This window comes from Archocentrus centrarchus, chromosome 4 (assembly GCF_007364275.1).
Source record: "Archocentrus centrarchus isolate MPI-CPG fArcCen1 chromosome 4, fArcCen1, whole genome shotgun sequence".
NCBI lineage: Eukaryota > Metazoa > Chordata > Actinopteri > Cichliformes > Cichlidae > Archocentrus > Archocentrus centrarchus.
This window is the reverse complement of record NC_044349.1, coordinates 9,886,097-10,122,270: the sequence shown is the minus strand read 5'-3', so window position 1 is coordinate 10,122,270 and position 236,174 is coordinate 9,886,097. Positions and strand designations below refer to the sequence as shown.

General features: G+C 40.7%; 1 protein-coding gene across 2 annotated transcripts; it reads right to left on the bottom strand.

The window, feature by feature from the left end:
* Positions 1-16,913: 16,913 nt before the first annotated feature.
* lrp8 (low density lipoprotein receptor-related protein 8, apolipoprotein e receptor) lies at positions 16,914-195,461 on the bottom strand. Of its 2 annotated transcripts, none has more exons than XM_030727078.1 (18): positions 195,372-195,461; positions 194,467-194,592; positions 104,094-104,216; positions 81,538-81,666; positions 60,385-60,759; positions 55,837-55,959; positions 54,523-54,645; positions 52,204-52,323; positions 51,005-51,130; positions 43,788-43,959; positions 39,444-39,668; positions 37,417-37,535; positions 35,846-35,985; positions 29,104-29,245; positions 25,935-26,087; positions 23,519-23,902; positions 20,086-20,154; positions 16,914-17,333 (listed from the first exon to the last, which is right to left on the bottom strand). In XM_030727078.1, the coding sequence occupies exons 1-18, from the start codon at positions 195,436-195,438 to the stop codon at positions 17,032-17,034; spliced, it is 3,018 nt and encodes a 1,005-aa protein (XP_030582938.1). In that variant the 5' UTR covers positions 195,439-195,461; the 3' UTR covers positions 16,914-17,031. The 2 variants fall into 2 exon arrangements, with proteins under 2 accessions (XP_030582938.1, XP_030582939.1); XM_030727079.1 differs by having other exon boundaries at positions 16,914-17,315.
* Positions 195,462-236,174: the final 40,713 nt, after the last annotated feature.

The following is a 236,174-nucleotide window of genomic DNA, read 5'->3' as shown; positions in this document are numbered from 1 at the left end:
GTAGACATTAAATACCTGGGTCTCTCCAGCTTTTGGTTTGAGAACTGAAGAAGCCTTTCAGTTGAGAGGAGAAACGTCTTCAAGAATCTTAAAGAAGTCCAGTCGCCTTTTTCAAGCTCCAGAGACTACAATAACCTGGATGACTGAGAATCTACACAGACATATTTACAAAGAATGGTCTTAAAAGAGAAAATATCCAGTGAGCGGCACTTCTCAAGGGGAAAATTCCTTGTTGATGTCAGAGGTCAGAGGAGAATGGCCAGACTGTGTTAAGATGACAGGAAGGCAATAGATACAAATAACAAATAACCACTTGATACATCCAAGTATTCAGAAGAGCACTTAACACGCTTCAAATCTTGAAGCAGATGGGCTACAACTAAGGCTACAATTCACACAGGCTCACTGAAATCGGACAACAGAAGATTGGAAAAACTTTGCCCCGTCTGATGAGTCTCGATTTCTGCTGAGACATTCAGATGGTAGGGTCAGAATTTGGCAAAAATAACATGAAAGCATGGATCTATCCCAGCTTGTAACAATGGTTCAGACTGCTGCCGGTGGTGTAATGGTGTGGGGGATATTTTTTTGGCACACTTTGGGTTGCTTAGTACCAACTGCATATCATTTAAATACCACAGTCTTCCTGAGTATTGTTGCTGACCATTTCCATCCCTTTATGACCTCAGTGTACCCATCTTCTGATTCTTCTGACTAAAATGATTGGCATTGTTATGCAACCTAACCAAAGCAGATAATTTAGAAACTAAAGCAAGGATGTGTCAACTATACATTCATTCAGAACTGATGTTGTGGAAAAAAGTATTAACTTTTTTTGGCCGGAAATGCTGGCACCCCTGAAAAAGTATTTCTCCCAGAAAATGATTGCAATCACACACGCTTTGTTATGCACATGTTCATTTCCTTTGTGTGTGTTGGAAAAACACCAAAAAAAGAGCGAGGGGGGGGGGTCAAAATCCATATAATTTTATGCTAAACTCCAAAAATGGGCCAGACGAAATTATTGGCACCTTTTCAAAATTGTGGGTAAAAAACTTTTTTTCAAGCCTTTGGTGCTCAATTAAACTCACCTCTGGCAAGTAATATAAAAATGAAACCTGAAACCAGATAAAAAGGAGAGAAGTTGACTCAATCTTTGCATTGTGTGTGCCACACTAAACAGGGAGAACAGAAAGAGGAGAAGAGAACTGTCTGAGGACTTGAGAACTAAAATTGTGGAAAAATATCAACAGTCTCAAGGTTACAAGTTCATCTCCAGAGATCTTGATGTTTCTTTGTCTACGGTGCGCAACATAATCAAGAAGTTTACAGCCCACAACACTGTAGCTAAACTCCCTGGACGTGGGCGGAAGAGAAATATTGATGAAAAGTTGCAACGCAGGATAGTCCGGATGGTGGATAAGCAGCCCCAATCAAGTTCTAAAGAAATTCAACTTGTCCTGCAGGTTCAGGGTGCATCAGTGTCAGCGCAAACTATCCGTTGACATTTAAATGAAAGGAAACGCTATGGCAGGGGACCCAGGAGGACCCCACTGCTGACACAGAGACATAAAAAAGCTAGACTGCAGTTTGCCAAAATGTACGCAGGTAAGACAAAATCCTTCTGGGACAATGTGTTGTGGACAGATGAGACCAAGATACAGCTTTTTGGTAAAGCACGTCATTCTACTGTTTACCGAAAACAGATCGAGGCCTACAAAGAAAAGAACACAGTACCTACAATCAAATATGATGGAGGTTCAAAGATTTTTTGGGGTTGTTTTGCTGCCTCTGGCACTGGATTCCTTGACTGCGCTCAAGGCATGTTGAAATCTGAAGATTACCAAAGGATTTTGGGTCGCAATGTAGGGCCCAGTGTCAGAAAGCTGGGTTTGCGTCCAAGGTCATGGATCTTCCAGCAGGACAATGACCCCAAACATACTTCAAAAAGCACAAAGAAATTGATAAAAACAAAGCGCTGCAGAGTTCTGAAGTGGCCAGCAATGAGTCCAGATCAAAATCCCAAATTGCTGTTGGGAGAAGGAACCCTTCAAATATAAGAGACCTGGAGCAGCTTGCAAAAGAAGAGTGGTCCAAAATTCCAGTTGAGAGGTGCAAGAAGCTTGTTGATGGTTACAGGAAGCAGCTGATTTCAATTATTTCCAAAGGGTGTGCAACCAAATATCAAGTTGAGGGTGCCAGTAATTTTGTCTGGCCTATTTTTGGAGTTTAGCATTAAATTATATGAATTTTGGCTTTTTTCCCCCCTCTTTTTTTGTGTTTTTCCAATACACACGAAGGAAATGAACATGTGCATGTCAAAACATGTGTGACTGCAATCATTTCCTGGGTGCCAACATTTTCGGCCATGACTGCATTTGCAGTGTTTACTATATAACCTTTAATACTAAGGCCTCCTGTGGTTACCTTCAATGACACCCTTGAGCTGCCTGACTTCTGTATTGCAGGGCACTGAATCTGCAATGAAGAGCAACAGCAACTCCAGAACAACTCACAGGTCAAAGAGTTCCCATATCCCGAGCCAGCTCTTCTTGCTGGCTCATCCATCAAACCCCCAGTGAACTGTCAGTCCACAAATGTCTCCAGGGTCTACAAAAGTCCCAGATCTCCCCCTTTTTTTTTTTTCTCTTTTGTTACACAGGTCCATTTTACCCGACCATTTCTGCTAATCTTTGCTAAAACTTGTTTCCCCCGCCTCTGGGAGCCTGACAGCACAAAGAGGAAATATCTCTAATGTACATTTGTATCACAAAAACTCTCATGTTCCTGGAAAACAATTCAATCTGATTTTTCAGGTGGGCACATGCCACTCATACCCAAATGTTCTGCCTCAAAGGTTGTACTAGAACTGAAGTGGTCTTTTGCTTATCACAGGCATGGCGGGTACACATCCTGATGGAATGCTGGTTAGACAAAAAAGAAGTGAAGAGAGAACGTGGAATTAATTTCTCTAATGACCTTTCAAAGCTAAGTAATTATATCAAATGCAAGACATCTGTACTTTTATAAGTGAACCTGGTGCCCTGAAATAAAACTCCAAAAAACATGAAATATCTCATTGCTTTTGACCACAAAGGTCTGCACATAATCTTTACGCATTTTTTTCTGTTCTGGACAATAAAATTTAGTAGAAGACATAAAACACTCCTTGGGGATATTGACATAAACCCTTTCTAAAGAATCTTTTTTTTTTTTTAAGCTTACAATTCATTATAATTTATTCAATTTGGACAATTTCACCAATTTTCTGTCTTTGAATTGTGCAATTCGTAGTGTACACTGTATACTCATTGTGTAAGAATAAATGTGGACGCTTTGCAGATTGGAAAAAAATACCCACCAGAAAAATTGAGTTTTACTGAACAAGCTGGCAGGAGACAAACACATTTTTGGGTGGGCGGGTTGTGGAATTGTGCCATGACACAAAGCCGCAATTTATTTACTACACCCTTACTGTCCAATCAACAGATTACATTCATACGGCACACTGTGGACGTGAATTTACCACAGTGTCTATGGACTATTGCAGCCACAGTCCTAATATACCTGGTGGTTTGAAAAACAAGTACAATCAATCTATCCAATCCAATCAATTTTTTCAATATGTCTGCCCTCCGCACTGATCACAGCCTCTAAATGATGTCGGAAGGTGCGGCAGGTTGTCTGAATGTAATCTGATGTTATTTTCTTCCAGGGCTTTCTTACTGAGACTTTCAAAACTTGAAATGAAGCATGGGAACTGTTGCAGGCTCAACTGTTGCCCACACACTACAATCCAGTGGGCTGAGATCTGGACCCTGTCCTGATTACCCCAGCTGTCTGGATATTCAATTTTTCAATTCAATTCAATTTTATTTATATAGCGCCAAATCACAACAAACCGCTATGACTGATTCTTCTGGTTGATGAGACATGCATGTGAAATAGTAAGTGTCAGGACTCGAGGAGGAAGAGGACACACAAGCGGTGGCTGATGAAAGCAAGGTGCAAGTTTATTTACAGTGATTGATAGAGGTGCAAAGACAAGGGGGTCCAGGAAGGCGAGGGGGGAGGCGGCTGAAGCGGGTCGAGAGGCTGAAGGAATTCCCAGGTGGTGAGGGGCCAGCTGTGGTACGGCGTGGAGCGGCGGGTTGACGAAAAGCCGGGGTTTCCGAAAGGACGAGCAGGAACTGACACGGGGATCTGAAAAAGGAGCGAACACGAAGAGCAGGTAAGTAATATACATCCACGAAAGCGAGAGTCACACCAGAGAGCCGGTACTAACTGAGAAGTAGTCAATGATCCAGCGAAGAGTGATGGTCTGCTGGCAGCTTAAAAAGACCCTGCCTGATGGCTTGATCCGTAGCAGGTGTGGTGATCTCCGCCCTAGGGAGGCGGAGACACCGGAACCTCCGCTGTGGCCCGCAGGACAAACACACATGTATACAGACACACACACACGCAGACCCTCCCCCTAGGTTATGACAGTACCCCCTCCTCAACGGGAGCCTCCTGGCGACCGAAACTTCTCGGGATGGCGCCGCCGGAACTCCCGCACCATGGCCGCATCCAGAATGTTAGCTCGGGACACCCAGGATCGCTCTTCGGGACCGTAGCCCTCCCAGTCCACCAAGAACTGATAACCCCGCCCCCGACGGCGGGCGTCCATAATGCGACGGACGGTGTAGATCCGCTGGCCATCGAGAAAACGGGCAGGAGGAGGTGAGGCAGCTGGAGGGCACAAAGGACTGGTGGCAACAGGCTTAAGTTGGGAGACATGGAAGACGTTATGGATGCGCATGGTACGAGGGAGTTTGAGGCGGACAGACACAGGGTTAACGATGGAGTCGATCTCGAAGGGCCCCAGGAAGGTGGGGGCCAGTTTCCTAGACTCGGCACGGACTGGAACATTTTTCGTGGAGAGCCATACCTTTTGGCCTGGTTGGTAGTCCGGCGCAGGGGTCCGATGGCGATCAGCGACGCGTTTGTTTTGCTCCTTCGTCCGAAGCAGAGCTGCGCGGGTGGACCTCCATAGCCGGCGACAGCGGCGAAGGTGATGCTGGACGGAGGGAATGGTGAGATCCTCCTCGATGGCAGGGAGGAGTGGCGGTTGGAAACCCAAGGAGGCCTCGAAGGGGGACACCCCTGTGGCGGAGGAGGAGAGAGAGTTATGTGCATACTCAACCCACGCCAAGTGGGAACTCCAGGTGGCCTGATTGGTGGACGCCACGCATCGTAATGCTGCCTCCAACTCCTGGTTGGCCCGTTCCGTCTGCCCATTTGTCTGGGGATGATAACCAGAGGAGAGGCTCACCTTGGCTCCGAGAGATGTACAGAACTCCTTCCAGACCTGAGATGTGAACTGGGGCCCCCGATCCGACACGATGTCTTCAGGAATCCCATGGAGCCGAAAAACGTGGGTGGTGAGAAGCCGGGCCGTCTCCAAGGCGGAGGGGAGCTTGGGTAGCGCAACGAAGTGGGTGGCCTTGGAAAACCGGTCGATAATGGTCAGGACCACGGTGTTTCCTTCAGAGGGAGGAAGTCCTGTGACGAAGTCCAGAGCTATGTGAGACCATGGTCGCTTAGGGGTGGGTAAGGGCCGGAGGAGACCTGATGGAGGTGACAGAGAAGGTTTATTTTGTGCACAAATGCTGCATGCTGCCACGTACTCACGGGTATCCTTAATCAATGTAGGCCACCAGAAATAACGCTGGAGGAAGGCCACAGTGCGATTGGCCCCGGGATGGCACGTGAATTTGGCTGCGTGTCCCCATTGCAGTACGCGGCTTCGCACTCGAGAGGGAACATAAAGGCGGTTGGGGGGTCCCGTCCCAGGATCTGGTTCAGTCCGTAGAGCTGCCTGAATGGCGGATTCGATCTCCCAGGTGATGGCTCCAATGACGCAAGAGGGAGGCAAGACAAACTCTGGCTGCGAGGAGGAGTCCGTGGAGCTGAACTGTCGGGACAGAGCGTCGGGCTTGACATTCCGTGACCCAGGTCTATAAGAGATAGTAAAGTTAAATCGGGTAAAAAACAAGGCCCACCTGGCCTGCCGGGGTTTCAAACGTCTGGCGGTTCGCAGATAGGCCAGGTTCTTGTGATCAGTCCAGACCAAGAAGGGATGCGTCGCGCCCTCCAGCCAGTGCCGCCATTCCTCCAAGGCTAGTTTGATGGCCAGCAGCTCCCGGTCCCCTACGTCGTAATTCCGTTCTGCCGGGGAGAGGCGGCGAGAGAAGAAGGCGCAGGGTCGGAGGCTACCCATGGACTGTTGGGACAACACTGCCCCTACCCCCACGTCGGACGCGTCCACCTCCACGACGAATGAGTTGGATAGGTCAGGTTGGATGAGGATGGGTGCGGAGGCAAATCCCTAGTGGCAAGTTCATACTTGAGATCATCATTAATATTGTTCAGGAATACTCCCCTGAGCGCCTTTTCCTCCCAGCCGGCCTCCTCCGCGAGGATCCGGAAATCCACGGAGAAATCCGCCATGCTCTGTTGTCCCTGCCGCAGGCTGAGCAACTTCTGGGATGCGGATTCAGGGCTGGTGCCTTTATCAAACACCTCCTTAAATCGAGACAAGAACGCAGGGAAAGACAGATCGGGGTTTCCCCGTAACACAGCGTGCCCCCACTCTAATGCTCTACCGCGGAACAGATTGACCATAAAACCAATCTTTGCACAATCAGAAGCGTAGGCATTTCTCTGTTGCCGGAAAACGAGGGAACATTGGGTGAGGAAACCTCCACATTTCCCTAACTCACCGCGGAACACCTCCGGGATGGGCAGGGCTTTCTCCAACGCTACGGCGGGCTCGGTCGCGGAAGCCAAACCAGCCGGCGGATCTGTCGGCGGAGGGGATAAATCCTGGTGACGGGGCGTAGCGGATGACATGGTGGATTCCAACATACCTCGGAGATCGGCGAGCTGTTGGGTGGCTGCGCCCAGCTGACTGGAAACCAGACGGAGCATATGGTCGTGACGCTGGAGGGTTTCCTCTTGAATAGCCAGGGCCCGATGAACCGGATCAGCGTCCGCGGTGTCCGGTTTTGGCTGGATCATTCTGTCAGGACTCGAGGAGGAAGAGGACACACAAGCGGTGGCTGATGAAAGCAAGGTGCAAGTTTATTTACAGTGATTGATAGAGGTGCAAAGACAAGGGGGTCCAGGAAGGCGAGGGGGGAGGCGGCTGAAGCGGGTCGAGAGGCTGAAGGAATTCCCAGGTGGTGAGGGGCCAGCTGTGGTACGGCGTGGAGCGGCGGGTTGACGAAAAGCCGGGGTTTCCGAAAGGACGAGCAGGAACTGACACGGGGATCTGAAAAAGGAGCGAACACGAAGAGCAGGTAAGTAATATACATCCACGAAAGCGAGAGTCACACCAGAGAGCCGGTACTAACTGAGAAGTAGTCAATGATCCAGCGAAGAGTGATGGTCTGCTGGCAGCTTAAAAAGACCCTGCCTGATGGCTTGATCCGTAGCAGGTGTGGTGATCTCCGCCCTAGGGAGGCGGAGACACCGGAACCTCCGCTGTGGCCCGCAGGACAAACACACATGTATACAGACACACACACACGCAGACCCTCCCCCTAGGTTATGACAGTAAGGAAGGAAGGTGATCAGTGATGATATGTACTGTAAACTATGAGCTGACTCAACATAGAAAGCAGAGGGGGTAATATTCAGGTGTTTTTGGGGTTTTTTTTGGTGCACCCTCAGTTTGCAGACTAGAAAGATAAATTGTCCCAAAACCACATTTGGTGTAGTTTTTTTTGTCAGCAAATGCCAGAAATAAGTTACAGAATATATCCTTTGTTGTCAAAGAACTACAGTCCTACTGTAATTATATAAGTGGTCCACATCTTTACAGTGACTTTTTTTCCAATTACAATGAACACAGGGGACTGCAGTTTATTTTCCAGCTGCTGTAAGTGCTCACTGTTGTACCGCATGTGTGTTAATCCTCAGTAAAGTGTTTTAATCATAGTGTCAAGACATTTTAAGAAATTTATTTAGCTTTTAAAGAGTCTGAGACCAGCTTTTCCAAGACTAGAGTGCAGCTCGTGTTGGGAAAGTTGGAAAGAAGAGTGAGAGAAATAATTTATATTTTATGCCGCAACCTATGACAGCTGTCACAAGGCCAGAAGCCAGTGCAGCCCGGACAGGTAAGCAGCCCATACAGACACATTTGAACACTAGAGTGTAAAACGGCCACTTGTATGTCTGGTGATCCTTAAAAAAAACTGTAATGTCCATGTTTCTCCGGTACAAAAAGACAACAGCCTCTGGGTTTATTAGATTCAAAGAAACAAATACAAATGAAACAGTGTCAACGCTAAAGGGTTGGACAGTTTTTATAAATTTAATATATCAATATATAGAGATATTTATCAACAGCTTGATTTCATAGAAACGTGAGTGAGACCATTTTGGCATACAGTACAGATATTCAATGTAAGTACAGAAGTTGCTAACCTTTCGACAACCCCCCCCCCCCCCCACCCCCACCCAGTTAACCTCCCTGCTTCCCCCCCCTCCCCCTCCACAGACACAGAAGACAGAAAAACAGAGTAAAAGTACAGGAGCACAAAACAAGGCACCAATAAATTAAAAATGATTCCTCCTTTTTTCGACCCCACTTAACAAATAAAGAAAAAACAAAAAACAAACCAAACAGAAAAAGATTACATTTAACAGAATTAAATTACAGTAGGAACTCTAAACTCCACAATGCTGTTAAAAAGAAAGTAAAACAAAAATGAACAAATGGAAACAGAAGTAAAATATAAACACTTTGGCAGATTATTAAATTTTAGTTACAATCAAGTAGTAAAGAAATCCAGTGCTCTTGTGTACAAATAAATTCATATATAGTCTACACTCTTTTTTTCACCCCAGAAGTTTATGTACATCTTTTTTTTGTGTTTTTTTTTTAAACAGATACATTTAAAACATTATCAAAAGATTTTTCCAGTATGAAAACGTATTATTTACAAGTCATGATTCAAAACCATTGGACTGTACCATTGGAACCCCCCCCCCCACCCCACCCCACTTTTATTTCCTCCCTTACAAAGAATGTTATTTCTTTACACAGTGCAGAAGGCTTCTTGAAAAGTTTTGTGCAACAAACAGCGTAAAAAAAAAAAATGCCTGTCTCATGTCATGGCTGAGGAATGGATTGAGCCCCGACTGGGTTTTGAGATTTCCTTGCAGGCAAAGACACATCAGCAACATTTTGAGAAAATGCAGGTGGACAGTTTTGCAAAAAAAATAATAAATAAAATAAAACCTGGAGTCAGTTGTTTCTTAGATTTACATCAAATTTCTCCATACTCTAAAACTGTGGAAGGATCATCAGCTGCTGTTTTATTTTAATCAAAATGTTGCTCCCGTATATCTTCATCCCGAGCCGTGAAAAGATTTACACAAACAGCATCTTCTTTCCCACAACCTTCATTTTACACTGAGTGGCAGAAAAAAAATGCAGGCGACTGAACGCTGCCCTTCAAGTCATCAAACATCAAGTAGATCACATATGAAACTAGGAATGCTCTGGTGAGGAGAGAGACAGAGAGACAGAGAAAGGAGGAGAGCAACATCTACAACTCACTTACACAGTCCAAAAAAAAAACCAAAAAAAAAAAACCCCACATAACAAAAAGAGGAGCCAGTTTATCAAGGGAAGTCACTGGGTTAACACAGCTAAGTGCCATCCAAGTAGAGTCACTGAGCGTTCCATCCACAGTCCAAAACTGGAGCTGAAGGGGGAGGCCGCTTCTCCAGGCTGAGTGCGATTGTTCGCTGGTTTGCTGGTTCACATTCTGAAAGGGCTTCTTTTTTTTTTTTTTCTCCCCCCTTATCTCTGGGGGATTTACTTATTATTTTTGTTGTTTCAGGTTATTTCCTCCAGTGTTTTTTCTTAATTCTTTCACTGTGTGCCTGACTACCCAAAGACTGAAAGCCCTTGCCAAAGGAAAGATGTTCATGGCTGAGATGAAGATGAGAGGGGTACAAGCGAATGAGAGCGCACAGAAACAACAATGCGGACTTTGCCCTCGAAGCTAAAACTTCAGTAGCGTGACAGCCAAAGAAAGACGTTAAAACTCACAGCTGGAAGTACATTTGATACAGTGCTTGAGGAGATGAAGCAGTTGAGAGATGCGAGAAGAGTGTTGTGGTTAAAGCAGCGTAGGTCACTGCTCAGAAGGGAAGGAAAGGAGCAGCAACAGTGCAGTTACTGTAAGATGGAGAGCACAGATCAGGAAGACTGTAACTAGTCCACAGTTTGCCTCATTAATGCCCGAGTTGAATACTAAGGAGTTAAATATCTTGCTGAAGAGGCCTACACACTTAATTTTACTGACCATGTGTAAACAGTATGCATTCTAAACAGTACAAATACCAAATTGCCCTTATTCTAACCCCATCACCTAGAAACAAAATTTATGCATAACTCACTCTCTAGCAACAGGTTTTATATGTAGAAGCTGTATGCAAGGGACAAGATTATTGGTACCACAAGTGTTCTGGTTTCTATTTGTAGTTTGCTTGTAGGCTGAGAGCTGTGGGCCAATCATGTTTGAGCAGGATTCAGCTAAAAGCACAAACTGTCAGTGTGGAGAGCAGAAAAAGCTTTTCTGTGGCTTTGTATGCCCTCCATCCACCTTGAACATCTCCCTGACAACTCTGATTGGGTCTGGTACATAATCAGTGTCTTATTCCCTCAAAACAAACAAACAAACAAAAAAACTAGCAGCTAAAAGAGCCCGACCAACTGATACTGATATTTCAATCTAATATATTGGCCGATATTTTGTTTTCCTTCAGACACATGAAATAAATTCCCCACTTATGTGTATTTTCTTATGCATCCTTTCTAAGATAACATGACAAAGCACTTTAAACCTTTAAGCCCACTGAACGTACTGTCATCGAAACACTAAATACATTTATATGCGTCCACACCTCCACCGCTCTCTGTGTGTGGGCGTATGCGGGATAGGGGGGGGGAGGGGGGGCAAAGAGCAGATTTGCAGGCTTCCTGCAACAGAACTAATAAAATTACCGTAATAACCACACGCTGGCTGTGACGTGCAATTTCTCAGATTTTAGAAACCATTTGAATTTTTCCGATAGGACAAACCATCACATAATTACGGTAATGCAAAGTGAATGTGTCGGTAATGATACGCTTGCCGTTGAAAATCTTTTTTTTTTTTTTTGCATTTTTGGCCACAGTGGCTTTTATCAGTGGGGAGAGACAGGAAATGGGGGGAAGATACAGGGGAAGACACGCGGGCAAATTGGCAACAGGCCGGGACTCGAACCCGCGCCGCAACCCGGCATATAAATGTGGTCACCGGCTCAGCTATTGTTTGTGGCATTACAAACACGTGTTTACCAAGAGGGAAACTACAGACTGCCCTCTGGTGGACAAACCATGCAACATCAAGGGTAATAACAGGATTGAAGGACATTGGTCCCGCCCCTTTTTTAATTTCTTCATTTTCATTTATTGGTCATTATAAATGCAGATACCAATATATCAGCAAATAACTAATATTGGCCAGTAACATTGTCCCCTGGTAAAATATCAGTCAGGCTCTAGCAACTACGTTTAACAAAGACTGTTTAACAATATGGTATTTAGTATCATATCGTATTTTCTGAGAGACAGCATTGATTCTTTGTTAAAAGATAAAATTAAAGATGTTCACTAAAATGTAAACTACCAGAACAAATGCACCCTGTCTCTTCCTTACCAAAAGGCAGTGAGTCCCAGTAACATAGAACCTCAGCTCAGTACAAAGTGAGAACATTGTGGCTATTTCAGAAATCCATACAACACAACAATACAAAAATCAACTCATTTAATTAACTTGTTTTTCTTAAAGACTTCAAGTTTTCTAGCACACACAGAAGCATGCTGGAAACGGACACTTTTAGATGTACATCAACATTTTCAATTCAGTAAACAGTCTATGAGAACAAAAAGCTCATTTTAGTGCAGTGTATTTCACCCATAAGTGTTAAGGAACTCACAGTATCATTTTTAATGTTTCACATGGTTCGCCAAAGCAGCAATGACTGGATGAGCACTGAACTAAAGTAACAAATATGCATACCTTTGGACTACCATAAGAAGTGAGGCAGTGCACTCACACTGATCTTTATGACTGCAGCTTGCCTGACCTACAGAAAAAAACCAAACTATGATAACGCTGACATCAGACCAGTGGTTAGTCCCTTAATGGTCTTGTAAACATGGAACGACAGTGAAGCAGATGTCTAGAAAGCGTATGGTCACAGCAAGATCTCCATTACCATTACAATTACAACCTCAAATAGTGACCAAGTCCTGTTCTGGGCTTTTCCCATGTCCTTCAGTACAGACGAATGCTCTTGAGGTGACCACATACTGGACCAGCCAATCTGTCTTCACACTGTAGCCATAATAAGTTTCCTACACCTCAATAAATAAGCAATTTATTCTCCTAACTGCACCCCCCACCCCCACCCACTGTGGAACTGCATTAGACCTGAAGCAAACATAGACATGAAGGAAACTGTGGCATGCAGAGCTGACTCAGCTCAGGGGCCTGTGATTCATTTAATCTTAAATTCACAAAGATATCCTTACATCCACACCTTCCATCACGACTTCAATCTCTCCTTTGGGAACTGGATTTTTTTCTGATCCTACAGGCATAAAAATCCAATGGCTAATAAACATCCTATTTTTTTTTTTTTTTTTTTTAGTGATTGTATTTTTAATCCAAATGTAGGTGTTGATTAAATCCGTATAATACATGTCAATCCTTAACCTTGCCTAAAAAACAGCCACTGGAGGAAACTAACAAACCAGTCAAACATCATGCTGAGTTGAGTCACAGTCTACCCCACTGTGCAATGCATTACAGTTTTGCTTCATCTGTACAAGGTGAAGATGAAGGGAGATGGCCTCCCCCTTGCGCTCGATCCTCCTTCCTTAGATAGATGTAGGGGGGAGTGCACTGCTGGAGAGGACTACAATTTACCTGTCTAGCTCGCCACTCGTCACATACAGTTCATACAAATCACCCACTGTGCTTCATAAACTGAGAGGAGAGAGTGCCATCCTTTCGAGGGAGGTGAGAGGAGCGACTGTCAGGATACGGCGACACAACATTGGCAGAAATCTGGGAAAATAAACGACCCACCGTTCATCTTCCAAGTACAAACCTGCTCGCATATGGCGGAGCATAAATCTTGGCAGTCATGTCCTACACACCTTTCGTCTTTGTTTTTCTTGTCTTTCTCTTCCTCCCTTGTGGTTATCCGAGCTTCTACACCGAGCAGAGCTTTCCAAGAAACCGAGAAATCCATGAATAATAACCATCATTAATCAACTATTGTATGAATACATAATCTGAGACTGTACTGAGTCCAGGAAGGAAGACTTCAACATTTGTATTAGGAACTTTTTTGTATGTTATTCAGTCATATTAGGTTTAATAAAAACTCTGTATGAAGAAAATCTTCTTAATCCAATATGCAGTATGTGAAATGCAGCATTAATCAGATTCATTAGCACAAGAATGGAAGACCCGTGTTGTATTTATTTATAGTTTAGACAATCAAAAACTGCCTTACTATGTATATAATGTGCTTTAACTGTACTTAACACTGTCAAAACTTCAATTAGGACGCTAAACGATGTCCTGAATAAGAAAGCTGGCAATTTGCCCCGACTACTTGTAACAGCTCTCCTGCTATTTTGTCATCGTGGACTCTAGTGATTCACTATACCAACACAACATCAGCAATTATTGCAATATTCATTGAAATGAATAGCATCTGATTCAGTGGGCTGGAAGCTAGTCCGAAGCCCATTGATTCACAAGCCTTGCCGAGGAAGATCGGGCTCACGCATTTAGTCTCCATCCATTTTTCAAATCGAACCAGCGCTTGGCTCAATCAGCCTTGGTGTGTTACTCATCTGCACGCTGCACAGCCAGTGACAGACAGCAGAAAGAGGTTTCTTCCAAATGGGAGCGCCGTTCAGCATCGCATCCAGAAACCACACCGCTGCATTCTTAAAAAGGGGAAGTAAATGTGCAGAAGTAATCGAGTCACAGCATTGGTTGGACTGATGTTTACGGGGCTGCTCAAAGTCGAACGTTTGTGTTTTGGTTGTGATGAGCTTTTCATCTCATTCTTCATTTTCTGCAGAATTCCAACAGAGTATGTGCGGTATGCACTTCCACATTTTTGTATCTGACCAATAACAATAACAACTGTCATTTAATTAAATTCCCTACAGTAACTGAAAGGAACGTGTTCTTGCTTCTAAAATATTGACGCTGGCAGATGAAAACAAAACCCCAGAAACACACGTGGGAGTCCTGATACTCACTGCAAACAGGCAAACAGTCCCAAGTTCATTATTGACTGTACGCATACCTCTGATGGCAGGAGAGAGGATTACCCATAATCCTTTGCCTTTTCTGCCCTGCTGCTTTCAGCCTTGAGGCACTACCCTCTGGTAGTACAAATCCCCAATTCCCCCTTAAAAAAAAAAGAAAAAAAAAACATCCTCCTTTATCCCCCAACACCACCTCTAAATGTGCGGACGACCCCATCAGTTTCTCTCTCCTTGGCTATATTTAACTGTACAGTATGTGAAAGGGCAAAGCTGAGCAGCTATGTGTGAAAAAGGATGACATCCACCCTCTTCTCGTCAGTAAAGAAATATAACGTCCTTGCCTACCACTGCACCGCACCATCCTTGCAAACCTGTTTTTCGTACCGTGCACTGAGCGGTACTGGTTACATATTTACAACAACAAACACACAGAAATAAATAGAGTGAAAATATGAGGAGTTTAAAATATGCATGCCGCCTTCTTCCACTTGTACGGTGGCCAGAAATCCTTCTATTTACAAAGTGCACTGAGACAGCTGAATGAGGTTAGTATGGACAATATCATCAAGCAGCATTTTGAGCAGCACTAATACTAACAAGAGGCAGAGAGAAGAGAGGAGTAGAGCAGAGGCTACTAAACAGTAGTAGTAGTAGTAGTAGTAGTAGTAGTAATGGCAGTAACGTTACTCCAGTGGAGACAGTAGGAGATTGAGGGGGATTTAAAAGATGTACATGTCATCCCTGCTCCTTAAAAGGGGAGGCAAAATGAGGTCTCCTTCTCTTTTCTCCTCTGCGTTGTACTGGCCTCATTGTAGTGGTCTAGAGGCTGTGGTGAAAGGAGGGGCCAGGATGGGAGTGGAGGGGTGCAGGCTGCATCCCCCCCTCCCTCAGGGATAGCCATCATCCTCCAGACTGAGTGCCACGCGCTGCAAACAGCAGATAAAAAGATGGTTACCACAGCAGGCTGGTTAAGGAGAGAGAAGTGACATAGAAGAGCGGGGAATGAAAATAGAGAGGCTCAGTGGAAAGAGGAGAAAAAGAGATAAAAGAGTCTAGGTGGAACCCAAAAGAAAAATGGCAGCTTTGTATTTTGATACTCTCACTATTCTGCATCCTCTCCCTGACCTTCGTTTTCTTCGTGTTCTTTCCAATCCACCCCCCCCCCCCCCCCCTCCTTGTTTTTCCCCTCCTTCTCTGGCTGCTCATAGGCAAGGAATGCAGGCTGCTTGCCTACGGCTGCAAATGTCTGGCCCACATAATGCCAGCCTGATTTCTCTGGCTGCCCGAGTTGCCACACTAAGACAAAAGGCAAGAAAAAGTTAGAAAGGGAAAAGAATTGGAATACAACAACTAAAGAGATAGAAGACAATAGAGTAGAGTTGTACATAATAAATCAGGAAGAGGAGAGAGAAGGAGTAAAGTCCCCTCTCTCGTTGAGTTACTTTGACCTTGAATCTTAATATGACTCAGTCGTGCACCTGTTTCATGTGTCTGTCTGAGTGCGCTTCCAGCCTGTCATCGTGCCAGTGATACCCAGAATTCTTTGCCTTCTTTCTCTCCGGGGTAACACAAAGAAATCTGTGTTACCATGCCAACCGATCAAAGCGCTAGACTCCCATCTCTCCCTCCCTTCCTAATCCTTTTTGGCTGCCCTTCGCTGCGCTTGCTCTCTGACACCCCAAAACAACAAATATATTCGGTAAATGTCATAAGTTCCTAATGACGCACAGTCTAGATTTAAGGGCATTTTATTTTACTCCTACATGCTACAGCTGGCACTGTGTCCGGGGTTTATAGAAAATTGAGCTTTTAGTGATTCTCAAAACTGCATCTACATCAATAGGAACTCATCGGGGTAATCTGGAAGTTATGATGCTGAGATTTATGGTTTCTGCAACTGCACTCAAGATGGAAAATTAGATAAATTATATTTTTGAACTGTCCTTCATCCTGATTTGTGCTCCCTTTTAATCTTTTGTGGCTTAAAAAAAAAAAAAAAATCACATTAGTTCAATGCTGTGATGGAACTATCTACTCTGAATATCCAATCTACTTTGCGAATGGTGTGGCCTTGTGCTCTGTTGTCCTTTCAACCATTTTTAAGTGGCTATAAAGCGACTCCTCTTTCACCCCCCCCCCCCCCCCCCCCCCCTTTTTTTTTTTTTGATCTCAACAGCACTAATCTTTTAGGACTTCTTAGCTGGTTGGACAATATTTGGATGAACCTTCAGAAGCAAAGGAAGATACATTTTGGCTGTGTATAGGGGTTTATGTCAGGAAATGGGGACCAACACGTCAAAAACCAAAAATACTTAACAATGCATTTCATTAACAATGTACAAATAATGGGATGTGGGGTTGGCAGCAGGGATGTACCGCATGAATATGGTCGGTGAAGGTGAACGAAATGTGAGGATGGTGTTGTGGTGAGGGCTTATGTGTACATTTGACTGGTGTGTTCAGCGATTACTGTATAAAAAAAAAAAAAAAAAGATATGTGAACGTGTGCAAGCCTGTTCTTTCTTTCCACCAGGCCGACATGTACAACAAATGGGCTTTTCCAGACCCTTGCGCCAACTCCCATTTCCCAAGCATTTCACACTCCTTCCTTTCTTCTGCAGCACCACTCATTTACTGCTCGAGAGCATCGGCGCCCCCGAGTACCAATGAGAGTTGTTGTCTGTGACGCCACCCCCCAGAGGAAGTGCTATGAATGGCTGACTGTGGCTGCCACTCACTGCTGGGTAGACGTGACCGATGGACTCGCTGTGACGCCCGATGTGGATTTCGTCGTCGTCGTCCTCTGTGGTTTTGCGGTACACTGGGTTGTCGAAGTTCATGCTCTTGGTGTTCTTGCGTCGCCAGTTGCGCCAAACCAGGTACCCGCCGGTGCAGAGTAATCCAATGACCACTGTGGCAAGGATAGGGACTGCATGTGTTTAACACACACACAACAACAACACACGGCGGGAGCGTTAACACAGCCCAGGGGACACAGAGCGGCGCTTTAAGCACTCACACACAAGCACGCCTCGCATAGTTTCTTACATCTGCTGAAGGCTCATTATTCTTGTCTTTATTTTCAAAGAGGCAAAGTGTTAGCATAAAACTTAAATAGCACCATGTGCAAACACAAACTTCCATATCATAAATGGCTTCCCAGAAATGGAAAAACCTTGGAAATTCTCCCCTTCTGGAAGAGGTCCACAGGTGCACAAGTAGATGAACTTGAAGGGGTAAAATTAATGCATGAAGCAGTCTACTTTTTTTCAAAATGTTTAAAATGCCATTACATGATAAAATTCTATACAGATACCACTTAGAGAAGATATACAATTAATCAAATGTTTTTTTTTTTTTTTTTTTAAAGAGCTGTTACTTACTGTAACTAAAATGTGGTGATCTACATGTTCCTACAGAACCAAAGACATTTTATATCAGAGTTCTGCAGTATTGAGATGGGTCACCACAGATATGCATAATGTCTGGGGTGGCTAACCACCTCAGCTAAAAGTATACAAGAAGTAAATCCGTGTATGTCCTGCGCATCTGCATTTAAATAATCTGAGCATTCATTAATGAAGATCTGTAAAAAACAAAACAAATGAGCCTTCATAGAATATCTAATCATTCACTCCATAATATCCCCTCTCAGTGTTACGGAATGATCAAAAACATGCATGCACAATGAATGCATGGTACACATACACAAACATCATTCCAACACACACACACACACACATCTATATCCACACATTGGCACACTAAACCAAACTGTGTTTTTATTAAATCTTGAACCATTCAAGCCCTGCAGCCAGTGATTATAGCCTTGTTTTTGAATAAAAGCCCCACAAGGTTGCTTAATTGTCATCAGCACATAATCCTAGTGCTCTATTTTGGGCTATGATTTATAATTTTGTATTTTCCTGCACAGAAAAATTATTATCTGGAGAGTCTGGATGGGGTTATGGGAGGACAATGAGAGGGTAAGAGGAGGAGAGAAGACAGGGGAGAGAGTAGGGGTTTGGAGGATTCGAGATAAGCACTGTCTCTCTGCTCTCATTACCATATCCGCATAACTGCCCTGTAAGGACCTGTGCGTGTACAGTGTGCGTATTAGAGTGTTTGTATACTGAAAAGCCCAACAGCCAAACCAGAGGTGTTTCAAGAAGGTGTGGAAAAAAACTTAAAAACTCTGAATTTGGTTATGTGTGCCTGCAGTCACTGTCGATCCAAAAAAGTCGCAATTAGATGGGCAACTTTGTTGGATCGACGCTTGAGATTCCTCCTTTTTTCTTCTCTAAAAGCTCAGTGGTTTAAACGAAAAAAACCATCAGCTTTCATCTCATTTAGAAAATGTATCTCCAATTAGAGAGTAGCATAACAGCCTGACTTTGGCTAAATACTTATAATCATTGTTGGGCCGCTTCCCCTTATGGAGCTGTGGGTGGGCGTGGTGCACGGCAGAGAGCTGGGGTGCAAAAATCCAGCCCGTGTGGACTCCCAACATTAATTAATGTTTCAAAGCTGCCAAAAATGCAGAATGAGGGGATTTGTGGCTGCAATGAATGGCAGGAGGATGAAATAAAGGATGAAGCAGAAAGGGTTAATAGTCTCCGGGGTTATTTTAATGAGCTGATATTTCAACTATAGAGACTGAAAAGAGAAAAAAAAAAAATTGCTTTACAATCTTTTAGCGCTTCCATGAATTATCAAACTTGTTAATATTAGGGATGAAAGAGATCTCAATTAGTGGCATATGCTGCCACTATAAGGTCATTTGCACATTCAGCTGATTTCCCAGTCAAGTTGGGCATGAAAGTATGAAATATTTCCATAAAATTAGATTTTCATTTTAATCGGAGCTAATGGAGTAGATTAACTTTTCTAAGCCGGATTGATTGAAACAACCACAATTCCCTTTCTCTGCCTTTATGTAGGCAGCTTGATGGCTTCAGTGCTTTTTTTTTTTTCCCCCCTTTTACTCACTAAACAGACAACAATGTTATTTCTGAGGTCATTAATTTCTTGCTCCAGGCCAAAAAATACAATTTGATTGCATTAAAACTCTGTAACCCGCTCTCAGTCCGCTCGGTCACAGAAATAGGTCAGAATTCTGGCCTGATTGATACGATATGATCTCAGCGGGAACATGAGCAAAATGTTATAACAGCTGGTCAAGTGTGATGACGAAACGTGAACTGAATTTCACAGTCGCTCAAATGCCATTAATAATGACATAATGTGCATATTACAGCGGCCAGGCCGTTTACTGACAGAGGAGCTCACTTCCATGTAATGGCCTTTTCTAGCCACAGGCCACGAGGATAACGCTGGATAATACCATACCTCAATACATTTTCTCAATAGATGCAATATAATTTTATGCCTGAATCTCACTATTGAGCATGACAGAGGGCTCACATGTTGAATTATTATTTTAATGAGCATGTTTTAGATTTAATAAGTCGGGTGGAAACACAAACACCCTAAAACCCAGGCACACGCATGCAAATACATAACCTCACACATACATCCAAACAAATAAAAAAACAACAACAAAAAGAAACAAAACACACAAACACAACATGCAGGACTTAAGCAGAGTGGAAGGAGCAAGGAGGGAGAGGCAGGCAAGCAGAAAGCAAAGACAACACAGTGAGGAAGTCAACAGTACTCACCGATAGGAATGACTATCCCCAGAACAGCTACTGTGATGTTGTTACCTATGAGGTAGTGATCACTTGCAGCTGAGATGAACAGAAAGATGAGGAAAAAGAAGAAGAAGAAAAAAAATCAAACCAGGCAAAAAGTTTTGTTCTAACCCCTGCCAAGTGCTTCGCTAGAGAGAAAACAAACAAGTTGGTTCCAACAGGGGAGCATCAAAAGGAAGGCTGGAAAAGGATATTTGCATAATATAAGGGCAGAGAATCCATCTGATTTCAGTTTGGACTGCTGACTTTTTCCTCCCCAACAGCATGTGTAAATGAAAAGCCAATGAATCATACCAGGACGGCATAAAAATGCAGTGAGATGCATTTTAATACACGAGGAGACAAATGCATTTCCAGAAAGCAATGCATAAGAATTTGTATGAATATAAGCAATCTTTTCCTGAGCACATGATCTTGCATTACGCTTCATTCTTTTTCTAGGAGACGTTTCAAAGTTGTGTCACAACGCGACGCAGAAGGCATTTATTCTGGACATGCTTTGCATCCTCACTCCCCTTCAACTCTCACCCCAACAGGTCGGTGGGGGAGCTTTGACATTAATTTCGCTCCCAACCCTCGTATTAGCAGCAGGCTAGCTGTTAGCCAAAAGCGTGATCAGATGGCTATAATGAAGTCCAGTAAGGAAGATTAACACAAGAGATCACAGTGCTGGCCCTGCATACTGATTGGCTCATTCTACAAAGAGACCGTTGCAGTTCTATGGCTGGCAAAAAGGGACAGATGGCATGTGATGGATGAGACATACAACGTAGTCACACATTATTCTTCATAAATGAAATCATATAGTGAATAAAATGCAAATAAATGCGCACACACGCATGCACGCAAGAGGTGAAGCGACTTCAGACTGTAAGTTCTGAGTCAGCGTGAATTTGGCTTTTCTTAAGTATGAGTGACGTCCAATGGGTCCTACAGTAAGACCCGAAAAGGCAGATTAAGAGAATCTTATTAAAGAAACTGCTCTGGAAGAAAGCCGTCCTGGAAAAGGAGGGAACTGAGAAAGTGAGGAAGAAGAAGAAAAGAAAAGTGACTAAAGTCTCAATTTCATGAGGGCCATTATTACTGGAGGGATTTTGATATGAAAAAGAAATGCTGCCACTATATTTTTAAATATAACAATCATAGTTAGCACATTATATCCAGTAAACAATGATTAATAATACAGTATATAGTAAATACTGTAGTAAAATGGGCAACATGCACTAGCTTTGAAAGTACTTTTATCTGAAGCTTATGTAAAGTCTAAAACTTAAGCCTCATATTACTTTCAGACAAATTGAAGCTAATAGGTCATTTTGACTGAATTTAGGTTTATATGGGAAGTATTAGAAAAAGATCTCTTTAGAACAGGCATGAATAAAATGGTAAGAACATGTCTTAGTGTTCAGATGGGCCTAAGCTATTAGCTTTTACACAGACTTGACAGTAATCTTGTCTAATGTGGCTCAAAGATGTATAAAACTACTACTGAGAAAAGGTTGACATTTTTTAAGTGCATTAAGAAAGATGAACTTTGGTTACCAGCTGTTGTTACTCTTTGCCCCCCCCCCAAACGCCTAGTTCATCCTCACCCCACCATGCCCTCCCTCCCCAGCAGCGCACATGTGTAACAGCTGATGCCGGCAAACTTGACAGTGTGCACTGAGTTGAAAATTATAACACATGGCCCGTGGGTTTGGAGACACGTCTTATTCATGCCCCATTTTTCTCATCCGTGTGTGCTCCACCTCTCATCTGGAGCACTTGTGGTGTGGTGTGGTGAGGAGGCTGACAACTTCAGACACTGGAGGAAACATGCCTCTTGCCTCTTAGTAACTCTGAAGTACCCAGGCCCCCAAAGTAATACAGCAGGCATCCTCTTTAATTCCCAGAGAATCACTTTCTCTCCTGCCTCTTTTCCATCCCGTCGTTTCATATCCATGTAAATGCTGGGTTTCCTCCCAACAGTGTGCCATCTACAGCGCCCATCCTCCCTGTTAAAGTGCCGGACTGCCATGTTCTTTTTTGCTCTCTGTTCACTCTTCTTTCTCTGCGGCCTCTTTACTGCCTCACACTGCACTTTTTTTTCTCCATTTAACAATCCTTAGTTTTACTCCTTGCTCCTTTTCTCATTCATTTCCCAGTCCTCCAACTCCCACGCCCACTTAAAACTTTCATCATCGTTGCCTGCTCCTCTCCATCTATCTGCACGGCTTTTTCAACCTCAACACTTGCTCTGCTGGTGTCTCAATATAACAAGAAATGAGAAATCGTGTGCTCAAGAGTTCAAGTGCAGTACAGCAGCTATCAGCCTTTCTCACATGCAAATTTTTCTTGCTTCTTTCAACTTTTTCAATTAATTTTTTTTCTCTAAATGATCTATTAGAATGATATGTAAGTATAAAGGTAACTGTTTTAGTGCTAATCCTCCTTTATGGGCATTTAATTAGCACTGAAACTCATTTTGAGACCCCTTCCCACAGTTAAAAATATATATATGTTAATCTAAAGAGTCAGTATTAAAAGGCAATCTTTAAAATAAAAAAAAGTAATTTTTTTTTTTTTACTGTTACAAGAATCAGAAGACGTAATAAAAAGCTGCCTTGGCAGGTTGACTATCCTGATTTATTATCTCCATACAGCAAAAGCTAAGACGACTTTAAAACAACTGCTGAAAAACACTCATGTCTGAAAAGAAATCACTGCACGTGTGCACACACACACACACACACACACACACTGTGCAGCACACACAATTTAGTTTATCAATTTAGCTCCGTGGCGCTATCGAGGATTTTTGTCCGCTTCCAAGTACAATTTAAGCGTGGCTTTGTAAACCATTGTTTCTGCTGTTAGTGTGCTGTCACTGTTTGTCTGGGCTATAAAGTGGTATTTTTCTTGCAAGCCGGTGAAGTGTGATTGGTGCGAGAATGAAGAACGCTGGCAGTTAAAGCGAGAGAGTGAGAGCTAAAGAGAGAAGCGGGGAGAGATAGAGGAAGAGATGGAGAGAGACAAAGACAACGAGTCAGAGCGAGGCTGTCAGAAAGTGAGGATGAGTGATGAGTAGTTTTAGGCGAGAATGGAGGGGACTGTCATTTCTTAGCTGTGACACTTCTGTTAGACACTGGTCACGAGGGGCCAACAGTAAGCAGCCTGAGATACAGTGTACACCAGTGAGCGTGTGCATACACAGATGAGAAAAGGAAGAGAGGAGGTGGTCTTACAGCAGATAAAGCAATGATCAGATGGAGGAGTAGTGGGGAAGAAGCGATAAAAGTATTGGGTTTACTTTCCTGCTGATTTAATGATGGGTGGTAATAGCAGTGATGGTAGCAAAGCAGAAGAAAATACACACTGTACACTCTACACACATCCACACTCCTATTATCATGATACTTACCTCTGTGGGAGAGGTTGGCATTGCTCTCTCTCTGAATGCTGTTAGGAGCCACTGCGGCCAGTAAGGGTGTGTGTGTGGATGTGGACTTCTGACTAGTGCTGCTGAAACTGGTCGTCTCTGTACTCGTAGCAGCAGGGGTCCGAGGGGGCTGCGTACTTCTGCTGTTTCTGGTGGTCTGAGGAGGGGGTGGCGTTGTAGTCTTGGTTATGGGTGGTAGTGTGGTAGTAGAAGAGGTGGTGCTGGTGGTCCTCGTGGTAGTGGGAGTGGGAGTGGGAGTCGTGGTCGTGGCAACACTTGTGGTAGTTGCTGAGGTGCTTGTTGTGGTGGTGGTTGTTGTGGTTGTGGTTGTGGTGGGGGCAGCTGTAGTGGTGGTCCGGGGTCGAACTGCGAAACAGAAAAACAATCAGTAAGATCAGAGGTTTTACTCCACATTGCTCCCATGTTGCAGGTGTTTTCACTTGTAATATTTGCATCAATATTCAGAACGCAAGTGTGGTCAACCGCAATTCTCCCATCGTCTTAACAGATGAGATATATAATCTCTCCTGTGGGTTCTGGGTCTAACCTGGTGCCTGGAAAACCTCCAAAAGTGCCATGAGGCATCCTAAATAGATGTTCAAACCACCTCAGTTGGCTCTTTTTGATGCACAGGAGCTTGGGCTCTACTCTTGAGGTCCCTCCAGATGTCCAAGCTCCGCAACCTAGTGTCTCTATTGCTGAGCCCAACCCTCCCACGTGCTGATGTTATTCATCACATTTCTTAAATTATTACACTAAAAGGAATCTATTTTGTTATGCTTTGAATCATTAACTTGGATTACACAGGTATTATGACTCAAATCGCATACTTTTACGTACTTACACTCTATCTTGAGTGCAAAAGTGCATTCACACAATTATGAGTTATGGGTTGCCAGAGGCATGACAAGTTGCAAATGCTCATAATATGCAGTAATTAGTGCAAGAATTGCAGCCGATTGTTGTCAACATCATTTCCAAGAAGTGATCTGAGACAACACCACCCTGTCAAACTTGATGTACTACACAAGTAAGTACGTTGTGTTCATAGTGTACTACATGAAAAGGTACTAAAAGAAGTATCCAAGTTGAAACACATTGACGGAGTTTAGCTGAAGCCAAATTACACCATATGTCACCCCAGGCTCTTTCTCTGATTACTTTTTTTGTATCAATTTTGCATAAATCCCACTGCACGTACCACTTCTGATCTTACTTTCTGTTTGTGTTGTCTGAAAACAATTTTTTATTTATTTAAAAAAACTAAAAGTTTCCTCCTATATGGACACAATTAAAGCAGTGAGTGTGAGGGACTTTCTCACGAGAAGCGTTTGTATTACAGTAGGGAGCCAAAAAGCTTTGATACAAATATACTCTCTTCTCTGAGAATGTGTTAGTGCACTCAGTGCCCCGCACCTACTCCCAGCCTCTCTCAGAGGGATTCTGTGAAATATTGCCTACATACATCATCATCATCTCTTCCCCCCCTTTTCTCTGTGTCAGCTCCTCCTATCTCACCTATATAGACATCAGGTGTGGGTCTAGTAAGGATAGCAACTTTACACATGTAGTGACTTTAGGCAAGGCCAGGGGACAAGCTGAGTGATGAAATAAGGTCAGTAAAGTAAGTGAGATAGGTTAGAAGTGCAGGCAGAGTCCCTGACCCAGTTCCCAAGATAGTGTTACAGTAAACTAAAGACTGAGATTCTCTGAGGGAACGAGGATAAACTATACTTTCAGCTTTGTACACACAGTACAGTTAAATTGCAAACCCTGGAAAATGCTGCATTTAGAATATACAAAAGTATTGTTACAAAACAAACGTATATACCGTATAAAAATAAAGCCTTTAAATTTTGAATATTTCTGCTTAAATACAACCTAAAATATCATCAGATTTTAACACAAGTCATCAGATGAAAAGAACCCAATTAAACAAATGAGACAAAAATAGTCTTGGCGATTTGATCCAGTATTAGATTTCTTTCAGTTGCATTTCTGGGATGTTTGTGCGTTTCTTTAAAGCTTTACTCAAAGAATGAATTGTGTGCTTAGACTTACTGTCGTGTGCACATCCCACTTTCTTTTGAGATTCAGTTCTCCAGCAGAGGTCCTGACATTTCTGTTTAGAATTTGCTGCTATAATTCAAAATTCATTCTTGTCCCGGCAACAAAGCAGGCCGAAACCACGATACTGCCACCACCGTGTTTCACAGATGGGATAAGGATCTTACTGTGAATTATTTTACGCTCAAAAGACAATTTAGGAATTCCAGAATATTACATGCCTTACTATGAGAGTGATCCCTGTTGATCAGCGACTCCAGTTTAAATGTGACATTTAGCCGTATAATTAATTCATTCAGGTGTGCCTGTGTAATGTGTGTTACAGACTTACTCATAGCGCAGCGTCTCATGTCTGGTCCTAGCTCCATGCCGTCAGGACAGGCGCAGGTATACTTGGGGGAGTGGTCTGTGATCTGAGGGGCCTTCAGGCAGAGGTACTCACAGCCACCATTTGGCAGTGTGCCCATATTACAGGTATCAGGAGCTTTGGGGACACAGAAAAAATATTAAAAAAGGAGTTTTGGCAACAAATTCACTCCCTTGGAAGACAAATGAAATTAATTAGTAATTTCCTTAACAGAACCCCAAACCTCATCATTTTATTAAAAAGCTGTACTGGCCAAACCCCCAAACCAAACAACAAAAGGCTGGAAAAGTAATGCAATCCACAAGTGCAGGTTACAGCTCTATCATGGAAAGAAGAAGCTATATGTGAGCACAATGCAGAAACGCTGCTGTCTTCTCTGGGGCAAAGCTCATTAAATACAGGCCGAGGCAGATAGAGATCGAAATATGAAATTACTTTTGGAAAACAGACGCTACATCCTCCGGACAGAACCCTGATAACCAACCATCAGGCTTGTTTTCAGTGGTCAGTTCAGCTAATGCTATGGGGGCGCATTAGTGTCTATGGAACTGGTAGCTTAAACATCTTGAAAGGCACCATCAATGCTGAAAAGTATATACAGCTTTTAGGACATGTGTTCCCATCTTTTTAGGGGAAGGCCTCGCATATTGCAACAAGACAACACTAAACTGCAGCTATTACAACAGCATGGCTTCAAAGCAGAAGGGCCCGTGTGCTGAACTGGCCCGTGTGCAGTCCAGACCTTTCACCAGTTGAAAGTGTTTGGTGCCTCACAAAATGAAAAACACAACAAAGTGTTGTGTTTTTCTAGCTGTTTTTCTAGCAGGATTCTAGCTGCTCAACAGGACTGTTGAGCAGCTAGAATCCTCTATCAGACAAAAATGGGGCAACATTCCTCTCCCAAAAGTCCAGCAGCTGCTCTCCCAGAAGCTTACAGACTGTTGTTAAAAGAAGAGGGGATGCAACACAGTGACAAACACGGCCGTGTCCCGACTATTTGAGACATCAAATTCTATTGGAGCTAATATTTTTTTCTCAGTTTAAACATTTGAGATGTTTTCTATGTTCTATTGTGAACAAAATATGAGTTTATGAGATTTGCAAATCATTGCATTCAGTTTTTATTCACATTTATTACAGTATCCCAAATTTGGGGGGGGAATTAGGTTTGCAGATTAAAACACCTAAAAGAAAAAAATCTATAGATAACTGGGACTAAACCTCAGAAAAAGGAAAACCAGCATCAGGTTTTGACATGTAGGAGACTGTATCTAATCAGTAAAAAGTTTCTACTGCTATCAAATTATTAACCACTAAAAAAAAGATGCCATATTCAGGAACCTAATATTTATTCCCCACCCTTCTTTATGACTACTTTAGAGATGTGGAGGTGAAGGCAGGAGAGTCTAAACTCTTTTTAATCTTTGTAACCCAAATAAAAAATTTACATGTAGTTCCTTAACCATAGTTGCAGACTCATGGAAAAATATTGCTGTTTCTGTCATGTGGGGAAGCACCAGAATTAGGTCAGGTCGCAGTCGATTCTGATTTCTTATGTAGCTTTAAAGAGCGGCACGTTAGACGAATCATCAGCTGTCAGGAATAGCAGCAATATCACTTGCTGCACACAGAGATTTTAATAAGCTGGGAATACATTTATACTTGATGTACAGTATCTCAGCATAATGACTATGTAATGAGAAGAGCTGTCTAAGTTAAATTCTTCAAAGCTCCAAATGTCTTTTTTCGGGGTAAAAGGTTTGGAAGGAGTTAGAACACAGTAATCAAACTGGGGGTAAAAATGCAAAGAAGGGTGAAAGACAAGGAGAGAAGAACAGCAGGAAGGAAAGAAGTCAGCACAGAAGGAAAGAGAGGGCGGAAACAGAAAAATAAATGAAAGAAGAGGATGAGGATGGAATGTAAAGGGGGGGGACGGAAGACAGGAAAAATAACGAGATAACAACAATAAAATTATATTGTTTTTAAGTTATAAAAGCGTCACTTTCCCCCCTACACTGTTTCTCTTTGGTCTACAGTACAACTAAGACTAGTGAACCCAGGCTTCAAAGACCAACTGAATGCACAAAACATAAAGAGATTAATAATAAAACAGACACAACAAAGAAAGGATCGGACGAAAGTCTCTTTTAAGGAAGTGTGTCAAAAAACATGAAAGACATTTGAGCATCTCAAACTGCGGGAGACAATTTTTTTTTTTTTTTGAATTTGTGGAGATATGCACCAAGCCATCATTACAGATAATATTCCCTGCCGGGGTTTTGATTAGATGCAGTACACTTTTTCACTGACAAAATACGAAATACGATGAAATGCAACTGAAACAAAGATAAATTGGTAGAAGGGAAGGCAGAAAGTGAGCTGAACTCCCCGACAAGGTCACATTTCATCAAATTCTTAGTTTACCAGCACTGCAGGGCAGCTAGAATTCATTCAGTATATCTTCATTTAGCCTTGTTGTATTATGTCTTGCTTTTTGTAGGCATTTTGGAGAAAACATTTTCAATCCTGTGATTTCTTTTTCGAACAGAACTCTTGATTTATTAATGAGAGAATGCAATTAGCTGCATACTGGCGCACAGACAAGACTGCTTTGAGTGCTCAGTGAGTGAGGAGAGAAAACAAAGCGTGAAAACACTCGCACAAACACATTTCTGGCACGCAGCGCCAAACACACCAAAGAACACACAAGCAGAGGTGTTGATTGACACACACACGCACACACACACACACACACACGCTGTCACACACCTCGTGAGTGCGGAAAAACGACAAACACGTTGTTTGCCATGCTCATCACAACCATCGGTCTAATCACACTCATCAGATTATTGGTTTATTGTTTCAGACAGTTTCACTAAGTGGATTCTCACGTCTATGTGCTGATAATGCAAGGTTTTGTTCCCAGGAAGAGGGAAGATTTTGTGTTTTCAGTGTGCGTATACACCCAAAATCCTACTCGTTAGATTGAACACCACTTTAGAAAACATTAGAAAGATCCTGCACACTCACAAGTGGCAAAGACTGGGCAGTATGTGAGATAATAATGAAATAATGTGGGACAGTCCTACTCATATCACCTGTGCTGATCTTTTATTGCATTTCTCTTTCTTACCCTTGGGCTGCCTCTGTTCGTGAAACACCACCAGGTCCAGGGGGTTGTTGAGGTCCTCCGCGACCTTGGACACATCATGTCCCGTCAGTCGGTTGGCGCTGTATATCGCTTCGTCTTCCAAGTCTGTCCAATATATGCGATCCTGGGTTAAAATAAAGGAAGGTAAGTTTGGAAAAAGAAACAAATATACGCAAACCCCTAAACCTGCATCAGTTAATGCAACAGATAATGCAATAAAGCAAAATTCACATCAGCCACTTGTTGCAGTTGCAAACGAAAGTACTGATTCCTCTGTGCCATTTGAGATCGGGCACTTTTCTAACCAAATGCAGTGATTAAGATGAAGAGGTCAGTACATATACATTTTATTTCATTAGCAAAACAATTGATTGTGAAATGTCTTCTAAAACAAGCCAGCCCTCGTGCATATTTTAATCATTTGAGTTTCCTCGACAGAGAGTGTCAATCTTTTATAAAAGGTGTTTTTATAAAGCTGCTGTTAATAATTTTCCGAGACCGGCGTTAAAGCAGTTCAGATCCACGAGACTGCAGACTACAGAGCAACTATGTTGCAAATGAGCATCATCCGCATACAACTTTAGAATAAATGGGTTTCAGTGAACACCATTTGTCTCTGTGTGGAAACTCTGCACTGATATTGATCGGATTCACTGGCAATTAAACAACTAAAAAAAGAAAAACAAAGCAGGTTGAAGGAAAGAACACACTGACCTTGAGTGTAAAACTGTTATTGGAGTAAAAGTGGAAGTCCAAATGTCTGTGAATCTTTTTTTTTTTTTTCTCTCCCAGATTGCTGGTATAATTTAGTTTGAGTATATTTAGCGTTGTGGTTTACTTGACCGGAGAGATGTTAAGAAACGTGCTATTTCACTGCTTTCTAGCAGCTTTAGCCTCCAGCGCTCATCAGAACAGGTATTTAAGATTGAAGATTGTATAATGAAAACCAGTCTCTCTCTTCTCTGGTGAATTAACAGCCACACACAACCTTAAAGCAGAGAGACGTTATTCCATTTTACTGGTGAAGAAAGCCCAGGTGGCATTCCTCGCTAATTTCTATTTTTAACCATCCTAATTATAACAGCTACTTAACAAATTTAATGAGACAGAAGAGATGCGGCATCTCTTGGAGCCGGTTTAGTTAAAGTAACCCACCTTCTCAGTGCTCACTGGATAAACAGTGTTTACTTCAAAAAAGCAGTAAAAACACAGTTTTAGCTGTGAAAGGAAGTTGCACGCTCGAGAAAACAAAAAAACAGCAGCCCTGGTGGGTTGCTGTAAAAAACTTTGTTCTTTTGACTCTGTTTAAGCTTTGGTGCCAAAGCAGAAGGTAGTGACTCCTTTGGCAGACTGTACGGTGTCTCTGTAGTCCTAGCCCTGCTTCTTTCTCAATTTCTCTTCCCTTCTCTCACACCTCCTCATTATTCTCTTTAATGGTACTACATGATAAAAGGATGCACTGCACAAGTGCTCACAGCACTTGGTTTCCATAGCAACCGCACACAGCTTTGTCTATGCAGGCACACATCAATTAAGAAGAGGAAGAAAAAAAAACATAGGAAACGACTGCACGAGAAAACACAGACATGCTGGGATCATAGGAAGCTCAATAAAACAATGAAGAGACAATTTAGAAGGCGAGCGTAAGACAGAGACACGAATCAGGCTAAAGGCTAAAGTGAGTCTGCCTCTCCCTCTCCCTGTGCGGGTTCCTATAATTTTTTTGTCATTACAGAGAGGATGCTTTTTATCATCTTTTTAAAGGCAAAAACCCGCAGGGGTCCAGCAACAGATCTGCACGGCGTGCAGGTATGTGTTATCCGCGTGTGTGTGTGTGGTTTAGACACGGCAGCCATCCTTGCTTTCCCATTTTGTGCTGCGAAACTTAACCTTTCTCTCACCTTCCCTTTTTCCATCTCTCGGTGAGCTCTCTATCACACAATCTCCCCCCTCACTCAGAATCAGATAACCTTTACTTGTATGACAGTAGTTTTGAAACAATGAAAGACAAATATCACCCATGCTGATAAAACAGTACTCAAATCTATTATTCCATCTCTTCTTTTGCCCCCCTCTCGATTTCGATCTCAACAGTCAGTCTCTGACATTGTTTTCCCCTTTTAGTTTCTTCGCTGTCAATCTTTCTGCATGTCACTTATGACCTTGAAGCTTCAAACAGCAGTGCAAGCCTGAGAAGGGCAGTGCTCTTCATTGTAGGATCAAGGTACATCTTTCATGTTTTGAAGGATGGAGCAAAACTTATACACAAGCACACACATGGCGCCGCATCACATCAGTCAGAGCTGCGACTCCTGGGGGATTGGGTTGGGGGGGGGGGGATCTGTATTCTTTGGCAGAAAAATTAGCCAAGCTATGAAATAATAATGTTGGCTTTCTGGTAAATCAGTTAATTTCTTTCATGCACACGTTACACTGTTTCTAGTTATTTTAGCTGATTAGTCTTCTTATTTGGACAGTAGGTATGGACACCTTTTGTCACTTTTCTTTTGATAAATTATTTCCTCTACTCCTTACCATTTTACTCCAGTGTCTGTTTCTTTCAATCACCCCTCCTCTCCTCTCCTTCTTGTCAAACCCATCCCACCTTCTCTTCTATCCCCTCTTGTCAAGAGCTAGAAAAGAGAAAACATTACTCTCTGCAAGCCACTGAGATCTACATTTCCTCGGGGCTTGGCGCGTAGGCAGGCGGTCGACACTAACTAGTGGGGTTTACATGTGCGCGTCTGTTCAGACTTTGATACAAAAAGCCCTGTGTCTTTCTCTGCAGCACTGAGAAAAACGTTCGTACATCAGAACGAAGTCTGCAGATGACACGCTAAAGTGTAATGACTTGTAACATTCACTGTATCACTCAGGAATATGAGGAGCTGGAATAAGCCATACACCACATGTTAGAATTCATATTTTTGACAAATCATATCTTACGTGCTCAGAAGAGCTGCTATATGGATATGCGTGTGAAAGAAATGGATGCTTAAGGGCGGTGTTTTGTTTAAGCTTGTGCATAATTAAATATGACTGAAAGTCAGAAAGATTTTCTCTGCGTGTGAGAAAACATGTTAAAATGACTGAGCTGGGGTTGCACAAGTCCTCACAACAATTCCCATTCACAGTAACTGTCTACAGTTTTCACAAATTTTTAGCTGTGCTCCTACAGATCTTATTCTTGTGGCATCCTCTTAACCCAAACTGCAGATTAACAGTAACTATATAGAGTCTGTTACACCTACGTTGTTTTCAATCAAAGCATAGGAACACTTACATTAATGTTTGCCTAATTAAACTATAACTACTTATGAACCAACTGCAACAGAAATGAGTACTGTACATTCCTCGTTAGTGAGGCGCCAGTCTTTCATTCATCCACCTTCTTCCATTCATCCAGTTCATGGACAGACACATATGGGAAGAAAAGCGTTCATGCTCACATTCATACCTACAACTAATTTAGAATCACCAATTAACCTCACACAACTTTGGACTGTGGGAGAACGCCAGAGTGCCTGGAGAGAACCCACACAGACATGGGAAGAAGATGCAAACTTGCATTCAAGGTCCATTTACAAATGGCATTTCTGCTACACCATTTACATTCTCTCTATTTTTAAGTTTAGGCTTAAAACTTTCCTTTATGATAAAGCTTATAGTTAGAGCTGGATCAGGTGACCCTGAACCATCCCTTAGTTATGCTGCTATAGGCCTAGGCTGCTGGGGGGGTTCCCATGATGCACTGTTTCTATTTATTCACCTCTTTTCACTCTGTTTATACTTCACTCTGCATTTAATCATTAATTATTATTAATCTCTGTCGCTCTTCTACAGCATGTTTTTTTGTCTTGTCTCTCTCCCCTCTCTCCCCAGTCATCTGCTGCCCCAACCGGTCGCAGCAGATGACTGCCCCTCCCTGATCCTGGTTCTGCTGGAGGTTCAGTATTTTACTTCAAAATTTTAACCAGGGAATTCCAAAGTAACCAGCTCCCCCCTTATCGGCCTGTAGGCACCAGGATGTCCTCCTGTGCCGCTAAAGGTTTTTAATTTGGTCTATATCATAACCAGAACAGAAGAAAGACCAGAAGAGTTGAGGGCTATTAATCTCCTGGGGTGAACTTTCACTGCTGCTTGAAGCATTGGCTTTCTTTCTCTCTTTCTCTCTCTCACACACACACACACACACACACACACACACACACACACACACACACACACACACACACACACACACACACACACACACACACACACACACACACACACACACACACACACACACGCTCTCAGCTGGACATGATGGATGTCCCTTTTTCCCTTTGCTTGCTTCCCATCATCACAGTGTGTGTAGCAAAGAGGAATATGGAGCAAAACACTATTTACTAATCACATTTTCACCCACCACTTTCTCCACCTTCATCCTTGCTCTGCTCTCCTCCAGTTCTGTTTTCCACCTTCCACAGCATCTACGCTTGATAGGGCCTAACATACTGATTCACTCCCACCTCAATAAATACACCCAAATTAGTTTTATCGATTGATGTACTCTACTGTGAGTCTGCACTCGTCAGCAAGTAAACAACAATTCCTTCTCGGGATTTATCCCACTTCTATACTTTTATAACGTCTCCATTTCTTTTCAGTCAGTCTCTCAGTCAGTCAGTTCTTTCTCCTCCACTGACTCATCTCTCCTCCTTAAGTTCTCACATTTCTTTTACCGCACACTCACTAGTAAATTCTGAAAATATGTGTTAAGTCTGTCACTACTTTTAGCCCTCCATTTCCGACGAGGAACAAGTATAGTTATAAATGGCATCAAAAACAGTGCACTAAAAAAAAATTACCCCACTGCTCTTGGAAAGTCTAGAAATACACAATCATCATGGGAATCAACAAACAAGATATGAGTGCCAGTTAGAAGGCAGAGATAACTGAGTCAAGACCCCTTTTTTGTGTGCATTTACATATATTTTGGAAGTCAAATAACTTCTGCATCTTGTTTCCTTTTCAGGTAAAGACTTACCACTAACTCTGCCAGGAAATAAAGAAATAAACAAAATGTGCTATGTGTATATCCATATATATCTAATATAGTTCAGGATTTTCCAGCTTTATTTTAAGCTACTCAAACAAGCTGATTTTAAATGAATTTTACTCTCCTGCTAAAATTAGACAGGACATCATTTAAAACATTTAATCTCACCAAGGACATCAACCAAGATAGAAACCCTATTGGTAAGTATAGAAATTCACCGGCCACTTTGTTAGGTACACCTATTTAAATGTTCATTAATGCAAATACCTAATCAGCCAATCCCATGGCAGCAACTCAATGCAATTAATCATGTAGACATGGTCAAGACAACCTGCTGAAGTTCAAACTGAGCAGAATGGGGAAGAAAGGTGATTTAAATGGCTTTGAAAGTGGCATGGTTGCTGGTGCCAGACAGACTGGGATTTTCCCACATAACCGTCTCTTTACAGAGGATGGTCTGAAAAAGAGAAAAGATCCTTTGAGCGGCGTGTGCAAAAATGTCTTGTTGATGCCAGAGGCCAGAGGAGAACGATAGTAACTCAAACAGTTGTTACACCCAAGGTATGCAGAAAAGCATCTCTGAACATGTCGAAAATTTAAGCAGACGGGCTACAGCAGAAGAAGACCACCCCAGGTGCCATTCCTGTCAGTTAAGAACAGGAAACTGAGAAAATTTGGCTTTGAAAGTGGCATGGTTTCAAAGCCATTAGAAAAGACAATAGAAGATTGGAAAAAAAGTTGCTTGACCCTATGAGTCTCTATTTCTGCTGCGACTTTCAGATGGTAGAGTCAGAATTTGGTGTAAATAACATGAAAGCATGGATCCATGCTGCCTTGGATCAATGGTTAAGGCTGCAGGTGGTGGTGTAATATATTTTCTTGGCACACTTTGGGCCCCTTACTACCAACTGAGCATCGTTTAAATGCTGCAGTCTATCCGAGTATTGTTGCAGACCATGTCCATCCCTTTATGACCGCAGTGTAACCATCTTCTCATGGCTGCTTCCAGCAGGGTAATGCAGCGTGTCAAAAAAGTTCAGATAATCTGAAACTGGTTTCTTGAACATGACCATGAGTTAACTGTACTCAAATGGACTCCACTATTACCAGATCCAATAGAGCACCTCTGGAATGTGGTCGAATGGGAGATTCGCATCATGGATGTGCAGCTGACAAATCTGCAGCAACTGTGTGACGCTGTCCCATCAATATGGACCAAAAGGTTTGCAGCATCTTGCTGAATGTATGCTATGAAGAATTAAGGTAACTCTGAAGGCCAAAGACAGTCCAACACAGTACTAGCAAGGTGTACCTTATAGATATGTTCACTGGACATTTTCTATCTATCTAATAGCTAAACAGCTCCTGGAGGTGTTTAAAGAGAGCCATGTTTCTAAGACCATTTGATGATAAAATCTGATGAAAAAGGTGTGGTACCTAATGCAACATTGACTCTGACTTGTTTATTACATAAACATGAACTAAAAACTGTCCAAAAAGGTTAAAAAAAAAAATAAAAATACCAATTTGCAAAATATCAAACACCTTCATGCTTTCAAAGTGCATATTAAAGAAGTAGTTTGAGCTACTACACGAAAGTGTTTGGTTAGCAAACCAGACCAAAAATCTGGTATCACTGCATATTCCTCATATTTAAATCTCAATTCTCAACTCCTTTACCTCAAAGACAGTGAGGGCGAAGGGGTGGCCTAGATGGCGATGCGAGGACAGCAGCACTTTACGGTTGTCACCATTGAAGTCCACACTGGACAGCAGGTGCAGCTTGGAGTCCACCCAGTAAAGTCGCCTGTTGGACAAATCTGAGAAAATGTAGGGGGAAGAGGGAGATTGAGAGAGAGAACAAAACCAAGGGGGGGGGGGGCAGGGGGCAGGGGAGAAGGTGAATGGAGAGAGAGAGGTCACTCAGAGAGAAAAGGCCTAGGGTGAGAGGTATATGGATGTAATGGCCCAGTAGCTACACCATCAATCTTCTTTGACGTGACGGCCGAGGCCCCGCACTAAGAAAACACAGATGTGATTGTAATATTGCCGCTTGACTTCTTTGCTGGGGAAAATACATGTGCCCTTGAACAGATTCATTAGTCTAGCTGGACCTATTTTAAAGGCAAACTTTGCTGTTTTGCAAATCTATAACTCTCCACATTTCGGCACCCCATTACTGTTTACATTAGGCCGGAATTGTTTTTGTGCCCTTGCTACGGGCTGTAAAGTGGTGCGAGAGTTTAAATACTGCACTGAATTTAACAGCAAAGGAAATAATCCCAGTATTACTCTTCTTTACCCAGACACTAAGATTATGCTTTCGAGAAAAGGGTGAAGTTCTTTTAAATCTTTCCATTAAAATGAGCCAAATACACATTTACGTCTGCTTAAAACTTCTAGAATATAAAATCAGCAGCCCAGAACTGAATTAGTAAATAAAGAATTAAATGTTTGAGTCCAACAAACAGTTTTAAATTGGTAAAACACTGAATGTAGGAAAAAAAGAGCGTCCAATAAAAGCACCAGAGTCAAAGTAAACCGAAGAAGGAAGAGAATTAACATGATTATGCTGCAGAAATCCGACAGTAGGTTTCATTCACCTCTCCTGACTCAATCACCTGCGCTGTTCGGTGGCCTGTATGAAATCAATGACCAGGGGAAAACAATTCACCCCTTCTCCCACAGCCGCCTGGCACTAACTCGCTCATTCGCCTTATTCCCAAAAAATAATTTGTTTTCATACAGATGCAGCGACACCTCAATTCCACAGAGTGTGGCGACTGTGTGCTTCTATTTCTCCTCAGGCAAGGGCAGCTGAGAGGAATTGGCTGGTGTTTTGGAGGGAGTTGAAAGGGATGAGGGGAGGTATCGACAGCTCAGAGCGTCTGGCTTATTAATTCGGAGGCTCATACTCACCGGCTTGATTGATGAGAGCCCGACACAAACTGAGGTATATAACAATAAGAGCTACTTGGGTTTCAGCACCCCTAGACTATTTTCTTCTCTCAACTTGTGCTGTTTGTCTCTCTGTTTTTCTCCATTTGTTGTCTTTTTCTTTGCGTTGAATTCACTCGAGCCACTTTTTTTCTCTCTCTCTCTAAAAGCAATGTCAGCATAATAACTTTTTTTTTTTTTTTAGATAAAGCTGCTGTCAGAGCTGATTGATTTTTCTGTCTGTGCATCATCTTCTAGCTTTTCTTCTTTCCTCAATGGGCTCTGCATGTTCAAAGCTACATGTTTTTCCTTACCTAGAGTTATTCCATTGGGCCACTCAATGTGTTCAGACACCAGAATTTGCCTGTCCACTCCATTCATCCCAGCCTTCTCAATTTTGGCCTGACCTCCCCAGTCTGACCAGTACATAAACCTGTGGAAAGATACACAAGTTAGATTAAAATGAACCTGCAACCTTAGAGAATGAAAAATGAAAAGACTTCAAGTCCCATAGAAGTCAATTGGAAAATGACTTTCTGACTTGACCTCTGTAAACACTTTCCTGTTGTGTTTGTGGACTCACTTTCTCGTTTTGGGCCATACTGAATAAAATATTAAGTCTGTTTTGCAAATCTCGGTCATACCATGTTTGCAAAATGGAGGATTATCTGTGGTGTGAAACCACACGCTCACAGGCTTATGAGCTGTTCATCACAAGCCATTAGCCAACGATCGAATGGTTTTACAGTCAGACCCACCCCTTCTTGTCACCTTTAGTTTTTTGGAACAAAGATGGCAATGGCAGAAACAGTCAATTCGAGGCTTCAATAAGGGACTGCAGAAGCCAATGCGTGCCTGTCTGTGGTTGAAAAGGCTAGCTTTACAACAGGAAAAAAAAAAGAAAAAGTTTCCAGCTTGCTCTTTACAGCTACTTTCCACTTTTGTGACATCTTTGTAATTCACCCCCTTATAGGGGCTTAACATATACATGCTTAAAGTTATGCGTTATTAGGGTTCTGGAGAGTGATGGACACTTGAATGCTAACACAGGAGGCTGGAGCACAAACTCTCAGCTAGGCTTCAACTCTGCTACTTCAAGTCATTGAACTGGACCTCTCGAATGTGTTTGTGGCCTTTTGAACTTTTAATACAATCATCTAACAAATACGGCTTGCTGTGTCGTAGAGCCTGCCCAAGTAGTATCTGTAGGTTGATAATGAAAATTAACCCTTTAATACTGAACCGTTGAATGGACTGCAGCATAATGTCCCAGTGTTCTACTGGATTTAGGTCAGGTGAGCGTGGGGGCCAGTCAATGGTATCAATTCCTTCATCCTCCAGGAACTGCCTGCATACTCTCGCCACATGAAGCCGAGCATTGTCTCAGACCCATGACCCACTGCGCCAGCATAGAGTCTGACAGTAGGTCAGAGGATTTCATCCCGATACCTAATGGCAGTCAGGGCGCTGTTGCCTAGCCTGTAGAGGTCTGTGTGTCCCTCCATGGGTATGCTTCCCCAACCATCACTGACCCACCACCAAACTAGTCACGTTTGTTGCAGGCAGCATATCATTCTCCACAGGTTCTCCAAACCTTTTCACATCTGGCACATGTGCTCAGGGTGAGTCTGCTTTCATCTGTGGAAAACACAGGGTGCCAGTGGTGGTCCTGCCAATTCTGGTATTCTATGGCAAATGCCAGTTGATTGATTAAAACATATCCAGTTCAGTGTCAAAAATGAAAGGAGTCCCTTTCCTAGGAGCAGTGAATAAAGGTAATACGGAATATCAATTTTCTGAAGGACTCTTAACTGACAGAATGTCTCCAGTTATTTTCTGTCTTATATTTTTTTTGTAAAATTGCAGCCATACTAGTGAAACAGGCACTGAAAACATAAAAGGAAAGCACTGTGCAAAACAGCAGGTACTGGAAACTTGGACCACTTCTGAATATGTGTGTGTGTGTGTCCATGAGAAACCTGTGAAAGCTTGGCTTCATTTGCATGGATTTCATGCTAGTCTAGCTTTGTAGAGCTGTGAAAAGATGTCTTTGGGGAACTCGCGGCACCCGAGACAAATGGAAAGAGTCAGAAATAGATTATCTCCAGATAATTGATAATTGTTAAACTGCTTAATCTAACAGATGGGTCCAGCACTATAAATAGTAATTTGGTTAAAAAGTAATATTTTACCCCAACTTCTACACAAAACTTATTTGCACTATAATAACACTGGCTTTTATACACACAATGACAGTGAGGACCTCTTACTCTCCCCTCCCTCCTTCTTTTGCTGTCCATCTGTTCAAAACCCCCTTTATCCTAAAACTTCTCCAACTCACCCTTGGTGCGGATCCACTGCGATGGCTCGCGGCTCGCTGAGCTCAGTGGTTATGAGCAGTTTTCTCTTCCTGCCATCTCCTGTGGCGACAGATATGCTCTTGTTGCCCGAGTCAGTCCAGTAGATGTTCTTGTGGACCCAGTCGACAGCCAGGCCCTCCGGGGAGTGGAGCGAATCGATGAGCGTCACCTGCTGTGATGAGTCACTGGCCTTGTTGATGTAAGCACTGGTGGGTGGCAGAAAAGAAGTGTATCAGTACTGTAAGTAATCTGAAAATTATAATGGCATAATCCATCACAAAGGTGCTGCGCTGATAAAATTATGACTGTCTGGCTTTCTTTCCTTGGAGGAATGACTTGATTTTGAGTGGCTTAAATATCTTGTGGGGAACAGATTCTTCACTCTATTCAGGTGTGAGGGGCACCCAATCCTGACACCTTTATAACAACTTCAGCCCTGGTACCAAACACCACCACACAAGGAGAATGAGTCTGTCTTTATCCATCAGCACCAAATCCCTTTATCTCCTTAACTGTGTGTCCCTTTCTTGTCTTCAGTTTCTTTGATTTTCCTCCTGTTTCCACTTACTCTGTCAGTTCCTCTGTCCTCATTCCCCACTGGCATTTCCTTTACTGGTGAAAAGTGTTAAAACTTAATAGATTATTGCTTTCAACAACATAAGAGTGGGAAAGCAAGACAGAACAAATAATCCTTGTTAAAAGGTTGGGAAAAGCAATGTCCCAATTTACACACTACCTTCACATTTTAGCAACATCTACAGGAGTGAGGAGGAGACGGGAGGTGCATTTTAACTAAAGAGGAAGGTTGTTAAGATAGTTAGAGCGAGGGATGAGGAGGAGACAGATGACGCTCCAACTTGGAAGTAGACTGTGTTGCTAATTGACTATTACTTTTTGCCAACCCAAACAACTTCATCTTTGTAGGCAGGTGATGATGCGCCTGTGTGAGTGTGATAGATAATCTGTGGGTTCTCACGAGTGCCTCAGGGTTTATAACATGGATCCAACACCTGTTTCACCCTGGGGAGTAAATTAAAAGGAAGGCTTGAGTGGACATGAAGGAAAACCCTCATGTTATTGCTGCAGCAGCAGTCTATTGAACTGTGAACAAAAATTACATTAAGAAAAACAAAACAAAACAAGTGGTGCTGGGCACAACATACCCCACCCCCAAAAGATGTTTTAGCTGATTTGAATGTTGTCCATCTCACAAATGTGTCACTCTGCAAACACTGAATCACAGAGATAACACATAGGTCCTATTGATTACGCCCATAATTTTCCAAGGTTAAAAAGTTGAAGTAAAATAACTTTCATTTTATGAATGTAAATGGAGTTTCCCTTGTTAAGTTCAATTAGCCTGAAAATTCAGAATCTGGATCGGATCAGTTTTAAACCAAATTTAAGCATGAAAAGATGCTGCCGTCAGTGCTACCCCTCAGCCCCCTGGCAGTAGGATCTTCACACAAATCCCAGCACAGAAGCACAGGTTCTAGCACACATAATCACCAGGTCTCAGTAGATTTAGTGACTTGCAAATGCCTAAGAAAGAACCAGGAATAAGGAATGATAAAATGATAATAAATATAAACCACTGAGAATACCATCACTTTCTGTGATTGGCATTATTATGGTAAGAACTAAGTTGTCTGAGTTGTTTAGCAGATGCATATAAAGTCTGAATTTGAACATCCTACGTCACACTGTTCTTGAGTTATCGCAGGGTTCCAGACAGTGGTTGATTGACCTTTAGCTCAAGGTCACCGAGATTGGAACTCATCCAAGATTTTTAGTAGCTGCATCTACAGTGTGAATTTGAACATCCTACTGCTGGGAATTTCTTATTACTTTGGTATTAGTATTTACAGTTATAATTTTTAGTATCATTTATTGACAATTACAGTGGTCACATACACAGGATTAATGAACGCTCTATGCTTTAGATTAGTAGGAGAAAACTGTGGCCTGTTATATTCACTCTCATATATGCTTGAGGCTTCAGTCCCATCTATGCACATTTTGTATGAATTAGTATGGGGATAAATTCTAGTTAAGTGGGGACTGTCCAAAAAGTTTTTTTGTAGCAGAAGTTTTAATTGAAGGAGGATCTATTATTTACTATGCTTGTCAGAATTGTCATAAACCATGGGGTACCCTGGTGACGTGTGTTTCTTTAGTGATAGGTGATAGATCTGTGATCAGGTTTCAGGGGACGACACTTTATGTCCTATATTAACCCTTCTGGTGGTATGCCCGGGAGCGTTTTCCTTGCTTTGTCTCCTATCACTTGTTTTTGCTGTTGTGGGTTTTGCTAACTCACGTGCTTAAGGCAGATACTCCCAGGAGGTGCTTAACTGCTTTCTTGTGCTCTGTTTAACTCTGTGTGATAATACATCCTTGCAACAAATTCTGCTCATCTCCAGCGTCTTCTTTTTCTTTTTTTTTTAGAAATTCTGGTTTTAATTGAACATACAGTACACACGGTCCAAATTGGGATCTCCTCGGCTGGACAAGAAGGCTACGGGGAAACCGGACCACGACGACACTACCTTACGTTGTTCTCAAATTATCACGTTCACAAGATTTTCTGAAAAACTTCTGACCTCTGACCTTAACCCAAATGTGGCAAAAATGTTATCAGGCGATCTAGGGGTCACTGGCCATCTTTCAAACAAATTAGGTATGAATCGGACTGCTGGTTGCGCTGTAATCTTGTTAACATACAAACATACCAAAATCAATACCCCGTTCTCTCCTCTGGTTGTTGATTTGGATGCTTTGGGTCATTGCTGTGCTAAAAGGTGAAATTCCCCTTCGTTTTCATCTAGCAGTTGCCAGAAGGTTTGGACCCCAAATTGACCAGTATTTAGAACTGTTCATATTTCCCTCCATTTTAGCTAAGGCAGCTCCAAAACACGATGCTACCAAGTGATTTTTCATCACCCCATTTTTTTTATTTAAACGTCACAAAACCCTGAAATTTTGACATGGCTGCGTAGATGTTTTACATCCACTTTACATTCTTTTACACACTATAATTCACTATGTACTTAATTTAAATTAGAAAATCTTCACGTAGGCTAGGATGAACAGGTTGGAGGGCTGAACAGAGGCTTCAGGCACGGTGAAGAATAAGATGGAGACAGATGAGTCCAAGTCAGCTGAGCAGATTGCATGTTTAATTGGTTGAACCATTGTTTGCAGCAGACATCTCCATCATGGGGAGAAGCTAACAAGTCATCGACCCGTAGTGTGCTAATCACTATGAATTAGTCTGGAAAACCACATTATCGCAGTGAGGGCGAATCAGGAGTATGCACTTTAATGAGCCCAGCTATTGGAAAAAATACACCTTATCAGAGGGAAAAAAAAAAAAAAAAAGTCTTCACTGCAAAATAAGATGCCTGAATAGGAGGTGTGATCTGTCGGTCCAGTATCGTTAAAGACGCAAAACAAACACTTCATATGTGACAACGCACAACAGTTACTAGAAGCAGTTAATGTCACCAAGTTAGAAGAAACGTGTATATAGGATTTTTTTGTGTTGCCATCTTTGATCTACAGAAGGAACAACTTACTACACCAAATAGATTAAACTGTACAACTTCTCTTGCTGCTTGCCACTTAAAGTAACTTTTGATATGTGAGTTTATTTACGGCACTGAAAAATAGACTTCACTGTGAAAAATGACTTCATTTGTCCTTTCTCTGTCACAAGCCCTTGACTGTGTTACTGAGTTTGTGTGGGAGAGTGTCTGTGTGTGTGTGTGAATATGTGTGCATGCAGATGAATAATGGTGGTGATTATTGAGGCAGTGAAATTAGTGAGAGCATATGGCTCAGCTGAGATGATAGAAAACCCCTCCCACAACCTGTCAGCCATCAGGGTGACACAAACACACACACAAATGTATGTAGAAAGCAATGATACGCGCACGCACAGACTCACACAATGAGTGTGTGAAGGACAAACAGGTGTGTCTGCCTCAGTACCAGAAGGTGTGACAGGTTGAAGCAGACAAGATGGATGGATAGAGGAGAAGGATAATGACATGTTGGCTGAAGAATGACGAAAGAGAGTTATCTAAACTTCTAAGGTCCTGCACTCTGCCTTTATAGAAAAACCATTATAACAGGTACTCGTCTTTAAGTACTGAAATATACTAGTATGGATAATTATGGATAATCCAGCAAAATCCAGCTGATTAGTGATGCAGTGAAGCCTTATTCATTTTCACGTCTGTGTAGCAGAACACGATAGGACTGAAATATAACAAAAAAGTCAATCTGACTTGTCATTGTATGTGTGCTACATGTGTGTGTACCTGTATATTTTCCGGTGATAGAGATCACACCAGAACATCTTGTTGGTTGACACGTCCACATCCAGGGCCACAGCATTCTTCAGTGTAGGAACCACTTGTGTATATTCACTCTTCAGCAGGTGAATGCGACGGATTTCATGACGGTTAGTAAACAGCAGGTATGGACTCTTTCCTGGGGGAAAGGGGAAGATATTTACGTTACAATCATGGCCAAGCTGAATAACTTTACCTTCACTTACATGAAACAGTTACACACAGAGGTTATATAGCTCAGGAGCCCCGTAACCTACTATTTTGAGCCTATCAGAGGGGCTGCATCCATCTCAGCCTACCAAATATTGGCCATCTGAACTGCTGAGAGTTCATGTGACAGGGAAACATTTGCTACTTCTGCAAAATACACCTTAAACCTGTACATAAAAGTGAACTTGTGAATTTGTACCAATGCCCCATCCACACTGTTCCTGATAGTGAGACAGACAAGGTCACTGAGACTATAAGCTTAGTGTTGTTCACTGGCAGTTCAGTTTGATGTATTTTAGTACTGCCATGTGTTACCAGGTTAACAAGACTCAGAACCTTCACAAAGCAACTCCTCTCTTTGGATCCATTGGCCAGTAAATCTAAAATCATGCGGTATCACCAGGTACATATAGAGGCATGTGAAAAAAGAAAGTGCTCTGAAAAAAGAAAAAAAAAACCCTAAGTAGTCCCCAGGATCCAGAAGTTTGTAGAGCCACTTTATACAGTAATAACTTAAAGTTATTGAACAATTTTTGCACTCTTCTTTACAACGTTGCTTCAGTTCACTGAGGTTTGACGCCATTCATTTATGCACCGCTCTGTTAAGGTCCTGATTCTTTTCTTTTCCATCCTGCTATAGATTTGCTGTTTTTTTTGGGATCATTGTCCTGAAGCATGACCCACTTTAGGCAAAGCTTTAGCTGTAGGACAGATGGCCTTATATTGACTCTACAATACTTTGGTATACACCACCAAGCTTGGCAGTTGGTATGAGCAGTTTGTGCTGATTATGCTGTGTTTGGTTTTTGCCAAACATGGTGCATTACGACCAAACACCTCTACTTTGGTCTGGTCTGTCCAACGGACATTGTTCAAGAAGTCTTGTGGTTTGCTCAGATCCAACTATGTAAAGCTAAGCTGTGCTGCCATGCTGTTTTTACAGAGAAGAGGCTTTCAGCCTGAGATGTAGCTCTTGCGGTTTTTGCAATTTCTCTGAGCACTGCACGGTCTGACCTCGGTGTGAATTTGCTTGGAAGTCCACTCCTGGGAAGATTGTGACATTGTGTTAACACACTTCAGTGCTCCAGACCAGCAAACTGCCAAAACTCCTGCTTTTATAGAGTTAGTTAAAAGAATCAAACAGGGTGTTCCAGCATTTCCCTGTGTTGTTCTTCACCAGTCTTTCTAATAACCTACATACTATTGTGTACAAGATACCATGGGTACTGCTGAGTGTTTAGTCTTATTCCCAACAGGGAACATAATGTAAGCCAACTGTACTCTTGTTTTGCATTTGCACTATTTAGGTCCTTAAAGCATGTATTTTTGATGATGTGAACATAAATAATTTATCCAAACAACCCCTTTAAAACAAAAATGTCTTCCATCTACACATGGATTTTAGAACAGCATCATATTATTGACTTAATTTTTCACACGATTATGCACATCAGGAAAGTAATGCATGCCGTATGATTCACTCTAAATGGAAAGTAAAGTTGACTTAAAAAGGAAACATGCATTAGAAGACCATTGTCTTAGAATATGCATGTAAGCATGTGTCCTACTGCTGGAAAAAAGTTACACTACTTTTGCCACTAAAGTGACCCAACAAGAGCCATGACACTTTGTTCTATTTTTAGTGTAACAGGGCATTGCTGGGTTTTCTTTTTCAGGGGCGTACGGGATGTGCTGTTCGTTGGTACATTAGTTACACGCTGGGGGACACATTTCGGCCGACTGAAGGTGAGCATGGCTCAAGCATTTGAATATTTCTCACACAGGTGACAAGGTCAACTACAGTAGACAGAGATACCTTAGTCTGTGAGCATGGGAGTGGCTGTGACACCCAGTGAAAATGTCTGAGGCTGCATATACGTTTGTCATCAAGTACCTTCCACCTCAAATACAAGGTGTATGGTGTATTCGCTCCCATTACACTTTCTAACTCCATTTCTCCATGTTTGCTTCTCTGTCCTAGCCGTCATGTCATCTTCACTCCTCACTGTCCAGAAAGCAAAAAAAAAAAAGCCACATAAAGCATTCCAACAAGACAGAAAGCTGGCCGACAGCAACATTCATGCGTGCACAGACAGCACAAACTCATACTTTCACACAGACTCAACCATGCTTTGACAGGTTTCCTCAGCCCTGGTTTATTACAGGCCACTGCACAAGAAGGAAATATTATAGTTCTACCACTGCTAGGATCCAATCATTTTTCTCTTACTACTCAGTTTGTAATCATCAATTTCATCCGCTGAGAGAAAAAGAGAGCAAGAGACAAAGGAATAGGCAGGTGTAAGGAAATCTGACGAATGCAGGTACATCCATGTAGAAATGATCATTAAGAGGATGTAATAAGATAAGGAAGAAGCAAAAGGCATCAACAAATCAAGCGACAATGTGGGAAAGTGGGAAAGAGAGAAATGTGAAAGACAGGATGACAAAGTAAGAACATTTTGAAGCCTGTATAATGAGGACAGGGATAGCGCCAACATCTCTTTCATCAATCTCCCAGCCTCACTTTTTCATGACAATATCCCTTATCCCTCATCAGTGGTGTTTCAGCAATATGTCCTTCTTAACTTTATTTTAAAAATAAAAGAAAACAAAAAAAGCTGAGTCACTGTTTTTCCACAGGCCCCAGCACTACAGATGTCATCAAAAAGTTGCAAAATCATCTCTGCTGCAAGATACTGCAAAGCAGCAGTCAGCTATCTTAACAAGAACGCGAACCCGTAAATATATTTTAATCTGTAATGCCCGTACAGGGCTGCTCTGCCCCATCAGCCAATTAAGATAAAGCTGCAAAATGATAAGTGTAGGTTGGGGAATGCTGTTAGGCACTGCAGGAGCCCTGATTTGATTTGCACCAAAGCAGGTGTTTATGTAGTGAGCTTCACAAAGTAAGAGGAAAAAAAAAACAAATCCAAACGAAAAGACAGGCAGAAAGGTCAGAAATAATGGTGAGAAATTCTGCAGGCTGACAGGGGTGTTTAGCTGCAGCCTTTGAGAACAGACCAGCACTAGAGGAGGTAAATAGGATGATGATATGTGTGGAAGTAGGCGCACACGTCAAGGACAGAAGTGCTTGTTAAGACTTACAAACCATGCTAGATAATGACGAACAGATGCGACAGCAGAGAACAGAAATGAGCTTACTATCGACAGTTGTGTCAAAAGTCATTCAACTTTTCTGTCATTCCTCATGACAAAGCAGCTTATATAACACTTCATTATTTTTGCGGTGAAAGGCCACATGAATCTATATTTTATATATGTATTATAATGGTGTGAACACTCAAGATCATTTAAAGTAGTATACAGATGATACCATGTATTTGAATTTGAATTCTGGTTTAATTTGACCAGTTTCTCTGCAGACAAACAAAATTAAATTCTAAGTAATATAACATTTCAAGCCTAAAAGCGCAAGACCCGACTTCTGATGAGCTGTGACAGTATTCAGTGACATTTTTGGTCCCATGGCAAAATCTTTTGACAATGGGGAAAAATGTGACCAGTCCTTTAAACCCATTTTTGAGAAGTGTGTACTCAAACTGTCAAGTAAGGCACAAATTGCTCCTAGCTCTGAGGTTAAGCCTGCAGTACCACTGTAGCTGAGAGAGATGACAAGACACAAGAGAAGGAAGAGCAAAATAACCCAACACTCTGGACCAAAGGCAGTTTGTAAATTTCCTCTGTATTGTTGCCAAAGCCTGCATTCATCAACCAGTTAACATGCATACCTGTACTGTAATCCCACTGCTCTGTCCCATCCCTGTCTTTGTACTCATTTGTATTTCTTTAAATTTCAAGTATTTTAATACGTTTATTTAACTGTCTTCAAAAACAGACAAAATATTTTAATGCAGCCAATAAGCCAGCATTAATTAATTTGAAGTAAATTTCATTCATACAGCTTCATAGCCGCTAATCACGTAGTGACCAAGAGGCAACCTCTGGGGCAGAAGATGAAGAGGAAATATTAAAGTCTGTAGTTTCTTCAATGACCACTTGAGTCAAACCCCATAAACTCCATGTTGAAATGTTTAAGTTTAGAGTCTGGTAGAAAAAAAAACATTTTTTTATTTCTGTAATGCTTCACACCTTTGTGACATCTGTATAACGAACCAATTTAAGTTATGCAGAGCCAGGCCGCTTTGATTGACAGGTTTGCCAACACAGGAAGCTGGACCTCCAGAGTGTGTTTGTGGTGTTGGTGACCTTTGGAGCCTTTTTAGTGGTCCAAAGGGCATGACATCTGACCAATATTATGTTTTGCTGTGTGGTACAGCTGCTCTAAGAAGTTCATGTCTTTCGTGAATTAAATTCTAGCATTTTATTACTGTGTTACTTAGCTCCCGATTAACAAGTATGTGTGTCTGTGTGTTGCACTCTTTTAGTTTGTGCATCCAGCTTCATTAAGCATGCTACCATTAGCTTAACACATCACTATCTGGGCAATTTAATGGGTTCTGCCATATACTGTTACAAACACTCACACACACATATACACAAACAGCTGAGAAAAGGGATTGCATTGACTTTGAACTGGCACTGCTGGTGTAACACTTGCATGTTCCTCTGAAATTAATCTGCAGAGACAGAGAGAATATTCTAGGATTATAATCAAATGCACTTAATGTACACTGAACACAGCGCAGAGGTTTCACTCAGCTTTGCATAACTGTTTTCACAATTATCTACATAGACTCAACTCGCAGCAACAGCATATCTAGAAATGGACTCGTGTGCAACTTTAATAACCTTCAGATGATGTGAATATGACAGCTTCTGAGCTTCAATATGTGCAGCTGATATTGGCACTGGGCACATTTCCCATCTCATCACAGAATGTGACATTCCTCCTAACCAGTCAGTCACAGGGGAATTGCATCTGTGTCCAAATTATGACGTGACTCCTCAAAATAACTACTTATGCATTTGTGTGAGCAGGATCTGAGGTGTACGCGTATGCTGATTTCTGTTGCTGTGCACGCGTGTGTCTAGAAATGAGTTCATGAGCAAAATACAGCTTCATTAAATCCTCATTACCTCAGCTTCACAAAGCAGGCATCTCTATATTTATGGTCCCAACCCTATTTGTTCCTCTGAATAAACAAACCTTGGACTTAACAGGAATCCACGCACATTTCAAACACTTCTTTTCTTCACGTCTGTCTCCTTGTGCCAATGCTTTGTCATGATGAACGGCATGGATACATGAGCAGAGAAATAAGTCATATATCACTTATGTATCTCTCTTATTTCTTTCCTGCTTTTCCATGCTGCCAACTAATAAATGTTTGGCCTCTGTTAAGGACTGTTTGTGCTACCTAACAGTAATAAAGATTCACACAGAGAGACACAAAGCAATCAATGGTGGTTTTTATGCCACTTAGCTCAGAAGTGAAGGTCTGTTTCTGCTTTAAGCACTCTCATTACCAGACCATTTTACCCTGTAATGACTTAACCTCACACCGTAATTACTAATAACTCTTTGCTCTCTCGCCGAAAAGTAATTTGCTGTGTAAGTCAATGAGTTAAAAGTTACATTCTCAATATACGTATATAGGTAGTAGAAATTAATTAAAATCACCAGAACATGAGGTAATTCATACTCAGCACTAAAACTGAACTGACTAGTCATGATTAGTACATCTTTTAAAGTTCTTCTTGAGGCATTTATTAAACCATCTAAGCCTTAAAATGGCTTAGATGCAACTCTACATGTTTACCTCTTTTAGTAGTATGTGGATATATGAGGATGCATATTAGTCCCCATCTCTGCTTCTGCACGTCCCTCAACTTTAGCACACATGCTCACCTTAAGTTCTGTGTAAAACTAATCAACTCCACACACTGGCAGGCTGTAATACTGGCCTAATTCAGCTGTGACTCATCCATACATGTTTGAGCTGTTGACTGAATTTAGAGAAGAGGAGGAAGGAGAAAAGAGAACCTACGAGTCAGTGTATCAGAATGGTAACATAGGGCACTCTACAATGTCAGCGTTCTAATGAAAACAGATGAGTCTTTGGCTTGACTTTGTCTTCAAACGGATCATAATGACTTTCTATAATTAGATAAATGTTGTTCTGGTTTGTGCAGTTAGGCCAGTCAGCTATTGTGTTGACTGCTTCTTTCACTGATATGTCTTCTAGTGCAGAAACAATACACCATGCGGGCATGCTAACAAGGTTAAAAACTTGAAACAATGCACTGTTATGCATTCTAGACTGTCGGTTCCCTGTACTTTTAGGAGTAAAATATATACATAAACATTATCTGCAGGCGCTTAAATCGTTGTTAACCAAAGTATCGTTATCAGTAAAGCCAGCTGTAACGGACTGAAAACTATTGGGGCTGATTAGAAAGGACCAAGAACCCAAATGGTGCTTTCAAAGGAAGTCTCAGGTGTAACTAACAGGCTAAAGTGCAGCCGAGCTTTGAATAGCATTAACGAAAACCATTTTTCAACAGCAAGCTTGCCAAGTGCCGTTTAGAGGACAAGATTTTACTTTCATTCAAACCACTTCTCAGTGTATTTGCTCTGGCCGACAACGGGTAGAGAGCCTGCCTGTGTCCTGCAGTGAGTGGGAAGGTCTTTTTCCCCACATTGCACCCTTCCCTTGCCACTCCAGGGAGAGCAGAAGCAGCTGGCTGCAAACTTTCATTAGTGAGGGCTGCAGAAAAAAAAAGATGGCAAATATTTATCTTTGCACAGATCGCTGCGCAGGAACTGCATACAAAGCAATACGCTCCTCTCATGGAATCCCACTGCGTGAGAAAAGCGTAGGATGTGACTTGGTGGTTGGTGATAGAATCGGAGAGCCGTTGCTGAGTGTGTGAGAGCTGGTCTCTATGTGTGATTCCTTATATGAATGTGACTGTATTTCGGTGGGAACTTCCATCAGTGACAGTGTGTGTATTTACTTGTACAAATGTGTGCGTGATAAATGCCCTACCTACGGCTTTGCAGGTCTTCGAGGCAGGGTCCATCTCATAACCTTCATAGCACTCACACTTGTAATCTCCTTTGTAGTTGATGCAGATCTGACTGCAGGCGTCTGGGTTCTCACATTCGTCTATGTCTGCGGAGAGAAACGTGGCACAAAGACATAAAGATCAAAACAACATAACCATAGACACACAGAGTCCTATTTGTCTGGAGACTGAGACATAAAAGAAGTATATTTTCAGTTTCTATCATGTTAACAATCTCTCTCAGGAGGATTCTCACTTCAAAAAAAGAGAGATTCTTATTCTTCAAGCTTAATTTCTAGGATTTACATCTACCACACTTTGAGCTTCAATAGAAAGATAAAGAGATGAACATTTTTTTTTCATGGTTAGTGTATGTATACACCTTAAAACAAATACATTAGTAGAAATACAAGGTCCTCTACCTTCCACAGAGGAATCAAAGTCTGGGGACAAAGGGGATTACTCGGGTTCTGATGGCTAATAATGTTTCTTCTATACATCGTACTGTACAGGTCAGACTTCAGGTTTATATGATGGAATAGTTTGCAATCATCAGCGTACCAACATTGCACAGAATCACGTCTTTCTACACATTTCCCACTGACATCAGAAGAAGCTCGATAGTCATCTTAAATCAAGAAGATGTAGGAAGATTTTACGCAGAAAATGTAACGTCGTCATCATCATGGATGGTGGTGTGATGTGAACTGCCAAAGCAAAGTATACTCATATTTTTTTTATACATCTATCTTACATTCTGCACCTGGCAACCTCTCTAAGAGGACTGGTTGTTAAAATAACGTATTCATGCTCCTCAATCCAGAATGCCTGCATGTAATTAATAAGATGCAACATGCATACAAGACAGCTTTAGATGAGGTCATTTGCAGCAGAATGCCGGCCCCGTTTTTTGTGTTTAAGTCAATCTTTAATCATTCCAGATTTTTGTCTACACTGAACGAAAGAAATGCCACTAATCTTATATGACAGCGTTTAATGAATCATGTAAATGTGTTCCTTTGACCTGAAAATGACCATAGTTAGAAGTACTGCAAAATTAATCTTGAACAAAATAGCGATAGAATAGTACAAATGAAGTTTGGCTGATTAATGTCATACGTGACACTGGCCATGCTTCTCTGGACCAAGGCAGGGGTTTTGTTGCATATTTTTTCTTTACCTCCACAAGTCTTTTTGTCCAGGAGTTTGTAGCCAGGGGGGCAGTCACACTCATAACCAATTCTCTGGTCCTTGCAGATGTGGGAGCAGCCACCATTGTTGTCTGCGCACTCATTCAGGCCTGCAGAGACGGAGAGAGTGGCAGCAGAGGAAGGGACAGGGATGGCAGGGAAGAAATAGTAAAGAAGGAGCTGAGCATTGTTCAAATAATTCCAGCAGGTTTTAGACAGCAGAACTCTGGCAACACAAGAACAAGTTGGACAGGAAGACAATCCCACGAGCTTGTCTGTGCGGACAGTTTTAATCATCCTGCCAGTAAAGATATTTTTGTCCTGTCAAGTGTGTCTGTATACATCAAAATTTCAATTCAGTGTTCTTAAAAGCTGTAGAAAAAGAGAGACAATAGTGTATGTATGTGTGTGAGTGTGTGTGTGTGTGTGAATGAGATCCTTATGTGTGTTCATGGCCCATGGGCACAGTCTAAGCCAGTAGCTAGCCAGTAGCTCCTGGAACTGATCCATTCTCCAACAGGGACCTTGGCTTATACCAGGTGCCACTCCACTATTATGCCTATTGTTACACAAGCACATGCTCCCCTTCATCCTCTCATCTCATTCTCTCCATTTCCTCCCATTTTCCCCCCTTTTAGCAGAACAGATTGGACTGAGTCATCCTTCCTTTCCTTTTTGTATCAGTTTCTGCGCCTCCATTCATCCCTTTGTCTTTCAACTACCCTCCAGGGAGTGAGGAGATCTCTGCAGAAAACTAAAGCTGGTACTTCATTACCGGTTTACATTAAAGATTTAAGCTTCAAGGCTATAGGTACTGCTGTGAGACTAAGACACTAAGGGAGACAGAAAGAGAGAGACCGCAAGAAATTAAGGGAGACTGACAGGGAGCGGAAAAGAGAAGAATGGACTTTTGCAAATTTGCATGACATTTAACTAAAATTAGAGTTGTAATTTATAGTACAGTCAGATGACAGCATACCAACACAATATCAGCCTTATATTAAACTAAAATACAGTAAAGATATGAAACCCTGCTTACAGCAATTCAAGCAGGTTTGAACAGGACTGCTAGAAAACAACACAAAGTATGTGGTCATTCATATCCATATTTCTATACGCTGGGCTGTTTTACGTTTTGTTCAGGGATAAGGGAAACCACATACACTGAAGCACAGCTTTTACTCTGAAGGCAAATCTTCTCCATTTCCAGTCTGCATCGCACTTTTTCAGGTTTTACTACTGCCCGGCTTGTAGTGAACAAGTGTTTGCAGACAAACGTGAAAAACTACAGACATCGTGGCAATCTGCTAGCAAGCAAAGCAATCACTAGGAGGTTGTTGGTGCAGAACCCTCGTTGCAACCAATTTTACCCAGCCAGAGCCAGCAACCTCCAGGAACAACCTCCCTAGCAACTGATGGTTGTATTACGTCCACTGTGGGGGACACCTCTCGAGCAATGTGTGCATGGTGTTCACATGAGAAACCTCAAAAGGTCAGGCTCTACTTGGGTTACATGGTTTTGAAATGAAATACTTAACACTCACAAGCTCTGGAAAGCTTTGTAATGGTACTTTTCAGATTCAACGTGGACCAAAAGGCAAATATCCAGATCATCACATTTAATTTTAATTATATGGTAACATGGAATCTCATGCCAGAATATATCCATCTACTGTGAGATCAGAGCTAGCTGAAAAGGCAGCATGCTCACATATAATTTTATCTGATCTCAGGCCACTCCACTTCAGAGAAGCTGCGGGTCAAGTGAAGCTTCTCTTCATAACCTCAAACACTTCAACTTTTACACAAACTGAAATCTCATAATACAACTAGTTACTTCAGTTGCAATTACATGCATTTCATTAATTTAATAGATTCTATTAATAGGTGTATTTTTCTGATTGAGGATGGGCCGCACTGCTTGTGTGACCAAAGCTCAGGACGTGGTAATTATCTATGCCGTGTGGATAATCTCCGTGGCTCCTTATGGGTAACGCAGTCGTGTCACGCTTTCCTGGCTAAGATCGCACTAGAGGGCAGAGTCGTTTGGGTCTTTGATCATAACAAGGCAGTTGAGAAATGTCCTGATTTACCCTGCCTTGATCAAATGAAATCTCCTTTTTACAGAGAAGAGTGACCACCCACATTTGAACAAGCTAATGATGCCCGGTAGAGTTTGCGCATCAGTGTTATCACATTAGCACATACGCTCATCCATGTGTATAAAAACCTAATGAGTCTCTCTATATGTGTTTTTGTGTGTGCTTGTGTGAGTATGTGCGTGTAAAGAAAGAGAGAAATTCTCTTACCGCACTCCTTCATAGGTTCATCAGACCAGTCTTTGCAGTCTTTCACATTATCGCACACCTTGCTGCTGTCGATACACTCCCCGTTCTTACAGCGGAACTTTCTTGGCCCGTCGCATTTGGTAACTGCGGTGAACACATCAGATAACTGAAAGGTTTGACTTTTAGCAAGTGTTTTATTCAGGCTGCACGCCACATTAGCATTCGGCAACACAATAATTCAATCCTACTGTGATGAAACCCTCCAACACGTCACATTTTGTAGAGTACAAGATTTTAATGCAGATACAGTAAATGTCACACCTTAGCAAAGCAATACTGTCAATGTTTCTTGTAGCCTGTGGAGATAATTAGCCCAAAGGTTGATTGTTTTGGCTCTCGGTGAGAGGCATTAGGCAAAGTTTGATCAATAAATTGTTTAGTTCTATGAATAAAGATAGGCTAAAGATAGGTTTGTTGTTATTTTAACTGGGGAAGCTTACTGAGAAAGTTATATTATTATATGTATGGCAACTCAGTAAACACAACCTAAAAAGAAAAGAGCGATAAAGGCTTCATAGAAAATGTATGCATTATATGGTTTGAACTACAGAGGAGCCAGAGGCAGCTGAGCTCCCATCAAAGAGACCCTTTAACTGTCCTGAAAGTAGAAGCCCAATAAAATGCAGAAGAAGGTGACATACGGTAGGAGATGTGATACCCAGTGCCTAATAACGCACAAAGCAACTCAACTGATATATATTTGTGGGATACTTATCTGTTCTGTGTAAGTTAAATGCAGCGGAGTGGTTACAGTAAATAAACGTATCGCTGTAGCTTCTTTGCAATTCTTTGACTCATCATCTCCATCTTCCAGCACTCAGGAGGATTCAAGTGGAGGGAACTCGGGGGAGATTTAAGGCAGTGGAGATTCACAGCCTCTTATCCTCCCATGCCTCTAAGCCTATCTTTCAGTGGACACTTTCTGATTAAAGTTTCTCATGGGGCAGAACCCACAGGAGAAGCCATCTGTGCTGCTCTTCATTACAGCTCCTGTGAAGCTCGTTAAAAGTATTAAAGTTGTAATTGGACACATTTTTTTAGTAAATCAAGTATAAGAAAAGTTGGAAAAAACAAGAAGCAGAAGGCCTGCAAACACAGATCAAAACTTTAAACAAAATGTGGAATTTCATCTCAGCGTCTAGAAGGAAAGCCAACATTTTGCTACCAACAATATTAAGAGGAAAATAAAATATGATGATATATTGTTTTAATAATAATGCGAATGTTTGCTTTTTACGTGGTAGCCTTCCTCTTCCATACTCATGAGACGCTTACCGTTGACACAGCCAGCTTCATCACTGTAGTCTGGACAGTCATGAACTTTGTTACACTGTTTGGTGCCGTGAATACAGGAGCCATCGCCACACTGGAACTCATCAGGTCTGCACGTGAGCAGTGCTGAGGAACATAAAACACACACACTTCAGAATAAGCTGAGTTTTCATTATTATCTATTAGCCTAATCCATGAGAAGATAATGACAGAGGTCCATAATGCAAATACAAAGCATTTATTTTCCATTGTTTACAAAGTCATATTCAGCCCTGAATTTTTCTTCTGACTGTGCATTCCACTATCCAGCTCTAATCTATCATACACAACTCTTGACAGCACACAAAAATCCTCATAAAATCCTATACTGGAATGAAAAGCATTCGGGTATTCACACAGCATCTGAAGAAAACTCACATCTAGTGACCTATTGAGAAGGTGTCTATGTGCAAGTGCGCATATAGACATTTGTGCTTGCTCTGACAGCAGAGGGTAAGTTTATTTAACTCATTTGTCTTTTTAACTGGCTCTTTAATTATTCATGCGTTGTGTTTTGGACCGGCTCCACTAACGGATCACAGGCAGACATGATCAATGGCTGTGGAGCCTGTAAAAACACGTGGCAGACAATCACTGTATCAGGAAATAGGGTATGGAACACAGCCGCACACAGTGTCTCACACCAGTTGGGCAAATTTTGAGTTTGTAGACACATACAGACAATCACAGGCAGCATTAAATAATAAAAATTAAATGCAGGCTTGCAGCAAGATATGTGAACACTGACTGAAGAGGAAAGCTAAGACAGGCTTTTAACACTCAAACAAAATAAATAAAAAAAAGACAAAAACAGATGTTAATACTAAAATCAGCAAAGTGGGCAAGACATAATCCTGTGCCATCACAAAATGTGCTGATTCCTTCAGCCAAATTATTGGGATCTGAGCTCAGCTAATAATGATAAATCCCCAGGATGAATAGTTGTAATAATGGATTGCCATCTGCAGAAATGTTGACGGGAGGGAAAGAAGAAAAGTTGCGAAAAGATTTGACCATTTCTCATTTACATTAACCTTCTGTCAATCTTCTCACAGTCGCTTGTCTCAGTGCGTCTGTGAAGAAGCACGAGATTATTGAGACAGATGTTTCAAATAAGATGGGAAATGATACGTAGGGGATGTGTCTGTGGGAACGCGCAAAGCCTGATGGAATAGAGGAGAAAGTGGAGAGAACAAACTGGATGCATAACATGCAATGATTGTCACAATTCTCATTTACGTTGAAATGTTGTACCTCCCTAAGCTGTGTGCTATGCTCTCATTTACATTACACAGACATCTAAAACTATTACACCTTGTTTTACACAAAGCTCCAACCACCCACCTGTGTTCACTGTGATGAGCATTACACATCACACAGCTCCTTTTTATCTGAGAAATAGTGGACAAAGTTATCCGCATAGCTTCCTTCTATCTATCTATTGCACACTATTTTATTATTTTTATGGATCTCAGGTAGTTAGCAAACTGACTGAAACATTCTAGAAAAGATACAATGTGACAGTGAGGTCACTTTCCTTTGTTAATTAGCTTTTAACAAAATCATAAGCAATAATCATATCAATTATTTTAGGAAAACATTTATAACAGGTCTCTATCTTGTATAGCCAACCATGAGCAAATGCGAGAATAATTAGTTAAAGATGAGAAGAATCCTAAAATTAGTTACTAATGGATGCAAAGTAATTTCTGGTAGGATAAACAACAAGCACCTCTGGCTGGAAATCTATGAGAAAGTGTCCCTTCTCCCTTTGATTGATTACCTATGATGGTCTCGATCTCTAGTTTCAAGCCTGATTCAATATGGAATAATTTATGGTCCATATTAGAGACAATCAAACAACAAAGTTTTAGAGCCAGGCTAACTTGACGCTGACAAGTCACCTTTTAGGTATCTAGTTTCATTGGTTTCTCAGTCAGATCTAGCCTGTGCTTATTTAGTAATCTGTTACAATAAAATATACTCCAAGTACCTGGCTGTTTTAAGCCTCTAATTCACTAAGCTAGCATTCCATTTAATATCCCAGTGAATAATACATTGACCTTCCTAACAAAGCCAGTGTTAGCATTAGCCAATCAAGTCAAAACTCTCATCCAAACATGGTCATGTTCAGTTATAGAGATCAAAGTGGGTTTGACTAAAAGAAACAAATTTGAGGCTTCAAAATCTGCAGTTCCAAAAGCATATATTTTCTTTTACACTTTTGGCTAAGCCAAGTCTTGATTATAATCTGTTGCAGAGAAGGACAGCTGGAGACTTGACGGCCGAGTGGTGGAGCCTATCCCAGTTGTCACAGGGCGAGTGGCAGAGTACACCCTGGATAGGTCGCTAGCCTGTCGCAGGGCTACCACCTTCACACCTACAGGCAATTTAGAATCACCACCTAACCTAACCCCACTAACTGCATGTCTTTGGATTGTGGGAGGAAACCGGAGTACCCGGAGAGAACCCACACAGACACGGGTGAGAACATGCAAACTCCACACAGAACAGCCCCGGCCAGATGGTGGATTCAAACCCAGGACCTCCTTGCCGTGAGGCAACCGTGCTACCCACCATGCCACTGTGCTGCCCCGTATTTTGTTTTTATTTTATTTATATTATTTACATGTTTGAAATAAAACAGTCAATCAAACCACCTTAGTACAGAAAACCCAGGGTTAACCCTGAAGTTACCTGGATAAGCCAAATTCCTGCTTAGTAGTATAGGCCTTTGATTGGCCAGCAGCTCTACACAGCTATGTAATCAACTGTTTCTTTGGCTTCTCTTGACAGTGCTTATAATTGTTACTATAATTATTTTTGGGGGTATTTTTTTTCTGTGTTTGGATGGAGATTTTATTTAAAATAAAAGCAGACCCTCGTGCTCACCATCTGATGACAATATTTGTCACTCAGACCCGAGCGGCCTCTGGAGGACTCCTGGATGCAGAAAGTATAATTGAGAATTTATAGTGTGACATTCTTTCTCACACTCTGTGCCAAGCTTTGACCATGACACAGATTTAGATACTGTTTTTGAACCTTTTTGAACCTTAGGCAAATAAAAATGACAAATCATGCAATTATTACCCACATAGTTATTTTGATCTACATGGACTTGTGAAATTGTGTCTGGAGTGCAGTGGCCATTAATGTGGAGATATGGAGGGTGTATAGTTATATAGAGCAAGCAATGACCTATACATTGCAACAACTGCTTGTGCTTTGTGATTCATTCTTTATGTATTGTGCTAACGCTGTGTTATTGTGTGATTAGCATTTAAATGTGCAAGGAGCAGGTACACTATATTGCCAAAAGTATTCACTCACCCATCCAAATCATTGAATTCAGGTGTTCCAATCACTTCCATGGCCACAGGTGTATAAAACCAAACACCTAGGCAAGCACAGTGGTGCATGTGCTTCTGGAAGAATGGTCAAAAATTCCATAAACACACTCCTAAACTTTGTGGAAAGCCTTCCCAGGAGACAGGAGAAACTGTCATAGCTGCAAAGGGTGGGCTGACATCATATTAAACCCTATGGATTAAGAATGGGATGCTACTCAAGTTCATACGCATGTGAAGGCATACGAGCGAATACTTTTGGCAATGCAGTATGTGTTCATGTGTGCATGTGTCTGCTTCAGAGCTGGCATCTGGCTGTATGTGCGGCTGCGCAGTGAGCTTGTATCATGTCTTATGTGTGAAGTTGCTGTCATCTCACTGAGTGGTGTGTGGGCATGTGAAGAGGAAACCACATGGAGGTCACGCTTGCTGAAGGACCTCTACCTCCACACACAAACACACACACACACACACACACACACACACACACACACACACACACACACACACACACACACACACACACGCTCAGAGGTAGTTCTTTTCTTCTTGCACTGATCACGTGGCTGTATGGCAACACACTTGTGGACCATCACAATAAAATTAGAATTGATCTTCCTTTAGTCATTTTGTGGCACATTTGTCACATAGTCGTTCACAATAGAGCATGCTAGTCTTTAAAGCATAGTCCTCCAGTATTGGAAAGACATACATTTAAGCAGTTGCTTTACAAAACAACTGATTACTTTTGGTATCCATCAATAACTTTCATTACAGGCTATAGCTGGTATTAGCTTTTTATTACTACAACATCAACCAATATTAAATTTAATGGCCTAACAAGTACTATGCAGAGAACAGATAAATTACATAAACTATCCACAAGTACAAATATAAACCATTCATCTTAATTTACAAAACTAATAAAACTGTATTCTTAAGCCTGAGCAGTTAAATCAGTAGCACTCTCCTCAGACTGATCAGTCATGTTGTGCCTATTGTTTTTGGAATAATCTACAGTGATAATTGAAACATGTTTTGATTAATGAAGTAGTATGACTCCTTCACTTGTTTTCTAATTGTTTCAAACAGCAGCAAAGTGTATGATACTATATAAAAATGACAGTACAAACTATATTTAAAGAAAAAAATATGGACTTACGACAGTTTGCTTCATCTGATTTATCCTTGCAATCTGCGTCGCCATCACACTTCCAGTTCAAATGGACACACTCTCCGCTCCCGCACTGGAACTCGCCCACTGGGCAGCGAGGTTTCTGAGGCTCCGTCCTCCGGCTGCAGCGCTCCATGGACTCATCTGACTTGTCCTTACAGTCTGGGTCACCGTCACAGCTCCACAGGGCAGGGATACACTCCGAGTCATTGCAGCGGAATTCATGCTGGCCGCAGGTGGGAGCCGAGCATTTCTCCTCATCGCTGGCGTCCCCACAGTCGTCATCTCCATCACACACAAAGATCGGTGCCACACATTTGCCGTTACGACATGCAAAGTCTTTGGAGGGGCAGGCCTTGGCATCTGCAGGAGGAAAGGTAAATTAAATTATATACATATATTTTATTTAATCATTGATTATGCATCATCATCATCATCATCTTAGCATGTCCTGCCACTGCTGGCGGATGGCCTCCACAACTCTTGCCAAATACCCCAATCCTGTGCCAACTGCACCCACATTCTGCCTCCCACCTCTTCAATACATTATTAGAAACTGTAATATTTAAGACATCAATATCAGTCTATTCATTACAGAATATCTGCTGCAAGTAACTTTTCTTTTAAGAAACTCAAGTCAGATGTTATATGAAACATACATTCAGCTGAAATCCTCTTAGAAGCAATGTATGTGGGAGTAGATCAGATGTAATCCAAGTTAGAGGACAACTATAGCCTAACTTATCTCTGCATCATTCAAACTCCGTCACAGGTGGGAATACGTGCAGCAATATGCCTTTTCCCTCGTTCTCCACAGATGGAATGAAAGACTACTAGTGGTAAAATTTAGAGTTAATGAGCAGAGAGCTATTCTACGACTCCCTTCTTAACTCAATCAAAAAGAAAGATTGATCAATCTGATGACTGTGCACGGTGCCGAAGAACATCCCTTTACAGCACAATTCCCTTGAAAGTCTGACAAAACAAAATGCGGCAGGTGCAGGAACAAAGCGAAGATGAAGAACCAGGGAGAAAACAGATAAACCTGCTTCGTAGAAAAAGTATAAATTATGAATTATTAAATAAATAAACACTGCCTCATCAAAATCCAAACCCTTTCTCAAATGAATGCAAACTGCTATTACAGATAAACGTGTTGTTGACCATATTTAGCTCAAGGTCGGGAGTATATGTGCGGAAGTGGTCCAGCATGTATATATGGCTGTATAAATGAGCACAGCTGCAGGTGCAGAAACACTCCCTCCCGGAGTGTTTGTGTGTGTTTATACGTGTATGTGTGAATGCTGCTACAGAAACACCTGTAGAAGATGAATATTCATGTCCATGCCTGCATTTTGACCATCACAAAAAAAGTGTGACGGCATTCCAGTTTTTAAATGTGTTGTGTTTCAGTGTGTGTGGGTGTGTTGCTGTTTTGTATTACTGTGTTTATGCTTCCTCCCAGCAGTGACATTATCCAATTGCAGACAGGTTGGACAAATCTATTCGCATCATGTAATCTGCTAAAGAATAAATAAATATAAAACAAAAACACTCGTCTGATGCAACGCTCCTCTCTGGGCGACCGCCATAACTGCTTAATGCTCTCTCTCTTTTTTACCTACCCACACAGTGTGCCGAAGAGACTCATTATGATAATAGGCTATTGGATTCCCTGTTAGCTATTACTACTAGCATGCTAATCATCCCTACTCAAATCTAAGTAATTTAATTAGCATGAGCACAAAAACAACATCAGCAGTATCCCGGTAGAAAGTAAGGTGGTTTAGGGGTTGCGTAAGTTGTGTAAAGTTACAAATTGACTGTTTTCAAAACTTTCTGTATTAACAGCAAGAAATATTTTGCTTATGAAAATTCCAAACATATTTTGCAAAATCCCTGAGGGTGATTACATGTTTCTAGTTAGACTAAACACCCTTTTTATGCTCTAAGGAGGTCATCATTATAGCAGAAGGCTTGGTTAGCCAGGTGTGTTGATATAAACAGCAAGGCTGGGATAAAAAGCTCGTTAGTATGGTTCCCATGGGGAGACTCAGTGACTTAAGAGATAGTTTGCTCATAATAGCTTTTCTTCCGGTACAAAAACAAGCATACAGTTTCCAATTCAAGGACTTCTTTTGTGTTATGGCTAAAAAGAAATTTAGGTTGACAATATCAAAGGCTGTACTAAATCCATCCTTCAACCTTCTAGGAGAAGCAGTAATTTTGCCCTGGATGTTACAGTGACACCACAACAACTAAATCTGTTTAGTAAGGAAATACTGAGCCCCAGTATGCATCTACACCGACACAGAACCGTGCAAAAATCTTGAGCTACCCCTAATTTCTTTATATTTTGCTTAGATTTACTGAAATGTACAAACATACATGGAAATACAGTACATAAGACAAAACAGAGTTTGTACAATTCTAATAAGCTTGAAGGTCAATATTTGGTATGACCACCTTCATACCTTCATTCACAGCCTGAACTCTGAGGCAGCTTTCCTGTAATTTCTTTAAGTAGGCTTCAGGAATAGTTCTCCAGGCTTCTTGAAGGACATTTAAAGCTCTTCTTTCGATGTTGGCTGCCTTTTGTTCTCTTCTGTCAAGACGATCCCACACTGCTTCAATAATACTGAGGTCCGGTGTCGATCACATGCGTTCCAGTTGGCATTGCATGGTGGATCACAATATGATGGTACTTTTCTGCATTGAAAATTCCATCAATTTTAACAAGACCCCCAAGACCACTGGCTGAAATGCAGCCCCAAACCATGACAGAGCCTCCACCATGTTTTATAGATGGCTGTAGACACTCTTGTACCTCTTCTGAACTTCTCTGTATCACTCCATAAGACCTGTTACCATTGATTTTCAATATGAATCTTGTGTAATCTGGCATACCTCAGTGTTTTCTGCCTCTTTTCCTTCCTTACGAATGATCCTTTGATAGCCACACTTCCACTGAGACCATTTCTGACTAGGTTTCAGCAAATAGATGGTTCACCTGAAGGGCCAGATGCATCTGTCAGATCCTGTGTCAGATCTTTGCTGGATTTTCTTTCCTGTTTCTAAAGGACATGACTTGCAGACAGCGTTCACTTGCTGTAGATAGTTTTAAGTTTTCCACTTTTTCTTTTGTTCTACATTTGTCCAGTTTCCTCAGTTTTTTTCAAGGACACACTGCACATCTTGTGCATGGCCAAGATATGCCATATTTTCAGCCAATAGCTCTTTGGGAATCCCTATGGTGGTGCAAAAACATTACTTTATGCCTGTCAAATTGTGGTTGGCTGTTTTTTTTTTTAGATTCAACTAAAGAAATGGGAACAAATGATGTGTTTTTGCAACAGGCTGCTAGTAACAAAGTACCTAAAGATACAATTTAAAAATTGGTTCTTTCTTAAGTTGTCTGTTTTGTGCAAACACAACACTGCTTCATGCCTGGAGTTTGATTCCTTTGTTATACTGATGATTTATAGGTTTCATAGAGTTGGCTGCAGCTTAGGAGGTAGAGCAGGTCATCTACTAATCAGAAGGTCGGTGGTTTGACCAGTCTGCATGCTAGAATATCATAAGAATCATTTAGGTTAGTGTTAAGTGACTTAAACAAACAAAAAACCATGTCACTGCATATCAGGACCTGGGATAGAAACTAATCAGCCTGTTCTCACAGTCAACTACCTGAATGACTCATATGACCCACATTCTTAAGACCAAATAACAGATGCCATCACCCAGCAGTGGTGAGTACCTTCTTAAAAAGAAAAGTAGCAATCCATGAATTTGCTACAGGGTGTTCGAGGATGTGCCGGAACACCTCTGATCTGGGATGGTCCCAATTGCAGGTTACGGGACATAAACAAGTCATATTTGGATAACACAGCGGTAGAACACGAATGAGCCAAACTGATGCTGTGGGACATTAAAACCTCTCTGTTTTATTTTTGATTTAGAACAAAAAAAACCCCAAAACAGAGCAGTTAACAGAGAAAAAGATCATTGTCTTTCAAACCTTTGGAAAGAGCTGTGTCCCTACTTAAAGAAAGAATTAAAATATTCAAACACGGGTATTCTTAACAGCACTTCAAACAAATTGGGGACCTGGCTTATACAATTAGACTCTTGCTAAGCTGTTTTCTTTTGCCTCTTAGGTCGCTTTTATTTTAAGTGAAAATCTTTCCTAATATGCCCAAAAGTCTTTTTCAGAATGTAGCCATTTTGCCTCAGATTCCCCAGCTCTCAGTTTTTTCCAGTTTCACTTAACCAGCTTTAAGAACACCATACCAAGGTCTTTAGACTGTTATTTTTGCATCACTGACTACCCACTTTGTTAGCTTATTGTCCTTATAATTAACACAATTTGCAGATGCTGAAAAGCCACATTTGTCTGTGCCACAGTGACTAGCACTGCCAATAACAGCAAGTCTGAAGTCTGAATCTGATGGTTGGCTGGAGCCCTGATCTCAATATCATCAACCCAGTCTGGAATTACATAATACGATGTCAACACGTCCCAAATTCACAAAGTAACTGTGGCAAATTCTTCAGGAATCTCTAAACAACCCCTTTGACATGTTTTTTTTCTTTGTATGAAGTTAATTTGAAAAATAAAAATGATTAATTGCTATCATTTTTAAAAAATTGATACATGCCAAGAAGTCTTTGGTCTTAACTTAATTTAATTCAGGCTTAAACCAACCCTTAGACACACAGGGATGAGTGACTGGGGAGGAGCCCAGAGCTTGAAAGCATCCATCAGATGGTAGATCCACTTAGTAGAAATATTGGATAGCTTATGGATGTCTAAAAATGCTAAAAAATAATAAAGAACTAATAATAAGTTGTAATCACTGTAAGAGTTACTGGTAGAACATAAATAAGAGTTAGAAAGAATCGGACTGCACTACAGAGTGGACTCCTGACTGTTAATTAACCACATCTGTCCAACAGATTAGTCGACCAATTACAATTTTAAAAAGGTAATCAGTAATCTATATCTGATTCCATCTTGACAGCTACTTTCCCCTGTAGGTGACTGTGCTTAACTAGGGGTCGAAGCTTTCCATCCATCCATCCACAGACCCACCAGCGAACAGCTAATAGATGAACCAATAAGATAGGGCACAGCTCACTGACCTTGATCTAAAGGACAACTGAATTCTTTCAACAAGGAGTAGTACATAACAAGCAGTTATGCATGCACACACACACACACACACACACACACACACACACACACACACACACACACACACACACACACACACACACACACACACACACACACACACAGTGTGAGAAAGATAAAGAATCTTTACTAAAACACAAAGATGCAAACACATATGAATGGACAATAAAATATCCCCAAAAAAAATGTATTGCACACACACTAGACACACACTCCTCATCTCCCAGCTTTTCTCCACGAGCCACTGAGCTTAATGTTTCTGGAGCAAGGAATCCAATCAGACTGTGGTCTAACATGTCAGGCACTGACCTGCGGCATGGGAGCATGCACATACGTGCGCGCACACATACACACAGTTTGTCTGATCACCTCAGTTCACCGGGTACACTACTGCAGCAGTACAGCAAGGTGAAGATCACAGATCAGCTCTTAACAACCAGAAATGGAGACAAAATATTTACTTCGCAGCGCTGTGTAAAATGCTGCATTTAACTGAACAGCAGAGAAGCACACCAGCTCTGCAATCTGCTCAAAAAAAAGAAAAAAATACAGCAACACCTGAAAGCATTTTAACGGTGAGGAGATTTAATGGGCCGTATAGAAGACAAGCAACATGTTCATCTACTCTATGGAATATCAATATGTATAGCTTATCTTTCACACAGGCACATCAATAAAAAACAAATCCGTGTTGATTCAAGCATACCTTGTACCACCAGATACATGAGGGTAATTGTAAACAAACTGACATTTATATTCATGAGGATTGATGGTGGGGAAACAAAAAAAAAAAAAAAAAACCCAAACAGCAGGAATTTTTACTGCTTAATTATTCAAGATTTATTAAAAAGCCATCAAGTATTATATACCCATTTCTAGGTGATTCAGAGTTACATTCTTATCCAAGATCAGGAATGCGTTTTGATGGGTCCAAAATGCATTCATCTGTTAGCCGAAGGTTGAAACTGTCTCTTTGCCTACAGTCTTCACTGTTGAAAACCTAACCTGCAAAAGCAGGAATCTCCCCTCACCAAAACAAAGGCAAATGTCATATACTCAGGAAAAAAACTGCTGCCCTTTTCAAAGAAACAGTGCTTTATTATAAAGGGACCACCGAGGAGTGATGGTAACGCTTTGTGCACTATATTTACCATATTTGTGCAAGTGATAACAAGATACAGCAAGCGAGCTCCCCTGCCATCTCTCACTGACATATCTGACCCACTTTCACCGGAGCATCAGAGAAACTACAGTATTAAAGGTTAAAATCAGCGAGCAATTACACGATGATGCCTCTCTTCTTTCTTTTTTTTTTTTTTTTAAGCCCACCAATAAGAAAATTCACAAATTTCACACAATTTTCTTGATCCCCACAACTGAACAGCATTCAAGAAGCATCTTCATATACTGTGTGAGTGTTCTGGGGACAGTTACCTAATGTAGCATTTTATATCAGGGACCATTACTCTGGAAATCATTAACACAGCATACTGTCAGAGAAAGAACAACGCCAGAGGTGTCAACTTCCCAGCATCGTCCCGTGACAACATGGCTGTGCGTCACCAATTTTTCAAAATGTTAACCTGATGCCTCTTACTCTGAATGTGACAGAAGAGTAGACAGAGGGAGAGGCAGTTATAGATTATACTTTTGGCACAGCACATCCTATCTGAATGAGAATGTGTATGTTTGTGTCTGAAGACTGGCAGAGACAACTTGACATGAAGTCCCTCTCCAGGGTTCTACAAAGTGTTTATCAGTGCTTTGGCTACATTAGATGTTTAAAGCATCAGCAAGGGAGGATAGCATCTCGCACTCACACACACACACACACACACACACATACACACACAAACACGAAACACCAGACAGACAGGCCCTGAGCCCTTGGCTCTTCAACTTACTGTAACATAAAAGAGATGCTCTTTTCCTAATGGAATAGACAGTGAGGGAAGATGAAATTCCAAATAGATTTATCACTGACTGACATACAGACTGCAGCTTCAGAACAGATTCACTTCCCAACAGCCAGGCCAAATGGAGTTTAACAGGGACAAAGCACACACTGCGCGCTTGGAGCATCGGTGGGGAGCGCCATTACACATCTGTCATCTTTTTTTGCTTGGAAAATGTAAATAAATAAATAGCATACAAGATCATGTGAGTGAAGAGTTTCTGAATTTTCAGCAATCTTGTGCTTTGATGACATTTGCTTTTCCATAAACCGTACTATATAAGAATATAGAATTCTTGAACAGTTATTGATGGCGCTTAACTTTCTGAAATCCCAAACTGTGTTTGGTGAGCTTAAGGTTTCTCCACAGATTGAACAAAAATGTTACATGCTGAAATACAACTACAGGTGCTCCGTAGCGTAGTCACCTGACAAGTGAAAGATCCCTGGTTCAGTTCACAGAGGAGACACAAATCCCTTTGGGGTTGTGCCAGCGAGGGCATCGGGCATAAAAATCTGACAAATCAAACATGCGGAACTACCTGCTGTGGCTTCCCCTTTTGAATAAGGGAGCAGTCGAAATTGGCTACCATATTGAAAACAAACACAAATGAGTCTGATTAAAACATATTCTGGTCAATAAATTGCTCTCAAAATCTGTTTTATATCATTCTTAGTACAGTGCAGCAGCAACTGCAATACAATAAAGCGATAAAACTAAAAGATTGAAAAAAAAAAATTATATATATATATATATATATATATATATATATATATATATATATATATATATATATATATATATATATATATATATAGCTCCTCAGGCTTATATATATATATATATATATATCACCAAAAATTAAGCATTCAAATTTCATCATTTCATCTCCCCTGTTATGGCCTTTCAAACTCTCTGATCCCCTGGGGTTTGACCATCTCTGCTCAGACTAAAAACATGTCAAACCGAGTGTGAAAAGCCAGGGAGAATAAAGCCTCGATGTAGCGTGGCGGCAGAGCCCGGGGAATCCGACTGAAATGGCAGCTTAGATGAAGAGAAAAATGGCACAAAATTTATTGAGCCTCTGAAAGTCTCTATGCAACCTGATTGGTATACTCCAGGGAAAGACTCCTCTTAACCACCTTCATGATGAGCAGAGACTGTAGGGACTGCACACACACATACACTGAACACACACACAGCCCAACAGAGGCGGTATACTGAATAGAACAGGATATTTCAAAAGCTCAATCATTATGCCATCTGACAGCAGCTTAGAACTGAATATTAACAGCCTCACAAGCAATCACTGTAAACCGAATGTGTGTTTTCCTGTATATACACACGTGTGTACACCTCCTGCATGATGAGTGTCCTGGTGAGTCTATACATATAGACGTCCATTTGCACAAAGAGCATTGTGGATTTCAGCCATAAAATGTAAAAACCATTCTCATAGCTCCTCAGGCTTAAATCTTATCACACTCACATGTGTGAGCCACATAGCCCGGCTGGTCTGCTTGCCTGCTTGAAAATTAATTGTATTCCCTCCCATAATTGTCAAACACTAAATTTATGTGTGTATTAAAAATGGGTCATAATGATTAATTGTGGCGATTGCATCTTCACAGAAAATATGTAATCATATATTGCATAGCTGCTGCACAATGGCATAATTACAATTTTAGATGGCTTTATAACAGAGATGTAGTGCGTCGTGTGTGATTTTTCTTCAGCTGCAAGAATTTCCTAATTCATGACAGAAATGTGTCTTCAAACTATACAGCAGACTTTAACTTAGTGTCTGTATTAGTCTGAAAAACTGTTAAACTATTACTCATCCAAGGATCTGAATGTTGTTTTTAATTCTCTGTGTATGGATTTAGTAGTGCAAGACGACCACATTTAAGTTTCACTTGTAATAAATTTGATTATGCATTTTCCTACTATGCATTAGCACATTACTGACCACCACGTTAGCAGCCATTTAGGTGAGAAATAAATCATTGTGATAAAATAAAAATAGGAAAAGGGCTTTGAAAACATTTTCGTGCCTGGCAAGTGTGGTTGGCCTTCAGCTGTCTAGAGCTCACTGGCCAGGAAAAGCAGCAAAGTGAAAAGATCCTACATCTGATTCTGTTGCATCACCTTTTGGCTGGACCTAAGCTGTGTTTGCACCTTGGTCAATTTCCAGACAAACAGGCTTCACTGTCATCTCCAAGTAATACGGAGAGGGAGGGTGTGTGTGTGTGTGTGTGTGTGTGGACGGGGTTGGGGGTGAGAGAGGAATGAGTAATGTTCTTAAAACCATCAATGGAAGAAAACAGTCTACTTGAAAGTGGAGTGCAACCGCCTCTGGGTGCCCAGTGAGCCTGTTTGTGTGCTGGCGCTCCATTACATTACACCTACGCGCACAGTGAGAGCAGTCAAAGGATTATAAATGAAGGAGAATATAATGGGAAGAAACTCTGAGACAACGGCTAGCACTCTGTATCTATGCAGCCACCTCTTATAGTGGAAATGTGGGTGAAGCAAGATTAAAGAGGAAAAACACATTACAATGACTACACTTTTTTTTGTCAGTGAACTCTTCTTGGTCCTCTTTGATCTCTTATCAAATAATGGAATCCAAGTTGTTTTTCCTATAGCTACCTATAATAAAGAAGCTACATATTGCATGTATGTAGATGTGCAGGAAAGATGATGCACATTTTCATTTGTGTATAGTTTTTATCTCACTGTTTTTCATTAGGATGTTTACTCCATGTAGAAAGGACCTGAGCTTTCTGATAAAACTTGTTTATTAAGATGTGCAAATTTTTACCCCTTTTATTTTCCATCAGAAAAACACACAAATACAGCACTCACATAATCTCTCCCTCTGCACGGCTCCTCTCTGCCGCACTATAAAACACCATCTAACATATCCCTGGGCATCGATTCGGCAGCAACTTGCTGTAATATAACGCAGCAGCAGCAGCACAGGCTGACGTGAAAAGAGCAACAGGTCCTCGGGGCCTGCGGCAGCTTTCAGACTACTGTCTTTCTCTCTGTCTGTTGATGAGGACAGAGAGGGGAACGACACACACACACAGAAACAGCATGCTGAAAATAACTGGACCGGGTATTAGCATTGCAGAGAGAAGAAACTAACGCAAAGCCAAAAAGAGGCACATGCACTGGGCATAACGATGCTTTCAGTGGTTACTGGAGACGATAAAACCACCACATCAAAATGTGAAGAACAGAAGGAAAACACCAAAGATGTGGTAATGCTATGTTTAAGTGGCTAACTTCAGGGCTGAAAACTAAGGCTAATGCGGATTGCCTCAAATGGCCAAAAGACAAGCAGCTTTAAAAGAAGGAAACGTTTTGGTTTTGATAGCTAATTTCTGCCTTCATGACAACTGAATGGTGTGTGTGGGTGTGTGTGTGCGTGTGTTTCTACATAACTCTCCAGGTGTATCAAAGCTTAAAGTTATACACGAGTTATTAAAGGCTTGACTACTCTAACCTAGAGCTGGTGCTGATACTGACACAGGCAGCTCTAGTAGCTAGCTGTCTGAAAGGTGCCCCTTTAGCAAACTGGGCTAAAGTACTGTGCAAAAAATTTCGAGCAACCCTCAATTCTTTATATTTTGCTAAGAAATGGGAAACAGGTGCAGCGATTTACTGAAATGTGCAAAAACACAACATATAAGGCAAAAATCGAGTTTGCACAGTTCTAACAAGCAGTTCTATCAGTCAGTATGTGGTGTGACCACCTTTATTCTTCAACGTAGCCTGAACTCTCTTAGGCAGCTTTCTTGTCATTTCTTTAAGTAGTCTTTCAGGAATAGTTCAAAGCTCTTCTTTGGATGTTGGATGCCTTTTGTTCCACTGTCTATCAAGATGATACCACACTGCTTCAATAATGATGAGGTCTGGGCTTGTGGGGGAGGCCAAACTGTGACTGATAATATTCCACTGTGGTTTTCGATCCACATATGCATTTACTGCACTGGCAGTGTATCTGAGATCATTTTCATGCTGGAAGAATGAAGCTGTGGTTATTCAGATGCTTTCTAGATGGTATTGCTTGATGGATCAAAATATTTTCTGCATTCATAATTCCATCAATTTTGACAAGATCCCCAACACCACTAGCTGAAATGCAGCCCCAAACCATGACAGAGCCTCCACCGTGTTTTGCAGATGGATGTAGACACTGACTCTTGTACCTCTCCTGAACTTCTCCATACATATAGACAATGATTTGAACCAAAAATTTCAAATTTGGATTCATCATTCCATAAGACCTGTTGCTACTGGTTTTCAGTCCGGTTCTTGTGTGATTTGGGATACCTCAGCCTCTCTCTTCCTTAAGAATAGCTTCTTGACAGCCACTGATGAAGCTAACAGAAATGATCTTAGCAAACAACTCTTTGGGAGTCACCTTGGTGGTGCAAAAATACTATTTTATGCCTGTCAAACTGTGTTTGACATTTTTCTAGATTCAACTAAAGAAATGGGAACAAATGATGTGTTTTTGTAGAAGGCTGCTAGTAACAAAGCGTCTAAAGATTTATGGGTTCTTTGTTATGTGTAGAGAACATAGGTTCATCCTGTTTTTTTAATGCTTAAATGAGTCATAGGTCAGTGTTAAGTAACTTAACAAATAAACAAAAAAACCATTCCTCTGAAAATGTTCAGGTACAAGGCTGAAAATGAGTGAAAAAAGCACTCTTAAAAAAAAAAAAGAAATTAAAGAAAGTGTGGCTCCTTGGAAGCAAAATATAAAGAACTGAGTTGTGACTTCAGACCTTTCGCACATACATTTGTGATGTTGGTGCCTTTTGGAACATTTTAATAAAATTACCTAACAAAAGATATGTCTTGATGTGAGGTTAATTTTACTGGCAGAACAAGAAATCAGGTGTTTTGTTTGTTTTGGTGAGTAATATAAAGAAAATTAATTTTAGACTGTGTTGCTACTAATTAACAGGTATCTATGTCTGTGTGGCACAACTGACTGCAACAAACTGTGTGCAACTGCAAAAAACCCCAGCTAACATTAGCCGACAACTTCGAGCTTCACCCTCTGACTCAATAACGAAGTCCACCTTTTATATACAGCATACAAAAAGAATTGAGTTATTTTCACAAGTGGATAAAACACGCTTGGACTCTTGATATGAGTGCACATAAACAAAAATATATATGTTTTTGAGGTACATGAAATAGGCCTAATCAGCATAGCATATTTCTACCATAGCTTTAGTATAAGGTGAGCCTAATTCTGAAGGGTTATATATAAAAGGCTTATGTGGGAGCTATGAAACTGTAAGCTGTAAAAAAAAAAAAAGGTAAATCCATTATTGTTTGAGTATTAGCATGCCAGTCACATTGGCACAATTACAGCACTTTCATGGCTCTAAGGATCAAATAGCCTGGCTGGCTGTGATACAGCTGTGCTGCATCTAGTGCACGGTTAGCACACATACAAGACAGTAACAGAGAGGATACTGCAAGCAAGATGTTTTTAAAAAATCCACTACTTTTGAGTATCTGTTTTTGTGTGCAATCTTTCTAAGTTTGTGAAAAATATAAAAATCTTAACTGTAAAGACCAGTGTTTAGAATTTAAGGGCCTCTGTTGGGATAAATATATTATTCAGAATTCGGTTTTTTATTTGTGTATTATCACCTATAGACGGTATATGAATATTTGTTGTTACCTTGGAATGAGCCCTTTCTATATACAGTTCTAAAGATGGCCTTGCAATTAATTGATCTTAACCTACCCCAGGTACCAGCACCACCAGCTGATCTGATTCAGTTTGTGTGCATGTTTTTGGGTTTTGGCTTAAACTACAAATCAAGACAGTCTACACCTACTGCTGCAATAAACCTGTCCAAGGTGTTCCCTGCCTCTTTGATAGCTGGGATAGGCTCCAGCCCTCCCCCACAACCCTGAACTGAAGAAGCGGTTAAGAAAAATCAACGGAAGGATGGGCAATTAAGTGACTGTCACTGTAGGCTTTCCTCAGAAAAGTTTGGATGACGGATATTCAGCTGGTCGCAATCTGCAACATCACTCCTATGTCCCACCGATTGGTCATTTAGGCAAGCTAAATCATTCCTGTGCTTGCAGAATCAGCACCTCAAGACACACATCCTGCAATATAATTTTAATAAATTGGGCTGTACAACATAAGTAGAGGAGGTAAAGAACACGTTTCAGAAATCAGCAAAAAAAGGGAGTTCATCCATCATGAAAATACTCACGCTACCATTGCTGACCCCCCCCCAAAAAAAACTACATGCACATACCACGAAGCATGCAAACGCACAGCTTGCAGCAGATGTGCGCTTAAACAAATGCAATTTCACATTAACATAAATTAAAGGCCCATAAACTTTCTTCAGAGGCCCCCCTCTTAATGCAACAGAGATCCTCTCTTCCTGGATCCATGTTTTATTCAACATTTGGATATGCTCAATTAGCAGCCCAAATTAACATTAGCTGTACTATTGCAGCTACTGACGGAGGGAGGGAAAGAGGGAGAGGAGATCAGAGGTGGATGAAGGTGATGATGGCAATGGTACTTTCAGATAACAAAAGCTCTCTGTTGTTTAGCAACAACTTCTATAGTTTTACTGAAGATCTTGATGAGTGTGTTGCAGAGATAATGGCACTGTGAGAAAGTCAGGCCGGGCTATTTGCTCATTATTCTGCTACCGAATGTTTATCATGTAGCTAAACTTTATCATCTGACTGCACAACACTCATTTGTTTCTTTGTTACATCTGTGTCTGGAACATCAATTAAAAATTATTTTTCTAAGAATAATAAATGTAAGAGTGTGACGAAATTAATGTTTTCAGATACCCAAAGCTAGCGCCGGTCTCATTAGTCTTTGTGAATGTTTTATCTTTATCTGCGACAGGATAGGAAGGAGGTACCCTGACATATCAATTTTTTTTTAAATATTATGCAGTATTCAAATATTTGTTTCTCATTTGCAGTTCAATAATTAGTGCAACATGTTAACAAATGCGGGAAATATTTTTACATATAATTTGATGCCGTTCTTTTCCTGTAAAATAGTGTTTAAAGAACTGGATATCAACTTTCAACGTAGAAAAAAAAAGACTATGTTTCGCTCTCTCAAAGAAATGCGAATATAAATTTAAAAGTTTTGATTAGAGTTTGATTGATTCTTAAACTGAATGGTACACTCTATCAAGATGTTAAAAAAACAGCCATCATACATATTTGTAATAAATATACAGTATATGCCACAAAGTAAAAAACAACATACATCAATCCCATCTTGTGATGAGAATTGTGCAAGCAACACCCCTAAAGCACAATATAATAATGTTTTAACTTAATGTTTGCTCAATGAATAGAGTAGTTGGGTTAAAGTGGGCCAGAATGATCCAGGATGGTGTTCCAGTGCCTTTAATTAATGAGCAGTTAAATCTGATAGGCAGATTAATGCCACACTGTCAAATGAGTTATTTTTTCTTGTGCTGCAGCCTGGCTTCGCCTCCAGTGACAGCATGGTGATATTTGCTCAGTAATAAGAAAATAATGACATCCTATGGTCTGCTTACACCCTCAACACATCACTTATTTCCTTCTCATCCTTGTGATGCATTCAAGGTGCAGATTTAAATAAAGTTGTGGTCGCTGTACTTCAGCAAGTAGTCAACGCTACAGAAGAGGAGCGCACATAAACGTGTTTAAATGTTTTTTTTAAGTGTCAAGTAATTTCAAATGTAACTTTTCAAACAGCTCCACAAGTATTACTGAACACACAAACTGTTTCTGTGCAGTTTGTCACAAAACGTGTCTGCCAGATGAATGTACAGTGGGTGTATTTCCCAGGGAGAGGGAGAGAAAAAAAACAAGCTTAATGCAGGAGTGGAGAAAGATGTAAGAAAGAGGCGACAGGATAGAAAGAGATTACTTTCAAAGGTGAGAACTGCACAGCAAGTGAAATTTTATAAACTGGAACTTTAAATCTTATATGTACTGCAACGTCCTAATTGATTTTTAAAGTTTTTAAATCGGATATTGGATCTGTACACGATGTGTTGCTGAATTATAGATTTGTGAAACGCCTTACAAAAACAAAGTGAAGTATACAAATTGTGTGTTATTCAAAGGTTGCAGGAAAATACTAGGCAGCTTGGTGCAGGCTATACTGGTTAGTTTATATCGAAGTTTACAGTGAGGCACTACGTTGGACTGGTGCGGAGTGGCTGTGGTGCTCACGGCCAATGTTAGGCGGCATCAACTGTAGCTCGTGAAACATCTGCTTTTATCAGGTTGAATTCAGCGGTCTAAATCCTCTGAGAGCAGTGAACATCCAAGTAGCAGAGCTGATCACACACACTATACACAAAGAGAAACCTACTGGTGCTCACAAAAACAAATTATTACGGGACTTATTTCTAAGTGATTCTTTTCCTCACATTGCACCACAACGCCCAATCTTAGGGTTCCCCTACCTGCCCACTCAAGCTTTGAACCCTGCTTGGACTAATCCAATGTTAATCTTGATTTTGTGAGGCTGTAATGCTTCCAAGTTGACAAATCTGCTCACAGAGAGAAGCCCTTTTTGGAGATGGGATATGACTGGCTCCAATAAAACTGATTTCTGGCATTCACTCATAGGTCCCTCTTACATTAATGTTCTTCATGGACTCAGTCAGATGCACCCATGGCTGTTGCTGAGATGCATAGGCGAGATTTTGCAGCAGCACAAGGAGTGGAGGTCCACTCTGTACATGTTGCTGTTTCATTGATGTGGTGATGCTGCAGCGTTAGCGGAGTTGTAAACAGAAATCCAGCTCAAAACATCTCTGAAGCAGTTGTTCTGATCCTTCTGTATCTCTATTTTCCCCCCCCGCACTTCTCTTCCTCATCTCTGCCCAGTCTGCCCTGCCTCTCTGCAAACCCTGTCCTCATACTTTCTTTGCTCGTGGATGTGGACAGCCTAGGTTTCATTAAGGTCTCTGTCCGTCAGCAGAAAGCCTGGGCAGATTCTCAGGGGTTGGCTGGTAACTGGTCTTTCTTGGATGTTTTTTCTTTGGCTGTGTGTGCCTGTGTGTGTGTTATGGGGGCAAATGTAGACTTCCGACTTGTGCTACATTGAAAGTGACACATAAATATTACTAGATTTGACCTACAAAGACTTCCATACAATACCTGCTTTGCTAGTGTGCTCGGTAAAATCTCACCAGCTACTGTAACTGTGACTGGAGTGACTAAGATCTATGCGGTCATGTAAGCTTATAGAAAGCTGAGCAGTCTTTGTGACTACAGCTCATTTAATCCCTGCACCAACAATGAATGCTCTTTAGTGACTTTACACATAATATGATGAAGAGATGACATTTTATATCAAAAATTTCAAATGTCAAGTCTAGATAGACCTGTGTGTAAACTATACCTTTACTGCCTGATGGAGGCATAAAACTGCACGGTGGTACTTCTAAATGCCACAGAGTTTTTAATTTGTGTTTCTCCATGTATTTAATTTGTCATCCATATCTGTAATACGTTGATGTCTGCACTCTAATGTCTATGTACATGCACATCACAGATGGGAAAAGTGGTTAATTGACGGATATAAAATGTGAAATTCAGGCCAGTTTGTAGAACTGCAATAATGCTCTTTTTTTTTTTAATAAAGTGTTTGTGTTTAGAGAAAAAAAAAATCATCAAACATTAATGCATTCAGTGTGTCACGGCGCTTAAAGTCAGCTTTTATGTGTGAACCCTACATGTCCAATGAACTTCTTGATATTCATCACTTCATCTCTAAATGATAGATCAAAAGCTGATCTCTGCAGGTTATTATAATAGCAGAACATTTATAACAGCCACGTACATAATCAAACGACTTCAGACAGGAAATCAATTACCATCAAGGGCTCCATGAATTTTTCTTTTTGTTTTACACCCATATTAACCACTTTATTTTCCACTGAAAAAGGTGATAAAGACTTACCCAGGTCAGGCAGATCAAAGGCAATGGAAAGACTATCAATACACAGAAATGAAATGAAAAAGTGCAGGTGCTAAGCAACCATAAGAAGCTTATACACCAGAGAGACAGAGATGGTATGTGAACAATGCAGCTTGGGTTACATGACTAAATCAACAGCGCTTGTTGTTTTCATTAGGTCGTGGCCATCTACTCCCAGAAGAGAGCTCTCTGTGTTACCATGAGCCCACAACGCGCACACAGAATAAAGACGGACGAACTGGGAGAAAGACAGAGACGACCAGAGTGGAAGATATAGGAATGAAGACGGGCTCAGACATCTTTCTAAACATGTATTAAAAATGCTACAACTTTTGAAATGTGGCAAGATTGCAACAAACTGTCAATTTCATGTGTTTGTATTTGAAAATACTGGATCAGCAGGCAACTCGTGTGAAAGTTGTTGCTTACTGGTTCTATTGCTACCCACCTTAATTCAAAGAGTTAAGGTTCAGAGAGTTTCTGGCACATGTGATACTAGATTTAATGTGCTCTTCTTACATGCAATTATAACAGACTACAAAAATGTGGACATGGATGGAACAAAAAGAAATTAAAGAGGGTTAACAGAGAAGACATTAAGGAGAAAGGCATGGAGATTCGTGTTGTTGCAAACTACAGAATCTCTCAGTTGAAGCAAAAAATAATGGAAACTGAGACTTTCAACTGTGAAGAAGAGGCATGTGATGCACTCAGTGTGCGTGTACTCCTGTGGTCAGCCAATACTCCTGGTTTGAAGGCAGCATATTACAGTTAACAGCAATAATACATGTGGGTGCTGTTGTAGAGTTTTGTTGACTATGCAACCCCTTCAAAGTGAAGAGTCTGCACATCTCAAAATGATTTAAAATGTCTTTCCTCTGCAATCAACCCAGTTAATTAAAAACACTAAGAATTTAACCGGCGCAGTATATGCCTGTGTGTGTGTCTTTAATTATACATGCACGTACACGTACAGATCCTTGATCCTCATCTTCTGCACGAGAATATATGAAAGTCAAAGTTCCTGAGAGATAATACCAAGATTATGGAAATAATATGAAATGCATCACACAGATAAACCTTGTAGTTCCATCCTCGTGAGGATCCTCCTTTGCTACATACTCCCTCTCCTTTGGCCCCTTGTACGCAAAAACTGGCCACAATGCCCTCACCTTGTCTCCATTAAAATATAATAACTGTAACAGTAAGGAAGTCATTTTTTATTCTTGCAAAGGCACCAACATTATATTAGAGATATTAGAGAAATTCAGAACATAAAGGGCAATCCTCACATGCAATCTATATTCTTTAAAAAAAAAATGCACTGAGTGCATGTGTTTGTTTCAGGTTTAAAAATCAATAATGCTGCGGGCCAGATGTTTATGCTGATGAAAATCAATGCCCCCTTTTTTTTAGAGCTTTCATGTCAGCTGGGAGGATGTATGCTACAAAGTGTGACAGGAGTCGATGTATGCATAATTCCTTAAAAAAATGTGAGGGCATTGCTGATGAAACAAGTGTTTTTGGAAAAGGAGGAGTATGGGCTGCATTAAAAACAGGCATGGATTCAGGAACACTCCTAGATGTGACTGTCTGTGAAGACACTTCACCGTGCCATCCACAAATGCAGGTTAAATCTCTGTCATGCAAAGAAGACCCCATATGTGAACATGATCCAAAAATGCTGCTGTCTTCTCTGGGCCAAAGCTCAGTTAAAAGGGACTGAGGCAAAGTGGAACTGTTCTGTGGTCAGATGAATAAAAGTTTGAATTATTTGGAAAATATGGACACTGTGTCCTCTGGACTAAAGAGGAGAGAGATCATCCAGTTTGTTATCAGTGCTCAGTTCTAAAGCCTGCATCTCTGATGGTATGGGGATACATTGGTACCTACAGAATTGGCAGCTTGCAGATCTGGAAAGGCACCATCAATGCTGAAAGGTACATAAAGGTTTTAGAGCAACATATGCTCCCATCCAGATGACGTCTTTCATTGACGGACTTGCATATTTCAGCAAGACCATGCTAAACTGCATACTGCAGCTATTACAACAGTATGGCTTCGTAGTAGAAGAGTCAGAGCGCTGAACTTGCCGGCCTGTAGTTCAGACCTTTTACCAATTGAAAATATCTGGCACAATAACAAAGATCCAGGACTACAGAGCAGCTAGAATTCTTTATCAGACAAGAATGGGACAACATACCTTTCCCTAGTCCAGCAGCTGGTCTCCTCAGTTTCCAGATGTTTATTTGTTAAAAAGAAGAGGAGATGCTACACAGTGGCAAACATGTCCCTGTCCTAACTGTTTTAAGATGTATTGCAGCCATCAGATTAAAAATGAGCCAATATTTTTCTTAAAATGGTGCATTTTCTAAGTTTAAACATATGATATTTTCTAATTTGAACAAAATATGGGTTTATACAATTTGCAAATGATTGCATCCTGTTCTTATTTATGTATTATACAGAGTCCTCACTTTTAAGGAATTGGAATTGTATATTATATTATTCCCAACTGCAATCTGTGCACTGGGGTATGTAACATGAAAAGTGTGCCATCATGGCCACTGTACACAGTGTATTTTTGTTTTACTTGAGTAAGTACTCTCAAGACCATATTTGCCAGGTGTGAGTGTATTTTTGGAGTCAGTACATCCACCACAGGGCAAATTGGTGTAGCAGTGTAGTCCCCCCACACACACTTCCAGCTGGTGCAGAAATAGCCAAGAACAAGTTTGTGGGGAACAAAACTGACATAGAGTTAAAGTGCCTCCTAGCTGCACTGACCCCTGGAAGGTCAAACAACCCAGCTGACATACCAGAAAGTTTAAATGAGCTAAATAAAATCAGTTGTGTCAGAATTCAAATACCTAGGTATCTTAATAGACTCTAGACTAACTTTTAAACCACAGATAAAAACGATCTGTAAGCAAGTGAAATTTAATATTGCAAATTTCCGTTACATAAGATCACACCTATCACTTCAGGCAGCTAAAATGTTCATGCACAGTATGGTTCTGTCTCATATCACCTACTGTCTTACACCCTGGTCACAGGCAAACAAAACAACACTCAAACCTTTAGAGTCACTTTACAAACAGACAATCAAAATTTTGGACAGAAAACCATCACGATATCATCAGTGTGCCATTCTACAAAAGCATAAGCTTTTAAGTTGGGAAAATGTCATTAAGTATTCAAATCTCTGTCTGATATTCAAAATCATCCGCTGTCTGTCGTCTCCTCCACTCAGTCAGTTTGTTAACATCAGAAATGCCACCCACAGAGTCACACGAGGGGCGGCCCGAGGAGACTGCGTTGTTCCTCTCAGGAAAAGTGCCTTCAGTCAGAGTACCTTTTCAGTTACAGCAGCACAGGAGTGGAACTGTGTCCCTCAAAACATCAGAGAACTGACCACATACACTCTGTTCAAAAAGCATCTAAAAAACTGGTTCATAACACATCAGATATGTCAGCATTAGGATTATGGACAATGTCTCCCCCCAACCCAGCCCTGTTGCCACTTGTGTTTTTATGTTATTATGAAGTATAATTTTTTGTCTGTATTATATTTAACTTGGATCCTGTTTTTATCAACAGGATTTGAAGAATGATAATCTGTTTTATTGCTTTTTTATATCTGTTCATTGTAATCTTCTTATTGTTGTTTTTTAGGTTGACAATGTTAAGATCTGTCCAGGGACAACAGATGAAAAATAGCCTTTTGGCTAATTTTGGTGCATTTACTATAATGTTAATTAATGTACACTGTCCCTGTCAAATAAACTAATAAAAAAAATAAATAAATAAAGTATTGTTACAAATGGAGGCTTAGAAGTTCTGCAGATCATGCTGCTTATATTTTATATCAGCAAAAGGACTGAGCATGTAGCAAAAAAAAATAAATAAATAGGCTTAGAATTGATACAATACTCCTTCACCATTTCAACCACCGACCACAAACTTACCTGCAGCACACTGCTCCTCATCTGCGCCGTTCTCACAGTCCCTCTCTCCATCGCACCGCCACGACAGTGAAACACATTTGCTGGCAGCCCCTCCACAATCAAACTTCTCCGGTGGACAAGTCTGCCGGCCTGTGGTTGGAGGGCAAGGGTGAAAGACGGCGAGGGAGAAAAGGCAGAGGGCAGGGGGAAGAGAAATCAGTGGAAGAAAATTGGAGTAAAAAGGGGCAGAGAATGAAGGGAGGGAGAGCGAGATGGGACAAGAAATAGGAAGGAGGCAAAAAGATAGAGAGAGAAAGGAGAACCAGTCAATGAAGCGGTTTGATAACTTAGTTATCTTCTTGCTCAAATCGATTCCCCCTCAAAAGGTCTGTAATCAAATTAGACACACAGCTACAGAGGAACAAAAGAATAGGAACACTGTCGGGCAAGACACAGAGCTGGGAAAAATACACAAACAAAAACAAAAACCAAGAAACACAAAGGAACAAACACAAGAAAGAAGTGCTCGATTCTGTGTGTAAACAGGCTTGTTTTTCCATTATCAGTAAAACCTAAAAAAATGATTAAAAAAACAATTTGATCTTTTTTATTTTTAATTATTATTTTTATGAATAACTGTTGAAGCACTAGACAACAATATGCCAAAATGTAAAAAAACAAAACAAATCTATGTAAGACTCCATAGCTCATTTTGAAATTACTTGTGAGTGGAGTTATATAGCCATGTTTCCAAAATGCTCTAAAACCTGCCTCTAATCCACTTCTTAATTTATACTCAGACACAGTTAGCAGCAAACTACCGTGAAAACATATTTAGTTAGTGTATAAGACACTATATGGGGTATTATTTGAGTGAAAAATCAGAGAAAATGAATGATGTGGGAAAGTACACATTACAGATAGTGAAACACACTCCTGTACACGCTGTGTGAGTGAGAAAGTGGTCCCTCTTGGTAAAAGCCTATTATAGCAGTGAAGGCCATTGTTCCTGCATGTGTAACCCATGAGGCCGCTAGAGGGGGGAGGGAAATACAGCATTCTAATACATCAGATTTACACAGCCCACAGTCCCCACATTAAATCCCTGTCCCTTTTTCCTGCAAACCACTATACACCCTCACCCTGCCTCATTTTACCCTTGCCTCTCTCTTTAATGTCTCTCACTCCCACTCTAAAGCCACAGAGACTCTAGCCCCAGATTACATTACAGCACTGTGTCAAACTCAACTCCATCAATTATACATATCTGACCACCAGCATGTTTGCTGGCAACAAGCCTGTGTTTGTTGCAGGAGCAGATCAATAGTACCTGTGGGATTTACCCATTCCAGCTTCACTCCCCATTTTATTTTCACTCATATTCTTCCTCCTCGCTTTGACTTTTAATAGTAGTGTTCAAACTGCTGCCATTCAAACACTGCCCCTCGTGGTGGGAGGCTGGGAGTTTCAGTTTTGCCAAACAGGGATGGCTAGAATTTTCTCCAGCTGTGTTGTTTTGGTCACTAAGATCTTGCACTTTAGTCTTTAAAATCCGATTTGGGGTTAGACTTTGGATGGCACTCTTGCTGGGGTGCATCTTTTGGATGACCACTTCCCTCTCGCTGAATATCGGGCTCTTGTGTGGGCATCTTTTGAAACCGTCTCCCCTAAATGAGGTTTCTCCTGGCCTTTAAAGAACAAAAACCTTCTGCAAATCTGCTTTAAGAGACCCGAGCGAGCGAGCACCATATCAGCACAGTGTAGTCCATGTAGTTGTGCATTTGATGTAAAGAATGCAGATCCCCTGGACAGTATGATGTATGAAAGTGATGTGGGTTGTGTGTAGGTGTATTAATATGTGAATTGTCTCAGCAATCTAAATGTGTGCCTCAGAGATATTATTATGGTATTATACACATAATAGTGTTCCAGTCCTCCACATTATCTACCTTTTCTAAGAGTGTGTGTGTGTGTGTGTGTGTGTGTGTGTGTGTGTGTGTGTGTGTGTGTGTGTGTGTGTGTGTGTGTGTGTCAGGGCTACTGTGGGAGACTTCCTCAGTTTCACATAGACCCTAACACGCAAATATCCCCCAAGGGCTTCAACGCACTAACTGTGTGACTGACAGCTGAGTTAAAAGGATGTCATTTGTCTGTCTGACCATTTGGGGCCTGCGAGTCAGATTGGTCGAGTCACAGACTAGCTGCCAATCAAATGGCCGAATGCAGATGAGCAAGAACAACAGAGAGCTCCACTAATATTGATTATGACAAAACGAATTAGATGATTTTCATCCCGAGGGTAATAATTTTCCATAAACACAAAGTAAAATCCCTGCTAATGTATAATCAAACACAAACAGTAACCCATAACTATTAAAAAGTCAGTTCATCTGCTCTCTATTAGAATTTGATAGACCACAATAACAGCTTCAGCCATACCAATACCCTCTGCATAAGGTTTTTCTATTTGCTGCCTCAGCTATTGTGAAGCCCATTCCCAGAGAAAATTGAGTTGCACAAGCTAAGAAATCTGTTTTACGGTGCATGCGGAAGCAAGAGCAGTTTGTGTGGAATAAGCTGAAGGAGTAGCACAACTGACATGATCAGCAGCCACCATGCCTGTACAGACAAAAAAGAAAAACCCAAACAAAAACATGCCAACAAGAGTTACACTGGCAAGCCTTTATTTCTGGATCGCATAAACCAAAGCATGTCTAAACACCAGTGTGGAACAAACTGATCAGCATGTAATCAAAATGAAAACAAAACTCATCTCCTGTTTTTTTTTTCCCTATCTAGCCTGTGTTTTTGACTTTGCCGGGCCAGATGGTGTTGGTAATGGAGCTGCAATTAAAGTGCTTTCCCCAGACTTTCAAAAGTTGGTGCTTTGCACAAATTTGCCCTATCTCTTTGTTCCCTTTTCACTAAATGCTGACAGGTGGACAAAGTTGTGGGGCTGGCACTGAAGAGAACCGCTGGACTTATTGGCTATAAAACAGGGACATGCGTGACTGGAGAGATACTGCAGACTTTGATCGTGTTGCCATGCAATATTTGATTGCCACTCCCACCTTCTTAGGAAAAAGATATACACAACAACATAAAATGATCACAATGCAACTAAAAGTTAGAGATAACTCTATACAGTGAAGACAAATGCAGTGCTTGGGGAGACCACATGTGCACAAAGCAACTTGCACCTATAAATCACTGCTTCAGCTGCCAGTCAAAGGCATTTAAGTGAATTCACTATTCTCAAGACTTTGTACTGAATGAATATTTCAAGAGCTACGAAACTGCAGCAGCGCAGACATAAACACTTGGCTGTTAGTAGCCAGCTACCTTGCTTACTGCCAAGGCTTAGAGCAAATAATAGCTGAGGAACTGATACTAGCCATGCTCCAGTGGAGCTGCTTGGTGATGAGCAGTAAGAGATGGAGGGGGTTCAACACAGCAGCTCCCTGGTGGGTGTATGTATTATCGAATAAGTGTAAAGACGGGGTCGAAATAAGCGTGTGCACTCAGTGAATATAGCCAGGATACATCAGTGAAAAGGAAACAAACAAGTGCAAATTGGTTATATGACCAGGTCAGAGTCTTTTCCCACAACTTTCATTTCTGTGACCCAAACAATGCTCAACAGATCCAGCCCTGAGCCTTTCTGTTCACACTGTAACCTATTTGTATATTTATTCACAGCCTGAGACTGTGTGAGGTGTAATTTTACTTTGAGAATGTGAGTCTGATTTCTTAGTGTGACAGTGCTAGTAGAGAATAGCAGGTACTAGGGGAAAACACATGCAATTATGATGGGAAAAACAGATAATACCCAGCTACCATAATAAAAGGTTTATGTTTGTATTGAATGCATTAAATACCCACTAAATTCACTGCCTAATGCTACCAGTACAGAAAACGTTGCAAGTAAAAACAAAATTTTGAGGACCTCCAGATCTTTACATTGAAATACATTCAATGTAAAGTTTAAAATATTTATTACTAGTAAAAATTATTTAAAGATATATCCACCACACATTTAAGGAGAAAAGTCCTTCAAAACATTTTTAAAATACATGTCAGTTAAATATTTTCTAAAATCTGCGCTGGATATTAAACAGGATTTGCTCATCCTAGGGTCAGAAAGATCATTTGGCACATGGGACACGATGCAGTCTTTTAATTCCAACAAGTTCACAACCAGAAGTCGTACACACTTGTTATTCTCCTCACATGGCCTGCCTAAGTGTCTATTATGAGGAGGGTATTGGGGTGGACGGAGCAAGGAGCTGTATGCTAATGAACTTTTGATTAACTACCTTCTTAATTTCCCTTCACAAGGAGGGAGGGAATGCAGCATTGTAGCACGGCACCACGTCCACTATACAGCTCCCCGCCTAGCATGGAGGCAAGCCTCGTAGTTGATTGATGTAAGAGTCCCCGAGCCCCGTAGGCTAATGCTAAGATAATTATTTATTATGAGGTGTATATATGAGGCTAGGTAATATAAGTCATCCTCAAGTCACTGTCTATCACAGTGAGACACGTCAAAACAAAGGCACTTGGGAGGGTATGTGATAATATGGCACATGATAAATGAGGAGGAATGGAGGCTTATACATGATTTACCCTGTATCGACATTAAGCATTGTAGTTGCATGAAGTTAAAATGCTTTAAGGTACACTGAATTCCCCAGCACTGCAGACAGCATAGCACTGATTGATGAGGTACCCTGTTTTAATGTATTTTTATGCAAACAGCCAAGAAACATGCCTCACTGCATTGGTGGGACATTATGAATGCCCGAATACTGAGCAGTGCTTTGAATGTCAATTGACTGAAAGCAAGGAGTACAACGCAAAAAAAAAAAACAAAAAAAAAAAACAACAACTTATGTGCCATATGGAAGGCATTAAGAATTTCTTTGTAGCCACTTCCTTTTTATTGTGCAACGTGTCACTTCATTTTCCCTTTTCTTTTTAACTTGACAGGACACATCCTAAGTACCAGAAATGACTGCAAACTATGTATATAAGAACTGAAATATAAACATATTTCTTGCATGTGTTTGGACAGATCATCAATTAAGTCCAACAGGGGGTCCATAACAGTTGATCGTCTGTGAAATAGAATCATTAAAAATCAAGTTTCAGCCATGAGGTTGCACCATAAATTGGTGACTGCCTGCTTGAGAACAGTAAACTTTTATCGCTTGGCTACTCTGTGCAGTAAAAAGTGGGCCGAGGCATGTCTTGAATCAATACACAACTAGGTACCGCACCTTACTGGTCGCTTGGTCTGTATATTTAAAAGGCCATATAAAATTTTATTCGTCTAATTTTAGACAATTAAGTAGATGTCACACTAGTAACATTTAAATGTCTCAGTCTGATTTTATATTTAGCCTCAAGTACACAGATGAGAAATGTATGGAAGATGGAAATGGACAAGAAAAATGGTGCAAGGCAAAACAGAAAAAAAGAAAAAGTGGGTGGGATACTGGAGGGGGAATGTGGTCAGATATTGGTCACAAAACGGAGAATATCAATACGAGGACAAACTGGGATCGAGGCAGTTAGAGGAAGCTACTAGAAAGAAAGAGAGAAGCACTGAGCTGGAATCTGATCAGAACTGGGCTTCTTGTGACTGGAGGGCCAAAGTAATAAATTAATCAATCTTTGGTCACTCAGCTGCATCTGTAACATTTTCAGAAGATAATACAAATAGATCAACCCACGCATTAAGACTCAATCGCAAACATAAAATTCCATTTTATTCTCCCCCATTATTATTACTGTGTTTCAACTGAAGATGAAGGCTGAAGTGCATTTGAATGTAGAAAAGATGAAGTAGTCCACGATGCAGTATGAAAGAATTACTGTCGTTGTAGAGCTGTAACCTTTGTGAAAGGAGAACAGCGCAGCAGACAAAGGACAGGAGGGAGGCGAGCTTTAAGCTCACAGATCATCAATGATTCATACAAGACCAGAGACGTAAGGATCAGCCAATTATGCAGCTTGTAAGGACTATTTAAATCTAATGGTTTGATCACTTGTAGTGGGTCATGTCATCATGGTGACACTCATTAACCTCATTCCAAGCAGCAGTTTTTTTTTTTTCCTCCCCCAAGACTTGTTTAAAATAAGCGAACAATGTTTTTATTAGTGGAGCATAATGTGGCTCCAAGCAGAAGACATTTTGAACTGCAGGCACCATTTGCTTTGTTTCATGACTACTGACTAATGCTTAATAATGCTTAGTACCTGGTCAGGTGACAGAGTAATACAAAAAAAAAAAATAGCTTCAAAGCTGTGATATTTAATCTGATTATTAGAGGCAAAACAATTAGTTTGTTAATTACAAGACTGACAGGAAAATTTTGATAACAAATTTTAGAGTTATAATTTATATAGTAAAACAAGTAGAGGAAAAAAAGCCAAATATTCTTTGGCTGCACATCTCAAATGAGCAGATTTCTTGGTTTTCTGACTCATACGTTACTTTAAACTAAATATATCACCTGTTTTTGACATAAATGGTAGCCCTTTATTTTGATTGATGGTTTTAGAAAAGTGGTCAATAATGGATGATAGATTTTGGACTTTTGTTTGAATGAGACATTTAAATATGTCACCTTGAGCTCTGGGAATTTGGTGGGGAAAAAAAATGCCACCACATTTGTCTGACATTTCATAGTCTATAGATTAAACTGTGATAAAAGTCACCATTAAATGCAGTTTTATTTAGTGCGTTATACATCCTTGTGTTCAGTTTTTTGTACAGAATAGACTGACATTACAGAATGTTTCCTTTGTACTCAAATGTGTCGAAATCTAAAAAATAAAAACCATTTTTCTTGCGCACAATTTTTAAGAAGCCTTTTTGTCTGTTTTCTCTGCTTGCACTATGTTTCACTTATAGAGTTTGTATGAGCTGTCAAGTCAGAAAATAAATAAAAGAAACTAATGCGTGACTCAAATGGCACGTAAATCTTACTTCAGGTTCAATGACAGTTCATTTTGTTCATGGTGCTGAATTAGCCTACAAAGCCATGCATTACTCACAGAGGGAAATAATGCTTTATTGGACACGATTACCTCACATGAATTATTTTGTAGACCGCATAAGTGTGCCAAGCATGTACAACAGGCAAAATTAATATATGCATGAGTTAAAATGGAGATGTATTTCCGTGTATCTACTGTAAATGTAAGGACAGTTACATATATTTGTTTATGCATGACTGAGTGCTTGTTTTGTTACCTTCATACACCTTTACATGTATGTGTGATTTTGTGTGTATTTTACATATCCCACATTGCGCACTCAGAACTGGAGCGTGTTTCATTACAATGGGGAATTGTATTTGGCAAAACAACAGTGGAAAGACAATGTAGTTGATTTATAAATCACACGAGCTTCAAATTAGAGTTTTTACGAAAGCTTGTCTCATTTAATGGTTTAAGACCATAAACTGTACATAAAAGATGGACATCGTCTCCATTGGTTTGTCAATTCCTATTTTAAAGTTTTGATTTTAGCATTATCTTTGGAGCCAGAAATGACCATAATTGAACAGGGAAGTGGAACGCTAAGTTTTGCTAATGCTAGCAGGCTGCATAGGTACAACACACAGAAAAAAATACTAGCAAACTGGAGAGCACAGATTTCTTGCACAGGCTGCTAGTATAATTAAATACATAGCAGGCCATTATTTGTTAGATAATGGCATTAAAGCTGGTCTGAAATCGCAGCCACACCAGTAATAATGCAACCTTTAAGTCCCAAGAAAATTTAAGATTCATTTAAAAGAAATGAAGCACTTCTTTAAAATTGATATGACGGGTAGAAATTAACTGTCGGTTCTTTTGTTGTACATTTTTTTATTATAAACTAGGGGTGGGACTTTAACGCGTTAATTTCGATTAATTAATTACGGGGAAATTAACGCGTTAAAAAATGTAACGCATTTTAATCGCACTTTGCACCGTGGAACGTTTCTCAGTGCGCGAGTTCCCAGCATACAGATTATATCGACGCACAATGTCCAAATTAGGGGCCGCATCCTGCGAAGGACCCGCCCACGTCTTTCGTAGCCCACGAAGACTGCAAAGGCCGGAAGTGAGCGGCTAGCCTTCATATCAGCTGCCGTCACCTCTGCGTAGCTCATGACGCCTAGCAACCGTGAGTGTGAAGCACAGCTGTGTAAAGCACCTGTTAAACGGAGAACAAACTTTTTCTCCTTTTTGTGGTTTAATTTTAAGTCTTTGATTCAAAATAAGCTGTTAAAACAAGCATAACACATTTCAACATCAAGGAATACAGCTGAGTGAATGATTAATTTTCAACTATATTAAGTGAGACATTAATGTTGAATAAAACTATCCAGTTATGATGCTTAACTTTAATTTTAGGAGTTTGCTTATCACAGGAGCACTTCCACCTTTTGTTGGTCTGTATAGCAGACTGGTGGGAAAATCAACAAAATTTTGAAGTTTAAGCTTATGTATATTGATTCATTCATCAACTAAACTTAAATTAATATTTATCATGTCAAATATTGAAATGCGATTAAAATGCAATTAATTTCGATTAATTAATTACAAAGAAGAAGAAGAAGAAGAAGAAGAAACAGCCTTTATTGTCCCACAGAGGGGAAATTTGGGTGTAACAGCAGCCGCAGTTATTATAAATATAAATAAAAATATAATAATTCACACTATTAAGAAAAGAATATATATATATATAAAATCAACAAACAAGATTAACCTTAATACTACTAATAATAACACTATATACAAAGCTTGTAATTAATTCGATTAATTTTTTTAATCGAGTCCCACCCCTATTATAAACATGTTTCCTGCTATAAAAAGGTGGGAATTTTAGCATAGGAGTGCCCGAGGATTGACTGGTGTTTGAAGCACAGACACAGACAAAAGATGTATCATAACCACCATGATGTCATCCACTGGTATAAGAAGTCCCATTTTGAGATGTTTACACCATCGCCATCCTGGTTGCAAAAGGCCGAATGTGATAAGGAGAAGCGGGTCTGACTATGTAACTGCACCCTCATTGGCTAGCAACTTGCCAATCTCAAGTCGTTGGCCAATGAGTATGTTGTTTCATGCCACAGATAATCCTCTATTCTGAAACATGATATGACCAAGATTTACTAAAGAAATTTAATATTCCCCAAAATAAAGACTGAGCCCATAAACTCAGCAGGGAAAATGTTTACAGAGGTCAAGACAGAAAGCTTCTTTTCCCATTGATTCCTAAATCTTTCTGCAACTGCAGCTATCGCCATCTTTTAGATAGAATACACGTTTAAGGCACATCCATCTTAGCTTCATTTTTCCAACCCTGAAACCACAACCATGTTTTATAAAGTTTATGCTTTGGAGACAGCTTCAAGTGGCCATTTAGGGAACTGCAGCTTTTGACATCTGTGTTGGCTTTATTTTCAATGCAGATAAGTGAAGTTTGCTTTAGACAATAACTTAGATTGTGGAAAAAGCTAGGTAGAACCTACTATCATCAAAACATCTCATCTATGTGCAAGTTAGTAATTTAGCATTACTATCCTCTGTGAGTAATGTAGTGATGAGACCAGTGTATGAAAACAAGACAGCTGGAAGCTAATAACTATTAAACCGTAAATGTTTAGAGATGTCCAACCGTAATAGATCTCTTAATATCGTCTCATTTCACTACTAAGTTTGGTTCAGTTGGTTATCCCTTTGGTGCTGAATGCAAATGAGCTAGAGTTTGGAAGCGGTGGGCAAAGCCAGCCCAGCTAAATCTTGCCTGAAGTGTTGCTGTATCGCCATTGTCCACTGGCCATTGTCCTTCAGATGTGAAATCCAATTTACGGAAAGGGCGTATATAGTTAATATCAGATTACATTTTAAATGAAGGTTAGTGTTGATTAGCGCCTTTCATTGGAACGCTGATCTTCAATTATTGCGGCCCTGATGTAGGGAGAGGAGGGAGCGTGTTGCGATCAAAGTCAAAGTCGAGGGAAAGAAGAGAAAAAAAATGATCAGAGAGAGCAGGTGCAGAGAAAGGAGGAAGAAGTGGGATGCCAATAAAATTGGGGGTGGGGGGGCATATAGTGGGTAAACAAAACTGTGACAACACTGAGCTGCTATGAGGATAGACAAGCAACCCCCCCCCCCCCCCCCCCCCCCCCAATCAGGATGTTAACCGATGTCACTGCAGCTATACATACCCACTGCAACTACATTTCTCCTAACATGTATTTGGAAGCTGTCTGAAAGCATGTAACAGTGAGTGACAGCATGCCAAGAAAGCATTGTTTAAAAAGCACACAAAACAGTGGCAGGTGCCACAACATCAGTCTAATAAAAAATAAACATAATTCTATTAGCATTCAAAATTCTTGCACTCAGTTCTGCAAACAGCCCCACTATTTTTTTTTCATTACTGCAAATTAAATGTGGACAAAGACAGGTGACAAACGTAGATTTCTCCTGTGGTTTTAGCTGAGATATCTTTTCTCGTGGGTGATGCTAAAAATTTCCAAGTCTCTCTCTCATTCCCTTCTCTATTTTTCCTCCCTCTATCCTGTGTGAAGGAGCAAGAACAAGGTTGTTAAATGTGGAACCATTAGCACAGTCTAGACTACGTGTCTGGCAGTGCCATGGGGGGAAGAAATACAGCGCGACACCAGCGCTTTCATAGGAAATTGCCACTTTCTTCCAACGGGGCGCTCTAAATTGTTGTTTAGTAGACGACACGTTGGGAATTAAAAATATTGCCAATGGCTAGTGCAATGTCTCAGTTAATAAGAGAATGCAGGAAAGGGAGGTACACAAAAGGAAGGAGGGGGAAAAGGGAGTCAGGACTATTGTTGGATGCAGAGCTTTGCGCTGAACTTGATGGGCAAACTGAGCTCATTTCCTCTGAGACACTTTATTGAAATGTAAGGTCATGGCACAAAAGCAGATCTATAAGGAGAAACAAAGGCAGGTAGATGACTTCTAAAAACCTCTCAATGAAAATTAAAAATATATGTAGAGAGAGTAAGAAAACTAGTGGCTCTGTGAAGCTGTCTTATAAAATCAATGCAGTGTAAGGCGGGTTCAGTCAAATTATAAGTTTAAGCAAGTTTAGCAGTCTTAAAAACAAGAAGTGTGATTCAGGCTGCCAAAATAATTTCCTGCATAATTAATGTGAGTCTCAATGAGAAAATGGAACCCCATGGAGAATGTTTGAAAACAACAACTCTATGGGTATCATCCATCAAGAACATCTGCACGAACCACACTTTATTACTGTAATTATCAACTGCAAAAAAGGAGGTTTTATAGTTTTCTGCAAATTTGGCAAAATGCTGTGTGTACACGCTTATTACCATACAAGCTTTTTTTTTTTTTTTTTTTTTTTTTTAAAACCATAAAGCTAATTAACTCACAAAACATGGTTAATTTATGCAGCATGAGCTTTAAGATTACTCTTACTACACATGCTGAAGGCATGGAGAAAGCGGTTTCTCTCTTTGCGCTTCCACTTCTAGTTTATATGAGTAATTTATCTATTGTGCATATTGTCCTGTACTGTATTTCAACTCATACTAACCTCACAGTAGACATTTTGACAAATCAAGCTTAGACACATTTAAATATTTTGCTTTCATTTACTGTAGTCATGACAGGACTGTGGTATTACGAATAATGTAGCACCTGTTAAACCAAATTCATGAATAAAGTCTGAAATTATACATGTGATTTTTCTGCAAAGACAAATCAAAATTCTTTGAGGTCTACTTTGTCCTCACTGGCTGTTCTTGCTCTTAATGGACTGTTTCTGTTGCCTTCCCTGCCTCCTGCCTTAGCAGATCCATTTGTCTGTCTGACTACCTTCCTGCTGCCACATACAGGCCTGAAGTTTGACCACATAAAGTTTTGTTTTTTTTAGCTTTGGTTTTGGGGTTTTTTAATCCTAAGCCTGGATTTGAAGCCACATCCAGTATTGCACTTTAAGGTTTCCTTAAAAACAAAGAAAAATAAAGCCTAATTTAACAAAAAGGGGGAATAATAATATCAAAATACAATTGCTGTTACGCCTGGATCTTTCCAAACAAGATCAAAAACACAAGAGCAATTTTCCATCAGGCAGTTCCAGCTCCACAAGATCATATCTGTGTGCAAAACAATATTGACCACTAATCAATTGTACCCAGCCAAGTGCAAAGGTCACTAATTGAATGGAAGAATGCAATTGGCGAATAAAATCACATGCTGGTGCTTGCTGTGTAGGCGGTTTTCCCTGTTTGACTGCAGTTTCAGTTCACACAACGGCACTAGCATCCAGCTGTTCAGAGATTAGTTCAGACTGAGATTACAGGAAGTTAAGATGTAATTAGTAGGAAATATATTTAAGTTTTAAATATATTTAAAATCAGTGGCTGAGAGAGAAAATATATTTGAGTGACACTAGCACCCTTAAAAAAAAGTATTGTAATTTCCAACATACCTCACATATCTTTTCTTGTAATACCTCACACTGCTTCAACAAAGGTTGAGATTTTCTTCATATAACTTTTTCTCAACATTGGTTTAGGTTTACTTTTTAATGTAGGATTTTGATGGAAGTGGTAGTTACACTACATTTTCTTTTTTTCTTTTAAAATTATATAAATAAATTGCAAAATAAATAAATACATTATAAATGAAATGCAAATAATAAATAGATAAAAAAAATAGAAAGGTAATGCCACTTAGGACAACTAATACTAGGAAGAAATAGGACCAAGTTATTTAGACCAGTTAAATTTGCTCACATTTTAGTGCCACAGCATACTGAGGTTTGGTATTAACATTGGTAGGGACGTAAGTCCAATCGGTTTCCGAGGGCGCGGGGCATACAGGGTCCAGTCCAGTGCTAATTACACCCGTGGAACAAGTCAGCTTAGTGTACATACGTACATGACATGGCATGGGTGAGAATGCTCTATTCTGCAAGCTCATCCTTGGGTTATGCATATATATCACCTTCAGCGGGCTTTAGTCAAAGCTAAAATTTAACATATTGAATATGGCAGGTTGCAAGTTAAAATCAATCACCCCACTGACAGGCAAAAAGAAAATGGAGGACTTTTTTGGCTTTTTTTTGTGTGTGTGTGTGTGTGTGCGCATTGTGGCCTGTGAATGAAATTCGGCTCAGGGCAACAGAGGCGTTCCATTAAAAGAACATGCAGCAAGAGACTGCAGACAAATTGGACTTCATTGTCTCTGAAGTAGCTAAGTGACCTCCAAATATTCTTTCATATTTCCAGTGTTCATAACCATATAAAAGCTTCTGAATGCTGATTTGTTTGCACATCTCCTAAATGTGCACGTTATTAGTGTGCCCTTTAATGACAGGGTCACTTACTTTCTACCAGACTGAAAGCACAAGGCAGACAGACAAGTGGAGAGAGAGAGAGAGAGAGAGAGAGAGAGAGAGAGAGAGAGAGAGAGAGAGAGAGAGAGAGAGAGAGAGAGAGAGTTTCAGAGAGAGAGAGAGAGAGTTTCAGAGAGAGAGAAAGAGAGAGAGAGAGAGAGAGAGAGAGAAAGAGAGAGAGAAAGAGAGAGAGAGACAGAGAGAGAGAGAGAGAGGCCACCTGGGAAATTATGGCAGGTGCTGCCGCCGCCTCAAGCATGAAAGTGAAGTCGTCCGACAGTGCAACTCACCGGATCCTTCCCGTTCACATTCCAAAATAATTAACTCGCACAACCTCCTGCCTCCTCGCTATAATATGCTGACCTGCCTATTGTCTCAGTACACAGAGAGAAGGCTAAACCTAGCTCACTGCACAGAAGCAGGTGGAACTGATGACAGCAGGGACAGAGAGGATGACTGAATAGGAGGAGCTGCCTTCATAGCTGACAACTGGAGCAATACTGTACATGACAATTAATATATTTTCACATTAGAAGCCATGATTCTCAGTACTGAATTCAACCTGGCTCAACATACAACAGCAACTAGTTCTGAAACTGTTCATCTTGACTTAATAGTTAGTAGTTGAAGAACAGTTATTATCACCAGCTGTTCTTTATCAGCATCCCCAAATCATGACTGATAAAGACTCTAACCTTCCTCTTCACTACAAAAGCATGTAGTAGGCTTAGTAATAAAGTTGCAGTATCTATTAGATTAAGAAAAATAGCAGTTGCCTTACCCTACACTTTCAATATCTTTGCTAAAGTTGTTTCCTCAGTAGTGCTATAATTATCATGGAAAAAAGAGCTTGAAGAGTGGTGACTGGATATAAGCGCTATAAATCATTGCTACTAGAAATTGGGAAAGAAGTCCTGCTGTGATGAGAGAGTCTGCTTTGACAGTTTGTGTCTTTAGATGTATGAGTTTCATCAGATGGAATGAAATCATGGCAGTTTTAAAGCACTGTGGGGCTGGGTGAGTTGATAAAAAAAAAAAAAAAAAAAAGATCTAATGACATTATTGATAAAAAGTACTAAACACAGCATGGTGTTCTAAAAGTAACCTTATATTCATGGCATTTAATGGCACATCTGTGCTTGAATATTGTAATCTTGTACTATTAAAAGAGGGAATTTAGGGGAAATATGCTGCGTTCAGGGCCTTGGAATAGTCATGTTTGAAGCAAAGAAACAAATGCTGTAAAATCCTTTGCAGTCCTTCTTAGTAAATTAAGGCATAACTACTTTCTTATCACATCAAAGAGCTAAAGGGAATAATAAGGCTGTTGCTTTCTCAGTTTTATCTCACTGTGTTACCCTATCATGAATGATAATTTGAGATGACTCGACTTATAAAGTTATCACACTTCTCATTTGTGTTTGTCTAATTTTCACTCATTAGGTTTCACAATGAATTTAGAGGCTTTTCAGAACACTCTTTATCAGCATGCCTCTGAGTGTGAAATATGCCTTAGCAGACTCAGATTTGACTGCTTCTACTGAAGTCTTTTATGTTATGAATATAAAATATTTTCCACAACCTCCCAAAAAAACCAAAGCCTAAGCACCCTTGAACAGTTTTTGCTCCATATACAAACTTTTCAAGCATCACTTGGTCTGGCAGAGGACTCGAAAGGTTAGATGTTGCTCCAATCTGTGGTTAAACAAGGGGTGCTGAGTGTCTCCTGTTCAGTAACTTTTTTCCTAAATGGGGACACTTAGATGGTGAGGAGTCCTCACTTTCATCCCAGGACTAAAGATATGCACCAGTAGAGACAGACCACACATACAGATGGGGTTTTAAATAATACTTGAGAGATACTACACAGCTCTTCTAATCAGCCCTGATTGTCAAACTGCAGGATCTTGTTGATGCCACTCAGAGTAAATGGATGCTGTAATGTCTAGACCCCAGAAATCCAGGGCTTTGATGTCTGGTAAATGGATTGGGGTCCCAGTGGCATGGAACATTATGAAAATTTAAAAGATATGTGAGAATGACCAGACAGATGAACTGACTGTGGTGCATAATGAGTCTATTTTTATAAACAGGTAACTGCAGTTGATACAGGAACACTAACATAGCAGCAAAATACAAAAAAAAAGAGGCTTAAAATATTTATTTTTTTATTATACAAGTGCATATATCTTAATCTGACTCATAATCGTATGGATCACCATGTTTCCAGTTCAACTGAATAAAACCATAAAAAAGACTCAACATAGAAAAGTCATTACTTTTTATTTATGTATTTTACATATTTTCTACGGATGTACCACAAGTACACTAATCTGATTATGGACTATCTGGGCTAAGTTCAGAAAAATTAAAATATCGAGGCTATACCATCCAACCGATTGGGTTTTCTCAACTTTACTTTGTTTATTTTCTAAGAGTTCTGGCAACTTGAATTTACTTGTTCACTTAATTAAAATATTCCTATGAGATTGACAATAAAATTTTAGGTTTGGAACAGATTTTTATGCCAGACACCCCTTGTGATGATTCCCTCCCTTTTATCTCAGCTGGGGAATGGTAGTGAGAGTAAATTAGCTTGTGACACCCTATGCCTGACGTTGGGTTCGTGTTTCCTCAGTTATGATATGTTGGGCAATAGCAATGTCACCAGAACTGATACTTATAGTACCATTTGATACAGAAATTGAGAATACGCAACAGTACCGTAAATTCTTCCAGATCTGAAGCGGGGCAGCATACAGCTACGAGTGTTGTAGTCTAACCTAATGCACTGAAGAAGAAAAAGGAAAGTAAAAGATTTCTTCAAATACCTACAGATCCAAAGTTGCATAAAAAAGTCTGTTTCCATCCTTCCCCAATCAGCCTCCATCTTCCTTTATGGAGTCAATCTTTTTGTTTGATCCAGTCAAAAAAGGTTTAATTACAAAGATCCATAATTGGCTGTCACAGAAAGACTCAGCACCTTACATTAGACCATCTGAAAAAGGCTTGGCAGGAAGATTTAGGAATGACTATCACAGATGATCAATGGTCTGAAGCCCAGAAATATGTTCATTCTACTTCTGTGTGCATTAGGCATGGCTTTTTGCAATTTAAGGTTTTACACAGGTTGCATTTATCAAAATTGAAAATGTCAAAGATGTTTTCCTCTGTTGATCCTTCCTGTGACAGATGCACACTAGTACCGGCCTCACTAGCACATATGTTCTGGAATTGTCAATATATTGTGATATATTGGAATATCATTTTTCAGACCCTTTCTAAAATCTTAAAAAAGCAGATCAAACCTGACCCACTTTTGGCTTTATTTGGGGTGAGGTTGACTACTGTGCAGCTATCGGACACGCAGGATAGAATGATTTGTTTTGTGACCTTTATGGCACGGAGATTGATTTTGCTATGCTGGAAGCAAAAAAACCCTCCTTCCCATTCAGCTTTAATGAAAGATATTTTGGGTCATTTAAAATTGGAGAAAATTAAATATTCGTTGAAGGGGAAATCTAATATTTTCGATTCAACTTTCAATACAAATATATGATTGTTAAGTTTGGTATAATGATCTGGTTTGGTACCAACTACCAAATTTCTGGTACTGTGACATCCCTAATTACTAGTGTCAACTACAAAGAGCAGCAGTGTTTAATCATCTAGTTGAGTTGTCACAGACATCCTCGTTAATGCATGCAAAATGATTGTCTTAATATTCAGAAATGTTTCTAAACATGCTTCTGAAATGCTGAAGTGTTTGGACTAACGCCTGTTTGTTATACCAATTCACATAACTGAAAACTTATTAAAAAGGTGTTTTTGTTAATATGCTGCAGTAAAACATTTGAAGTGTTTTAAGAGTGTGAAGCAACCAGTTGAAATATATACGTTGTGGTTTGTTGTTACCTTACTTATTTAAAAAAACAAAACAAAACACCTTTCCTATTGAGCAATGCAACTTTACGGCACTTCTAACACACCTCATGATGCAGCTATTGAACAACAATGTGTACACAGTGGTAGAGTGGATAGTGCAGTGTCCTCACATCAAAAACTGTTTGAATTAATTGACTGGCTTGGACTTTGCATGTTCTCCATATGCCTATGTGGGTTTTCTCTGGGTTCTCCGGAGAAAATGTTCAGTGCGGAACACTGTGTGCCGATGTGCACACTCTTTCATGCACCAACCAACACTTGTCTGATTGAACATTTTCTCCAGAATCCCCTCCAGGCCTGGGTTCATTTTCAGATGTGTAATTACAGACAGCTACAGAGGGGCCGGTGTGTGTGTGTGTGTGTGTGGGTGTGTGGTTTCAGAGGCATCATCGGAGGTCCATAGTTAATCAGCAAGCGACCTGAAGTCTCGGGGATCAGCTCATCGATTCCCTCCTGGGGCAATCAATTCTATCAAAGGCATTACTTAAACTGAACTCAGATCAGAAAGTGGAGGACAAACAGCAGAGAATAAACCACAAGGACAGAATAAAGAATGTGACACAAGATGGTAGGATGGTAGAGAGGCTGTAAGAACATAGAACGGGATAGATACAGTTTACACAGTCAAGTGTGTTAAGTGGAAGAGAAAAACGTAAGATCTTGATGATGCTGACAGCTGGAGCTGGCTCATATGATAAAATACAGACAGCAACAACAAAAAGAAAAACTAAAAAACAATGAATGCAGATATTTCCATAGACTGTAGTAATTAACTGTAGATTGTTGCTATCGGCTTTCATTTCACTTCCTGACATTACTGAAAATAAATGACTTTTGCATCCAACCCATGAATCAACTTCATTCTTTAAGACTTCAGTTTACTAGATTAGTCAGAAACACACACTAACTTCTATGAAGAATTTTTCATGGGTTTGGATGTCCAGAAAAATGTAATTTGTTACTATATCAAGCATGTGCACCCTTTTCTGTTGTTTGCAAGAAAGCATAGATAGCAAGAGCACACTTAGACGTTCTGTTACATGCACATTGATGCATCTGGACACACACAGCCATGAAGATCAATGATTGGCAAAGTTAGAGAAGTTCTGACAGTGTCTGACCTTGATTGGATATAATCAGACTTAACCACAAGTCCACTAATCTGATGAAATGACTTACAGATTTACCTCGTGATGAATACTAAATACAGGCATCGACTCTAGTTTTGTACACAGGCTCATGCCAGTGCATGCACTTAGACCAGTTATAGGCATGTGCATGAATGCACACACCCACACATCCTTGGCATATCCCAATCATACTTTTTATTTTGAGGATCTTCAAAGAGTCCTTTGATCACCTCTTTGAAAATCATCTTAATAAAAACTGCAAATAGACCCTGGCCTTTTTAAATAAGATGGAAGTAGCAAGACTGATAATGTAGCTCTGGTCTGAGACGTATCTTTGGAGGCAACACTAGCTAAGACGAATTTTCTCTAAAATGCCAGTGATCTCTGCTAATAAACAGATTATCTCTCTCCATCCGAACTTAAAGCCATCATGAATGCATGACGGCTAAACCTCTTATGCTCTGTTCTCCCAAACAAATTTTTGAGCATGCATACAATAATCATTTGATACAATTATTTCTCAAGTCTTTTCTCACAGACTTACTGAAAGTTACTAACTAGTCCATGACTCAGCTTTTGAGACCTTCTCGTCTTTGTTTTAAGCAGGTTGAACATGGCGTTAACAAAAAATGAAGAAAAAAGGAAAGCATTCAAAAATTTCAAAGCTGTGTAAAGCTTAGTAAAAGCCTCTTGTATAAGAGAAGTAACCGCTACCATTTTCTGCCACAGGTCCATTAACCTCGCATCCAAAAAAGAAAAAGCAAAGTCTTTAAATGCTTCATAAACCTACAAACCCACATAAAGTTGCCGCAGTCTCATCACTCTTAAGTTTTTCTGAGTTTCCACTTCAGACATACTAACACATACATACAGAATACAACATGCCAGATCCTTGATCTCATTGATCACACTCCATTGTAAACCATTTCTACCTGTGAGTCTAACACCCAGTCATCAAAGTAAGACGTGGTCCAGAGTCATCCTTGCAACTGTGGCTGAGCATCAGTACTGTGCTGGTTTCAGTGTTGTTTATAGACTTGCATTGCTACATAAAATTGAAGATAGTTTGGTCAACAGTTCCCCTTCTTAAAAATCAAGCATAATCATATAAAATTATCCATCCATCCACTTCCACTTATCCTGTAGGGTCGCAGGGGGCTGGAGCCTATCCCAGCTGACACAGGGTGAGAGGCAGGGTACACCCTGTACAGGTTGCCAGCCTGTCGCAGGGCCAACACAGAGAGAAAGACAACATCCACACTCACATCCACACCTATGGGCAGAGTTTCCAATTAACCCAACCCCAGTAAGTGCATGTCTTTGGACTGTGGGAGGAAGGGAGAATATGCAAACTCCACACAGAGAGAGAGGGAGGGGCCTGGGCCAAGGTGGAATCGAACCCAGATGGTATTCGAACTGTGAGGCAGCAGTGCTAACCACCGTGCCACCACGCTGCCATATAAAGTTATGTAAGCCGCAAATAAGCAAACAAAATTATTTTATTGACTGCAAAAATCTGGAACTGACTTGGGCCAAGTGATTGATTTACTAATGCATCTCAAAAAAGGTTAGAAAAAAAATTAGTGGTGAAGAATGTGGTCATGAAGAAATGGCCTAATGCTGTATGAAGTAATGTGAATGCTGTAATGCTCTAAAAAGTGATGTTGTAATGAATCTGTTGTAATGTTCTAAAACACACGCTCCTTTCACCATACATACATTTTTTTCTTTCATGTACACTTAGAATTGTGTTTTTTTTTTTAACCACTTACAGGCGAGGAACCAAATGTGGCAACTTCATTGACCTTGATTTTCTACATGAAAATGAAACATTCTGAAAAATGTCACAAAAGTAATTCAGTCTTGTCATGTCCTCCAATTAACACTCTAAGGTTGAAATTTTGAATTTTAAGTATTTACAAATGTAAGCACAAAAGTAGGTAGTGTTCCCTGGAAATTCTGACTATAAAATAACTGCTTAACACTAAAAACTAGAGTAAGTTAACCTTGTAACTCGTCAGAAGCCTGCACAATATTGTCACAAAAAGTTGGCATGTTGATGAAAAATGCATGTTCATATCACATAAAAAATTTATACTAGTATTATCCCAGAACTCCGGCTGGAAAAGGAAATCTGCATCTCCATGAAGCTCGTCAGCAGCATGAAGTACTGCAGGGGTGGGCAAGACCAGGCCTCAAGGACTAGTGTCCTGCAGGTTTTAGATGTATCCCTGATCCAACACACCTGAATCAAATGGCTGAATTACCTCCTCAGTATGCAGTCATTAGCAGTCCAGAGTCCTGCTAATGACTTTTCTATGTGATTCAGTTCTAAAACGTGCAGGACACCAGCCCTCGAGGCCTGGACTTGCCCACCCCTGCAGTACTCTAAAATCTCCTGGTAGACAGCTGTGTTGACTTTGGACTTGGTAAAACACAGTGGCCCAACCACCAACAGCAGCCGATGACTTTGCACCCCAAATCACAAATTGAGGAAAGTCACCCTGGACTTCAGCCGCCTTGTGCCTTTTCACTCTTCCTCCACTGAGCAGCAGTTTTATTCCTTTTATCCCAGGTAAACACTTTGGATATGAGGAATGGGACAGTTGTAGCTCCTTTCTTGAAGACATCTGACTCATGATGCACTGACACCAGCCTCGGTCCGCTCCTTGTGAAGCTCCAAGTTCTTGAATAAACCTTTCCAGAAAATACTCTCAAGGCAATGTGGTCCATTGTGCTCCTTTTCCAACCATGCTTTTTTAAAACTGAACTTCTCTGGCTTACCCTCTTTATGGAGCCTGTTGATGATTGCCATATGGACGACTCTCAAGTCAACAGTCTTGTCCATGACTGTGGTTGCATATACTCAACTAGACAGAGATACATGCATTTACAGTTTGGACACAGGTGAGTGTGTCCAAAATCTTGACTGGTACTGTACACTGTATAAATAGTAATTTGCAATCCAAAACCAAATATTCTAATACTCTGAGATACTAGATTTTTTTTTTTTTCAGAAATCTATTTTTTTGACTATAAGCTATCAAAATTAAAACACAAAAGGCTTGATATAGTTCAGGTTATATGCAATAAATTAAGAATATTCATTGAATCTAGTCACAATATTCAAATTTTTTGAGAAACACTAATATGTGTAGGGGAACATTTTGGGAGAGAAGAAGCACTGAATTATTAATTCCATTGTTAATGTGCGGCTGCATTTACAATTTCCTAAACTGAGTCAAATTCAACTGCAGTCATTTTATATAATTATGGGACAGTGAAATAATTTATTTTATTTTAATATTTTTTGGTCTGATAAAGCATTACATTACATTTGCCAGTGTAAAATATAGTTACATTAGCTGCAATGCACCACAACCATAAAATGACATTACAGTTTCAATTAGGGTTAAAGTGATAATATGTGAACTTGGACAAGATGGAAAAAAAAGTTTGGAAAATGCACTGTGTGACTGAACATGTAATTTAGAGAAATTTTCTCTTGTGTAATGAGCTACTTAATGAGAAAGAGATGAATCCAGGGTTCAGTAATTATTTCTAATTCTCACTTTTCGAGGATTCGGGAATAAACTGAAGAAAGCAGACATCTTGTCCATTCTACTGCCCTCTGGGGCCTTGATCAAACCTTGTATAGAGGTCCTGAGTCTGACGCTGCGGCCGATAACAAAAAGCAACTAAAAGCAATTTTCTGAGGCAATGTGCAAGAAACAGAAGGTTGGCTCAGAGCGGCTAGAGCGCAACAAACTGTGACACACTGAAAATGAGTGACCTTGGAAGTGTTTCATGCCCAAGGAAGTAAGTGAGTGTGTGTGTGTGTGTGTGTGTGTGTGTGTGTGTGTGTGTGTGTGTGTGTGTGTGTGTGTGTGTGTGTGTATGTGTGTGTGTGTGTGTGTAGGTCAACTAACTTATAAACTAATACATGACTGTAAAACAGACAAAAGGATGGCATTACATTGCTGTACATGTGTCTCAGTAAATTCATGTAATACCTGTTAGAACATGATTCCTGTGCGTGTGTGCGTGCGTGTCATGGGTCATCCGGTTAGTGTGGCTATGCGGTTACTTACTGCAGATTGAATCAGCCTCGTCTGAACCGTCTGCGCATTCTACTTCTCCATCACAGCGCCACCTAGCAGGAAGACACTGTCCATTCTTACAGGTGAAATCTGTGGCTGCGCACGTCTTCTTTGCTGTGCAGAGAAAAGAAACATTCAACATCATCATAAGTTTTAAAGAACGCACTGTGTCTGTCGATACTCTGATAGTCAACACACTGAATGAGTGAATTAGAATGTGAGTATCTATTAGACATCCATGCATCCATTTTCCTAACTGCTTATCCCATTCAGAGTTGGAATGGAATAACCTGAACAGGTTTCCAGAATAACACAGAGCCAATTTTGAATAACCAATTAACCAAGCAAGCAAGTCTTTGGACTGTAGGAAGACAGAGCACAGAAAACTCCACACAGAAAAGCCCCAGTCAGCCAAAAGATCCAAACCCGCTATCAGACAATATACTTGATATTTATTGGGACAGTCTCTTGAATGCAGCAAATAATATCTGACTGGAAATTTAAAGAAAGAAAGAAAGAAAAAAATACACCAGGAAATGTCAAAAGTTTTATAATCCAATTCACAATTCAACAAGGCTAGGCAATTAAAATTTAACGTCAAATCCTCTGCACCAACTTCAAACCAATTTTCCAGTCCAATTTTAATTTAACCTTCAGCAGGCAATGTTTCTACTTAGCTGGTCAGAGTGTGCCTCACTGATGTGTTCAAGTGCAACTTGTAACAGGAGACACGAGGGGATGAGGGGCGTTTGATTAGGCAGCCTTTGTTTGTGAGTCAGACTCAATGTAAGAACTTTTCAAAAAATTATTTATTTATTTTTTTTTGGTAATATTGTGTTGCTCATGTTTTGACAAAAATCAAGTGTGAATTTAAAGCTCACAAGTCTTCTTGTGATGAATCCATGGTGAGGTACCACAAAATAACAAAGAATATTTGTTACTTTATTTCTATATCATATTTGGGTAAATTACTGATGAAATGTGACTCTATATGAATTCAAGTTGAATAGACTTGGTTAAGGGTATAAATGATTTATTACAATCGACAACCTGGAAAAGAATTATAATTTTATCTAAATAATATATGTAGTACGACTTTGAAATACAAATATATGATTAACAGTGTTTCAGGTGGAATGAATGAGGAAAGCACTGGCAGCTTAACTAGGCGTCTTTCTGTAAGGATGTGTTGGATGTACTACGTGTGCTGTGGTGAATAAAGCCAAAACCTGTATGCGCTGGGTCAGAGGTTTTTCCTCCATCTTCCTTCCAGCCCAATCTTTGCACAACCAACTCTGGCTCGGTGTAGCAGTGATAGCCTATGGACTCCAAAAGGTTTTGTGCAGTCACTTTCCCCAAGCAAGGGGAAAATTGAAGCACTTGGGTCTGTCACGGAGAGAGGCAAAAAAATCCCTCTCCTTGACAGTGAGAGCCAGTGAACAAGAGAAAGCACTCGCTCGGCATGTTAGCGATGCCTTGGCTCACCATGATGAAATATATAGGAAGGAGGGCGCTGACAAATGGCAAGAAAGTATGTGAGTGAGAGCGACATTGCGCTTGGTGGTGTGTGTGTGTGTGTGTGTGTGTGTGAGTGAGTGAGAGAGAGTGAGCGTGATTTTCTTCTGACAAGAGAAGACGGTGACTGCATTTTCTTTCATATGCACCAGATACCTGATCCTAGTTCTGCTGGAAACAGGTTGGATATTAATACTATGTGGCCACACACTCCATTAATCCTCTTTGAATTAAAAAAAAAAAAAAGATAAAACTAGCTACAGTTAGAAAAGAAGTATTAAATACGATGATACAACAAGGACACAGCAAAGAGTCAAAAACAGATCAGGATTTTGTCCAAATTTAAAAATATTTTAAAACATAAAAAAATGATAAACTCCACTCACTGTCTCCATAATGATTCGGTCCGACTGACCTTCATCAGGTACAAAACAATGTTCACATAATCACTCACACACAATTATATACACGAGTTTAAGTTAATCATTCAGTCCTTAAAGATGGCCATGTCTGTAAGGTATATATCCAGAAAGTCTCTCTTCTCTTGAATAACAAATCATGATCTCATCCCTTACGTGGTGTCGGAACATGTTCAATACTGCAAAAATGTAGGAAAGCCACATCATATTTCATATCACTGAAGTAGGCTGCTACTGGATAATCCCCATCAAGTCGGTGAATCACACTTTTATGCTCACTTATGTTTTAATTTGTGTGTGGATGACAAAAATACACTGTTTTGCTTTTGTTGTGACACAGGGCACAATTTCCATACAGGTAATTTCCATTTGCAAGAGGACTTAAAAGAGTCTGGTGCGAAAATCCGCACGCACCAAATGGCCTCTTAAAGTTCACCCTCGTTTTTGTTCTTTGCTTTAAGGCCTTACGGATGTTTTTATCACTAAACTGATGTTTCTATTAGTCTCATTTTCTGATGATTAGCCTGTGATTATTCACATGTGTGAAGAGGTCACCAGTTAGTATTCTCTAATTTGATGACTAAATTCTACCTGCTGTGTGGGTGTGAACACCTGTCGTTCATTCAGATGAGATTTTGAACCAGTTGTCCAAATTTAAAAATATTAAATAAAAAATACATCTGGCAGCACTTTTAAATAATATTTAATAAGTAGCTCTACTGATTTATACAAAGCTGTTAAAGAACAACTCATAAGAAAGTGGAAAGTCTAAGTTTGAACTAATTCTTACCTAATGATTGACTAGTAAAGCAATGCCAGTTCTTTAGTAAATAATGATCTAATATAAAACTGAATCAGGATGAACGACAAAGAAACTTTCTTAACTGATTACCCAAGTCAGTATGAGGGTTGCTTGACCCTATCCCAGCTGACAGTGGCTAACAGGCAGTATACACCCAGGACTAACACTGAGAGACCCACAATCGCCCACGCTCACATTCACATCAACAACCAGCAATGCTGCTAACCACTGCCCTATGCAAACAAAGAAACTTAAGAGTCAAAAAGCACAAGATACATGAGCAGAATATGCATCTGCCTGTCTAACTACTTCATTGCTCTTTTAAAAAGTGAGGATATTTTTTTTCAGAAATACGCTTGGAATGTGACTGAGACAGCAATTTAGTTGTAGGGAAACTATATTTTAAGGGGAAAAGGTTTGATGTTTATGTGTGTAGTCTTGGATATCCCACGGTGTGTGGAAGAAGACAAAATAACAACTGACAGCTCAAATGAAAGCCATAATAAAGAAGTGCACGCTAGGGAAACTAACATTATCTCAGCAGTGGGGACCAGGGTTATAATAGTTTTGGATTTTACATTATAGTTTAGTTTTAGTTAGTTTTTACTTTTTTCTCTCTAATTCAGTTAGTTTTAATTAGTTTTCAGAGTGGTTTTGCTCGTTTTTATTAGTTTTTATTTTTGGTTTTATGCTTAGTTTTAGTTAGTTTTAGTTAGTTTCAGTATTAGTTTTAGTATTTTCATACTTAATCAGGTACCCTTTAAAGATACCCTTTAAAGAAATATATTCAGCAACCAACTGTTCACAGACAGCAGAACTACATGCTAAATGTGTGTAATATTAAGGACACACATGAACATCAACAGGGAGAAACAAAGAACAATATGAACTCCAAAACTCGATAAATTCTACAATAAACTCCCAATAAATTTCAGCCTCAGTGCAGCAGATTAACAACAGCTACATGTGGTGTTTGACAAAAACAAACTCCTTGAAGGAGTCAAAGCTCAAATCCAGCTGCATCCTGATGTTCTCACCACCTGATGCTGCTTCTGTTTTGGAGCTAGCTTGGTTAGATGCTCGCTGATTAGACTTGCAGGGTCTTTGCGGCCTATGTAGCCTACGGAAGTGTCCGACCTCATGTCCGCATTTATGCTTGCGTAGCTGGATTGCGTGTGTTAATTACCTTGTGGTTGTGTGCTGGGGTTTTTTGGTCCTTGCTCTTTGTGCTCAGTTTTTAGGGTGCAAACATATTTGTCCCTGTTTTTTCACTTTCTTCATTCCTTCACGTCCATTCCCATAGTTTCAGCAGCTCCCTCCAGGAATTTGCTGACATTTGTGAGTCCTTATATTGATGCTTTGATTATTAGTCCTGATTGTTATTATCTGACTGATAAAGTAGCCGGAAACGCACAAGGACTAAACACAACGTTTGTGGCTGCGTTGACCCGACGAGTAGTCACGTTTCTCTGGAGGTGCAGGCCGGGTTGCCTTGTAGGATGAGAGCGGTTTCCGTAGCTACCTTGTGTGCGCTTCTCAGGTCTACTTTGATGTTGGTGTTTTTTTTCCTGACTAAGAAGTGTTCCGTACATTTTTCATCATCCACAACATCATCCACAACAAGACACTCGCTGCTATCTGTGCTATCATAGTAAAAAAAAAAAAAAAACACCACATGGGACTCTCTGAGGAGCAGCGCGGTGTGCGCACACACGCACATGCGCACCCATTTGCCCGACGGCGTTCCGAGCTTAAACTCGGAGAGAGGAAAAAAATGATTTCATATCAATCCACAAGACTTTTGAAAAAATAACAATATCTATAATTTCAGTTAGTTTTAGTTAGTTTTGTAAACTCACAATTCAGTTTTAGTTAGTTGTCGTTTCTTCCTTTTAATTTTAGTTTTTATTTATTTCAGTTAACGACAATGTTTTTTCATTTTCAGTTTTCGTTATTTCGTTCGTTTTCGTTAACTATAATAACCCTGGTGGGGACTAATGCATTCTAAATGTGTATGTACAATTACTTATATATAATAATAATGTATGGCAAGTTGAAGAAAAGCCAGACACGACCATTTGCTCACACGCTCACCTGTAAAGAATTCATTCTAAGTAGAGGAAAAAGAAAAGAAAAGGGGAGTCTAAAGACGTGGGGGAAAGGACTGAAGAAGGTGTAGGCCTAGAATAAACGAAAAGCATATCTCTAGGGATTCCAGAGTAGTCAGAGCCAGAGACAAAAGTAAATAGAAAGAGAAGAGAGGAGAGGAGAGACTATAGGGGCAGAGAAATAAAAGACAAGAGGGAAACAGGCTGTTGAGGTGGGGTCTCGTGCTGTGGCATTAGTCTTCACAACAGACCACATAAATCCCTTTCCTTCCTACCAGCATGTTAGCATAAATCCCACCTCTTCCTTTTCTGTCTTTCCCTCCATCTCCACCCACAGCCTGATAACACTAGCAGCTGTGGCACAAACCGAATACACACCAGGAACTAAAATTCAAAACAGTGCTGTAAGAAAGTACTCCACCTTCACAATACATTTCCAATGCAAGGTTGCTTAATTCAGATAAAGGTACATAATGGTGGAGGTGAAGGGGGATTTGGCAGATGAGGGAAAAAGAAATTACTTACAAGTAAGTCACACAATTTGTTTTGTGAGGCTGTGATGCTATGCCGCTATTCACTGTCCTTTGTATATTTAGCAAACTGAATTCAACAAGATGTAAGTAGATGTTTTACGAGCTGTATGGTTATTTTCCAACCTTTACGCACTATGAATCTAGTAGAAAAGGTAGAATTCAGTGAGTGAGCATCATCACCTTAAACATAAACTGATGTCTTGATGTAACCTCACACTGACCATGAACACCATGTCTGCTCTCTACCAGTCCAGCATACTGCATCAGTAAAAACTTGACCACAATATTACAAACTAACCAGTTTGGTACAATTTCATGCAGGCTAAACTGCTTAGCAGGACAACGGTATTTCCATGCAAAGCTTAATTAACAAAATTTGTGCACTTGAATTTGTTTTGCAAGACATTTCAAAAAACATAACGCCGTTCCGGATCATTCCGGCCCACTTTAACCCCTGATTACAACATATGATGCAAGAGTTTAATTAAAATGTAAGCCTATCAGTTTCATACAAGCCCTTTCTTAACTAATTTTCTTCTTATCTTAAGGACAAAAAGGAAATTAATACGATTCACCCGGTGCCTTTTTTGCTGGTTGTCAGGTTTTTAAAAAAATGGAATGGGTTTTATAGAGAATAACAATAAGTGGACACTTTAATTATCTGGGGGGAAAAAATTACTTCAGAAAGGGGTTGTGAAACCATGTAATATTTCAATAAAATATAATGTAGCTATGCAATATGATTCATCTTGACTGACAATTACATTTGAGGTTTTGAATAAAAATTCCCCACACGTGGGTATCCAGTAGAACTGTGTGGAAAGAAAGCTTCCATGTAATAAAATAAACATTCACAGAAAACTACATTTTCAGCAACAGGCTGAGGAACTGACATCAGGAATGAAAAACAGCATCACACCACCAAAAACACTTTTGAATTTCACTTCCTCCATCACACACACTGGAGAACTCCTTGAGCTAATGACTCTGTAAGGAGATTAATAGCTGTAAATGTATACTATAATTTTGAAACCAACTAGTAAAACATCTACACATCTTCCCAAGAGTTGCTGATGCACACAAAACAGTTGCTTACATTTACATTCTGATGCTCCAAGGCCTGTCATATACGAATGTCATCCATATGGAACAGCCTAACCTGCCTTATGATGAGGTTATTTTGTGTGAGAGCGGATATGGAGGGGAGAAACTACTATAGGCGCATTATGCAAATGTACTAATACATACCTACCAACCAACCCTCATCTTAGATGTCAAACATTTGATTTTAGTACACTGCACCTAGATAGAAAAAACTGATGAATATTTAAACAAAACAGCAGAAAGACCAGAGGTGCTTCAGCTTATTCACTAGCTGATTTTACTGTATTCACATTTTTGAATAGTCACCAACTGTATACTTTCAAACTGTAACATCAAATTTTTACACCCAATCCATCATTTTGTTTCACTGGATTTAGGCTACAGGAATTTCTTCAGTTATGTACCATGTTTGTTGATTATTAATGCAGTCAATACTTAATTGAAGGATACTAATATGCTGAAACTGATTTTATTCATTTACTTTACAAGGAAAGCACACATCTGTTACCATCTATATTATGTGAAAGAGATTTGGGTAAAAAGGTTTGATTCAACCTGCACATATATGTACACAAAGAAAACAAAACACACCAATAACTCACACATAACGGGATTTGTTTAAATAAAGTATAAATACATAAAGTATGTTCTATGTTGTAACAAAATACTGCTTTGGGGAACAACTTTACACTGCTCAGAAATCCCACGCAAATGCATGATATGGAAATACTAAATATTGAACTGTTACATTTGAATGATCAGTCCTAGTCACATAAATATTATTAGAGCCTAACAGATATATTGTTTTTAAATTGCAGAACAGGAAAGAATACTTCTTTTGTTTTGTTTTTCTCCACTGCGTTTTGCAGAGGAATCAAATTTGCAAGCTGTTAAGAATGGAAGGAATGATGACGGTGATCCCAATTTTATTCAAAGTAGAGGTCTGAACGATTGTCAGTCTTAGAGTCTTTTTACCAACAAACACATTACTGTGGCCTGTCAATCCACACTGGGTGGTTAAGGCAAAGATTTAGGCAAAGACCGTTATGAAGAAAATCAGGTTTCTTCATAATAACAGTAGACTACGTAAACAAGTGTGGAAAAACAGATATATTGTAGAAAACGCACTTATATTTCATAAGGCATCTCAGGCTCACCATCGCTTTTGTATTGGGGGAAAAAAACCTGAGGTGTTCATAATTATTATTTTTGATATGATATTATACACTGATTTTACTGGGCTGGCCCAGTGTGTGACCTATAAGCTAAAATTACATTGACACCCCAGAGTACATGGTACCAGAAAAATTGCTCAAAGATGCAGCTACTGCCCACACTTTGTATAGACAATCTTCTTATGTTGGCATTCAACTAATGCCACACTCTGGAGACCTCCACGATCAATGAGTGACTAAGCTGACCTATTGATGTTCATACAGTCTACATTTTGTCCATACAAAGCACATCCGCTACACTGCATTCCTCTCCATATACCCCATGACATGATTTGAGACCCTATACTTTGACCGGAGAACAGGTAAAGGTCAGCTCCTGCCTTGAAGCAATTCAAATCATCCACTCTATTACGCATACAAACACAAAGAGGGACAGGAGGAATGTAAATTAAACATCCAACAGGAACAACAGAGGTAGTTGTGTCACCTCTAATGAGGAGCTGTTGACTCCAGTCCTGAAATGTTGATTTGCTCCAATAACAACGGCATGAAACAGACAACAGCGCTGTGGTGAGATGATTTTCCATCTTTAATTAGAAGCAGTAACAGCCTTGAATCGGTTTCCCAAACACCCTCAATCAGCTAGCTTTGTACTGACATAGCTGTACTGTACAGACAAAAGAACTTTTTTTTCCTTTTTAAACAAAGTCTATGGTTACTTTATAGAGTTGGGTAATAAAGTGTTTGAAATGGGAATCTAATTTACCAGCCAGATAAAGCTTGTGAGTTTCAGTAAATTAACTGATATTACTGAATTGAGACTTAATTGTACTGCATTAGGTAGCTCCATCTGACCAACATCAAGGAAGTACCAGGGTCAACATCAGCATAATCTTTGCACTCATGTAGGGACTTTCATTTGATTTGGGGGCTCAACATTAACCCTAAGCTGGGTTTCTACTAGCCTAGTTGCAATTTTCCTTTTCTCTGGGGCTGTTTGAGTGGAATGGAAAGTATTTCATCACTCATTAATCGGCTCATTCAGAGAACTGTTGTCGGGAAAAATTTCCATTACATAGCAGAAAGTTCCTGCAGGTAATCTCTTTTAATCTCTTATTTATGCAGGAAGTCATACAACTTCGTACAGCCACAGTCTTTCGCCCTTGCGCCTTGTGCCTGTGCTTTCTCGAAATCCCACTTTTATTCAGATTGAACTGATATTTAAGCTGGTGCTTAATTATGTGACAAAAATATTTTAATTGTTGTTTGGTGCCTACACACAAATGTGGTTTAAAATATCACAGTAAGAATTTAGCACACCCACCCAGTCTGTGCTTCTGGAGAAAGGCCCGAGTAAATACTATGGTAACCATGTTGCATCATCCGTCATTTCATTAGAGACTCAGATCAAACTGTGTGGAGATAATTTGCATGCGACAGAAAAGCCCATTTGAATAACTAAACCAGCAAGAAACGTGTGACAGACGCACACACAGAACTTCACTGCTAAGTGTTTGAAACGGTTTCCGCAGTCATCACAGCGGTGTGAAGATAAAAATCCTGGTAAACTCTGAACAAAGAATGGAAGTGCAAACTGATGATTAGCCTGTGAAAATTAACTCTGCTCTGCCTCAACCCATTAGCTGGAGTTAATTTCTAGCTGTATTTACTTCCCACATTATTCTATGAACTGCATGAAACTCTCATCAAACTTAATGCCACAGTAGGACAGTTTTTCTCTTTTTATTTTCTGACAAAAAGAAGTTTGAAAAAAACTACCATGGGGCTGCCCCAGAGGTAATCTAAAAGCACAACCTATGTCCTGCACGGTACAGTACAAACACAATGTTCTTCAAGTATATTCAAGACAAATGGTGGACAAAAGAAGTAAGAAAACTGTTTTTACTGTATGTCTGTAGGTCTACGGAGCACCCAGGAAAGTGCAAGCATGTAAAAGGAGCAAAGGGAGAGAAATGAGAGACAAAAGAGCAAGAGGAGTGAGATGGAGTGTGGGAGAAAGAGGAGAGGAAACGGATGGTCCTCCACATTGTTGTGATCGGCTAAAGAGCTTAAGAACTGAGTGTGTCAGTAGAGGGAGAGAGGCTGTAAATCAGCAAGCAGAGGTTAAAGCACAAACGTAAAGGAGTGCGCATTACTCAAAGAAATCTATGTGAGTGTGCGAGCAAGAAACAAAGACAGCGATGGAGTAAAGTAGAATAATATTGGGCTTTTGAGGAGATTAAAGGCCTCTCCAGTTTCCCCAAGTTGTAGACAGAGATATAGTGGGGAAAGTACCAGGATACAACAATAGCCCAAACCCGGCTCCAAAAAAACCAAACAAACTCATAAACCTTACTTACACGGCATTTAGTTCTTCTGTAGTGATCTTTGAGGAAACTCAACAAAACTTTTATACTTGCAATACACAAACTTTCAAAAAGAACCTCAGTGCTAAACCACATTAACTTTAGTTTCAAACAGCACTTACAATTGGCAGTAATCATCACCATCATCAAAAATGCTCTGAGTGAAACATTTATGTGAGTCTAAAGTCAAGGCCAATAATCTAAGAAAGTGCACTTGCATCTGCATGTGTGTGTGTGTGTGTGTGTGTGTGTGTGTGTGTGTGTGTGTGTGTGTGTGTGTACATGGCCACGAAACTGATGCATGCACTACAAAGGCTAGAGATGTGAAGAGAACTCATGGACAGGCAACTCAGACAGCTGGCCAGATCAAATACGCCATATATTATGCTCCTCTCACCACATCAAATACCACCTACCAGTTCAAAGAAGCTTGTTACAATTTTTATGATCTCCCTCCCTGGACACTGGAGAGTCAGGCCTATAGGGCAAGACGTGGGCTCAGGATTTTTTATTTATTTTTTGGACAAAAACAAGAGAATAAATAATGCAGAACACCAGAGGTGAGAAGAGTTGGGCAGGAGTCGGAGCACCTGGGTGACACTTGCATCGTGTGGTATTAAGGAAGCCTCTGAAGTTCAGTGTGGCAAAGATAAAAGAGACAGCAGCAGCAGTGGACAGTTGGGGAGCATTTCCCAGTGACCTGAGGTGTGTGCATGTGCCTTTATGCTCGTCTTCCAGCAACACATGCAACATCTACCTGCTTCTATATAGGAAACATCTAGATAAGTGGGTGAGAAGATTGCAAGAAGAAGAAAAGATGCCCTAAAACGCTTAAAAATAAATCCCAGCACTCATACAATCTCCAAACTGTAACATTTTTGTTCTTTTTCATTATTTAACTATTTTTAAGCTTCATATTTTAAGCAGACGCACTGAACTTTGCTTGTACTGTAGCCCAGAAATGAAGCTACATCTGGCTCCTCTGTTGGTGTCATAGGTGTCATATACAGAGGCTATGTTAAAGAACCAATTCCAAAATATGAAGAAATAATGCTGAGGTGCTTTGTAGAAGTAACGCCAGCACAGTTTCTGCACACATTCAGCTGCTTCCTGGAGGTTAATCTCTCATCTGTGTTCATCTGTGTGAGTGTGTGCCTGTGAATCTGTTTATACCTCTGCTTAAGGCTGTATATCTGTGTACTTATTTTAAGAAAACAGCCTGGACCGAATTCTCTGTGTTCTAAGCTTCCAGAGAAATATGAAGAGCCTGTATCACGATCACTTTGCTGTGATGGGGATTAAGCATTAAGCATCATGAAGTGAGGCTGTGGTGCAGAATAATGACGCAACTTTTACTATTTAGTTTTGAGGGAATGTAAAAAAAAAAAAAAAAAACTGTACTAAATGAATGAATGCATGAAAAGAAGGAAATACACGCACTTCAAATATCCTCTTTGTCCTGTAGCTGTCTCTCTGCTTACACTAGCAAGAACAATTAAAGGCATGCCCGTGGCGTCAACCATGTTTGCAGAACATCTTCAGCAAATATTAGCGTTATTAAATTACTGCTTAATTCCGGTTTCTATCTTGCTACCCATTTGACATGAAGTGAAAATGTTGCATTTAAAAAGGTCCTTTGAAATCAACTAAAAGCAAACTCGGACTCGTGAAATTAATTGAAAATTCCCCTTAATGAGTGTTCTTTTTTTTTTTTTTTTAAATGTGTGGATACTGTTTGATCTAACAAAGCAATCCTTCCTCTTTGTATGGACAAATACATAAAGACAGGTTACACTGCTGGTCCTTTTCCAGCTCATGTCCATGTCCCTCCTCTGGAAAAGCACCAACTTTATCAGCAACTGCTACTTGACCCTGGCTAACTCTAACATCTGTGTGAATGCATAAAGTGTGTGGTAAACTGAAACATGTTAAATCCGCATTGACCACACCCGGCCGAAGAACTCAAATTTTTTCTTCATTCTGCATTCATGCAAGTCTGAAACTGAGGCTCCTGTACTTTGATATTATCCAGCAGGTGCCTGCAATGTCAGCTGTAAGTCAGACATGCTTATGTTAACCCTAAAGCTTTGACAACTGCCAATCAGCTGGTCTGTATTTTCTCCATCTGGCTAAAGAGAAAAATCTGTGTTTTATTTTATTTGTGTCATTATGGGTCTGTGTTGTTCCCATATCCTGGGATTTAACTCCCAGAACGACGGTGTTTGCATCAGCCTAATGCTTAAGCCTAAGACCTCCCAAATCCTGTCACATCCTAGGTCCCCGATCCCCCCCACCCCACCCTTTCCATTACATAAGTGGGGCATTATAGCTCTGCAAAGCAGCTTAGAAGTGAAGGGTATCAAGCAAGACAAAAAGGAAGGAAAAAAGAAGTAAAGATACAAGATCTGATGGGATGACATTACAGGAAAAGAAAAGCATCAGCCTCTTTTATGCTGTGGTTCTCTATGCACATAATGTCTTGCTTTCCTAACCTTTCCCCCCTCCCCTCTTAATATCCTCCTTTTCTTGGATGCCATGTACCCAAAAGACTTTTTTGCTTCCTCTTTGAGAAAAAGAGTGTTTTCGTGTTGTGCCGGTGAGTGGGTATCTTGTATGAGCAACCTGAGAGCGGTGGCTTTGTATGCTGCACTGTTTTATGTTCAGAGACTGCTAATTAAGTAGCATCACAAAAGGGGCCACTGTGGGAGCACATGGCGAGGGAGAAACAAACAAGGCCAGGCTTGTTTTTGTTTGTTTATACCATGAAGTCTGTCAGTCCTTCAAACGATTACGCTCGATCAGTGGCATGAGCAGCACCATCATACCAACTCTGTCGAGCACAAGGAAACAGAAGAGGTCGCAAAAGGTGTGTCTGAGCAGAGGCATTTAATAGGTGTGAGCAAATAGTGTGTGTGTGTGTGTGTGTGTAAGTCAGGAGACTATGAGGTCATATCGCTCGGCTATAATACCACTCATTAGAAGTGACATATGCATAGAGCAACCTCGCTGTTCCCGTATTCTTAACTACCTCTACACACTCACTCACGTACCCACACACACACACACACACACACACACACACACACACACACACACACACACACACACACACACACACACACACACCAAATCCTCCTAACAGGCCATCTAGGTGACATCCAGCTCTCAGACTTGACCTGCATTGATTTATTAAACACAGGGACCGATACCAGCCCCGTTACTCACATACATACTTGCATTCTCACACACACACACACACACACACACACCCTCCCCTCTCCCATGTGCCACCTCGACACTCCAATCTCATCGGACTATCAGACGCTCACTTTTCGAGACAGGGTCATCGTTTTAATGATGTCACCTATCAATCTTTAAGCATGCTCCTCCCCCACCTCATAAAACCTATAAAGCTCTGCATTCACAAAGGATCTATAAAACTCCAAAGTAGCTGTGGAGAAAACCTGCTGTTTACATGCATATTTTATAATTACAGCTAACCTTTTCTTACTGGACATATTGTATCAGAAATCTCAGACTGCAAAGCTTTGAAGAGTTACAAATACACAACTCTCCCCCTTCGAAAGCATAACATTTTTGTCTGAAGACACTAAAATTGTGTTGGCTAACAACAGGAGGAATGCTCCCTTTTAAAATACAGTTACAATTAGGCCAGCTTCCAGCCTGCCTCCAGAGGTCAGGAGACACACACACACACACACACACACACACACTTGTTCGCTCAGATGCATAGCGTAAACGCCCCACAGGGGCCATAAAACTGCTGTGAAGCATGGGGGGGATGGGATATACGGTACTATATGAAACCTTAGTTTGTCAAGCAAACACACACATACTCACACACAGTACACAACGTTTGCTCTTCATTCCTATACTGCCTGTATTTGCAGAACCCAGCAGTGGTAAACACTGAATCCAGCCTCTCGAGCCTATAGGCGCCTGCTGACACACTGCATATTTATCTTAAAATGCTTAATCCATTTATCAGCTCTCTTTATCAATGTATAATTGCCATATAATTAATAGCCTTGATGACTATAGCAATTAAATTTTCAATTACAAAACTGTGGAAAACCCCACATTCTAAAAACCAAATTGCCACGTATGGCAGCCACACTCGAGTGGCAAAAATAAAGACTCATAAAGCTTTTCTGTAATTAGTTTTCTAGCAAGCAACTGACTGACAGGCAGGAACGGGTGAGGTTTCAGCAGCCCACTACCAAAACAAAAAGAAAAGCCTTGTACCAGCAAACAACGTTCCCGCTGGCTTTATGAATCGACACTCGCTGTGAGCCTCGTAATTCCCCTCTCACGGCCCTGCACTTCCACCATTGCCATTCAAGTCCCAAACCGCTCACATGCCGCGCGCTGTTGGTTGGGCCACATGACAAATTACTACTGGGCTTATTATCAAAAATCAGCACTCGCCAGAGGGAGTGGTTGGGGAGGAGGAGGGTTACGACGGGGATTCCAATAAAGCCTGCCGAGCATCCACGGACAAAAGGAGAAGGACAAATTCTTCCTGCTGCTGACAAGCAAAAAGAATTCATTTCAATTACAAATGGCTGCTGTTTGTGTGTGTGTGTGTGTGTGTGTGTGTTGGGGGGGGGGCTCACAAAAGGTCACCAGGAGTTACAGCATTTGTGTGTCTTTGTATATCTATTTGTACAGCGCCGTGCATTATCTGCATTCTTATTCATTTATGGTTCAAAAGAAGGTAGAAGAGCAGAGTGCCGACCTGCTGAGAGCGATGGCATTTTTTTTTTTTTGGGTGACACGCTGACCTGCCTCTCTCTCCGTGTTGTGCTGCACTCTCAGCAAAACAAAACACTGTACACAGCCTCCTATCTTTTGTCTTCCTTGCCACACTCATTCGTTCTACATTACTTATCCCCTTCTTCTCCACCCTTCCCCTCCTGCCCCTGTCACATGCTCCCTCCTTTCCTCCCGCCTCCCCCCTTTGGCAAGCAGCCAGTTGTCTTTCCTTTGTCTGCTCTGTTTGTGATCGCTTATTAGAAAAATAAATGATTTTATAAAATGCAGATCAGCTGTGGGGATCTCCTACTGGGACAAGTCTCGATTATGACAAAACATCTGAATTTGTGGCCCTTATAAAATATTGTGGCTGTGTGTCTTTACCATCAGTCTAGCTGACTCATTTAATTTAATCAAACTGAACCCAAGATCACTGCTATAGTCGAGTGCAGTTACACCTAAAACTAGCCCAGGTAGGAGTCCTCTGCTTATGCTACACCATCACCACCATATCTGCCTACTGGTGTGGGCCTGGGGCTCATCTAATGTGAAAAGACACGAAAGTAGAGCCAAGAGGAGGTGCAGGAGTGCCTCTCAGACAGCTTGAATAACAACATGCTTAAAAGGTTAAAAAAAGCCCAAAGTGTGTTGGCTTATCCCAGCTTTAACTGTTAAAGTATAGCCATCACCCCACTTTGTTCAAGACTCCATTAATAAACTGGTGTGTGCATCGCCCTGCCAGCGCTATATTAGTTTTAAAATTCGCTTTTACGCAAGTTAATTTATGAAAGGAAACAAAAACTTGCAACAAACAAAAGAAAAAACTAAAACAAGTCAGCGTGACCTGTACACACCAGTGGAGCGCTGGTCAGCGCCATGACTCGGTAACTTCCCCTTTAAAGCACCACTACTGTCTCCAGCAGGTTTAAAATTTAAAGTAATCATGCATTCTCCGCTAATCCCTTTAAGGCCTACAAGTCCCATCATCATCAACTGTATGAATGAAAATTACACAATGACTAAGCTCTTTTCATTGGCCCTCGAAGCTACTTGATTTGGGAACATTAGGAGGGAAGAAAGAAAAGCATGCGCTGGGAACCATTTGACACAGCCTTTGTCGCAGCTTATGAATCATCCTACTCTGTAAGCCGACCAAATGAGCTTGTCTGTCTGGCATAATCTCATGACATCTCAACTTTAAATGGAGGAGCTGCTGGGAGTTGTGTTGACATTTCTTAATGATGACAACTGATCACTGTGACTAAATTTTAATTTAAGCTGGTTAAGAGGTGACCTCATCCGAGTTAGCTTTTAAAGCTGGGAAGATACCAGGACACTGGGATTTGTAATAATCTTACACGACATGGGACATGTTTTAATTGGCCAGACCCCCCCCAACTACTCTGCTGACAAAGTACTGTTAACTGGCCCACTATCAGATGAGGCTTACACTGAACTTAAGCACAAATCCCCCCGTCTATGTAGCTCACTGACAAATCCAAGTTTGTTTAAATCGTGGAAGCAGCATTATTGTTGCAATTCCACAAGTGAAATGGCACTGTAGGCTGTAAAGGTTCATTTGTTAAATGGTTTCATATAATATAGTCATATTTATTTTACACAGTCTTCTCTGTTTTCTGCGATTTGTTTAATTCTTGTTCGGCTCTTTTTTTTTTTTTTTTTTTAATTGATTTCGTGCCAGCATTTCAGTGCTTTGCAACTGTTATAAATTATGGCCAGTGAATGACAAATTTCCCAAAAATAAACAACAAAGTTGTACATTTCTTTTTAGACACATATACTATGCAGACATAAGTTTTGGATGACACCCATTGATCTTTGAACTTGGGTATTTTCAGTCCCACTGCCATGAGTGTATAAAATCAAGCACCTAGCCATGCAGACTGCCTTTATAGAGCTCACTTAAAATTGGCAACATCATCGTTCTTTACGGTTCAGCAACTATAGAACCAACTGTGCCTCAGTATTCAATTTTCCGTGGTTTGCCAGCATTTTGGCAAAGGAAACCATCTAGACCATTCTGCAGGAAGTTCATGACACTTTAAATATATATATATATATATATATATATATATATATATATATATAATACATAACTAAGAATGCATAAGATTACCCTTGATAGCACATCACCTATCTTTTTTTTAATCGTAATTACAAAATCATCTACAATCATACAGGGTCACATGAAATAAGTAAGTGAGGATGTGGCCATAGATGAGCATGTTTTCCAAAGGAATGACCTAAAGTTACCTCACACTGTGTGGTTCTTTTTAATCATCGTGGGTATCAGGGGCACGGTGAAGAAATAACTGCTCTCCCACTTCCTCCTTCTGCATGCTTCCCAGTCACCTAGGTGTATCCACGGATACCCTGGACCACTGGAATACAAATACAACCCAGACACTCGCCTCTCAGGCCCATTACCGCACGCACACACAAATCCCAAACCACCCCGTCTTCACTCCTGTTCCACTGTCTCTCACTCCATCCCCCTTCATTAACTGTTTTTTCTGTTTCAAGACAGGCACAGGGGACTATTTGTTCAGTTTTAATAAACGGGACAGTGGGGAACCGTTCTTTCATTTGCTCTTCAGAGATTATGCAAAATTTAAACTGGGATGCATTATGTGCCTTGGAAATTAAAAAAAAAAAAAATGGAGGTTACTTAAGCCTTTTACCCACTTTTCCTATTCATGTACATGAGTTGGAAGACTGGATCATGCAGTCGACGTGCCACAACAACTATCTTAGCTTTTCATGGATGCAAATTTGCATCTGTACCTCCACCTCGCTGTCTGATTTTAGTCATGCATTTGTACAGAGGCTCTGGGGGTGCCCTTGGATCACTTTGAAAAATCCCAGAGAGGCACGATGAAAGGACTCCCAGCAGGTGCTCTTGGCCACACAGCACAATACTAGAATAGCCACTGGCCGAAGTAGCAGAAAAGTGGTGCCAGGAGGGCTGATGGTGAAGGGCAGAGGGTGGGTGCCGTTCGGCGATAGGGTGGGCAGATTTTGGAGCCAGCAGTGCGCGGGCCCGGCTTTTTCGGTGGCCCTGAACAAAGCCGGCCTCTTCAGAGCCATCCAGAGATGCAAATTGCTCTTCATCAAAGTTTCACACTCCGTTTCCAGCGAACAAAATGGAAATGCTGGCTCCTTGGCTAGAACTGTCAGTAACGCCCCCTCAGTCCTCTGTCCTCTTTCAGTGTTTGTAACCGGCAGTTCTTAGACGAACAGCCAGGTGAGCACACACATTCACGCAAATACTCACTACAGAGTCACATTTGCACACATACTGGGCATCAACAATAACACACTCACGGACACACACACACACATGCACACACACCCCTCCAGGCCCAGCTTTCTTTCCACTGGCTGTGTTTTGATCCAGTATCCCACTGGGAGGCTTACGATGAGCCCTGCTTCAAATTAGGCTGGGCAACAGCCATCAAAGACATCCCTGCCGGAGGGGTATTTAGACCTGATCAGCCTCACCCAGAGGCACCTACAGGTAAGGGAGAAGGGTGTGTCTGTGTGGGAAAAGGCAGAAAAAGAGAAAGCGGTGTGCATATATGTATGTGCAAGGGGTGCCTTTAATATTTCAGAATAATGATTCCCTTATTCTCTTCTTTTTCCCTCATCCTCCTTCTCTCTTTTTGCCGCCAGCTAAAGAAAGGGGACAATGACCTCAACTCCTGGCTTAATGTGATAACAGCAGCGCTTTAACCTAATGCAGGACTGTCTTCCAATATTCTGTTGAAGTCTGAATGCTTTTAAAAATGTAGGCTGAGCAAACAGGTCAAATACGCCACATTAGCATTTTTGGAAAGAATCCCTGGATGGCAATGATGTTTTCTAATTCCTTTGTGTGTGTTTGTGTGAGTATGTGTGCGCTCTGTACAGCTTGTGCCAGGCACTAGGGGGGGTTTTGTTGAACCCGTTTGACCACCCAAATCCGTGGCTAGCCGGTAAGCTGATCTAAGCTTTACACATGGTTTCCATCTGGGGTGAAGGAGGAGAAAGTGAACGGAATAAAATGATCCTTACTGCACAAATTTGTGTAGATTTTAAATGAGGACTTTTTTTTATCTTGAAAATGCTTAACGCGAATACATCACAGATCAGTATACAGTGTAGTCCCATTCAGTTCATATCAGCAGACAACAGGCCACTGAAATGATTCGGCTACTCTGAGATATTATAACGGGAGTTTAACTGAGGGGATATTTTAGAAATGGACAAAAGAGTGGACAAAGAGGCTCAGAAGCTAGGCGCATATAGCTCTCAGGTTCTTCTTAGAAGTTCACACGTGTGTAACTAATAGACCTTTTCGACCAAACGTGCACAGCTTGAATTTTGCGTGTAATCAAGCAGCATTTTAAACAAAAGAATACAGAAGCCATCCTGTGATTTTCCTAAAGTACTTTGGTAAAACTATAATACTCACGCTGATCCTGAAAAGCTTTAACGGTTAAAAAAAAAAAACCCCACAAAGAACAAACACAAAAGGTTGCTTCAGATCCTGGAGTGTTTTGTTCCTTTTTATGCTTTAGTATGTAACTACATAGAAATTATTAGGACATAATTACAGATTTCAGTTAAGTTTTTCCTTGCTTCCCAGTCGCCCTTTTCTCTCCTTGTTACTCCATCTTTTTAAATCACTCTCTCTTTAGACTTGTATGAAAGACAGCAACTTTAAACCAAACTCTCACCCATCCTCTTGACACTGACAGAGCAACCTCTGCATACTAGCGGGCGAAATAAAATCGTTATACTACTACTAATACTCATCTCCCATTCGCACTGTTCAGAGTCTACCCACATTTTGAATAGACAACACAGACAAAGAGCAACTGTGACGATTAAATTCCATGCAATCCAGTTTTAAAAAGGAGCACTGGGTTCGCTGGTAAGGCACCAAACTGCGTAACAAAAGAGGTGCAGTAGCATTACGTATTAGGAGTATTGTGAGTGAGGTTCTCAGGAGTTTAAAAAAAAAAAAAAAAAAAAAGCAAATATAAGACCGTTTACTATACATCCCCAGTTATTTTCTACCATCGCTGAATGAATAGAGTTCGCTTAGAGGCGGAGGAGGCCTTTCTGATTAGTATTCTTTAGAGTCTGTAAGAACAGACAGGCCTGCGATCAGAATGCAAGGAAGTCCTCTTTCAGGCAGTGAAGGAGTGAGGGTGAGGGGGACGAGACAGCAGAGGCTTGTCTACCATGTAAACAAAGCTTTAAAGATCGCATTAACAATGCAGCACAGTCTTAAGCAAAGAAAAAGTCTATCCTTCATCTTCTTTAAGGTGTCTTTATGATCTCTGTAAATGCTTTTAGAGAGCAGAAATTACTTTATGGCGTGGAATACTGAGTTAGCACGTACCTCCAATACCCATATTGACTGAAAGGCTACGGCTGTGAAATGTTGCATCTGGACATGTCAGATAAAAGAACAGTGTTATTTCAAGAGCAACAAACTGCGTGCAGCCATCAAAGTGTTTCCAAAAAGCAAAAGAAAGACACTAAAGTCCTTGCAAGCAGAAAGATTCGGATCCCTGAATAATCACATAAAATGATGAAGGTGACGCCTTCTTCTTCTTCTTCTTTTAATTCATCAGGAGTTCATGAATCACTTCAAATTGTCGACGACTCCCCCCCCCCTTTCAGACTGACTAATAATAAACTTCTCCTAGTCTGACCTCTAAGATTGACGCTGAAGTTGTGGTTTAGTGTTGAATTCACTCACTGAAGCCATGAGTTTAAACGCAGCGCATCTTGAATTTTCTTTCAATCCAAAGAAATACAGCGAGCATAAAATGTCATCAGATATATAATGACAGGGTTGTTAACATTTTGAAAAAAAAAGATAAGCATTTCAAAGAGCAAGACACAAACAAAATGAACATTTTCTTTCATTATTTGAATAAAATGGCAAAAATGGCAAACTGATTCCTCCCATCACAGCCACTCCAACAACGTTAATTAGATTTAACACATAATAATGCTACAATCCCACCAGGATCTCTCTCCTACCCCATCCTCCCTCAGTCTGTCCATCCTTCTGTCCATCTTCTCTCTCTCTCACACACACAGTACACTAAAAAACCTCTTTTTGTGCTCTGTGTCATTGATATTGCTCGGCTGGGGCCTTTCAGCTCTGACGGATAAGGAGCCCATAGGAACCGACTGCGCTCTGATAAAGGTATGGCGAACGGAAGCGAGCGTGGGTTCAGGCCCTTTCAGCCCTCCAGAGGAATAATTTACAGCTCTGCCACAGTTGATTTCCCTCACCGCAGCCAAAGGCAGTCAGAGACTGACCATAGCAACATAGCTCACGAGCAGATAGCTGAGCATAGCAACATACATCTGTACACAAAGGAGCTAGGAGGCAGCGAAGAGGGGAAAGAATGGTTTGAATTATTGATCATTTATTATAAAAGAAGGGGAAAAAAACAACACTAATGATAGAAATGGGGATTTTAGTTGTGTCAGTATGTGACATTGCAGTGTTATTGTGTGTTTGCATTCAGTACTGAATAACCTTATAATATGTTTCAATGAATTGCTTGCTGTCAAATTCCTCTTTAATACTTTGATTTACTGACTGTGTCAAAGAAATGAAAATTTGACAAAAAAAAAAAAAAAATAAAAAATAAATTCACAAGGTTGATTCTCAGCAATATCTTGTCCCCTTCATCAAGTCCACTTTGTTGTCATGGAGATCCGTGAAATGAAATAGAGCAGAAGTGACAAAACGACACACATTTGTCACTTAAGTAGAAGTACAGATACTTTTTTGTTAAAAAAAAAAAAAAAAAATACTCTGGTAAAAGTTGAAGTTCTGATTGAAAAAATCTGAAAAAAGTACAGCCTCTGAAAGGTACCCAAAGTAAAAAGTAGCTCTTTGGAGGACGCTGTTTTTGTGCAAAGCTAACTGAACCTCATCTCATAGTGATATAATGATAAAATAAAATTAAGGGTCCTGTCCTCTCATCCTCACATCTTCCTCCACATTAACCAACTGCGTGAATAACTGTACCTTCAGCTCACCAACACATTGTGTGACAAAGCTGCACAAAAAACAATTTGTGAGCCGTTTGAAATGTTGCAACTGAAATTACCCACCACTTAAAGTAGTGTTCTTTTCATGCTTGCTTCTATTTAGTAGTGCTGGCTAGAAGCTGAAATACCACGACCACAACTTAACTCCTGAGTACAGAGCAATAAATGATGCATAATTTACATGCTGTTGCCTTTTTCATCTCTATGTATTTAATTTCAGTCATATGTGATAAGGACCAATGACGAATACCCCAATAGGATTGTCTTTACAGTTTATTGTTCCTTCCACTGGAGGTTCAAATCAGTTTGATGTCAGGCAAGTGCGCAGTGACGCAAAATAATCAAATTCTCTCAAATGCAAGAAAACTCAAGTAACAAGCCTGTTATGAAAATCAAAGCAGGGATATTTATGTTAAAATGTAGGGAGTAAAAGTTCACATGTAAATTTCCACCCTGCTTTAGTCAAGTTGGAAATAACCAGTAACAACAGCAACTTACCTGCACTCCTACAGTTTCACTCCCTTTTCTACTATTTATGGGGTGGCTGTGGCTCGGTTGATAGAGCCTACTAATTGGAAGGTTGGTGGTTTGATTCCCGGCTGCTCCGGGCTACATGCCAAAGTATCCTTGGGCAAGATACTGAACCCCAAGTTGCTCTCCAATGCAAGCATTGGAGTGTGAATGTGTGTGAATGTTAGATAATAAGCACTTAGCTTAGTTACATATGGAAGTGCTTGTATGAATGGATGAATGCAAACATGATGTATAAGTGCTTTGAGTGCTCAATTAAAGTAGAAAAGGACTATATAAGAACTAGTCCATTTACTAGCCCGTTATTTTTCTGGCTTTATGAGAAATCATTAAGTTCAACCACACAGCACTAGCTGCACTCAAACTAAATCAAAAGGTTTGTTGCTTAATTGTCTGTGATTTCAGGAGAATCAACAGTCGCTTATGAATCACCGTCAATTTTCCTCTTTGCAGAGACATTATGCCTAGTGGGAAGTCAGAGAAACCTGAATAAAACTGTACTGAACTGAGGTTGTTCCAGTCAATCAATCAATCAACCAACGAACCAACCAAAATGGTATTAATCAGATTTAACATGTGAGCCTATAGATACAGGTTTTATATCCCAGCAGCTATTGAAATCAATCTTATGGCTCTGGTTCTGAACAACTAAAAAGAGCTCCTTATTCAATTCATTTTTTTCTTCCTCTAAGCAGACTTTTGGCTACTTTTTTTTTTGTCAGATTGCTTTGTTTAATTTCAAAGATGAATTTTAAAACAAATCTATCTGCTTGTCTACAAAATGCAAAAAAAACCCTTTTAGCAGGAAAAAGCAACAAAACCTCAAGGAGGGTGGAGCAAGTTAAAGATCAGTATTTTAGCTTCATCGATCACTCTAAACCATTATCAGAGCTGTAGATTTATTTTTTGTTCAGCGCCTGTGGGTATGTGCATGTAAAATGTGAATTGTGATCATATTCGCTTCTGTGCCTGTTAGCAAATGCAAGTGGTTGGAAGGGGTGCGTTCGAGCTGCTTATTTTTATCTGTATGCAGTCGCAATGTACTTAACACCCTCTGACTTTTTCATTTGTTCCACGTAAAAGAGTACACAAACCTCTGAGCCACACAGACACACATTCCCCTCCAGTTAGGCCAAAAGAAGAGATTGGCTTTGACATCTGCCTCAGTGTGTATTGTCCTGTTCTCATTTGTATGGGGCCTAATATCACCCTAACCTTTACGCCGCGCAGTGGTTCAATTGCATCAGCATAAAACTGCTTCAGTGAAAAGCCAATTATCTTCTCAATCGCACCGCAATTCTGCTTCGGCGCTGCCCACACCATTGCTGAACCTACAAAACAACCAACAATGCTGGCAAAGTGACAAAACTGGGGCAGGGCATGCAACAGTGACAGAAAGGAGGAAAATTCAGTTGCATTCCTAATCAAAAAGTCTAGCACATTGAGCAGACATTATTTAACACATTTTTAACGAGCGCTTATCTGCATTAATTTATGATCTGTGAGGGATAAGCTGACTGTCTTGCTTTAATTTTTCTTTTCCTCCCCAATGTATGCAAATAAGGTAGCAAAATGTGTAAAACGTGGAGGCAAATTAATCTAGTTTGCTTTAGGTGAGATAGGCAGAGGGAGAATATTTTGTGTTATGCAGAAAATCTATCGCTTTGCTGTCAAAGTTTACATCTGTCTGTGTAAATACAAGAGTCAGTCTGTCTGTAACACTATTAAATGCCTGGTTCTCCATGAAGGTCTTTATAGGAGCCTTAAATACAAAAACAGATTCTGTTTTAATCTTAAGACCAAACAAGCATTAAAGACAGGCACTGTGCAGGGTAATAAATGCACAATTAAGATCAGTGAAGGTAATTGTGCCTGCAGCATTTGAATGTGAAAATGCATCAACTGATTTTCTTAATTTCGTGAGCAATTTACATGTGCAAACTACAGCAAGATGATGTCACTCGGTTTGATTAAAGGTAAATTATGAATGCATGAGATGAGTATCTGAATGCCCCTTCAAACAAGATTGGTATCGTAGCTCATTGCTCTGCTGTCTGTAAACCCCACTCCCTTCCACTTTATTTTCAAGTACCAAAGGCTGCAGTGGGATACTCAGCTTCGCGTAAAACAAGCAAACGGCACACCGCTGATCTGCAACAAACACGCTTAACACATTTAATGTGGGTTTTTTTGTTTTTTGTTTGTTTGTTTAGATAAGTAACCAGCAATCAGCTGCACGGGCAGCAATGCCTGCTTTGAAATGGCTGGGAGAGAAAAGCTTGAATGGTTCAAGTTTTGTTCAAAAAGTCACGCTGACACTATGGCAACACAATAGAATTTCAGTGGGAATGGAGGAAACAAAGGGAGAGAAATGACCGTGTGTGTGCGTGCTTGTGTCTGTGTGCGCGTGCGTGTTCAAATGGGTAGAATACAACTCCAACCCTTTCTCCGTGTCTGTTAGTGGGAAACAGTTGAATGGCAGGAAGCAGGGATCCAATGTTATTACCTTCTGTAGCTCCACCCCTCTATCAATCCATCTTCACAAACACACACATGAGAACACAGATTTTCCCAACTTCAGCGAAGCATGGAACAATCCGTCTTTCAGTGCCTTTATTCCAGGGAAAAGCTTATAGATCTTAATTGCATTACCGGGAGGCGAAAAGGACCAGAGGGAGCGTCCAAACCCGGTGAAGGGGAACCAGAAATGGAATTCTGATTTAAGTGAAAGGAAAATAATCCCTCACTGGCATTCTAGAGATGTTCTCTGTCTCTCTCCTTCACTTTATGACTCTGATGCAACCACAACTGTCTTTTCTTCCCTCAGAAGCAACACATCTATAACAGGGTCCCTGTGCAAATTACTCTAAATTGTAATGGTTAGACATAAACAACAAATCTGATTAAATTGCTCCCACACTGACAAGTTTATGCTCTCTTGAAGTGGAAAATCTTTAACTCAATGAAGAAATGATGCGAAAAATGGGAGTGGAAGTGTATTTTTATTCAATTAATATGGCCCAAATGGTATGGAATTGAATCTTAATAATAAATCCAGTAATTTCTGTATGTGTTAGACTGATTGTGTCTGTTCTTCACCCATCTTGAAAACTGTTCGTCTGTTCCTGTGGAACCAAGTAAGTGCAGGACCAAGTCTGGGTGACAGCAGAGCCAAACTTAATTATCAGCAGGCTGATTTTATCTATTTGCCAAACTGTCAGTATTGGCATTTATAATGGCCGATAAATCAAGATTTTAAAAGTAAAGATGGGAGAAGCACCTTTCGACAATATTACGAATGTCAACTTTGCATAGTTTGTCCACAAAGGGGCACTCTGCAACTTCCCTGTTGGGAACACCAAAATCACAACAACCAGCTGATCCAAGCATAGTTGTAGAGTGTAAATGAGTTAATAATGACACATAACAAATGTTAGGGAAATCTGTTTGTTTCATGTATCCGAAAGGAAAAAGAAATAAAAAAATAATCAGTTGATATATTGAAATATCGTCTTTCTGAATCACCAAATATCGGTTTCGGTCTTAAAAGTCCTATATTGGTCAAGATCAGGAAGTTTGTTTCATGTAAACATTGTGTTTCCTAAAGGCTGACTGCTGTACTCCAACAACATTACAGAGGTTTTACAATAGAATCAGTGTCTTTGGATCATCCATGAATAAATAAAGTTGGGGTTATGTGTGCAGTATAACAATGTACCAGCAGCAAAACCAATGAAGTCTATAACTACCCAAGGCAAACTCACTGTAGAAAGATAGGGCCGACACAGCAGCAGCAGCAGCAACACAGTAGCTGTCATGCACAGGTACAAGTAAGACAATCTGTATAATCTGCCTGCCAATAACAAATCATGAATTTGTTCCTGAGTGCACCTGTTAAAACCTATAAATAGCAGTCCTATGCTGTACCACATTCCTATGCACTAAAAGAAGTCTATGTTGACAGACAAGTATGATTCATTTATTCATATTTTAAATTTGTGGCTATACTTTATTCCCAACTTCCATTTTTTATTTAAATTGTTGTGGATTTTTCCTGTCAAGTCACAACTTGACTTGTTTTTTTTAAAAGGACACTTTCACAAGCGAAACTCCTTTTAAAAAGCTGCATCCTTCACTGAAATGATGCCGGGGAGCTCAAAATTGGCCCCGTGTGTTCGAGCTGCCAATGTCATTTTTCATCTGTTTTTTTCTTTTTGTTTGTTTGTTTTGTTTTGTTTTTTTCCATTAATGTTACATATCAAGCTGTCAGCCTGCCAAAGCCGATTCTGCTTGCACGTCGAGGCAGCTTATCCAAATATGGCATCTAAACAGAATACTCGCTACAAAACACAGAAAAGGCTGCATGTGTGAAAACGTCCTTTGTGCGAGAGAGGGGCTGCAGACAAAACCAGGGAGAGAACAGCATATGCCATCAGAGGAACGGCTCCTTTTTAAAGAAGAAAAAAAAAAAAAAAAAGAGCATGAAAGGCAGATTGGGCCCTTGAAATATGCAAACCAATGAGGTGACTGTAACGAGTGGAGGGAGGACACGTTAAAAAAAAAAAAAATGCAGTGAAAGTAAAATAAATAAATGAATAAAATAGGATGTTGACGGTGAACTGTGAACTCCTTGCTTTTTTTTTCCTCCCAAAACACAACGTAGCCATTGTTCAAACTAAAGGCCTTTAAGTCAGTGTCTCGGCCCTCCTCACCCCTCTGAACCCACACGAGGGTGACAACTATAAGCTTGAACTCTTAGATTAATACTGCCCCCCCCCTTTCTGTCCCCAACATGGACCCTGGACTTTTATAAAGGCCTCCTCCCCATCATTTAGACTAGACATCCGCACATACACAACCCCCCCAACAACTCTTTGGCAGGCTAGCACAAACAAAGCGTGAGGAATGTCGCTTCAAATGCCGGGAAAGCCACGAAAGAACAGCAACTGCCGATGCCGAACAAAAGCAGGAGTTAGGGGTAGAATTCTGCTTTTCTAGACAACTCAGAAATTTCTACTTGGCAGGGGTACCTGAAGGCACATGTAACATAATTTTTATTTTACCATGCAAAATTTGTTTTTGCAGTGCAAAGGGAAGCTTAGGATGTGAGAGTTTGTCAGGGCCTAAATCTCTGCATAAGACAAGTTTGTGGAACAAAGGTAGGACTAGTTTTGATAAGCGTGGCAAAAAAGTTTTTTCATGAGAAGGTTAGAAGGCTCCTTGGTGAAGGAACTATCCAATTACCTACAGATCAGATGTGAACAGCCACAGTGCCATTTGCACAGCGGGAGGGGAAGATAATGAAACTCTTCATCCATGCAAAGGCTTTTCTTTCTGCCGATCTCAACCACTGAAAGGGACGGGACACTAATGTGAAAAGACGGTCGAGAGGATGGAATTGAAAAAGTAAGAAAAGATGAGTGCAAAGGACAGAAGTAGATCAGACATGAACATCAATTTAGATACTGCCGGTGGAAGCGCCCGAATGATATCAATTATTGAAAGCCTTCATGCAAGCAAAGTGGCCAGCCTACATCTTTTGATTTATTCCGGCTCACAGTGTAAAGAAAAAGAACTGGCAAGAGAGGTAGTTACCGACAGGCAGTTGGTAAAACTTTGTATAGTTGTGCGACAGGTATTAATGATAGTGTATTAATGATAGCTGGCTGTTCTTGGGGCAATAAGCACCTCTAATGGCAAACACAGAGATAAGCTCTGTTCTTATGCAGCACTGTGAGACAAATGGTCTCATTACTCCTGATTGAGAATAGGGAGAGCAGTTTATCCCGAGAAGCCAACAAGAACTATTGTGTTGGGGGCAAGGAAAGGAAAAAGAGCCACAGTAAGTAAACTAATTCAACCATTCATCCAAAGCAATATTTTGATACACTTCTTGCTTTAATCCTTTCCGAATTTATTGCGACTCTGTTCAAATATACATAATCTAGTCTGTATATTTAACTCGTGGAGGAATCCATCGGAAGATTGTTGGGCGTTTCAGTATAGCTGCTTGAATTGCTTGTTTTGCTTTGCAAATATATTTGTGCAATTAAATTGATCGAGGAGCAAACAGAGATGGCGAAATGTGAATGCACAAGGCAGCTGAAGAAGTATCCCCACCATACGGTACACAAACAAAATACACAGTACACAAAAGCTGAGAGACAAAAGGCAAACATTACCAACGTCTCTTCAAACACTCAAGAGATAAACAGTTTTTGCTGCGGACATAAAACGTTGATGTGGAAAACTGATTTAAACGCAAATATTAAAAGGGATCAAGGCGGGATCGCATATAGATTGTCTCAATTTAGACCAGTCAGATGTCACCGGTAAACATCAGATGCAATGCACGGTCCATGAATCCTGCTTTTAGTTGATATCCCGACCCCTAAAGCTGTAATCAGTATTGCAGGATGTAGACTTATTGTGTTAAACTGACATTTTGTCACATTGCAACAAAGAGAGGGATTGGTTCCATCTAGATTGGTTCCACCTCAAAGATGATAGCTTTAACATCTGTGAGCCAATTGAAGGGAGAGGTTAGTTCAATCTGCACTGCCCTCAAAATTAGTGAGTTAAACTCCTGTCAGCCAGGGTATATTATCCCTAAGAGTGACAGAAAGGGTTGCTGATGGTGGCAGTTGGCGACAGATAAAGAGAAAGGAAAACATTGAGTGTTTATGACTATGATTTGAATTACCGTCACAGCATGTAACAAATTTTTACCACAAGTAACAATTAAGCTGTTAAAACAAAATGTCAGCTGATTTTACCAATATTCACTGTTTTCGTTATCTATAGATGGCATTCACCGTGACAGTGGTCAATGTTTCACCGTTGTGTAGCATCAATTTTGTGGTCTTTACAGCCGCTCTATAACAGATTTATAAGACTCTATCCTTTCAGTTTATGACACTTTTCAGTTGTTTTTATAATGAAGATTTATTTGTTTCTATGGTTCAAATAGGGGAATAAAATTCTTCTGTATCCAGGCAGAATCTCATATCTGAGAATCCTACTGACTTACTAATTGTTGAATGTTTTTGATGTAGAACCATAAATATTGTATACTATACCGAGGCCCTATTCCAGGAAGCAGGTTTAGCTAAAAACTCTGGGTTTGTTAACCCTAAAATGAGGGAAACTGTTCCAGAAAGAGGGTAAACTTCAACTCTGAGTTAGTTACCGGGGTAACAGACTCTGTGAATGTAACCTGCTCGCTGGCAGGTTTTATCCAACAAAATGAGTTTCTCTCTGACTCCTCCCCTCCTGCTGCACCTGAAGCACCTGTCTGATTCATTTCCTCATTCATAAAGTTGCCGTCAAAGCGATCAGAGGAGCAAATTCATTTGCAGATGTTTATGTTTTTACAAGCAGTTAGACAGTAGTTCGTAATTTTTTTTTGTGCATAACACGAGCACCTTTAACAGTCGTACACTTGTCAATAGTCTATAAAGACGGAGACAGTGATTATGATATATAATCAGCGCAGCTGCAGTTGTCAGACTGTCAGTTCCTCTGAAACATTTACTGTAGTTACTGAAGCATCACTGTTACATCACACTGATCTGTATGAAGCTTTAGACACAGAACACACTGATCAATGATCAATGATTTGTGGTTTTGTAAAAGGTCACACTGATGGAAAAATGTCTGGATCTTGGAGATGATGTGAATATTTGAGTGAAGATGAGGCTGAAATTATTTTAAGACTTGAAAACTGAACTAAATGTTCTTAAAGTGACTTAAATGTTGTCAACATTTTGAAAGTTATGGTGTCTGAAATTCAGAGTATGAACTTTGACTCCAGACTGTGTCCTCCAAACGGATCAGTATTACGGATCCAGACTGGATAAGACCGAGATCTAGTTCAGGCTCCAGTCATTTCCCAGCTCATCCCGTTCAGATCCGTTCATAATGGTTTCATTTTTCCTGACACAATCTGCGTCCATTATATAAAATGGCTCATCCTCCCAAATCTTTACCGGAATATTGAAAATAATAAAAGCTGAGACATTTCTTATAACATGTTTGCCTTTATTGATTTATCTTTACACTCATTACAGACTTGGAAAGCTGCCCGGCATGTTTTCAGTTAAATGTGAAACTATGACTGAACTCTGACCTTTAACAGTAAACATCTCTGCTATGGCAGAGAGCCATCATCTATCAGTGAAGCTGACATTAGATCAGATTAGAAATACTTAAACTGGGGACATTAAAGTAGTTTCTCTAAATCTCATTACGCATTTTTATCCAATAACAGCCGAAATACTGAAACTTTTTTAAGAAACATAAAAAAAGTGAGCTTGCTATTCCATCACCAGATTACATTTCTACTGAATAATTATTCAATGAAAGGAACAGTCATAAACTGCTGCATAAACAGTTCTTTAATAAAAATAAAAAAAAACTGACCGGATCCTCTGGGTTAAAATGGAGGTTCTGCTCTTCATTTACTCGTTGTCCTGGTGAATCCTGTTATCGGCGCTCCATTGATGGTTTCTTTCCTTACTCGCGCATGCGCCAACTCAGGGTGAACATACTCAGAGTTGATTGAACAACCTCTGATCAGCTGTTCTGGAACAGGAAACTCAGAGGTGCCGATCTCAGAGTCGATCAACTCATCGAGTTTGTTTTTGAACTCAGAGTTTGTTGAGCATGCTTCCTGGAATAGGTCCCCACTGTGTGAACCATTAGTTCACTCTTTCAGCCATACTACAAAGAGCTCAAAGCACCTTCATCTTCAATGACTCTGAGATGTGAGCATTTCAGTATAAAGGTAAAAACATGGAAACTGGGGTTAATTCGGGTTACAGCTCTGCTCAGGATCTTAGAAAATGCCTTGTATTGCTCCTTGAATGCAAGTTATCCAATTACAGAATATTACTTTAACAGATGTTACTCAGATGTCTGGAATGGGTTCAGAAAAAACAGCCTGGCTATTCAATAAGACATACAAAGATTTGCTGAGGCAGTAGAATGCCACTTTACCATAAAGACACCAGTTCTGAGCACTTGCACTTGTAGCACCTCATTGTTTGTTTGGGAAGGATGCACTTTGCATTTCTGATGTCTCACACTTAATCCTATGAGGTGTGAATGCATTTGTCATAAGTTGCTTTGGGCAAAGCAGCCTGTCAAATGAATGTAAAGTAATGCGAGGCATCATCATCAGTTTTTAAAAGTGTTTATCAGTCGTGACTTTCAAAAACCTGGTGGAATTTTTAACAAACCTCTGAACAACCTGCACCTAATTTCTAAATTTAAAGCTTATTTGAGACTAATTTTAATTAGTCCTCTGGATAACTGACAGCTATTATCAACAGATATTGCCAGTTTGTGGCCTCCACCACCATGTAGGTTGTGCCGCTTGAACTTTGAAAGACCAAGAAAAGTGGGGGAAAAATAGATGTGGCATAAATCAGATGACTCTCAGCTTTGAGACATAAGTTTAATTTAACTTTCTGTTTAGTTCAGTTTTGGCAGCAAAAATCTACTTGGTTAGAGTCAAGGCAAGACCACATGTTACATTAAAATACCCCATTTTCAAACACTAACCACATATTAGAAAGCTCAATTTGCTGGACTACCAGGTTGAAGACTTTACCAAAAATTTTCCATGCACTTATTCACACCACTAATAGCGGCCTACTGCATAGTCTGAGTTGCTTCTGGAGTATGTACAGTAGAGTGCTTAATGGTAGTGATTAAAACTGATAACAGCCATTTAATTGATAACACTCTAAGAAGGTACATATGTCACAGTCTCTGGCAAAAGAAAGCAAGCTCAATCAAAAACTGTCTGCATCGTGCTATCCTTCTGAAAGGCCAATTCATATAAAGCCCATGTGAGCCTTTAATGAGTCAACCTCTCCAAAAAGCTCCAGAGCTGCTGTTAATTACACAAAGACCAATTCACCATGGATAATCATCCTCAGGCAAAAATACTGGGGAGCCCAGGTTAGAGGGAACAGTGCTGCAGAGCTTGGCATGGTCCAACACTCTGCTATTATGCAGAAGCAACAGGAAGTGTCTGGCACCACCCTGACAATGGGTACATCGACCTCTACCGCAGCCAACACGGTATCAGTGCTGTCGAAATGTAAACACCTTGAGGAGCTGGACGTATTTGAAGAGGAGAACACTTCTGTTTTCTCTTGAACCACAATCTAAATGAAACAAAAAGCTCAACAGATACACAGGGAGACCAAAGCACAGCATAACTTAAAAGTGTATAACAAACCGAGAGACTGGATGCTTATTTTCATTTGAGGACAAGAATCAATGGTTTTCACAGTTTAAAGACAACCCTGCTCTCTAACAAGCAGACTGCATGGCCTTTATAGACCTTGGATAGTCAGGCAAGTGCCAAACTGTCTCCAAACGTTACCCTCAATCTTTGATCAAGTCTTGGAAGTCATTCAATTCATAGTCATCAGCCATCACTATAAACCCTTCAAGGCTGACAGCTGGCCCTTTGATGTCAAAATATGCCCTTTGGCAAATATATGAGTATATGGGCAGCATGGCTAAAATATCAAAAAAAAAAAAAAAAAAAAAAGATGTACTTTCATCCTCGTCAAAAAAAGAAAAGTAAGGTGAGGATGATTTGTTCAAAGATCTTCGTTGATGCTCTGATGTGATATTCAGTTGATTGAGATTTGGCTTCAAAAGAATTTCTCCCCTTGGCAAACCAGTGTTTTTACTGTTTCATATGGGGATCCAACAGAATCATTTATAACCGATTCAATGCCGAACGTCAAACAAGATTCCCATCATCATTCTGCACTCTTCCTTATAACACTGAGGGGGGTGCGACTTGCTGATGACCCATAAATCCTGTTTTCATAGTATATACATGTGCAATAAATATCATAAATGACTGCCTGACACTCAATGAACAGGAAAAACAATTCTATTTACATGCGCCGTGCATTCACTCTCAGCATGTGAACATCCCACCTGTCAGAAGGAGCCCTGAACGCATCAGATTAATGGTAGGGTTTTCACCCTACCATTATTACAGGGTTTTCACAGTAGGTTTTTTTTTTTAATCCACTAAAACATGATTTCCAGAGGGCTATACTATGAAATGACTGTGATGAATACCTATGTGGCCAGTAAAAATCAGGCATCCAGCCAAGCAGCAGGGACAGAAGCAAGAAAAACTGATATTGTCTGTGTCTGAATTCCTTGAATTATAAGAGCAAGTTGCCCAACCAGACACGTCAGGGGGTGTGGTTGTTGTTCTCTCCAATAGCTTCATGTTTCTAATATGTCTTGATTAAAAATATGAGGTAAAAAGGTACAGATTCCAATCAGTAGCATTTATTCACATTATGCTGCTAGCAGTTATGAATTTTTTTTTACATTGTGTAAGTTTTAGGCTATTTCTGTAAGTTAAGGTAGAGCATTGTAAGGGTGCGTTCCCTGTGTTATTGTGGAATGTGGATAATTTTTTAATACTGTGAGTAACAGGCTCATTCTATAATTAGGGGTAAATTTCATGTTTATCAAATTTGACTAAATGCTCACTTCAAGCAATAATCAATTTTATATTTCTTTTCAATTAATATAAAAGTTACCAGGTTCCATCATTTATTTTACAGGAAATTTGCACACTATGTATCCACTATGTATACTAGAATTTGCTTTTTTTTTTGCTGTCTGATTTGGTAAATTATTTTGTCATTATTTACTCAAAATAATAATTTAAACATGATAAAAGTGTTTTTAAAACAATGTGACTCATTATTTACTTCGCACAACCAAGAAACTGAGGTCAATCCTTTGAGTGGAGGGAATTTTAAATGCAGTGTGGTAAGTTTCTTCTTCTCCTCTTCAAAAATTTTTTAATATTATTGTCTGCACATAGAGAGGCTCATGTGTCACCAACATATGTACTTGCTTTAGATTATTTTTACAAAATTATAGATAAAGTCTATTTAAACATGAGTTAACTACAGTCATGAGATGGCATGTTAGCACCTAGTAGTAACAAGGGTCTAAAATGAAAGAAATGTCAACCGTGTCACCTGTTAGCCATGTTACTTTGTCATCAGTGTTATATGTGATTTTTGTGTCATAAATCTTTTAAATGTTGGATGCAAAGCGCAATAAAAATTTTGAGGTGCCTTTCTAGAACGGGAAGCCTGTAATGTGGATGTTGAAAAAAACAAAAAAACAAAAACCAAAATCATCCTCAACAATATCAGTTCAGTTAGACAGAAAACCTTAAAACCCCTCTGATGAACTGACTCAAGAACTTTCAAACATGCTTTTTCTGCTGTATCTCATTCATGTCTTCTATGACAACTTTTGTCTGTAACACAGTCGTGAAAATAATAAATTGCGCATTAAACAATATTAAATATTTCTAAAATCATTAGAGGTTAAACTGGGCAAATAATGAATTTTGCATAGTTCTAAGATATGTTGTGGAAATAACTTAATTATCAAACAAAAAAAAAGAGCACAGATTTTATTTCACTTTCTGGTTGATATGAAATGTACTGCTAACTGTAGAATCACTCACCATTAGTGTTTGCGAATAATGTTTGCGAGTGCCAAAGCTACTACAGTGGTTGCAAACTCGTGTCTAATATTAACTGTCTACCAACTATGATGCAGTTATCTTTTTCTGCAAGTATTACTGCATATTATACTTATATACCCACAGCTGGCTAATAGCCACATCTTGACCATGGGAAGCAACCTCGCCACAAAGAATTCAGAAACTTAGCCATCCAGTATTTAACAATCCAAGAGCACATCTCAGATTTTCCTCAATTACTTAAAACTAGCAAGTTTGGAGAAACACATTGATAAAGCATGCATACTATAGATCGATCTCTTTGTACATAAGAGTCAATCACATAGCGTGAAAACAATGGAGCTCAATATTCTGGCTGTACTGTCAGATCAGCAGAAGTCTTGGCTTACCAAACATTACAGGGGGGGAGAGATACGGTCTCCCGTGCTTTATTCTGCCTAGCAGCCCCTTAAGGAGATCAAAGGCTCTCATGTTATAAAACTTATGCAAACAAAGCTCTTCTTTTTTTTTTTTTTAATTTAAATACGCTAATCACGTCTTGCTGCTGCTTAGCTAAAACCATCCCCTTTAACTGCTTAATATCCCCATCCCATTACAGCATACAGTATTTCCTTTATTGGCGGCAGGCAGCTTACAGAGCTCAGCTCTATCGATCCGTCTTAGTGATGGTTAGACATGCCTGTGCTGAGAGGAGGCAAAGGGGAAGAGCAGCAGGGCATTCACTCAGACTAAGATGTGGCATTCCTTCTCGGTCCATCAGTGATAGCAGAGAAATCTCATTTCACGACTCACTGACATGTTTGCAAAGCCACATCAGTGAAGGCACAACCTGTACAGAGCTCTAAGGAGGCTCTAGCGCCAAGTTCAACCCGTCTGTGTCCAGGACACATCGACGCGAGAGGTGAGAGAGTTAACAAAATGAAAATCTAACAGCTGAGGTGAGTGCGATGCCTCGAGGACAAACATTGACAACATCTGCTTCTTTGGTTGCTAATGGCTTATTGATTGAAGAGGCAAACACCAGCTTTCCTGTCTATGAAAACTGTCCCCATCACAATCAAATCAAACCAGCAGAGAAGATTTCTTTTTTCCTTTCTGCTCAGGCCTGCCAGGCAGGTACCAATAATGACTGGGTTAAAATGAAATTTCCTCTGGATCCTCAGCTGTTGCCGTCCTGACCAAATACATTGCTGACCACAGACTTTTATGCTTCAGCAGCTGTGTGCAATGGGTCCCTCAAATCCTGTGCCTATACTAATACAATACATACAATACACAGTGTGATTGCAACTGGCAGACTGAACATTAACAGGTCATTTGGCGCGTGCATGGAATTTTTATATTTAGGTTTTAAACAATTTATGGCTCCCTAGCCATGCCTATACTAATACAATATGTAAATCACTCAATAATGTTTGCTTTCAAATATTTTAATATGTCTTTCATTTAAAGTCAAACCACCTCCCTGAGTTCTCCCTAGAATTATGTTGCCGTGCCCTACAAAGCAACCGACATTAAAGAATTAGGCTATTGTTTCAGCTTTCTTTCAAAAGTAATGCTGGTCTCACTTGGTTGAAACCTTGAGTGAACTCATTATCATTTAAATCCATGGTATAATGAGCACACAGTATGTGCCTTAACCTGTTCAGACACTAGAACACTCCAGCAGTACTCTGTGGTAATACCCTTCCTCTGTGGTGATTTAATAGCTGCCGTTACGTGTTCCTCGGCAGTTCTGTGCGTTTTGTTCGCACATGGACTGAGATTAATGTGAGCACAGCAGTGGAGAATCAGTGCTTGGGCCATGGCATTAAACTAGATGGCCCAGGTATTCATGAATGCACTGGTTGAAGCCTGTCTGAGAGCCAATTTATTTATGTCACACATCTTTGCCATGAGTTTGGAAAGGGCAAATCTGCAGCTACTTCACATCAAAGTGATATAATAAAACTTGGAATTTGAATTTTAAGCCCCCAAGCAGAAACAAACACTCATTTGCACACAGATTTTTGTGTGCATGAAGAATGCTGCGCAAAAACTTCAATATACTCAAGACTATGGAAGCCTGCAGGGTAACAGTAGTATCCTATGCCTATAATTCTACCACAACATATTGCACATGCGCTAGTATCACACAGACATGCATGCATGTATGCATGCACACGCCCAGCTGGTGTCCAAGTAATTTTGGCCTGTTACAATGGGAATCCTGAAGGCTTCAATTTTCACAGTGACTAAAGCCAGGAACCAGACTCAGGAGTCCAATCTGTGTGTGAGCCGATTTGCACAGAGAGAGGTTATTAGAGAGCATGCATTTTGTTTGGGTGTGTATGTGTGTGTGCACTAACGTCAGTTCTTGCCAGTACTGGGGCAGGGGATGGATAGCAGCCCACCGTAACAGCTTCTCCTCCCTCTGTACTATATATGTATTTGTCTGGGGATATGTATTAACCTCCAACCTTCTCCTTTTCCTTCCCCATGCTGTGCCATCTCTATTTTTTACCACTGAATATGCAGCATTTTCTTGTCTGATGACTATCTCCATCAAGGCTACAAAGATCACTGCTGATCTCAAAGGCAACTTCAAACTTCTTTTCTATACAGTACCATTCGTATGAATGGGAGAGTGTGTCCAAACTTTTTACTGGTACTGTATATAAACTACAATCAAATGCAGATCAAAGATATTTTATATTCTTTTAATGTACATTGGAGTCTGCAACATTTCATTAATTACTAAACTAGCAGAAACTTGCAAAAGTACTTGGATTTCATTTGAATAACATCTCAGTGAGATGGTTTCCTAAATATTACACTTCACCTGGATCAAGAAAAAACACCTGAGACCATTTTAGAAAACTCGCTCTCAAACAGCCTGCGCCACACAGCAAAAGGAGTAAATAAAGCTTTAAAGGATTCTTTTAAACGATGTCCAAAGGTGCCTCTCGCTGCTTCTGCTCAGGGCACCGAGGGAATCAACAGGCAATTTCTGATCAGTCAGAATGGAGGCGCATCACCCCTTTTATAGTTGTGCACAATCACTAGACTTCAAAGTCTAGGGCACTTGAGAAATTATTCCACAATACACTTGCTGTCTTCACAGAACAAGAAGTTCAGCAAAAACTTAACTTTGCAGCCTATTTTTACACCACAAACACATCCTCTTTTCAGATAATATTTCAGTGAATTTCATAAGTAATACTCCTTCAAAACCCTACATTCTGCAGCTTTTCTTTTACACTAGATATTTAAAATAAAGGGTTAGCATCTTTGGGATCTTTGTAGCCAAGGACTAATCTGTCCATCGCTGTGCCTTGTATAAAAAAAAAAAAAAAAAAAGATTCCCAGCGTTCCTTAAAATCCCTTATTTTCTTCCCATCTTTGTCTACAGTGAACAGTAATCTCCCTACATCTCTGATGGGATGATCTCAAGGTAGAAGTCCAATTATTTCTGAGGTGAGGAGATTACATATGTAATGCAAATCCCCCTTCCATTCCTGTGACAAAAGTACATTATCGGATAATTCCTCTATTATTTCCCTTAATGCAGCATTTAGATGGTTCTTGAGCCTGACGGCGCTCTGGATGCGACTGCAGGTCTTGGGCTGAAGAGGATTTTTTTTAAGGGAGATGACAATGACTGATTTCTGAGATTCTGGACAGCTTGCATATCACACATGCCAAAACCACAGAACAACACACACACACACACACACACACACAGGAAGAACACTTGTCAAGGCTGCGCAGACAAAGAAGGTGTTCTGACACATGCCCGTAGCTCGTAGCAACCCAGAACAAGGTCAGAACTGCTGTGTGATATATTGGTGCTCTCTCTCTCTCTCTTTTTTTTTGCATAACTGTTTGGATGCTTAAGCGTGTGTGCGTAGGCAGCTGTTACTAGGCCACTAGGTCCCTCAGGACTTGTTGGAGTCATAGCCATCATCGTTCCTCTTTTAATGAAAACACAACCTGGAATAAATTCCGACAGAGGAGCTTACACTAGCTTTATTTCGACCGTGTGGCTACGCTGGGGCCGTTTCGAGCTTCGTCACCAGCCTGGTTTCTGCTACCGGCCCTAAAAGAGCTGGTCAGCATTTAGCCACACAATATTTCTAATGTAATAATGAAATTTTTTTTTTTTTTTTTTTTAAATGTCTCTAACATAAAGAGTACAGTCAAAAGACAGCCAGCAAAAGAGACAGTGAGAGAAGCCTTTGAACTCTGCATGCTCAGGAGGCGAACGGCGGGACAGTGAACTGCCACGACCTTGCCTTGGCATTGTGGTGCCTGTCTGTAGCCATCAGTGTCAGTGTATATGGTGTGTGTCTACCTACAGTCATCACAAAGTCCTTCTCACCTACTTTTTATTTTTTTTTTTGCAGAAAGATCCCCAGCGGCAGTGGCAGTTCCTTCACCACACAGTGAACTAGCACCCCACACATCCACACTGGTGTGTGAGTGTGAACAAACAGCTGTCAAACAAGAGTTTAGCACTGCAGCACTGGAAGTGTCCACATTTGTTGAAGAAGACGTCCTCATTGTGGCATTTTAATCACAGAAATGTCTAAAACCACCCTGGAAAAATATGCTGTGCTTTTCATTTTTCTGCTCTAGGGTTTTGCTCATATTTTTTCCAAACTTTGGTGCAGGCTGTTCTATCCTCTATTCAAAATGTTACGCAAAGCATTTTTCTTTCTACCCCTTTGTTAGCTTGATTGTGGCTATTTAGCCATATAAACGGCTCAGCTTCCCGTCCCTCTCGCCTTATTTAGTGTTTATGTGGCATCGTTTCAACTATCAAGCTTAAAAAAAAAAATAGCAGTTGGTAATACAAATCTCTGTTACAGGTTGAAATGAACAAATGAACGAAGACGACATTATCTTGCAGGGAAACGAATGAGCCTGATAAATGAGAAGTGACAGCAATATATGCCCTGTGTTTATGGATGTCTCACAGGAGACGGGAGGAGAAGGGGGAGGAGCTGGATGTGGGGGAAGGAGAAGAGACGAGATAGAGATGCAATACAAAAAAGGGAGGGGCTCATGGGAGGGGGAAAGGGAAGAGAGAGCGGTGGGATATTGCAGGTATCCTTGCAAAAGCAATTTGTATTGTATCAAGATCAGTAGGTGATAACGTCTCCTCATTTCCGTTCTGCCAGATTTGTACTGTACACCGCGACGTCTCAGTTCCTTCATTACAACAGTGGCAAAAAAAAATAAATAAATAAAAAGATGAGTGGAGGGGCAAACAAGGAGATGGCTCTCCACTCATCTTTGATGCCTATGGCAAGATTACAGCTAATAGCAGTAATATCAAGTGTGGAAAAGGGCAAAGACACATACTAACACACACGCACACACATATTAACACATAGCAACAAAAAGTAAATGATGTAAATGTACCAGCATTCATCAAGAAAAGGGGCCATTTGTATAAATGTAAGGTTCAATGCATACCAACATGAAAAATAAAGGTTGGATGAAACAAAAGCAATCTTTAGAAACTACTGAAGCTACTACAGCAGCTTCTACTATACTGATAGATTAATCAAAGAAAAATGATGAAGCTAACGTGTAATTTGTAATACGCGCCAATGCTGCAACACTGAGTATGACTCAGAATCTGAGTTACTGTTATAACAACACCACGCTGCCACAACACATTAGCCACCATAGCTGCATAGGTCAGGTCAGCCGGCTGACCTTCATCCTCTTTGCATCCATTCATTTGACTACCACCAGCAGGAGGATTCATGAAGCGGTGACTTTGGTAAGTTAAACTGGTGAGACAATCCATTTGGACTGCGTGCATGTTTGAACTAATTCATCAGCGTATAGCACCAGTGCACCGATAGCCTAAGGAGCACAAAAGGAAGCAAGACGATATACTGCTGCATGTTATCCATGTATTGTCTCATCCACAGTAGTAACACAGATTCTAATGACACAAATAAAAATACAACATACATTTAAAAAAAAAAAAAAATCCATCCACGTGTAGTATTCTTTCAAGATATTATAATCAAGCTGACCATCATATATAGCCACACAGCTACACCAACAAGTAAAATGTTCAAATTTATACAGAAAGGCAATAATCTTAAAATATATATATATATATATATATATATATATAAATAGATGAAGATGAACTCAAACAATACACACAGTCCGTGCATATGCAAGTGAGAATGTTCTCAGTGCTTTGCCTCTGCCTAAGGGCACTTGACTCCAGTGGAAATGAGACTGCATAAACACATTCCTCATTACAACACGGGGTCGCCTGGCAAAACTAGTGCACTGGAATGCAAGGGACCGCACTCAAGGCACAGCACAAGTCTTTTCCATATGCTAATTCAACATCATTAAATATCATCAATAATGCATTTACCTAGAGTTGGCATTACAATGACTTTCATAACTGCTGTGTACAGTAGAAGCAGAATAATGCACATACATGATGAGTTGCAGTGGCCTTTTATTTTTATGGGCACAAAGTGACATGGGGTAGAAATTAGCCAGAAAAAAGATTTTGGCAATGTCAGGAAGTTGTTTTGTTTAAAAAAAAAAAAAAAAGGTCAGATTTTTGCAAATAATTCCCATGTATGAGGATCCAAACCTGTAAGTCTTTACTGTGATGATAAGAGGAAAATTGCTCGTGTTTATCCAGGTATGACAATCACAGTTTACATAAAATCGTTCACACTGTGGAGTATTTGACAAATTTAGTTGCGGTTCCTGAAATCCATCCTTTATGCGTATGTATACCTGTACTCACAAACCTTCCAAAGAAAATGAGTTTAACAGTAATGCAGCGGAGGGCAACAAATCCCATCTTTGATCCCAAACATGCTTCATGTGCATCTATAAATAGAATGGGAAGATAATTTATTAGCAAGCTGAAAATTATTCTTGATATTTACTTCGTAGCAACATCCACTGTACTGGGTCTGGTTTTAGTTGGATGTGATCACTAAAAGACTCATAACTATGCTGTCTGGCTTCTCATGCTGAGAACATTTTTATTTACAGAAAATAAAGTCACTGATAGAAGGAAGCCTCCTGAAGACTGATTCCAAATAGACAAATCAATAGTGAGGAGATTTTTCTTGTTCTACAGGCTTGTCCCACAGAGGCACAGCCACAGAGCTCAGCCCCATATGTAACTGTCTGTCAGTGCCACATGCCTCCATATCATGAGTCCATGCTGTGGCTGGGATGCAGTAATTCTGTTTTTATTAAAAAGGCAAATAAAAGGAAACCACGTGAAACAGGTTTGAGCCTTTCTGACAGCAAAGCGTTTCAAAGCAGCTTTTTCATGTATATATGTGAAACAGAGAGCCCATATAGTACACATTGCAAACAATACTTGGTTCTTTTAACAAAGGGTCATTTTCAAACATGCTAAATTCCATACGTGGAATATTTTATCCAATTTATTCCTTCAAGATCTTGCAGCTATCCCCCCCCCCCCCGCCTTTTCTCATCACTAAAAATAAGACAGTTTAATCACTCTGCCAAGTACAAAGTTGAAGGGTACAAGAGCAGCTGAAGTCTCTCTTTTTTAGCCAAATTGAGAAGAACACTTCTTTCTTTGTTCTCTGAATTTGCTTAGCTACTTTGATCTTTTTAAAAAGGAATCACACCACCACCTACACCCATCCTCAAAGTGTGCAAGTGAGAGTGAGATTAAAGCCACCATGTGGGACAGTGGGGTCTAGGTGACTGTTCGGATACAAGTGCAGGTACTGATGATTCTACTTTTTGGAGGACTCGTACAGATCTCTCATTAATAGTTGCGGAACAATTAGAATGATGCCCGTGGGTGTGCCGACTTATTTTGGAAGCAGGAAACAGTGTGGTGGATGAAGAATAGCGTAAGCACATCCTGAAAGAAGAGACGGCCTTGCTAAGGTTATCGTTGTTTCAGTGCAGGGTGGGGGTGGGGGGGTTAATTAGTAGCTGTGCAGGCAACAACCACCTGGGATCAAATAATGTCCCCTTTCCCTCGAGTGAAGAAGTTTAACAGCATTTTGTGACTCTGTGCTCTCTGGCACAAGCTGTGCTGTGGTCAACAGCAATTATCCAGCAAGTCTTTTAGGGTGGGATTTTACCAAAGTGTCATGACACTGCACAGAGATATGACTGACAAATTATTTACAATTTTAAATGAGAGAATCAAAATCAGGCTAATTTAAAAGTATGAATACAGTAAGAAAATAGCCAAAATTGAGCACAATCTAATAGATGACATATTTTTTCTCCATTTAGAAAGGTTAATCGCATTCTTCAACAAGCATGTCATATTTTAAACATTTCTATGCGTGGCACAGTGGCAGATTACTTTGCTGATGTGGCCTCCGTTAGCAGTGCTAGCACAAGCAGCCTTATTTCCTTGTGGGATAATGTCCACACGCCTGTGCAGAACATGAATAACACAGACAGTGTAAAAGATGGATGTAGCTTCCGGGTCTGAAAAGTAAAGCCATTGCAGCACAGCCTTTAAATCTGCATTCTTTTTAAAGGCTAGAAGGCAGCGATTTGTGTAGCTGCAAAAAGATTCCTGTTTCTATAGAAGTCAGTGGGAAAACAGCCCTCAGCTCCTTCTCGCCCTCTCACTTTACCTCAGTAAACCCTTTCCTGATGACTTTATGGGCTCATTCGCTAGTTTCAATTCATATTTAATGGGAAATTAAGTAAATTAGTGGTAATTAGTCTGAAAGGAGGGTTATCCAGTGCTTGCAATTTAAATGTTGGTCATGAGTGAACATGCTGTATCCTCTGTTTCCCAGATGAATCCACCCTTTGTTTGTTATATGTGGTTTCTAAACTTTATTAACCAACGGGTCATATCATGGTGATATAATTTTTTGCACTGTCTATGGTGATTATTCATTATCCTGACACAGTTGAATACAACTGAATGGCACACACACACACACACACACACACACACACCGAATAAACTCACAGCAAAGTCGGAATCAAGATTCGCAAGTTACTCTCTCAGCGTCGAGTTGAAACGACCGGCTTTGTGCCACCACCTGGACAACTACTCGTGTCACCGCGAGTTCATGTAGCTCTGTGAGGGGGATTTGAGAGTCAGATCACGTAGCGTGATTCTGCCACATAGGATCCTGATTATTACAGTTTTCTTTAAGGAGACGTGAAGGTGAAGTCAGCTTTCAATGATTTGCACTACACAATCAGGTTGCTGCAGGTTTTAAAAACTCCTTTAAAACAAAGATGCTGTGCAAAGGGGCAATCAGTCATATAAAAAACGCCCCCGGACACAGACAAGTGTATGAGTGATAAGGACACGTGTTGTCATACAAAAAGTGTACATAAAAAGCCCCGCACACAGACATGGGTTTATAAAAGAGGACCTCAGTATGTGGAAGATGTAAATGTGATTGTTTGAAAGTTCATCCTGTGCTGTAGAGCGTGTGTGGCTTCAGCAGAGTAAGGGAGGTCTTTGTGTTTCATTTGCTGCCATTCAGCTTTTCATCCTCTGCAAACTGGTATTGGGGTCATTGCCTTCATAAGCCTCTGTTCCCAGATAAAAAGGGAGGGAAAAAAAAAATAGGAGGAGGTAGCAAAAGGAAGAGGAGTGGAGACGGAGAGTGACTGAAAGTAACTAGAGAGTAAGAAAGACATTCATGAAAAAAAAGGGAGAGCGAAAGAAAGGAACCCTCGATTGTCCTGCATGCCAAAATCATTGTGGTCTGCCCATAGACCAGCAGGACAGCCCACCACTTCAGCTGCTCTTGCGCTGTTTACAAATCCGTAAGGCCTGGGAAAAGCCATCAACTTGGAAGAATGTCTTGTAGAAGCACATGAAAGCCTGTTCCTAAGAAAGTCTTCTTAAGAAATAACACATGACAGGATCATGTGGCACTTTCAGTGCAGACGAAACAAACATTGGAGCAAGAAGGAGGAAGCAGTCAGCACATCCACAGTGATGAAAATGTAGGAAAGCTGGGGGAGAAAAAAAAAAGAAAAAAAAAAAAGAGTAACAATGTATGAAAGTCATGAGTCAGCACTCTTGCTAGAAAGGGGGATCAGGTGGAGGTGTGTGCGTGGATGGAAGAAGAAATGATAATTTCATCGACTGCCATTCAAGCAGAAAAGGCCGTGACAGTCAGAGCTCTGCATTGTTGAGATGTAAGCAGTAAATTACAGATGCACCACATTTACATGAGCAGAGATAGGATGGGGTTTCTGCTGTCAAAGGTCACTTGCACATACAGCACACCACCAAAGGAAAGGAAAAAAAAAAACCTGATGGGTAATCCTGCACATTAAACTTTCAGGGACTGCATTACTGCTATACAACTACAACTTTGTTATTTATCCATCCATCCATCCATTTTCTTCCGCTTATCCGGGGCCGGGTCGCGGGGGCAGAAGCCTAAGCAGAGAAGCCCAAGCTTCCCTCTCCCCAGCCATCTCCTCCAGCTCATCCGGAGGGACCCCAAGGCGTTCCCAGGCCAGCCGAGATACATAATCTCTCCAGCGTGTCCTGGGTCTACCACGGGGCCTCTTCCCGGTGGGACATGCCCGGAACACCTCACCCAGGAGGCGGCCAGGAGGCAACCTAATCAGATGCCCGAGCCACCTCAACTGGCTCCTTTCGATGTGGAGGAGCAGCGGCTCTACTCTGAGTCCCTCCCGGATGGCCGCACTCCTCACCTTATCTCTAAGGGAGAGGCCAGCCACCCTTCGAAGGAAACTCATTTCTGCCGCTTGTATTCGCGATCTTATTCTTTCGGTCACTACCCAAAGCTCGTGACCATAGGTGAGGGTAGGAACGTAGATCGACCGGTAAATCGAGAGCTTCGCTTTTACGCTAAGCTCCCTCTTCACCACGACGGACCGGTGCAGCGTCCGCATCACTGCAGAAGCAGCCCCGATCCGCCTGTCGATCTCCCGTTCCCTTCGCCCATCACTCGTGAACAAGACCCCGAGATACTTAAACTCCTCCACTTGAGGCAAGAACTCGTTCCTGAGCCGGAGATGGCACTCCACCCTTTTCCGGCTGAGGACCATGGCCTCAGACTTAGAGGTGCTGATTCTCATGCCAGCCGCTTCACACTCGGCTGCGAACCGTTCCACTGCGAGCTGGAGGCCCCCCCCTGATGAAGCCAACAGAACCGCATCATCTGCAAAAAGCAGAGATGAGACTCTGAGGCCACCAAGGAAGAAGCCTTCCGCCACCTGGCTACGCCTAGAAATTCTGTCCATAAAAATTATGAACAGAATCGGTGACAAAGGGCAGCCCTGACGGAGTCCAACACCCACAGGAAACAAATCCGACTTATTACCGGCTATACGGACCAAGCTCTCACTGTGGTTGTACAGGGACTGAATGGCCCGCAACAATGGGCCAGACACCCCATACTCCCGCAGAACCTCCCAAAGAACACCCCGAGGAACACGGTCGAATGCCTTCTCCAAGTCCACAAAGCACATGTAGACTGGTTGGGCAAACTCCCACGCACACTCGAATATCCTTGAGAGGATAAAGAGCTGGTCCAGCGTTCCACGACCAGGACGAAAACCGCATTGTTCCTCCTGAATCCGAGGTTCGACTAACGGACGCACCCTCCTTTCCAGCACCCTGGCATAGACCTTACCGGGGAGGCTGAGGAGTGTGATCCCCCGAAAGTTGGAGCACACCCTCCGGTCTCCCTTCTTAAAGATGGGGACCACCACCCCGGTCTGCCAATCCAATGGCACTGCCCCAGATCTCCACGCGATGTTGCAGAGGCGTGTCAACCAAGACAGCCCTACAACATCCAGAGCCTTCAGGAACTCAGGGCGAATCTCGTCCACCCCAGGGGCTCTGCCACCAAGGAGTTGTTTAACTACCTCAGTGACCTCACCCCCAGTGATGGTCAAGTCATCCCCCTCATCCCCAGACTCTGCTTCCACTACAGAAGGCGTGTCAGTGGGATTCAGAAGGTCCTCGAAGTATTCCTTCCACCGTCCGACTATAGCCTCAGTTGAAGTCAGCAGCACCCCCCCCGCACTATAAACAGTGTGAGTGAAGCACTGCTTTCCCCTCCTGAGTCGCCTGACGGTTTGCCAGAATCGCTTCGATGCCGTCCGAAAGTCTTTTTCCATAGCCTCACCAAACTCCTCCCACACCCGAGTTTTTGCTTTGGCCACTACCCGAGCTGCATTCCGCTTGGCCTGTCGATACCTGTCAGCTGCCTCCGGAGTCCCACAGGCTAACCAAGCCCGATAGGACTCTTTCTTCAGCTTGATGGCTCCCTTCACCTCCGGTGACCACCATCTGGTTCGGGGGTTACCACCACGACAGGCACCAACCACCTTGCAGCCACAGCTCTGAGCAGCAGCCTCAACAATGGAGGTGCGGAACATGGTCCATTCGGACTCAATGTCCTCAGCCTCCCTCGGAATGCTGTCGAAGTTCTGCCGGAGGTGGGAGTTGAAGATCTCCCGGACTGGGGCTTCTGCCAGGCGTTCCCAGCGCACCCTCACAATACGTTTAGGTGTGCCAGGTCTGTCCAGCATCTTCCCCCGCCACCTGATCCAACTCACCACCAGGTGGTGATCAGTTGACAGCTCAGCTCCTCTCTTCACCCGAGTGTCCAGAACATACGGCCGCAGATCTGATGATACGATTACAAAATCGATCATCGACCTGCGACCTAGGGTGTCCTGGTGCCATGTGCACTTATGGACATCCTTGTGTTCGAACACGGTGTTTGTTATGGACAAACTGTGGTTTGCACAGAAGTCCAATAACAAAACACCATTCGGGTTCAGATCGGGCAGGCCGTTCCTCCCAATCACGCCCCTCCAGGTCTCACTGTCATTGCCCACGTGAGCGTTGAAGTCTCCCAGCAAGACTATGGAGTCACCAGATGGAGCACTCTCCAGCACCCCACCCAGCAACTCCAAAAAGGGTGGGTACCCTGAACTGTCATTCGGCGCATAAGCGCAAACAACAGTCAGGACCCGTTCCCCAGCCCGAAGGCGCAGGGAAACTACCCTCTCGTCCACCGGTGAAAACTCCGACGTACAGGCAGCAAGCCGGGGGGATACAAGAATACCCACCCCAGCTCGCCGCCTCTCACCGAGGGCAACTCCAGACTGGAACAGAGTCCAGCCCTTCTCCAGGAGACTGGTTCCAGAGCCCAGGCCATGCGTTGAGGTGAGCCCAACTATGTCTAGCTGGTATCTCTCAACCTCACGCACTAGCTCAGGCTCCTTCCCCACCAGAGAGGTGACATTCCATGTCCCAACAGCCAGTTTCGATAGCCGGGGATCGGTCCGCCAGGGCCTCCGCCCTCGGCCACCGCCCGACACACATTGCACCCGACCCCTACGACACCTCCTGCGGGTGGTGGGCCTGCAGGAGGGCGGGCCCATGTAACCTCTTCGGGCTGCGCCCGGCCAAGCACCACGGGCTAATGCCTGGCCACCAGACGCTCTCCCTCGAGCTCCCTCCCCAGTTACTTTGTTATTTATTTATGTATTTATTTATTTACTTTAATAACATAGTTCATTTGAGAGCTGGCACTACGAAGGGTAAGTAACAGGGTCGAGAATCCTTCCAGTCTCTTGAGTCAATCTGCAGTGTCGTGATGAGATTCAGAACCATTTAGAACCAGTTCATTCAATAAAACAAAATTGGGAGAGCAAATGTTTTGGCTCTTATTCCAGTCAACTGAGCTGCAAATGATTCATAATTAATCACCCTCATCAGAACCTAACAGAAGAAATAGTTTTTTGCTTTGTTTTTTTAATTCAGGTTGAATATTTGAACACATTTCAAAAATTTTACTTGCATACAAACAGCAAATCACTGACCAACACAGTTATTAATCTCTATTTATTTAGTAAAAATATGTTATTAGAGAGCATGAGGGGGAATCGATGTTTTGCACTCACCTTCTAGTAAGTATCTGCACTGACTGCGCCCTGTCAAGGCTAAATAATGAGCTTCAGATATGATGGTAAACTTATTATACATACTACCTGTGCACAGATAGTATGTATAATAAGTAAGATTTCTTCAATTTTCTACACTTCCTCTTTATGCTTATTAATGGCTGCATCCAGGTGGAGTATTTCATAAAAAGCATAGTGAAGGAAGCACAAGATAATGTGGAAACAAGGCCAGGAAACATGTAAATGTCCCACAAATTGATACTCATACATGAGAACACTGGGAGAGAACATGCAAAATTTAAACACCTCGGCAGCTCAACAGCTCAGTAGTGAGGATCCAGCATCTCTCTCCATGTGGCAACACTGAGCCACCCATGATAATGCCGGTTATGATAATCAGGGGTGGGATTAGGGACCGGGTGTTAGGTGATGAATAAGTAATTAATCCATCCTTATTACTTGGATATTGATTATGAGGAGAGAATACAAATAAAAATTCATTGGTGCAAGTTATTCTAAGAGGAAAGTTTTTTATAAGTCAGACTAATATTACAAAAAAAGTTACTTTTGAAACAACGTGCCTTAACGGCCACCATTGGTTTTGAGACATTGACGCCCCCAGATGTACAGCAGTACACGAGGAAAGACAGGCAGCTCAATTTTTCCCTCAAATTAACAAATAAATTTAAGCGCACAACTAACACCTCTATTTCATGGCCACACACCAGGAGAAATATATGCTCATATTTTAACACAGTCGCTCTGCAAATAAATGAAGCCACGCATGGATGAGTGCAGACTGACACCCTGAATATCATCACATTAGATAGCAGGAACTAAGTGACAACTCATGTATAAGTATATGGACGCTGCTGGGTGTGTGCGTTAATAGAGACCGAAAGGCCAGTTTAGGTGCATCGTTCATCATTATTATAGCGACGTCTCGTCAGGCACCATCTTAGAGTGACAGCTCTCTTTAACGGGTTTCTAAAGAGCTGTTCTCCCAAGGTGGTAATGTTCAGGCACCCAATAACAGAGGCTATTAAGGGGCCAGAAGCACTCTTGTCACATCTATAAACACACTGATGGCACTCCCAAGATGTTCACAGACTGCCGGTGGAAAGGCAGATGCCAGCTTGGAAAAACAATTCATCTTCACAGAAATTATGTATCTGTAATATATTGCTCCTAATAACAAATGCACCTATGTGCAGCTAGTTCAGTGTGTCTTACACCATCCCCTCTGAAACACAGCTTTCCCAAATACTCAAACAGCCATTTATTGTCTGAGTGACTGACAGTGAGAGTACAATGCGTCATATGTTTTCAAGTAGCCGATTTGATGGAGGCCAAAACAAACAGGAAATTGACCAAATGAAACATTTACTCTGCAGTGGTATGGTAAATATATGTGTCTGCCATACCACTGCAATGTCAGAGCATTGCCAAACACTCCTGGGAGTTCTCTCTGAATGTCTTTGGAGACTCTACTATATAATGCAGTTAGCTCTGGGCGTGTATGTGTTTCATATACAAACCATCTGACAGTTCAAATCTAAATGACACATTAGAGTCAGTGTACAAGTCATGGGAAGTGTTTAGTCTGTGAAAACAGTTGCATAATGACTTCTGCAGCTATAAAGAGAGCTGTTTAAAGTCCATATTACAGAGTTCTCTGGGCTTTGAGGCCACAGACCTTTTTAAGCTAAAAACACCCGTATTGCCCAGAGGGAAAACTGAGTTTTACCATGCTGGTAGCTTCTGAGGAAGAGACATTATCAAGTTGCATTAGTAAGTCTAAAACCCAAAAAACAACTAAATATCTGGATTATGATTACCCTATTTTGTAATCTGCCTCCTGTGAATCATCCCCAGGCAATATAACACCATAGAAAAATGAAAAACATAATGATTGTCTAGGACAGGAAACAAAAATAACTGGTTATGACAGTGTAAAAGAAAACAGTGGTACTCTACAACCACAATTTCTCTGCAGAGCTTTTGGTCAGACAATTAGAGGTATGCCTTTACTTTCCTGCTGAGGGGAGCCAAATCATTCAATTGATCCCCTTTTCATAATTAATAGCTGCTGAACAAAGGCGCACTTTAGCCAACCAACGGCTGTGCTCCACAGGAGACAAGGAGTTAAATTATGGCTGTAAGTGAGTCCAGAATAGGTCGTTAACAACATAGTGTGGTGTTATATTGATGACTTAAGCCATATGAGGAAAGAACCTCCCATTTTTACAATATATTTTGTAATATTTTTTGATAAGTCTAATAAGGCATCCGTATCTCACACTATGATTCACTTGTGAAAGCAGTGCCTTTGGCATTTTCATTTTGCTCTGACCACATAAAAAAAGTGATAGGGACCGCTTTTATAAATAAATCACAGTATCGAACATTTCTTATGAGACATAAAACACATTTGAAAGCTTAAGCTATACATTTTCTTTCCATTAGGGAATCCTGTGGAGTGGTTCCTGTTTCTGCTCAAACCCTCGGAAAAAAATAAATTGTATCAGCAGGTGAAAAAAAGATGGATAGGATCACACAGAGTTTAAAAAAGTAAAACTAAGAAAAAGCAGAGACTATAGGGGCTAAAGTAAGGAAAAGTAGAACAAAGGTGAAGATGAAGAGGATGCAAAATGAGTGAGGTCCAATGCCCACCCAAAGCCTGGAGGGCAGAAAGGGAAAACGGGATCACGCGAGGGTATCGACAGGGGTAGGGTGGTGAGCTCTGACATTAGATCTGAGGAAGCAGCGGTGGTAACTCCTGAGATTCTGTGGATGTGTTACATCTCAAGAAGCAAATGCAGGCCCCAAGCAGCGAATGAAAACCCCCTCACCACCACCACTGAGTCTACAGGCACGTAAGCAGTATGAAAAACTGGATGCGAGACAGGACGGGGAAACAAGCCACACAGCAGTGGGATAGAGATCATTTACACCTCATCGCCCTTTCATGCTCTCTCTCGCCGACACTTCTTGTACTCATACACCCTCCCCTCTCTACAGAACTGGTGACAAGTCATTATGGCAGACCACACTCGGGTAATTGGAGCAAAGAGAGCAGAGGAATCTCCATGAGGGGAGGGGTGGCATTTGGACCACCATTTCTTTTTGTCACTTGAAAGCTATTAGCGGCAGTAAGCTTTTAGCTGAATGCTGCACATGCTCCAATCATATCAAGATTTTTTTTTTTTTTTAATGCAGATATTCATATCATTATCACTACTGCCAGCGTGGCATCCTCAGAGGTATCAAGGAAAGGAAAGGAAAGGAACACACATTAAGCTGATCACAGCAGTTGGCAGAAATCTAGACAAGGCAAAAGCCCAGAGGAGGTGCAGGAGTCTTGATCCCTCTCAGGCCACTTGAATTACAAAACATAGAAAGGTTATTATGGATTTTCTTTTTGTCTAATGTTGCAAAAGAAACACGTTGCCTCCCCCCAATAAACCAGAATTAGTCTTTCAAATGTAATGATTTCTCATATCACACAACACCGATTAACTAACAGAGTGACGGAGAAACACCACAGGCAGTGACAAGGAGGAGGAGGATGAAGTGATGGAGAGAAAGAGCGAGAAGAGATAAGCCCCACAGCATATCACAACTCCAGGGCATCCCCGCTCTCTACACACACACACACACACACATACACACCCACTGTAACAGTGGCTAACAAAGACTATCATGCACAAAGCTTTCCTTATTGTTCTGGCCTCCAGTTTCTGAGGATTGTTGATGCTGTCATGTCTAAATTGCCTGAGGAGTCTTTGCCTCGAGAAAAAGAAAAAAAAAAGACGAGAGACACAAAAGGCGAGGTACAGCGCACTCGATGGGTTTATAATACATTTACTCATAATGTTGTGATTTTAAGTCTGGTTCACGGTCCATTATGCTACCGTCTACTCCATTTCTCTCCATGTTATCTGTTACGCTCGGCTGTACAACGGCTCCTTGTGCAACTTAAAGTGAAAAGTGATTTTATAATCTAGACAGCACTTCAGAACATCAGACATCATCAGATCAAAACAAGCCCTAGGGTTAGTAGATGGAAACGGTGCTGCTCAGATTTGGCTTTAATTTAAATACAAAGTCATGCAGGGTTTTTTTTTTTTTTTAAAGCTTGTTTGCCATCATAAAAGATAGTTTTGAAGTTGTCTTAATTTTTGTGCGCTTCAGGGTAAACATGACAGGCTCTGTCAAGAGCTTAGACAGATTAAATTGACATTGATCTTCTCATCTGACTTCAGGTCAGAGGCCGAATAAACTATGTTGTAATCCGTCTTTTGATTATCCTGTGATTACATGGTATTTGGTGAGGGTCTCTCAACCTGAAATGGATCAAAATTTGGTTATTTTGATGATGACTGCAGTAGTGTTTCTTTACAGCGACATTCACCATCCTTAAAAATGTTACTTAGAGCTCGACATGGCAGACCTCACAAGCAAAGTACCGCACCATAATTTCCTATAAACCCAGCGTAACATCCTACTCATACTACTTTGTTAGTCAGGCAAAACCCCCCCTTAGAAAAAAGCTTGAACAGTGTTTCTGTTTCCTGATTTTTACACCTTGTAATAAAGCAGTGTGTATGTTATAAATTCATGCAGTTGTTAAAAGATGCCCTGAATCTTTTGAACAATTTCCCACCTTGATGATGCACAAGTCACATTTCCTCTGCCAAATTCTACGCTGCGGAAATTTTTTCTCACAACTAATTAATGCGGATTTATTGCGCATGCATGCATACAAACTCTCTCTCTCTCACACACACACATAACCTCTCTGGGGGGAATAAAATGCTTACAAACACAATCTCTCGCTCGGCTCCACCCCGTCCCATCCCAACAGACACACATGCAGTACATGCATATCATCCCAGCTTAATCTAATCCATTAGTCATATTAAGCAGATGTGGTAGTTCGTGTAGACCAGACAACTCTATCTACCAGCAGCAGATGCTGAGTTCCCCAACTGTAACTGAAACCTAAATATATATTATTACATTATTACATATGATTTGTCATTATGACTGAATTTACTATAGATGGGAATATCAGCATAACATCTTATTAGGAATCCTCCCACAATGCAGCTTTATGGCATTCTCTGTGTGTGTGTGTGTGTGTGCATGAGTGCTGGAGTGTGTTTCTGTGAGTTTCAGGAGCCAGTTGAGTGGCTGTGGTGGGCATCAGGCCTGAGACAGCTGGTGTAATGACATTTTCTCAGCAAGCGGCAGAACAGCATGTTATTTTCTTCCATGGATGGTGAGCCCACAGATTTAGAAAGCCTTGAACAGGCATTCCCATTCAAATCAATATTCTCAACAGAGGTCATTTGGCCGGTACAATCGAAATGAGATGGAGGGAAAGAGAGGGATTATCAGCAAGTTATAAATCTGAGCATCAGCAAAGTGTGTGAGAGCTGTGTTTAATGCGTTACTGAGGGAAAAGTTGCATTTTGTTTCACTAACCCTGCCGGGGGCATCTGGGCTCAAATCTTCTGTCTTGATCTGTCTCGAGCAGTAAACAATCTTGTTTCCAGTTATATTTTGAAGATTATGTTCTGCTACACTTAACTTCAGATGTACCATACAGCAGATCCCATCAGGGAGCGCTATTCTGACTGAGTTTAGCTGTGGGAAGGTGGCACAAGCGAGTCCTGTGGTGTTGTTTCTATGGATGAGTGCCCTGAGATTTAGCAGCCCGCTGCTTTCACAGAAGCAAGCTCACGTGTGTCAGCCTGCACCTGGACCGCATTTCGGACTCGCACAGCCATTTAATTCGGCACAGTCTGATGCAAGCACTTGCAATATAATCACATATTCAGAATAACAGCTTTTTAGAAAAAAGAAAAAAAAAAAAAGCACTGCCTGAGAAGCCAAATAGGTACTAAATAATAAGGCAGTGGCCCTCTCACTTATTCTGTATATATAGAGTCGATGCTACACTGGGACAAGCAGAGCTAAATTTATACCAGGGTATCACATGAACAGCCTTCCCAGTCAGTGAGCTGAGTATGGATTTGATGGATATGCAATATTTTGCAATTTAGCACTGGCCGTGACCTTTGCATCCATTCAGTCTGTGACTGCCACATCGATTATATGCACAAATTGATGCAGATATAAAGAAAGGTGGAGCAGATCAGTCATTTCTATGATAATCACCTTGATGAAAACTGCTGTAGCAGCTCATCACAGCTCTACAGTTACAGCAAGAAGGACCTCAGATCGAAAACACTTAGTGATTCATTTGGAAGAAAAGAAGAAAAAGAAAGTCATATATGACTTGTTTATCCTGACTGACGAGCAGCTAAAAAAAAAAAAAAAAAGCAACTAAATCTTTGCTTTGGAAAAGCTGCATTTAAAAATCAGTCCTTTACTCATAACATCGAGTGGTCATTAAAACAGATTAAATTTTCTCTTGATACAGGGGTCAATAATCATTTTAGCAAATTACACACTATTTATTTGAGCTGGCAAGCTTTTAGTGGCAAACTTGTTTGACTTTCTTAATTTTCCCAGCTTTGGTAAATGAAGGCTAGACTCAGTGTGAAAAAAGGTTTTATTTAACTCAACAAAATCAAGAAGAGATGTTTTGTTAAAATAGACACATAAGTGTGAGAAAAAGAACATGGCCCGCCTTGAGCCAGACGCTGCAGTAGGAATAGCACTAAATATACTGTACTTCTTACTGTAGAACTATTTTTTTCTCATATTCATGAAGACTATAATATTCCAGCAACTACAGAATGTATTGTGTTTGAGAGATACAAAAGTCATGTTAGTGATCACTAAAGCGCCAGACCTCAATGTGCTCTTGAAGGAATAGAGAAAGCTTGTTTTTCATCACCAGAGCAGGAAAAAATTTTTATTTAACTTCTGAGGTCTGATAGTTTATTCATGAACCAGCTGTAAGAAATCACAGGGACATCCTTTACTGAGTTAAGTACCATTAGTAGAAATCTGAAGCCTTTCATCCGTTCCACTTGCTGCCCTTTTGCATACAAGGTTTTCGCTGCAATTTTGCCTCCTTTTTTGATTTTGTAAGATCAATTCTCGTGTGTTTCGCAGTGTTTATCACTCACCTTGTATACTTCTGTTGGTACTTCCTGTTTTTCCCCTTCCTTTTTGATTTATGTTCTCTTCTCACTAGTTTTACTTTTAAATGGTTATCCTCAGCTGGAAAAGGGTGGAGTGCCCACTCTGGCTCAGGGACAAGTTGCTGCCCCAGGTGGGGGGAGTTTAAGTATGTCAGGGTCTTGTTCACGAGTGACGGGAGAAGGGAGCGGGAGATTGACAGACGAACTGGGGGTGCGTCTGCAGTGATGTGGACGCTGCACGTTCGTGGTGAAGAGGGAGCTGAGTGTGAAAGCAAAGCTGTCAATTTACTGGTCAATCTATGTAACCATACTCACCTATGGTCATGAGCTTTGGGTAGTGACTGCAAGAACAAGATTGCAAATGCAAGCAGCAGAAATTTACTTACTCTGAAGGGTGGCTGGCCTCTCCCTTAGAGATAGGGTGAGGAGTGCACTCATTTGGGAGGGGCTCAGAGTAGAGCTGCTACTCCTCCACATTGAAAGGAGCCAGTTGAGGTTGTTCGTGCATCTGACTAGGATGCCACCTGGTCGCCTCTTGGGTGAGGTGTGTGGGCATGTCCTACTGGGAGGAGGCCCTGGGGCGGGCAGGTGGGCAGGGATGGATGGATGGATGGATGGATGGATGGATGGATGGATGGACAGTTTTCAGTATTTGCTTCCCAGGTGTTTCCTTGTTCAGCTGTCAGTCCATCTAATACATTTGTCCAACATGGTTTCCTAATGTGAATCACCTTCAGTAAACAGAGGCACTAAAACTGGCTTACTACTCAGTTTGAGGATTCAAGAGTTGAAGATCTTGATCAGAGTGTAGCTTTCAGCATTTGAAAGAGTTCAAATATTATTCAGCATTTTTATACTGATATTAATATTCAAATATGCAACTGCACATTTCCCCAGGGTGGAAAAATAAATATAAATAAAAACAGTTTGTCATTGCAACAAGCTGTATGAAAAAAAAAGCATGTTTACTTAGGAAATATATATATATATATATATATATATATATATATATATATATATATATAATTTTTTTTTTTGTGTGTGTGTGTGTGTGTGTTTTTTCTTCTGTCTCTGCAGACATCTGAAGGACTAAATCCTAAATCTTCAAGGCCCAGTCATACATGAAAACCTTGACCCAAGAAGAAAAGTGGGAAACTCAAAAGCTTAAGAGAGAAACACTTCTCCTTTCTCTCTCTGTCTCTCTTGCTGAATTGTAGTTCAACAACAAGCTATACAAGATTGTCTGACATTTTCACTCGACACAGAGCTCCATCTCTCTCCGTCTCCATCACGCGTATGCAAAACTTAAAGGCAGTAACTCACCTCTCTTCGCCTTTCGCTTCCTCCTCCAACCTGTGCTAGCAGTGCTATCAGCAGCTCCTGAGGAGACACAGAGGTGGTTTGCCTATAGGGGCCTCTGTGTATGTCACCACCTGTGTGTAATGGTGTACGTCTGTTTGCCGTCTTTCTCCCTCCCAGTTTCCTCTGCTGACATTTTAGCAGCCGCCGTTTGTTTTCCATTCACGTAGAAGAAATCCTCACTTAATCACAATTCACATTTCTCCCTAATAATCTACCAGTAAAACAGGAATACAGGTAAGTTCAAACAAACAGGGCGGAAGTTAATAAAAACCGGCCATTTGGTTTCACTGGGACACAACAGCTTTTTAATATAAAAAGGTGAGCAAGGGCTCTTTTCCTGATTATCCTATATGCCTATTCATTAAAATATTTGTGATAAGCTGCAGCAAAAGCAAACAATATTTATGTTTCAGTGGCGCTGTTCTTTGGAATGAGAGGACTGTTATGCATGGATATGGAGCTATTAAGTTACTAAATTTAAATGTGGGGTGGATCCCCGGGCCCTGAGTCCTCCATCCATTCATCAAGGATAAGAATAATTGGATTTTCAAGAGGCTGGGGACAAATATGAGCCAAACGCAGAGGGCTTGGGTGTTTAGCCATGCAGGAGAAGTATAGGAGCTCACACTATGACCTTGACTGATCACCTCCACTGAGCAGCAGAGGAGGAAAACGGCTTGGTTCTGCAAGAGTCAGCAATGAGGTGCAAGATTTTAAAGAAGATTCATGGGAATAAAATTTATTTCCACAAATCTGTATTGATAAATCTTTTTAAAAAAAAAAAAAAAAAAAAAAGCATTTAACCCTATATATGTATATATATATATATACATATATATATATATATATATATATATATATATATATATATATATATATATATATATATATATATATATATATTTTTTTTTTTTTTTTTTTTTTCCTGTTTGATGCAGCAATTCAGCACAATTTTTCCTTAATTTACTCCATCCTCTTGTGGAGGAGCATAGTTTCATAGGAGCAAGCATTACAGGAATATAACATGTAGAGTATATAGCAAGGAGTAGAGATAAGCATTTACCACAGTCAAGTTCAAGTTCAGTGCAAATTGCTATTAGTTGAAGGATTCACCAATAATAATAATTCCCCCAAAATAATGATCACATACAAAAAGGCATACAAATAAGTCTACTCAAGTGTACACTGAGAGGATGAACTTAGAAGACAATTAGAAGACAATTGTTTGTGTAGCACTTTAAGACTAAGCATCGCTGGTGTGCCATTTCTCTTTTCTGTTATTATTAAAATTTATACACACGGACAAATATATGCACACTTCAGCTTTAAAAATCCATCATCGCACAAGTTTCCAGGGATTGCATTCCGAGGAGCACACACTCTGAGGCATATGTAACCTTTCTGCTGAGCCCAGTAGGGGCACCTATAAAAAGAAGCATCATAAATTAACAACTACTGTACTGCAATTAAGCAGTTAAACAAGGGTGTAAAGCAGCAAAAGGAGAGGAGAAACAGTGCCTGACCTTCAGGTTACAGGATAAAATCTTGCTGAGTGGCACGTCGCATGGTATAAATGGAAGCAAGAGTGTATTAACTTGTGGAGGGGCATCATCAAAAGTTACAGCACGAGAAGTGGATGTGATGCCAGGTGCAGAGGAAGTGCAAAGGGCAATAAAGCATTCAGATCAGCCTCACACTTCTAATACTCACACTGAAATAACTACACTAAATCTGAAGGATTTGTCAAGGACAGCGAGTGTTTTGGTTGTTGTGATCTCATCTGCTGTGGGTCTTTTAATATTACTGAACCCAAAACCTGCACAGACTCATTCACTGACTGACACCCAAGGATTAGTGAGTGACAGAGATAGAGAAGGAGACCCCCGTGTAAATCATCTGACACCCCATGATTAGTGTGCGAGTGTCCTAATCTCTGCAGACTGATACCCTGTGATTAAACACAGTGGGGATCAATGAAAAGTTTAAATGTGTGTGTATGTGTTGGGGATGGGGTGGTGAGGTGAAGATTAACAATCATCATTAACACAACACGTGTCCATTAATCTTCATCGTAAAGCCTGCTATTATTACACTGAAAAGTTCAGCTGTTTGTCAGAGACTGAGCTGCACAGTACTGCACTCCTATTGCACGCTGCAGGAAACATGTTGTGCATATAAATTTTAACGGACAGATTGATGCGCATTTAACGCGAGTCCAGAGCAAAATGACTCACACAGCCTTTTGTGCCTCATTCAATTCACTGCTATTTAAGTGGTTCCATAAGTTGTGTGTGCCTAGACCTTGCACAATGCACCGCTGAGTCCATCGCTTACTCTGCCAATACAATATGTGTGAACACCAAAAAACACTAAACACCAGTCTGTCACTGAAACATATGTTCAGTTTACAGAGTTGGCTCATTAACTGTATAAGCCATTTGGCCAAACATTAGTTAGTTCCAGATTTCCCGATGTCAGAATTTGCTGTTTTATTTCTCAAGAAACTGACAATAATCAATTATTTACTAGTGCCACTTTAAGGCTAAAAATCTTTTTTGGGGGCGGGGATAGTCTGAGGAAGCATATCAACTCTTTCCTTATCCTCTGGCAAAACAAAACTTAATGAATCTGATTTTCTATGAAGCAGAATATGACTAACACTGAAAACAAACTTAACCAGCAAAAGCAGAACAAAAAAAAAAAAAATCAAGCTGAGCGAGCAAAATGTTTGATTTAAAATTCCAGCATTCCAACTTCAGAGGAGCAGTTACCGTATTTTCCGGAGTATAAGTCGCACTTTTTTTCATAGTTTGGCTGGGGGTGCGACCTATACTCCGGAGCGACGTATATGTGACATTTATAACACATGAACCAAAATACTCCAGCCACTTGACATCTCCGTGAACTGCAGCTTTAAGGCAGTCTTGCGTAACCTGTGGGCGCAGTGGATGATGGATGGAGAGCACAGCTTAACGGCAACTGGGAGAATGCGCCACCCAACTTTCCTGGAAGTCATTGGATGGATCAAGAAAACATGGGCTTCAGTGACAAACCATCCTGTTGGGATTCAGAAAGGCTGGAATAATTGGAACTGCAGCTGACGACGAGTCTGACTAACGCGACACAGAACAGGAAGCGGCGCTTCGTCTACAGAGTGTACGGAATTGTTTAGAAGTGACACCGAGGATGAAGAATTCAATAGATTGATGGTTTGGTTAACTTGTTAGTATGTTCTTTATGCTATGGTTATCTGAATAACTTAATGTTACGTTAACATACTGTAGCGATTCTCTTAGTTAGAGAGCGTGTTGATGTTGTGGGATTTCGGACTGTTCGGGAGGTTCGTGAAGGCAGCATGGAGAGAGAGAAAAGACCGAGAGCTTGCCTGTGTGTGTGTGTTGCTGTTCCGCTGTTGTAGTTGTGGTTGGCGTGGCTGTGGCCTACAGCAGCCGTTTTTCTGTTAATAAAGACGACCTTTGTTGTGAATATCGCCGACTTTGGAAGTGTGTTTACAACGTTACAATACCGAACACGTGTTCGTTGTGCGTCATGTAGCTGAATGTGCTATGTTAGCATAACGTAGGCGTAACCGTGTTCGTCCTGTTCTTTAATCCATTATTATTTTAAATTGCCGTTCAAGATGGAATTTGTGCTCTGAGTCTCGGATTCTATCAACCCCCCCCCCCCCCCCCCCCCCCCCCAAAAAAAGTGCGACTTATAGTCCAGTGCGACCTATATATGTTTTTTTCTTCTTTATTATGCATTTTTTGGCTGGTGCGACCTATACTCCGGAGCGACGTATAGTCCGAAAAATACGGTATATAATCTGACATCCTCAAACAACACATCCACATGGGATTCTAAAATCCAGCCAATGAAAAAACTAACTACAGTTGGGGGTGGAACTTGAGGTTCCTTTCAAATGATCCTCATTCGCCAAAAGGTTCAAAGGTGTCAATTTTCTTTTGTACTCTCTCTTGTATCCATCCTCACATTAACATCTACTTAAAGCATTTATGTTACCCAGAGCTACACATGATGAGTACTTCCTGTTGATTCACATAAAAACTTCACATGAATGCATCCTGCCTTCAAGACATACTTTAAGTGTTTCATCATTACATAAACTATTCATTACAAATTATTCAGTGATCTAGGGCTGCGACTAATCATCATGCTCGTCATTATTACAATAAACCATTGGCAAAAAAAAGTCAAATATATTTTCCTCCTATTGAGACAAAGCTTATCTTCATCATTGGTCCATCTTCAGATTTTGATTCAGATGCTCCTTAAGCCCCTACTGAGCTCTCTCAACTTTAATCTAGTGAGAGCTCGATGATAACCAAGTTTCCAACATAGTTATCATAGGGTATCTGTGCTCTTCTTAATTACAAACCTCAGGAAATTGTTAAAAAAAGTCTCTCTCTCTCTCTCTCGACCTTGAATAAGTTTAATCCCCATCGGCTTTAAAATGCAGTTCTAATAGCAATTTAAGGCAACATTTCATTCAAACCATACAAATCTGGGTACCTGGAACCAGATTAGTGCCAAGGGCTGAAAGTTTCCACAATCTCTCCAGATCAAAAATTAATGAGATTATAGAGTCTAAAATCACTCCCTGAAAGACAAATAAAATGTAGGAATGACTCACACGACCCTTTATTTTTTCAATTCAAGTGCTAGACTCAAAACACAAAACAGTTATGAGCATTTAAATTCTGGTTAAAACATCTCAAAAGACACAGAAGACACCTGCTGGGTGCGCCTTGACATTTTCACTGCTGAATTTGTGCCCATCACATTTCATCAAACTGGGAGAAACATGTTTTTCTTGAGTCATCTTAAGTAAAGTCTTGTTAGCAAAATGAGCCAAGCTGCCTGACACACCTTTTCTTTCAGAGGTCCAAGTGCCTTATTGAGCTGGATGGCAAACAATGAGTCGAATTCCAATAGGCTGTAGCTGGTGTTGAATTAGCATGGAAAGAAGGGCAGCCTTCATTAGGGGCCTTGTGGTTTGTCTGCGCTGATAAGGGCCCAGCCGGGAAGGAGACAAGCGACACATCGATCCTACACAATGAGCACTGTGTGACACGCTGGAGACCCAATGTAGATTAAGACTTAATGAAAACCAAATCAGATGAGGAAGAGGGAGAAACAGAAAGAAACCACGGAGGAGAGATAACACGGGGAGGACGAGCAGGGCAGTCAGACAGGGCGTCCCACCTCAATGTGGGACACATTTACAAGAAATACTCCATACTGTGCAGCCAACCCTCAAACTTCTATCTGCATGTATTCTTGTGAAACAGGATGTAAAAGTGACAAAGAGATCCTAAAAACTAGATGGGTAGGGCAAGTTTAGTTAAATGGATGTAGCCTTCTTCACGCTGCGGTTGATTAATCTATTTAAATTTGTCTTTTCACAGTAACAACTATTCTTTGGTCGTTTTAAAAATCAAGTGTGAAGTAGTGGAGTGAATATGCGCCTCTTATCCCGAGCACGATGGACACTGTCGCTATTTAATGACCTGGAAGGCTGAACTCTGCCCACATGTATCACCAACACAGCCCGAACCTGTGCCTACTTGCTGCCAACCTGAGCCATAACAAGCTGCAAGGCGTAGGAGAGGAAGGCAGATGGGTGGTGATAACTGGTGGGCGAACATGAATTGCAAAAAAATGTGAAGGTGTCAGTGAAGAGGGTGACTCAGTGGTGAGCCTCACACCGTTAACAGACAGAGAAAGGTGTGTGTGTGTCTTCATGTCAGACATACTTGAAGACAGAGTTAAACATTTGTGACTCCCAACATTTCAGTGCCATTTTTGCCTCCAGTCATTAGTGGCCAGCAAAAGTGTGTGTGTGTGTGTGTGTGTAAGCCTCAATTTAGAGAAGAAAAAAAAAAAATCAAGAGCACCAGAGGTGGCAAAAGTACTGACATTCTGTACTTAAGTAGAAGTACAAGTACTTATGTTAAAAAATACTTTAGTAAAAGTCGAAGTACTGGTTCAACTTCTCTACTTAAGTAAAAGTAAAAAAGTACAGGCTCTGAAATGTACTCAAAGTAAGAAAGTAAAAGTAGTTCTTTGGAGGATGTTTCTACAAGCTATTTTTGTGTAAAACTAACCGAACCTCATTATATATTATTGTAATAATATAAAATAATATTACATGAGAATACAAACGTTATTCCAATCTAAATTTTAATCCTAATGAATGCACTCAGCTTGAAACTGTTATGTAGGACACAAACTGTGAAAGTGAATTTAAGCACAGCTCTGTTCTCTGTGTCCTCCATAGTAGAGGGTGACTGTGCCTCCACCTAAACACCAACATGAGGATACTCAGGGGTTACAGTGGGATTCAGAAGGTGGAGGAACCCTAAGATCAGCTGTAGTGGCTCTGCATGGGGAGAAGAATCACAACTTTCTATTGTGAGCTGCAGTAAATGATGTTGGTGTGCAGGCTGTGATCAGCTGACCTGCTGCTGCTGCTCTGAGGTTTACTGCTCTGTGTGGATGAACTGAACTCAAAGATGTAACCCAGTATTTCACAGCTATCTGTGCTGATCTCCATCCCCTACACTGACAGCATACAGGCTGTAGAAATGTTGGATTCAGTGAATGAATCTCAGCATCAGCAGCTTTGATTCAGACTCATCTCTGCTGCACTGATGTAACCTGTAACTCTGACCATCAACACAAACACTGTGCTCCAGTCCAACACAGAGCTTTACTGTAAATACAGTACAACAAGCTAACCTAAACTGCAGTATTTTCATACAATCTTTGAATTACACAAAGTCAGCATACTTCAGTTTATTTTCCAGTCCTCACCTTTAAATCTAGCCTCTCTTCTTCCTCTCCTGTCCTCTTTCTCCATCTCTGAGTGAACTTCTCTCTCTTTGCTCTCCCTGAAATGCAGCAGCTCTTCTTTTAGCTAGCAGACACACTGTGTAACAAACTACACACACTTTGTGTGTTTGCTGATATTTGTTGAGCATTTAGAAACGTTGCATTTATCTGCCACACGTTACTCCCTTCGTGCTCGCTCCTCTTCAGTAGCGCTAGCTAAGCTGTTTATGTGCCGCAGCGCAACTTACGGACTCGGTCCGGCCCGCTGTAACCCCTGATTATAGCGCTATAAATGAGACATTAATTATATGGGTTTGCGTATTTAATCCCTTTGTACGAGATAAGCCCCGATGATGGAGGATACGCCAGTACGATTGTCTCTTATGTGTTATTATTCCTCCGTTTAGGCTCAGATCGTTTGATGTTTGACGGCGCACTGACCGGAAATGCAAACTTCTCTCTGACGTGTTAAAAAGTAACGAGTCTGTTTGAAAATGTAAGAAGTAGAAAGTACCGATACTTGTGTAAAAATGTAGGGAGTAAAAGTAAAAAGTAGTCAGAAAAATAAATACTTAAGTAAAGTACAGATACCTGAAAAATCTACTTAAGTACAGTAACGAAGTATTTGTACTTCGTTAATTCCCACCTCTGAAGAGCACTAGTAATTTTTAAACTGTTTTTTTGTTAACAATGAAGTGGTGTAGTGGCATGAATGAAGTAGCTTTATGTTGTTTGGTCATGGTGTAAAGGGTGCAGGTCAGTGTGGATGGTTAGACGTACAAAGCCTGTGACATCGATATCACAGACTGTCGCAGTTCACATACATCAAGCTCTCAATATTACCTTACCCTCCATTTTTTTGGCACCCCGTGGGGCTGTAAACTCAAGGTCACCTCTTCGATTGTTTGGTCGATGTAGCTTAACCGTCCGTATTCTCATCGGACAGAGAACTGTCTAATCTATAGCCTGAGGAAAGTGTACTGAAAACAAACCTATATTTTCACAACTTTGGACTCACCTTGTCTAACTTAATTACTGTTTGCATTTATTGACCCCCCCTCCTCCCAGTCCAAACGCCATGTCAAAGAAGTCGTCGGTGCAGCAGCATTTTGTTGAAATGGATGACGATCAAGTCAAGTATAAACTTACAATATCACAGCAATTTTTGCATGTCACAGCTCAACAAACCTGCATGACATCTCATCTAAAAATGGCAGGCTAATTTGTCTGCGCTCGGCTGTTCTGACCATTTTCAGATTTACACTCATAGCTCGAGGCTTTGAGTTTGAATATATCGAAATTGGCATATTTCAATATAGTTTGGCCTAATGATGTTTCTAAAAAGGCACCCAGTGAATGCATCTCATCTGAACAAAAAATTATATCATGATGGAAATTGTTTATTATAGCTCAGGACACTGGGGCTATTAGCATTATTTTTCCATTCCATTTGAATATGTGCACGTGCATGCTCATTAACTCTGAGTCTGCTGTTAACTCAGCGCAAAATAACAAGGTTAAAATGTTTTAACGTGCTGCAAATACTAGGTTTTTATGTACATTTAGGCTTATAAAGCCAAGCTGGTTAAAGAATAGGTACAATTTGGTTGACCACAGCCTCGGTATCGTGACATTTCATTACCAATATTCCACAAGAAGAGCAGCATGAAGCTTCAGAGATAATAAGAGAAGCTGACTGGGATGTCTTCTCTTTTAATGAGGTGACAACCACACAGTGAAGGATGAGTGTTTTCTAATCAGCAGTATAATTCAGATTTAGGCCTGTTTAGATGGAGGTCACTGGGTTTTTAATAATAAACTACATGGTCTAATAGCTTCAGTGTGTGTGTGTGTGTGTGTGTGTGTGTGTGTGTGTGTGTGTGTGTGTGTGGAGGGGGGGGGGCAAGGGGGCAGAAAGGAGCTGTGCACGCTGTGTATGAGTGAGGATGGTGCAGAAATGAGGATAAGGCTGCTTGTAATTTTTAATATCTTAAGTGATTAACATCTTTTGTAGTGTACTCACTCACCGCTCACACAGTTTGGTACATTTGAGGAGCCTAATTGGCAAACACAAAGACGCATATGGATTTAAGAGAAATCCTAGCAAGGGTCAGTGAAAAAATGTCCATTGTGAAACACAATTCCAGGCAAACCACAAGGCCAAGGAGGAGCAACTCCATCTGATTTACAGAGAAAGAAGGAATAGGATTTAATGTGCATCTGTGTGTGGATAAAAATCTGCTTGCGTATACATATGCACTGCCTATTGTGTTTGTGCACAAAAAAAAAAACAAAAAAAACCCAATAAACTCTGCTTACATATGCAGACTGGAATATATTTCTATATACTGTATATGAAGACAGCCGTTATGCTACTTTTTCTCAATTCAAACAACACTGGAGTCTCAGCCATACACTGTGACCTTGCATTGCTTCACTGCATACACACTCCCACTCACACGGGAGATAATCAGCCATTTCCCCTACCTCAGCATGATGCTGTGTGTATGTGCATGTTACTTTGTGTGTTTAAATGGCGCTTCTTCTCCGTGTGACAGATGGGCCCCCCCCCCCTCCTCTCAGTAGCAGTAAGTCACTTTTGGATGCAGCAACCTTCACACCTCCCAAGAATTTTTTGGACTGGGGGGGTGCGACTCCCGTTGAACTGGACAGACTTAAGATCTGTGCATTGGCAGGATCCGTCAGTGTGCTGGAAGACCAAAATGAGCCAAATAAGGGCAAGGCGAGCCAAGGCTTTCGACCAAAAGCCTGTGCAGAGAATTAGGTTTTAATATTGTGTAAAATACTTCGGTAAATGAGGTTTCAAATCCAACTGCGAGATGTCTAAATTGCAGAATTAACAATTAATGTAAATTATAAATTGAATTGTAAATCATGGAGGAGGGAAACAGATGGCAGCCAGAAGGTAAAGAGAGGGCAAACAGACACCATCGTCTGTGCTGTTTCTGCTAGAACAGGGTTTGCCTTTGTCCAACTGTCAGAAAGTCAGTCAAAAAATGCTGAGCTGTAGCTGCTCAAACCAAGTCTGATGTATAATAATGCTGCCTCCAACTGTGAGCTACACTGCTATGCCTTATATTCTGTCACTGTTAGCCACTTATGACCCGTATCTCTTTATAGCACAAGCTCTTTAACTGACGCACAATACAGATCGCTTGATAATAAACTGAGAAAGCCATAGCCATATAGTATGTTATCAATTACTCTGATTGTTAATATACTGCTTAAAAAAAATAAATAAATCATGCTGATATCTATACTGATATGCGCTGGGCGGTGTATTAGGAATGAAAGGATGCCACATCATTTGATGGCACTGAAAATTACTGACCTACAGAGGGCTGAATTCAAAGACTCCCGAAAATCAAAGTGGAAAAAAAATGAGGCAGCAGGCTAATCCATTTAGCTGAAATGTAATTGCAGCAACTCAAAATAGTACTCATTATTTTGAATGGCCCCCACGTGCTTGTATACATGCCTGACAATCTCAGGGCATGATCCTAATGACACAGCAGATGGTGTCCTGGTGAATCTCCTCCCAGATCTGGACCAGGGCATCACTGAGCTCCTGGACAGTTTGAGGTGCAACCTGGTGGTGTTGGATGGACTGAAACATAATGTACCAGATGTGTTCTATTGGATTTAGGTCAGGTGAGTGTGGGAGCCAATCAATGGTATCAATTCCTTCATCCTCCAGGAACTGCCAGCATACTCTCTCCACTTGAGGCTGAGCATTGTTGTGCCTCCCCAGACCATCACTGACCCACCACCAAACGGGCCACGCTGGCAGGTAGCATAATGTTTCTCCACAGCTTCTCCAGACCCTTTCACATCTGCCACATGTGCTCAGGGTGAACCTGCTCTCATCCGTGAGAAGCACAGGACAACAGTAGCGGAGCTGCCAATTCTGGTATTCTATGACAAATGCCAGTCTGGCTCCATGGTTTGTGATTGTTTGTTCAGAGACTTTCACACCAGTGGCCTGCTAGAGGTCGTTTTGTATACTCTGATTAAAAAGTGTTCCTTTAAGCAGCGTAATTTCTCCACAGTTAAGTTGAAGTGACAGTTCAGGCTAAAAACATTTTTCTGTCTGCCCTGTAGAGCCATTTATTCATCTGAACAGTTCAGTTGTTAACATTTAGAAACCTGCTGTAGAAATATCTGCCTTCTTCTCAAACTAAAGGAACCACATGGCTTACAGACGGCAGTTTTAGTGAAACTGAAATAAATTCTAAAATATTTCCAACCTTAATCTGCCCACAAGGAGATTTGCTTTTTTTCCCCCACTGCAGTGAGCAGGTCATGATTTCTGGGGAGAAAGAATGCTACTGACCATTTTTCTCACCTTCTTGGGCCAACAGACAAAATCAAACTGTCCTTTTTAGGGCTAAAATATGTCTTGGAAATACACCCTCTGTCCCCAGAATACTTGATTACATCAAAGAGAAGGTCAGAATAAACAACAGTGAACACAGTAGATTGTCAGAGCACTCGGTACCTGGAACATGTGTGCCTGGAGCCTACTCTTTGAAGCAACAAGAGAGGCAGCAAAGCAGCTAGAGGATGTTTGTAATTATAATTAGAATTACATAATCACTGCATGTTTGTTAAATACGCTCTCTCCTGGGTGATGCAGTTCTGTCTCCATCACTTTAATATGAACTCTTTTTTTTTTGGCCCTTCACTGTCACTCACTTTGGAATTAGTTCAACTTTCTTCCGCTCCTTTGTTTGTGTATTGTATCCCTTACTCTCCTCCCTCATAGATTCTTTATATGCAGAGCAGCACAAGAGGCTCTCATGAGCACTCAGGTGTAATTCATAAAATGTCTTTACAATAATCCCTGTATTTCCATTCTTCTCCGCTTCCCACTTTTTTTTTTTCCCCCCATTATCAGCCACGATTCAACACAGTCTCCTTCGCCTTCCTCTTTCACCCATTCTCTTTCATCTGTCCTTTTCTGTCTCTCCCTCCTTCTGATGTTACGCCACTCTGCCAATGAGGAGGAGCAGAAGGAGAAAAGAGGAATGAATCTGGGTCACAGGAGGCCATGCATCTCAAGTCTCCGCTCTGCCACAATAAAAAGGAAATTGATCTGTTCCTCGCCTGCTCTCCCACTCCCTTAGCCTTGAGCCTAGAGGGACACACACCCACACACGCGCACACACACACACACACACACACACACACACACACACACACACACACACACACAGCTGAGGCAGTCCATGGAAAGTGTTCATCCGCTTCTTGGATCCATCCTTTTTCCAAAGCAGCAGGTGCACTCACACTGAGAGAACAGCATGACACACACACAAACAAAAACACACACAGACACACACGGCCACTTCCCTCCACACCACCCTATGTGCACAAGTTCATGTGTGACAGTAATTCTCTTTTACAATTCAAAACCATGGAGTGGAATGCAAGCAATTAATGGAAAACTTTTCCTGCACTTTAGCCTTTTAAATCCAAAAATCTTCCCGTTCATCCTGCTCGGCTCCTGCAATTTGCACATGCACATATACAATAAAACCACAAGATACATCAAGTCATAGCTCACGAATCACTACCATCAGTTGTCAAAATAAAATTTAAACTTGGGCTGCTGATGAAAGGTTTTATTTACTGTTTCATAATATAATTTAGTAAAGTCAATTTTAGAAGACCGTGCAATATTCCCATCGTTCATTCCCAAAGCCTGCAGTTAAGGTTAAAACCTTCCATTTGCATTTAAAATTTAGAAATGATATTCAGCAGATATAAGCGGATAACCCTCACAGATGAGATGCTCAAACTGTAAATTAAGAAACCCCCTCCTGAAAACAAACAGATGATGTAACTGCCAGAATTAGAATATGATAAAGCCAAGCAAACAAACTGTTTAACAAATCCACAGTGGCTACAGGCATGAGAGTGGACAGGGGGGTGGGGGCAGAGAGATCTCTCCTAGCTATGAAGCAAAAAAAGAAAATCTAATCATTTTCTCATTACCATGCTTCCTCGGTTAGTTGGGCTGATTTGGAGAAAACAGATTACATTCAGACACACCCCCACAAATCCCGGTCAACTTTGGCCAAAGCCATCCACGGGAATGCTTCAGATTGCTCCTGGTGTTCCCTGCATGTATGTGTGCTGCTTATTTATTTATTTAGCCACACAGAGCACAATTTGCTCACTTCAAAATACAACCATCGCTCACAGAGGAAGCTGATTACTGATCGCACTGTCGAGTCTGTGTGGAAAAAAAAAAAAGTGACAGTTTGTCGATATAAATATTTCAGCAGAATCACAGCAAAACTGTTTTTAGGAATGCTGAAGGCCAAACTGAACTTATCTGTGAGTGTAATTTTGAGCACTTTTTAATATTAGATCTTTATTTTCTGACCTTGAAGCCTCATTGTTGAAAGCTACAGAAAGCTTCCTAAATCAGGTTGGAGGCAGACAGGACGCGGTGTGGGGTTTTTGTGTTAGCGTTGGTCTTTTCTGTACAGTGCATTTGTGTGTCTCTGCTGCCCCCATCAATGGTTGGTTTAATCAATTAGTACAGAAGTCTGGGGTCTGTGGGGCAAACAGGGAACAGTCAGGCTCCTCCATTTCCAGCTGGGGTCACCGACTTTACAATCCCTCAAAGTTAATGACCATCTCTGGGAACACACATTGTAATATGCTCTCTGTTATAGACACACAAATGCACACACAGGAGGCGCAAAACTCTTCATCACTGGGACACTTCGGAAGCATATGCAGGCACACACACACACACAGGGAGAGACTCATTATCCGACACACCAATCTATAGTCTCTTCATCATGGTGACACTAACAGTAGGAAGCAGCCGCATACATGTGTGCGCACACGCGCACACACACACACACACACACACACACACACACACACACACACACACACACACACACACACGCACGCACACAAAGATACAAAGAATGCAGCAGTATGAAAAGGCTCAGAGATATACACACACACACACACACTGTCTCTTTATACACACAGTTTCCCAGCATTTTTATTACTCCCTCTGCCAGCGAGGTTATGAAAATAATGAAAACTTTACTGAGGGTGGGTCTCGGCCCAACCTAGAAGTGATTAACTTTTTGAAGATCTTTTTTTTTTGATAGCTAACAAAATTTTTATAATGACCTTTGTAATCTGCTGAAAGAAGCCATTACACACGTACAGTAGCATGCTAAAGTCTTGAGCTGCCTTTCATTTCTTTCCACTACAAAAAAAATGGGAAATAGGTGCAGCGATTTATTTAATAGTGCAAAAATACAAGGAAATATTGAAAGAAATATTCGGTGTGCTCACCACCTGAATTCTCTGAGGCAGCTTTCTAGTCATTTCTTTAAGTAGGAATAGTTTGCCAGGCTTCTTGAAGGACATTCAAAGCTGTTCTTTGGATGCCGACTGCCTTTTGCTTTGTTCCCTGTCAAGATGATCCCACACTGCTTCAATAATGTTGAGGTCTCAACTGTGTTTTACAGACCATTTCTCTTGAGGCTTCAGTGAACAGAAGACGGATCATCTGAACGGCTAGGTCCATCTCTCAGGTCCTGTGTCAGGTCTTTGCTGGATCCCCCCATTTCTTAAGGACATGACTTTCAGATACTCTTCATCTGCTGTAGACAGTTTTTTAGGCCTGTCACTTCTGTCCTCCACTTAAATATTTTTTAAGGAGGGACTACACACCATGCAGAGTTATGCCAGGTTTTCTGCTTTGGGAATCACCTTATTGCTGCAAAAAAATACTATTTTATGTCTGTAAAACTGTGTGTTTGACATTTTTTCATAGATTCAACTGTAGAAATGGGAACAAATTATGTTTTTTATGACTGGCTGCAATAACAAAATGTCTAAAGATACAATTTAAAACTGGTTCTTTAGGCACTGCTAGCTTGTCTGCATAGGTGCTGGTTCATTGAGTTAGGTGCATTTTAAACTCTTTTTTTTCCTCTTTTTTTAACACTTGAATGATTCACAGGTCAGTGTTAAGTGGCTTAACAAAAGACAATCCTCTGAAAATGCTCAGGTACAAGGACTGGACTGAAAATGAATGAAAAATATCTAAAGAAAAACTTACAAAAAATACAAAGAAATTCTGGCTGCTTGGAAATAATATAATGAGAGGTGACTTTTGCACATACTGTATGTGTTAGCTACAGTACCTTTGTACAACAGACACAGAGCCAGCGTGCAAGTTACAAAACAAGAATTTTAATATCCCACTTATAAAACATTCACATTCAGAGCTATGCAAAGTGGTCAAAAGAGTGCTTATTGCACTGTAATGTCACACACTGCTTGCTCCAAAAACAGCAGTGACAGACGTTTTCACAGACAGTCAGTTATGTCAGTTAGGTTACGTTGAAAGGAGAACCAGCTTCTCCATTAATTTCGTTCAAAATAGTCAAATATCAGAAGCTTGAAGCTCTCAAAATGCAATTTCATGCTTCTTTAAAATTCCTGTGCAGCTCCTCCTTGTGACTCCCTTGTGGTGAGCGTGAACATCTGTGCTAGAAAATTAAAACTTAAGAAGCAAGCTTGGCTGCAATTCATACATCTAAAATTTTTTTTTTTTTTTCGTTAAATCGCAGCACACAGAAAGCTGGAAAGACAAACAGACACATACACAGTCTCTCATACACCTATTTTGTCATTATTGAGAAAAGCAAGGAGCCCCTTTTAAATCAGTGGATTTATTTATATTACCGCACAACTGTTAGATTTTAAGGAAGTGGCATATAAATGCTGCAGAAAACAAAGAGAAACCGCACATGCAAAGACAGACAGACACGCACGCACATTTAGTCAAACCTATGCAGACATTTTCAAACATCTGTTTGTCTTACACGCTCTCGCTTTGCCCCAAAAGAAACAATGCAATCACAGCGCTTCCACCCATGAACAGCTTTAACCCCCCCCCCCCCCGCACAGCTCTTCCTGTTGATTAAAAGGTTTGCACCAGGGAGAGAGGGATGAAACAGTGAAGGGTTTATCCAGGTGCATATACAGCAAGTCTATGCAAACATGAACAGGTTTTAGAAGAGCTTTCCCTTATCTTTAAAGTATACACACACACACATATATATACATACATACATACATACATACATACATACATACATACATACATACATACATACATACATACAGAAGATGAATGTACAAGCATGGTAAAAATTAGATGCAATGCCTGCCAACAATCTTGTGTATATACCTATAATAACTCACCTGTATGGATTTACAGTATTATCAAACAAATATAACTAAGTAGGATTGCTTGTGTGCTCTTTGGAAGGTATACATAAAAAATAAATAAATAAATACTCTAAGGCACTTTTAAATAGCAAATAAAATATGTTCATTCTCAATGCACAGTTGTGTTTAAACTAAGAAATTCTGACACGGTCTTCGTAAAATATGCTCAACTCCCTAATGAGGGCTTGCACGCCAAAATGTATCTGGGTTTACTAGATTAAATGTGACTGAGCCACGGGAATAAAGCTGGTTTAATTGTGTTTTAAAAGAGTGATTTTTTTTGTTTGTTTATCTTTAAATATAATCATATCTCTAGTGCTACTTTAAACACCAAAACACACACACACACACACACACACACACACACACACACACACACACACACACACACACACACACACACACACACACAACTTGCTAGTAAACTATTATGCCTCCATCCTTTTATGGATTTAAGGGACCAATTAAATCAAACATGAGAGCAAGCACATGATTAAAGATTTATCTGCCCCAGGTCCCCGCAGCCCCTTCACTTTTCACCCACACGCTCTGACAAACACATGCAGACACACACCTTCTAGTACTCTGACCATCTGGGGATGCGGGAAGAAAAGCATTGATCTCATTAAAAACTCTGACTTTACAGAGTGCTGCCCATCCCACCCCACCCCAACGCACACGCATGCACGCACGCACGCACACACTACTAAACATGCATACATTTGCCTGTTGGTGTAACTGCCTGAAGTATAAACATGCCATTCACTGAAATCAATTAGCTGGAGATTGCTAACTTTGAACACATCTCCACAGACTCTCTAGAGACTTGGTACTAATGTGATAAATTAAGGTCAACCACGCAGAGTTCAACTTGCATTAAACACATTCTCTCTCACACACACACACACACACACACACACACACACAAACAAACAAAAAAAAAAAAAAGGGGGGGGGGGGGGGGTTGTGACAGCTGCTTTTTGCATTAGGAGATTTTAGAGCTCACCCATGTTTCTGTTTTTTTTTTCCTTCCACCTCTAGAATCAGACATAGTGTAGTGACTACAACAGCCCACATGCATGTTGCAATTTGGCCCACTGACCTGAGATCAGCTTTTCATATGACTGCCACTCATCCAGTCATGATGGGTATTGAACCAGTTTTTAGTTCTAGCTCTGCGAAATGATGACAAATAGTTCACATACTCAAAAACAAACAAACAAACAAACAAAAAAAAAAACATAAATACACAATATATGTACAGGCTAAAAGAAAACTTTTCCCACTGATTTTGATAATGGAATCAATCATTTGTGTTCTCCCTCTGGACTAACAGGTGCAGCGTGTGAGTGGCTTGATTAGAAATGGATCTCAAGTGTGTCGAGCTGAAAGCATGCCGCGGCTCTTTGACGTTTAGAAAACAGACACTCTCACTCACATTCACAACACTTAATACATAAATCTGTGATCTGGAATATGTTTGTACTCTCCAAAGTAATTAAGAAACCACATCGATACAGAAACGAAGGCTCTCTAAGAAAACGTAAAGACACGTTTTGTCCCTTTCAGCCCCATTCTTGTGATCGCACTTATGGATATTTGTCTGATAACAATATTAGCTATGCAGAGAAATGGTGGCAGTGTGCAATTCCTACAGTAAACAACGCTTCACACCTTTTTCACTAACAGACACTGGTGGAGAGAAACAAATTATGTGTCACGAGTCCGACAGGAAGTAAGAAAAGTTTAAACACGCTTATGAGTGAATGAGGCCCAACATTTCTTTACATTGCACAAACAATTCTGAAGTGTAAAGCCTAAAATCCTAAGAAAAGTATTTGTAAGTAAGTGATGTCTGGGCAATTTGTCACAAAGCCATTCCAATACTGCAGACTTTAAGAAGAGGACAGGAATGAATAGAATTAATCAGGGAAACTGTGAAGCGGTCTTAATTACAGAAGGCGACCTGAGACTGTCTCTCCCTCTCTCAGCCCATCACTAGCACAACTAAAAAAAAAATGGCTACAACTGACTGATTACTCAGCGCTTACCATGAGATTTGAACCCCTGCAGAGTTAAGTCCAAAGACTGAGACAATGCTTCTTAGTAAGAAAACAGATCTTGAAAAATCACTTTTGCAGAGGACTTCAGAAAGGACGTTCATTTTATTTAACTTAGCACAGCAGAACATAGATGCTAAAGTAATTTGTTAGTTTCATTTGTCACAGGATCTTCCAGGTGACAGAAACAAATGTCCAAGTAGCCTCTGAAGTGATAAAATATCTGAACTATGTGCAGGAAAAAAAAAAATTATGTCAGAAGTTTTTCTACATTTTTGGGCATCTTGGCAAACACCACATATCCAGCTTTGAATGTCCGTCACCTAATTCTTTAATGTAAAATAAATCCATGATGAATATTAGAAATACACGCGCCTGAAGAAAAACTACACTGTCTTTACCGAAGAAACAGGTTTAGTCTCAGTTCCACGGTGACAAATACCTGCGTTCAGAGTCCAGGGTCACTTTTTAATAACATAAATTCAAGATTTGCACACATTATTTTATCCTCTACTTATTCATTTCCCGATAATTGGTTATCCAGCAGCCTCCGTCATTCCTAAGTGCTGTGAAGTTGAAATTCAAAATACAAAGTACAGGTGCAAATGCAGACAGTGTCAGGGTTTAATTAAGCTGTATGATCACTTATGAATGCATCAACACACACACACACACGAAACAGGACCAAAGTGGCCTTGTCTGGGCCAAAAGAGGTGGAATAAAGCCATTATAGAGCGAGAGAGAGAGAGAGAGAGAAGGAAAAAAAAAAAAAAAAAAAAGATCACTGTAATAACACTGTGGGCCAATTATGCTTAACTACTGCCTTCTGTCACAACTGGGTCACTGGGTCTTCTCCATGCAGAGTGGAATAAATACATGTGTGCACATTGTAGAAGGTCTGCTTTGCACACGTGTTGTTATTTGATGACAACATTTCCAGAAGTGTTTCTATTATACATATTTATTCTGGAAATTGGAATTTAAAGCTTGCAGACAATCAAAAAATTTCATTAAAGTAGAAACCTGAGTCCTTTTCTAAATGCATTAAGCTTAGTAGGTCATTTGTTTGGCATTTTAATATTTATTGGCTGGAACAATTTCCAAAGATGGGAAGGTGAATATTTAAAAAAAATGTAAATAAATTTAAAATTTTAAAGTAAGATTTCCAAGCTCAAAATGCTTTATTTTTGCCTTTATGGGAATATGAGCATCAGGCTTTTCTCTCTAACTTAAGTCTGCTGGAAAGTACTTTGAACACTTTGTACTTCCAGTCTCCAATCTTCCCCTGGCCTTTTACTTTAGAAGCAACTGGGACTTTAGCTTGGAAGACTTCTTCTGGATGTTTACTTGTGGGGATTAAATGTTGGCGTTTTAAATATAGTTGTGGGATTTAGTGGTGGTTGCACCTGAGCGCAGCAGGCACTGCAAAGTGTAAATTCATGGCCAACAAGGCATGAAAACTTGCAGATGGGCCGTGGCATTTGGGGGAGTCTCCCTCTCACGAGCATTTCTGCTAAACAGACTCGGTTGCATTTATGGCATGACAGCCCGTGCTTTACTATTAATCCTCTCCAAGCACAGCTAGTCACACTACCTCACTCACCATAACTGATGTTCTTTTGGTTCTGACTAAACTAAAATTATTTTGTGTTCCCACTGTTCTATTATTTGTGAAAACACACTAAAACAGATGTATGGATTCAGATTAAAGGGCTTATAAGCTGTGCGGTGTGGGATAAACCTTACAGAAAATGAGAAAAATTCAGAACACAGGCAAAAAAAGGAAATGAGGTGTAACTGTTTATACTGTGATGCCACACATAATATGAAAAAAAAGATGTGCAGTGATGGAACACAGCAGAGAAGAAGCTTGTAGATAAATATGGATTGCTTATCGGTAACAGCGCTTAAACACCCCACAGTAAATGTTTTCTAAAGTGATGCAACACATGAAAAGAAATTTCACATATCAAAAGAATTCAAATCCACGGGTCAACTAAGCTCCAATATTCCAAGCAAAAGCACAACAGTAGCGAGCCAGGGCCACACAGCTGACATCAAGCAACATCATGAAACTCTGAAACCAAACAAAAGCAAAATCATTTTCATACAAAGCAGGTTATTCTGTACTTTGTATGCCAAAGAAAAGGTCATAGTGTTCGGTCTTGCTACAGGGGGAGATTTAAAAGCATGTGTGTGTGTGTGTGTGTGTGTGTGTGTGTGTGTGTGTGTGAGACAAAGTGAAACACAGAAGAGACTACAGATTCAAATTAGGTTTTTGTATACCAGCATGTGCAGGCCTCTCATGCTGGCATGGCTTTTTTCATGCACTAATGTGTGTATGTATGTGAACATGAACAAAATGTTTTGGCTGATTATCTCGCTGCTTCACTGAATTATGCTAAAATCTCAGAGACCTGTCCAACGCAAACAAAAATAGGCAAGCAGAGGAGCTGACACGCAAAAACGCTTCAGGACTCACTTTTTTTTTTTTTTTTTTTTTCCCCTCCTTGGAAAATATATGTAAGCACATGCTTATGTAAATGCAGGCACTGATTTCAAAAGCTAAAGGAACAGGAAGAGAAAAAAAAACAAAAAAAAAACAAAAAAACAGATGTATTTAAAAATTCTCGATATGGGTACTGAACTCATCCAGGTGATGCAGATGCAGCATGCGGGGTCACAACTCTATTTGTTACGCTTACACACAAAACCAGTTATCTATGCATGTTGTTTTTAGTCAGTTATATGGTTAGAATATAAAAGCATTTCCACAAGAGCACTCTGCAACTTTCCTGTTGGCAACACATGTTTGGAACACCACAAACAACAAACTGCTGTTCCAAGCAGAGTCGGGCAGGGCGTAAATGAATAAAGAAATAGCTATATATAAGAAACATTAGGGAAATATGTTTATGTTGTGTGTGTCTGAAAGAGAAAAAAATCCCATATCAGTCAGGCTCTAGTTTCCACCAGTTGAGCTTTTCCCAGGAATTAGGAACATTTGGAGGAACCAGGATCTAAATGAAGTTCCACTGAACCCTCCAAAGAGTTTTGATAATATTTTTTTTTTTAAAGTCAACAACTGCCCCCCCCCCTTCAATACATAAATGTACAAATTTTCACCAGCGTACAGTCTGCAGTTTAAACCCCATCAAACATCTGAAGGAACCTTTTAGTCCCTTGAACAAAGTTCCTGCAACTAAATCCGCCGGGTAGATTGGCTGAAAGTGTGTGTGTGTGTGTGTGTGTGTGTGTGTGTGTGTGTGTGTGTGTGTGTGTGTGTGTGTGTGTGTGTGTGTGTGTGTGTGTGTGTGTGTGTGAGTGAGTGAGTGAGAAAGAGTGAGAGGGCCTCTCACCCCATTCAGAAAGCATCACCCTGCTTCCAAACATTCAGGAACTATTTCCAATGATGCACAATAGGGCGTGGGGGGGTGGAGGGGGAACACAACAAAAAGGAAGAGCTGTCACTGGTTAAAAACACATCATGATGGCAGGAAAGAAACAGGGAGCCAAATAAGGGAAATCTGATCCGAACAGCAATCTGTGCTAAGATCTGGCTCCTCCGCGCAACACAGCATCTTTTAACTAGAAGTCAAAATCTTTGCAGAGCGGCGAACATCTCAAAAAGCTTAGGTGCAGTCTGCATGTCAATACATCCCATAAGACTCCTGATGTTGCTCCAGCAACTACAGCACATCCTCTTTTTATGTTTTACTTCAAACACACTTCTAATAATCCCCACATAGTAACTCCGATAGGAAGTATTTATCAGATTTTGAGCGGAAGATGAGAAAAGAACTTAAAAAAAAAAAAAAAATTCTCCTCAATAAGCGGAGAAAAACGTGGTCCTTGCTGTTGATTCCCTCACTATTTCCTTGCCCTTTAATCTCCCCTCGCTCTCTTTATGTTGACACAGTGTGAGTGCGGTGCGATAATGAAGTATCCTGCAGGTAAAACATTAGCAATGTGTGTATCCCCAAAACATAGCCTCTGCGTGCATGTAAGATTATGCTTTGCACCAGAATGTTTCCTGATAACCGGCATTGCTGTGCAGTGGCTGTATCATCAAAGACTGTCTTATCCCTCCACCACCTCACCCCATCGTTCTGCGACACATGACAAGCAAAATCCCCTCAAGGTAAAAGACCCGTTTTACAAGCTTAAGAGCTGGGGAGGTGTGTGTGTGTGTGTGTGTGTGTGTGTGTGTGTGTGTGTGTGTGTGTGTGGAGATACGCCGCGTGAGTTTGTGTGCATTCTCCATGAAGAGCTTCATTCAAAACAGAGATGGAGGGAGGACAACAAAACACACAAAGATAAAACAGAGAAACTGTCACATGACATAAAAGTATTGTTTAATTTGGGGTCTGATTAACTGATAAAATTATAAGACAACTAAACAACAAAAAAAAGGCCCTGAGGAGACCAAGGTGACATTATCAAAACCGCCATTCAATTTACACAAAACACACGACAGAAAAAACACAAAATGCTCTGAGTACATTTGCAAAGCAAGCACCACAAGCTGATTAATCATTTTTCCCCCCTTTCATTATGAATAATTCAAAACAGCTGATCAATTACCCACAATGTTGATGGCAATTATTTTGTCACCCCCAAGATTCAGAACCTTTAGAACAGGAAGAGCTGCTCTACTGCAATAATTTGCTAATAAAGTTTCAACCTCAAAAGCATCCTGGACCAACCACTATGTACTCTGTAATGTACAGCACATTTGGAATGGCATTTGAATGCAACACAAGCTACTATAGCTACCTATAGCCTTTTAATCTGAGCCATATGAACAATATCTAACATTTTAATGCTTTTCCTTCATTTTTGTGCGACTGTACACGAGTAGTTTCAGTCATGAGTCGCGCACAGCTCTCACTGATGGCGCTGCTCTGATATTTTGGCTGTAATCATTAAATTAAATTAATAATTAATACATTGTATTTCAGCTTTGGTCCATCCAATTTGTATAGCCTCAAACAGTTCCACCTACATTATCATTTCAGATGTATTTTTAGCATCTGTATCAGCTGGTGTTTTCTCCTTGTTAATGATGTAGATATGTAAAGCTGATTTATCACAGGCTTTCTGAGAGCTTTCCCCCCTTTTTTTTTTTGACATCTTCAAAGCCGCCATCCATCTGCTTTCTTACAGCAGGTGTCGGGCCAGAAACTCTAGTTTTATGGACAAAAAACACACTTCTCAATGTCATGCATCAAACTGGAGCCACCAGCAGCTCCTGTTTTAATCAAACTAAATTTCCTTTCAACGACAAGAGACAAGAGGCACTCCATGCGCAGGAAAGTACACAACAATAATGAGAAAAAAAGTCACAGAGCAAAAAAGTGAACACAAAATCTGTGTGTGTGTGTGTTTGTCTCTTTGTCCGTGAACTCTTTCTAGACCATCAGGAGTTTAGCAACCAAACTTGGCACACAGGTACATCATAGGCCCCTGAGGGTTGTTACCTACAGTATATCAATTTTATGTCATCATCCTGCCTAGCAACCACATAGCAACAGGTTAAAATGACCCATTTAACATTTATGCTATTTTAATTTCACAATAACATCTTATTTATAGCCACAAAAGCTGAATTATGCATGGTACATTAACAACAGACAAAAATGGCCCATTTTTATCATATCAACATCTCCCAGCCTTATTTTTTATTTCTTTATTTTTTTAAATTTCCTTTAGTTTGGTTAAGTATCTTTGTTTGCCAACAGCATGAACAGGCTAAATAATGCAATAGCACGGGCATGCACTAATGAAACATTAATTTCTGGCTCCGTCCTTTCGTTGAGTATGAGCATTATCTGAGTCACATTGAACTCTCTTCCCACTATTTAAAGTCAGTGTAAAAACTTGCGATGAAAACTTTTGACACGCTGCACTCAAGGGCCCTATCTTGGTGTCAGCCGAGCAGACTGGTATTAGCAGCCATGTTTTATTCATCAGCATTCTTAGTTGTCATTTCATATGCCTCTTCCTCACTGCGTGTACAAGGCAACAGAGCACACGGTGAAAAACAGGATTACAGCAAATGTAAATAATAAACTGGAAGCACATGAAGATATTCGCTTAATCTGAGTTGGGGATTAATGTCATGATACCCTGTCAGACATGGCGGGGATTGGGGGGGGGCATAATAACAGTACAACACAACAACACGTGCGTACACACGTACACACAGCTTGCAGGCTGCATTTCATACTCGTTCGTGTCAATACATGAGCGGTGGGGAAATAGGATTGTAGCGTTATCGGGGTTTTGACTTTGAACAATATGTGACTTTGCAGCAAAGCAAAGCAGGCAAACAAAACCAGGTAATCTTTTGGAAACTTACAAACTAATTCTGAATAGACACAAGAGAGAGGGAGAGTGTACACAGAATGACACAAGCGTGAGAGCCGCAACAAGAATTCAGCTACTGAAGGAGTCACTTTGCAGACCGGAAGTAACCACTTTTGGATTTCCAACATACTTAAACACTTTCTGCTAATTACGGGGAGCAGCCATGAACATCCATGTCTGACTGTTATCACTTCTTAAATCTAACGATGAGGGTGTCTTCCTCATCACAACCAACCAACTCACAGACAGTGTAAAAGAGGGCTGTAGATTCTGGGTCTGAAAGGTGAATCCACTGTTTTTAAAAGGCCACCAGGGGATCGCCCCCTAGTGGTCTGCGACCTGTGGTTACAAAAATACTGCCTCTAACTTCTATAGTACTGAAACAGCTCTCTGACTTGGCCTCTGTACACTTTCCTGATCAATTTGTGAGCTCAGTCACTCATTTCAGGTCATACTGGACAAAACATTGAGTGAATTTTAGAAATTTTGGTCGCTATATATTTCAGAAAGGAGGATTATGGGGGTAAGCAAGCTTGTAAATGTCACCAGCTGTCAAGGAGCAAATGTTTCATAAACTGAAATAGTACACAAGAACAGTCACTCTCCCCCTTTAACTTTACTTTGCGCTCTACCAACATTTGAGGAAGATTTTTGGTTCCTTACAGGCTACAAGTGCTGTGCGTCTGAATCAGAGCAGTAAAACCAGAACAATGAGCTTAATTGATATTTTGGAAATGTTATCGTGCTCCTCCAGTTTCAGTACGGTTTCCTATTTTTACACTCTCTAATCACTCCCATTCCCACAAATGAATAAATATATAAAGAACACATTAATTGGGGATAGGAAGTGAAATTTGCAGCTATTATTTTGGAAGAGGCAATGGAAGGAGAGAAGGAAGTGCATCAGCATGCTTTCTCTACCACATGCTTCTAACAGTGCAGATCCCCACTTGCTGAGACGCTCACTAATAGGATTATAAGTACTGTACGCAGATGGACAGTGAAGTCTCACTTTTTACACACACGCACGCGCGCGCACGCACAACACTTCCATTATTCTTTTAAGTGTGCAGGCTGCATTTCACACTCCTTCACGTCAATACAAAGTCATTATTTCATACAGTCAGAGGGGCAACATGCAGGAAACGAAGGAAGCAGTGAAGTGTAGAAAGTGGCCAAAAATGAGCAAGAAAGACAGACCAACAGATGGGCACAGAGGGAGAGTGAATAAAAGACAGAGAGAGCGAGAGCTAGCGCCTCAGGCCAGCACTGACCCCAGCTAAAATTACCCTGCTGCTGTTTTGCACCGCTGCACCCAACACCTATTCAGCACACCAGGTACTGTTATCGTGTAGAACATGATATAGTCTCTGACAAAGGTGGCGCCCTGGCAAATTTTGGGGTTGTCAACTGTCAGGTGAGCAAAGCAGCATGGGAGAAACTTTGATTATGTTTCATATATAATCTTAAAAAGGAAAGTTTTTTTTTTTGGTTTCATTTTGTTTTGTAGAGGATTACCCAGGCAGCATTTTAATGTTAATGTGCTGACAGAGCAGCATAGGAGGGAACTATCATCTGTCTATTATCAGAAACATGAGGGTTAATATCAGATGTGATTAAGTATTTTATCAATAGTGGATAATGACACTGTTTTACATTAGATTTACTTTAGAGTATGAAGCACTGATCTTTTTCATTAATAGTAAAAACAGCAATGGACACAATTTCACGAATTTTCCATTTTCTATTCTAGGGAAACAGAAACAGAATCTGCCCCTGACATCCAACATCCTGTAGTGGCAGTTAAATAAGTAAAATAAATAAAAATAGAGTCACATTCACATGAATGGTGTTTGGGTCTGGAATAGGAAGTGAGTAATGTACAAATTTAAAACGAAAGACAAAAATAAATACAACTCAAAGGGGGAAAAAAAAAAAAAAAAAAAAGATCCACAAGACAATTTCTCAAAGACAGCTTTTTCTTTTAAGGGACAATCTACAATACTTATCTGCCCCCTTCCTCCACACACACTCACACACGCGCAATTAGAATCCCACAGGGCCTGAATAGGCACAGCAGTGGGCCTCATTCTCTGAAGACTAGAGCGACCGCAGCTGTACAATTCTCACATGTACGCACACACAGACACAGGTCCTTAGTCTCAAAATGATGATGTGGCATGTGACTCAGACCCTCATGTGTGGTTGTGTGTGCCAGTAAAATGAAACAGAAAATGAAACCACATTAGACCTGCTAAGAAGCTGGACGAGAAACGTGTTCAGTGTTGGTGTTAACCGTGATATCAAACCTGTGTTTCTGCTTTGTCCTTTCATCAAACACAGTTTCTGCTGTTTTAACCTATACAAGTGCAGTGTGTGTGTGTAATGTATTAAGCTAGTGGTCCTTGTGAACTCATATTCCCATTAACAGTCTCACCCCAGGTGTGAGAGAAAGCAGAGTGTGCACTTCCATGTCCACATATACATATATATATATATATTAGGGGTGGGACTTTAACGCGTTAATTTCGATTAATTAATTATGGGGAAATTAACGCGTTAAAAATTTTAACGCATTTTAATCGCACTTTGCACCGTGGAACGTTTCTCAGTGCGCGAGTTCCCGGCGTACAGATTATATCGACGCACAATGTCCAAATTAGGGGCCGCATCCTGCGAAGGACCCGGCCCACGTCTTTCGCAGCCCACGAACACCACAAAGGCCGGAAGTGAGCGGCTAGCCTTCATATCAGCTGTGCCACCTCTGCGTAGCTCATGTCGCCTAGCAACCGTGAATGTGAAGCACAGCCAGGTAAAAGCAGCTGGTTAAATGGAGAATGAACTTTTTCTCCTTTTTGTGGTTTAATTTTAAGTCTTTAATTCAAAATAAGCTGTTAAAACAAGCATAACACATTTCACCATCAAGGAATACAGCTGAGAGAATGATTAATTTCCAAATATAACAAGTGAGACATTAATGTTGAATAAAACTATCCAGTTATGATGCTTAACTTTAATTTCAGGAGTTTGTTTATCACAGGAGCACTTCCACCCTTCATTGGTCTGTGTAGTAGACTGGTGGGAAAATAAACAAAATTTTGAAGTTTAAGCTCATGTATATTGATTTATTCATCAACTAAACTTAACTTAATATTTATCATGTCAAATATTGAAATGCGATTAAAATGCGATTTATTTCGATTAATTACAAAGCTTGTAATTAATTCGATTAATTTTTTTAATCGAGTCCCACCCCTAATATATATATATATATATATATATATATATATATATATATATATATATATATATATATATATATATATATATATATATATATATCTCAGCAGGTGACCAAATGTGTTTTTGTGAGCCTATCAGTACAATGCCTTTTATGCCTGAAAGCGTTTCTCTGCAGTCTCCTATTACAGTGTCTGCGTGCGTGTTCTCTCACACACACACACACAAGTAGCGTGAAATGTGTTGTGATGTCTCCGCTATGGAAAACGGTTTTGAGAGCACAGAGGAGACGCTCCCTGTCTCAGAACTGCTCAGACTCATTGTCTTGCTGTGACACACACACACACACACACCATCTGCACCCCCCCCCCCCCAATCAGTGCTTATCCTTTGGTTGAACATGTTTTAGTAGTGTGCAGATCATTAGAAAGGGCTGCAAACATGCTTTTAGAACAGCAGTGCACACACCCCTGCATCAATAAGTGCATTATAGTAACAATAATATTTTTTAGTTGACAAATAGATATTTCTTCCCATGCCCAATCAAAAGCAAGTGCTTACAAAAGATTGCAGTGAAAACACAGTGAGTGGGAAAAAAAAAAAAGTGAGTACCCCTGTGTTTACTGACACACAAGTTAGAAAAACAGTCAACAAAAATTAAGCAGACCTCTGAGTTTCAACTGGATAAATTGCATTGACCATTAAGGCAAACTCTTCATACATCCAAAAGTTCTGGTGCTGATTGGTCAACCTGCATGTCTGCATCATCACTACAAATACAAAAGAACTGAAATATGTGATTGTAAAAGTTCTAAACACAGATAAAGACACCAGAAAGTTGGTGATCAACAGCTGGTGATCAAAAGAAGTGCAGTGTACAGCGCAGAGGACACTGAATAATTTCAGCCTAAATGCATGACAACAACAACAACCTTGCTTTCTCTTAGGCACAAAACTAAAAGACTGACTTTACTAAGAACATGATGGCACATCCTTTGGTCAGATAAATACATTTGTTTGGTTCACATGGGCTCTAGCAAGTTAGGTACAAGCCTTTGCTAAGACTACAGTAATGGATGCATAGTCCCAAGAGTGAAGCACAGAGGTAGGGGTGTGATGATGCAGGGATCCATGAGTGCAAGAAGTGTTCGGGAGATGACATTTATAAATGGCACAATGAGTATCTGTGGATATACCAAACTAATGACTGAGGGAAGACTATAAGCCAGGCAAAAGACAAGGTGCAAATTATCACCTGGCCATTTAATTTGAATGCTCAACATAGGAATAAAAATGCATTTGAATAAAATAAAATAAATAGAATTAAAATTACACCACAAAATAAAAGTATCAATAAAATACAACATAAAACATAAAAATCAACATCTCAAACTGGGTTGAAAGCCATGCAGAAGAGGTGGGTCTTAGAAGAGGTCGCCATGGCAAAACCCCAATTTCCCTGGAGCCTCCGCTGTGTCCTCGGCACATCCAGGAGCAGTTAGTCAGCTGATGTGATAGACCGGGAAGGGGAATGCAAGAAAGAGGTAGGGTGGCTGAAGGCTATTTAAGGACTTAAAAAAAAAAAAGAATTTTAAAATGAACTCTAAAGGGTTTTTGGCCACCGTAAACAAACTTTACTCTGGCAGAAAGTCGAAGATCCAGAAGAGTTTGACAATCGTAAACCAGTAGAGCGTTGACATTTTGAGTGACAAGTGGCAGAAACAGCACAAACGCAAACAGAACAAGGCAGTGACGGACAGCAAGCCATACACACTGGCGCCATACTGACCATTTTAAATAGACAAGAGACTGAGACTGAGACGCTGGAAGCAGACCCCTTCAGGTCCTGTGGGTTGTGGAGTGTGACCTCTGTGGTTCACACTTGTTGCAGTGCTGCATCTCTAAGAACTGTACCATCTGCATAACAATAAGATAATTCATGCTTTTCACTTCAGCACTCAATAGTTTCATTCCTAATGTTGTAGCTGATTAGAAATGTGTTCCTACTGCACCGCTCAGTGATATCAAACCTCGCAGAAAATATTAGGCGCGTTTGCCTAACATATGACTTCACTAATTGACAGACCATTACAGTGCAGCATGACTAAAGCCATTTGGAAGAGAAAAGTCTACAGCAATGCAAAAGGAGGAAGAACATTTGTACTCCAACACGGGGTTCCGATGTGCGGTGATTGCACAGTAGCACTTGGGATTAGACGTGATTAAATCCACTTAAATCCGCCATTAAAAACGATAAGGCTTTTTTTCTGTATGTTCCACAATTTAAATATAGGTCATACAGAGCCAAGCAGAAACGGAGAGTTGATGCACACACATGTGCAGGAGTGTTGTGTTCCCTACAAAGAAATCACACACATGCACAAAATCCAACTACCACCACCACCTCCATCACCACTTTACCGTCTCCCAGGGCAACAAGAGCGGAATCTACCAAGAGGCATGTTGAGGATGAAGGAGAGGAGAGGGGAGCAGAAAAGCAGGAGGAGGAGGAAGAGAGAATGAAAGAACGGAGAGACGGGCACAAAAGACACCCCAATCTGCCAAGACTTATTCTAATAAGCTGCTAGGAGGAGGATACTATAGGGGTAATCCCTGCTGTGGGAGACCCGTCTATGTGTGAGTGTGTAAAAAGGTGGGTAATATGACTACTGACTGATAGATACAGATAACGCAGCTCATGCTCACCCAGTTAATATCTGGCCTTGGCATGTGTAAAAGAATGATGCCTGGTTTGCTGTATGTTCATACAAATCACTGCCTAAACACATTATGACACTTGATGCAACATCACAAACGCATGTTTGCATGCATGTTTTCATGTCCTCTGTGGGTGTTGCACACATGAAATTTGACGCATTTCCTGCTTCCAATTTGTTCAGAAACCAAATTCTGCAATCTTTTTAGGAGAGAAGCTGAACGGCACTCCAAGGTCAAAGAAACACTGATGTTTGGGATCTACAAAAGTATCTAAATATCCTCTATAAGCTGTTTAAATAACATGTAGGGAAACTGAGAATAACAACCAGTCAGATTTAACTTTAACCAGCCAATTTGTATTGAGTATTATTTGGCTAATGTACGATAATATAAATCATGTCAAAAAAATTACTAAAGAGTAGTAAATGGCTTCTTTGTGAATAAGAGCATGTTAAAAGACACCTGTACCCTATTTAGCCCATCCTGCCATCACTGGGCTTATTCTTCTCACGATTGTGCTGTAGTTCTTCTCCATGCTGTGCCCCCCTGCCCACTCTCCAAAATTACTTGCTCCTATTTTCCTCATCATCGCTGCTCTACAGCATCCTGTTCCTCTCGATCAAATCCGCCCCCTCCTCCTTCTCCTCTTCAACCACCTCCCCCTCTCGGTAGAGCTCTGCTGGTGATATCTGGTTTTAGGGAGGGGGCACAGTGGCAGCGCTGGCATCTGTTCGAAGGGCTAGTGTGTTGCCAGCCACCGAGCATCACTCCAGCAACGAGAGTCACACTGTTGGATTTATCTCCAACCGACCTGTCAGCTGATGCTCTTTGAGGGCGTTGAGACGAGCGGACATAACCTTTTTTTTTTTGGCGTTCGCACTGCCAAAGTGGCCACAAGAGATTTTAAAAATGGGGGAGGAAAAACCCTTAGTGGGTGCCACAATGCCGAGGAAGTGAGAGAAGTGAGTGGCTTTTTATAAAGAATCACTTCCAACACAAGCTGAGGGCTGAAGCTCTCAAAGAATAGAGCATAAAGCTGCTAGGAAAGGAGACAGCAAGGAAGGGATGAAGAGTATATAAGGCGGGGTAAGGGGGGGGGGCAAAAGTAGATAAAGGTAGAGTCTGAGCAGAAGAAAAGATCAAGAGAGTGACAGAGAGCCCGGGAGGAAATCAGACCCACATCTGAAGCTTACGGGAACACATTTCTGCCACAGACAAAGTGGCTCAGTTGAAAGGTCAGTCTGTTCACCTTGTGACTTAAGCAGCATTTCAACATTCTTTTTAAAAAACTCCTATACCAAATTACAAGGCAAACCCAACCTGTTAGAGTGAGGCGGAGCTCATTAAAAATCCAATTCCACTTCCATCGAGTGTTGCCCACTAAACATCCAATAATCCCAATCAGTCTCCGCAGTCAGCGACACACGGTTATAAATGTCACAGCATTCCTGCACCAAACTCTCAAGACACTCAACAGCAACAAGCAGTGCGCCAGAGGACGGAATCATGTGTTCGCCGTGCTGGTCCCTGAGATAAGTGATGAATCAATTGGCCGCTAATATAACCATTGAAGCAATTAGTACCATGACAAATTCATAAGAGATGATTACTCAGCTGGTTGTCAGTGCAATTTCCTGAAGGGATTCGATTCAGAGGCATATGCTACCAGCCCCTTTCACTTTCCTGAAATAATACTAATATAATAACCAAAAGACCAGAAAAGCAGAACATTTGTGACTAGCCCCATCAGAGGACTTGCATTAGAACTGCCTGCATTACTCAGCATTTAGATGTCACATAACACTAAAACGTTATCGCTCTGTTTTAAATATGACACCATCTGCGAAACCAATCTAGATGCATTATGAGACTGCAGAAAGCTGAGAACTGATAACGGGACTGGCATTGTCTCCACACAGCCACAGAAAGATAAAAATAATTATATATTTAAAAAAATAATAAATCATACGTAACACAACTCTGCTTGTGTCAGAGCTTTGCTTAGTAACAATATAAATACCACTATGGCCATGTGACTTTGATTCAGGATCACCAGTTTCTGCTTTCTATTCTTTAGAACAGCTGAAATTGGGATTCCAGAGGGGCCCCGAGCAAAATTATTAAGAGCTTATTCTTAGTTTCACTTTATGCATTCAAAAGTTACACTGGGCATGTAGTCAGTTATCTACAGCATCCATCCTTATCCAGTCATATGCAGTCATTGCATGCGGAAATTTTTCTCCTAGATTAAAACTCCTGATAGCAGAATAATTTAGACACTGATCCCTGCCACAGAAATGCACCGAGTTCATCCAAAGGTGCCTGCTCCTTGGGCAGCTGTACATAACAGCAAGTACATTCAAACTCCATGGGGCAGCAAGCAAAGACATCATTATATTTATAAGCCAATATAATAGAATCTGGGCAACTTACGACAGTTCTCCTCATCGCTGCTGTCTGAGCAATCATCATCTCCATCACATCTCCACAAGGTCGGGATGCACGCTCCGCTCTTGCACTGAAACTGCCCGGTCTCACACTTCGACTGCGTGTGAGTTCCTGTGTTTTGAGAAGAAAAACAAACAAAAAAAACAAAAACAAAAAGAAATGAAAAACTGTAGAGATCATGGCAATGACAATATCAAAGTAACAATTACAACAGGGTCACAAAAATCAGTTTGGGAGGTTAACTGACAAACTTTCATTTCTGACTAATGAAAGTGGGAAACTGGTGAAGTTGTTCCATATTATGCAGTAAATAATGTTGCTGCTGTAATCAAGTATTTATTCAACATTGCTCAAATATCACTTACCCTTGTTTTCATCATGACCGTCATGGGCTTGCTGTTATGTATCACTATGCCACCTTTGGTGAATAGTTGCTGCCTACCACGAGTGCCCCGCTGGCACTTAAATAAGAACACTAAGACTCATTTCCGGATATTCAAAAGGTTAACTGCAAAAATGTTAAACGCACACCATCGAAACCTCCACTTAGTGATCCCATCACCTACCACTGACAGCCTTTTCCCTCGCTTCCGTTACAACATCAGCTAGAGCTTGTGCTGCCCTTTATTTCATTCATTGTCACCTCCTATCGATAGCAGTGATAGCAGTCCAAAAGCAGACACAAGTGGCGATTTAACTGTAAAATATATGCATGATGCACCAACACATTAGCTCAACACTTAAGAGGACGCTGATCACACAGACACACAACTCTGTTTTTTTGGGGGGGGGGGGGGTTTCCCTTTCGGCAAGCAACGTTATTCCCAGAGCGTTGCCAGTGTCCGCGCTGCGATGCAAATTCACCCCCTCTGCCGAGACAAGTCTCTTACCTTTAGCGCAGTGGAGCTCCAGGAGTAACATATGTAATAGCACAAGCTTTCCGACCTCTGTCCACATCGTTAGATCCTGGGGGCGTCCGCGGTTGCGTTCATGCAAGTAAAATATTTAGTTTTTTTTATATAAAAAAAAAAAAAAAAAAAAAAAAAAAGCCCCAGTAAAGAATCTCCAGCGACTCGCTCGCTCCGCGCCGCTCTGTCAGCCTCTGCTCGGCGTGTGTGAATGTGCTCAGCCCGGCTCGCTGCTTTCTCTCCCTCTGCTTTCTCTCCCTCTGCCTCGGCTGCAATTTGAATCAGTGACGCTTATGGGCGGGATAGTTCCGCGTGTGACGGTGCCTGCGGTTAAAGTAGTAGGTAGAAAACTACGCTGCTGGCCGCTGGCCAAAGAAGACACATCTGCAGAAACAGCTGACTCACAGTCATGGTTTATTTAGCACGTTGGTATCAAACAGAAAGCAACCTCTGCTAAAAGAAGAGTTCTGGTACATCTTTTTCTCATCTAGAGTTAAGTGGAAACATTGATGCCAGTTCGCTAGTATGTAGCTATATATGGAGCTAAAGTGAAGCTATGGTTACAGCTAAGGAGGAAGTTAGCACATCAACAGGAAACAGAAAACTCAGACAGGTTCTCCAAAAAATGGTGCGTGCTGTAATCGAGTTTTTTTTTTTTTTTGGTTTGTTTGTTTGTTTGTTTTTGCTAATCTTAACTGGTAGTTTTGTTGTCTTAACCCTTGGGCACTCATTGAAATAGACTCAGAGCAAAAAAAAAAGTGAGGAAATTTGTCTTTGTATGATTATTTGTTGTAACAATGCTTCTTGGCAATTAATCTCATAAAGCCTGTTTAATGTCCCTTAAATCAGGGCTGTCCTGCAGGTTTTAGATGTATTTCTGCCTCAACACACCTGAGTCGCCATGGCAATCCCATGAGTCTGGGATCAAACGTTACGCTCCAAGATGACAACGCTCACCCCCACAGAGCAGGGTTTATCAGAAACTACCTCCAGAAAATAATGTTTTTCCACCATGTAACCAGCATTTGCTCTTCGTATCATTTTGAATGAGTGAGAGACAGTACCATTCACACTCACATTCATACCTATGGGCAATTTAGAATCACCAATTAACCTAACCCCACTAACTACATGTCTTTGGATTGTGGGCAGAAGCTTGAGTATCCAGAGGGAATCCCTGCAAAGATGGGGAGAACATGCTAACTCCACACAGAAAGGCCCCAGCCAGATGGTGCATTCAAACCCAGGACCTTTTTGCTGTGAGGCAACAGTGCTCACCCTGCCTCACACCCTCTGGCAGCTGGGATGGACTCCAGCCCCCTCACGACCGTGAAAAAGTCAGCGGAAGAAAATGGATGGTCATTTGGACTGCAACTAATGAGTGATCCAGAAATGCTCGGTGGAGTAATTTGCATGGCACATCACTAGCTGCTAGTCTTTCTTGTGTGACTTTGTAGCCAAAAAAGCACCTCAGTGGTGTGCTTTTTTTTTTCCTCAAGTGATGAAATGTGTTTGTTGTTTCCACCTTTACCAGCAACAATTTTTTGCATACTTTGCAAAGTATTGTTCCTCGTTGGAGGTTGTTGAAGTAGCTTGTTTGTCATTGAAGGCTGAAGGGCAATCTCTCTCTCTCTCTCAGACATGACAGTTTGTCTTGTTGTTACATGCACTAGGGAACATAAACTCATCGTGTTGCTATAGCAATCATATGACAATTTTATATTACAGAATGTCACGGCCAGCGGCCGAAGCAAAGAGGAGGGCAAACACGGATGAGACAGCTGAGACTATTTACAAATGATTTATTGTTAACAAGAAACCAGTCAGTTCTAACAGGAGAATTTACACGACGCAATGTCCCAAAGAATCTATCCATGAGACACAGTTCACTGGTTAGGCTGGCTGTGGGAGGGGAGTACTGGATACACGAGTGAGGTTTTTCTAGGCAAGGTCCGGGAGATGCAAGTGAGTGGAATGTGAAGACGTTGCCACAGCAAGGCGGCGAAACAGGCTAAACACAAAACTAGGCTTTTAAAAACACAAAATAGCTGGAGGTTGTTACCACGGAGGATAGCTGACACTTTGGCAAAGGCAAAATACTTGAACTGGCCCTTAAATATGTGATTACAGCTGAACGAGAATCAGGTGTGCCCCGCCCTGGAGAAGCGGAGAACCTCAGTCCATCTGCCTCCTGGAACGGTAGGAGAGAGAGTGCTCCAACACAACAACACTAACACAGAACCATGACACAGAAAAACTTAGACTAGTATAATCACAGAAGATAATATGGCACAGCGTTAGCTAGAAGTTAAGGTATCTTGGCAAGACGGTGGACTATGTTATCAGCAAATGCTAGCAAGTTTGAGCAAGATGTCAATATGGATGCAACACATTAATACTAATTAATACTAATAACAGACTAATAAAATTAATTGGATTAGCAAAAGATGGATGGATGGATGGATGGTTAAGCATTTAAGAAAATGGGTGAATGTTACATGCTGCAAATACACTATAATTGTCATAATTCCATTAAAGAATTATCCAAAAAGCACGAAGAGCACAACCATGGCAGTTTTCAGAGGTAAGGGCCATCAGCTGCAGCTCACTGACACTCACAGTGGCCATGCACCTAACTCCAATGGATGAGTTTTATCCAACTTTTTCCTCTCTGGAGTCCTTATGATGTGCAAAATTATCCATAGCGCCCCAAACCATTTTTTGTACTTGTCTGTAAACATGCAGTTGGGTATTTCAACACGGGAGTCCTGACACTGTGGACCACGAGATCCTTCTATCCCGCCTAGAACATGAAATTGGCATTAAAGGCACGGTTCTGACTTGGTTCAGATCTTATCTTACTGATAGAAGTTTCTCTGTCCATCTAGGAGACTGTTTTTCTACCACAGCAAAGCTTTCTTGTGGAGTGCCTCAGGGGTCCATTCTGGGCCCAATTCTTTTCTCATTGTATATGTTGCCTCTAGGGTCGATTTTTAGGAAACATAATATTTGTTTCCACTGTTTTGCTGACAACATCCAGGTGTATATGCCCATCAAACTGAACAGCAGAGATCCATGGGAACCCCTGCTGAACTGTCTAAGTGACATCAAGTCCTGGATGAGAAACAATTTCCTAAATCTTAATGAAAGCAAAACCGAGGTCATATGCTTTGGTAAATTTGACCCCTCAAGCAACTCCTCTGGCACTCTGAGTTATTTGGCTCCTCACTGTCGTGATGCTGTGAAAAATCTGGGTGTCATTTTAGATAGTAGTTTTAAAATGGAGAAGCAAGTAAGTGCTGTTACCAAAATCAGTTTTTACCAACTCATAGTCATTGCCAAGGTAAAACCTTATCTCCCGCAGCAGGACCTGGAAAAAGTTATTCACGCTTTTATTACTTCCCGCCTGGACTACTGTAATTCTCTGTACTTTGGCATAGATCAATCATCTGTGCGCCGCCTGCAGGTAGTCCAGAATGCGGCAGCTCGTCTTTTAACCGGTTTAAAAAAGCATGAACACATTACCCCAGTCCTGTCATCCCTTCACTGGCTCCCTGTCCGTTTTAGAATCGATTTTAAGATTTTATTGCTTACTTTTAAAGCCTTAAACGGACTGGCACCTTTGTATCTGTCTGAGCTGCTTCACTGTCACACCCCTGTAAGAGCTCTGAGGTCATCGAACCAGCTGCTCTTACAGAGGCCTAAAACTAGACTAAAACAGAGAGGTGATCGAGCTTTTGCAGCAGCAGCACCAAAGCTATGGAACGATCTACCTCTCCATATCCGCACAGCTCAGACGATACACACATTTAAATCTCTATTAAAAACACATTTCTTTTCTTTGGCATTTGGCTGCAGTGCTACCTCCTTTTAGATGATTGTTTTATGGTATTTTATGGTACTTGTTTTAAACGTTTTAATTTTTAATTTTCTTATTTTATTTATTGTTCTTAATGTTTTTATTTATTTATTTTTATTTTATTATTTTATTTATTTATTTATATATATATTTTTATTTTTATTTAGTATAGTCCTTGGGGTTACAGATCTTGTACAGCACTTTGGTCAACGTCGTTGTTTTAAATGTGCTTTATAAATAAACTTGACTTGACTTGACTTGTATGATGTGCAGGTTTCTTCAGTTTTGGAGTTTGTACAATTCCACTGAGCTTGAAAGTCAGTATTTGTTATGACCACTCTTTCTCTTTAGTGTGTCCTGGGTCTGCCCCGGGGCCTCCACCCAGTAGGACATGCCCGGAACACCTCGCCCAGGAGGCATCCTAGTCAGATGCTCAAACCACCTCAACTGGCTTCTTTCTATCTGGGGGAATAGCAGTTCTACTCTGAGCCCCTCTTGAATGACTGCACTGTTCACCCTATCACTAAGCAAAAGCCCAGCCACCCTTTGGAGAAAACTTATTTCCGCCACTTGTATCCACGATCTTGTTCTTTCGGTCACTACCCAAAGCTTGTGGCCATAGTTGAGGGTAGGGTCGTAAACTGACCGGTAAATCAACAGCTTTGCTTTTACGCTCAGCTCTTTCTTCACCACAACGGACCAATACAGCATCAGCGTCACTGCAGCTGCAGCCCCAATCAGTCTATCGATCTCCTGCTCACTCCTGAACAAGACCCCAAGAGCCTTAAAGTCCTCCACTTGGGGCAGCAACTCGTCATAATATTCTTTTAAGACTACCTTGAATCACACAGGTTCTGATAGCTGCTCATGAACATTTTTGGCTATCTGCAGAGCCTCAGCTCATCACTATGGAACCAGAAAAGAGTTTGGTATTGAAAAAAAAAAAGACATTGAAAAAGGAAAGCTGCCAGTCTTAACTGAACAACTTTGTAATGGATATTTTGAGTTAAGGGGTACTCCTAAGCAACATGTAAGGCAGGGGTATTCAACTCCAGGCCTCGAGGGCCGGTGTCCTGCAGGTTTTAGATGTGTCCCTGATCCAACACACCTGAATCAAATGGCTGAATTACCTCCTCAGTATGCAGTCAAGTTCTCCAGAGTCCTGCTAATGACTTCTATATTTGACTCAGGTGTGTTGAAGCAGAGATGCATCTAAAACCTGCAGGACACCGGCCCTCGAGGCCTGGAGTTGAATACCCCTGATGTAAGGGTTTTTTTTGCCCTTTCTTTCTCACTTGGAGCTGGACTGGTTTAAAGAAGTTCACCCTTAACTAGCTTATAGTTGCACACACATTTGACAGAGAGCTGCAAGAACAGGAGGAAATGTTAGCTAAGTCACGCTAGCTGGCTGACTTTCCTGCGATGCTTCTACCCCCTAGGACTCAGAGGCTGGTGTTACTGCTGCTGCACAAGGCTTCCTAAAGGTGCTGATGCTAAATATTCAGCAGCCAAAGACCGCAAAGTCCAATGCAGATTCATGAACAAGCACAAGACCCAAGCATTATTTCATCTCACTGCTGGGTTTGCAAAGAGGAGAGATTCCCCACACATAAATATGAAGCACATCTAACTTCGTTTGTCTCGGTGACAGCTTACAGAGCCGGCTCAACGTGAAGTTTGTGGAGGTTGTTCTTTCATTGTCTAGATTGAAGTCTGTTCTTGTTAGTCATTTGTAACAAATCTAAATTAAAATGCCATTAAATGGGATCATTAACTTAATTCAGATTTTTTAACTTATATTTGATATTACATAAAGCATCTTATGAGCCCAGATAATGATGTCATTATGTAAGTAATATTTTGTAGTATGTTGCTGCTTATAGGCATATTTGACTGGAGAGCAATCAATAGAGAGAATGCTCAGACAAGAATAAATTCATTTACAAACTGAACCATATAGTTTCAGTAGCTCAAGCTGCTAATTTGCCACCTGCTGATTTTGAGTGTTAATGTGATAAATTTTCAGATTGAATTTCCAGTTTTATCATGTCTATAATGGAATTTCAGCCAAATGAGGACTGATATCACAGCACACTCTACTGCAGCTGTTTGCAGGGGACGTTTTTGTAATGCTTTTTGAATAATGCAATTGACCAATGTCACATAATCCTAAACAAAGTGTCTCGTTCAATAAAAACACTTGAGCCCTTCTGTCCAACACCCCTGCAAAGGCATGAACCTCTTCTTCCTTTACAGAGCTGTGGTTCCTCCTGAGACAGAGACTGAATTGTGTGTGATAGTAAAAACTAACATTTATTTTACACATTTAACTAATGATCAGACATTGCAATGTCTGTAAGCATCAGATAACTAATCCACACCACCTGAAACACCTGTTCAGTTATTTCAACTACTATCCAGAGATCATGTTTGTGCTGATGTCTTTATGAGTGCATTGTTGCATAGTTTAAAGGACTCTGTAAATGTTCTGTGAGGGAGTGAGAGGATTAACAGCTTCCTTCAGCCAGGCATTAGCATATGGCTCCAGAGTGCACTGGATAGGTGGAAGGAAGACCCCAGCAGCACACTGGTCACTCACTCGTAAATGACATAAAATTTTGTTTTCGAAACTTTCGCTTGTTTTAGTATACCTGACAGAACAGCTGTATTTCACGAAAGAGCATCATTTTACTTACTTAATGACAGTTATTGGTGCTGCATATTCATAAATTGCACATATTTGAAACTCGCGTTCAAGTGGGCTGGGATGACATTCAATACTAATTTCAAATGGCTCAACAAATGCCTGCCAAACACACAAACTCCATGCACTTTGTCATAAAATGTGTCTGTGAGCTAAATGTACAGTTGCTGTGTTACCCAGGGAGTGAGAAAACATTAATGTGTGACAACATAGATGGACAAAAATGTAAGGAGAGGAAGATGGGAGATTATTTTCAAAGGTGAGGACCGCTCAACAAGTGACATTTTATAGACTGGAAGTTTAAAGCTTACATTTAATGTTCTAATTAATTTTAGAGTTTTAAAATTGCTTGTCCTTGTGAAACATCTTGCAAAACAAATTGAAATATACAAATTTTTGTATTATTCACAAGTAGCATGAAAATACCAGGCAGTTTATTTGCATTTGCAATATTAGTTTGCAGTACTGTGATAAAGTTTACAGTAATGCATTATATTGGACTCGCTACATCTAGGTTACATCAAGGGTATCAGAGATTAGTTTATATTTAAGGTGATGATGCTGATTAGATTCACTCACTCACTGAATTCTAGCCCTTATACTGGCTTTACAATAAATATGGGTTGGAAAATCAGCCATACAGCTCATGTAACACCTGCTTATATCCTTTTGAATTCAGCTGGCTAAATCTACAAAGAACAGTGAATACTGAAGTAGCAGCACAGGTCAGCTGATCACAGCCTGTACATAAAAAAATCTACTGGAGCTCACTAAACAAGTTATGTGACTTATTTCTGAGTGATTCTCCTCTTTTTATATTGCAATGCTGTTTTCTTAACTACATTATCTCCTTGTAATATACATTTCATTCTAAAGTCTGTCAGTAACATTACAAATGGCCATCTTAATCCAGTGATAAATGTAAACAGTAACACTAGAACTGCTGGTGTAATTTTCCCACATACATCTAATTTTTATGCATTGTGTTGCCGTGGGAAACAATTTAAACTATCAAAGAAACAGGAACACTACTGGCTACATCATGTTTTATTCACTCGCAAATGCCTCAAGCTGGAGCTGTTTCTTAATACGTTCCTAGACATTTAACAAGGGTTATTCTGGGTCCCCATCTTCTAAAGTAAGCTCGTTAAACAGTTAAGTAACTGCGGCAGCATTTATTTAAATGGGGGGAAAAAAAACCCCCAAAAACTGTAAGCGGTATGTGTCACATGTTATGTTGCAATATGAGGCTGGTGGATTTACAGATGCCTGGAAGAATCATAATGGGAAACTAATGAGCGATACTTAGCAAAACAGAGTCGGGGGGATATGTAGTTATATCCGCAGAGATACTTAAAGACAAAAAGTAATCTGACATAGTGAGAGAGAATGAAGACTGAGTTCAATCTGAACTGAATGAAAAGTGCGTGCATCGAAGGGGAACGGGCGGGTCTGCACTGCTGTTCTATGCAGCCAGAGTTCAGTTTTGATTTTCTGCAGTTCAGCATGGCTCATGTGCATGAAATGACTTTAACACATGAATCAACACATGAATAATGAATAAAACTGCTGTATAAATAGAAGGGGAAAAAACATCACTTGTGCCTCTTATACATTATTCAATAAAAAGGGTGTGAATGAAACATTAAAAAGCTAGAGCAGGTACAGAAAATGGTCCAAAAAAAAAAAAAAAAAAGGTTTTGGCATCACTCTCACATTAACTGCTACTACTGTTTGTTGTTCCTCTAGGGAGAAGTACACTACAAAAGGAAAGGCATATGTTATTGCTCCAGAAGTTATACCAGAATAGCTAAAGGAAGTAGAGAAACTAAAGAAAACTTTTACACAATACAAATTGTGTGTTTTTAAAAAAAAAACTGTGCACAACTGTTGTTATATCCTCTGAGTTTATTATACATGTTTTGACTTTTAATGTACATCTATGTTATGCAATCTTTCATCCAGCAAGCCCAGAGGATTACACCATATCTGTTTTACCTGCAGTGCAGCCGTACAGAGGGATGGGCATGAATTAGAGCAGAAGATCGGGTTTTCTGACAAGACTTGATAGATGCCAGCAGCAACATCATAAAAAAAAAAAAAAAAGGAAATTCTCAAATGGATATCAGTGAATAAAAAGGTCACATGCATAAATTACTGGCTTCCTGAATTACTGCAAGCAAGCAGCATTCTGCAGAAGAAATCAGCTGCATTACAGTAGGTGTATAAGCTTTGAGATGGGCTGTGTACATAAAAAAATATGAAGAGAAATGAACTGTTCCTGCCAATAGCATCCCATCACAATGGTTAAAATCTTATTTTGCGTACTGCCAACAGTGAGCTCAAGCTAATAATAATACTTGGCACTTGACAATACAGTCTGCAGTTTAAAGCTGGTCTAGTTGATATTTTTTTTATATGAACAATGGATCAAATGAGTACATTCACTCCATTGTGCTGTGAAAGGTATCACCGCTGTAACACCCACGGATAATTATTACTCAGCTCTGCGGTTTCATTCAACTCTACAAAGCTTTTCGGCACATTTCAGCTAATAGTTTTAGTTTCATTGCTTTACTGTTTTGAGTCATTCTCACCATTGTCATCAGGGCCAGTTTCAGCCAACAGTCTGCTTCATGAAATCCCCGATAAACCTCCTGTTCACCACATGCCCGACAAGAACCAGCGGAGAGACCCAACTAACACCTGAGCATTTAGCATTCAGAGAGACAGTTATTATTTTCTCAAAGGTTTGTGGAGTACACACAACGTTAAAAGTAAGTGAATATTGGATATTTTTCCTAACACAAATCGTCTGTAGGCATTTCAATTTATTCCGGCGACCCCTGTGTTTCTGTGCTGTGCAAACTTGGACATCATTTTCAGAAAATTAATTAAATTCTTTGGGCTGCTCAACTGGGATAAACAGTGATTAATGGAAATGATTCTCACCCATTTTGATGAGATTCCTCAACATTTCTGTGTCGAGTCATATTCAGTTGCAGAAGTGGAGAATGTGGTTGATTTCATTTCATTCAACAAAGATCTCTGCAGTTCTACCTAAATAAGGAGAAAGTATGATATGGAGGGCATGTTTGCAGCCTGCCACTGAATGTCAGAGGCGAGACTGTGCAGCAGGGCAGTCCCACTGCAGTATCATGCTGTCATGTTTCAACACTGTATTTAACAATTTCAGATTTTTTTCACCCCCTTGGGGTCAATGCTGAGATTGTGTTCATCTTTCATCCCTACACACACAGCTGGAGCTAACGCTTGCGTTCATCTTTGCCGTAGGATGGTGAGTGAGTCCGACTCAGACCTTCAGACCTATAAGATGATTGCTTTCCGCCTCTGTCTCTTTACCCATCTCTCTGCCTCTCTCTGTCCGTGCTCACTCTAACAATGCTCGCTTTCTCTTCCTCTGTTTTTCAGTCCTACCCTTCTTCCTTTCATATCCTATTCTTTCTTTCTTCCCTTCTTCCTTTCTTTCTCATCTACGCCCACTCTCTGGCATGAGACAGATAGTGCTGTCAGAAGAAGCCAACAGATCCGGTGGTCAGCAAATCTTCTGTCTTTCCCGCGGAGCATCAATGTGTGTGCTTTCGTGTGTGTGTGTGTGTGTGTGTGTGTGTGGCACAGTACTGGATATGGGACAGGAGAGTCATCTGCTTTCCTGTCACAGCTTGTGACCCAAAAACCACAAGTGAGGTCTGGTCGATAGCTGGCCAGGTGCCTGCTGCAGGCGGAGAGGCGATAGATGAGATTTTGACGTCATTTCATCATCACACAATATAGCAGCAAAGGTTAAGAAGCTCACTTTAATGTGCTCCATTAAAGGATGTATGTTATTGATTACTGAATCTTTTATTTATAATGCGGTTTTTATGTATTTTCTTGGAAATAAAAACAAATTTAATTAAGAACTGTCTTTCAGTGATACCAAATCTTTTTTCCCCCATTTATCCTATCCATATTTCTCAACATTAATATCTAAATTACTATCTAAACTATTTATCTATATTTCTATTTGAAAATGGAAGGAAAAACATTCTCAAACTAATATTCATCACCAGAGACTCACAGTAAAAGAAAAAAAAAAAGACATTCAGTATTTTTGTGTTATTTGGCCACCTGGGTCCTTTCTGTGTGGCGTTTGCATGTTTTCCCTGTGCCTGTGTGGGCTCTCTCTAGGTACTCACACTTCCTCCCACAGTCCAAAAACGTTGGTGATTCTAAATTGGCCATAGGTGTGAATGTGAGCATGAATGGCTGTCTGTCTCTATGTCCTGGCCCTGTGATAGACTGGCAGCCCTGAACTGGGCAAACGGTTAAGGAAATACACGGATGGGTGGATGTGTTGTGCCATTGTCAGGCTCTTCAAACCTTATATTAACTGCTGGCTATGAAGCTGGATCAGAAACTGGGGACACTGCACGCTCATATGGAAGTGACGTGTCAGTTGGAAGATAGACTGCCCAAAAGCATAATCTGAATGTCACACTGACTTCACTTTTCAAACCTGGAGTCTGCCACCATTCTTTATATACAGTTTATATGGGTGAGAAAAATATAGACTTTATAAAAATGGACAGCCACCACAGGCCCTGTTATAAGGTCTCAAGCTGAGCATTCTTGCCATCTGACAAGTTCCTCCCGCTGACAAACGGTGCACTATTGTGAGGCTATAGTGACTTTTCAGTCACATAGTAAAGCATACCCTGCTTTATCCTGTTCTACTGGGTGAACATAATGTATTTAGTCAGACATTAATGTAGTGACTCACCAGAAGAATATTTACTGTAATTCAACACAACTGGATGTGCTTTTCCAACCTGCTGGCCTTTAGAAAGATTCCAGCTTTAAGGCATTTCTGCACTGACTTCCCTTTTTAGAGCTGGAAGCGACTGGCATCTTTTTTATACAGTCTATGGGCTGGAATAACCACCACCAGGATCCAGATGATCCTCCTGATCCACCAAACCTATCCATTCAAAAAGTGTGTCTGACAAATTTCACATGATTTGTAGATCTTGAATTGTGTTTCAGGCCCCTTTCAGCCCCTGACATGTGATCTAATCCTTTCTTACACTGGATCGAGGCAATGAAAAAGTTGGTGGGATGAGTACATCCACTGAGCTAGGCCACATCTGGAGCTGTCAAAACCAGTATTTCAATCTAATGTGGAAGGGTCAGCAGCTATATGTAGAAACAGAGAAGAAAAACAGTGAACTATGTTTTAAATGAACTAAAAAAACATAGTACCACATTTCAGGATGGCTGGCACTGAATCAGAAAGGACAGTGTTGTCGGTGCTGTTTGAGAATGGACACTTGTTCTACTTTTGTTTTTTTCAGAGTTGATGTTGATTTATGAACCAATAAAATACAATTTTTGTAGAAAAATCCATTTGGCAGGTAACTTAATCTGGGTCAAACCCATTGGTGCTACTTCTTTCCAAACAGCTTGTAATGGTTAAAACATGAGCAGGGTTGAATGAACCTCACTGCCAAAAAGCCTTTATTTTTCTGGCAGTGTGACCTGTTTCCAGAATATTCTTTGTTTCTCATGTTGGTATTTGCCAAGTACATAAAGATCATATTCCAAATTGTTTATTCTTCTTCTTCTTTTGGCTTTCAATCACAGCCACTGTTTTCGGCATGCTTAAAGTATCATTACATCTCAGATAAGTCGGCTGTGGTTTAAAAGGGGATGTCATGCTGTTTGGAAGACCCACACTTTAAGATCTTAGCAGCCCAACTTCTATTTGTGTGCTGTCCCGTCCTTCACCTGTATGCTGAAAACATTTGCAGACCATCTCTCACTGCAGAGCGTGTCTGGCTCTGGTGGGGCATAATCACACAGACACTGGAACCCATATCCTGCTACATAAACCCCCCATACATAATTCAAAGGCAGAATTTTTCTCATGCTCTAGTAATCTGGTTAAATAATTTGGGATTACATTGCCTCAGCTGCACACCAGTAAGGGGATCAGCACTCTGCCCATGAAATGCCCTCTGTTGTATGGTACAAAGGGCATCTCAGTCGCCCATGTATTTGCAGTATGGATAATCTCCCACTGGCTTTAGCACCAAATGCAGGCATGGTTTCATATCTGGGAAGCTTTGTTAACAGCTAATAGGCCTGTTTACTCCACCCCCCACCCCCCCCACCCAAGGCCGAGCTGTGACTTTGACGCAGACAGTTTAATCAGGAGCAATCGTGTCGTGGTGCAAACATAGGTTGGTTGTCAAAGGGAAAGCCTGTAGATTCTTTGGCTTTTAATTTGTGGCTTGAAATAGAGTGTAGAATTTATCAAGTGTATTTATGAAGCCTATTGTATGTCAAAACAAATAAGAGAGAATAGATCTTATTCTCCTTTATCTTTGGAGCATCTTAGCCAATTTCACACTCAAGCTCTTGGCTGAATTAAATACGGTCTGCTCTCCTTTCCCCTATTGTCCGTCTGCCAGATGCCTCTGTGTGACTAGTATATTTCTCTGTCTCAACTCCCATCATTATTCCTGCAACAGAACCTGCACCAGTGGGTCCCAACTTACACGTTAGAGTAAAGAGTGAGAAGCCCTACTCATACGGATTGGACTTTTTGGTAGATAGAAGGATACAAAAACTCGAAGATGTCAGGGATAGAGGGAAGACAGATAGAAAAGAGAAGAGAGTGGAAGAGAGGAAAGAGGGAGCGGTGTAAGAAGGCAGACAGAGGTGAAGGTGAAAGGAGACAAAGCAGCTGGAAAGAGCAGACCCAATCTGCCCTCTTCTCTCTGATTCCTCACTTACTAGGTCCCCTGGGAGACCAGACAGAGGAATGAAGAGATGGTGCAGAGGGAGGTAAAGAGAGAGGTCAGATCATTAGGCAGGCAAAGGTGAAAGGTCAGAAAGCAGCAAATCTGAAGAGGTTCACTGCTTTCTGAAAAGGAGAGGAGAGGAGAGGAGAGGAGAGGAGAGGAGAGGAGAGGAGAGGAGAGGAGAGGAGAGGAGAGGAGAGGAGATCAGTCAAAAAGTTCCCACAGCCTGAGATGGCTTACCAAATATTGATTTGCACATCCATGTTGTACATCCATGTCATGTCTAATAGGACTTAAACTCTTAATCTTAGAGCTCCAACAAGATGATTAGGATTTCTGAAGAGGAAATGAAGGACGGGATTCAGATGACTGCTCAGATGACTCAAATTTTGCTGAAGCAAACAACCCACAGACATTTCCTTTGATAACCAAAAACATTTGCAAAATGAGCAAATTGTCTGTATTATTTGTTGCTTAATAGAACTGCTTAATGTGACTTTGACACTGGCTTGTTATTTAGGTTGGTTTTTTTTCTTTCCTTCCTTGAAAAGGCTGCAATAATAGCTCCAATTTTCTAACCAACAAATTTCTAATAATCATTTACTTAATATACATAAGAACTTTTTTTTATTAGAAAAAGGATTAAAGGATTTAAATGTTTCTAGTATGAGATTTATGCATAGATTTCAATTGCAATTTGCCAGCACACATCAGAATTCACAATAATTTACTGCACTTTGATCTTTTTCTGCAGGCATCTATTCACTCATGAACCTCCACTCCCACGTCAGTGCCATTTAACTAACAATAACATAACACATACAGCCATTTATTTTCCTGGAGTCTCTGTATGAGACTATGACTGTACAGGATGTGTATAAACGGACGAGGTCTTATTTATGTCGCAATCAACTTTGTTCCGTCAGCAGTGCTGACTCCCTCTGACCTCAGCTATTATTTCCCACAAGGCTGATAATAATAATATGAGTACAAAATGAAAATCTGCTCATCTAAATGCAAATCATAAATGTCATTTCCAGTTATTTACTTAATGCATTGTGTCTAATTTTCATGTACGCAGATGAAACTGTTTCCATCCAAATAAACACACTGCTGCGGAATTTTAATACTGAAATTTCACCCTACAATTTTCCTGTTTCTGTCCTTTATAATATTATGGGAAAGCAGTTTATACTGATGGTTTGAGTTGTGGGAATGGTCCTTAGTTTAACAATGTTTAACACTGTGAAAAGTCCTAAATGTGAAGTTATTCTGTAAAATATTGCAAGTTTTTTTGTTGTTGATGTGGGAGAGTATTAACAACACAGAGTATTAACATCCAAAAACAGAGAAATACATAAAATCTTTAGAAATCTCACACCAAAGTATTAAATGCAACAAAGCTGAAGCGGGGCCGCTACAGTTTTTTCATATGCGTAGGGGAAAAAAAGACTTTATGCACATTAAACATGTCAAATACTTTAACAAATTTCCCTATAGCGTTACTGTATTGTTCGTTAAGATGATTTGCAGTGCGTCTACTGTAATTCACAACAAGTTCACTCATGTTAAAAAACATAACAGTACTATCCCCTTAGAATATACATCTTTGTAATGGTTCCTGGGTGTTTAACCCAGCGTTTTGAACTTTTTCTTTGTCCTTAGTTAAGAGTTTTTCTTATTTATGATCTCCTTTCTTCTTGTAAGTACATTTCAGATTATGCGCTGGAGTCTCTAGTTTCTTGATATGTTATCTTGGTCATTGATTTCTAGTTATCCTGCCTCCCCTATATCTTGCTGTCAAATCTCTGTCTGGCGTTTACTTCCTGTTGTATTTTGCTGGTCTTGTGTGTGTGTTGTGTTCAGTTTTGTGTCCTCTTGTCTCGTTAGTTAGATTCTGTTCACCTGTGTCTTGTTTTTCTCAGGTGTGTCCTCTCTCCCTAATTACCTAAGAGCTGAGTTTGCCTCAGTTCCTTGTCACAGTCTCCCTCATACTGTGTGCCCCTTGTTTTGTGAGTTCAAGGCTTGTCTCACAAATTCTGCATTTGAGTCCACTGCCTGACTGCCACACAGCAGACATATGACAGCTTTAAAGTTTCATGCATTTTCAGGTGTTTGGTCTCATCATGCTCTCATTCCCTTCATAACAGCATAAAAAACATAATGATTGAGGATAGGAGGTTATGGTGTAAACATTATTGCTGTTCCTGGCTACACAATCACTGGAAGCGTAGTGTAAACATTTGAAGTTGAACATTTCCTTTCCCATTTGTACTCATACTGGCAGGTGTGCATCTGTCTCTGAGCGACTGCCTCTGTATCACCACTTTATGCCAACTTTGTCATTTTGTTAAATTGACTGTGTGCTAAATGAGATAGTGGGACATGTTGCAAAATAATTTTTTTGTAGATGTGCTAGGGGCTGACTACAGTGCTCAAGTCTAGCTCAACTGAAAAAGAAAAAAAATTATATTGTACCATTAATCTTTTCCCATAAAGAGCAGCACAGTTACTGTACAAAACGCTCTGCATTTTACAGCAGTATGTTACAGTGATGTTGATTCCTTCATGGCATAGCCTTGCATTTTTGTGCTTTTGTACTAGAAGACAAAGGAGGTGGACACGCAGCAGAGGTCAAAAGTCATGATGGCGTGAGTGCGCGATGTGTCTTCACCCACAAAAACACAGAGGATGTGTAATTATTTGCTATTCAGCAGGGATTTAACTTAAAGGCTCCAGCAGTGTTAATGAAGTGAGATGGAAAGTAGGCTATAGGGACGACCTGGCTTGTGTTCAGAGAAGCATTTAAGTGGAATTAAGAACAAGGGGATGAAGACAGAAAATTGAGATCGGGTCTAATCCTTCTGTTCAAGCAGTAAACAACATTAGAATAAGAGCAATAAACAAAAGAAGTGATACTCTGTTTTTTTTTTTTGTGCACCAAAGACAATCCAGTAACAGAAATGAATCTAGTTTGAGTGTTTATTTTATATCTCTTCCTGGACTTGTGTTTTAAAACCTTCAGCTGTACAGAAACATTTGATGTTACCTTACATGTACAAAACAACCTTCCTCCATTTAAAAAATGATAGATTACCAATGTTAGGGCTGCCAAAGAAAAGAAAAGAAAAAAACAGACATAAAGTTCGGGCTCCTTCCCTAACCCAGCAGCATTTGTATAGTACCTATACAGTTGACCTTTTCAGATCTTATATTATATTTAGTATTAGGGCTAAATGACAATTGGCAATCGTAAATCGAATCAATTCAAGACGGCTTACTAGAGAAGAATGAGACAGAAGAAGAATGATTAATGCAGAGTTGGACTGAAAAAAGGAATCACAGACGTCCTCTGGTTGAACACGTGCCGGCGTGAAAGCGCGAGCTGCTGACTCAGCGAGCCATATAAAAGTGAATGATGCCACTTACCAGGGTTTGGCAGGTGGCTGCGTGTGCTTGTGTTTCCCTGTGGGCGTGTGTGTTTTGGTCTAGGAGGGAGCAATGAGGCAGACATAAAGGCTACATGGAAAGACGTGGATGTAGATTGATGGAAAGCCGTGTGTGCTTTTGTTCAAGCCTGCATTTGAAATGTAATAAGCGAGAGGCATGTTACGAGGGAAAAGACAAAAAAAAAAAAAGAAAGAAGGAAAAACTGAGAAAAAGAAGGAAAAGGAAGATAGCTTTGGAGTGCTGGCAACACACTGCATTTGGTTTTCGATACAGCAGGGGGAGGGGAGGTTGGAAGAGGTTGAGGGGGTTGCTATACTCTAAGAGTGATATTGCTCACAAACAACCTCCCTGGGGGATTAAGTGTAAGGACTTATACTCTGAGAATAGGGATCTGGTCTGTTCTTCTGCTGAGTCCCTCCTGCGCTCTAAGATAGGGGTCAGCTTAGACCACCACATGCTGGCAACATGTTGCCTGAGCCCAACAAGAGGCGATTAAAATAGGTCAAGTGAAGCTTTGTGGAGCGGGCCTTTGTCAACCTGTAAACTCAGGCTGAGTACCTTAAAGAATAGAGATTGGTGGGAAAAGAACATAGCAAACATCCACTTGTTCACTGCAGCCAAAAAGGTTTTAAGGACCCCCCCCCCCCCTTTTGTAACCTTCACATTTGAGGATGGAACAACTTTACAGCTGAAAAACACCCACAATCTATAACTAAAACAGCTGTTCTGTTTATCTTGCATTGTTTTAGCAACAGAAATTAATATTCTGGGTGCTAACAGCACAAATCACACGTGCTGGCTCATACCTGCATTAAGAATAATTTTGAGAGGAAAGCGTGGTTTCACTCAGGGAGATGTCGCTCCAAGCTACAAAATACCAACACACATCTGCCTCTAAACAAAACTATTTAGCTCAGTTTCCCTTTTCCGCAGCCCCAAGACAACATTCACAAAATACAAGCAACACCATATGCCCTGATTTCTTAAACTAATGGTCTAGAGCAAAAAATGGGTCAGAGGCATATTCCGCTCGGGCCACCCACATGACGGCAGAGCTATTTGTTTCATTACACTGATTCCCAGGATGACTGACTGGTTTGAAATATCCTGACCATCTGGTGTTTGCACAGCACAGAGAATCCAAAAACACACAAAGTATGGCAAGGTGTAGGGAGCTGCTACCTGCTTGCGCTTCTCTTTATAAACAAGTCCATTATTAATAATTGCATTTACAAAAGCAACATGATGCTTGGTTACTGTAGCAGCTCTTTATTTTCACCATAACAGCAGGAGAGCTGCACACTGTAAGTATTTCATCTAACCCTAAAAGCAAGACAAACTTCTTTTTTTTTGCCAGTAAAAATCACTTATGAGTGTACTGTAGGTTAACATCATAATACAAACAATTTAACCTCAGCATTTCACAGGACCTTGACTCTGAACCAGCAGTTCCCTCAAATGTGAAAGACTTTATCCTCTTTACTTTTAACCAGGTAATGCACGTGTCCTGTATGACCTTAGGCCAGTCTTCCACTGCCCATCTGTCCATGCATCCACTTATCTATCATTCATTCATTTAATAATCAGTAAATAAATCAGTCAGCCTGTACACTGGAGTTTTATATACTGCATGGGGAAAAAAAAAAAAAAGGAAAATCACTTTATTAAAAACAGTAGCGATTCAATGTGTCAAAATGTTGAAGATGAATGGAAAGGCTGTGAGAATTTTAGGGCACAGTGGAATGACACTCTGATGCAACGCAAATGAGAGATGGAGGCTGAACAAAGACAGATTCATTGCAGGAAGCTTTGATGTAACGTACGACTGGCTGAGCTGTACCTGTTGATCTCGCTCTCAGATCAGGTTCTTTGAAAGCTCATTCTGAGAGTGAAAAATAATTTAGCAAGGCTTTAGTTTATGAATTCATTAAAGCTCCACTAACTGTTGTGTTTTCCTTTTTTTCCCCTCCAGGTTCTCTGGGATATTACAAGGTGAACAACAGATTAAATGCTTGAATGAAGGTTATGACAACACAAATGAGAGGTCTGACAAGGATGACACATACATTGCTGTTTCTATTATGTACATCCTGGAATATGCTGGGGGTATTTGTCTGCTCTCTTTGCATTTCTCCCCCAAATAACAGCTATGATTACAAACCTGCTAGACAGCTCTGAACACATCAGTCAGGCTTATCTCATGCTGAAACTGAGACAAGAATCATGTGCAGCAGGGCATGTAAACACTCATAAACACTTTATTTTCCTCTTTCTTCTCTCTCTTTCCACCTCTTTCCACATACACACACACACACACACACACACACACACACACACACACACACTGTGTAACACATCGCACTGCTCCCTGTCCTCCTTCAGCTCCTTTTATAACCCTCCTGTTCAGGCACTGCTTCCAAATGATGTCACCCACAGTTCCAGCCAGTTCTGCCCATGTCGCTGTTAAATCCCACTTGACAAAAGCTTTGTCAGAAGTTTAGCGCTCCCAAGTAAATAGGCAGGATTTTGTGAAGAAGTGAGCAAAAAAAGAGAGATAAAGATGGAGAATGTTAAATGCATGGAAAGACAATTTTCTTAAAACATTTTCTTGTCCACAAACTCCGCATTCAGTGTTAGGAAGATTTGTAGCAGTTTTTGGACCCATAGATGTAAAGTATTTTAACTGTCATAACCAATAAGTTTTAGTTTTGAAAGATGCTGCAGCAGGACCAGGACTACAGTGCTTTGGGGTTTTGGTTTGAATTCTTACTTGGATCTCTTTTTCAGAATCCAGAATGAATGGGATGGCTGTGGCTCAGGAGGTAGAGCGGGTTGTCTACTAATTGGAAGTCTGGTGGTTTGGTCTACATGTTGAAGCATCCTCGGCCCAGATACTGAACCCCGAGTTGCCCCCAATGCACCCATTTTAGTGTGTGTGTGTGAAGTTAAAAACACAAAAAAAGGAGGTGCATGGGTGAATGAGGCTTGTAGAAAGAAAATGCTTTGAGTGTTCAAATAGAGTAGAAAAGCACTATATGAGGTACCAATCCATTTGCTGGTGAACAGAGGGGGGGGGGGGGGTGGCAGGCCAGAGTCTTCCAGGGAGGAATGGAAGCAGTGGAGGGTGTGCAGGCAGGTGAGGCACAGGTAAGTGAAAATACAATTCTGTTTCAGACTAGCTTGGGAGTAATCCTGGAAGAGAAGCTTCAGGACTACGAGGTTCTCTAAGAGGCAGAAAGCAACTTTAGCCAGGAAATCTCACTGGATGTTTCAGAGAGTCTGATTACCACCTCTATATGACAATAATCTGGCAAGGAGTGCAGGCTCGAGCCTGTCCTTAACTACAGAGCAGAATGAGCAGATGGCAAACAGGCGTGTCGCTGAAGAGCGAGCAGGAAACAAGCTGGTGAAGCCTAAACTCCACCTGAAAGTAGAGGGAAGAAGTAGAGGAGCTGGAGAAAGAAGGAGGAAAAGAAAACCTCTGACCAGCCCTGGACAATGACATTAACAAGTCTTAAAAGTATAATCGCTGGCTGCAAAAAAGGACAAAGTTCTTTTATTTTATTCTGCTTTCCAAAAGGATTAATAATGTGCATTGTGATCTAATTACAGTCCATTGTTAACAAGACTGTAGGACTATGATGGATATGGTAAAATGGTTGTGATCCATACGAAAAAGAAGAAAAAAAAAAAGGATTTTTGTACTAATTATTATATTGAAGTTAGATGAAGAAATTTTACAGTGTGGTTAAGCATGCACAAAGACAGTAATGTCAAAGGCTGCTGCAGATGTATCATCTGCATCAGCGCATGCAACCTTGTTAAGGAAAAAAAGATCCAATCTATAAATAGCACTGTCACCTGAAAAAACAGTGTTTTGTATACAGCGAAGGTGTCAAATATCTGTGCGTGTGCATCTCCACCGAGCATGATGCAAATGACTGAAGATGTGCATTGCTCTATCAGCTGCATTAAAGGTGTGTGTGTGTGTGTGCACGCCTGTTGGATGATTGGAAGAGTTTGGGGAAGTAGACCGATAATGTATCTTCCCAGCAATGTCACCCACAATAAGATACAAATGTCTGAAAAGATAAAATTGACTTGCTGCAATATATTCATGGAGAAAGTTTCTAAAGTTTCTTATCACCGGCTGTGATCATGCATTCTGTGCCTCTCTGAAACATTTACACCAAATGAAAAGAAAAACTAGAAATGATGGCATTTTGTACTACATTATGATGTAACGCACTGCAATCCTGCCCTTTTAATGATGTGCTTCCACTTCAAATATATCCATCCATCCATTTTCTTCCACTTATCCAATTCAGGGTCGTGGGCACTTCAAACGTATTTATATTAATTTTATGAGGCATTTTAAGTGTGTATTGTGTTGCAGTTTAATAAAACTACTTTTTGATTGCTTTTCCCAAAAAGGTGTCTCTAATATTTTGTCCAGCCAAATTGCATTTACAGAAATATGAGAAACAGCTGCAATCAAACATTATGAAAGTGTGCAGTGAATGGAAACCACAACGCTGGACCTTCCTGCACAGTACACGTACAAAATTAATTAACACTGACATGCAGGGTTTTTTTTTTTTTCTTACATTAAAACTCCTGAGGAGTGAAAATAATCTCATCACATAAAATGAGTCTGAAAGGGCAAGAACAAACCATGTTCAGACCAGAAACAACTATCCACTCCCGTAGTGGAACATATCAAACTTTTGTTTTCCCACATTAACTGTAGAGTAAATCACGAGATCAGACGAGGACAGTATCCGAAGTTGTCCTGTCTCACATGCAGCACATAGGAGCTTTCTTACTACTGGAGATGCTCTAGGTTTGGTCTTGGTTAGGGAGCTGCAATTCAACAGAAAATTTCATCTTACTGTCTCACATCACATGATATTTGTACCAAGGAGCTGGGAGACTGCTCAATATCTGATCTGACTGTGCGGGATATTTGCATTCTCACATCCACTGGTGAATGTCAACAAAAGTTGAGGGCTGCAGTGAAGGTATGAAAACAACTTGAATACTTGAGTATAATAAAAGTATTACTTTTTTTGAGGTACAACCCCCAACTTGTTTATGTTTACCATCTTGACTGCTGGGTGAATTAATAAAAAATATTTTCATGGGGAATGTTTAAAATAATGACCGTCTTATCATCCTGACCTATTACATACTGTATCTTTCCATCACTGGTTCTAGACTTCCTGCTTTTTTATTATTATTATTTTACCCAAGTTCATCTATGCTATGTATCAGATATCAAATAAAAGAATAAATATAAAATAGAAATCTGAATCTGATATCAGGTGAGAAATCATTGAAAATATCACCATGGGATTTCTACAATCCCCTTCGGCATTTAATCTGTCTCTGCCACACTTTGTTTTGGCCTCAGCTGGCCCCGAACAGAGCCAAATAAAGCTGCTTTACCGGATATATGGCCCAGATAGAGCTCCAGATCTACTACACGGCCTGCTTTGGTATTTTCATCATGTTGTTGCTGCATGAACACAGTACAAGTCCAAGTCTGTTTTTTTCCCCCCTTTCTAGTTTACTGAAAGTGTAGCACAAATTGTAAGTGCTGGGTCTGCAACTGGAGGACTTCATTAAATTCAAGCTGCAGATGTTTCCCTGTTATCAGTCATGTGTTTTGAGCCTGCAACCAGGGAATATTTTGATAATCTGAATCTGGAAACAGGTGAAGTCATGTACTGTAACTGTTGAAATCCTAATGACTCACAGTGCTAGTGGAGAAGGAAGGTCAACTCCTACTGGTTCAAATAGGAATGGGGAGTGGAAAAGTGGGAAGGAGGGTGCAGTGGCATGGCGAGAGGGAATAAATTAGGAAAGGGGGGTCAGGTGAAAGAAGGGGACGGTCCTCCTGCTGTGAGCTGAATGGAGGACTGCTGAGATACAGGTCACAGGATGGCATTCAGTTGCCATGGGCAACCAGAGCACATCAGCTAATGAGGCAGATATGAGAAGAAACAGAGTCAGTCTGAGAGAAATGGTGCAAAAGGGAAAAAAGAAATATAAAAACGACCCCCAGATATCCTTAAGTGTAGATATCTATTTAAAACCTGAGCATTGAGGGGCTTGTTTGATGCCTGCTCACAGCCCTCAGACGGTGGGAAAGTGAAGAGTGTGAAGTCTGGATTGGAGTCAGAGATCAAGTTGGTGCTTAAATTCGCCCCTTTAGCATAAAACTGTAATATTACTCCTATATCGCCAATCCCCTCAGTCAAGCGAAGCCCCTCTGTTAAACCATTTGTATTGCACTGGTTCATTAAAAGTTCATTTCCAGTTTAAACATTTAATTCTCACTTTGCTCAGTCTTTCTCTGAGCTGGAGGCTAAAGACCAGTTCTCATCTCTTCCATGCTGATAAGGATGAGTGATGGGATTTAGCACTGAGCAAGGGCACCGATCCAGGCATCTACCCTCATGCCCTCTCCTAGTCCCAAATCCCACTCCAACACCACTGTGACATCAGCCCCAGAGTTGGAGCTTAATAATGTGACACTGGATTCAATCTATTTTTGCTAATATTTTGGCCTCACTACTTTTGTGGTGATGTGACAGAACTCGTCTGGTGGATTGAGCAAAGGAATGAGCTCTTCCAGACTTGAAAATATGCTTTCATGTCCTAGCACTTTGTTTATCAGTGATAATCAGTGGAAATTTTCCTGTCTGTCAAAGTGGGTCAGAGTAGTAATGATATTGACGATGAGAATACATGACGAGAGTGCAAAATATTTAGCATATATTTTCGACATTGCAGAAACATGGCAAGTGTCTAGTGATGGAGGGAGATCATCCATCCATCCATCCATCCATCCATCCTAGCTGATAGGGCAGCATTCTAAGCAGAGCTGCACAGTCCTCCCTCTCTCAGCTGGTGCTTCCAACCCAGCTGAGAGACGTAATTTCTACAGGATGTGCTGTTTGTGCCCTGGGATCTTCTCCTAATAGGGCATGTCTGAAAAAATTCACCTAGGAGGTGATGAGGAGAAATCCTAGTTAGATGCACCTCAAAATGATTTCTTTTTGAGGCAGCTCTACTCTGAGCCCCTTGATCATCTCATTTCAGCTGCTAATATTCACTGTCTCATGGTTTTGTTCAATATCCACAGTTAGTGGCCTCTTATGAACAGAATTAGTGTCAGTGAGTCTGACCTACTACAGTCAGTGCAAAGCAGGCTCTCACTACGTTGTACAGGGACTGAATAGTCTGTAACAAAGGGACCAACATCATCACAAGAATCCCCTTCTGCTCCAGGTCCACAAACTTTGTGGACTGGTAAATTCCCCCTCTCAGGTACCCTTGACAGGGTAAGAAACCACTATTTCCAAAAGTCAAAATCCTGAATATAATATACCAACTACTACTACTTTTGTTCAGTAGACAATTCTTAAAACATACTTGGACAGAATCACCATTATTTTCTCCTTTCACATCATTTCATGCTGCTCAGCAGGCTTATGTCTCTAAAACTGTATCATGTAGCATCAATAAGTTTCTTTCATCATAAAAGATCATTTTTTAAATTATTCCTCCTCTTCCATCAAAATCTTCATCAAGCAAGAGACAGTATAGGGTGTCAAACCAGAAAAAAAAAGAGGTGGGGTGGAAAGGTCATAACCCTGCAAAAGAGAGATGGACTCAGAACAGACAGAGAAATTATGGGGTTGCCAGTAAATGCTGCCAGGGGAGAGAGAAAGAAGACAAAGGTGAGTAGACGTGTAATTATTACTGTGACCAAAATGCTGGAAAAGTCTCAATTATGCCTGAAGAGTAGACAGAGCATAGATGGATGGATGGAGTAGATAGAGGGAATGTGTGGCTGTGTGTGAGAGCGTGAAAATTTAGGGGGAAAGGGAAAGGAAAAGAGGACAAACTGTGAGATGAATGAATTGGGCAGATAAGCAGACAGATAGAAGGACAGAAATTAAGACAGAGATTAATGATCCGAACTCTGAAACCCAAAGAGAAGCTTCAACAAGGAAACAAGTTTTCAAGGAAACAATTACTCTACAAGCAACCAGCTCAGTCTAAAGGTTATCTCCTTATAATGACTGAATTCTTTCTTCTTCCTGCCTGCTAAAATCTAGATAGAAAAGCGTAAATTAGCTCTTTTCTTCCCTTTTTACTTTGTTTCTGTACACCCTTTTTTGACGGCAAGCTAAAAAGAAATGGACCGAGAATCTGCCAGGCGGAAATTTCTCAAAAGGTGATGAATTTTGAAGATATCCAATCTTCATGAGAAAATAAGAGCTCTGCATCATTCAAATGTCAAATTTACATGCCTGTTGAAAAGATCGGTTTTCTGAACTGATGATGGTCCGTGACTTCTTGACCCTTTGTGCTCATTTTGAAGGATTTGCTTTGTTGACAGCCATTTGAAAAACGGCTTCAGCCATTTAAAATAGTTTGAGGTCACATTCGGAAAAGGAGCAGTGATTAACGTGATCAAGGCTGTTTGAGTTTGATGTGAAAATGTGAATGCAGCAAATACTTGTGCAAGGATTCACAAACATGTCATCACACATGCACAAGACCGCAAAGGAAACTTTGCACATACACATACACAGGCCCACCTTCCCACACCGACCATCTGTCTGGGGCTTATCCTGCCCACCCTTGTGTTTTGGTACAGCCCGAGGCACAAAGATAATCTATAGCTTAAATCTCTGCTAAAATTAAAATTAAAATGAGGTGATTACAAACAAATCTACATCTAGAACCACCAGTTCCCTCTTAGTCACAAAAGTATTTATGATTTCTAATTAATAACTAAACTAGATGACATTCTGGCTGACAAAAAATATATGATGTTCCTTTCAAACATCATATTTCAGACAGCTGTACTGTCTGTCAGTTAGTCCTATTACAGCATTCTATTGTTCAACATCAGCCTTATGTAATCCTTGGCAAAAGTGCAAATACACACATTTCACAAACAAATTTCAGAAGTCTGTTTGTAGGGAACTCAAGGACATGAAATAGAAAAAAAAAATACTGCACACACTTAGAGTAATACACGGGGGAAAGGGGAAGGTGACTGCAAACAGAAAAAAAAAGAACAGTAAGTGTGACCTGAAGACGATTACAGAAAAGCAAAGAGTAAAGGTGGATCTGGGACAGAAATAAATGACACACCTGAGAGAACTGAGCAGGGAGCTTAAAGAAGACAAGCCGCTGCAAGACTCTGTAATTGGACAAGGTGCTGGTCAGAGAGAGGAACAGAAAGAACAGCACTGACACAGTGACAGGCACAGGGAATCACTGACAGGCACGTGAAAGCACAGGTGCGCTCACACACAGAGTTGTCCCAGTGCACTGACAAAAATATTACAGAGGACACGGGGGATGCAGGATTGTGACATGGTGAAGCTTTTGTACAGAGAGGTGCCTCTACAAAGAAAAAAAAACCCCGAACAAACTATATGCAAGTCGAAATTTGGTTTGTGTTCCAGCTCCAGCCCTCAGCTTTCATTTACATCTTGCTGACATGTGCATGCAATCCCTGAATTTTTCATAATTTCCCCCACTGTTGTCTTTCTGTTCCACACATACTGTTTTCTTAGTTTGTGAGTGTTTATTTTTTTGTTGTCGGAGCACTTACACACAGGCACTCTGGCCTCCACAGACACACTGTTCCCATTTTCACTTTTGTTTCAACATTGTCATTTTGCAGTGGAATACAATAGTTAAATGCCCCGGCTTCACTGTCCTCCGAGAGATTTTCTTTGGAATAAATTTTGCTCTCCCGCACGTACACATGTAGAGAAAAACGCACACAGTGGAGTTACACCTGAACCCCTAAACATGTAGCCCATTACCATGCCACCCAGCCGTGCATAGACACTCACACTGGAGGCCTCATTAGTGGTACAAGTGTGGTGCAATCCAGCTGCTTTGACTCTTCTATAAATAATCCTCCGCCTGTCTGCCCACGAAGTCCAATAAAGTATACCCTGTGAGAACATTTTTGGGCAAGTAATCACAATTGTGTTAATGTAGGTAAAAGGAATTTAATAAAAAAAAAAAAACACAAAGGCATACCTAATATTTTGAAATCTGTAGTCTGAAGTGGAGTAAATTTACCTTCACAATGTCTTCAAAAATGATCTTAATCTAAAAAAAAATTTTTAAATTCCTGTATTTCCTATAAAAGCTATATGAACCCAATTCCAAAAAAAGAAAAAAGAGCTGTGAGGATGTAAATAAAAACAGAATGCAATCATTTCATAAACCATTATATTTTATTCACAACAGAACATAGAAAACATCAAATGTTTAAACTGAGAAAATATAAGCTTATTTTGAATTTTGTGATAGTGACACATCTCAAAAAAGTTGGGATTGGGCAAGAAAATGCTGAAAATGTAAGTGGTGCTGAAAAGAAACAGCTGGAGGAACAAGAGAATCTAATTAGATTGACTGGCAGCAGGTCAGTAACATGATTTAGCGAGTTTCTCAGAAGTAAAGATGGGCAGAGGTTCTGCAAAAAACTGCTTCTGCAAATTGTGAAACAATTTCAGGACAATGTTCCTCAACGTAAAGTTACAAAGACATCATCTACAGCACATAATATCATCAAAAGATTCAGAGAATCTGGAGAAATCTCTGCCCAAGGGTCAAAGCTGAAAATCAATATTGGATGCTGGTGATCTTCAGGCCCTCAGGCAGAACAGGCATGATTCTGACATGGAAATCACTGCATGGTCCCAGGAACACTTCCAGAAATCACTGTCTGTGAAAACAGTTCACCAAAAGCAGGTTAAAGCTCAATCATGTCGAGAAGAAACCGTATGTGAACGTGATCCAGAAACGCTGTCATCTTCTCTGAGCCACAGCTCATTTAATATGGACCGAGGCAAAGTGGAAAACTGTTCTGAGGTCATCGTTTTCATGCAAGGCTTTACATATTTCAGCAAGACAATGCTAAACTGCATACTGCATCTATTACAACAGCATGGCAGTAATAGAAGTAAAAAAAAAAATAAAAAAAAAAAAGACCAAGGACTGCTGAGCGGTTCCTATATGAGACAGGATTAGGACAACAGTCCTCTCCAAAACGTCCAGCAGTCTGGTCTCCTCAGTTTCCAGACATTTACAGACTGTTGTTACAAGAACATCTCTGAGATGTGTTGCATATTGAAAATGACCTCATTCTTTTCTTAAAATGGTACAATTTCTCAGTTTAAATGTTTAACATGTTTTCTGTGTTCTACTGTGAAAATACTGGTTTATGATACTTTAAGTGTAGGTGACACTTAAAGAATAAATTTAATAAGTTAAAATAATTCCATACATTGTTAAGGAGTTATGTCTGTGTAGATTCTCAGTTATCCAGGTCATAGTAGTCTCTGGAGCTTGAAAAAGGCGACTGGACTTCTTTTTGTTTCTTGAAGACGTTTCACCTCTCATCCGAAAGGTGGTCATAACCACCTCCAGGGGACTACGCCCACAGGGGTTTAAATACCTGGGTCTCTCCACCATTTGGTTGAGAACTGAAGAAGCCTTTCGGATGAGAGGTGAAACGTCTTCAAGAAACAAAAAGAAGTCCAGTCGCCTTTTTCAAGCTCCAGAGATTGTTAAGGAGTATCTCTCATTTGGCATGTTGATGGTGCTGACACGACTGTGTCACGCTTGCTCGACTCTCTGTAGACAGCTGGGGCGGCAGTACTCAGACACTCCATCAGTTTGCAGACATTGGCCATCTCTCTCATCCCTGATGTCACTCCTCAGTGTCATTGCTACAGACCCATGGGTGGACTGTGAATCAGTTGAAAAGCCAGATCGATGAATACTCAGACTGCGGCGCCAGGCCATACGGAGGAGGGGACGAACATCCTCACCTTCTAACCCCTACCACATCATAATGAAAGTGTACAAGTCAGGAGGGGAGAGGAGGATGTAGAGGGAGGCAGAGAGAAAGAATGCATGAAAGGCCTGACAAGAATGAATGACAGGTAGCAGATAGATAAAGAAGACCTTAGACCTCTGCTCTCTCCATCCGTCAGTCTGCTGGTGCTAACATGGCTCTGAGGTAATGTGGGAACATTCATGCGTCTTATTGATAGATGATTGTAGAATGATGGAGAGAGAGGTGAGAAGAAAGGATAGATAGATCAATAGATAGATGCATGGATTGTGAGGAGTGAATCTGTGCAGCTATACTTACACGCTCTGAGCTAAATGCTAACATTCTCACAATGCCAACACCAATATTCTGCTGATTAGCGCATATGTTCCATGTTACCTATCTTAGTTCAGTGGATTAGCATGCTAAGATTTACAAATTAGTTGTTAGTTGCGTAGCTATTCATTAAGAATGCATGTTAACCTTGCTTCTGGGAAGGCTACAAGTTTTAGCTGAGATGAAAAATCACCAAAACATTAAAGCAATATTTTACATCCAAAATTTTAAAATCCAGACATCTCTTTAAACATATGCAGAAGTCAATATTTTTAATTCCTTAGTGGAAGTTGAATCTCCCTCCCTCCTCTGGGGTTCTTGAAAATCCCAGAATGAGGTTTTAATCAAAGAGCTGTCTTGACAGGAAGAAAAGCAGGTTGAAACTCAAGTGATTTCTGTGGAGTACTTACTGGCATCTCCTATTCATGGAATTAAAATCTTAATTCTCATTTCAGTAAATCAACGCTGAAGAGGCTGACTGAGCTTAATTAAGGAGTCTGTGTTGTAGAGAAAAAAAACATTAATTGACATCCTCCAGAGTGTTTTGTCTGTCTCTCAGTAGAAGCTAATCAGCATAAACTGCAGAAACCCAAGTAAACAGCTGCCAGAATATTATGACTGTTCATTCACAACTGTACATGGCTTTCTACTAATGAGGGAACATTCGTGAATGAAAACGCATACCGTTTCAACTTTAAATCACTGGCTGGGCTCTGTGTGCAAACACAAAGCGCTGAGACTTATTTTTGAGCATATTGCATGGGGAATGAAGCAGTGACGATAAAAATGGGAGAAAAAAAAAAAGTATGAGTGACTCATACTGCACATGAATGTGTCCAGCGAGTCACAACAGGTGGCTGTCAGCTGAAAATCCCTGAAAATGCCATCATTCTGAATATGTTTGATTAATAATTCATTGTTCTCTCTCGTGTTGTTATTGTGATATCGTGGATATTGTAGAGAATGACTCTTTTTTGTGATGAATTACATTATTCTCACCGCAAATATTATCCACTGCTAAATGGGATCCCTGAAAGGACTTCATATTTATTGTGCTCTTGCTTTTTTTGCTTCTGCTGCATCAGTTTATTTAATATTCACACACAGAATAGAGCCAAAATTAGACTAAAGCTGCTATAGTTGATTTTCCGACTAGACTCATTTACTGCATCTGCAGGGGAGATGACCCCGTGACCACAGCGGCTGTCTCATTACAACATTTTTTCAGTTTGTGTTCAGTGAAATTTGCTTCTTTTAGAAATGATGTCTCCTCTGTGCGAGCACCAGTTATCGAAACGTCAAGTAACTGTAATTTGAATATACAAGCAGGAGCATCATTTTCACACACAAGAACCACTCAGACTGTTAATGTTTCATTTTAAAAATGGAGTGCAGAGCAATCTAAAAGTTTGGCACAGTGGTGCATCGCTGACCTCTGCAAGAAGCTTACGATTAAACTTTCTATTCAGCGAGGGCCTTTGTGTGGACTGTGCCACCCTGTACAATGAGTTTATGAGCTCATCGCCTTTGAATTGGTTTCTTCAAAGATAAGGACTAGACTTGCAACCACTCGCAGTCAGTTGCTGTCCTCAAAGTGACTTTGGTGCAACAAATTAGAATGCTATTATTTGCAAATCTTTGCCAATCTGTCTGAGAGTGATTGCAGTCAGCCCGGGTTGGAGCGCAATTGTTTGGAGACTGTCCATTTGCCTTCTGATCAAAAGTGGTCACTGCAACAATTGCAATTGGTCACCAAATGTGAAAAAAATTCAATGCAATAACTCAGCAACCACCAATTTTTTTTTTTTTTATAGTCGCAAGGAGGTCCTGTTTTTCCTCCGGTGTGACTGAGCCATAAGTGGTTAAGAAAATGGATGGATGGTTAGTTTCTGTCAACTATTTCTCTTACTCTTTGTTTATTAACAAAGAAAAATTGGTTTATTGTACATATGTTAGACAAACTGTAATAACAATGCTTGATTAAATATTACATCTAAGTTCATGTTCATCAAAATGTATTGCATTTATCTACATTTACCAAGAATATGTAAGACATGTACAAAGACTCTGCTGGTACACTTCCTGGTTGATGGGCCACGATGGCACAAAGTAAATGTAGAGCAGGATCATCGGTCATTATCATACAGGGGAACCAAATGAACCTACACTACAGAAGTATAGTCAGTATAGGTCACTGCGACCGTACTTTTTTGTAGACACCAGAAAGCTGCGTAATGCTGTGACGTCAAATGAAAGCTGGAGCATGTAGTTCTGAATCACTCTTTGAAAAGATTTGTCTCTCATCTCACTGTCTCAGTGAGAGAGACAGTTGGTTGTGGTTAAGAAGGTGGCAGGATATCCATGCTTTTTTTTAAAAAAAAAAACAAAAAACCAAATTGAATCCTTTAAAAGATTACGCAGCAGTCTGAAACATCATTTTAACAGGAGAAGGATTACATGTTGAAAAAAAGCCCTCACAGTTAGCATTATTAATTTTGGCTATAATCTCAAAGGACAAAGGGAAAATTAATTTCAGATGACCTGTTTGGTTTACATCTGTGTACAGACCACAGAGCTGCACAGTAGCACAGGATTGGGAGAGACAGAACCCTCTGGGAGATACACATCTGTATCTTACCGCCTGCATGAGTTTGAAATGTGGATTAAATGGTATGCATCATGGGCCAACACACTGTACGCTGACAACATACGTGCTCGGAGATACAGCAAACACACATACAGATAAAAGCGCACGTATGCAAATGTATATTTTGATCCTCCGCCAAAGTAATATGCATTTATATAACTGTTTGCATATGTTTTGGTTATGCATTTTAAATACCACATTATAAAGAAGAGAAGATAAAACATACCACACACCCCCAACACGCACACACACCATTACCTAGACTCATACACTCAGAGTCTCCTTTCCTCACACGCAACTCCATGCATTCCCACACTGACTCACTGACACAGTCATGCAAGGGGCAAGACTTCGAACACCCACAGGACTGAAGCCACAGGCCAAATGTGTTTAGTGACTCCTTTTACTCAGACGCCTTTCCGCGTGATATGGCGGCTAATGCGATATAATTAAGATTGCATTGCACAGACACGTTCCGAGGGCTGACACACATCTAGAGGGCAAAAAGTCCTTTTATTTGGAGCGCCGAGAGAGGTCGAGGGGACCGAGGTACAATAATAAATATGCTGTTGATGCAAATCAGCAGTGGTATTCAGGGCTGAGTGTTTGGGAGGGGAGTAATGTATGGAGCCTGAGTGCCTGCTTCACTGAGATAAAGTAAAATCTCATCGTTAAATGATGTCACAGTTCAGCCCACTGCATTTTTTTTTGCTTAACTACTGTTTGTTTGCTGTTCCGGAATTAGAGGCTCACTGTTTTGTCACAACAAATAGTGACAAAATAGTTAGTAGATTAACTGATTGGTGGGAAAACTTAATGAACTATAGCTAACTGATTTTCTGCTTTTCACTTGTTTATTTCATCATGCATTTGGCACCGTTCTTATGTTTCTGCTGCAAACTGAGTTAATATAAACATTTCTCAGCACTGAAAACGGTCCATTTGGAGGCTCTAGTATTAGTTAACTCGAGGCACTTCTCTCCTTTTAAAAACCATGAAAAATAGGCTGGAGTGCTGCGCAGAGAGATATATCAGCATGTACAGGTGCCCACATGGAGATAAATTTATACCTGTCTAGTACTGCTGTCAGCCACAACCAAAGCCTCTCATCTGAGTGGGCAACTTGCTGAGGATCCCATCAAGACACTTGTGACCTTTTGCGTAATCCAGATCAGACTGCACAACAAGTCGTATTTGGAAAATAACATGGAAAGTTCATCTCAGTTCGACAGTAATGTTTATTTTAGAACACGCATCACATTATTCTTAGTGGAACTCATAAACCTAATGTAAATACATTTTTTTCCTTCATCTTCCACTTCTGCCAGAGAAATGTCTTTGTGCCTCTGACATGAAATGAAATACAGTGCAAACTTTGCCTGGCATTTGCACAAAGACATGCAAAGCTAAAAAAAGAGGCTGATATGTAAATATAGTGCACAGGAATTTTTAGATGTGCAAAATGTGTTTGATGCCATAATCGATTGCGACAGCATCCTGTCTCATCTCACTATTGCCATGGGTCATGGCAGAAGTGAGATGGATCTCTTCTGCCCAACTCCTCATATAGACACTTGGTGTCACATTTAAATGCACTGGGCACATTTAAGCATTAGCTATAATCTTTTAAGAGGCATATTTAATCTAAACCACATTTTTTCCCAAAAAAGTTGATGCTGTGGGATGAGAAAGCATTTGAAATTTTACATATATATATTGAATGAATATTGACCTGCTGCTGAAGTTCCAACTGTGCATCAGAAGAGGGAACAAAGGTGACGAAGGTGATTTTGAACCTGCCATTGTGGTTGGTGCCAGACAGGCTGCTCTGAGTATTTCAGAAACTGCTGATCCACTGGGACTTTCCCACACAGCCATCTCTAGGGTTCACAGAGAGTGGTCTGCAAAAGAAAAATATCGAGCGAGTGGCAGTTCTCTGGGCCAAAATGCATCACTGATACTAGTAAGAGCACAATGGCTAGAGTGCTTCCAGCCAATAACTAAAATAACCACTTGTTACAACCAAAATATCTAGAAGAGCATCTCTGAATGCACAACACATTACACACAGACGTGCATGTTGGATCACATCGACTACCACTCCTGTCAGCTAAGAACTGGAAACCGAGGCTACAATTTGCAGTGTTTACCCATCTTCTGATGGCTGCTTCCAACAACAAAGCTCAAATCATCTCAAACTGGTTTCTTGAACAATGAGTTCACTGTACTCAAATGGCCTCCACGGTCACCAGATCTAAATCCAGTAGAGCCCCAGTAGATGTGGGGGAATGGGAATGGGAGAAATACATTACATTTCTAAAAGTATTCGCTCGTCTGCCTTCACATTCATATGAAATTGAGTGACATCCCATTCTAAATCTATAGGGTTTAATAAGATGTCAGCCCACCATTTGCAGCTATAACAGCTTCAGCTCTTTTGGGAAGGCTTTCCACAAGGTTCAGGAGTGTGTTTATGGGAATTTTTGGCCATTCTTCCAGAAGCACATTTGTGAGGTAAGACACTGATGCTGGACAAGAAGGCCTGGCTCGAAGTCTCCGGTCTGATCCATCCCAGTGGTGTTCTATCGGGTTGAGGTCGGGACTCTGTGCAGGCCAGTCAAGTTCTTCCACACCAAACTCACTCATCTATGTCTTTATGGACCTGCTTTGTGCACTGGTGTGCAGTCATGTTGGAACAGGAAGGGGACATCCTGTCCTGGTTGTATAAGCGCTTTGAGTGCTCTGATTGAGTAGAAAAGCGCTATATAAGAACTAGTCCATTTACCATTTGCCATTTACATCCCCAAACTGTTCCTACAAAGTTGGGAGCATAAAATTGTCCACAATGTCTTGGTATGCTGAAGCATTAAGAGTTCCTTTCACTGGAACTAAGGGGCCGAGGCCAACTCCTGAAACACAACCCAACACCATAATCCTCCCTCCACCACTTGGCACAAAGCAATCATATAAGTACTGTTCTTCTGGCAACAGTCAAACCTAAACTCATCCATCAGATTGCCCGATGGAGAAGTGTGATTCTTCACCCCAGAGAACACGTCTCTACTACTGTACAGTCCCGATGTAAGGCTTGGATGCAGCTGCTCAGCCATGGAAACCAATTCTATGAAGCTCTCTACGGACTGTTCTTGAGCTAATCTGAAGGCCACATGAAGTTTGGAGGTCTGCGGTAATTGACTCTGCAGAAAGTTGGTGACCTCTGCGCTCTACACACCTCAGCATCTGCTGACCCCACTCTGTAATGTTACATTTCCTGCCACTTTATGACTGAGTTGGTGTTGTTCCCAATCACTTCCACTTTGTTATAATACCACTAACAGTTGACTGTGGATTATTTAGTAAAAGAAATTTCACACCTGGACTTGTTACACAGGTTGCATCCTATCATGATAACATGCTGGAATTGGCTGAGCTCCAGAGAGTGACCCATTCTTTCACAAATGTTTGTAGAAGCAGTCTGCATGCCTAGGTACTTGGTTTTATACACCTGTGGCCATGGAAGTGACTGGAACACTTGAATTCAATAATTTGGATGGGTGAGTGAATACTTTTGACAATATAGTGTACATATCCACACTAATATTTACCATTAGCAGTCCTCATATCCATAGCCAAAAAAACAAAAACAAACTCTTATGTTACCCTGTGATTCAGTTTATGGTTACACTAAAAATATATATATATATATCAAAAACACTACACTTGACCAAAGCTGTGGCAAAACTAATTTTACAGTATCTATCTTGAAGAGTTACAACAGTCAGCAGAAAGCTGGCTAGTTCATCATGAAAGATGATCAAGGTGGTCAAAACAGGCAGGTGATGTATATAATAACAGTAATGATTTTAAAGGGATAAAGACTTTCCCAAATCTTAGTTTATATAATTTCTTATTTATAAACTGAACAGAAGTTTGACTGAGTCACAAAGTCAGTCCTTCATTTGTTAGTCAATAGCTGAAGCTCAGGACTGCTGGATAAAAATGCTGGATGTTGCATGTCTAACTTTGGCAGAAAATAGTTTTTATTCAAAATAAGGAAGCATTAAATGACAACATATGCTATTTCTACAAAAAAGTATCTAGTATTTGTATTTGCTTCTATTCTTATGATCACTCTCTAAATATATATCTCCACTTGCAAGTCAATACACACATCTTATTTTGCATCGATCTATCTCACTATTCACATATATTTCTGCCTCTTGGCATCTGTCCCTACATCCGTCCCTCCCTCTTCACCGGCATCTGTTATTCCGCATGGCCCTATTATCATTTCAAAGAGGGACAGTGAGCTCAGCCTCTGAGCAGCCCTTCCTTGAAATAACACATTGATTTTAAATGAGGGTCCTCATGAACAGTCAACAAGGAGCTGGCTAGTTCATCATGAAAGATGCAACAGGAAATGATTCATCTGTAACACAGACAGGCCAGCTTGGTGCAGAATATGATGGTGCCAGTGTGAGATCAAAGGCTCTCCAGAGTATCAACTCCACACATTGAGAAAATTGCAAACCCAAGAGCCATTTTCACAGCCGATGCAGTGAGGATCATTGTTGGGAATTTGGTATACTGCACTGATTGTCAGCCTGAGATCATTTTTATTTCTCAGTATTTTTTTTTTTTTTTTTTTTGTGGTATCTACATTTGATACAAATCCATCCATGCACTTGTTTGGACTTATTTTGTCTCATTTACCCACTCTTCCTTGATTTGGCAGTTTGGCTTCTAACTTCAACTTGAGGGCAGTGGAAGTCCAAACAGCTAGAATCAATGAAAGCACCTGTGAGAGGTTAGTGGTGCTTCAGCAGGGTAACATTACTTTTTAAAAGTAACTTGTTACATTGTAAGACTACTGCCATTAAAAAGCTGCATCCACACAGGAAGTGATTCGCTCATTGCCCATTTGTTTGAAGCTGACAGCTGGTCGCCTGCCCCATTCCAGGTTTCAGTTCCCTAGGTAACTCTCTAATGTGTTTACTACCAGGTCATATGGCAGTCAGAGGTATCCTACATTCTCATTGGTGGTTACTTCAATTGCTCACCTGGGATTTGAAAAATTTTGATCTTGGGTCCCACCCAATTTGTGTCACCAACAGTTGTTTTGCCCGCAGTTGCTCAAAGTCACTGAATGCCCCTGACTTTCTATGGTTTCTGGTCACCATGTTGTGCGAATCGCTGCCATTGTAGATGTAGCTTAAGGCTCCAGTCACAACCGGAGATCATCCAATTGACTGCTAAAGCCCCAGTCATACTGGCCTAGTCGGTGCCAGCCTGGCACCAGGAAAAAATGGGAAAAATGTGGATTCCCGGGTGGTTGGCAAATGGCTGCAGGCGGTTGCTTACTGTCGCCAGGTGAAGATGTCACATTATAAGTCTAAGAACTCAAAATTAACATATAAAAAATGATTTAAAGCAAAAACACACCACACTTTGTGCTTTCAGGCTCTTCAGTTAAGATTTCACAGGCTCATGTTTCATATGCTGTTGTTCAGCCAGTGAGTGTCTTGGCACTTAAATGTTTTGGAAACGCTGTTCAAGCACTGCCATCAGTATCACTTTGGCAGCGTTAGTGGCTATTGTAAGCTCGGGTCTTGTCTTGCAGAGGGAAATCAATTGAGTTCTCTTGCAGAGTAGACACAATGCACACATGGAACTATTAAAAACCTCCACACAAGCTCATGCACACCAAAACATATACACAAATAAATGTATATTGATGACCTTCATATATTGATGAGGTCAGAGTGTGCAGGCTTCGACAACCTCAGAGCTTGTGTGCCTTTTTTTTTGCCTTTCCACTCTCCCCTGACGTGAAGAAATGCACTAACAAGGGCACGGATGTTAACAATATAGGTAGAGAACCTAATGATTATATTTCTATGCAGTGCTGCGTTAGGGACCTTGCTGGATGGTACATTCAGAAGCAAAACAAAACACTGTGGAGGTCACACTGATTGATCATTTGGCAACAATGACATCAATATTTCTATATAGTATAAACTAGGCAGAAAAATACACACACACACACACACACACACACACACACACACACACACACACACACACACACACACACACACACACACACACACACACAAATGTATATAGACTCAAGCTGACAGAGCTGCATCTTTGGGCTGTTTGACCCCCTTTTGCCCAGAAAATGATGGTGTTGATTTTGACAGCGTGAATGTGTGACTGACATATGTAGTGAGAGCCTGAGGTTAGCATTACAACCTTGTTTTCCCTTCACATCTTTGTTGTCCCCGGCAGCATGCTGTTTGTGTGCATTCACATGTATGAAATGCCCTGGCATCTCTGTGTGCAGCTGGGAACCCGACTCCTCTCACTTTGTTTCAAACAAGCTGCACAAACTGTTCAGGGCCTTAGCCAGAATGCAATGTCAGCTGGCATAATAATAAAAGTAATACATGTTTGTTTCTGTTTTTACTGTTTTGTCTCTTGGCTTCACAGCAAAGTAGAACAAAGTAAAGAGCTTGTGGAAGAAAGAGTCAGCTTTTAACAGAGAAAAAGTCAGTCCAACACATACACACTGCTGGGCAGGTGTAGCATGACGAGTAAAGGCTGTGATCTTTGCATGTCACATCTGACTGACAGTCACATCAGCAAGTGTTTGAACTTGTCAACAAATGACCTTTAAATGAGCAAAAATGAGATGACCGCTAATTTAACATAACACAGCTGTGGAACAAATTATATTCACACATACAGTCTGCCTGGTGTCATAGAAAATGGTTTTTTTCCCCCATTTTTTCAATTCACACCCTAAACACTTGCACATGCTGGAGTTACCACGCTCTCTTTGGAAAAGGAATTTATTTCCTAGGATTTTCTTTCCATTACTAAAACCTGCTCATTAAATAATATTGGGCTGATTGGACTACACTGTACTATTCCCTTAAACCCCTGATGATATATCTTAAATTAGTTACCCAGTCATTTTATTTTCCTTTTTCACGGTAGAACAAGAATTCCTTATATTATCTCATTTTTACTTTCCTTAGCCATAGTTCATTTTTATTTTATGATTATGTTTTAAGATGAGTACAAAGAAAAAACTGCATCATGAAAGCTATCAGGAGGCTTTGGTTTATGTTGTTCAGTCCTGCAGTACTGTGTCTTAAAGATAGGATATTTCCATTTCTTAAGATGACAGAAACTTAGTTTAAAAAATGTCAACCAGGTCACTGTTGATTACTACAGATCAGAGGGTTTTGTGACAACCATGCAGTACATTAATACAGCAATATACAACTGCAAAAAAAGTTATCAATTAATTGTTATTATACGGTATCAGCAATTTGCATTTCAGTATTCAGTACAGTGAAAGCTACCCACCTTATGATCTTCAGCCGGATTGGGAATGTCAACATCCAACAGCCTGATTGTGTCATGTGTGCAGAAAACGTGGCTAAAGCTAACATGGTGCTAAGCATGCTGAGGCATTTGGAAACAAAACATCTATCCTGAGAGGAAGTTGGCCTATACTTCTTCAAACTATACTTCTTACCAACATGTATTTTACAGAGGGTCCCATCACCATGATTTGAGCTTTGTGAGTTCTGAAAAAGCACATCTTTTGAGACTTCTCCAAGCCAATAGTACTAGCAATGGCAGAAACCAATCTTCAGTGTATAATTAAATCTCCCTGCCTTTGATGCTCTGACAGCCATGGGTTTGATTCATCTAAAGACGATAAGAAATGCCACTCCCCTACACTCACTGGATAAGAAATCTAATAGTGTTTGAGCAGGAAGAGATCAGATTTACTCTGCAGGGACATTCTGACATTTGATAAAAACTGACAGCCTTCATCATGGTCTTAGGTGTTAGGAGAGGTCTTTTGTTTGGATGTTGCTAACCACAGAAAAACACCCTAGATAATAAAGGCATATATGCAGAAAATGGCACAGCACAGATGCAAAAAAAAAAATAATAAAAAAAAATCTGACAATCAGACAGTGGGTAGGTGAGAATCCCTGTCATCTACATGATAAAATGAAATTCAGTGTCAGTAACAAAAGATCCATTTGTCATTCAGTGAATACCAGCAGCAAGAAAGACATAATGAGTTATCTCAGTGCAATCAAATCCCATCACAGAACAACATGCTGTTGCTCACAAGCCAAGCCAAACAGCAATGAATGCACTGTGTTAATCTGTCAAACACTAAGGGAGATTAGTAGATGTTTTTTTAATCAGCTGTTCATTGCTTGTTTCTGGCGTTGCGTGTCTGTGTGACATTTGTTTTTGCATCTTAAATGCATCTTTGTCCTGGTTAGCTCCACGTAGATGAAGGATTGCTCCTTCAGCGTCAGTAACTAGTCAGATGGAACAAGTGGAAAACAGACCAGCAAAACATCTGCAGTGTATTTTTACCCTTAAGAAAATCTACTGCCAAACTTGGAAGATGAGCAATAAAACTTTTAAGTGCAACAGTTTGAAGTAACCTATAGAGGCACTACAAACTGTAAATGATGAGACGTAAGTAATGTGATAATTAAGTGATCCTTGCCAAAGTTTATGGAAAGTGATAAGAAATCAGGTTGGGGCTGGAACTGCATATCAATTCAAACATTTGCTCTGAATGTTGGGGGATTTGACTGAAACGCCTGAGGAGATTCAATGTATTTAATAAAAGTGGAAGTTTAAGCACACAGACTTTGGTGTGAAATTCATGCTCCCCACTTCCCAGGAGGCAGATGGAAACCAAAAATTAAAACATTTTCTTCTTCAAAAGCGATATGCAGCAGGGTTGTGTAACAGTGTGTAGGTTTAGAGAGTTAGAGTGTGAGGTAGAAGAGAAGAAAAAAAAAAAGATGCAGACACAGGATGAAAGAACATCAAAAATAGAAAAGGTTCTTTCAGAGTTGTGGTTTTTCATTAATATGCCCTTAAACTTATTCATGAAACACATTTAATCAGCAATATTTACATTCCCATGATGCCTGTATGTAAAGTGAACACATGACTGCATGCAGCTGTATGCTTGGTAATGTTATGAGAAAAAAAACTGCATGCCAAATACACCGGTTAATGTCCTTAAAACACATAAAA

Coding starts and splice junctions, on each gene's coding strand:
- lrp8 (XM_030727078.1), bottom strand. CDS start 195,438: ATGTGGACAGAGGTCGGAAAGCTTGTGCTATTACATATGTTACTCCTG. Junction 104,217..194,466: donor CAGCGATGAGGAGAACTGTC/GTAAGTTGCCCA, acceptor TTCTCTGCACAG/CAAAGAAGACGTGCGCAGCC. Junction 20,155..23,518: donor TGCCAACCTCTCCCACAGAG/GTAAGTATCATG, acceptor TGTTCATCTCAG/CTGCAAGTGATCACTACCTC.